Source organism: Trachypithecus francoisi, unplaced genomic scaffold, assembly GCF_009764315.1.
Source record: "Trachypithecus francoisi isolate TF-2019V2 unplaced genomic scaffold, Tfra_2.0 Lachesis_group13, whole genome shotgun sequence".
In the NCBI taxonomy this organism is placed as follows: Eukaryota; Metazoa; Chordata; class Mammalia; order Primates; family Cercopithecidae; genus Trachypithecus; species Trachypithecus francoisi.
The window spans coordinates 51085172-51343300 of record NW_022681458.1 but is presented as its reverse complement, the minus strand read 5'-3'; the positions used below and the strand labels follow the sequence as shown (position 1 = coordinate 51343300).

Below are 258129 nucleotides of genomic sequence, written 5' to 3'. Positions count from 1 at the left end.
AGCTCCGACCTCCTGGGCTCAAGCAATCCTCCCACCTCAGCCTCCCAACTAGCTGGGACTATAGGTGCATGCCACCATGCCTGACTAATTTTTGTATTTTAGTAGAGATGGGGTTTTGCCATACTTCCCAGGCTGGTCTCAAACTCCTGGGGCTCAAATTTCTCAATTGGAGGGGGAAAAAGCTAGATGGAAGAGGGAATCATTATATTCTGTGAACATCTATAATGTATATTCACTGTCAATCTTTGCAGAAAAGCCAAAACCCTTTCTTTAAGCATGTGCCTCTGATGGGTCTGCATTGTTTGTCTTGTGGAAGCCACAACCAGGTAAGTATAATTTCTAGTTTTAATTTCTGTAGAGGAAGAACTTAAAAATATCACAGTGGTGTGTGTTTGTTTTTGAGATGGAGTCTTGCTGTGTCACCCAGGCTTGAATGCAATGGCGTGATCTTGGCTCACTGCAACCTCCACCTCCCAGGTTCAAGTGATTCTCCTGCCTCAGCCTCCTGAGTAGCTGAGATTACAGGCAGCTACCATCACGCCCAGCTAATTTTTGTATTTTTTGTGGTGACGGGGTTTCGCCGTGTTGGCCAGTCTGGTCTCAAACTCCTGACCTCAGGTGATCCATCCACCTTGGCCTCTCAAAGTGCTGGGATTACAGGCATGAGCCACCGCACCCGGCCACAGTTTTCTTATCAACTGATTTTTTGGTTCACCTTCACCCACACTTACCAAATAATTTACATTATAAAAAATTACTTTACATTATATTAATTTAATTATTAGAAATAAAATTGGAATATAGAGTTGTGGAAAGAAGTAAACAATTTTTTTTTTTTTTTTTTTTGAGACAGAGTCTCACTCTGTCGCCCGGGCTGGAGTGCAGTGATGCAATTTTGGCTCACTGCAACCTACACCTCCCAGGTTCAAGCAAATCTCCTGCCTCAGCCTCCCGAGTAGCGGGGATTATAGGCGCCTGCCACTATGCCCAGCTAATTTTTTGTATTTTTAGTAAAGACGGGGTTTCATCATGTTGGCCAGGCTGGTCTCGAACTCCTGACCTCATGATTTGCCCGCCTTGGCCTCCCAAAGTGCTGCCACTGTACCCAGTCAACAATTTTTGGTACATGAATTGTACTCATTTGATGGGAACAGGAGTTGGAGGTAGTGATAGAGGGGTGTTCTACAGAGGAGCTTCTTGGCCATGAAAGTCAAGTGTCTTTTGCATCAGTCTGTGTTTTACAGGAGGAGGGATAGAGAGATTAGTCTGCCAGGTCACTTAAACACAGAGTAGTACAAAGAGAGCCTCAACTACACATCAAGAAGAGCAGTCTTTGGGAATCCAAGTCAACATCCCTTCCTTTCTTGCTCTCACAACCTATATGCAATCACTCAGGAAACTCTCTGGTCTCCACTTTCAAAAATATATCCAGAATTCAGCCATTCCACATCACTCTCCTATACACCACCCTATTCCAGGGCCTCTTAATGCCTCACCTGGATTATTGCAATAAACTTCTAACTTGCCTCCATACTGTTCATTCTCAGGACAGAAGCCAGAGTTTTCTTTTTCAAACACAGATCAGATCACATCCCTCTTCTGTTCAAAATTCTCTAAAGCACAATAAAATACCATCTTATGCCAGTCAGAATGGCCATTATTGAAAAGCAAAAAAACAAAAACTGATGTTGGTGAGGATGTGGAGAAAAAGGGATGCCTATACACTGATGGTGGGAATAGTAATTAGCACAACCTCCATGGGAAAGAGTATGGAGATTTCTCAAAAAACTAAAAGTAGAACTACCATTTGATCCAGCAATCCCACTATTAGGTTACCCAAAGGAAAATAAATAATCACTTCAAAAAGACATTTGCACTGTTTATCACAGCATTATTCATAATAAGAATCAACATAAATGTCCATTGATGGATGAATAGATTTCTTTAAAATGCGGTATATATAGAATACTACTCAGCCATAAAAAAGTGAAATCATGTTTCTTATAGCAACATGGATAGACCTGGAGGCCATTATCCTAAATGAAATGACTTAGAAACAGAAAGTCAGAACTGCAGGTTCTCACATATAGGTGGGAGCTAAATAATGGTTACACATGGACACCCAGTGGAATAATCAACACTGGAGACTTCAAAAGACAGGAGTGTGGAAGGAGGTAAGGGATGAGATGCTACCGACGGAGTACAATATAAACTGTTTGGGTAATGGGTACATTAAAAGCCCAGACTTCATTGCACAATGTATCTAAATAACACAACTGCACTTATGCCTCTAAACCTATAAAAATAAAAAAGAAATAAATTTTAAAAGGAAAGGCAAAAAATGCTTCCAAATGTTTCCTCAACTGTCGTAGGGAAAAAGCCAAAGTGCTCATATAGCCTATAAGGCCCACCTTCCACCCTTCTTTCTCTTTTCATCTGCTCTTACTCTCTGCTATGGTCTAAATATTTGTATCCCTTCCTTACCAAATTCATATGTTGAAATCCTAACCCCTAGGTTGATGGTATTAGGAGACAGGGCCTTTGGGAGGTGATCCAGTCATGAAAGTGGAAACCTTATGACTGGGATTAGCACCCTTATAAAAGGGGCCTGGGAGAGACCCCTTGACCCTTTCACCATGTCAGGGCCAGCAAGAAGGTGCAGTCTGTAATCCAGAAAGCAGGCCCTTACCAGACACTGAATCTGCTTAGATCTGGGACTTCCCACCTTTCAGAACTGTGAGAAATAAATTTCGGTTGTTTAAAAGCCACTCAGTTCATGACATTTTGTTACAGCAACCCAATAGGGTAATATTGATCACATTGTTCCAGTCACACTGCCTTTCTTGCTGTGCCCTGAACTTGCCAAGCATGCTCCCTCTGCCTCAGGACCTTTGCACTTGCTGGTCTAGCTGGAAAGCTTTCTCCAGATGTCAACACAGTTCCCTCCCTCATCTCCATCAAAACTTTGCTCAAATGTCACTGTATCAGTATAATCTTAACCTATTGCAACCCACATTTCCCCACCCCATTCTGCACATCCTATCTCCTTCCATGTTTTGCCCTCCATAGTACCCATAGCCTCCTCATAGAAATTACAATTTGTTTTGTCAGTCTCCCCCTCTAGAATGTTGGCTTCACAAAGGCAGGGATTTTCATATATCATGTATCTCCATTGCCTAGGCACATTGTCAGTGTTAAATCAGTGGGGATGGAAGGAATTAGGCTCAGAAGCTGAACAAGAAGTAATATGCAGTATCAACTACATCTTTACTTCTACCCATTATTTCCAAAACACTTCAGAAACCTTTGCTATCATGCTGAAGATTAGTCCCACAGTTGGTCAGTTAAATTCTCAATGTCAAACAACCACTTTAATGTTAAAAGTAAGCTGTGGACTTTTGTGACAGAACAAGCATTGGCATATTACCAAAGCTAATATTCAAGTCCTGGCTATCAGCCCTATAAAGAGTTAAGAGGGGAAAGTAATGGTTAAGTCACTTTTTCCACTCTCATGGAACAGAGCAAGAACGAGAGCTTACAATAGCTAGAATACAAGGAAATTGGCCATTTCTCCCTAGAACAAAAGCTCAGCCCTTCCAGCTGGATTTGAGAATGTTGCCTGAGATGCAATGTTTAAATTCACCCACCTTGGGTCAAGTATTTCTAAAAGCAGGAAGCTCTGTGTCAAGATGGCTTATCACCCTCAATCTTTCAAACAAGCTTAAACTATGACCATAGTGATGTAAATTAGTAGGACAGGTGTTGGGACAAACTCATCATGTGGTTAAATAGCCATATCAAGGTAGGCAAAATAATGGAAAGACAGTTAATACATTATTTCCCTTAGGATATAGGCAGGAGTGTCATTAAACTGGGAAATTTGTAGCTTCAGATTTTTAAAAATCAATTTATCATACTAATATACCATGAGGTAGGCCATGCATGTGGCAGTTTAGTTCTATGGCTCTTTAAATTCTAATGATTATGACCTGATTATGCAGATTATCCTGAGAATCATGATCTAATGTATAGGTAATCTAGACTTAACACTACCCAAATGGTAGCCACCAGCCTCAGGTGGTTATTGTGCACTTGAAATGTGGTTAGTCTGAATTGAGATGTGCTGTGAACATGCACGTTGGATTTTATTTAAAAATAATGTTTAAATTTTATTTAAAAATAAGAGCATCATAATTCTTTATATTGGTTCTAATGTGACATGGTATTTTGGGTATGTAGGGTTAAGTCAAATATATTACCACAATTAGTTCTACTTGTTTCTTTCTGCTTTTGTGAACATAGCTACAAGAAAATTTAAAACTGCATGTGTGGCTTGAATTATATTTCTATACAGCATTGATTTGAACCCTCAATTTTTGTCTGTTAGTGCCTGACTCAAGTCCTCAAGTCCATTTTACTTTTTTTTTTTTTTTTTGGTTCTTTCAATAAACCACCCAGCTGAAGAAAAGTATAAAACTCAAATCATTCAGATTTGCTCATCTCTAAGCATCTTTGATAAATGTTTTTTTAACTTAAAAACATATTTTGTAGAGACAGGGTCTTACTATGCAGCCCAGGTTGTTCTGGAATTCTCGGGCTGAAGTGATTCTCCCATCTTGGCCTCCCAAAATGCTGGGATTACAGGCATAAACTACCACTCCCAGCCAGCCAGTTTTTTCACTTAAAAAAAAATTGTGGTGACATATACATAACCTAAAAGGTACCATTTTAACCCTTTCTAAGTGTACAGTTTAGAAGACTTAAGTGCATTCACATTCTTGCACAACCAGTGACATCATTCGTCTCCAGAACTTCTTCATCTGCTAACTCCATACTGATTACATAACTCCCCATTTCCCCCATCCCCCCACCAGGCACTGGCAACCACCATTCTACTTGCTGTCTCTATGAATTTGACTACTCTAGGTACCTCAGATAAATGGAATCATACATTTGTAGGTTTTTTTTTTTTTTTTGAGATGGCATGTCCCTCTGTCACCCAGGCTGGAGTGCAGTGGCGCGATCTCGGCTCACTGCAAGCTCCGCCTCCCGGGTTCACGCCATTCTCCTGTCTCAGCCTCTCGAGTAGCTGGGACTACAGGCACCCACCACCGCCCCCAGCTAATTTTTTGTATTTTTAGTAGAGATAGGGTTTCACCTGTTAGCCAGGATGGTCTCGATCTCCTGACCTTGTGATCCGCCGGCCTCGGCCTCCCAAAGTGTTGGGATTACAGGTGTGAGCCAACGCACCTGGGCTTTAATACATTTAATACATTTTCTCAACTTCCGTTCGCCTGTTACTCCACCAGCCATCTGCTTCTACTTAGCATCATCTCTGACTCAACCCAACTGTTCCTAAGGACTGGGTCCTACACTCAGTAGAGTCTGAAGATCATTGCACTGCCAATCTTTTGCTCTGGCTTCTGACCCCTTTGTAACAGGCTCCCTGCATGAGATTGTGAAGTGCCAAGGCATGAATATTTGGTAAAGGGCCTTCTGCTGTGTTATAATGATTGGAGTATAAAAAACATACTATTGAACCTCAGTATAAGGTCCCTAAGAGAGCCCTGTGTCTGGAGAAAGTCCAGCAAGAATAAGTGTGCAGTAATATTCTGTTTCAGTAACGAATAGGCTTATCTAGGAGAGGCAGAAATGACAAAATAACAGTGGCTTAAGTAAGATTGAAGTGATTTCCCCCTCGCTTAAGGGAAAGGGAGTGGTAAGTGCGTCCAGAGCTGAAAGGCAGCTCTACCTTAAAGTCCTCAGGAACTCACGATTCTTCCATCTCACTGCTCTCCCATCTCCAGACTGTGACAACAGGATCTGCATTTTGGGCAGCAAGATAGAGGGAAAGACAAAGAACAAGAAAAGGGTGGATGATTTTTCATTCCATTGGCGAGAACCTTGTCACATGAGTACACATGGCTACAAGGGAAGCTTCCATTCTGAGAAGCCATGTATGCAGCCAAAAACTAAGAGTTTTAGCACCTAGGCAACAGGCATTTGAGGACAACTAGCAATCTCTATAACTCACTGCAACTGAGCTGTCCCAGCTTTTACCCTCTGATTACATCCCTTGGCCTTATCACTGAGGCCTCATGACATTCATAGCCAGATAATTTCAACTCTTACTCACACTTACTTATCTACTTATGATGCATTTATCCACTTCATCCCTCAAAGAATTAAAAGTGCCCTAAATACGTGCATTCATCAAGATGATAAGGAAAAGGAACTTCCTAGCAACAAAAGCATAATGGAAATAAAAGAGAAATGCAAGTACAGTTATTCCTCTCCTGAGACCTATGAGAAATCGCTGAGAATCTTGACCCTGGCAACTGGCCTGGAGGCCTGCTGACTCCTCCTCTCCAACCACACCTTCTGCCCCTGTGTGTTGAGTGCTCATAATGCAGATGAGCTTGTGTCACGTCTCTAGTGTGTACACTCTGCTGAGCCATTCCATTTACCGAGTCTGTTCACTCAGCCCAGGCCACAGAAGCTGGGCATGACTCCTGGCCCCGTACTCACAGCCCGGAGTATGTTGTTATTTTCATCAGCCTTTAAACACCCCTACTGTACCAAGAAGTTTGCTGGTCTCGAACTTCTGACTGCAGGTGATCCACCCCCATCGGCTTCCCAAAGTGTTGGGATTACAGGCATGAGCCAACGCGCTCAGCCAAAAAAAGTTTTATGTATTTTTTATTTCTATCTGATACTCAAGGTTAGCCCAAGTTATGGCTCTAACAAAATGCCTGTAATCCTAAATATAATTTTTCTTTTCTAGCCTGTATTTTCAAAGTTCCTCATCTTAAAGGAGTTTTGAACATGCAGGATTAAGAGCTTTCTCCCTTTACCCATTTGCAAAAAGCAAACCAGTGCTGGGGCTGGCTTCATGGGCTTATGACCTGTGCTGGCTCACAAAGCTCCACCCTCAAAAAGGTGCCATGCTTGGTTCTGCTATTGCCATATTGAAGTTCTTAAAAATTCCTAAGTTTTGTAAGTTAATGGAGGGGCAATGGAGCATGTGCACGAATGGAGGTGTTACGTAGCTCTGAAAAGATTCCAAACACTTTCTGCGTTAAGTGACAGATGTTTTGCTGTGATAAGAACACGGAGCATAGTCCCCTTCCCTGTTAGAATGTTACATCACACTTTATCAGACCACAATGTGAGTCATTAGCCTCAACGACTAGACTCCAAAACACATATAAACCAAAACTTTGGCAGACAGATTGAGAGCTCAGGCTGCAACAGGGCTAATCTCTGCCAGCTTTCGAGCTAGCTTTCAAAGCCTCGCCAGCCCACACGGCACCAGCACCACTTGCTAGTGTCCAGGGATCTTGCAAGTTGTCTCAGATCTCCCTCACATCCACAGAGCACTACTTCCATTCTAAGCAACTAAACTGTAATCATTGGACTTGAGATGAACTTAGAACTAATTGTGTGGTTAATGTACCTCATCTGCGGAGTTTAATCTCTGTGAGATTCGTTCTTGTTATTTTTTTATTTTTTATTCATTCTTGTTATTTTTAATGCCCTCTTTGAGCATTAATAAAAAGAATCTCTTTGTATGACAATACACCATGTGATTCCTGAAATCATACTTTGATCATCTCCTTATTATAGCCATACCAAATAGGAGGAGGAATGTATAACATGCATGTGCTTCATCCCCTTGCAGTTCCAGTCACATAGTGTTCACAGCGCCTGTGAGCACAGAATTCCTGTGGACCTGTGGTATATAGGGGTTCAATGAGACTCAAAGCAAGTGCATGGTAAGTGCATTACATTGCTGATAACTGAGCAAGTGGGGGTGCTGACAGTTCCCAGAACCAGAACCTGCTTCCAATGCAAAAACAAGGCAATGGCATTCTAAGAAACATGAAAGACTAAGGAAACCTCCCATGTCCTTTCTTATTTGTGCTATTTTCCTATATTAGCTAATCATATAGGCTGAAATGATGGCACAAAAGGAGAGTGAAAGACAGGGCCACCCATAGTTCCTTTTCTTTTCAGTTCTTCCTTGCCAGTAAGCTGAAGGTAGAGAGGGCTGGTAGAATGCTGGGGTATCAAGAAGTGAAATAAAAAGAGTTGAGTTAGTTTCCTGCAATGTTTTCACTGTTGTGGTAAGAACAAAATATATACTCGTGTGTAAACTGTGAAAAATGATTTATGTAATTTTGGTGATACCACGTGTGAGTTAAATACTCTCAGATCTGCATTTAAAACTGGCATTGGGCTGGGCACAGTGTCTCATACCTGTAACCCCAGCACTTTGGGAGGGCGAGGCGGGTGGATCACTTGTAGTCAGGAGTTGGAGACCAGCCTGGTCAACATGGCAAAACCTATCTTTACTAAAAATACAAATATCTGGGTGTGATGGTACATGCCTGTAGTCCCAGCTATTCAGGAGTTTGAAGTGGGAGGATTACTTGAGCCTGGGAGACAGAGGTTGCAGTGAGTCAACATGGCACCACTGCACTCCAGCCTGGGCGACAGAGCAAGAAGAGAGAGAGAAAAAAAGAGAAACTGGCATTGCATGAGGTAAAGATGAATATTAAAGTTCAGATTAATCATTAAAATTTTTATTTTTCTTTATAATGATATCAAATAGCAACAAACAAACAAACAAACACAAAACAACAAAACTCCTAAAACCCAAAAACCATGTCAAGTTGAGAGAGACCATAGAAGACAGTAAAACTTTTTCCTTTATGTGCCTTTAAGGACACTTTTCTCCCTACTTTTTGAACAAGGAGCCTCACGTTTTCATTTTACACTAGGTCTCACAAACTATGTAGCCAGCCCCGAATCAGTCCCGTTTCTACTTCTAAATTTACTGTCTTTTGTTCTATCTAAATTTTTGTCATATTTGCTAGTGAGGCCCAAACACAGCCCACTGGCAAGCTAGGCTTGCCCCATCTGAAGGCTCTTTCCAGTTATTTGAAAGTTGAGTTAATAAGGGAACCAGGGTGTGCATTAGTACATTTCTCACCTTGCAAGTAAGCAAGCACATTCAGCACGTTCTAACACTTGATGTAAACCTATCAACACTCTCCACCAGGTGTCTCTAGCAGATTCGTGCAGGTGCAGATGTAATATTGTGGCAAACATCTTGTCTTGGCTAACTTCTTCAATGGGTCACTTTTTAACTGCATCATGTTTTTTTGTTTTTGTTTTTGAGACAGTCTGGCTTTGTTACCCAGGCTGGAATGCAGTGGCAGGATCCCCGCTCACTGCAACCTCTGCCTCCTGGGTTCAAGTGATTCTCCTTTGCCTCAGCCTCCCAAGTAGCTGGGACTATAGCCAAGCGCTACCACGCCCTGCTAATTTTTTGTATTTTTAGTGGGTATTGGGTCTCACCACGTTGACGAGGCTGGTCCCAAACTCCTAAACTCAGCAGTCCACCCACCCAGGCCTCCCAAAGTGCAAGGATTACAGGCGTGAGACCGCGCCCGGCTTTTTTTTTCCTTCTTCTTTTTTTTCTTTCTTCTTCTTCTTTTTTTTTTTTTTTTTGAGACAAAGTCCCACTCTGTCACCCAGGCTGGAGTGCAGTGGCACAATCTCAGCTCACTGCAACCTCTGCCTCCCAGGTTTGAGTGATTCTCTGCCTCAGTCTCCCAAGTAACTGCGACTACATGCACGTGCCACCACGCCCGGCTAATTTTTTTTTGTGTTTTTAGTAGAGACAGGGTTTCACCATGTTGGCCAGGATGGTCTTGATCTCTTGACCTCATGATCTGCCTGCCTCGGCCTCCCAAAGTGCTGGGATTACAGGTGTGAGCCACCACGCCTGGTCCTTTTTTTTTTTTCTTTTTTTAAGACAAAGTCTCGCTCTGTTGCCCAGGCTAGAGCGCAGTGGTGTGATCTCTCTCGGCTCACCGCAACCTCTGCCTCCCAGGTTCAAGAGACTCTCCTGCTTCAGCCTCCCAAGTAGCTGGAATTACAAGCGCCCACCATCACACCTGGTTAATTTTTGTATTTTTAGTAAAAATGGGGTTTCACCATGTTGACCAGCCACGGCGCCCAGCTTGCATCGTTTTAAATAAACTATCTTCCTTAAACAACTCATTCCTTTTATTGTGTTTTAAATTGTCATTAAATAATCCTTAAAAAACTGGAAAAATATGGAGAAGTAAAAAGAAGGAGAAAAATCCAACGTTCAAACATAACTACTGTTAACATTTTAGTCAATTTTCCTAGAATTGTTTCTCTTCTATGAATAAAAGAATAAAGATTCAAACCACAGAGTAGCAGAAGATATTTGTACTACATATCTGACGAAGGACTTGTGTCTAGAAGAATAATTAAATCAATTCAAAAGTTTACAAGAAATAAAGAGCCAATGAATATGCTTGATAATGTGCGTATTTGAACAATTCTCTATTTCATTAAGATAAATGTTTTTATTTTTGTTTTTTGAGACAGAGTCTTTCTCTGTTGCGCAGGCTGGAGTGCAGTGGCGTAATCTTGGCTCACTGCAAGCTCCACCTCCAGGGTTCAAGCAATTCTCCTGCCTCAGCCTCCCGAGCAGCTATGATTACAGATGACTGCCACCATACCCGGCTAATTTTTGTATTTTTAGTAGAAGTGGGGTTTCACTGTGTTGGCTAGTCTGGTCTCAAACGCTTGACCTCAGGTGATCTGCCCGCTTTGGCCTCCCAAAGTGCTGGGATTACAGGTGTGAGCCGCTGCGCCTGGCCAAGATAAATGTTTAGAGGTAAAATTGCTAGATCAAAAATGTACATTTTAAATGTGGGTACCTATTGACAAAGGGTCCTCTAGAAAAGGTACACCAATTAACCCTTCATCAGTGGGGTGTGGTGACTCATACTTGTAATCTCAGCACTTTGAGAGGCTGAGTCAGGAGGATCACTTGAACCCAGGAGTTACCAGCCTGGACAACATAGCAGCAAAACAAAACCACCTCTCATCAACAGAGGACGAGAATGCTCATTGCTCATATCCTTGCCAACACTAGATGGTATCAGTCTTTCAAAATCTAATCTGTAAAAAAGGTAGATCAGGTTGTTTTAATACTCTGTTGCTTTCTTTAGAACTAATTACATGCTGATGAGATTAGTTGGCCAATTGTATGTAATTAGTGAAGTCCATAGAACTCAACAGAAGTTTGAACTTCAAGAAGCTTTTGAAGGATTTGAGCTGTCCAGACACACAATGAGCCACATTCTAACTACTCCTAATCCTAGACATTAGATACATTTAAGTAAAATATAGATGACCTTTTTTTTTCTGGGATTCCAGCCATGACATCTAGTTTTCATGATCAATCAGATACCCTATATTGAATTTTTTAAGTATAAAATTATTTTGAGACAGTGTCTTGCTCTGTCACCCAGGCTGGAGAACAGTGACATAATCATTGCAGCCTCAAGCAATCCTCCCACCTCAGCATCCCAATTACTGGGACTACAGGTGCATGCCACCACACCTGACTAATTTTTAAACATTTTTTGTAGAGATGAGGTTTCACCATGTTGGCCAAGCTGGTCTTGAACTCCTTGGCTCAAGCAATCTGCCTGCCTTGGCCTCCCAAAGTGCTGGGATTACAGGCATGAGCCTCCACTCTCAGCTGTGAAATTCAAATATGTATACTTTTATTTTTATTTTATTTTATTTTACTTTATTTTATTTTATTTTATTTTATTTTATTTTTTGAGACAGTGTCTTGCTCTGTTGCCCAGGCTGGAGTGCAGTGGCGTGACCTCGGCTCACTGCAGCCTCCGCCTCCCAGGTTCAAGCAATTCTCATGCCTCAGCCTCCTGAGTAGCTGGGATTACAGGTACACAGTATCATGGCCGGCTAATTTTTATATTTTGTAGTAGAGATGGGGCTTCGCCATGTTGGCCAGGCTGATGTTGAACCCCTCACTTCAGGTGATCCACCTACCTCAACCACCCTAAGTGCTGGGATTACAGGCGTGAGTCACTATGCCAGGCCTAATATGTATACTTTAAAAATATATATTTTCTTTACGCATTTTTACCTAAAGATACCATCCATTTCTGTAGCTTCAACTATGACTATATATTTGATCCCCAAATTTATAAAAGGAAGAAAGGAAGGAAGACATAAACTGGAATAGGAAAAAACCCTAATCTCTCTTTTCAACTCCAAACCCACATTTCCAACTGCCCACTGGCCATTTCCACTTCCATGTCTTGCCAGTCCATGGAACACAACAGGTTGCAAAGTAATCATCTTCCCTCTCCCCCTTCACCCTGGCCCCCAGTTAGATTCAAGTATTATGGTTTTCTGATCATAGGTGTCCCTTTTATATTCTTCCCTGAGTAAAAATTCTGAAGTTCTGTTCTCATGTAGGGTCTTTCTCCCTGCTCTCTCTCCCCATTTCCTGACTTCCAACATTTTTTCTTCATTTCAACTTCCACATCACCACTTTTGGCAAGACCTCTCCTTGCTTCTAACCCACGCTTGTACATTGCTAGTCTGAATGTATGTGTCCCTCCAAAATTCATATGTTGAAACTTAAACCCTGCAGTGACAATATTAAGAGGTAGGGTTTTAAAGAGGTTTTAAGGAGTTATGATAGCTCTGCCCTCATGAATGGGATTAGTGCCCTCAGAAAAGGGGTCAAGGAGCCGGGTGTGGTGGCTCAAGCCTGTAATCCCAGCACTTTGGGAGGCCAAAGCAGGTGGATCATTTGAGGTCAAGAGTTTGAGACTAGCTTGGCCAACATGGTGAGACCCCATCTCTACTAAAAATGCAAAAATCAGTCAGGTTTGGTGGCATGCACCTGTAATCCCAGCTATTCAGGGGGCTGAGGTAGGAGAATCACTTGAACCCGGGAGGCAGAGGTTGCAGGGAGTCACGATCTCACCACTGCACTCCCGCCTGGGTGATTCCATCTCAAAAAAAAAAAGAAAGAAAAGAAAAAAAAGTCAAGGGGTCAAGGAAACCAGGTAGGCCCTTTTTGCCTTTTTGCCCTTCTATCTTCCTCCACATGAGGATGCAGCAACAAAATATAATTTTGGAAGCACAGCACTACCCTCACCAGACACCACATCTACTGGTGCCTTGATCTTGAAATTCTCAAAACTGTGAGAAATAAATTTTCTTTTTTGCAAATTACCTGGTGTTAGGTATTTTGTTATAGCAGCAGAAACATACTAAGACACACACACCCACAGACAGCAGGGCTTTGAGCATCTGCAGTCATTTAAGGAAGCCTGCATTAGGTGTTCTGCTGCTGTGGATGATATACGACTGTAGGTGGGGCACAACTCTCTGTGTTGCAGTCTCTTCATTAGTAAGGTAGTCACAAGAGGCGCTTCCAATGCCAACACTGTATAACTGATTCTTAGGGCCTTACTTCCCTAATAACTCTGGTGACTTTCTGCTAGCTCCTAGTCTTTAGCTTGGCATTCAAGGCCTTCTTCCTGCTCGACCCCACCCCCCACAAAAAAAGGACTTAAAAGAATAACAGGTAAGCAGTGAAATTGCAGGCAGAGCGCCAAGCTCACTGCTCTACGTTCCTCTTTTCTCTGAGATCTGAAGCCCTTAGATGTTGGCTGTTGAAAGTCCCTAAACTCCAATTTCTGTCTTGCCAGGCCAGTGAGGCAGCTGCAAGCAGGAGTTCTCTTGCTCTAAGTCCCTCAATATGAATTTGCAAATGTCTTGGGCTAGGCAAAGGTTTTTGAAAGAAAATACTGAGCACTAATCATAATGAAGAAACAGGAAAAAACCTTGATGATCATCGATAGAAGAATGGTGGAATGTCTAAATATAATGCTATATTATACAGTTTAGATCTAGATGCATTGGGATGAAAAGATATACACGGTATACTGTGTTGCTAAGTGAAAAAAGCAGTTTATAGAAGAGTGATCCAGTTTGTAAATTTAAAAAATATTTTTAAAATTCTAAGTATATACAACAAACTACTCATAGTAATTATGCCAAAGGGAGGGCCTACAAAAGTATCTTCATTTTCTCTACTGTGGTTGTTGTTTGTTTCCAATAAGCAAGAATTACTTCTATAACTAGGGAAAACAGTGATACAAAAGTTGATACAACATTTCATTTAGAAAAAAGTAACATTTGGGCTACAAGTTATATATATTCTCTGGAATATAAACTTGATGAGAGTAGAGACCTTGTCTGTTTTACATATGGCTGTGTTCTCAGCACTTAGAAAAGTGTAAATCACAAAGTAGATACTTGGTAAATATTAGTTGAATTAATAAGTGAATGAATGAATGAATGAATGAATACTACTGGAATTATTTGACATGAATGTTAAGACACTGGAGAGAGTTTCCTATATCTAGTTATCTTCAAAGGAGTATTACATGTGGTATTATGCAAGAATATTTTAAGGGGGATTACTTGAATACTGATATGTACCTTCCCCCAAATAAACATTCCTGGAATGTGCTTTATTTTATTTTATTTTATTTTATTTATTTTTGAGATGGAGTCTCACCCTGTTGCCCCGGCTGGAGTGCAGTGGCACGATCTCAGCTCACTGCAACCTCTGTCTCCCTGGTTCAAGCAATTCTCCTGCCTCAGCCTCCCGAGTAGCTGGGATTACAGGCATGCATCACCACGCCTGGCTAATTTTTTTGTATTTTTAGTAGAGACGGGGTTTCGCCATATCGGCCAGGCTGGTCTCAAACTCCTGACCTTGTGATCTGCCCGCCTTGGCCTCCCAAAGTGTGGAATTACCAAGTAACTGGTCTCAAACTCCTGACCTTGTGATCTGCCTGCCTTGGCTCCCCAAAGTGTGGGAGCCACCAAGCCCGGCCTGGAATATGCTTTAAACATATTTATTTATTTATTTCTCTGCTGAAACTGCAATTTCCTTAATATCATGGCCTATTCTTTCTGTGCTCTGTATTACTCCATTTCAATAACGACTGTACCAGAACTTTGAGTGCCTAATAATTAACTGAATACTTGCTCAATTATTGATATTTCCTTACTTATTTATTATACAAATGATGCCTTGGGGCCAGGCACAGTGGCTCATGCCTGTAATCCCAGCATTTTGGTAAGCCGAGGCAGGAAGATTGCTTGAGCCCAGGAGTTCAAGACCAGTCTGGGCAACATAGGAGTCCCCATCTTTACAAAAAATTAAAATAAAAAAATTAGCCAGGCGTGGTGGCATGCACCTGTGGTCGCAGCACTCAGGAGGCTGAGGTAAAGAAATCACCTGAGCCTGGGAGGTCGAGGCTATAATTAGCAGTGGCCATGATCATGCCATTGCACTCTAGGCTGGGTGACAGAGCAAGATCCTGTCTCAAAAAAATAAAAATAAAAATAAATTTTGAAAAAAAAGTTAGTATTTAAGGATGAAATTTTATTTCTATTTGATTTCAGTGACATTAAACTTAGTAGAGTGTCAACTTTCAATCAAGCTGAGTGAAGATGGAATTATGGTTCCTTTTACATTCTGTATGTACTATATGATAATATTTTTAATATAGGATACACAGAAAAATGTTGCTATTACAGTCAAATTTTCAACAATAGCAACAACACAAAACTTATGTTTACCACTCGTGGCTTTTTGCTTTGAAGGGAAACTTTATTTACTGCAAAATATTTTAAAACCAAGAAGATGAAAACACTTGATTTATACAGATTATAGAGAACAGTACAATTTTTAGCTAAACAGACCATTCAGATAGCAATTCCCAGCTCATTTATTTTATACAACAGCCTCTCAAACCTAGAAAAGTTGAGTAATCTGTGCACAGTGAGGGGACTTAGCACCCTCAGACTAATGGTTTCACCATGAACAGTTGGTATATTTTAAAAAATAAATGCGATTTGGTTTTAAGTAATCAAAGCATTTTTAATTGTTTCAGGCTTTTATGTTGAGATATATTTTAAAATATCATGCAGTAAAAACATCAAATTCTATTTGCTATTTGTACAAGTCAGTGAGTACACAAATATGTTTCCTTATTGTTAACTTAAATCTGCAATTATTAAGATATTGTTTTACCTACACAGCTCCTCCTGAATTATATAAGTCTATTATCATATAGCAAAATATCCGGTTTGAAGAAGGATCATTTAAGTTTAAATTAACTCAGTAAATTCCCAGACAACCAAATGGTAAGATGAATCAAGCCATAGCTTACCGCATATAGAAAATTGTTCTATGTGATTTCCTGAATGGAAAAGAAACCAGTGTATTATGGTGAATCAATAGGAAATGGTGACACTCTGGATATCACAGCAATACGTTCTCCAGAAAGAAATAATAATAAATACATTTTAGTTTATTGATAACATAACACTTTGCAAGGGATACAGAACTAGAGAATGTCTAGAGAAAGTGACCAGATAGTGAAGATTTTCTTGTTATTCCAAATGGTGTCATTTCCCCCCATCCTACACCTACAGTGTTTGCTTTAAAATAATATTTAGGAAACACTGAATTCCATATATTAATCTTGTGCCTTGCTATATTATAGAAATCTATTAATTTTAATAATTTTTCAGTTTGGTTCTCCTGAATGTTCTAGGTATACAATCAAATAGCACAAATAATTTTGTTTCTTCCTTCCCAACATGTATAATCCATATTTTATTTTCCTTGCATTGGCTAGAAGTTCTGGAAGAATGTGGAGGATGACTTTAAGTAGGTACAGTTTTCTGGCTCCTTAACATGCAACAATTATCCTTAGTAATGAGAGTTTGTCATGAAAAATAAACAGTAACTTTATCTAGCAAGGAAGGAAAAATTCCTAATCTGCTGTATGATATCTTGGGTCCTTTGGTAGCATTCAACATGTGGCACTCCTACTGGACAGAGGTTTTTTTTTTTTGAGTCAGCATCTTGCTCTGTCACCAGGCTGAAGTGCAATGGCATGATCATGGCTCACTGCAGCTTCAAACTTCTGGGCTCAAGCAATCCTCCCACCTCAGCCTCCCAAGTCACTGGGACTACAGGTGTCAGCTTCCTCCCCTGGCATGGGTGGAGTTGTGCTTGGCTTATAAAAGATATGGTCCAGTCAGCAGTGACAAGGAGAAAATGGGATGATTTTACTCAAACAAAACATGAGTCAAGCCCCCTGCCAGCTGTACTGAATTATAATTGACATACCATAAACTACACATAAAGTATACAATTTGATAGTTTTACCCCTGGAACCATCACCACAGTCAAGGTAAGGAACATATCTATGATGCTCCAAAATTTCCTTATGCCCTTTTGTAATTTTTCTCTCTTTCCCCTCCCTACTCTACCCCGACTTCCATTCCCGGGGAACTACTGATCTGTTTTCTGTTTCTAGCTTGCATTTTCTAGAGTTTTATAAGTGGAATTATACCAGACTCTTTTTTGGGGTGTAGTGGTGTCTGGCTTCTTTCACGGGTGATAACTATTTTTATATTCATCTATGTGTGTTTGTATATTCATTACTGTACTCATCAGTAGTTTGTTCTTTTTATTTCTGAGTAGTATTCCACTGTATGAGTATACAATTTGCTTATCCATTCACATGTTGGTGGACATTTGGCTTGTTTGTAGTTTTTGACTATTACAAATAAAGCTGCTATGTACATTCATATACATCTTCATGTGAACATATGCCTTCATTTCTCTTGGGGATATACCTGGGAGTGGAATAGCTGGGGTAGATTTATGATAAACTTTTCAAGAAACTGCCAAATTCTTTTCCAAAGTGGTAGAATCACCAGCTTGGTCTGAGGTTCCATTTGTTCCACATTCTCTTCATCGCTTGGTATGCTGCCTTTTATTTACCTATTTATTTATTCACCTATTCTACTTCATATGTACCGGTATCTCATTGTGGTTTTGATATGTGTTTCCCTAATGTAGGTTTCTCATCTTTATCACTATTGACATTTTGGACCAAACAAGTCTTTGTGGGGAGAGGCTGCCCTGTGCATTGTAGGAAGTTTAACAGCATCCCCAGCTTCTACTCAGTACATGCTATTAGGCTGATGCAAAAGTAATTGCAGTTTTTGCCATTTAAAAGTACCCGCTCCCCAGTTGTGACAATCAAAAATGTCTCCAGACACTGCCAAATGTATCTGGGGTGTAGGGGCACAACTGTGCCCAGTTTAAAATACTGCTCTAATGATCACTGAGAATGAACAACTTTTCATGTGCTTATTTGCCATCAATATGTTTTCTTTGGTGAAATGTCTTTTTATTACTAAGTAGTATTCTACTGTATGAATATACAGTTTGCTTATGCATTCACATGTTGGTGGACATTTGGCTTGTTTCCAGGTTTTGGCTATTACAGATAAAGTTGCTATGTACAATCAGATACGTCTTCAGGTGAATTTGAAAAATTTTTGTTCATTTTTAAACAAAAGAATAAAATTTGTTGTTTGTCTTATTACTGTTGAGTTGTGAGAGTTCTTACATATTCTACATAAAAGTCATTTGTTGGATGTATGTTTAAAACTAATTTCTCCCTTTTTGTGCCTTGCCTTTTCATTTTTATAACACTATTTTGAAAAGCAAACATTCTTAATATTGATGAAGTCCAATGTATTGATTATTTTCTTTTCATAGTTGTGTTTTTATATCCTATTTAAGAAAGCTTGATGAAGGTAACAAGTTTTCCCCTATGTTTTCTTCTGGGAATTTGATGGTTTCAGCTATTATATTTAGGTCTATAATTTTTTTGCACATTTTTTTTAGATAGGGGTCTTGCTATGTTGCCCAGGTTGGTCTCAAATTGCTGGGCTCAAGCAATGCTCCCAGTTTAGCCTCCCAAGTAGCTGGGATTACAAGCACATGTCACTGCCCCAGCCTTCAGTTAATTTTCATATATGGCATGAAGTAAAACTGAGCTTTACTTTTTAAATAAGAATATCCATTTGTCCCAGCACTTATGTTGAAAACATTATCTTTCTCTATTGAATTGCATTGGTAGCTCTGTTGAAAATCAATTGATATATGTGTAAGTCTATATCTGGACTCCCTGTTCTATTCCATTGATCTCTCTGATTGTCTTTATACTAATATTACAGTATCTTGATTACTGTAGGTTATAATAAGTTTTGAATTTGGACAGTGTATGTCCTCCAACTTTGACATTTTTCAAAGTTTCTTTGAATATTCTAGAACATTTGAATTCCTTTTATCTTTTTTTTTTTGGTCAGGATCTTGCTCTGTCACCCAGGCTGGAGTGCAGTACAGCAATCATAGCTCACTGCAGCCTCAACTTTCCAGGTTCAAGCAATCTTCCTACTTCAGTTTCCAGAGTAGCTGGAACTACAGGTGCATGCTACCATGCCCAGCTAATTTTTAAATTTTTTGTGGAGACAGGGTCTCCCTGTGTTGCCCAGGCTGGTCTCAAACTCCTGGACTTCAGCAGTCCTTCTGCCTCAGCCTCCTAAAGTGCTGGGATTACAAGTGTAAGCCACCACACCCAGCTGACCCTTTGAATTTCTATGTACATTTTAGCATCAGCTTGTCAGTCTCTACAAATAAGCTTGCTGGGATTTTCACTGGGATTGTGTTTAATCTGTAAATTGGCAAAGAAATGGCATATCTGTAATCCCAGTACTTTGGGAGGCCGAGGCGGGTGGATCACGAGATCAGGAGTTCGAGACTAGCCTGGCCAATATGGTGAAACCCTGTCTCTACTAAAAATACAAAAATTAGCCAGACATGGTAGTGCATGCCTGTAGTCCCAACTACTCAGGAGGCTGAGGCAGAAGAATCATTTGAACCTGGCAGGCGGAGGTTACAGTGAGCCAAGATTGCGCCACTGCACTCCAGCCTGGGTGATAGAGCAAGACTCCGTCTCAAAAAAGGAAAAAAAGAAAAGAAATGGCATTTTAGATAATATTTAGGCTTCTAATCTGGTAATATGATGAGTCATTTCAATTCATTTAGGTTTTCTTTAATTTCTTTCAACTATAGTTTTTAGTGTACAGGTATTTTTGATACCACGTAAAATATGTTTTATAAATTTAAATTTGTGTTGTTTTTTGTCTATACAGAAAAGTACACTTGATTTTTAAATCGAATTCTGTGTCTTGCAAACTTGATACTCTCACTTATTAGGTCTATTTGTTCTACAGACTTTTTTGTGGATTGTTGAGGATTTGCCACATAAACATATTATCTATGAATAAAGTTTTACTTTCTCCTTTTCATGTAGATGCTATGTATTTTTGCCCCATCACATTAAACAGAATCTCTAGTTCAAGTTTGAAGAGACGCTGGACTTTTATAAAATGCTCATTCTATAGTATTGAGATAATAATATATTATCTTTTTGTTTTGTTAATATGGTAAATTACACTGATTTTTGAAGCTTCCATTCATGAGATAAACCCAGTGGATCATGATGTGTTATGCTTTTAAATATATTGCTGGATTCAACTTTGCTATAATTTGATTAAGAATTTTTACATTCATGTGAGAGCTATTGGCCCTGACGGGTTTTCTTATACTATCTTTGTCTGATTTTGCAATCAGGGTAATGAATTCATAAAGTCATTAAATTCATAAACTTCACAAGTTGGAAAGAGTTTCCTTTTTCTATAATTTTCTGGAAGTATTTATTCAAAAGTGGTATTATTTATTAGTTAAATGTTTGGTAGAATTTAATAAAGCTATCTAAGCTTAGAGTTTTCTTTGTGGAAGAGTTTTAAACTGCATATTCAATTTCTTTAATGGATATGTGCATATTTCTATTATGTTATCTATTTCTTGTTGAGGTAGCTTTGATAGTCTGTGTCTTTGAAGGAATTTGTGTGTTACATCTAAATTGACAAATGTATTAGCTTAAAATTGTTCATATTTTCTTATTATCCTTGTAATGATATCCTCTCTCCCATTTTTTTGTATTAGTAGTTTGTATATTCTCTCTTTATTCCCTATCCAATCTGGTTAGACACTTACCAATTTTATTGATCTTTTCAAAGAACCAGCCTCGAATTTTATTGATGTGACAAAGATCTTTTATATATGACACCAAAACCATAACCCATAAAATAAAAAAAAGTTGTTAAGTTGAACTTTATAATTAAACAACTGTGCTCTGCCAAAGAGAATGAAAAGACGTGCAATGAACTTGGAGTAACATCTGCAAATCACATACCTGGTAGAGGACTTGTATCCAGAATATGTAAACAGCCTTCAAAACTCAACAATAAGAATACAAACAACACCATAAAAAATGGGCAAATGATCTGAACAGACACTTTACTAAAGAAGAGATACATGTCAAATGATGCATGTAAAGATGTTCAACATCTTTAGTCATTAGGGAAAGGCAAATTAAAAGCATAGTGACATGCCACTGTACACCTATTAGAAAGACTAAACTCAAAACACTACAATCAACAAGTATTGGTAAAGATGCAGAGGAACTGATACTGCCATGTGTTGCTTGTGGGAATGAAAAATATTACAGCTACCTTGAAAACTGGCTGTTTGTTACAAACTTAAATACTTACCATGTGCCCCAGCAGTCCCACTCTCAGGTATTTGCTCAAGTGAATTGCAAACTTTTGTTCACACAAAACCTATATGCAGATGTTTACAGAAGGATTTTAACAATAACCAATAACTGGAAACAACCCATATATCCTCAACCAGTGAATGGATAAAAAAATTGTTCTGTATATACAATGGAATACTACTCAAGGAATAAAAAGGAATAAACTACTGTTTCATACAATATTAATAAACCTTAAACAGATATTGCTAAGTGAAAGAAGCCAGACCTGAGGCTATATTTTATATGATTCCATTTATAGTGGACTCTCGAACAACACAGGTTTGAACTGTGTGGGTCCATTTACACATAGATTTTCCTCCCCCTCTGCCACTCCTGAGAAAACATACCAACCCTTCCTCTTCCTCCTCTTCCTCAACCTACACAACACTGGAATCAATCACATCTCCAGAGAACCTTGGTTTTTTTTATTAGAAACAAACTAAATGTGCTCATTGTAACTGAGGTGTCACTGCTTCTAGATCCATTCAGTGAATAGAGGAGAAAATTTGTGTATATACTAACTCATTAAGAGACGGTGCATTTTCACAATCCATGGAACAATACACCAACCAGCATCACTGAATTGTATTGTATGCAAATAAAAAGTAGGAGATGAAATGCAGAACTTTGGCAATTGAATCTAATTGCATTACAGATGAATCCAATTACATTACACATGAATGACTATATTGGAAGGTTAAGAAAGGAGCTGAGCTAAGTAACTTTGGAGAACAGTGTTTTGACTGGATATTGTAAAGCTAAAAAAAAAATTTATTCCAAAACACAGTACTCTAGTTGGCAAATTTGTTTCACAGAGAGGTATTGGTGAACGACTCTGAAACTACTTGATGTGTATACTAGGTTTGAACAAATACTTATTCTGCAGACAATGCAAGCCAGGCTTCTCACTGATAGAGAATAGTTATAAATAATCAAAGAGGGAATGTAAGAATAAACTCTGCGATTCTGGACTGGAGTTGGAGGTATTAGCATGAACTCATGTTTTGTTTTGTTTTTAATTATATATAGTTAGGGAGGTACAGAAATAAATATTGATATGTATGTATAATTGAGTTAGTATACACACAAATTTTCTCCTCTGTCCACTGAATGGATCTAGAAGCAGCGATACCTCAGTTATAATCAGCACATTTAGTTCATTTCTAATAAAAAGAACCAAGGTTTTCTGGAGATGTGATTGATTCCAGTGCTGTTGCAGGGCATCTTGTGATGTCAACATTCCTTAAAAATATAAATAAATAGGCATGTAAAAAAGACACAGACATAAACAAAATGTGGTATATACATATAATGAATATTATCAGCCTTAAAAAAGAATTTAACTCTGACACATGCTACAACATGGATGAGCCTTGAAGACATGTTGAGTGAAATAAGCCAGACACAAAAGGACAAATATTGTGCGATTCCACTTACACAAGGTACCTAAGGTAATCTCGAGACAAAGTAGAATGGTGGTTGCCAAGGGCTTGGGGGAAGAAGCAATAGGAAGTTGCTGTTTAATGAACACAGAGATTCAGTCTGGGAAGATGAAAAGGTTCTAGAGATGGAATGTGGTGATTTTTGTGCAACGGTGTGAATATACTTAGTGTTATTGAGCTATCCCTTAAAAATTGCTAACATGGGCTGGGCGTGGTGGCTCATGCCTATAATCCCAGCACTTTGGGAGGCTGAGGCGGGCAGAACAAGAGGTCAGGAGATCGATACCATCCTAGCTAACACAGTGAAACCCCGTCTCTACTAAAAATACAGAAAAAGGAGCTGGGCATGATGGTGGGCACCTGTAGTCTCAGCTACTCGGGAGGCTAAGGCAGGAGAATGGCGTGAACCCATGAGGCAGAGCTTGCCGTAGAGCCGAGATCACACCACTGCACTCCAGTCTGGGCCACAGAATGAGACTCCATCTTAAAAAAAAAAGAAAAAAATTGCTAACATGATAAATTTTATGTTATGTGTATTTTACCAAAATTTTAAAAACAGTTTTACAATGCAAGTCATATGAAGACTAATTTGCAAAGACATTTTGATGAAATCCATGGCAAAATTATCCTGTTTGTAAGTTTAAAATTCTGCTGAAATTAATAAACTAGACTCAAATTCCATCCTGAGAGAACGAAAAGGGGAGTAACTAACCTGAGTCACCATGGCAAAAGCTGGAATAATTTAAGCAAGAAAATAAAAGTATTAGATTTTAAGTCAAAGAATAAAATAAGTATTCATGACTTCATATAAATATCAAGTATTGAATAAGTAAATAAATAGAGAAAAGGGAAAAATTTTTCTGTACAAAAGAATTTCAATTAACAAATATAAAAGGAATGAAGAAAACACAAAATCTCAATTAGAATACCACAGTAATGTTAGCTGCAGGCAAGAACAATCAAATAATGCTAAAATTAATAAATAAAAATTTAAGGAGTAATAGCATATTTGCAGAACATCAAAAGTGTCTCCTCCTAAATATTGTTGATTATAAAGGGAAAGATAGTGACTGGTCTTTGTCTGTTTCAACTGCCCATAACAAAACACCTGAGACCCAGGAAATTTGTAAATAATACAGATGTATTTCTCACAGTTTTGGAGGCTGGAAAGTCCAAGATTAAGGTACGAGCATTTGGTGTCTGGTGAGGACCGTTCCCTGCTTCCAAGATGGTGTTTTGTTGCTGCATTTTCTGGAGGGGGCAAGTGCTGCATCCTCACATGGCAGAAGGGAGGGAAGGACAGAAAGGGATGGAACAAATGAACTTGCCCCCTGAGCCCTTTTATAAGGTGCTAATTCCATCCATGAGGGTGGAACCTTCATGGCTTAAGCACCCGCTGAAGGCGCCACCTCTAAAGACTGTTGTATTGGGGATTAAATTTCAACATGAATTTTAGAAGGGACAAAAACATTCAAACCATAGCAGTGACTTTACAGTAAAGAAACTTAGTACACAAAACTTCAGTGAGGGGATTAAGATTCACATTGCAGGTAGTGGAATATATGATGAGTGTGCTTTTGATATGATCTGAGAAGGGTACATTCTCTTTGTGACATTCTTCCCAAAAATATGTGGCCCTGATCTAACCATGAGAAAAAATCTGTTAACCTAAATTGAGAGTCATTCTACAAGCTACCTGACCTGCATGCTTTAAAAGTATCAAGTTCATGAAAGACAAGGAAAGATTGAGGAGCTGTCATAGATGGAGGGAGACTAAAAGGACGTAAATGTTAAGTGGAATCCTGAATTAGATCCTGGAACAGAAAAAGGATATTGGTAGAAAGACTGGGTGAAATCCAAATAGGGTTTGAATTGGGGTTTTGTTAGGGTATTGGTAGCAATGTTAATTTCTTAGATGCGATGCTTGTACTATGGTAGAATGCTAACACTGGAGAAAGCTGGATGAGAGATGTGTGGAAATTCTATGTACTGTCCTTGTAAATTCTCTAATTAATGCTAAAATTAATAAATAAAAATTTATTTTTATTAATAAAATTAATAAGCATAAATTATTTAAAAATAATTTTTTTTAAAAAAGAAAAAATACTGACAATATAAGGTGAGGGCAAGTATGTGAAACAAGAGAACTGTCAACAGGAGTATAAATTCTTGCAAACACCTTGGAAATTTTTCGATATTAACTAACAAAGGTGAAAACCTGCATATCCTATAGCTTAGCTATTACACTTCTAGGTATATACAATAGAAATTCATACCTATGTGTACCAAAGACAAGCACAAGGATGTTCACAGCAGCATTATTTGTAAATGCTAATGAATGGAAATAATCCAAATATCCATCAACGAGAGAATAAAAGAAAATAAAGAAAATAAAGTGAAATGTTTGTATACTGAAAATGAAATAACTACATATAGCAATAAAATTTTGAGCAAAAGAAATTGTAATAGGCCATTCTTGCATTGCTACAAAGATACCTGAGGCTAAGTATGTGGCCCCTGCCTGTAATCCCAGCACTCTGGGAGACTGAGGTGGTAGTATCCCTCGAGCCCAGGAGTTTAAGACCAGCCTGGGCAACATAGTGAAACTTTGTCTCTGAAAAAAAAAAAAAAAGACTAGGCACGGTGGCTCATGCCTGTTATCCCAGCACTTTGGGAGGCCGAGGCGGGTGGATTGCCTGGGGTCAGGAGTTCAAGCCCAGCCTGGTTAACATGCTGAAACCCAATTTCTACAAAAAATACAAAAAATTAGCGGGGCATGGTGGTGTGCACCTGTAATCCCAGCTACTCAGGGGGCTGAGGCAGGAGAATCGCTTCAACACAGGAAGCAGAGGTTGCAGTGAGCTGAGATCATGCCATTGCACTCCAGCTTGGGCAACAAGAGTGAAACTCCCTCTCAAAAAAAAATTACCCAGCATGGTGGTGCACTTGTAGTCCCAGCTACATAGGAGGCTGAGGTATGGATCATGTGAGCCTGGGAGGTTAAAGCAGCAGTGAGCCATGTGCACCACTGCACTCCAGCCTGGGTGACAGAGCAAGACCTTGTCTCAAAAAATAATTTAAAAATAATAAAAGAAAAGAAAAGCAATTCTGGAGACTGAGTGATTTATAAAGAAAAGAGGTTTAATTGGCTCACAGTTCTGAAGGCTGTATAGGGAACATGGTGCCAGCATCTGCTCAGCTCCTGGTAAGGCCTCAGGAAGTTTACAGTCATAGTGAAAGGCAAAAGGGGAGCCCCAGTATCACATGGTGAGAGCAGGAACAAATGAAGGGTGGAGGGTGGAGGTGCCATATATATTTAAACAACCAGATCTTTTTTTTTTTTCCAGGCTGGAGTACAGTGGCACGTTCTTGGCTCACTGCAATCTCCACCTCCCAGGTTCAAATGATTCTCCTGCCTCAGCCTCCTGAGTAGCTGGGACTACAGGCGTGCAACACCATGCACAGCTAATTGTTGTACTTTTAGTACACCACTAATTGCACCATGTTGCACTAGTTTCACCATGTTGGCCAGGCTGGTCTTGAATTCCTTACCTCATGATCCGCCTGCCTTGGCCTCCCAAAGTGCTGGGATTACACCGTGCCCAGCCAACAACCAGATTTTGAGAGAACTCAGTATCACAAGGATAGCACTAAGTCATGAGGAATCCACCCCCATGACCCAAACACCTCCCAATGGCCCCACCTTCCACACTGGGGATTGCATTTCAACATAAGATTTGGGTGAGGACATCTAAACTATACCAGAAATCATACACAAGGCTAGGTGCAGTGGTTAGGTGCAGTGGCTCACGCCTGTAATCCCAGTACTGTGGAAGGCCAAGGCAGGAGAATTGTTTGAGCTCAGGAGTTCAAGACCAGTCTGGGCAATATAGCAAGACCCTGTCTCTAATTTTTAAAAAAAGAAAGAAATCAAACACAAAAGATTTTATACTCTTTGATTCCACTTACATAAAGTTCAAAAACAGGCAAAACTACTCTGTGGGGTTAGAAATCAGAATGATGGTTACCTTTGGGGAGAAAGAAAGAGGTAGTAATTTGTAAAAGTCACAAGGGGACCTTTTGGAGTGCTAGTAATGTTCAGTGTTTTGCAATTAGTGGTGATTACACAGTTTTTATTACATTTATTGTAACTCTATTGTACTCTTATGATCTGTGCGTACTTTATTGTATGTATGTTATACTCTAATAAAAAGTTTTAAAAAATTAAAATATAATTTAATTGTTTTTTTTTTTAACCACATAACTGAGATACATTTGAAGTGCCTTGCTTACTATTAGATAGGTGCAAGGTTGGAAACGGGAGCCACTATGGAGACAGCTGCATTAGGTCCTGATTTGGAGTGGTGTGTGTAGGGATAGGGTAGGTGAAACAGCAATGCTGAGAGGATGCAATGGGCAGAACTTAGTGTTTGATTGAAGATTTTGGACTATCTGCTTTAAGCCATAGGGACCAAATGGATTTTTCTTAGGGGAGGAGGAACGTGGTGGAAGAGATATTTTTGAAAAGTTAATCTGTGTACCACTCATAGCATATGTTGCCTACTATTATAATTATGTTAATTATAACTGATCTATTTGTAGACACATCCCTGTTAGTAAATCACAAGCCTCTTGATGGAAGGAACCTGATTTTATGCTTCTATATCCAGGGCCTAACTCTCTGTCTCACTAAAGTAGATTTATTGCCATTTAAGTCCATAAATCGAAGACAATAGACACCACATAAAGTGGAAATGGATTGGGAATGAACAAGAAAAAAAATCTTAGAAAGTAAATGAAGGAAACGATGTTAAAATATGTATTACTAATTTTTATAACTCTTATTAAACTATATATAGAAAGATTCTTGATTAACTTAGTGAAAAATATCTATGTCAAAACAATAGCCAGCCTCATACTCAGTGGCAAAGCAATAGAGATATTTATAGTAAAGAAAGTAGTAAGAAAGGGAACAATTGTTGATCATCACCAATATTTACTATTATTTTATCAATGTAGTAAGATTTTAAATATAGATATAAATATTGGAAAGGAGACTAACGTATCATTGTTTATAGTTTAATGTGATCACCCACCTGGAAAACTCAAGAGAATTAAGCAAAAAAGATACCAGAATAAAAGATTTAAATAAATTAGCCTTCTTTCCTTCTATTTACATAACTCATCTTTTTGGTCTAGTGAAAATCCCTCTTCCTTCATAAGCCAATGCTGAGGAGGAAGGGTGGGAGAGGGAGCTAAAAATAACTCACCTTATCACTATTGTCACCATTGGATTTATCCATTTATGATCATCCATCCATTCATTCAATTAATAATTTATAACTCTCCCTCCATGCCCCTTCCATGTCCTCCCCCCAAGGTAATTAATGTCAAGAGCAGGGTGTTTATCCTTCCTTGCCTTTCTCTATGCTCTGCAAGCATATTCCAACAGTAAGGTGCTATGATACAGTTATAATGGTATATCAGGGCTGCTGGTTGCACCCAGTGTCTGTTCTCTTCTTTCACAGTCATAGAATTTTTATCTGTGTACACAGCTACTGAGTTAAAGACTATATTTCTCAGTTTTCCTTGCAGATAGATGTGGTCATATGAGCAAGTTCTGCTACAGGAATTTAAACGAGTAATATATACAATTTCTGGTCATGTTCTTTTTCTTTTTTTCTTTCTTTTTTTTTTTTTTTTTGAGAAGGAGTTTCACTCTTGTTGCCAAGGCTGGAGTGCAGTGGTGCGATCTCAGCTCATTGCAACCTCCACCTGCTGGGTTCAAGCGATTCTCCTGCCTCAGCCTCCCAAGTAGATGGGATTACAGGCACCTGCCACCATGCTCAGCTAATTTTTTTTATTTTTAGTAGAGATGGGTTTTCACCATGTTGGCCAGGCTGGTCTTGATCTCCCGACCTCAGGTGATCCACCCGTCTTGGCCTCCCAAAGTGCTGGGATTACAGGCATGAGCCACTGCACCTGGCCCATGTTCTTAAAAGGAAGGAAAATGCCTTTCCCTTCCCCAATGGCTGGAATGTGCACATGACAGTAAGAGTTGGGGCAGCCATGTTGGGTTTTGATGACAGAGCAACAAGATCAAAAGAGCGTAAATCTTGAGTCCCAAACCATGGGCTCACTTATTTACCTAAACTTTTTTATTTTATTGTATGATTTTTTAAGTTCCAGGGAACATGTGCAGGATGTGCAGGTGTGTTACATATGTTTACCTAAACTTTTATATGAGGGAGAATTATACTTTTTAAAAAAATTTAAACCACTGTATATGGGCTGTTCCAATGGACTACTGTTTATGCTAAATAATACAAATATCGAACAACACAGAGTTTCCCCCTGTCCCTTTTTTTTTTTTTTTTGAGTCAGAGTCTCACTCTGTCACCCAGGCTGGAGTGCAGTGGTGCGATCTCAGCTCACTGCAAGCTCCGCCTCCCGGGTTCATGCCATTCTCCTGCCTCAGCCTCCTGAGCAGCTGGGACCACAGGCGCCCGCCACCATGCCCAGCTACTTTTTTGTATTTTTAGTAGAGATGGGGTTTCACCGTGTTAGCTAAGATGTTCTCAATCTCCTGACCTCATGATCTGCCCACTTTGGCCTCCCAAAGTGCTGGGATTACAGGCGTTAGCCACCGCACCCAGCCTCCCCCTCTCTTTAAGGAGCTTACAATCTAGCATAGAAATTAAACAAATGATTACAATAGTATATGGTAGATGCCATGATAGATAAGGCACATGGTAAATGAAGCCACCGAGGGGCGATAAAGCCAGTCTGTGGAGGACATCATGCTTTATCTAGGATATGGACAAGCGAGAGAGTGTAAACCACTTACTCCTGCTTGAAACAACTCTTCTATAGTCTTCGGTGACAACATCCTCCTAAGTTGCCTCCTACTTCTGACTGATCTTTCCTGGTTTCCCCTCCTATACCAACTGGTAAATGTTGGCCCTTCTCTGGACTCTCTGAGTCTATTCTCTTCCTGAGTCATCCCCTTCACTCTAATGACTGTAAATAGTACCTCAATACTGATGACTGCCAAATCCAGCCCTTTCTTCTGGGCTGTGGACTCAAGTTTAATTGCCTACTTCACAGCTCTACCTGCAAGGCTCACAGGCATCTCAAACTCACTGAGTCAAATGTGAACTCTTTCTTCCTTTTTCCCTTCCAACCTGCTTCTCCCACAGTCTCTTCCCTCTCAGTAAAGGTTTTCACAATCTTCCCCAGTTGCTCAAGCCAGAAACCTGTGAGTCATTCTTAGCACCTCCTTTCCCTTGTCTCCCACATGCAACATATCACCAAGTATGCTCATATACTTCCTCAAACTCTCAAATCCATCTGTTTCTCCCCATCCCTGCCACTACCACTGTGGTCTATGCCGTTGTTAACCTTTCTCCTTGCTACTGGTTACAGTTACTTTTTTTTTTCTCTTGAGACAGGGTCTCACTCTGTCACTCAGGTTGGAGCACAGTGGTGTAACTATGGCCCACTGCTAAGGTTGGGAGATTGACCCCTCGGGTTCTGTCAGTCTCCCTACCTTAGCTTCCCTAGTAGCTGGGACTAGAGGCATGCCACCACACCTGGCTAACCTTTGTACTTTTTGAGAGATGAGGTTTTTGCCACATTGCCCAGGTTAGTCTCAAACTCCTGGGCTCAAGTGATTCACCCATCTTGGCCTCCTAAACTGTTGGGATTACAGGCATGAGCCACTACGCCCAGCACCAAAAGAATCTTTACAAACACCTTACCATGTAATTTCTTTGCTGTCTCATAGGATTGTGCAACACCATGAGGCACCCTTCACATTGTATTGCACCTCCTAGCTGTGCTACCAGCCAACCTTGCTCCTCTCCTAAAACATAGTGAGACTCCACCTGTACAAAAAAAATTAAAAATTGGGTGGGTGTGGTGGTATGCACCTGTAGTCCCAGCTATCTGGGAGGCTGAAGTGTGAGGATCCCTTGAGCCTAGGAGTTTGAGGTTACAGTAAGCTATGATCACACCACTGTACTCCAGCCTAAGTGACAAAGCAAGATCCTGTCAAAAAGAAAAGGAAAATAAAATAAAATAAAATATTACTTTGGTGGCAAAGTGGTAAGTTGATTGGATGAGAGAACATTTTGAGGCAGAGAGACCAGAGAAATGGTTGCCATAGGCAAAGGAGAGATAACAGAGATTAGGATAGCACAAGGATGGAGAGAAGAGGACAGGTGCTAGGTATATGAAAAGGTGGAATCCAGAGTTTGGCATCTGACTGGGTGTCATAGACAGAGTCATGGCCCACTGTAGATGTCCATGTCTCAATCCCAGGAACCTGTGAATATGCTTCCTGGCAAAATGGACTTTGCTGATGGGATTAATATTCTTGAAAGGAGGAGATTATCCTGGATCATGAAGGTGAACCCAACGTAATGAGGGTCAGAATCAGAAAACGTAATGCGAGGATTGTGGCTGAGGTTAGAGTGGTGTGCTTTGAAGATGGAGGAAGGGTCCATGAGCCAAAGAATGTGAGCAGCCCCTAGAAGTGGAAAAAGGTCAAAGACATGGATTCTTCTCTACAGCCTACAGAAAGAATACAGCCCTGTAGCCACCTTGGTTTTAGTTCACTAAAACCCATTTTGGACTCTTGACTTCCAGAATTGTAAGATAATAATAAATGTGTGTTTTAATCCACAAAGTTTATGATAACTGGTTACAGCAGCAATAGGTAACTAATACAACGGGCATGGGTATAAGGGTGAAACGAGCATTGAAAAAAAGGGCCTTGTACAACTGGATGGATGGCTGTTTGGGACCCCAGAGTCTGGGAATCCAGAAGCAAGAGTAAGTGGGGGCCGGGCACAGTGGCTCACACCTGTAATCCCAGCACTTTGGGAGGCTGAAGCGGGCAGACCATTTGCGGTTAGGAGTTTGAGACAGCTTGGCCAACATAGTGAGACCCCATCTCTACTAAAAACACAAAAATTAGCCAGGCGTGGTGGCACGTGCCTGTAATCCCAGCTACTCAGGAGGCTGAGGTAGGAGAATCACTTGAACCCGGGAGGCAGAGGTTGCAGTGAGCTGAGATCGTGCCACTGCAATCCAGCCTGGGCGACAGAGTGAGACTCCACCTCAAAAAAAAAAAAAAAAGGCGAGTAGGAACATTGATGTGGTACTTAGTGAGGTTGGGGTACCTGTGACACATCCCACCGGACAACTGGCCTTACGGATCTGGCCCTCAGGAGAGAAGCTGACCCCAAGAGAGGGTTTTTGGAGCATCCTCAAATATTCTGAGATTGAAGGCAAGGAGTGAGAGCATTCGCAGAAAAAAAAAAAAAAACAGAATCAGAAGAAAGGAAAGCCTGGAACAAAACCCAAGAAAACTAAAACTCAAGTGGAGCAAAGGGTAGTCAGAGAGGAAGAGGAAAACCCAAGACTTGTGGGTCACAGAGTGCAGAGGATGGGAGAGTTTCAAGGAAGAAAAAATCCAACACTTGTGGGACACCAAAAGAAGAGAAGGGAAGAGTTTCAAGGAGGGGACCTGTGTCTCATGTTCCTGACAGGAGAAAGAAATGCCTGGAGAAAGAAATGATTGGCACCATGTCAATCAATATCTATGTGAATATTGAAAGTGGATTTAGCATGAAGCTATTGCAGTTGAAGCTTCAGGGACCCTTCATAAGCTCAGGGAGGGGCCCTAGAAACTTCCTATTTGTAATTGTTTTACTCTTCCTAAAGAGGGACCCAAAATTCGGAAATTTCAGGGCCTATCAAATTCTTATCAGTATGATTTCATGGTTAAGAGCTTAAAGCCTGGAGATAAAGGAAGCCTATTTTCCCTTTCGCTGTTTAGTAACTTTGGACGGGTCACATTAACTTTCAGCCTCGGCTTTCCTCAGTTGTAAAATGGGAATAACGTTTCCTATACTTATAGGGTTATAAGGCTCAAATAGTACCTACACAGTGCCCCATACATAATCGATGTTTAGAAGCGTTAGCTACCATCGTCATTCTTGTCGTTGCCACAACAAGACCATAAACTCCTTAAGAACACGATGTGGTATCCCCTAAAGCCCATCACAGGCACACAGACATACTTGCCAAGTGAATACTCCACTCTCCCTCCACTCTCTGCGTGTTTAACTAGAAATAAAATTTTAATCATATTCTTAGTGCGACACACACGGTTGGCTTTTCAGCAAGGTGCCAGTAGCACCTTCCTGAAAAAGGGCGCATTCGTCTCAGTGTTACCCCTTCTTGGTGAGCCCCAAAACTCACAGATCGTTTGTCTTCCGCACCCCGCCGGCTCCTCCTTCCCGGGTCAACCAGGGACAGACGCGGAGATAACGCACTGACCACGTTAGCATTGTGTGTGCCACTTAAAAGGCGCTCAAGGAATAAGAGATGTTAGTACATTTTCCCCCCACCTTTCCTGGCCGGTACTCATTGCCTGGGGGCTCAGCAGGAGCCGCGTGGGGGCAGGGAGGTGGAGAGTGGGGAAGGGATGGAGCCTCGCCCAGTGCTTTCGCCTCCTCAGCGAGCTCCCCCGGCCCGGCTGGGTTCAGGAGTCCCTTGGGGCCGCCGGGGAGGGCTGGAGGCCGGGAGCGGGCGGTCGACGCATCCGCCGCCGCCGCAGGAGGCGGAGCGCTGCACCTGGCGGCGGGTCCTCGGCGCCCGGCCCTGAAACGGGTCCAGCCGGTAGTGAGCAGCGGCAACTGTGAGGCCCAGGCCGGGGAGGAGGAGGAGCCGCAGCGGGAGAGAAGGTCGCGCCGGCGGGAGCGCTGGGCCCTCCGCCTCCGTGGCCCCACCCGGTCCGCATCCCTCGCCGCGCCCCGCCCAGCCCGCCGCAGCCCCCAAGGAGCGCGTGAGCTGCCCGGGATGGTGCGCGCTGCCCCGACAGCCGCCTCCCCGGGGCCCCGAGCCACTGCCCCGCGCTCCGGGGACAGGGTTCCCCGCGCCCCGCGCAGCTGAGCGCTGCCGCCGCCGCAGCAGGTGAGTCGGGCCCGGAGTGCGGAGAAGGGGCTCGCAGACCCGCCCTGGCCTCCCCCGCCCGGACGGGCCCAGCCGGAGGGCAGGTAGGCACCTCAGCAGCGCACACCTGCTGCCGGGAAAGGGGCTTCGTGGCCGGGGCTCGGAGCCGAGCGTGCGCCGCTGTCTCCGCTCCGGGCCTCGCTCACCCGGCGCTCCCTCCCTCCCTCCCCCGGCTTCCGTGTCGGGTGTCATCTTTGTGGGGTGCTGGGGGAGGCTGTCGCCTGCGCCCCCAGCGTGCCGGGTGCTGGCAGCACTTCCGCAAACGTAATTGGAGTCGGGAAAACAAAGGCGCTGCCCAGGGATCCCTCGCCGGGCGCCCACAGCTGCTGCCGCGGGTGGGGACGGGGGGCGGGGGGGCGCAGATGCCGGGGTCTTCCTCCACCCAGGCCGACCTGCGCCTTCGCGGTAAACATCCCTGGGAGAAAGGAGGAGGTGAGAACCTCCACACAGCCCCAGTGACAAGGACGTGGCCAGTTGTGTGGCAGGAGGAGGAAATTGACAACATCTGCCCTCCCAGGTGAATAAATACAGAAAACAAAACCTCTCCCCTGCCTGCCACCATCCTAGCAGACATCGCCCACTTCGTGCTTTACTTCCACTTGGTCTAACAGGTCTCTGGAGCCCTTTTGAGATACTACTGGGGGTTGCTAGTCTTTCTGAGTCATATTTATTGCCCATAGAGCAATTTTCTTACAAATTTAGGTAAAATGGCAGAAAATTACAAATGCAACTTTCCCCCTCATTAATCCCATCCCCACATGGACAGACAGGTGGGTTAATTACCCTTATGCATTCGCAACCACCGACGTTTCTTTTCATCCAGAAAGATTGAATAAGCACCTCACAGAATTACTGGAACATACAATACCTTGCTTATTAGTGTGCAAAAGACTTAAAGAGTTAAGGTTCTAATCTCAACTGGTATCTGAATAGCTGTGTGTCCTTGGGCATGTCACATCTTCCTGTTTTCTCACATGGAAAAGAAGATGGTTGGATAGTACAGTGGCCAAAATTTCCCCTAATCCTTCTAGAAGTGCATGATTTTCTCGAAATCTAACCTCTTAAGTATAGATAAATGTGAAGGGTGGGTAGACATACAGTTGACTAAAATATGTAATAAAAGGAGATGTGTACTTGGTAGGTCCTTTCCCCAAGTTGTGGGCACTAGCCAGCTAAAAGTGTATGCATTTGTTTTAGCCTTGTTAAGTAAAAGAGGATAGGATCCTCCTCTTTGGGAAGCTTGGCTTTTGATACGTCAAGCTGCTAGCAGAGGTGGAGGATATTGTCAGTTATTTAGTGGTGGTCAGATGACTTATATTTATCACAAGGTGTAAGTAAAATTTAGGATTGCTTAGGGGAAGGATGGGACATTGTTAATGAGCCCAGTGCAAGATGCTCTGGGGAAATAGGAGAGAGCATCACTTCAATAATGCATTAAAGCTACTAAGTAGTTGTGTGTCCTTCATGTTTACGGCAGTTTATTTCTAAGGCACTTTCCATGTCTATACAAATAAATATAAAAGCATGAAGGCAAATAAAACACAAAGACAAAAACCAGAGTTCACAGGTATTTTGTGGTGTTGAGAGTATGGGATCACCAATTCCATCATATATGGTGTCTGGATTATTAACAGTATTAAGGCATTTTTTGAGTACTTACTATGTTCAAGACACCATCTTAAACATTTAATATTTAAATCTCTGTAACATAAGTATTTCCCCTAGTTCTGTGCATGACAAAAGGGAAGCTTAGAAGGGTTAAGCAACTTACACAAACCACATAATCAGTAAGAGGTAGAGTTAGATTTGACCACATGTTTCTGGCTCCAAAGCCCAGGAAATTTCCACATGGTGTCCCTCCCTAATCAGAACCCATTAAGTCTCTCCACCTATGCAGATGCCTTCCTTAGCTTCTTGCCCTTGAAAATTCACTTCATTTCAATGTACATGTATTACTTATGTTAGCATTTAGCCATGTAGGGTAATTTATATATTTATTATGTATGTATATGAATGTGTGTATGTTTACCGTTTTGTCCTCACCAGTTACAGATTGAAGGCAATATGAGGCTGACAGGTTTTTTTTTTTTTTTTACTTTCTTTGACAGTAAATCTTAATTTGGCAATCTCATTGTAGGGAAAGGAAGAAATGCAATAAATGTGTGTCTGCTAGCTATTTTGTACATTGGCTGAAAAATCAAGATGCTGTATATTAAATGAAAAAAATGGCCAGGCAACGTGGCACATGCCTGTAATCCCAGCATTTTGGGAGGCCGAGGCAGGTAGATCACGAAGTCAGGAGTTCAAGACCAGCCTGGCCAAGATGGTGAAACCCCATCTCTACTAAAAATACAAAAATTAGCTGGGTATGGTGGTGGACACCTGGAATCCCAGCTACTCGGGAGGATGAGGCAGAGAATTGCTTGAACCAGGGAGGCGGAGGTTGCAATGAGCCGAGATCACACCACTGCACTCCAGCCTGGGCGACAGAGTGAGACTCTATCTCAAAAAAAAAAGAAAGAAAGAAAGAAAAAACAAGCTTCAGAATAAATGTATATACATTTGTTTAAACCTGCATACAGGCACACATACACCTTTTGTCCCCAAACTGTTGACAGTAGCTTTTTTTTTTTTTTCAGATGGAGTCTCGCTCTGTCGCCAGGCTGGAGTGCAGTGGCTTGATCTCGGCCCACTGCACCCTCCTACTCCCGGGTTCAAACTATTCTCCTCCTCAGCCTCCTGAGTAGCTGGGATTACAGGCGCATGCCACCATGCTCAGCTAATTTTTGCAGTTTTAGTAGAGATGGGGTTTCATCATGTTGACCAGGATGGTCTCCATCTTCTGACCTCGTGATCCCCCCACCTAGGCTTCCCAAAGTGCTGGGATTACAGGCATGAGCCACTGCAGCCAGCCGACAGTGGCTATCTTAAGGAAGTGAGACAAGATGGAGAAAAGAGGATGTTTTTGCTTTTTACCTTATAAAGTTATGTTTGGGCTTAAGATTTTGTTTTTGGAACAAGCATGTGTTATCTTATTATATAAACTAAAAAGGAAGAAGACTAGAATTAATTGACTTTATAACAATTCAAAGTAACATAAAATTGAATGTGCCTAAACTCTAATGTTAGGAAAGTGAAATGAGACTCAGGAGATGAAAGTGAAAGGTGGCATACTGAGAATTGGGGGGCAAAGGGTATAGAGTCTCAGGTGACTGACTTTTCCTTTTTCTAACAGTAACTGTAGCATATTCTACAACTCCTCAGTTTTTCTCCTCAATAAGAATGCTTTGGAGCATACACAATTTATCTGCTTGATTAGGGGTGATAAGAATTTCTTTCTTCCTGGTCTTGCTAGTGGTGGCTGTCTTTGGACGCATGATTGTTCTGTATGGAACAATCTGGTAGAAGGTAGGAGTTGGAGAAACCAATTTACCTGCTGTGTCATCTCATGAAATTATGGTATTCTGGATGAGTTTAGGTGTAATTATTTTTAGTAACAATTTAGGAGCAGCAAGTTACCAAGTTAATCTAATCTGATGCATATGTACTTGTTAAATACAGTCCCACAGTTCTATCAAATTCTGTATAAAATTAACTAAAACCACTGCTTAGAATCCTTAAAAATCAATAGATTTCCCTGCTCAGACTTAGAAATCCAGAGCCGTAATACATTCAGACTTTTCAGAATCAAGAAAACACATGCTTAAACTTGGTTAATTATCGTTGTGGTAGTAGGTAATCTTAAGAAAGAGGGAATTGTAAAAGTATTTTACAGAAGAGATATTCTCACAATTTTAGGTATTATTCAGCATTTCATTTTAGGTTCTAATTATGTTTTAGGCAGAAGGAAATCTCAATCTTTTAATTTAGGAAACTTTGTTTAATAAGTTATCTTTAAAGGCAGAAATCAAGTGCAGAGTCCTACCCTAGTACAAAGCCAGTTTGGGTAAAATTTGTTTCTCAAACTCAACTAACATGGCATTTCTCTGGGCACAGCATTTTTGATTCCTGGGAAAAGCAAACAAACACATCTGATGTGAATTCTGTGTGGGGCAATGAAAACACCTTAATGCCTCCACCAAGAACATTCCCTTTGAGTTTATAATTCCTCCATGTTTAATTATCCAACATTAGCTATCTGTTCCCATTTACTCTACTGGCATTTTGCGGGTGAGAGGGGCTTGTGTCAGCCTGATTTGTTTTCCTGAATTCTGAATGATACATTATCCAGTACTTAACCCCACTGCTGGATTCAGTAACATTTGCTTTGTAGCTGTTTTTGATTGCCTACATTTGGATGGTATTTATTTACAGTTTTTGCAAAATGGCATTGTCTCAAGTTGGCTGGGCAACTTTTGGAAACTACCAGTCATTTGTTCAGACAAGTGATGTTTGATTTGTTGGTGCAGAGGCCAAAACAGAAAAGCCAAACAAATAATAAATAATTACAAACATGGAACACCTAAACCTTAAGTCTATATATTAATATGTGTCTGCTATAGATACTGGTTGCTACGTTACGGCTTTAAAAAGAGCACACCCTCCCGAACCCCCACCTCTACCTCAGCACCAACAAAAACTACATCCCAATGTTGTATGTGTTCAAAGTAGCCTCTGTCTGCCTTGATCCATTATGATGTAAATCTAGCTGAGCCACGTGTTGATGACTGTGTTGAAGAGATGTGAGTGAGAGTTCTGTATTACCTTGTGACCTGGTGGTCTTGCTGCATTTTAGAATGGGAGAGGTGGGATAGAATGCGAGAGAATAGGGCAAAAATGGGAAGAAATTTAGCAGGTTTTTAAACCATGTTCAAGAGATGTGGAAAAAATTGAATTAAGGGGGGCAGAGACGGCTTTCTTTGACATTTGTTGTGGGGCATGTTTTAGAATGAGAGACCATTTCAGGAAACATTTGGCAAGTACAAAACAGGAAAGTCCAACTCTGAATGACTCTGAGGAAATGTTTGGAAGCGTTTTGATCTGAGACCAAGAGTGGGATGGGGGAAAGAGAAGGAAAGACAGGGACACTATGAATCAGCAGTGGGCAGAGGGAGCTCTGGTGTGTGGCTGTGAGGAGGATAAAAAGGAGGCACTGGTGCTGCCTGAACAAGCCCGATGTGTGGGTTAACCGTGCCAAAGGAAAGTGAGTGACGAGCCTGGACTGGTAGTTAGCAGTCTGTGTTGGTTATGTAGAGAGACCTTCCTCCAGAGGCAGGTGCACTCCACTCTGCACGGGGCCTGCTCTCTCTGAGCTGCAATAAACCAATGTACTGTGAGCCCTGCTGTACTGTGGGGTGAAGAGGAGAGACATGGCAGGTAGGGGCCAGGATTCCAGGACAAACTGAGCACTGGAGCAGTGGCAGGAGTGGGTCCCTATGAGTCATGCTGGGAATTCTTAACTGTTCAGGGCACTTTTAGGGACAAAGTTAAAGTAGAACATACTTGGCCTCAAGGTACACAAGGTTTCTGTCATGTAGAGCAAAGGAAGAAGCCACCACACCAAACACATAAAGCAGAATCATACAAAGTGACATGCATGCTGCCTGTGACTTTTAAGGAGTACTGTGTTCCTGGGGCCTATCTGGCAGGTGGGGTGGTGGGGGAGGGAGAGCATCAGGATAAATAACAAATCATGTGGGGCTTAATACTTAGGTGATGGGTTGGTAGGTGCTGCAAACCACCATGGTACACATTTGCCTATGTAACAGACCTGCATGTCCTGCACATGTATCCTGGAATATAAAATAAAGAAGTGCTATGTTCTTGATGAACATGCTCCAATTCAGCAAAGGCAAGCTTCTTTAGCTATCGTAGAGTGCCTTTCTTAATTCTATTTCAAAATCATGCCTGTGCAATTGTGTTTAACTAATGAACAAATATGCCCCAATTCACATTTATAAGGGAATTTAAATAAAAGACTTTATTATCGTTCTTTTGAATGAGTAAACATGACACATGTTTCAATTTTATTTTCTGTGTAATGAGGCTCCCTGTTAAAGGTGTATATATCTTTTCAGAGTGTCACGAAATCCTTGTGACAGTCCCTTTCAATTGTGTATACACAATTGAAGCACAAGGCATTAGATGAATGATCAGACCTCAATTTAATAACTCTCTATAATTTTTCAGGAACTCCGGGAACAAGGACATCCCAGTTGTCACTCAAATGTTTTATATTTAAAGTAATTCCTTTTTAAGTGTATATTTTTAAAGTGATAAATAATAATTTTTTAAAAATCCAGCCAAGTAAAAGAAAAAAATTAAATAGGTCCTGATTTTACTACTTAGAGATAATCCCTGATAACATTTTGGTGTCATTTTCATCGAGTCTTTTTCTAAAATACATTTTATTTGAACCACATAGATTTACAAATATAAACTGTACTATATCTAGAGGTTTGTGTCCTGCTCTTTCATTTAACATGATGCATTTTCTCAAGTAGTTAAGTTCTATTTTCCCATCATATGGATATAAGATTTTTTTTTCTCTATAGCTTATTTACCTATTTTCACCATAACTTATTTAACTGTCCTTATTATCGATCACTTACTCTGTTTCAGTTGTGATTATTGTGAAAACTGTTGCAATAAAAATCTTTACATTTAAATCTTTGCTTTTCGGCCGGGCGCGGTGGCTCAAGCCTGTAATCCCAGCACTTTGGGAGGCCGAGACGGGTGGATCACGAGGTCAGGAGATCGAGACCATCCTGGTCTACACAGTGAAACCCCGTCTCAACTAAAAAAATACAAAAAACTAGCCGGGCGAGATGGCGGGCGCCTGTAGTCCCAGCTACTCGGGAGGCTGAGGCAGGAGAATGGCATAAACCCGGGAGGCGGAGCTTGCAGTGAGCCGAGATCGCGCCACTGCACTCCAGCCTGGGCGACAGAGCGAGACTCCGTCTCAAAAAAAAAAAAAATTAAAAAAAAAAAAAATCTTTGCTTTTCAGAAAGTTTATGTTTTTACTCTCAGTAAATGACAGAGCCTGTCAATTCTCATACTCACCAGCATTGAATATTTCCATTTAAAAAATTATTGGTATGGTATGTATGTTCAAGTATCTATCTTTTTTATTTTTATTTTTTTACAGACAGGGTCTCTCTCTCAGTTACCCAGGCCAGAGTGCAGCGGTGTGATCCTCGTTCACTGCAGCCTTGAACTCCTGGGCTCAAGTGATTCTCCTGCCTTGGCCTCCTGAGTAGCTAGAACCACAGGTGTGAACCATCATGCCTGACTCATTAAAAAAAATTTTTCTGATATGGGATCTTGCTTTGTTGCCCATGCTGGTTTTGAACTCCTGGCTTCAAGTGGTCCTGCCGCCACTGTCTCCCAAAGTGCTGGGATTACAGATGTGAGCCACTGTGCTCAGCCACTTTTTTCTTTTATGGGCTAAGTAATAAACCTTTTTCTGAAAGTAATTATATCATTAGAATTGATAGCTTATGGTAATTCTCAAGTTATCAGAACCCTAACAGCAAAATAAAACAATTTTAAATTACATATATGGGAATATACTAAGGATATAAATTATTCTTTTAGACTGTAGCACATTTAGGGGATGTAAGTAAAAATAACTGATGATAGTCCAGGGCTACAGGAAAATGTGTTATAAACCTTGAGATCTATATTCTGGTCTCAGTTGTAAACTCATAAAAGTTCTGAGAAAGAAGCACCCACACATTTCTGTTTAAACTGCCTTGTGTATAGATAGTGCTTTCTTTAACCTTCTTAACTTCCTGAGTGTCTAATAGTGTTGGAATAGCCAAGTGATAGCAACAATCTTGAATAAGCATTTATCAAGGATCCATTATAAATATGGTATTAATATAATGCATATACTAGAACTACAACCTAATGTTGTATTACTAATACCCAGAGTTGTGCTTTTGTTTCTCATTATAATTCTTATTTTTCCAGTCTTATTTTTCTGTGTTCCTAGGATTTTTAGATCTTGGACTTATACTCCTATACTAATTGTATTTGCCTGACTAAGTTATTTTCTGAAAAGATTGTGTATTTGTGTATAAAAGAGGGATTCACATAAGTAGGTATAAAAACAGAACAAACCATTCAAATTGATTGTAATTTTTTCTTTTAAAAAAGTGTACTTTCGGTCTAAATTGCTTCTAAAGTATGACAAACTATAATTTATTGAGGAAATCTTTCTGTAAAACCTTAAATAACTGCTTTCAATAACCGAGCTTTTAAAAATCCTTTGTTTTATGCTGTGAAAAGATAAGAAATCTGAGATTTCCCAAATTAGTTTCCTGGCAAAGAAACAAATCTTGTTTATTAAAATAGTAGATAATTTGATATGGAGACAGCTTTCAAATGGTTAAGTGTTAACTTGCTATGGCCTGTGATGGTGCTGATCAAGTTCGGGACTTTCTCTTTCCTCTCTTCTGCTAATGTTTTACCTGTCCTATCACTTATAAGGAATCTGAAGACACCATTTTAATGTTACAGTGTTCCCAGGCTCCCACATGTCATAGCTGTGCTTTTATAGGGTATCCTATATGAGAAAATGCATAATGATAGAAAGCTAGTAAGAATTGCATTAATACTTATTAGAGAAACAAATGTATGATGGTAGCACCAAAGTACATTTGAAAATCAGTTCAATGTATATACTTAAGTGTGACATATAGTTAGGGCTGTCAGAGACCCCTGGCAATAACTCCATGGTTCTCACATGTTGGAACCATTGCCCTGGAGGAAGTCAGTGGCTGGGGATCCCAGGCATGCTGCTGTGGCTCACTGCTCTAGCGGAGTGAGTAGGGTCCTGAAGTTTGGGTTGGGGGTGCCTTGGTGAGATGTGTTGCTGGCATCCCAGACTGAAAAGTAGGAAGAACTTCCCCTTAAAAAGTATGCACTCTGGGAGGTTGCAGTGTGCCAAGATTGTGCCATTGCACTCCAGCCTGGGTGATAGAGCGAGATTCTGTCTCTAAAAAAAAAAACAAACAAAAAAACAAAGTATGTACTCTGTGACCCTCAGCTTCTTAGCACTGTTAGTTCAGTTAACTTGGGTACTCTTGCTACTTGTAATATTATTTCAATGAGGAAAGGGTTTTAAGTTTCAGTAATTGAAATACAGTGAATATTGGAAACCTTGCCTTTTCATTAATTTGGTTACCCTGAACAAATAATTTTGTTGCCCCACCTGGCTACTGATACTTGTTTAGAAACAGATGAATGTACATTACTGTCACAAAGCTTCTGTGACCCCCTTAAATCCCTACATTGTATTCCTTCTTAACAAATAAATGCAGAGTACCAGCAGCAAATTCAATTAATTTCACTTTGTATCTTGAACATCTATGGAATTTTTTTGTTGGAGAAACAAGATATAAATATCTTTTCTAAAAAAAAAATTTTTTTTTCACTCTGTAATGTGAACTGTTACTTGTTCCTCCCGCTGGGCTTGTTCTAAGACAGGAAGCTTATTTGAAAGGTAGAAGGAAATGAAGTTCTGGGGCCTGCTTCAAATTTATATTATAAATTATGCTATATTGGCACAATATTTAATCAGGAGTCTAAAACTAATAAATAGGAATCTGCTTCATGATGACTGATAAGGTCTGAATAACCTAAATTATACATTTTTAATTGGCATTTAATTATTTTCTTCCACAAAGTGAAAGTGAAAATCTAGTTGGTCTTTATTACTAAAGCCACCTTTATGGTTATAAGCTATTTCCTCCGACCCTTAAGAGATCAAAATAATTTGTTCCTTTCTCACCCTGTTAGCAGGTTGAAAGTAAATGTTAGAGAGGATTTCAGGTCCTTTCTTTCAGATTTATGATGTTACAAATATAAGTAAAATGTTTCTACAGAAGATTTTATTTTAAATGAATAGTTATTGCTTTCCTGGAGGTAATGAACTATCATTCCAGTCCATAATACAATAGTGCATTCTCCAGTGAACCAGTGCCTCATAGCCCCCCGTCAGGCTGTAGACATGAAAACAGACATGAACATAAATTCATGAGCATAGATGGATAAAATGCTGGCCCAGTTCAAGAGTGGTGTCAAACAATTCTGGGAAAAGTGCTTTTGGCATAATTGCAAAGTAAGACCCAGAGTTTTAATGGAATAGCTGGAATAAGACTACGACTACCACCAACACCAAATGTTCGTATGTTGCTTTTACGTTAACAGAATTGCTTTCTCATACTTTATTTCATTTAAGCTCTAGAACCCTTCTGGGAGTTAATTGACTTAAGTTTGTATGGAAAAGGAGGCTTAAAGAGGCACTGATTTATCAAAGCCGGGGGACGAAACTGGGACTTCTTTTGACTCTACTTCCTAAAATTAATTTTTGATCACGTTAAACTTTAATAAACATTTATATGTATATTGTCATCAGGTGCTTGTCAAAAATAAACAGTATTGAGAGCTTACAGGGGTAAAGGGCAATACATTATGTACTAGATTCCTCCTTGAGGGGTATACAGTCTTATTGGGCAGATGAGATATCTGTAAAAAGATAGCAATAAAATTACCTATAAATCCTACAGTAGATGTGAGAACAATCTCTAGAAGTAGAGGAAGGAGTCAGGAAAATGTTTCAAGTGTATTCTATTTCCAGATGTTATGAAAGATCCTTTAGATATAGTGAATTCATAAAGTACTGTTTGTTCTGAAATGATGCCATCACAGGACTTCAGTACTGGATCATAAACGATAAGGTCAGTACACCAAAATGAAAGTTCAGATGTTGGGAAATCCTTAGCAAGGTTGCAGTAGCAAAACCCCTGCCATCTATTCATCCGTTAAGATTGGCTCGAGGCTCCACCGTGCTCCACAGCGTGCTCCGCTGTGCACCTCACCTGTGCTTGCTCCTGTTTGAACATTTAGCACAGGATGTTGTAATTGTGTGTGCCCCCGTCTTCTCGCTTCTGGGTGTCATGACAGGGACTGTGTGGCCTCCAGCATGTGTCCTACCTACTAGTGGGTGCTCGATCTATAGCTGTAGGGTTTTTTTGGTTGTTCAAATGCATGTCTTTTTTTCAGTATAATTCCATTGTATTTTGTGTTCTGTCGTCCCTCAGCCTGGTATTCAAGGCCCTGTGCCGTCTGTTGCTGTCTGGGTGGCCTCATATGCCCTTTAGTCCTGGGATAAATCTTTTATGGATCCTCTGCTGCCTTTTCTTTCCTCTACCCTGGAATAGTTTTCCCACTCATCTTTGCCTAAGTGAATCCTGCCCATCTTTCAGGGTTCAGTTTAAGCCCCTCGTTTTCCTGACAACCCCTGTCTGAATTATGGACACCCTACTTGGAACTCCAGAAGCATGCCTATTGTCCCTAATATCTTTTAGTTAATAAATTATATAGGACTATGTGGCTTTTCTTCCATTATTCTGACTTTTCATTTAACCCTTCAGTGGTGTGTGTGTGTGTGTGTGTGTGTGAGAGAGAGAGAGAGAGAGAGAGATGTGTTTTAGGTTTATCTTGTCAATTACAAACCAAGTCTTTGAGGCCTAAGACCTAATTTTTGGCATCCCTGTCTCATAGTTACACAGTGCATTGAGAGTCAGACCTGCTACGAGCAGCACTGCTACTCATTCCCTATGTGACTTTGGGCTGGTTATTTGCCTTCTCTCTGCCATAGTTTCCTCATCTGTAAAACTGGGAAAGTAATTATTTCCACCCCAGAGAACTGTTATGAGGATGAAATGAGGTAATACATGCCAGGGTCATCGCGAGTGTTACTTAAGTGTTGTTGTAGTTGGTAATAATATGATAGTATAGCCCACTGAATCCCTGTTAAAGTGCAAATATGTTGACAAGATGGGGCAACCAAGGTTGTGGATCAGCTTTCCTGTGATCTAGCACTCAGGTTTTACTAGGAGCCTGAGAAGGTCCACCAAGAATGACAAGAGTGGTTGGGCACAGTGGCCCACACCTGTAATTCCAGCACTTTGGGAGGCTGAGGCAAATGGATCACTTGAGCCCAGGAGTTCAAGACCAGCCGGGGCAGTATAGTGAGACCCTGTCTCCACAAACAACTAAAAAGAATAGCCAAGTGTGGTGGTGTGTGCCAATAGTCCCAGCTACTTGGGAGGCTAAGGTGGGAGGATCACTTGAGTCCAGGAGGTTGAGGCTGTGGTGAGCTGTGATTGTGCCACTGCACTCGGGCCTGGGGGACAGAAGGAGACCCTGCCTAAGAACAACAACAACAAAAAAGAATGACAAGGGTGCCAGGCTTTAGTTTCTGGGAGGAGTTTCAATCCCAATGGAATGCTGCTAGTAGCAGCTCTGGGGAGTTCGTGGGCAGTGCTGAGTGCCTGGAGGGCTGAAGCTGGAAACTGGGCTGACAGGACTCAGACTAATTTTGTTTCTTTCATCATTTGGCTTTGCCATAAAGGAACCATGTCAAAATACTCTGAAAGGAAAAGGAAGATTCCAAAATAGTCATTCATCTTTGCACAGATCAGTGCCCTTGTAGCCTGTGTGACTGTTATAAAATTAACCTTATATATATTTTTCATGACATTGGCTAAATGTCTAGCAGATGCTAAAGCAATCCTGATGGAAAAATAAAGATCTATGGGAATTGACCTTGTACACTGTATCTCTGGAAGAAGCTCTATCCCGGAAGAAGCTGGGGGTTGAACTGAATGTTCAAGTGTGGTGTGTGAATATCTAGATTCTAACACTCTTTTGCAGTGGTTTCCCTATGTCTATACTGGTCATAATTGCAGCAGTAGTTAGAGTCCAGCTCTGGGACTCACGTTTCCCAAAGGCATTGAGAATGTTGGCCAATAACAGTTGACAAGACAGAGCTAGCTGCAAGGGTTTGAGAAGTCAATTTCCCTGCTTTGCAGCTTCAGTCCTCGTCACTAGGCAACACTGAGTTATGATGGCCATGGCACAAGGAAGAGTGTCCCTTCTGTGGTATCCAGGGATTGTTTGCTTTCCATCACTGATAATTATGTCACTGCTATGTTATAGCACACATTCTCATCTTGTTTGTAAACCTAACATTTGGCAATTATTCCAAATACTGTATTCAATCTCAGGGTTTCTTTCTTCAAAAGTTGAATCCGTTTTCATACTCATATATTTGTGGATAACTTGATATATGTTTGAGCAGTTTTGATTTAAATACATAATGAAGAAAGCTATCAGTTTTAAAAAGAATGATTTCATTGCCTCTCATCAATAATTCAGAAGTACCTGCTATTTGAATGACTCAGTGTAGGTACTGGTACAATAGCTTTCCAGGTTTTAGAAGTCTGTGTTATATTTTCACAATAGTGGTATTGATTACTATCATTAGACTGTTCTAAGTGAGAAGACTTCTGCTTTCCTAAAAAGTAAACAAAGCCTTCCTTATCCGATTAGGATTAACTGCAAACCTGCAATAGAGAATATTTCCCAGAGAAGACCATAAAGTTAATTGTGTATATAATTAGAAATGTCTTCTTAACTCTGTGTTTTCAAGTTTTTTTTTTTAATGTTAAGACTCAGACATTAAAAACAAAATATTAACTGAATTGATTCATGTTCATTGCTCACTGTCTTAGTTTGCTCAGACTGCTGTAACAAAATACCATATATAGACAGGGTTGCTTGAACCACAGTTTGTTTCTCACAGTTCTGGAGACTGAGAAGTCCAACATCAAGGTGCAAGTAGACTCTGTTCCTGTTGAGGGCCCTCTTCCTGGCTACCAGATAGCGGCCGCCTTGCTATGTGGGTAGAGAGAGAGTTGCCTCCTCTTATAAGGGCATTAATCCCATCAGAAAGGTCCTATCTCATGACCTCTTCTCAACCTAATTACCTCCAAACGGGGCTACCTCCAAATACCATCATACTGGGGTTTAGGGCTTCAACTTATTAATTTTGGAGGGGCTGCAGACATTCAGCCCATATCAGCCTCTCAATAAACAAAATCTCCTTTCACTTTATAAACAGATTGTCTCATCCAGCATATAAATATTTTTACTACTCTTTGTACTTTTTCTGTCATTCCTTATGACAAATTAAATATAATCCACTTCAACCAAAGATGCCCTACATTGGGATATACTTGTTTTTGGTTTCTTTTTGTCCCTGATCCTGTGGTTACACTTTATTTATTATGCTTTATTTCATAACTGTGTTTATAATGTGATTTCTCCATGATTTGGTTCCTTTTCACCAAAATCTAAATATGACCTGAACATACTGAGTAAAAATAATAATGTCCTGAATTTAAACAGTTTTTGTTTGTCTTTTGAGATTTGAAATTCATATAAAAGTTACTGAGTATGACATTTATATATGAGATACTGAATGGCATTACAGAAACATTTCCATAACGACTTTGAATTTGTTGATACTGTGAGAACTACTTAACATCTGGACTTATGTAACCAGAGAAACCTTGTGTAACCTTATGATACTCAAAAATCATTTGCATAAGTTGGAGAGGAAAGAATATTTTGGGAGAAAGTCACTCATCAAGGTTTACATCAATATCTTAACGTAAGATATTTCCATTTTTGAATCAGCACATGGGCATCAGTTCTTCATCATCATTTGGACAATTCAGGAAATTATGCCTGTTAAAGAGGACTTTGTGTCCTTCTCTGATCTACCTGGTGAAGATTCAGCAGATGATTTATGTAGAATAATTAATTAAAGTCCACTCTAAGGCCCCTAATTAGAATTGATACAGTCAGACATTCTGTACAACTCTGAAAAATACTTAGTCAGTGATAGAAGGGTGTTAGTAGTTGGCTTTAATGTCGTTTGTAAAGACAAAACTCACATGACTGCATATTTCTTTCTTAGTTTTCATTTTTAAAATGAGAGTTATAGGTGTATGAAGTTAAAAAAATGAACATGTTTGCAAGGTTTGTTACAAACCAAAACAAAAAACAGACTTCTGTGCTCTTTTTATTTCTCCTCCCAGAGGCAACTACTTTTTCTGCAATTATTTTGATATTCACCTGTCTATTTATTTGAGACAGGTCTTGCCCTGTCACCCAGGCTGAGTGCAGTGGTATGATCATAGCTTACTGTGTCCTGGGCACCTCAGCCTCCCGGGTAGCTAGGACTGTAAGCATGCACCACCATACCCAACTAACTTAAAAAAAAAAATTTTTTTTTTAGAGATGGGATCTCGCTATGTTGCCCAGACTGGTTTTGAATTCCTGACCTCAATTGATCCTCTTGCCTTGGCCTCCCAAAGTAGTAGGATTATCACCTGTATGTCTTTAAATAAAATTCTTGTATCTGTATTTCTTGACTTTAATTTTATTTAAAGACACTAGATAATGTCTAGTGTCTTCCCACTATGCAAGAAACCAAGTTAACTCTCTCTTCTGCTCCTGACTCTCTAATGAGAAAGTCCGACTTTCTCATTTCTCTGACTTCCCAATGTAGCTATAAGGCAATTTTGGTTAGTTCAGTATTCATGTTTGCATTTGTATGACTGTGTAATCATAACAGAGACATGCAGTAAACTGCATTTTTTTTTCTTTTTCTGTGCAACTTTGTTTTCTTGTAGTGTTCTATTTAACTTTCTCTGTATTTATCAGTTATTCATCCCTGAATGTTTCACCAGCCATCTAAATTTCCTCTTAGGACTTTCAGGTGTATTGGTATTCTACCAGTGTCATTTTCCTGACGGTCTCTCCTGAAACCTTCAGTCCTGTTCCCACTAGACTGGTTGCCCTTGTGTCTGGTGCAAACCTGTCATCCTGGGATCTCCAGTTCTGTCATCCCTGTATTCCCGTTGCTTCTCTCCCATGTTAGATCTCTTATTTCCTATATCCCATGTCTGTCTTTTGCTTGATTTATCCTTTTGTTCTGGTGGAACACAACCTGAGGAAGGGTTCATAAGAGATAAATTTTGTGAGAAATTGAATATGTAAAATGTCTTTATTTCACCCATAAACTCAAGTAATAATTTGGCTACATATAGATTGTGATGTTGTTGAGATATCTGAAGCCATTCTCATTCCTGATCCTTATTATGTGAAATATTTTATTCTTTGAAAGTTTGTAAGGTAATTCGTTTGTCCCAGTGTTCTGAAATGTTGATGATGTGCTTTGTCTTGTGTCTATTTTTATCCATTGTATTAGGTACTAGGTGGGTCATTTCACTCAGACAACTCTTATCTTTCAGTTTTGAGGCATTTTCTTGAAATTTTAAAGTTTTCTTCCCTTAATTTTTTTCTGTTCTTCCTTTTTGGAGTTATTATTTTCTAGATGTTTGACTTCCTGGGAGATGCTGTATCTGTCTTATTTTTTCTGTCCTATTTTCGTCTTTTTTTTCCTTCATATTAAGTTCTTTTGTTGTAGAATACTATAGTTCATTGAGTTTTTACAAAGTGAACACGTCATGAAATAAAGCCCTAGATAAGAAAATATATTATCAGTACCCCAAAATTCCTTCTAGTCACTATCTCCCTTAAGGGTAACCCCTATCCTAACTTCTTTTAATTAAACTTTATTTTGAGATCATTGTGGATTCACATATAGTTGTTAGAAATTAACAGAGCAATGTCCTATGTATCCTGTACCCCCTGACTTTTCCCCAGTGATAACATCTTGCAAAACTATAGCACAATAGCACAGTTGACATTGAGGCAGTCAAGATACAGAACGTTTCTCTCTGTCGCCACCAAAGTCCCTCATGTTGCCTTTGTATAGCTACCTCTACTTCCCTGCTGTCCCCACTCTCTAGTGAATTCCTAGCAATCACCTGTCTGTCTCTATTTCAATGATTTTGTCATTTCAAGAATGTTATATGAATAGAATCATACAGTATGTAATGTTTTGAGATAGGATTTTTTCATTCTTTATAATTATCTGGAAATTTATCCAGATTATTGCATGTATCAATCATTTGCTCCTTTTTATTGCTGCGTAATATCCCATAGTCAAGCTGTAGTACAAATTGTTTAATTAGTCCTTCCGTCCTTTGAAGGGCTTTTGGGTTGTCTCCACTTTTTGGCTATTATGAAGAAAGCTGCTGTAAACATTTATGCATGGGATTCTGTGTGAAAATAAGTTTTCATTTATCTGGAATAGATTCCCAGAAGTGTAATTACTGGATTGTATTGTAATCATGTATTTAGTTTTATAAGAAACTGCTAAACTGCTTTCTAGAGGGGTGTACGATTTTACATCCCCACCCACAGTGTATGAGTAATTTGGTAGTTGTGCCTCCTTATCAGAATTCAGTGTTATCCCTATTTTTATTTTAACAGTTCTTATAGACGTGTGGTGATATAGCATAATGGTTTTAATTTACATTTGCCTAATCATTAATGATGTTGAACATCTTTTCATTTGTATCTATGCATCTATATATCCTGTCTGTCCTCTTCAGTGAAATGTCTCTTTATGTCTTTTGTCCATTTTCTAATTGGATTGTTTGTTGAGTTTGGAGAATTCTTTATATATTCTAGAAACTAATCCTTCACTGGATTTGTGGTTTCCAAGTATTTTCTCACAGTCTGTAGCTTGTGTTTTCATCCTCTTCGCAGGGGCTTTTGTGGAGCAAAAGTTTTAAATTTTAATGAAGTCTAACATTAGTTTTTCCTTTTATGGATCATGTTACTGGTGTTAAGTCTAGAAACTCTGCCTAGCACTAGAGGCTAAAGATTTTCTTATTCTTTTTTTTTCCTAAACGTTTTATAGTTTCAAATTGTATAGTTAATGATCCATTTTGAGTTAATATTTGTATAAGGTATAAGACTTAGGTTGAGGTTCATTATTATTTATTTTTTTTTTTTCAGACAGAGTTTCACTCTTATTGCCCAGGCTGGAGTGCAATGGCTCTATCTCAGCTCACTGCAACCTCTGCCTCCGAAGTTCAAGTAATTCTCCTGCCTCAGCCTCCCAAGTAGCTGGGATTACAGGTGCCTGCCACCATGCCCAACTAATTTTGTATTTTTAGTAGAGACAGGGTTTCTCCATGTTGGTCAGGCTGGTCTTGAACTCCTGACCTCAGGTGATCCACCTGCCTTGGCCACCGAAGTGCTGGGATTACAGGCGTGAGCTGCCACGCCTGGCCGAGGTTCAATTTTTTGCCCATGGATGTCTAGTACCTCAGCACCATTTGTTGAAAGGTTACCTTTCCACCATTGAATTGTTTTTGCATCTTTGTTTAAAAATAGTTGGCATATTTGTGTGGATTTGTTCTGGGTTCTCTATTCTGTTACACTGATCTGTGTATGTGTCCTTCTAATACCACACGGTCTTAATTAATGTATAGCTATATAATCTTTTTCAAAACTGCTTTAGCTATTCATTTCTTTCCTTTTCTGTATAAATTTTAAAATCTTGTCTATATCTACAAAAATATATTGCCGAGATTTTGATAGGAGTTGTGTTAAACCTGTATATCAATTTGAGGAGAACTGAAATTCATAAACATGGATCCATTTATTTAGCTCTTTGATTTCTTTCATCAGCATTTTATGGTTTTCAGCATAAGGCCTTTTACACATTTTTAAAATTTATACCCAAGTGTTTCTTTTTTAAGCAGTTGTAAATGGTGTTATAATTTTAGTGTCCTTGTGTTCATTGCTAGCATATAGAAATACAATTAATTATTGTATGTTTATCTTGTATCCTGTGAACTTGCTGAACTGACTTATTAGTTCTAGAAGTTTATTTATAGGTTTCTTGGGATTTTCTACCTAGTCATGTTAACTGCAAATAGGGACAGTTTCTTTGTTTTTGATCTGTACGTCTTTTGTTTTCTTTTATTTCCTATTGCACTGGTGAGAACTTCCAGCATTGTATTGCATAAGAATGATGAGAACAGATAGTCTTGCCTTGTTCCCTATCTTAGAGAAAAAGCATTCAGTCTTTCACCATGGAGTGCAGTGTTACCCATGGGTTTCCGTAGGTGATCTTTATCAAACTGAGAACATTCCCCTCTGTTCCTATTTTTCTGAGATTTTTTATCTCAGAGCCTATTTTCTGAGACTTTTTCTGTGGTATTTGGCTGCAGTCGAAGTTATTATCTAAATGAGTATTTAATTTTATCAAATGTTTTTCTGCATTGATTGGTAAGCTCAAGTAATTTTTCTTCTTTAGCTTATTAACATGGTAGATTGAATTGACTGACTTTCAAATATTGCATCAGCCTTGTATTTCCGGAATCAACCACACTTGGTCATGATGTATAATTCTTTTTATATGTTGCTAAATTCTCTTTTCTAATATTTTCTTAAGGGTTCTTGTATTTAGATTTACCAGGGATATTAGTAGTTTTCCGTTTTTTGGGCAGTCTTTTTTCTGGACATAGTATTTTGCATTAACAATTCTTTTCTTTTAGCACTTAAAAAAAATTGTACTACTTCCGGTATCTGTGGTTTCTCAGAAATCTGCTATCATTTTAATTGTTTTTCTCCCATCAGTACATTGTGTCTCTCTGCTTTCAAAATTTTTTTCCTTGCCTTTAGTTTTCTGAAGTTTGACTATAATATATTTTGGTGTGGGTATTTTGTTTTAGGTTTATCCTGTTGGGATTGCTAAGTTTCTGGAATCTGTAGGTTTATGTCTTTTGCCAATTTGAGAAGTTTTCAGCCTTCACTTCTTTGACAACTTTTTCACCCCCTTTTTTTCTCCTCACCTTCCAGAACTGTGAAGACATGAACATTAGATCTTTAGTTACAGTCTCATAGGTCCTTAAGCCTCTTTCAGTTTATTTTCTCTCTGTTCAGATTGTGTAATGCTTATTGTTCTGTATCCCAATTCACTCATTAATCCCTCTGTCCCCTCCATTCTGCTATTAAGTGCATCCATTAAGATTTATTTTGGTTATTGTATTTTCCAGTGCCGAGTTTTCCATTTTTCCTTACATTTCTTTGCTGAGACTTTCTATTTTTTGATTTTGTTTCAAGCATGTTTATAATTGCCTATTTAAGCATTTTTAGGATGGCTTTTTAAAAATATTTCAAATTCAGGGGGTACAATGCATGTTTGTTACATGGGTATATTGTGTAGTGGTGGAGATTGGGCTTCTAGTGTACGCATCACCCAAATATTGAACATTGTACACAACAGGCATTTTTTCAGCCCTCATCCCCTTTCCATTCTCCCCATTTTTGGAGTCCCCAGTGTCTATTATTTCCAAATGATGGTTGTTTTTAAAATGGATGTCGTTCCTGTCATCTCAGTGTTGGCATCTGTTGATTGTCTTTCTCCATTCAATTTGAGATTTTCCTGGTTCTTGGTGTGATGTTTGATTTTTGATTGAAAGCAAGACATTTTGGGTATTATTTTATGAGACTGTGGATCTTATTTAGACCTTCTGCTTTAGCTGACTTTTTCTGAAACTGCTCTGGCAAGAGAGGGGAGGATGCTGCTTTATTACTGCCAGCTGGAGGTAGAAGTCCAAGTTCCTCACTCAGCCTCTCTGGATACCTGAAGGTGAAAGACTTTTTGTTACTGTGAAGTGGAGATGGACATTTCAGCTCCCCAGTAGGCCTCCTCACATGGCCTTCACTGACACCCATTGAGAGTGAGGGGTGGACCTCCTTATTGCTGGCCAGTAGTAAAAGTCCCATTCCTCTAACTCCTGACATTACCCCAGTGGGGAAAGGTAAGGGTGCCTTGTTATCAACAGGTGAGTTGGCAGTCCAGGCTCCCCAAGTAATCTCCGCTGATACTGTGGCCTCATTACTGCCTAGCAGGGATGAAAGTCCTTGCTCCTTTATCTTCTCTGATCCCACCTCAGTTGAGGGATTGGGGGTTTCCCATTACAGCCTGGTGAGGGCAGAATTCTAGGCTCCCCACTCAGCCTTTGATGGCATGGGCAGGAGTGGGAATAGGGTTATGGTTATTTTTTCTGTGGTATTTGGCTGCAGTAGAAGTTATTACCTAAAGTTTTCTGACTTTCTAGACTGCCCCTTTCCTGGTTCATTAGATAGAGAGAGCAGACACTTGTTGGGGCTTTTTGTTTGCACCCATCTGCACCCATCAGTATTTCTTGGTTCTTCGGCTCCACTCATACCTGTGTTTTTCCTTGGGTACCAAGGTCCATAGCTGGTCTGCCTTTTTTGTCTATCTTTCAGAGTCTTCTATGTTTACTTTAAATATTATTATCTATAGGTTTTAGTTGTACTTAGCAGAAGTGATAGAGAAAATTGTGTCTACTCCATCTTCTTGGAAGAGAAGTTTACGACTTTTTTTTTTTTTTTTTTTGAGACAGAGTTTCGCTCTTGTCACCCAGGCTGGAGTGCAATGGTGCAATCTTGGCTCACTGCAACCTCCACCTCCTGGGTTCAAGCGATTCTCCTGTCTCAGCCTCCTGAGTAGCTGGGATTACAGGTGCTCACTACCATGCCCAGCTAATTTTTGTATTTTTAGTAGAGATGGGGTTTCACCATGTTGATCAGACTGGTCTCGAACTCCTGACCTCAGGTGATCCACCCACCTCAGCCTCCCAAAGTACTGGGATTACAGGTGTGAACCATGTCTACCACTTTTAATACCATAACTTAATTTTGCCTGCTTATTGTTTTTCCATAAGCAGAATCATGTGCTCATTGATCTTTTGTTGCACAGTATCTTTGCATGGACAATCTACAGTTTATGTATCTGCTTATGTAACTGCTCCCAGTTTTGAGCCATTAAAATTATTCTGCAGTGAACATGTTTATAGATGTCTTTCAGTGAATATACATGTCTTTTGGTTGTCATAGGGTGTTACACTCAAGATTAGTAGCTATTCCCAGTTTTTAAAGTAGTGTATCAATTTACAGTCCCACCAGCAATCCACGCGAGTTCTAATTGCTCCATATCCTCATCAACTTTTGATATAACAGGTTGAGCATCCTTTATTTAAAATGCTTGAGACCAGGAGTATTTTGGATTTAGGATTTTTTCTAATTTTAGAATATTTGTTTCATACTTAAGTTCAGCCTTCTAAATCCAAAAATCCAAAATGCTACAATGTGCATTTCCTTTGAGTGTCGTGTTGGCACTCAGACATTTAGAGATGCTTATTTATTTATTTATTTGTTTATTTATTTATTGAGACAGAGTCACGCTCTTTCGCCCATGCTGGAGGGCAGTGGTACTATCTCAGCTCACTGCAACCTCTGCTTCCTGGGTTCAAGTGATTCTCCTGCCTCAGCCCCCCGAGTAGCTGGGATTACAGGCATCTGCCACCATGCCCAGCTAATATTTTTGTATTTTTAATAGAGATGGGGTTTTGCCACGTTGGCCAGGCTGGTCTCGAACTCCTGGCCTCAAGCGATCTGCCTCCCTCGGCCTCTCAAAGTGCTGGGATTTCAGGTGTGAGCCACCATGCCCGGGCTCAATCTTTTTTATTTTAGCCATATTTAGAGTATGTTACATTATTGTATTCTGGTTTTAATGCTTTCACTGGTGATTAATCAAGTTGATCATCTTTTTACATATTTATTGGCTATTTGTATAGGCTCCTTTTGTGAGGTGCCTGTTCAAGCTTTTCCCTTATTTTTCCTATTGGGTTGCCTGATATTTTCCTACTGATTTTTTTTCTGTTGATTTTAAATAATAAATTTTTGTGTATCTGGATACATTATTTTGTTATATATATATCACCAAAATATCTTCTCCCACTCTTTGACTTGCCATTTCAATCTTTAATGGTGCTTATGAACAGAAATTCTTTTTTTTTTTTCTTTTTGTTTTTTGAGATGGAGTGTTGCTCTGCTGCCCAGGCTGGCCCAGGCTGGTCCAGGCTAGAGTAGAGTGGCATAATCTCAGCTCACTGCAACCTCCGCCTCTGGGGTTCAAGTGATTCTCCTGCCTCAGCCTCCCAAGAAGCTGGGATTATAGGCACCCGCCACCATGCCCGGCTAATTTTTGTACTTTTTAGTAAAGACGGGGTTTCATCACGTTGGCCAGGCAGGTTTTGAACTCCTGATCTCAGGTAATCCTCCTAAAGTGCTGGGATTACAGGCATGAGCTACTGCGCCCAGCCAGAAATTCTTAATTTTAATGTAGTTCAATTATTTTTTTCTTCCTTAATGTTTAATATACTCTGTGTCTTATTTAGTAAATATTTTCCTATCTATAAGTCTTTAAGATATTTTTCTATGTTTTCATCTAAAAGCTATGTTATTTAATCTTTTACTTTAAATCTACAATCTATCTGGAATTGATTTTTGCATATGATGTGAGATACATATATCTGTTTATTGTTGCTCTTGTTCTTCATTTTCCTAAGAAATTGCCTCAAATTTTTCTTTCATATCATCTCTTAATTTTGCATTTATGCTATAATACTTATAAATTCCAGAGCTTTTTATTCAAGCATTCCTTTTATCTGCCCATCCTTCTTCTTCTTTAAAAATATATATTGTTCTGGTATTGTTTCATAGTTGCATGATTTTCTCTTATTTCTGAAGATATTAAGAATATATTAAAAAGTATTTTCCTTTTTACTTGGCTTCTGATTTCTCTGGACTGATAGTATTTCTTGTTTTGGTTCTGTTTTTCATGTAACAGACTTTCCTCAAATGTCTTATAATCCTTGGTAATTACTCATATTTAGTGGAAGGTCTTGATAACTCTGAGCTCCTGTGTAGGGTCATTGGGTTGTGTTGTTTAGTTGGAGAAGCTTCAATATAAGCATCTAGAGGTCATTCCTCTTAGGCTAACTAGATTCTCTAGAGAAGAGCCTTCAACTTTCCTGCCTAGAGGATGGAAGTCTTGCCAGCCTCTGGGAACCTCCTGAGGAAAGTAGGATGGGGAAAGGGGCCAAGACTCAGAATCCAGGATGTGTATGTTCACTTGATGCCCTGCTTTCAGCATGGCACCGCTTACAACTCTGCTTGGTGCTCTATAGCCAGAAAACCTCTGTGTTTCGTGTTTGTTTGTTTTTGTTTTTTGAGACAGAGTCTCGCTCTGTTACCCAGGCTGGAGAATGCAGTGGCACGATCCATGGCTCACTGCAACCTCCGGCTCCTGGGTTCAAGTGATTCTCTTGCCTCAGCCTCTCAAGTAGCTGGAATTACAGACGCCTGCCACCAGGCCTGGCTAATTTTTGTATTTTTAGTAGAGACAGGATTTTGCCAAGTTGACCAGGCTGGTCTCGAACTCCTGACCTCAAATGATCCACCTACCTCAACCTCCCAAAGTGCTCGAATTACAGGAGTGAGCCACTGCAACCGGCCAAAACCTCTGTGTTTTACTTTCCAGAGGAAAATAACCTGCATTTGTTTGGGGTTTAGACTTTCAGTCTGCTCTATTTGAGCACCTCCCAACCCCCGCCACCACTCCCCACTCTCTCTCTCACTCACTCACTCACTCACTTATTCACACATACACTCTTTCTCTTACTTGCAGGTAAATATAGCTAACTTATGAGCCTTTGAGGGATTCTGAGTAGTAAATTTCATTAGTTCTTGGCTTTCCCTATAATCAACCAAGGTTTTAGTTTTCTCAGATCTACCAAGTCTTTTACCAATTGTTTACTTTCTGCTTTCCAGAATTTTATTTTATTGCTATTATGTGCCCTTTAATCTTTCTAGCTTGAATTATGACTTTTACAGTGTGTGTATATGTTTGTGTGTGTGTGTGTGTGTGTGTGTGTGGTGTGTGTGTGTGTGTTTATTGTCATTTTAGTGGGTTCAGGGAAGGATTCAAACTACATATGTTTAATCTGCTCTCTTTACCCAGAAGTATCATATAATTTTATACATTTGAAACACAAGAAATGTTTCTTTCAATTTTGAGCTCATGAATTAAATTAATTTAGAAAATAGATTTGAGGGCAAATTATTTGTTCTTTTCAGATGATAAAATAGAATTGGAGCCACTGAGTTGGACAGATGAAGTCACTAATGATGAAGGAAAAATAGGTATAGAACAATAAAGAAAGTAATTTATAGCTAAGCAGCAAAAGATTGGATTTTGCTTTTCCTTCATGTTTTCTAGGAGGAAAAAAAATGTTTTCCTTTCACTATTAAGAAAAACTTGATTTGGAAACTAGAAAGAGGTGGTGGCCATATACATTGTGAATATAGTAAATGCCACTGAATTGTTCACTTTAAAAATGGTTAATTTTGTGTTATGTGAATTTCACTTCAGTTAATTTTTTTTTTTTTTTTTTTTTGAGTCGCCCAGGCTGGAGTGCAGTGGCATGATCTTGTTTCACTGCAAGCTCCGCCTCCTGGGTTCACACCATTGTCCTGCCTCAGCCTCCCGAGTAGCTGGGACTACAGGTGGCCGCCACCACGCCTGGCTAATTTTTTGTATTTTTAGTTGAGATGGGGTTTCACCGTGTTAGCCTGGATGGTCTCGGTCTCCTGAACTCATGGTCTGCCCATCTCGGCCTCCCAAAGTGCTGGGATTACAGGCATGAGCCACCACACCCGGCCTTCAGTTAAAAATTTTTTTAATCTAAAAAACCCACATGAACATTTTCAAAGCTTACAGCTACATTGACATCTGGCTTTTGGGGATAACAGATAAATTGACTCCTTACATAGGTCTCCTTAAGTTGTGTTTCCATTGTCTACCTAGGAGCTTTGTAGAGATTAAAAAATGCTTACAAGCATAATTTTAGAAGATTTTTCAGAATGTTATTCATTTTGGGAAAAGAAAGAGCAAGATCTATTCCAAGGGGTGGCAAGTGAAATTGATATTTTTCTCTAGTAAAGAAAGTAAAAGGAGGCTGGATGCAGTGGCTTACTCCTGTAATCCCAGCACTTTGGGAGGCTGAGCCAGGAGGATCACTTGAGCCCAGAAGTTGGAGAACAGCCTGGTCAACATGGCAAAAACCCCATCTCTACAAAAATTAGCCGGGCATGGTGGCATGCGTCTGTAGTCCTAGCTACTAAGGAGGCTAAGGTGGGAGGATTGCTTGAGACCAGGAGGTTGAGGCTGCAGTGCCATAATTACACCACTGCACTCCAGCCTGGGTGACAGAGTAAGACCCCGTTTCTCAAAAAAAGAAAAAAGAAAGAAAAGAAGGTGAAAGGAATTAACACATATTTAATGTATATACCTCCTACCATCAGAATATGTTCCAACATAATTCTTGATGCACACAAGATCTTTTGACTCTTTAATCATTCAATCTTTAATAGAAGAAAGGGAAAATCTGATGGGATGGTGGCACAGTTCCTATAAATTTATATAAATATATATTGCTAATGTCTTATATGAAAAACATTTCTTTTTTTTTTGAGACCGAGTCTCGCTCTGTCACCAGGCTGGAGTGTAGTGGCCCAGTCTCTCCTCACTGCATCCTCTGCCTCCTGGGTTCAAGTGATTCTCCTGCCTCAGCCTCCCAAGTAGTTAGGACTACAGGCACGCCACCAGGCCCAGCTAATTTTTGTACCTTTTGTAGAAACGGGGTTTCATCATGTTGACCAGGATGGTCTCAATCTCCTGAACCCATGATCCACCCCCTTCAGCCTCCCAAAGTGCTGGGATTAGAGATGTAAGCCACTGTGCCCGGCCAAAGCACTGTTTCTCAAAAAGGTTTACTGGCGTCTTATCTAAAATATGTTATTTTTTCAGTTTAGTGTGTCTTAGAGCAGGGTTCCCCAACCCCCGGGCTATGGACCGCTAGCACTCCGTGGCCTGTTAGGAATTAGGCCGCACAGCAAGAGCGGGCCAGCACGCATTGTCACATGAGCTCTGCCTTCTGTCAGGTCAGCAGAGGCATTAGATTTGCACAGGAGCGTGAACGCTATTGTCAACTGTGCATGTGAGGGATGTAGTTTGTGTGCTCCTTATCAGAACCTAAGAATCACCCTGATGATCTGAGGTGGAGCAGTTCATCCCAAAACCAACCCCCTCTCCCCATCTAAGGAAAAATTGTCTTCCATGAAACCAGTCCCTGGTGCCAAAATGGTTGGGGACTACCATCGTAGAGAGCATATGTCCTGAAGCCATAATATCAGGGTTCAGATCCTGGCACTGCCTCTTAATAGTTAAACCTGCCATGCCTCATTCTTCTCATCTATAAAATGGACAAGATAATAGGGCTATTATGATTAATATGAATGTATACATTTAAAGATCTTCTAATGTTATCTGGTACAGAGTGCTCAATAAGTATTATCTGCTCTTTTTTCTTGCCATTTTTTTAAACTGCTGTCTATAAAGCACATCTGGAGAACTGTATATAATATATGCAATGTGAAGACTACTTCATTACCAGGATGTCTTTGTCATGGCTCCAGTGAGCACTATAGTTGCAACAGTGCCATTGGCTTCCTCTTTCTCATTACATTTGTGGTTGTGGTTAAGTGCAACCTATTTTTCCTTAGAAACAGAATGTTTTTGCTACCTTTATTTTCTAAAGAATCCTAGACTTCATAATGCAGTGGATTTGTTTGAACAGTAAAATCAAGAAACTATAAACTGTGTTTATTTTCAACTCCCTGTATTTGGTTTAGACATAATCCCTATTATTTGTACATTTTCCCTTGGAATCAATGAAAAGACTGGGAATGAATCTGAACTGTAAACCTGCCATTGGAAGATGTAATTAGTCAGTCAGTGGCCACAAAGAGTATTCGATTTTTTTAAAAGCTATTTTTCCTTACCAGTAAGTATTGTGTGGCTGCAAGTGATAAATGATGAGAATTCTCTCTTGGAATTACTATTTTAGTTTGTAACTGCTTAATTTCCTGCAAGATGAAGTTCTGTGTTTACATGTTATGATTTTCTTTTCTTTTTTTTTTTTTGAGACAGAATCTCGATCTGTCACCCAGGCTGGAGTGCTGTGGTGCCGTCTCTGCTCACTGCAAGCTCCACCTCCCGGATTCATCCCATTCTCTTCCTCAGCCTCCTGAGTAGCTGGGACTACAGGCACCCACCACCAGGCCCAGCTAATTTTTTGTATTTTTAGTAGAGATGGGGTTTCACTGTGTTAGCCAGGATAGTCTCAATCTCCTGACCTTGTGATCTGCCCTCCTTGGCCTCCCAAAGTGCTGGGATTACAGACGTGAGCCATCGCGCCCGGTCTATGTTATGATTTTCATTACTAAGCCATCTTTTCAATTTTACTTTACAGATCAACAGTACAAATTCAGAAGGTTGTAAACTTGCTGATGGTGGTGGTAAGCCATGGCAGATGATAAAGTTGCTATTTTAACGGATGATGAAGAGGAACAGAAGAGAAAGTATGTGCTTGCAGATCCCTTTAATGGTATTTCCAGGGAACCAGAACCACCTTCGAATGAAACACCTTCCTCCACAGAAACATCTGCTATTCCTGAGGAGGAAATAGACTGGATAGAGAAACATTGTGTTAAGATAAACAATGATCTTCTAATTTCCAAGGTCTTTTATTTTTTCTTTTACTCGGCCTATGGCTCTCTCTATCCCCTTTTGCCTGTGTATTACAAACAGTTGGGAATGTCTCCAAGCCAGAGTGGACTACTAGTAGGTATTCGCTACTTCATTGAATTCTGCAGTGCCCCCTTTTGGGGTGTAGTTGCAGATCGCTTTAAAAAAGGCAAAATTGTCCTCCTCTTTTCTCTTTTGTGTTGGGTTTTATTCAACTTGGGCATTGGATTTGTCAAACCTGCTACCTTGAGATGTGTACCAAAGATTCCCCCAACAGCTCATCCCACCAATGCAAGTCACCAGTTAACTATCCTGCCAACAAATTCTTCCTTTACCTCTTTCCTCACCGTATCACCAAAAATGCGTGAGAAAAGAAACCTGCTTTTGAAAACAGGGCTCAATGTCTCAGACACTGTTACTTTGTCAACAACTCTAAACATGAACAGTGAACCCACTCTGCAGCCCCAGACAGATGAAATTACTAACCGTATGATGGACTTGACTTTGAACTCAAGCACAGCAACCCCTGTTGTCCCCACAGGAAGTGTAACCAAGGAGACAACCACTGTTATTGTTACCACCACCAAATCTTTACCTTCTGACCAAGTCATGCTTGTTTATGATCAGCAAGAAGTTGAAGCTATATTCTTGGTGATCTTGGTAGTTGTCATAATAGGAGAATTTTTCAGTGCCTCTTCTGTCACAATCGTAGACACAGTGACACTCCAGTATCTGGGAAAACACAGAGATCGCTATGGGTTGCAGCGCATGTGGGGCTCCCTGGGCTGGGGCCTGGCGATGCTGTCCGTGGGCATCGGGATCGACTACACCCACATCGAAGTGCTCATTGATGGAAAGGGGTGTAAGCCCCCCGAGTACAGGAATTACCAGATCGTCTTCATCGTCTTCGGCGTTCTCATGACCATGGCCTTGATCGTTGCCACTCAGTTCCGGTTCCGGTACAACCATTTCAAAAACAATGATTCTAAAGGGAAAGAGGTAGAGATTCCGCAGGTGGAAAGGAACAACTCCACAGAGTCCTCTGAGGAGACACCAACCACCACAAGCCACTCGCAGGCCTTCAACTTTTGGGACTTAATCAAGCTGCTCTGCAGTGTGCAGTACGGCTCAGTGCTATTTGTGGCTTGGTTCATGGGTTTTGGATACGGCTTCGTGTTCACCTTTCTCTACTGGCATTTGGAAGACCTGAATGGAACTACAACCCTCTTTGGGGTCTGTTCAGTCCTGAGTCATGTGTCTGAGCTGACAGCATATTTTTTTAGTCACAAGCTTATTGAATTGATCGGCCACATCAGGTAAGAATATGCTTACAATTGCTGCCCCTCAGCAATTGAACTTTATCTTTTTATAGTTTATAGTTCCTTCTACTACATTTTAAGGTATTATAATTTGTGTTGAGGATAGGGTTGGAGTGGAAATGGGGATTTCTGTTTCTCTTCCTCCTTAAAATAGAAACAAAGGAAAGGAAGTCATGAATCTGGTTGAATTATCACAAATAAACAAAGAATGGCTTCCTCTGCTCTCCCACCCCACAGAAAAGACCTATAGGCTACCTAGCTATGTGCTAAGAGACTCTCACAGCACATGTTTTCAGGTATAGGAACACCAGCTTAGTGAACATATTATTCCACAGAGGGTCCACCCATCCTAGGCATTTAGGAAGCAGAGCTTAAGTAGATAAAGTGGACTTTTTTAAAGCCTTTATTCTCAGGCTGACATAGATAGAGCCTGAATATATGGCATCTAAAGATGTCCATTATATCTAATAAGACTGTGATGTAACCCACCATAATCCCTAATTCCATGATACTACATGGATGAGGTTCTTAAGTATTTTTTTGGATTATTACATGACTCCCTGCATTTTTGTCTACCATGAAGATAGGATATTTGAAAATCTTTCTTCCACCTAAAATTTCTCATGTAATTCTTTTAGTTATAAAAAAAAAAATCTGTAGGCTGGGCACAGTGGCTCACACCTGTTAATCCCAGCACTTTGGAAGGCCGAGGCGGGTGGATCACTTGAAGTCAGGAGTTTGAGACCAGCCTGGCCAACATGGTGAAACCCCATCTCTACTAAAAATACAAAAGTTAGCTGGGCATGGTGGCACACGCCCATAGTCCCAGCTACTTGGGAGGCTGAGGCACAAGAATCACTTGAACCCAGGAGGCAGAGGTTGCAGTGAGTCGAGATCGCACTACTGCACACCAACCTGGGAAACAGAGTGAGACTCCATCTAAAAAAAGAAAATGCCCTATAAGTGCCTAGTGTTTCTTGTTGTGTATTATTTCTTCCCACCATTAATATATATCTTGCTCTTTAGAGATCTTTCTGCTCTGTTGGCTCTAAATGTGGAGCTAGCTCCACTTAAGCGTTCTTGCCTTACAGAAAAGTACGACATGTCTGTTCCTAAAATGTGAAGTTGCTATAACTAAAAGAAAGCAACCAGATGTGTTTGTGTGTATTTAAATCTGCTATTTCTATAAGAAATTAAAGAGGAGAAATAGACAATGACAAGATTTGACAATCCTTTATTTCCCTTCTATTAACTGAAGAAAATACTTTATAATTTAAAGTTTCAACCTAGAATCAATCATTTCTTTAAGCAGTTGTGAGTATTTTTTCTTGTTGGTTTAGTTTTGCTTCGGGAGGTGGTGTTCTGTTCCTTCCCTTTCTTAGATCCCTTTGTTGTCACTAAACAAAGTCAGGCACTGTGTGGATATTTCCTAGACCCACAGAACCCCCGAGGCACATTTTATAAGACCATTCCGAGAAAGAGAGCCCACATAATATTAAGGACTCAGAATGTCCTTTAATTTTGTCCACGCCATGTTTAGATTATCTGAGCTGTTTGAATTGACCGAGATGAATCAGATGCCTCCCTTCAACTTGGGCTTATGAGCAAATCTCACTGCAATTAATAATGTCTTTAAAATCACTGTTATTCATTCCCAGAAAGGTACCCAGTTAGGTCTTACCAACGAGTGGAGTTCTTAGACGTCATTATTTAATAAGTCAATAGCATGAGTTGAACACTGACTCAGTACAGAGTATATGTTCAGGTTCTATTTTCAAAGGAATCGTTAGGTTCTTTCCACATGCTAAGAAAAAGATGGTTCTCGTCTACCTTTGCCTTTTGTCTGAGACATATGCAGCATTTTCATGATAAAATCCTAGTGGGTTTACTACTCCTTTTGGTAAGCTTAGACTTGTATGTTTCTTGGGTAGTATTAGTTACTCATTATTTCAAAACCTACAGTTCACTTAACCTTAATTTTCTGGTTTTACGGACAAAAAGCATCTTCCTTTTCTTGTTTAATAATGTGATGGAAGAAGATGACTGTTGTGGTCATATTGCTCCCAAGAGTCTGCGGGAATTCCATCAGTATGTGGTCATTTACCTCTTTTGAATTTTAATTCTGTCCATTAAAATGTATTAATTATTTTAAGTGCTTTTAGAAGAGTCTAATAGCTAAAATGAGACTATGTCCACATACTCGGGTAGAATGGGTCTGTTCCTTTTGTGAGAATTTTGGGAGCTCAGTCAGGTGGTATTGGTTGTGATTTGGAGATTTACACTTTCCCCTGGAAGAATACCTTTCATTAAGTAGTTGGTGAAGAGAAATGATCTCTGAATTATGAGCCTTGATGTGTTGCTTGTAGGATCACAGAAGTAGATCTGCCTATGGTGTTTTTGCATGCATGTATATTATTTCAGTACCTTCTGGTTGTCCTATTGGAAGTTTGTTTTTAGGAGTTGGCACTACCATATATTTGTGGATATTCACAAATTCTTCATCTAGAGTAATAATAAGAAAGATTCATACCAGAAAATAGTTTTTTAAAAATAGCATGTCCAGTTTTGAAGTCAGTATTTTAACAATTTCATAGTGTACAACCAGTTTTTCAGGGACTGGCCTGTCAGTCTAAACACACACACATAGAGTATCGGATTTCTGATTTTGACCTTGGATTTTGTCCTTCTCTGGAAAGTGACTTTCTCAGGCAAATAGGATAATAATGCTAAATATTTCCACTTTTAAAGATAAATAAATTTCTTTTGATTCGAAATCATAAGACTTTGGAATTTACAGCAAGTATATTTTTAGGCTATAAATGATTAACAAGATGTAAGTGTATCTTAAGGTATCTTCATATTGCTTAACATTTTAGCAGCCATGAGTAGGATTGTAATCAAAATACATTGCAGTAAAACATTTGTAAATTTGTAAATCATTACTTTCCAGTGTTAGGCCATCCCCCATGTTATTTGATTTAAATTTATTTACATTTTAAGGGACACCGAAAAATCTATTCAATCGATCTGTGACTTTGCCCTGGAATTTTTATGCTCAAGGTCAGTTTTACCGTGCAAATATTATCCAGAGGGGCGTTACATTACCTATTATTAGCCATCAATTACTACTCAATGTTAGCTAAATATACAAATGAACTAGCCAGTCAGTTTGGGAAAGAAGAAAATACCTGATGCAGCTAGTAGGAGGAGGAACACCAGGCTTTCCTGATGGGACATTGCAGGATGAACAGATAGCAAGATGCTGGGCTTCAGCACAGCCAAGGACACATGGGAGGTAGCACATGATAGTCTTGTCATTGGAGGAATAGCAGTAAGTATTATAAGAGGGAAGAAACTCTGCAGCTGGGTGTTCAGTGTGAGCTGGCCACTGAAGGGTTTAAGGAAGATCATGCCTACTTTTTTTTTTTTTTTTCATCATCTTCCTTATTTCTACCCGCCTCTTTGTGCCATCTTTGCTGATCTTAGACCCACAGGCTCTCAGGTCCTCTCCTTGCCCCGTATGAACGGGTGCTGATTTCTGTCGGCTGTGTTTCCCAGGGTCTGTTCTCATGTCTTCTACCTGGGTTCAGCTAATGTATTGGTTCTCAACTCGCCAAGAGAGCTTTTAAAGCTCCTAATGCCCAGGCTGCACCCAGACCAATTACATCAGTCTTCTAGAGGTGTGCCCAGGCATTCAACGTTTTTATAGCTTCCTACTTGATTCTAGTGTGTGCAGCCAAGGTTGAGAACCACCAGGCTAATGAGAGGCATAGGTAAGGGGAGGATTACAGGAAAGGAGGCAGGGGAAAAAGCAGGGCGTTTTATTTCTCTTTCCAGCTCATGCAGCATGTTTGTGTAAGATTTGGAGATGATTCCCTCTAGTCCTCTCTCTGGCATCTTGTAGTTTACTTATGTGCATGTGCTGGTCAGTACTCAGCTGAAGATTCGAGGGGAAGCTACAGATCTCTACAGCTCTCTCTCTCTGTAGCTTTCTCCACTTGGGTACTCTGTCCTGCTTCCCAGACTCTCAGCCTTGTCTCCTCTGCTCTGGAGACCTCTGTGAGCTGCTGCATCTCACCTATGCTCCACCCACTGTGGGTGACCCTGAGCTCCAACAACATTCTCTCCTCTCTTTATTCTTCTGCCCGAGGCCATGGAGAGGCTGCCTGTGGTTCTCATCACAGTGGTCTGGCTTCCCAGCTCTTCTGTCACCTACCTAACCAAGTCCCTGAATTCAGATTGCTGCCTGCCTCTGATGAGATGCTGACTCATACACCACTCTTCACTGCTTACAAAGACTCCCGATGGCAATTGGTACTGTGAAGAAACAGAATAGAAATAGAATAACTCAATTATTGATTAAAAAGCAAAAAGATGGTGGACCTTAAATAACTTTTTCCCCGTTCTGATTCCTTAAGGGAGGATTAATTCTTCTTTAAAAATGGTTTTTACCACAATAACAATGTTTTAAAAGATGACTTAATTCTCATAGTAATTTTGGAATTATGAATTCTACATGCTCTAGAGGACCAAGTATTACTCTGTATTACTTAAAAATCAAAATCCTAGACATTTGTTCAATTTAGTTGAACAGTTATTTAGGCCGGAAGAACCCCAGATTAGTAAGATGTAGGGGCTGAATACTAAAGGGAAAGGTGTTGGAAAAAACAGGAGAGATTGAGGCCAGATGGATGCTGGGATCAGGAACCTGAGTTTCATCTGGAGGCAGTAGGGAGCCATAGCAAGGTTCAAAGCAGGGAGGACCATAGATTTTCATATGTCCCTCCCTGCTTTGAACCTTGCTATGGAGGGTAACTTTGAAGCTAGATGCCCACTGAAAAGGTTCTTAAAATAGTCCAAGGAAGAGATGGTACAGGCCTGAACTACAGCAGCAGCAAAAGAAATTGAGGGAAGGGATAGTATCTGGGAGGTAAAAATGGACAGATTTGGATGTGGAAGTGAGGGTAGAGACCCCCACATTTCCATCTTGGTATGGTGATTCCAAAAATCTAATCGGAAATTCAGAAAGGAGATGTAGAATGGAGTGGGAGTATGATTGTTTGGTTTGAAGTTGAAACATCTAGATGGGGGTGTATCATAAGCCTGAAGCTTACGGGAGAGGTAAGGACAGGGGATGCAGATTTGCAGCAGTGAAAATCATGAATGTGGATAAGATCAACAAAAATAACATTAGCTGGGCATGGTGGCACGTGCCTTTAGTCCCAGCTACTTGGGAGGCTGAGGTGGGAGGATCTTTTGAGCCCAAAAGGAAGTCAAGGCTGCAGTGAGCTGTGATCACACCACTGCACTCCAGCCTGGGTGACAGAGAAAGACCCTGTTTCAAAAAAGAAAAGGAGAAAAAAGGACTAGTCTAATTAAGTTAATCAGTACTAGAAAATGAAGTACTTTTATCCTTTCAATTGTGTAGGGTATGTGTTAAAAAAATGTTGATTTGATGTCATCTGGCTAGTTAATGAAATAAAAGGTAATAACTTTTCTTAGCACTGGTGAAATGAGACCTGTTTGGCCTGTGTTTTCTCTGCCAGAGCAGTACACATAATTGACTGTGGCTTTGAGCCCAGCGTATGAGTATTCTTGATCATGGCCCAGTTTTTCACAGAGGTAGGAAGATTCCATGTGGAAGCCTGCCAGCCGACTTACAGGCATTGTAGAATATAGTTTAGCCACAACATCAGTTCTACTGTAATATCAGTGTCAGATTTTAAAATGTGAAATAAATGAGTGCTCTGTAGCAGTGGAATGGTAGTTCACTCACAAGGTCTGAGGAAGGTAGATTGCAGATGTAAAATGGCTGTGTGTTCTTTTTAGTGTAGGGGAGATTTTATGGTTCTGTTGAAGTCATCATTCTCCACAACTCAATTTTGTGTTTTTTGTTTGTGTTTTTCATTTAGTATATAAAAACCATGGTAAAGCACAAAGGAAAACAAACATAAGGCCACACTGTAACTCCTGATATTGGATAATCATCCCAACATATCTACAGGGGTTAGAATTTACATCATCTTGTGTAACCTTATGGTTACGATTTTGAAAGTGAGTATTAGGGTGCTAAAACCATCCTCCATTCATTCGGCAGCAAGTGTTTCATAAAGATAATGTTTTGTGTCCTATTTTAAATTCTAATTATTTTATACAAAATCATAGTAAAAAGAAGTGATGTTAATCTTTTTCCTTGTTTTTGCACTATGTATCTTGGTAAATTAACTCTAGCATACTGGGTAACAGATTTAGAAATAGTATAGTCCAGGCCCCTTATTTTACAGCTCGCCTGAGGATACAAGCCTGAAGTCTTGCACCCTTCAGAGTAGGCCTTGGTGTTAAGTGAGGCCCTTTGAGTTGAACTGGTCTGGCTTCCATCCTGCTTGTGCTCCTTATTTAACTGGATGATCTTGGGCCTGCTGTGTGAGCTGAGTCTCAGTTTTATTTATCTGTAAATCTGGAGATACTTATCTCATATTAGAGAGAATTACAGGAGAACTGATGCAAAGCACTTAGAATGGAGTCAGGCAGATAGCAAAGATGCAGGAAGCAGTCGGAGATGCTGTCATTGTTAACTATCAGTGGTGGGGGTATTCGGTGGCATTTGAGTGTTCCATTTAACTCATCAGAGTATTTAAGAAAATGTAGAATCTAGCTCCTTCACATGCTACAAGTAGGTCTTAAATATGTTCTGTCTCCTTTTCCAGAGTACCTCTCTTTTTAAAAAGCCCCAAATCACAAAAACAAAACAAAACACTATACCCTGTTTAAAGAGTACATTTTTTTTTTCTGACTCTGCCAGCCTTTCTCAGCGAGCGCTCCTCAGAAACACAAAACATACAGAATGACTTGAGTGACCATTTCTTCAATTCTTCCAAGGATGGCATATAACTACTACCATTCGGATACATAAAAGAGAGAATAATTTATTTCATATGATGGGGGTTTTAGAACATAAGGTCTTATTCCTCTCCTGATACGTTGGTTTAAAAATTTCATTTGCAGACTCAGTTGGATTTTTTTAAAAAAGTTAAATGCTTCTCTTTTCATTAGAATACTTACTTTGAAATCAGATTCATAATGTGGTAATATGGAAAGAGTAATGCTTCCTGTAATTGACTAATGGACAAAGACGAGGTCATTTTTTTCCCTTTATCTTTGAGCTCTAAGGATTACAGAGCTGAGATTTAAAAACAGTTTTGTTTTTTATCAGGATAGGTGATTTGCCAAAGGACATATAGACTGTATTAAACTCTGGTACGAGGGAAAAAAATACATTATCCTGCCGCCTCCTTGATCAATCAAATGGCATGAATTTTAATATTTAAAACATGTCTTTGTGAATTAAGTTTAAAAAATCCTACCCAAACAACAGCACTCTCCAAAAGTGAATGATTTTTCCACCATCAAATGATCTTCAGGATCCTCCCTGTCTTGTGATGAGGTTTAGTTTCCTAAGACCAAAATGAGATTAAGCCTTGTTGAACTCTATCTGAGTTTTAATAATCACAGAATTATTACAAACTCTGAAAGAGTTTGAGATTATAAGAGTATACTATTTTAGCAACATAAAAGCCAGGTGGATGGATGCAAGGTGTATCCAAGGCTGCACAGTTTGGGAAGTTCCCACAGATCTCTTGACTGCCTGCCAGAGTGTTCTGGCTGATGGAAAGGCATAAGCACTTTACTCTGCTAAATCCTATAGTTCCAACTGCTACAGCTCCCTAGCTTTTTGAAAAATAAACCCAACTGAAAAGTAGTTTAAACTGGGAGAGCTATGTATTGGCATTAAAATCTGCCTAATAACACACTGGGATCTGAGTTGGAAAAAAATTATCTGGCAATGTCGTGAAGTTTTTAAAATTTGGGGGATCAGGGAGAGGGAAGAACTAGGAAGGCATATTCCATTTATAAAGAAGCTAATGAAACATGGACTATGAACTAGAAATTCCCTATCCAAGAGATAGGGAATCTACAGTAGCTAGACATTTATGGATATTCATTCTGGGTCTGCTCAACCCACAACTACATGCTGGTGGGAATACAAGAGATGAATACTCGGTTCTGGTCTCCTTGGCATTTATACCCTGGCTTTAAAGCTGAGCTTAAATGTCAACCACCTTCAGAGCCATCTAAGACTGTACTGATTCTATTTTAGAACAGACCTGATTTTAGGTGTGAGGGACATAGGGATTCTGAGGATCTCTCCCAGTGCACTGTTCTGAAAATATGGTAGCCCTGGGCCAGCTGCTGGGACAGGTCACAAGCCAGCACCACAAACATTTATCCAGAGAGTTCATGTTTAGCACAGTCCTAAATGTTTCAGAGGAAGCTAAACATATGCAGTCTCTCTCTGATTCATAGGCACAATAAAAAAATAACTTGAAAGGATGTCTTGACGCACAAAATATAAAAATATTAGCGTACTCAGGGTGTTTGAGATGGAATTATTTTAACACGGTATTAGAGAATGGATCTAATTAGAGCTTTTCTAGTCAGAGAACACAAAGTTAGTGATTTCAATTTTGTTTTGTTTTCTTTTGCTTTTAGCCCAAAGGACAGTTGGCAATGTTCTGTTAGACATGAGTGATTGGGCGAGACTGTGCGGATAGGTCCGTGCGAGTTCATCACCATTGGATTTCATTTTTCATTTTGTGCAAACTAGAGAGCTTTGGATGTGTTAAAATATGGGCATTTACGGATTATTCCTGTACTGCTAAGTCCTCTACTAATATATGGAGGACACATAGGCCCTATCTTATACATATAGTCTGTGTCATAGCACATATGATAAAATGACCTACCTAGTGATATAAAGAAGCCACATTAAAAAATAAATTGCTTATATACTTCTTGGTGCCATGTTTTAGGCATTATAAGCTACTATCTTTATAATAGCTGGCATATGAAAATTATAATTGCAGCTATTATTTATATGTGGGTAGATTTCTATTTTCCTATTCCTTTCACATTTTACCTCCAAAGACATTGATATGAGTTGAAAAAGCCCCTTAGAGTTATTTCAAATATAGGTTCTCATAATTACATTGTAAGCTATGAAGTCTCAAAAACTGAAGAATTTATGATCAGGAATTGAAAGGGAATCATTTGTTTTTTATCGTCCCTTGAACATCTTTGCGAAGAAATATCTTACAGCATTACTTATAATTGAGCTATTCATAGTTAAGAAGAAAAGGCCATTGTTGCAAGGTAGTATAAATGGATCCAGGGCTTTTAGTTACTGGCATCACATGGTTTTCTTTCTCTTCCACCTTCAGTGGCTGGGTTGATTGAGGCACTTGCTGAGTTAAAGAGAGCAGGACAAACATCATATGTAGCAGACTTTTTTGTGATTGCAGACCACCCTTAGACTGCCACCATCTAACAGGCTGAGGTGATGGTCAAGGTGTGTGGCAGACAAGAGTAAAGATGGTTCCTGCAAATTCCATTACCTACACAACCACTGTGGAGACCAATTTAGCAGTCTATGCTCAGCCTCAAGCTAGATATTCCCTGTGGCCTAAAAATTACATTTTTTAGGTAAATACCTCCCTAGAGAAACTCATATACATGCAGAAAGATATGTACAAGGATGCTTACTAGCTTACTGTGGTTTTCTTACAGTGAAAAAAAGTCTAGCCATCAATTGAGGAATGGATACATTCAATATGGTATAGTCATAAGGTGAATGTTAATGCAGGGGTTAACAGAAATAGACGAGATCAATATGCCAACATGGAAAGCTCTCAAAACTACAATGTTGACTGGGGAAAAAAGCAGATTTCAAAATAATACACAGTTCGGCACAATTATACAAATGTTAACAATACATTTTAAAAGTTTAGCATATTTTCATGGATATATATATATATATACACACATGTAAATTTGGAGAGGACTAATACCCTCTAAATTCACAGTAGCCCTAGCTTTCTGGACAGGACAAAAAGAGAAAGGGACTTGGATGGGGAACAAAGGGGACCTCTACATTATCTGTAATATTTTTTTCTTTAAGGAAATATGGCAAAATATTCATAATTTTCCATTCTTGGTGTTAGACAGTCTCTACTTTTTTTTTTGGTATTTTCTACTGGAAAATAGTTTGAAGTCCATGTCTCCTTACAGTGGATCAATATAATCATCCTCCTGTAGAAGAGCCAAATGTGTGTATGTGTATATGCATATGCATGTGTGTGCATAGTTATAGCTGTATATGTTTTAAAGAAACATTTATCCAAATATGTCAGGTAAACATTGAGATTTTCTGTCCCTAATATGCATATTGTCTGTCTATATTTTGCCCTAAATGGCATAAATGATTACAGGTCTACTTTGTATAATAACCATGGCTTCAAGTCTTATTTTCTTCTCTTTAAAACGAGATCAGGTGCAAATGTATAGTATGTTGTTAAGAATTAGCCAGAAGCAGTGGCTCATGCCTGTAATCCCAGCACTTTGGCAGGGTGAGGCAGGTAGATCACCTGAGGTCAGGAGTTTAAGACCAGCCTCGTCAACATGGTGAAACCCCGTCTCTACTAAAAATACAAAAATTAGCTGGGCAGGGTGGTGGGTGCTTGGAGTCCCAGCTACTCGGGAGGCTGAGGCAGGAGAATCACTTCAACTCGGGAGATGGAGTTTGCAGTGAGGCAAGATGGCGGCACTGTACACCCGCCTGGGTGACAGAGCAAGACTTCGTCTCAAAAAAAAAAAAAAAAAAAAGAGTATAAACTGTGCCCAATAACTCTGATTTGAATAGTCATTATAACATTTCTTTATAGAAAAAGAAATCAAGATACCGAAAAGCCAAGTGATGTCCCAAAGGTCATAAAGTTTATTACTGGCAGTAAGTGCATTTATGAGTGTTTGTACCAGCTGTTTAATTATCTTGAGTAATAGAGTGTCAGTTTACTGCCTTTTTATTGTGCAAGTCAAAAGTCTTAACTAATTTGGCTAATTATGTTTCTGCATACACATGGAAATATTTAGTAGACTGCAATTATATAATTTTGAAGGATACTTTGGAAGAGTGGATAAGAAAATACATTTTCTCAGAAGCTTAGTTCATAGCATACCTCTCCAAAGCCTTTCCAACTTGAAGAAGTAACAATTCCATTCTTATTTCTGAAATACTGAGCAATTCTTCCTTACCTTTTTTCTGCTGAAAACATCTTTAAATAGTAGTCTATAGACAAACAATAACTTGCTTTTTCTTTTTCTCTTTCTCCTTTTTTTTTTTTTTTTTTGAGACAGGAGTCTCAGTCTGTTTCCCAGACTGGAGTGCAGTGACGCAATCTCAGTTCACTGCAGCTTTGACCTCTTGGGCTCAGATGATCCCCCCACCCCAGCCTCCCGAGTAGCTTGGACTACAGGCACGTGCCAACATGCCCAGCTAAGTTTTATATTTTTTGTAGAGATAAGGATTTGCTGTGTTGGCCAGGCTGGTCTTAAACTCCTAAGCTCAAGTGATCTGCCTCAGTCTCCCAAAATGCTGGGTTTATAGGCAGTGAGCCATTGTGCCCAGCCACTGATTTTTTCTTTCCTTTAAAAAGTTAACATATAGATTGAAGCTCTGACATTATCAAAAAGAAGAATAAACTTTCAGTTACATTTGTCCAGGTGTACTATATCTTTGGACCATCTCCTGTCCATTGTGGTTGCTGAGTACAGTGAGGAATCCTCAGTGATGCCGTGTTGGCCAATGGTCCTTGGTTATAACCATTGACTAGGCATTTCATTCCATTAAGGAGAATGAGAAGAGAGCAAGTTGGTCTAGGCTTGACTGCAGTCATCGTCCTAAGCCCTGGTAGGATCGTTGAGTAGTGTAGTAGTTATCCTGTTTTCTTTTTTCCTTCTTTTTGCCAATTTGTCTATAAAAAGTGTATGTGTGTGTATATGTACATGTGTGCATTTGAACTAGATTCAAATTCCACACTTAGTCCATGTCTAACTTTGGATAAGTCAGTAATTTTAGCTTTGTTAAGCCTCAGGTTCCACATTTGTAAAACGGGATAATAATTATACCTGACTTCGTAGCATTGTCACTAAGATTAAATGAGATAATGCTAGCAAGCACATAGTAGGTCCTCAACTATGAACAGTAGGTAGTATTGTTACTAATTCACTCCTCCAACAAGTATTTATTAAGTACACACTGGGTGACAGGCACTGTGCTAGAATCGGGGGATATATGGAATCTATAATAAAGACAAAGGTCAGTCCTCGTGGGACTAACATTCTGCTGTGGTAGACAATGAACAGTAAGTAGATGATTTCACTTCTGATAATGATGGGTGTAAAACAGAGTGAAGGGTCCCAGAGTGACTGAGGAGAAGCAATTGTTTCAGCTCGGTTAGGCTGGGAGACTTTCCCTGAGGAGGTGGCATTTGAGCAGAGTCCTGAATGGAAGCCCCCAGTGAAGATCTTGGGGGCAGAGGAAACCACATATGTGAATGGTCAGGGAGAGGGTAATAAAAGGGCGCCAGTGTGCTGGACAAGGATCCTGGGAGGCTTGAGCATCACACCAAGAATTGGTATGTTTTTCTAAGGGAAGCTGAGTTTTAGCAGGAGGTGATACAACTGATTTCTGCTTTTATGTTTTTTGAAGACAACTGCTTGGGCAGGGGATTTCTTATTATTTATCTCACCCTACTTTACAAAGGTCCATTTTTCTTCATTCTCTGAGTGTTAGACAAATTATGAGCTGTGCTGTTTTCTTGAGTCATCAGCTGATGATTCGTGTACTCTCTTTGTTGATTTAGTGATTTCTACCAATCCAGATGAAAGTTTTTTGTTTTTTTATTAGCAACTTCAAAATATCAGAATAGCTAAATAATCTAGAAGGTAAGTAAAAAACAAAAATAAGTTAAAAAATCTCCAATTGCTTGAACCTGGGAGGCAGAGGTTGCAGTGAGCTGAGATTACACCACTGCACTCCAGCCTGGGCAATAGGTAAGACTCCATCTCAAAAACAACAACAGCAACAACAACAACAACAACAACAACAACAAAAAACTCTAATCTTAAAAATTATAATTATGGGATAATATTATAAAAAATAGTAGTTATACTACCATTTAATTGCTTATTACATATAAAATACTTACAAAAGCATGGTGCTAAATGCTTTTCCTATAAACCTTTATTTAATCTTTTTAACAGTCTTGTGAGTTAGGCATTGTTATGTCCATTTTAGAGATGAGAATTGTAGAGGGATTAAGTTTCCCATGACGACACAGCCAGTGAGTAATGAACATAGGATTTAAATCCCAAAGTCATATTCTCAGCTGCTACCTTATAGCTTCATAGGCACGGGGTTAGATTAGCAACTATTTTGTTCCTTTATGCAACCCAGTCTCACCTCTTAGTCTTCCTCATTTCTGCTTTGAATGACCAATGTCTGGTACCACTTTTTCAATGGTTTCAACCACCCTCCTGTGTCTCTTCCTGGTGAGATCGCCATCCCTTTAAAGTGCCCCCACTTCCCCAAATTATTCCTTTTACCCCCAGTGAAACTCTTATTCCTTCTGGGTTAGCTCCTCTTAGCAGTGTTAGGATGAGAGTAATGTGATTAAACTAACTTGTACTGAATATAAGTGTCAAAAACTAATGTTTCTAATGATGACCATGTATCATTTAGGAAGAATTAATTTACAATTAAATATTGTGTTCATTCAATATTTCTTTAAAGAAGACCTTATTAAATGATTAGTGACTGTTCTAGGGATGCAGTGTTGAATATGACAGACATATCCCTCTCTCATGGAGCTCATGTTCTGTTGGAGGTGGAAGACAGTAAAACAGAAAAGAAAATGTCAGATGCTGCAGAAATGTTAGGTTAGGTGCCTGTGGCATTGGGAGTGGACATAAAATGGATAAAAGCAAGAGTTCTTCTGAGCAGGACCTTGCGTAGCTGGAATGAGGGAGAGGAGTTATATTATGGATTAGGTACCAGATGAGTACTGGTGCCATTTACCAAGGAAAAGAACCCAGGAAGAGAGGTGTGGTTTCTCGGTAGGGGAAGAGGATCCTGGAGTTTGGAACTTGTGGAATTCCTATGAGATGGGGAAGATGCCCATTGGAAAGTTGCATTGGTAAGCCCAGATCTTGAAGAAAGGATGAAGTTGGAGATGTCTTTCAGGAAACATTGGCATGTAGAGAACAGCTCCATCCCATGATTTGATGTTTTCTGTAACTACCTTCTTCCTCCCCTCTATTCCCCTTTTGTATTTTCACCTGGTCAATCCATTTTGGGAACTCTTCTTCAAAGAAGGAACATGTCATTATCAGTGTTACTTCTGAAAGCAGTGCCATATAGCAGGGCTGTTGGGAAGAGACAAATTCAGTACTTCTAACGTGGGCATGAAAATTACATCCTAACATCAGAACCTGAAGTGTTGGATGAAGATATCATTGATCTTCCTTTAATGTTACTCACTGAAAACTCAAGGACTTTTATCCTAGACCCTCCATTTTCCCTTTGGGCATTTCCGTGGGACTGGAGAAGCACAGAACGGAAGGGAATATGTTGCCCCAAATAGCCTAATGACTTAGGTGTCACTGTCTGTACCTTGGGCTTATCTGGTAAGTGCAATGTAAACTGAGAAAGAAAACAAACCAAGACTTGACCAGCAAACAAATCAATTATTATCATACATGTCAGAGAGTGGCATTGTTTTATATTGCCTTACCTCAGAAATGCTACGGTACCTAGAATATATTTCACAGAGAAGATTCTTGTATCTTTTATAGGGAAAATGTTTGTGTTCAATTTCCTAATTAGACTAAATCAGTCCTTGTTTTAATTTCCAGATCACCAGTAAAATTATTGTAGGCCTCTCAATTTATAGTTTTAACTAACATTTTTATTGTTAACGATAATCTCAGAAAACAGTTGTTTTATTACATCCATTTTACAGTGGCTTAATGAGAGCCTGATACCCTCCATTGATGGAAAGATCAAATTAACTCCTTGTGATCCTGGGATAGAGTACCTGAGAGCCTGCAGCCACGGTTCACGGAGCCCCTGGGGAGGTTTCCAGTTGTGTTAGAGAGTGCAGGTATTAAAGGTAGAGATGAGAAGCATGTTTCTGTGGAATGAATGGTGTCCCGCACCTCCTTTGTATATTCAAGTCCTGACCCCCAATGTGATGCTGTTTAGAGATGGGGTCTTTGGGAGGTAATTAAGTTTAGAGGTCATGAGAATAGGGCCCTTATAATGGAGTTAGTGCCCTTATAAGAATACATACTAGAGAGTTTGCTTGTGTACGATTCTTTTTCTCTTTCTTTACCCTTCCCTCTTCCCCTCTGCCACCCTCCCTCTGCCATATGAGGACACTGTGAGAAGGTGGTCATCTATAAGCCAGGAAGAGACCCCTCACCAGAACCAAGACATACTGGTATCCTATTCTCAGATTCCCAGCTCCAGAACTATAAGAAATAAATGTCTATTGCTTAACCCACCAGTTTATGGCATATTGTCATGGCAGCCCAAGCAAATTAATACATATGTCTAAATAGAGCAAGGAGAGCCTGAGGCAGGTATAGAGGGATGGGATCCCCAAAGATTCTAAGAGTCAGAAGATGCTAGAATAGGGACCTATGGCCTAACATAGTGGGATGATGGTAGGAGTGAGTCCAGCAATGGCAAACTTGTATTTTTCTGTATGTATATGCGTTCCTGGTAGCATGTGTGTTGGTTAAGCAGATCCACCATGCAAGCCTGGAAAGGAACAGATTTGCTGTTTGCCCAAAGTCCCTTCTGAGTGGTGGAGCTGGAGACTTTAGCCCAGGTTGTCTAGTTTATAACCTCATGCTCTTTTGTATATATTAGACACTAATATTGGTATCATCAAAATAGAGACTTGTATCATTGCTATTTTATTACTATTAAGTTATTAATTACTATGACTTTCATTACTATTATTACTATTAAGTTATTCATAACTCTATTAATTAAATTTTATTAGAAATCTAATATATTTCAAACACAGGTATAATATTACAACATCTTCGTGAAACAAGATTTTAAGGTTAAATGATCACTACTTTTTGTGTGTATGAAAGAAAGCACCTTCTAAATTTCCCTGCAAGGTTTCTGATCCGGCTGAGGGAGGCTCTGCTGGCCATGGGAGGGGCATAGGATTTGACAGCAGAAGACCTGGTTGAGTCTTGCTTCTGCAGTTTGTTGATCTGCACGACCCTGGCAACTTGGTGAACCTTTCAGGGCCTTGGTTTCATCAGCTGTAAAAGAGGATTAATAACAATCCTTATCCTTCCTGTTTCAGAAGGTTATTGGCAGAAATACATGAGATACAAAGTGGAAAAAATGCTTAAAAAATTGGAGAACATTATAGAATTGTTAGTGTGGAGGGTGGGCACAGTGCGGGGCATCGTGCAGAGGTCTGAGATTGCTGGAGCTGATGCCCTTTCTTCCTTAATGTCACAAAGGACAGGAGTGGTTGGAAAAAAACTATATCAGTTACAGTTCCTCATTTAAAAACACAATAGAGCTCACTTTGGGAGGCCGAGGCGGGCGGATCACAAGGTCAGGAGATCGAGACCACGGTGAAACCCCGTCTCTACTAAAAATACAAAAAATTAGCCGGGCACAGTGGCGGGCGCCTGTAGTCCCAGCTACTCAGGAGGCTGAGGCAGGAGAATGGCGTGAACCCGGGAGGCGGAGCTTGCAGTGAGCTGAGATTGCGCCACTGCACTCCAGCCTGGGCGACAGAGCGAGACTCTGTCTCAAAAAAAAAAAAAAAAACCAGAATAGAGCAAAATTTCTAGCCATAAAAGTTCAAGTTGACAGGTTTGAGGTAGGAAGGGGTTTACTGTAATTGTATTTACTCTGCATTTTTTTTTTTTTTTTTTTTTGAGACTGAGTCTCACTCTGTCACCCAGGCTGGAGTGCAGTGGCACAATCTTGGCTCACTGCAACCTCCGCCTCCCGGATTCAAGCAGTTCTCCTGTGTCAGCCTCCCTTGTAGCTGGGATTACAGGCATACACCACCATGCCCAGCTAATTTTTATATTTTTAGTAGAGATGGGGTTTCACCATGTTGATCAGGCTAGTCTCAAACTCCTGACCTCAAGTGATCTACCTGCCTCGGCCTCCCGAAGTGCTAGGATAATAGGCGTGAGCCACCATGCCCGGCCTACTCTACTTTTTTCCTTACTTGAAAAATCCATGACTTAAATTTCACTTCAGAGAGAGAAGGTGTTTAGCATTGTGAGTGGGAACTACTTTGACTTCAGTCTGAGTGCTAGTGGATGTTCAGGAACGACAGAGAGGGAGATGACCCTAAAGCCAGTGATGCCTCTGGCCTGGCTCAGACTCTTCATAGTGGGATCTGTGGAGCTGCATCAGGAATTGAGGAATGGAAATGATCGGGGATCCTTTCAACCCACTGGTGGGATGAGCCCCGCTCCGGGAACTCCCTGGCTGCTCTAGGAACCTGCAGGGCTGATAGCACGGCCTAAGCCCAAGAGGGAGACTCTGGACAGCCCTGTCCCTGCCATTCTCTCTGTCCTGTTCACACCCCTCTCCTTTTGTAATCCTGTGTATGGTGCCCCACCCCCTCAAGGCAAGCATCCACTTCTGGTTATCTGGTTTCAAAGTCTGCCTGCTTGATGCAACTCATGTCCAGCTGCAGGTAAGAGGTGGAAACCGTGGTTCACCCTTCGTCCTGCCTCAGCATCGATACCTGCAGTTTCTGTGGCTACCTCAGTGGAAATGATCTTTCAGCGCATTTCTTCTCACAACACAGAATTTTGCTTCTGGGTAAGCTTTTCTCCTGTGATCCAGGATATTGGACAGCTGTTGAGTGGCATTTGCTTTTCTACTTTCATCTTACCTCAGTCTTCCCAATGACTTGTCAAAGTTTAAAATGTCAGCTGTCTTCTGATGCCAACATAAACATTCATCCAGCTTCCTTAATCCAAGCGCACAGCTGAATTCAGAAGTCTATCTACACTAACAGTGCCAGTCTGTTTCTTATGGTCCAATCCAGAGGAATTTCCTTAAGCCCTTGTCTAGGTTTGATTTCACATAGGGACCTTGGAGTATGGAAAATAGCACATTGCTATTACCTACTGAAAGAGCATGGTCTGGCAGGGGGATGGGGACCTTGACCTTCCACTGGCCAACTGGCTTTGTGGCCCCAGTCCACCCCTCTGGCCCTCTCCTTCCTTGTCTCTGTGAAAAGAGTGAACTGGATGCTATGGCTCCTTTCAGTTCTGACTCTAATGATCTAACTTTCTTTGGCTGATTTTAGTATGTGAAAAAAACCACCTAGCAGACCCCACTTCTTCCTGTTGGCCTCCTATCCCCAGGACTCAGACTTTGAGTGGTTTTTGCTGACAAGTCAAAAATGTGCACGAAGCCATTCAAATAGACCATCTAGCCAGTGATAGGGGATGTGATTTATGATAGCAGTTGCTGGGATCTACATAGAGAATTTTATTTCCTTAAAGCCAACTGACCTGAGTGGAAGTTGGGACCGCAAATCTCAGACACTTCCGCATGTACTGGCTCAGGCAGAATTGGTAAAAGATGTGGCTGTTCTCGCTGAAATATTTGCATTTAATTTAATGGTAGCTTGCATATTTGCACAGTGTTTTGCAGGGTTTTTTTTACATGCTTGTTTAATCTTTTCAAAACTCCATAGTATAACCAAAGCAGTTATGACCACTCCTGAGAAAGTCCACCTCAACTATGCATGTGCCCTGGATGCCACCACCTCGGCTAGCGTGCAGCATATACCCCACCATGCTGCCCATTTAAAAACCAGATTAATTAGCACTGTTTGTGAAGGCTTTTCATTTGACCTCAACCACTGGAAAAGCAAATAGTGATTCATGAAATAAAGTAAATGAGTAAATATGGTCAGATTAGGCTGTACAAAATGCAAAGAGTCCTCCTCTAAGGAGACAGCCTCACTGTGACTCTCCAGGCCCAGGGAAGCTGCCAGTGGTGTCACACACTCTATTGCTGATCTAGGGAGGAAGTGGCTCTGTAAAAAAATACTAGCATACTAGCATCCTTTACTCAAATTTGCTTGATGTTGGAGTTGTAAGTGACCTCAAAGGGCATTTTAATGGGCTGAATTGTGGCCCCTGAAGATCCATAACCCACACTACCTCAGAGTGCGACCATATTTAAAGTTAGTGTCTTTAAGGAGGTGTGAAATTAAAATCAGTCATTAGGGTCAGCCCTCATCCGTTATGAGCAGTGTCCTTGTGAGAAGAAGAGATTGGGGCCACAAATAGGCACAAGCAAAGATAGGAGATGACACAGGGAGAGGATGACTTGTCTGCAAGCCAACGAGAGGGGCCCTGGAGAAACCAACACTGCCAACACCTTGATTTTGGACTTTTGGCTCCCAGAACTGTGAGAAAATAAATTTCTGTTGTTGAAGCCACCCAGTCTGTGGTATTTGTTACAGCAGCCTTAGCAAACTAATACAGTCTTGTAGGCCTAGCTTCACCCTAGTTTTAGATTCCCTTCCCCCAAGTGCTCGACAGATGGTTATTAGCCTTTGCTTGGCCGCTTCTAGAGATACAGAACTTGCTATCTCCAAAGGCAGTGGAGGTCACTTGAGACTCTTTCAGTGGAAGTGGCAAAAAACCTTACCCAGAGTAACTTAAGTAAAATGGGGACTGTATTGTCCAATTGAGAAGTGCAGCAAATGACTAGAGGTGTAGCTTTAACTGGGTCTCATATGATGCGATCAGAATGTATCTCTCCCTCTATTAGCTCCCTCTCCTTTTGGGCAGGCTTACTCATGATGCCTGCGCTGGAGGTCCCAGGCAGCTCTAGGATCAAGCCCAGCTGAGAACAGAGAATCAGGCTCTCCCCTAGTTTCTGCTTAGCAGAAGGTAAAACAACAACATCTATTGTACTGGCTACTTCTGCTTAGCAGAAGGTAAAACAACAACATCTATTGTGCTGACTGCTCCCAAGTCTGACATAGAGAGTGGGTCCACTCCCTCTTCAGTAGAAAAGCCCTTCCCATCCTTGAGTCTCACCTGCGGTTTTGCTTCTCCAGCTCCCTAGGGGTTTCTCCCAGAACATCCTCCCTATTCTGGCTCCTTTCTCTTTTGTTTTCATCTGTGATCTCTTAGGATGTAATGCCCTTAACTGTACCCATTCCTGCCATGTCTGGCCACAGTCAGGAACAGCAGGATTAGTATCTGCTTTTGATTTGGTCGTGACATTCCTTCAACCTGAGTTTTGATGAACTTGTTCAGCTTCCTCAAATTTAACTTAGGGTCAAGTAAAATTCTTGAGGCCTTTTAAAAATTAACTGCTATGCACAATGTCAGTGATTCTTCTCAGGAAATTATAGTGTTTGCGTCATATGTATACCTAAGCCATATCCTAGGAAATTTTTAAACAAAATTGTGGGGGTGGGGGGGTGTGTGTGTACGTTCAGTCATTTAACTAAATAGAAAATATAACAACAAAACAGCATATTGTGTCTTCCAAGTCATTGGGTTCCATTAATCAAGGTTCTATTTTGCTTTAAACATCTCTACTTTTCTACCTGGGGGATACACACAACTTAAGAAACAAAAGAGATAAGCTAAAATAACAATGGAGAGATGTAAACGTGGTCACAACCCAGTGACCAGCACAGTGATCCTGCTGATGGTGACCACAGTTACACTCTTAGCTTATCAGTCATTTTAAAGAGTAAGAATCTGAACACAATAAAATGATTTCCGGCTAGTAGAGACTCAGACCCAAACTACTTTTGCCTTTTCTTTTTCTAGCAGAAACAATAGAAGGAAGTATTAGTAGCTGCAGAAAACATAAACAGCTAAATATTATTTCTAATTCACTCTCTGACATACAGTGTGATTCTTATGCTCTGTTCTACAAGGTTGGGTCAGTGGCCAGCCATACCTGCTGGCTGATAAAAGCTTGGTGGCTCCCAGGATCTCCTTGGTGATCTCTTCAGCTATGCTGTGGGACTACCACTGACTCTGAGCTTTGTGGCTTGTATCCTAGCTGTTACTCTTCTGGTGAGATAGGCTTGTGGTGAGCAGAACCCTGTTATCTGCTCAGCACATGTGCTGAAGTTCCATTGCACAGTGCTTCAGGATGCTCCAAATAAACAAACTGTAATCAGCTACTCATGGAGCTATTTATTGCTTGTCCACATAAATGAAAATATGTATTTTCAACCATAGCCTATTAATGTTAGTCAAAAATGTTGCAGAATATAGACATCTATTTTTAAATATATTTATAGACCTCTTTTAAAAGTCCATTCATTCTTTCACATACCCATCACTTATTCCTATACCATAATCAGATATCTTAAACGTACACACACTCACGTATGCACACATGTATATGTGCATAGTGTATATCCCTAGCGCTTAGCACAGAGTATGTTCAATAAGTATTTGTTAATTGATATTCTATTTGAAGTATTCATATTTTCTCTCCAGTTTGAGACTATTTACCAAGTGCCTGGTATGTGTCAAACACTGGGAATAAAACTGAGCCAGCATAATATGAAAGTCCTCACCCTGCATGGAGAATGCGGTCAGGTTGTAGGTGCACTGTTACAACCAAGATAAGTGTTGTGAGGAGAGGCATGTGATGCTGCAATCATGTATTAAAGGGGATGGACCAGGCATGAGATGGAGCTGGGTGAGAGCTGAAGAATGTCAAGACACAGAGACAGGTGGGGATGGTGGCCCAGTGAGTCCATTTGTCATCCCTGTGAGTGGGAGGACTGAGAGCCAGGCAGTGTTGTGCCAGACAAGGTGACAAGGAAAGATATTTTATAATAGAATCTTCTTTATGTCAGCAATTTTGATGCAGACGTTCCTACTGTATTACATAGACTTTCTGATGATCCATGCGGCCCTTGAAACAAACAAACACTCTTGTTAAGCCTGACACAGAACACCATTTTCTTTGTCCAGAAAGAAAATGATTATGGCAACACTATTTCCTGTGCCTTTCTTAACTGTTTAGACAACTATATGGTTTACTCACACCCAATCTCCCAAGAGTTTCAAAAGAAAGGAGTAATTTAAATATGAACTTAGCTAGAATGTTGTATGGTTTTGAAGCCAAAGTAGAAACCCAGACAGTTATCCCTTCAGGTTGAGAACCGGGGGTCAAACATCACACATCATTTAATGTGTCTGTTTATACTGCATGAAACACAGTGACTTGATGTCTGTTCATTCTTTGAGAAAGTAGACATGCACTTGGAAAAACATTCAGTATTTAGTAAAATCTCTCCCCTATCCCTTGGGCAGTCCCCCAATTCCTCTCCTTAGAGACCGTCCGTTATATGAGGTTCTAGTGTTGTATCCTTTTAGAGATACTCTGTTCATGTGTAAGTATGTAGCTGTATGTGTCACTTCCTTTTTCTGACAGAAATATTACAATACTATACTTACTATTCTGCAGTGTCTTTTACCTTGCTTTAAGTGACAAACAGTTCTGGAGGCTGGGAAGTGCAAGGTCAAAGTGTTGGCAGGTTCAGTGACTGGTAAAGGCCTTGTTCTCTGCCTCCCAGATAGCGCCTTGAAAGCTGTGTTCTCTCATGGCAGAAGGCAGAAGGGCAAAAGGGGGAAACAGCTCCCTTACCCCTCTTTTACCCACTCATGAGGGCTCCACTCTCATGACTCAATCACCTCCTTCATACTATCATCACATTGGTGAATAAGTTTCAACCTATGAATTTTGGAGGGGATACAGACATTTAAACTGTAGCATCTACAATCTGTGATTTCTACCAGTTTTAATTTTTTTTTTTAAGTGTGAAACATGAACCTTAAGATACTTTCAAAACAATCTGAGAGCAGAAGTCTTTTAATTTAAAAATTTAAAGGTTGCTTTTCCCATGCCTAATTTGACAGTAGTTTTTTTCCCCACCGTTTAAATCTTTATTATTATGTGATTATTAAAAAGTACATAACTCACTATACAAACTCAAAATCTACAGAAATATACTCCTTAGGCAATGAAGGGCCCTGTCACCACAGATTTCCAAGTTATCGTTGTTCAGGATTTGCTGTCTGTCTCCTTCTTGGTTTGTTTTTGTATTAATATAATGTGAATATGGATATTAATTGATTCCATATTGAATACACATGCAGACATTTTATGGAGAAATGGGAACAGAATAACCATTGTTTTAAGAGATTTACCTCATGGTTCTCAACAGGGGCCATTTAAAAATGTGCGTAGGAGCTATTTTAGTGTTTCAGACACTGGCATTTAGCACCCAAGGGTCAGGGATTTTAAACATCCCACAGTGAATGGTAGATCCCACACAATAAAGAATTGCACCATCCAAAATGATAGTAGCTTGTTGAGAAATACTGTTTTCATAAGAATAATGCTTCCTTTTGCCCTCATATTTTATCAGTTTATATAAGATTATATTAAATGATGTTACAGATTCATGGAGTACCTGAGCAAGGCAGGCTCTTTTTGAGTACAAAGAGGAAGAAGACATAGCCGTTGCCTCCCAGGGACTCAGTCTTTAGTGTGCAACAGACTGTGATGAGTCTTCTAATGGAAACAAAGAGTGTAGCGGAGGGACGGGGGGGATAGGAGGACTAATTATACCTGGAGACATCTTGGGAGGCTTCTTGGAAGGGATGATCCCTTTCAACAGTGGGACTCTCAAAATCAGAGGTACCAGTGCCCCGAGTCGTATCTTGGAAAAAGGGTGAGAGATGCTGTCAGCCCTGCTACTTCTAGGTAGGCGCTTGGTCTAAACATGAGCTGTGGCAGCTCCTGCCTATTGCTCAGGTCACTGATTCTGTGGCCATATCTCCTCTCCTCTCCTCTCTGGCCACTCTTGCCACCATTCTAGCATTAGAGGAGTGTACCATGATGTAACTCAGGCCACCTTCTTGGGATGGGAATCCCAAGGAATGCCAGCTATGATTCTTTCAAACCAGCCAGTCCTGGAGTGGGACACAGGATACAGGAGATGCCATGGAGAGAACAAAAAATGGGGAGAGAGGATGACAAGAGATTCCAGACAGTTACAGCAAAGCCCCATTCTGCTAGTCAGGGACAGAGAAATCCTGGCAGGATATCCATAGTAACATTATATCATGGAAGATAGCTGGGAGGAGGGGGACAGTTATGAGAAAACACATTTTCTAGACTAAGATGTAATTCTTTCAAGGCCTAAACCTTATATTTGAATTATTTTCTAAAGAGTTTGGATATATATTTTCTTACTCTCTTAAACTGACAATAGAGATCATTATCTTACTTAGGGCAACAGTGTGAATCAGTGATTATGTAGAAATAAGCTTCACTTCTGGGGAGGAGGGCACATCAAGTGCTTGTGCTGAGCACCGGAGTCTCCACTCTTAATCAGCAGCTGATGTCTGCCCACTCTGCCTACTCTAGGAAGACATCTATAACAATTCTGAAAAAAAAAAAATTTTTTTAGGGACAAGTTTATATAGGCCATAAAAGGATAATCTGGGACCAGGTGAATGGCTTATGCCTGTAATCCCAGCAACTTTGGGTGGCTGAGATAGGAGGATTGCTTGAGCCCAGGAGTTCATGACCAGCCTGGGCAACATAATGAGACTTTATGTCTACTAAAAATCAAGTTAGCTTGGCGTGGTGGTGCACACTTGTAGTCCCAGCTACTTAGGGGGCTGAGGTGGGATCACTTAGGCTCTGGTGGTCAAGGCTGCATTGAGCTGTGATGATGCTACTGTGCTCCAGCCTGGGCAACAGAGCAAGACCCTGTCTCAAATAAATAAATAAATAAAAATTAAAAATCTGAGAATTATGGAGCCCAACCTAAAGGTGCACCATATACTGTCTACCATACAGAAAACTTAATCCAGTTCATATATGAGGCAGTTCATATATATAGACTGTGCTCCAGGGATCTGGTGTCAACAACCAGCTCTTTTCATTAGGAAATCTAGTAAAAACTCAAGCCAGGTATAGCTGAGGAAATTGCCCAAGTGGTCTGTGACCTCTTTGAAACATTGCTTTTTGAATCTTGATTTGTTGCTGGTCTGTCTTCATCTCCCACCCTGGCCTCGAGCAACCTTGTATGCATTGGTGTGCGTGCATCTTTGTGTGAGGGCTTGCAACACAAATTGTAGACAATTGTAAGTCTAACTGCAAATATCCAACTTCCAAGTGATAAAAAACAATCTTCATCCAGGGGCTTTCATTTGTATCCAGTGTATTATTATAATTATTTTGGGAAGTTTTGTTTCTCTGCCAGAGGTTTTGCAAAATGCTTGTTGCCATCAGTCATTAGATGAGTATAGGTTCTCTGGTGGTGCTGCTCTTTTGCCTCTCAGATCTGGGCATTGTAGGATAACTCCACTTAGGTCTTTCTTTGCTGCTCACACCCTGGGTTGTTTCTGGAATAATACCCAGACTGTATCTGGACTGGAAAAGTTCCCTTCTTTCTTCAGAAATCCTTAGACTACAATCCTTCTTGTGTCTTTCAATCACCCTGTCTGGCCACAGATGCTTGCTATTCTATGCTGAACCCTTGTTCGCTTTGTTTCCTCTGCCTGTGATGCTCTTTCTGCCCTCGTTGGCCAACCACTTCTAATTCAGGTGGCCTCAACCCCCAGGGTCAGCTAAGGGTCTCTCCTGTGTGGTCCCATTGCACTCTTTGGATATCTCTTAGTGTATTATATTTAACTTATTTGTTTATGTGTTTGTCTCCCCCACTAGGCTGCAAGTCCCTTGAAGACAAGGTAGATTTCCTCTTCATTTTTATTCCCCTCACAGTATATGGTACATAGTGGCATCTTAATAAATGTTTATTAAGCAAAATTTATGTTCATTGTGGTTTTTAGTGGCTCTTGGTGGGAGTGGGGGAGGGTGAATTTAGCCATATTATAGTTGGTTAAATTTAGAAAAGTAGGGTCTCACAACTAACTACACTGTTAGGAATTACAGAATGACTCATCATTCATTGTATCTATATCTTAACATTCTTGAAAAAACTACCAGTTTTATTATAACCACAAATCAGCTTAAACTGCTAATACTGTGAATTGTGCTTATATAAGAAATTAGAATCTGTAAGAATTTTTTTCTCCTACTCTTGTATTTTGCTCGAATACAGGATAAAAATGACTGGCAGGTGATTTGGGTTTTCCACAGTGTAGTGTTTTCTGCTGCATCATTTGCTTCTTATCAGTTGTGTTCCTCTTTATAGATAATTTCACTTTACCAACCACCGGTTCTAAAATTGCCTTTGTTTCTTGTCTATTTTTATTACTACTGACTTCCTATTCTGAAATAGGACAGTCATGTTGTTTTTGAGTTTTATCATTATAGGTGTTCAGTAGGTATCTGTATCTCGTCGAGAGACTTTTTTTTTTTTTTTTCAGTGTCTTGTATTTCCAGACATCAGTGCCCAGGAAAATTCTAGGACCCTGAACATGTGCTCATATTCAGCATAAAAAGGAATTTGATTGTCTAGAAAATGATCCAGTAAAATACACTTTAAATTCCTTTATATTAGCAAATCCCTAACTTTATGAGAGTGAATGTGTTCATTTGTTTGGGTTACCGTAACAAAGTACCACAGTCTGAGTGGCTTAAAAAACAGAAGTGGTGGCTCACGCCTGTAGTCCCAGTACTTTGGGAGGCCGAGGCAGGTGGATCACTTTAGGTCTGGAGTTCAAGACCAGCCTGGCCAACATAGTGAAAGCCTATCTCTACTAAAAATACAAAAATTGGCCAGACGTGGTAGCATGCACCTGTAATCCCAGCTGCTTGGGAGGCTGAGGCAAGAGAATCACTTGAATCCGGGAGGCGGAGGTTGTAGTGAGCCAAGATCATGCCATTGCAAAGCAAAACAAAACAAAACAAAACAAATGGAAGTTTGTTTCTTCACAGTTATGGAGGCAAAAAGTCCAAGACTGTCAGCAGGGTTGGTTACTTCTGAGGGCCTCTCTCTTTGGCTTAGGAATTTTTACTTCTTCCCTTGTGCCTGTTTGTGTCCTAATCTCTTCTTGTAAAAACAACAGTTATATTGGATTAGGACCTATCCATATGACATCATTACCTCTTCTAAGGCCCTGTTTCCAAATACAGTCACATTTTGAGATACTGAGGGTTAGAACTTAGGACTTCAACACATGAACTGGGGGAACACGTGGTTCAGTCATAACAGTGCGTACTGTGGCAGTTTAAATACCCCATTCTGATACCGAAGTACTTTTCAGTAACTATTCAGAAAATATATGTGTACTTCTTTGCCTTTTCATAGATCCAAATGCTGTCTTTCTTTCTGCTCACAGTTTTACCCTTGCTGATTTCTTGAAGCCACTGGCTTCCCAAAATGGTTGATGAGTAAGGAGTGTGAATGCTCCTGTCTTTTGGAATACTAGGATAAAAGTTTTGTCAGAAACCAAAGGGTATTTACTTGGATACTTTAAGATGATGATGATGATGATGATGATGAATCAATTTTTGAGTGCTTATATTGGGCGAATCATTGTGTCATCGTTTTCACAACAAACCTACAGAATACATGTTTTTATCCCCACTTGATATATGAGGAAACTGAGGCTCAAAGAGATGAAGTAACCTTGACCTGGATACTTCTTATTTTGTGTTTTATTTTTTAGGGTACCTGTTTGCTCCTAAAGGACTATCAATTGTGAAAGTAGAAATATGGGAAAGAAGTGAAGGCTATAGGAAATTCATAGCCACTCAGCTTTTTGGTGGCAATCTGAGACCTAAGGGTCCCAGAAGTTGTGAAGCAGTCACTCTAGTAACTGAATTCCATCTGGGGAGAGGTTTGAAGGCAAAGCACAATCTATCTCCTAAACTGGATCAATTGACACTGGGTTATTTTAAGCCAGGAGTTTTGGACTATGGCCTGGATTGAATTACGGTTGTCATGGCAACCCTGATTCAGAGGCGGGCTCAAAAGATAGCTTCAGGATAGGCAATTTATGAACACTAGGAAAGTGGATTACCAAAATTGTTTTATGATGGGATTATATGACAGTGTTACTGGGGACAGCTTGGAATGAGTTAGACCACTGGTTCTCCACCCTGGTTCAGTAAGAGAACAACCTGGGGAACTTTCAAAATGCCTGGGTTTCAACCGTGGAGATCTTTATTGAGATAGGTGTGGGCCTTGGCATCGGTAGTTGTAAACAGTTACTAGAGTAAATCTGATGTCTAGGCAAGGTTAAGAATGAAGGAGCTGGCTCATGCCTGTAATTCCAGTATTTTGGGAGGCCGAGTGGGCGGACCACCTGAGGTCAGGAGTTTGAGACCAACCTGGCCAACATAGCGAAACCCCATCTCTACTAAAAATACAGAAATTAGCTGGGCGTGGTGGCACATGCCTGTAATCCCAGCTATCAGGAGGCTGAAGCGGGAGAACTGCTTGAACCTGGGAGGCAGAGGTTGCACTGAGCCGAGATCATGCCATTGCACTCTAGCCTCGGCAACAGAGCGAGACTCTGTCTCAAAAAAGGAAAAAGAGTTAAGGAGTGAGGACAAGTCAATGGCAGGCTGTGGCCCACTGACAAAATCCGGCCTGCTGCCTGCTTTCATGTGGCCCGTGAACTAAGAATGCTAGTTTCTACATTTTTAAATGGTTGAAAAAAATCACAAGAAGAATAAGATTTTGTGACACATGAAAATTATTTTATGAAATCCGCATTTCAGTGTTCATAATTCAGCTCTCGTTGGAACATGGCCATACTCATTCATTTACATATTGCCTGTGGCTGCTTTCATGCTACAGCAGCAGAGCTGAGGAGTTGTCACAGAGACCATGTAGCTTGTGAAGCCTAAACTGTTTTAATGTGTGGTCCTTTATAGAAAAATGTTTGCTGACCCCTGAGTTAGGCTAAAGAGAGGCCATCCACGGGGCTGGCTTAGAATTTGTAAAAAGAGGCACAGGTTTGTATAACTTGTGTGTTCATGTAGTATATTTTGCATTTTAATTTCTTGTGGCTTTTTTTCCCCCTAGCAGAGGGAAATTGATGAATCTAGAGCAAGTTTGTTCAATAAAATTTTCATTAAAGCAGATTGAAACATACTTTTCTTTTTTTTTTTTTTTTTTTGAGACGGAGTCTTGCTCTGTCGCCCAGGCTGGAGTGCAGTGGCCGATCTCAGCTCACTGCAAGCTCCGCCTCCCGGGTTTACGCCATTCTCCTGCCTCAGCCTCCCGAGTAGCTGGGACTACAGGCGCCCGCCACCTCGCCCGGCTAGGTTTTTTTTAGTAGAGACGGGGTTATGGTCTCGATCTCCTGACCTCGTGATCCGCCCCTCTCGGCCTCCCAAAGTGCTGGGATTACAGGCTTGAGCCACCGCGCCCGGCCGAAACATACTTTTCTCCTCAAAACACGCAAGTACAAAGAACATACTGTCCATAGAACAAGATGACCCAGACTTTTTGTAATACTTCACTGAGAATCTGCTAAATCTCTCTAATACCTATTGCCTATTTCATCCTCACCCCTCAACCTTTTCTTTTTTGTATTTTTTTCATCTTTCTTTTCCATATGTGAGATTAGTGATAGCTCGGTGTCTGAGAGCATTTCCCTTTCTTGATTCAGTGTTGGGAAAAAGGAAACAGTGTTCATAGGAATGATTTTTTTTTTTTTTTTTTTTTTGAGACAGGGTCTTGCTCTGTTTCCCAGGCTGGAGTACAGTGGTGCAGTGGTGGGATTATGGCTCAGGGCAGCCTAGACCTCCCAGGCTCAAGCGATCCTACCTAAGCCTCCCAAGTAGCTGGGACTATAGGTGTGCGCCACGAAGTCTGGCTAATTGTTTTTTTTCTTGGTAGAGACGGGGTCTCACTATGTTGCCCAGGCTGGCCTTAAACTCTTGGATTCAAGTGATCCTCCTGCCTCAACCTCCCTGGGTGCTCAGATTACAGGCATGAGCCAACACAGTCAGTCAGGGATGATTTTAACATAAAAAGCAAGATTAGGAAAATAGCACTGATTGTCATGTTGGCTTATTTCTTTTACCTTTTACTTTTCATCAAATTGGATTCAGAAAACAGAGCATTAAGGTTAGGAAAATTAACAGAAAATAGAAAACAAGGGAGAAAGATAAATCCCTACCATTAGGGTGTGTTTTTGTGCAGAGAAGTAGCCACTCTTTCCTTCCAAACCAGCCCATCCAGTTCAGAATGAGAGATTGAAACCTTGTGCTTGGGTGCAGCACTTTCGGCCTTTGCTTATTTTATTTCTACTTATACTTTTGGTAGTGGTAATGGTGGGGGTGGGAGAATGCAAGAGGTTGGTGTATATTTATTAGTTTTATAAACATACAATACCATGGATTTTTTAAAAGATGAACATGTATCCATTGAACTGATAGGAGAAACTATTTGATTTCCAAATAGTTGATAGTAGTGAATGAATGATCGTTTTCAATGACCTTGAGAGTCTCCCTGTGAAACTGCTTGGTGTCTTGGGTACTGTGAGCAAGGCCACATTCATGTTTACATATTCTCATTTTTATCCTTCCTTCCCCCATTACAGTGAAGTGGCTACAATCCCAGGCATATTTCTTCTACAGCCACCTGGAAGGAAGCCAGTAATGTCATTACAGATGGCAATGTGCCCAGACTATCTTAAAAAAGCATCATCTCTGCTACGAATTAAGTTTCAGGAAGAGTGATGTTCACTTTTATATTAACAAACATTTTGAAAAGGCTGAGGGCAAATATGTTAGAAGCAATCTTCTTCCTAAATTCATGCTTAAATGTAATTGTCCTTCAGTTTTCCCACTCCTGAGTTTGGAGTCTGCTGGATGATGGGTGGTTTGGGGAAGGAAAAGGTAGGTAATATTTGCTCGTTTTGTATTCATATTAGATTTTATATTAGGGCCTCAGTTTATTTTCCTTTGCTTTTTTTTTTTTTTTTCTTTTTAGGGTTCTGTACATTGGTCTGGCCTGCAATACGGCTCGCTATATTTATATTTCCTACCTGGAGAATGCCTGGACTGTTCTCCCCATGGAAGTTCTTCAAGGTAAGTTAACAGCTGGGATTGAAATTATTTTTCTACCTTCCCTGAGCTGTGGCTAAAAGCCTAGTGGCCTTCAGCATCTGATTCTATAAAGGAAGGGCAGGCCTACCGTTTCATGTGATTTTGAAGTGGTTGTTAAGGAAGAGATGACATCAGGAGGGATGGTTTCTCGGTTACCTGAGTGCTGCTCTATGTTGAGCCAAACAAAGCTGGACTTGACCCACACCCTTGTGATTAAACAATGGAAGAGGAACTCTAGAATAAACTCCTGTGCACAACTGTTAGACATGGACATCCAAGGGTGGTTTTAAAATATAAAAATATTTATCTTTTAAAGTTGTTGGTGTTTTTAGTTTTGTAGGTTAACTATACTTAGTGAAAAAAGATTGTTGTCATAATTATTTTATCTCTTCAGTTATTTTTATCACATGTGGTGACTTATAACTAAAGCTTTATAGCCACACTGTTGTTTTCCCATGAACTTTAAAAAATCTCTGCTCAAATGCCCTGCCCTGAGTGCTTCTCTTTGCTTCAGTGTACTGTTTCCCATCAAGACACAACTGAAAAATTTCTGGAAGGCTCTCGTCATGTAGCTGAAGAGTGCCAAAGAAATGGATTACTATTCAAAACTCATTGCCATGTTAGCTCATATAGTAATGACTACATCCTGAAAAGTCCTGATTGGCATCATGATTAAAATAAAGATTCAGGACAAGATCGCTGGAGTTGAGTGACAGCCCAGGCTACTAAATCATTAATTGCACTAAACAGTCTGTGATTATATCCAATTTCATTAGCTTTATAGATTGCCATTATCATTTTCCCTTGCCCTAAGGAGACAAATATGGTACAATCAATGTAATTAATTTCTTATCATGGTGAAAGATTGAGAATTTCAATCTTTTAAGGTGAAAGAGGCCAGGCGCGGTGGCTTAAGCCTGTAATCCCAGCACTTTGGGAGGCCGAGACGGGCAGATCACGAGGTCAGGAGATGGAGACCATCCTGGCTAACATGGTGAAACCCCGTCTCTACTAAAAAATACAAAAAACTAGCCGGGCGAGGTGGCGGGCGCCTGTAGTCCCAGCTACTCAGGAGGCTGAGGCAGGAGAATGGTGTAAACCCGGAGGCGGAGCTTGCAGTGAGCTGAGATCTGGCCACTGCACTGCAGCCCGGGCAACAGAGCGAGACTCAGTCTCAAAAAAAAAAAAAAAAAGTGAAAGATTAATAATTATACATCTAAACAGAATGTACAAAATGCCAGCTTATTCATCAAATTCCATCATAGCAATGAAAAAAGAACTTATCCTAATTGAAAGGAGATATAATTTATATTCACATTATAATTGTAAAACTCAAGTATATATATATATATATATATATATATATACTTGAAGATGCTTTTCTCAGATTTGATGCAATGGTGTAGCTAGTAAAAGGAGATTTTGTTTACAAATATATAGAAAATGGAAACTTGGTCTTATAATAAGAAATTATTGTTTCTAATAATTAGAACTCTGGATGGGTCTTGAGGGGAGGCACACATCTCAGCTTTGTGTCATTTAAGAATAACAATGCATTAAACAGGAACTGCAGGTAAGAATGATTCAATAACAAGGTAATATATGCAACACAGTTCTTAGGATTTCCCACCTCTGGTTCCTGTTCTATCCTGACCTGCTTTAATCGCTTTGTTTATTGGTATGCTACAGTGTGCGGACTCTATAAATAAAGATTTGTATACCTACAGAAAAGAAACGACTATATATTGTAATAATACATACATATAACTTTTTTATCCTTTTAGTTTAAAATGACTTAGGTGAAAAAGGGCAGTTTCCGTAAGTGACTCAGGAACAGAGAACATCCACGAAATGGTTAAAGATCAGCAGAATAATTTTATAAGAGGAAAAAACAAATGCTGTGTGAATTTAAAAATGCATTTTTCCTCTTAATCTATTAAAGATAAATTAAATGGTGACTAAGAGCCAGGAAGTATGCTGGGTGCTGAGAATGTAATAAAATGTATACATATATTAACTCAGGCCCCAAGGTCTCACCATCTGTTCTGGAAGCCAGATGTGTAAACACATAACTATACAGCATGTTAGATGGAATCATAGAAAAATGTGCTAGGTAACAGATAAGGAGCTTACCCTAAGGACAATAATTAACTTTGTGAAGCAGGGAGTGGGAGGATGAAGAATCATATAAGCCAGACTCTGAAGGGCAAATAGGAATCCACCAGGTGGCCTAAAGGGAGTAGGCATTCCAGCATGGGGGAAGAGCTGTGTGCGAAGACACAGAAGAGGACAGAATGGCCTCTTCAGGGAGCATAAGTGGTGTGCCAGGGCTAGGGCTTGAAGCATTTATCATCTCAAGCTGCCAACGCAGGACATGTTTTTATAATACTTGTATGCACCTCAGGGGTATTATCCCGGGATTTAGGGAGCTGGTCATGCTATGAATCTAAACAGGAATTCTGCTTCCTAGGGCAGGCTACGATACATACTTCTGTGTTTCATTTTATTCTCCCCTATGCCAGTAGAAACCTAGTTGCTGATCTGAAGCCAGCGAAGAAGATCTGTAAATACAGCCTCCTAGTCCAGCAGAGGCCTGTGTGACCAGTTTCCACAGAGCTCTTTGTTTCTAATGCTGGAGGAGATGGTTTCATTCCCTGGCAGAAGTGAGTGCTGAGTATTTTGACTGTACAACAAAATCAAAATCACTTGCCTTTGTTTGACCCATGCCCACCCCATGGAAAACAGTGGATTATTCATGTGGAATAAATCCTGCATCACAGGAATACATTTCTGACTGAAGAGGTTTGTTTTGCTAGTTTGGATTCGTCTGCCTTTAACAAGGCTTGTCCAAATGGCTTTCAAGTCCCTGTGCTTAAAGGAGACTCTATTTAGGATGCAGTAAGGCAGGACATGATTACAACAAAAAACTGAATGATTTCATTATAGGACAAGCCCACTGTCACAATCTATAGCCCTTAATTCCTTGACTAGAAATGTTACCTGTTAATTGCCAAAGACCTAGTCTGGGGAAAGGGAAGGCTGGGGAATGGGATGTTGTCTGTCATCATTGGGCATCTTGACTCTGAAAAATCAGCACTTCTGTTTTTTGGTTCCCAGCCAGAACCATACAAGAGGGTCTTCCTTAAAAAAATAAATAAATAAATAAATAAATAAATAATAATAATAATAAGCAAAGTCTGTCTCTTTATCCTACCACCCTTGCTTTATCCCCAAAACACCATGAGAATTAGTACTATCTAGTGGGTAGCTGAAAGGGAGGAGACAAAAGATGTGCCTCATTCTATAGCCCCTGCTACCCAGCCCTTCCTCTTTGGGGTTGCATGTAACTGCTGGTGGAGACTTCCTTGTTATCTTCAGTCTTGGAGTTTCTTGATTGTCCTCTCAGGCCACGTTGGTAATAATTAGAAGATGGGTTTATGAAGAAACAAATTTCCTCTTCCCCAGGCCTATAGGAAGGAGGCTATTCAGGCCTTTATTTGGGGATCAAGGTAAGGACAGCATCCAGCAGGATGCTGTTTGGAATTGTGAGGTTATTTCTTTCCCATGATCTTTCTCATGTTCAGTAAATATTCTCTTGCAGCCATATCTTTTTAGCAATTCAGCTACCATTTGCAGCAAACATGTTATTCAGTAGGCAACTGGTAATACCGTATAAAGAAGCAGAAACCATATTTCCTCCCTATAAGAAATCTGCAGTGTGTTTAAAAAAGAGACAGTGAGTCTAAGTGCTTAAAAGCATTGCTGGATGGTGGTGGTGGTGAATAGTTTATATTTATTTCTCAAGACCTCATTTTAAAAACCTGTGGGAATTTTCTCCTTTTATTTTGTACAAAGAACAATTAAACATTCATGATTTTGATCAAGAATATAAATATTTGATTAAAATAAAGCCCAAACTTGTTATTCTCCTTCCTGTATGGGTATTGGTTGCAAATCCTTGCAAAACTCAGAGATGAGTGTTAGTGTTAGTTCTGAGCAAGAATCAGAATTGCCCTTGCTATTAAAATGTATCTGAGGAGAGTAAAGCTCTCCTAGGGGCTGCTGTAACTGAAGAGGTCCTTTTGAGTTACTTGAATTAATGACTCCAGCACTGAGGAGTGAAAACGAGGTCTGGGTCAGCTCTCTCTCTGTAGGATGCTCTATCAGTGGGAGCTGGGTTAAGATTTTGATGAAAGATGGTTTTCTAATGTCATCAGGGGGACTTGAGCTGACATTTATAAAGCGTTATTCTGTTTGTCTTATTTAGCATGCTTATTCAGCCAAGTAAGAACCATGCTTTCAGCATGGGCTGAAACCCTGTCTCTACAAAATATTTAAAAATCAGCTGGGCATGGTGGTGTGCACCTGTGGTTCCGGCTACTGGGGAGGCTCAGGTGGAAGGATTGCCTAAGCCCAAAAGGTTGAAGCTGCAGTGACCTGTGATTGCAGCACTGCATTCCACCCTGGGCAACACAGTGAGACCCTGTCTCAAAACAACAACAAACAAATTACATTTTCCTCCTTTTATGCTCTGGAAGAGCATGGGGAAGAAATACCAGTTTTATTTTCTTACTTAGTTTAACTTGAACATAAAGACCATGCTTATACTTTTTCAGTTCTCCAAAGAGATATACATATAGGAAGACACACTATTAATGCTTGTTGTTTAATTCATTTTTCAGCCCCCTGTGTCATGTACTACAGTTAGTAGTTTATAATTTTTAAATCTTTTGAATGATATAAGAAATTCTATCTCAAAAACTTATAAATATCTGAAGAAAATTTGAAAATTAAATTTAAAGCTGAACCTTCAGTATGATAGCTCTTCCCAGGATGACATCTTGCCATCCATAACACATCTGTAAAAACATCCATGTATTTTAATTAGTAGTTATACTCTCATCTCACTCTATAGGTTAGCTGAGGCAGATTACCAAAATATGCACTAATCCGGAAACTAAGTCTTGAATTTGGGTTTGAATTCTAGCTCCCCTACCTATAGGCTCTGTGTCTTTGGGCAAAATGCTTAATCTCTCTGAGCCACAGACTCTTGAGTTATAGGAGAGGTTGACATGAGTATTACATACACTAATCCATGCAAAGTATTTAGCACAGTACCTGACCCACAGTTAGCTTCTGATACATGTTAGAAAGCACGCAATAACAAAAAAAATAAAATAAATTATATAGATCAGGATCAGAGAAAATATCATTTAGAAGATTCTATTCTAAGGAGTTACACTGCAATTATGCATTAAATCCTAGCCATGAATTAAACTGAAGCCTAATGACCAAAGCGTAAGGGAAACATGACTAGTCAGTGCACACTGTTAATAAAGTTATCTTTGGGGAAGGTAAGTGAAATTTTTATTGGCTGATAGAAAAGCAGTTCTCATGTGTGGCTTCAGGTGGGAAAACACTGGGCATGTAGTATAATGTTGCCAAGTCTTAACATTAAACCCCCTCAGTTTTGGGTGGTAGTCTCCTAAAACCTGCTTAAAGGTATGCCAAAGGCATAATGCTAGCACGTAAAATTCACAAGGGCCCCCAGAACATTGTTGCACCAGTTATAGACTTTTTTTTTTAAGTAACTCATGTATTTTTTTACGTTTGCAAGCTAGAGCTTATAGAAATCTATCTTATTTCCTCTGTCCACTTTTACTTATATATGGGATTTGGAAGTTTTCTCCAACCTTACCCAGAGTACCTTTTATCCATAAATGCTTTCTTTGTCATATCCTAGCATGCAGACCACTGCCTACCCTGTTTCAGTTCAATGTCCTTTTGTTCAGCTGCTGTTACATGTCAGCCCTCTGCTGGGTGCTGGATATGTCTGTTTTCAAGGATCTTAGTCTGCTTCCCCTTTAGATAAATCCTGCCCCCTTTCACCTGCCAGACTATAAGCTCCTTGGTGGCTAGGGACATTATTTTGCATATTGTCAAATATTCAAAGCCTAGCAGGGTATCTGGCACATAATATAGATGCTCAGTAAATACTGTTGAATGCATAAAGGGGATTCTTACAGTCCTGTACATCGATAGGTGTGGGAATGTTGGCTTTTAACACAAATTGTTGCATGTCTTATATAAAGTCTCTTTCGTGCAGCACACAGAAGATCCATGCTGCTGCTGCTGCTGCTGCTGCTAAGTCCATTGCTCTTTGTAGGATCCTCTGCCATTTGTGGAAGGTCCATTGCTGATAGTAGCCCTAACTCTGACAGAGAGACTGGCTTGCTATTCACCATCTCTGTTTCCTTTTCTTTGTGGACATGCAGCTAGACTCTTATTTCCCAGCCTCCCTTGCAGTTAGGTATGACCATGTGGTTAATTCTGGCCAGTAGAATAAAAGCAGAAATGATAGGAGGAAAGGATAGCACATGGGAAATTGTACGGGTCAGGTTTAGAAGTGTGTCACTCCCTCCTCTATCGGCTGGATATTGATACCTAGGGTAACCAGGCATTGCAGATGGCAGATTCTCTGCAACCTGGATCCCTGAGTGACTGTGGAGCAGAGCTGCTACTACTCCTGTCTCCTGTTTGTTGAAATTTGTGAGCAAGAAAAGAAAAACATTTAATGTGTGACACCACTAAGATTTCCAATATAGACTTTTTCTTTTATTGCCTGTCCAATGGAGGCCTTTCCTTAGGAAGAATAGTCTCTTACTGATTTTCACCAAGTTGATCTTTCAGAAGCTTTTTTTTAAATCCCAGAACCAATTGCAATGTATACTTTGGTCTATTCGTGGAAAAGGTTTGTCACAGCTGATTCTGTGTGCCAATGCTAAAGGGATAGTTATGTTTTGTTCAGTAAGCTTAAGTCAGTGGCAGAAGCAAGAAAAAAAAAAATCCTAGTTCCCTAGTACTGTGTCAGTTCTCACTCCTCCCAGCCACTATAATGTGATTTTCCCAAGCCAAGCAACATTTTACAAAGAGCAGCTGTCTCCTTAAGAAGAAAGGACTTTTTTTCCTGCTCATACATGACATTTATTTCAGTAGAGCATTCTTGTGGGCCAAGACTGAACAATTTTGAAACGCATGTTGTAGAATCAGATACCAGTGTTGAGTGTTATAAGGTAAAGAGTTATTTGGAACATTTAAAAAACAATAAATGACATGTCAGCTCTTCAGAAAGGGTGGAGAAGAGTTATTAAGAATATCATCTTTTAAACTGGTAGCTTGTGGGCCATGTTTGATATTAACAACAAAATCTCTCAAAGTATTCAGTTACATTTACTATAGAATACTTCTAATAATTGTTCTGAAAACATAGAGTATAATATTTAAGCACCCAAGCTCTGAACTTAGACACCTTGGGTTCAAATCCTATTCAACAACTCTGTTGTCTGTGTGACTCTGGACAAGGCATCTAATATCTCTGTGTCTTGGTTTCCTTTATGGAAAATGAAGAAAAAATAGTACTGTACCCATTGGAGGAATAGATTCAATAATCTGTGTAAAACAGCACAATTCCATGTAGAGTAAGCTGATGTGATAATATTAACGAAAACAGAGCCGGACACAGTGGCTCACACCTGTAATCCCAGCACTTTGGGAGGCTAAGGCAGGCAGATCACGAGGTCAAAGATCAAGACCATCCTGGCCAACATGGTGAAACCTTGTCTCTACTAAGGGTACAAAAATTAGCTGGGCGTGGCGGCACACACCTGTAGTCCCAGCTACTCGGGAGGCTGAGGCAGGAGAATCGCTTGAACACAGGAGGCAGAGGATGCAGTGAGCCGAGATCATGCCATTGCACTCCAGTCTGGGCAACAAGAGTGAAACTCCGTCTCAAAAAAAAAAAAAAATTAATGAAAACAATGAATGTTACTCATAATTATTTTTAATGATTCTAGGTTATTCAAATGTAATGTATCCCAAAGAAAAGTCTTGGCAGTAAGTAGGTAGTGTGGATATATCTCTTGATTTTCATTGTGCCTCAAACCTAATCCTGGGGGATCCCAGTAAAGGTAAGGAAGGACTGAGAAACTAAGTTTGTGTGGACTACTTGGTCTCTGAGAGTCATTCATTCTCAATCAATATATTTAAGCACCTGTTATGTGAGTTGGTATTGAATTGCCACTGAAGGCTCACTAGTTTTATGACAAGTAGCCATGGAAGGATTAACACATACTGCAAGGAGAGTCAGCTCCTGTGCCCTTGTTACTGTTGTCAGTCAAAATAGCTTTTATTTTGACTGATCTACCAACTCAGTTATCTCATACTTAAAAAGGTTTAAACATTTGTAACTCTAGTGTAAACACACTTACCCATGTCACTGAGTAAATGTGCTTATTTCATCACCTAAAGAATAATCATTTACTACTTTTTCACAGTTCTCTAATAACTAAGAAAGTAGAAGCATTTTTATTTTCCTAGTTTATAATATCTTTCATCTGCTCTACTTTACAGGAATGTCGTTTTTGGTAGCACAATTCCTAAGACTTCCTAAATCTTGTCTTACAAATATGGGAAATTGTGGAGGGTTTTCAAGTTTCTAGGTTGCTTTTTTTTTGGTTATTTTAAAACTAGAGAATCAGAACACAACTGTAGTAAAAACACTGGCAAGAGTTTCAGATTATTAAGATTAGTAGAAAGTTGCATGTTCCAGTTTATGAACAAGAACTGCAACTCCACAACTGTCTTTTGTATACACAGATGATGTTCTAATTCAGTCCCTTCTTATGGATTGCTAAGTTTTGCTAGTTTCCTCTCTAAGAAATGAAATGAATTTAATTGGTTCTTCCACTTATATGATATCTTAAAGTAAGTTATTTTAGGGAAATCAATTTTAATCCTATATCCTCCCTGGAAAATGTCAGAGCATACAAGCAGAGTGGCTTTCATTCTTCTGCTTTTAGTATCAGAAATTTTGTTTTTATGCTTTACTATTTTTTCCTTCGGTTAATGCCCTGAGTTAATTTAAAGAATGTAATTCCCAATTATCTCATCAGTCTCAAAAGCAATATAGAAACTAGAAGTCTAACTGTAGAAAATCTTTTACAACTACCACTTAATACTAGTCAGTAAATTCTAAGAATAGTTTAAAAGCATCCTGACTTAAGTCATCCCACTGGAAAATGATTGAATTATCTTAGAACACTCAAAGTTTTAGAAAATGATTAGAATTTCTGAGAGAGGGGAAAAAAGAGACAAACCCTATTGTTGGAAGAGTTTGTGTGTGCCCAAGCCTTCACACTTAAAAGAATAACTGCTAGAATTTTTTTTAATCTAGAATTATACTAAATATATTTTAATGTTTTCGTTGCTTGTAAATCCTGCAATTGATTGCTTAGACATACACATAACAATAGGGTTGGCATCAGCATTGAAGTTAACCTACTACCATTTGATGTGGTTTCAGGTCTTCAGTAATTCATCTTTAAGAAATGATTTCCAAATCTATGATGGATTTTGCTATTGAATCTAATTAATTTTGAATACATTAATTTTATTTCTTGGAATATTTTTGAGTTTTTCCTCTAGTGTGGTTAATGAAAAAAAATCTGCATATCTGAAAAGAAATGGACTTAGAATCATCTTTAATAATAGAAATGACAATACTTAAAATTATTCCCATTGTGTACTATGGTGTAAATACTCATAATTAAGACTATCCAGGCATTATTCAATTTTGAGAAAGCTGGCATTATCTAGGGTATTGCAATTGTTTTGCCGGATAAAGCAAACACATGATTTGACTTTTTAGGAAATTAATTGTGTATGCTACTGCTAATCATCTGGTCCAATTTAGTAGTTAAAAAAAAAAAAACCTAGTTAAAATGATGACTGAAACATATATAAAACCTAAGAAAGTTATTTTAATGTTTCTCATCAACTGTGAGGCATACGATCTAATGTGCCCAGTAAAAACAGTGTTTATTCCATTATGGACTGACTTAAGTAGTATCATCCCTGATAATTTTTTTATTGTATGCCGGACATTGTGAATGGTACCTGGTTGGGTGTTGGCCTTTTCTGTCTTCCTATAAATATTCTCGAGCTTTGTTCTGGGACACAGCTAAGTTACTTGGAAATAGTGTGATCCTTTTGGGTCTTTTAAGATTACGTAGATGAGACAAGAGCAGTGTTTAGTCTAGGGCTAATTATTTCATAATACTAACAAAAGACTTTGTTCAGAGTACTCTACCAATCCTAGGAATCATGAGTTGTTCCAGTTTAGCTGGTGGGAAGAAGTGTTCCCCGCCTTGTGTGGGTTCTGGGTATTGTTCTCTGAAATGGTTTCAGGTAGTTCTTTCCCTCACTCTGGATAGTATCTGCACATGTTTTGCTGATCAGTACTCTGCTGAATACATTAGGGGAGCCCTCTGTAGATCTCTGGAGTTTTCTTCCTATGATGCTGTCTCCTCTCTGGCATTCTGCCCTGGAACTCTAGCCACCTTGGCTCCCTAACCTCTTGGCTATAGTCTTCAACTTGGCAGTTCTCTTTTTTGCCCTGCAGATTTCAGACTCTCACCAGTCAGTAAACTAAAGCTTTTCATTTGCTTCCCATCTCTCAGGGACCACTGTCCTTGTTGCTGATGTCCCTTGGGAACCACTGCCTCATATATTTTGTCCAGTTTTTTAGTTACTTGAGGAAGGAGAATAAATTTAGTCCCTGTTATTCCATTCTGGTCAGAGGCAGACTATTGTCAGATCAAATTTTAAAATAATTTTGATCTTTTAGTTTAATTTTCCAAAATATGAGTTAAGAGTCTCTGATGATATTATCTCCAAATGAGACTATTTCTCAGGGAATAATCTAGATGGAACCAGATGATTTCTTAATCCCATCTAGCTATAAAACCTGTTGTGACAATATCTGGTTTTTACATTTAAAGCAGTGTCTTAATGAAGATTTTAATTCAGACAATGCAGTTACTGCATAATAATGACCATTTTTCCACCTGTTATCTCCATCTTCCTGTCATTCCAGTAACTGGTGAAGATATAAAACTGGTAATGGGACATGGTAAATTGTTTCTGCACTCATTTTTTTTTTTTTTATTGAACTATATACTAAAAAGCATGGCTGGGTGCAGTGGCTCACTAATCCCAGCACTTTGAGAGGCTGAGGCAGGCAGATCATGAGGTCAAGAGATCGAGACAAAAGTGGCCAACGTGATGAAACCCTGTCTCTACTAAAAATACAAAAATTAGCTGGACATGATGGTGGGCGCTTGTAGTCCCAGCTACTTGGGAGGCTGAGGCAGGAGGATCACTTGAACCCAGGAAGCAGAGGTTGCAGTGAGCTGAGATTGCACCACTGCACTCCAGCCTGGTGACAGAGCAATACTCCGTCTCAAACAAAACAAAACAAAATATAAAAATTGTTATATCCTTTGAATCATTAATCCCACTTGTTTGGAATTATAGCCAATGTAAATAATCCAAGGTATATAAAAAGCAATGTTAATCATGATACTAATTATAATGGGGAAAAGTAGAAATAATCCTAATGTCAAAGTAGGTGCCCTAGATGGGATGAATGCCCAGAATGTATGAAGAGCTCCTACAACCCAATAACAAAAGCCAAACCAATTAAAAAGTGGACAAAGGACTTGAATAAACATTTCTTCGAAGAAAATATAGATAGCCAATAAACACCTAAAAGGTGCTCGACATCACTAGCTATTAGGGGAAAGCAAATCGACAACATGAGAAATTGCTTCACATTCATTATGACTGCTATTTAAAAAAAAAAAAAAAATATATATATATATATATATATATATATATATATATATAAGTTCTGGCAAGGAGGTGGAGAAATTGGATATCTCATACATTTCAGGTGGGAATGTAAAATGGTACAGCTACTGTGGAAAAAAGGTAGTTCCTCAAAGTGTTAAACATATAGTGACCATATCACCCAACAATTGCATTTCTAGTTACATACTCAAAAGAATTTTTTTTGAGACAGAATCTTGCTCTGTTGCCAGGCTGGAGGGCAGCAGCGTGATCTCGACTCACTGCAACCTCTGCCTCCTGGGTTCAAGCAATTCCACTGCCTCAGCCTCCTGACTAGCTGGGACTACAGGTAGAGATGGGGTTTCACCATGTTGGCCAGGATGGTCTCGATCTCCTGACCTCATGATCCGCCCACCTCAGCATCCCAAAGTACTGGGATTAAAGGTGTGAGCCACTGAACCCAGCCACTCAAAAGAATTTAAATCAAGGACTCAGATACTTGCATACCAGGTTGATAGCAGCATTATTCACAGTAGCAGAAGGAAACAACCCAAATGTCTATCCACAGATGAAAAGATGAACAAAATGAATGAGAGTCACATTCATGAGACAGAAAGTAGAATGGTGGTTGTCAGGGGATGGGACAGGGGGTGAGTGTAAGTTCTGGTTTAATGGGCACTGAATTTTTGTTTGTAGTAGTCAAAAAGTTCTGGAGATGGATGATGATGACAGCTGTACTTGTGAGTGTACTCAGTGCCACTGAACCGTACATTTAAAAATGTGAAAATGGTAAATTTTTAATGTATATTTTACCACGACAAATCTTAAAAATAGGTGCCTAGTTAAATAATTCACATTTCAATACAGAGTAGCCTAAGAAATGTAACCAATCAATCCCTCCTGCTCTTCTTCCTCTCCAGGAGTGACACACGCAGCCATCTGGGCAGCATGCATTTCTTACCTCAGTGCAGCTGTTCCCCCTGAGCTGAGGACATCTGCTCAGGGCATCCTGCAGGGCCTTCACTTGGGTTTGGGAAGAGGCTGTGGTGCCATGATTGGAGGCGTGTTAGTCAATTATTTTGGTAAGAATGGCTTTCTCCCGTTTTTTCTTTTCTATAATTAAAACATTTTTTTCCAGCAATACCTCAATAAACAATCCAATTATTACTTCAGATTGCCCAAAGCTAAATTCCAGTATTCATAATCTCTTTCTAGATTTCATGGTAGTCATATTGAAAAGCAGCATGCTTACATTGTTAAGCTGATTTGAGCCAGTCTGTAACTGCACACTCCTCTGACAATCAGCTTAATGTGATGCTACAGAGATCCCTCAAAGGAGCCAAACAAATGAATTAGCATGAGTGCTTTTAGTCTAAAATAAGGTACCTTAAACCTGCTGATAATAATCCTAAAGAAAATAAAAGTCATCATTGTTATTCCATTAGGAGATTTTGAACCAGAAGAATCTAACCATATGCTGGCTTTGGTAATGCTACTACATTTATGGTAATAAAATCTGTCTGTCTTGTCATATCTTTCTTATTAGAAACATAGGAGCTGAAATAGGAATGAGATTATTCTGCTCCAGGAATCTTAACTGCTCAGTCATCTATTAATATATAAGATGGGCCCCAGGAAATGTGTGCATTTATAGCATTATTTGAGCACTGCTCTTCCAACTACAGATTAATAGCGCTGTTAGTTGATAATTGGGTAAATGGCCTTTTCATATGAAGAGGAGAGCGCCATTGAATTGTATGAGTCATGGTGAAAGGCACTGAAAAATAATCCTATATAAATGCAGTTTTATAATCGATCGATGGCAGATCCAGTATCAGCCCTGGGTCTCTTGACACGTACCCAGCCCTGTGTTTTTCCATTATGTGGAGCTAATAGCCAAACACTTCTCTGGTTTGTCCCAAGCTGTGCTTCCTTTGCTTTGATCTTTAGAAAATTGACGGTTTTAGATGAGCGCTATCTGCATTTCTTAGAATTACTCTATAGAGAGTGCTGTTTGTTTTTATAGGGGCTGCTGCAACCTTCCGAGGAATCGGCATGGCCTGCTTGGTGATCCTACTGCTCTTTGCCCTGATCCAGTGGCTGGCAGTGCCAGATGAGGAAGAAGGTAATTATTTCCATTCGTTCTTAATATTCCTAACAGTTCAGGCCATGGGAAGTCAACACATGCCCCAGAGAAGCCTAGAAGTGGTACAGAATGTACAACAGGCCTACTTGGCTCGATTTTCTGAGTGGCGTATCGATGAATTCATGTGGACTGTTGTTAAAGAGATCCACCTACTACGTAGAAAAAATACTGTTTTAAGTAGCTTGGGGTTTTCTTGTTTTTTGTTTGTTTGTTTGTTTTATAGTGCAAGGTCCTAGGGAACTATTAGTTTTCAGTTTCTCTGGTATTCTAAAGGTATTTCAAATTTAAGTCAAGTACGTATAGGCTATACAGTCATTTTGCTATTAGGGATAGGGAGTGAATGGTAATATTCTCTATGCCTTACCTTCATTTGTTAAAAAAAAAAAAAAAGTTGAGACCTGAAATCTGAAGTTTTCTCTGAACCAGGGATGGCCTTTATTAAGATTGTTCTACAAAAAGGAGGTTATATCAAATATTAATGTGTAGATGAGAATGAGCTGACTGAACTTTTTATGAAAAAGGTCAACCAGGAGGATGAAAATATTCTTGCTCAGCTTTTTCGCCCCAGAACAGGGCTCATCTTCTTTGGGTGTCCTATCCTTTGGGAGCATTAGCCTCAGGCCCTGAAATGCTTCTGTGAAGAGAAAAACTTGCTTGTTACAGAAGCTTCAGAGACAGATTTTAATTTCAGTGAGTTACTCAGAAACACCAATACTTTTTTTTCTTACTTTTGTTCTTTTATAATCCTAAATGGATTCTCTCTGTTACACAGCCTCAGTCCATGCCTCCTGTAAAAGACAAATAAAAATAGCTATCATGGCTCTCCCAAAGTTATAAGATGTAGTTAAAGTTGTATTTTGAGAAAAATTTATGGACTTGAATATCTTCGCTATTAATCACAAAAAAATTAAAATCATTAATTAAACATTCAATGTAAGAAACATAAAAATAAGCAATCAAATTTTAACTCATCTTTGATTAGTGAGAATATGGTATTGGGTTAATTTTTAAAACACTTGTGTTCTGGGAGAGTGTTATCAGGAAAATGGTGGATAGGAGGCAGGGCTAGGTTGCAGCTCCCACTCAGATGGACAGAGTAGCATGTGGAGACTTGCATCATGCTTTTGCTCCAGAACTACTGCAGGAATATACCAGGAAAGCTGAGAGAATACACAGACCCTCTGAAGGAAGCGGATTGTTCCTGCAGGACCTGGGAGACAGGCCAAATATTGGGCTGGTATCCAGTTGAGGGACCTGAATGAAGATGGTTCACATCACAGGACTCTATGCAGACAGCCCAGTACCAGCCCGGAGCCTGGTAGCCCTGTTGGGTGGCTAGATCCAGAAGAGAAATGATAATCACTACAGCTTGACTGTCAGGAAGCCACATCCCTCAGAAAATGGGGAGAGTACTACATCAAAGGAACACCCTGTGGGAAAAAAGAATCTGAACAGCAGCCTTGAGTGCCAGCTCTTCCCTCTGCCATAGCCTATGGGAAGGAACCAGAAAAACAATTCTGGTAATAATGACAAAACAAGGTTCTTTAACCTGCCTCACCAAAATCACACTAGCTCACCAGCAGTGGATCCAAACCAAGAAGAAATCCCTGATTTCCCTGAAAAATAATTCAGAAGATCCATTATTAAGCTAATCAAGGAGGCATCAGAGAAAGGTAAAGTCCAATTTAAGGAAATTGAAAAAAATGATACAAGAAATGAGGGGAGAAATCTTCAGTGAGATAGCATAAATAAAAAACAATTACAACTTCAGGAAATAAAGGACACACTTAGAGAAATGCAAAATGTTCTGGAAAGTCTCAGCAATAGAATTGAAGAAGCAGAAGAAAGAACTTCAGAGCTCAAAGACAAGGTTTTTGAATTAACTCAATCCAACAAAGACAAAGAAAAATTTTTAAAAATGAACAAAGCCTCAAAGAAGTTTAGGATTATGTTAAATAAACCTAAGAATAATTGGAGTTACTGAAGAAGAAGAGAAATCTGAAGGTTTGGAAAACCCATTTGGGGGAATAATCAAGGAAAACTTGCTAGAGACCTAGACATCCAAATACAAGAATCCCAAAGAACACCTTGGAAATTCAGCACAAAGAGATCATCACCTAAGCACATTGTCATTAGTTTATCTAAAGTCAAGAGGAAGGAAAGAATCTTAAGAGCTGTGAGGCAAAAGCACAAGATAACCTATAAAGGAAAACCTATCAGATTAACAGCAGATTTCTCAGCAGAAACCCTATAAGCTAGAAGGGATTGGGGCCCTATGTTCAGCCTCTTTAAACAAAACAATTACCAGTCAAAAATTTTGTATCCAGTGAAACTAAGCTTCATAAATAAAGGAAAGATACAGTCTTTTTCAGACAAACAAATGCTGAGATAATTTGCCACTATCAAGCCAGCACTCTAAGAACTACCAAACCAGAACTACAAGCATTTGCCACCACCAAGCCAGCACTACAAGAGCTAAAAGGAGCTCTAAATCTTGAAACAAATCCTGGAAACACATCCAAACAGAACCTCTTTAAAGCATAAATCTCACAGGACCTATAAAACAAAATACAATTAAAAAAAAGGTATACAGGCAATTAATAACACAATGATTGGAATAGTACCTCACATTTGAATACTAACGTTGAATGTAAATGGCTTAAATGCTCCACTTAAAGGATACAGAATTGCAGAATGGATAAGAATTCACCAACCAAGTATCTGCTGCCTTCAAGAGACTCGCCTAACACATAAGGACTCATAAATTTAAGGTAAAGGGGTGGAAAAAGACATTTCATGCAAATGGACACCAAAAGCAAGCAGGAATAGCTATTCTTAGACAAAGCAAACATTAAAGCAACAGCAGTTAAAAAAGACAAAGGGTGACATTATATAATGATAAAAGGCCTTGCCCAACAGATTTTCACAATCCTCAATATATATACACCTAACACTGGAGCTCCCAAATTTATAAAACAATTACTACTAGATCTAAGTAATGAGATATACAGCAAAACAATAATAGTGGGAGATGTCAGTACTCCACTGACAGCACTAGACAGGTCATCAAGACAAAGTCAAAAAAGAAACAATGGATTTAAACTATATCCTGGAACAAATGAACTTAACAGATATTTACAGAACATTCTACCCAACAACTGCAGAATATACATTCTATTCGTCAGTGCATGGAACTTTCTCCAAGATGTATGATAGGCCACAAAACAAGTCTCAACAAATTTAAGAAAATTGAAATTATATAAAGTATTATCTCAGACCACAGTGGAATAAAACTGGAAACTAACTCCAAAAGGAACCTTCAAAACCATGCAAATACATGGAAATTAAATAACCTCCTGAATGATCATTGGGTCAACAACAAAATCAAGATGGAAATTTAAAATTCTTTGAACTGGCCGGGTGCGGTGGCTCACGCCTGTAATCCCAGTACTTTGGGAGGCCGAGTCAGGTGGATCACGAGGTCAGGAGATTGAGATCATCCTGGCTAACACAATGAAACTCTGTCTCTACTAAAAATACAAAAAATTAGTTGGGCGTGGTGGCAGGTGCCTGTAATCCCAGCTACTCGAGAGGCTGAGGCAGGAGAATGGCATGAACCTGGGAGGCAGAGCTTGCAGTGAGCCGAGATCACACCACTGCACTCCAGCCTGGGCAACAGAGCAAGGCTCCATCTCAAAAATAAAATAAAATAAAAATAAAAAATAAAATTTTTTGAACTGAACAATAATAGTGACACAACCTATCAAAACCTCTGGGATACAGCAAAGACAATGATAAGGGGAAATAGCCTTAAATGCCTACATCAGAAAGTATGAAGGAACACAAGTAGACAATCTAAGGTCACAAAGAAACAAGAACAAACCAAACCCAGCAGAAGAAAGGAAATAACCAAGATGAGACAAGAAGTAAACGAAATTGAAAGACAAAAATACAAAAAATAAATGAAAGAAAAAGCTGGTTGAAAAGATAAAATTGATATATCATTAAGATTAACCAAGAAAAGAAAAGAGAAAATCCAAATAAGCTCAATTAGAAAAAACACAGGATATATTACAACTGACACCATAGAAATACAAAAGATCATTCAAGGCTACTATTAACACCTTTACATGCATAAACTGGAAAACATAGAAGAGATAAGTTCCTTGAAAGATACAACCCTCCTAGCTTAAATCAGGAAGAATTAGAAACCCTGAACAGACAACTAAGTAGTGAGACTAAAACAGTAATAAAAAATTGCCAACAAAAAGTCCAGGACCAGATGGATCACAGCTGAATTCTATCAGGCATTCACAGAAGAATTGGTACCAATTCTATTGACACTATTCCTCAAGATAGAGAAAGAGGGAATCCTCCGTAAAACCTTCCATGAAGCCAGTATCACCCTAATACCAAAACCAGGAAAGGACATAACAAAAAAAGAAAACTACAGACCAATATCCCTGATGAACATCGATGCAAAAATCCTTAACAAAATACTAGTTAATCGAATCCAACAGCATGTCAAAAAGATAATCCACCATGATCAAGTGGGTTTCATACCAGGGATGCAGGAATGGTTTAACATATGCAAGTCAACAAATGTCTTTCACCACATAAACAGAATTAAAAACAAAAATCACATGATCATCTCAGTAGATGCAGAAAAAGCATTTGATGAAATCCAGCATCCCTTTATGATTAAAACCCTCAGCAAAATCAACATATAAGAAACATACCATAATGAAATAAAAGCCATTTGTGATAAACCCACAGCCAACATAATACTGAACAGGGAGAAGTTGGAAGCATTCCCTCTGAAAATTGGAACAAGACAAGGATGCCCACTCCCACCACTTCTATTCAACATAGTACATAGTCCTAGCCAGAGCAGTCAGACAAGAGAAGGAAATAAAGGGCATCCAAATCAGTAAAGAGGAGTCAAACTGTCGCTGTTTGCTGATGATAAGACTGTATACCTAGAAAACCCTGAAATCCTCCTAAAAGGCCTTAGAACTGATAAATGAATTAAGCAATATTTCAGGATACAAAATTAATGTACACAAATCAGTAGCTCTGCTATATACCAACAGTGACCAAGATGAGAATCAAATCAAGAACCCAACTCCTTTTATAATAGCTGCAAAAAATAAAGTATTTAGGAATATACCTAACCAAGGAGGTTAAAGACCTCTACAAGGAAAACTACAAAACACTGCTGAAAGAAATCATACATGACATAAACAAATGGAAATACATCCCATGTTCATGGATGGGTAGAATCAATATTGTGAAAATAACCATACTGCCAAAAGCAATCTACAAATTCAATGCAGTTCCCATCAAAATACCATCATTCTTCTGAACGATGAAAAAAAAAATCCTAAAATTCATATGGAGCCAAAAAATAGCCTGCATAGCCAAAGTGAGACTAAGCAAAAAGAACAAATTGGGAGGCATCACACTACCTGATTTCAAACTATACTATAAGGCCATAGTCACCAAAACAGCATGGTACTGGTATAAAAATAGGCCCATGGACCAATGAAACAGAATAGAGAACCCAGAAATAAAGCCAAATACTTACAGCCAATTGATATTTGACAAAGCAAACAAAAACATAAAGTGGGGAAAGGACACGCTAATCAACAAATGGTGCTGGGATAATTGGCAAGCAACATGTAGGAGAATGAAACTGGATTCTCATCTCTCACCTTATAAAAAAGTCAACTCAAGATGGATCAAGGACTTAAATGTAAGACCTGAAACTAAAAATTCTAGAAGATAACATCAGAAAAACCCTTCTAGATATTGGCTTAGGCAGAGGTTTCATGACCAAGAACCCAAAAGCAAATGCAACAAAAACAAAGATAAACAGATAGGACTTAATTAAACTAAAGAGCTTTTGCACAGCAAAAGGAACAGTCAGCAGAGTAAATAGACAACCCACAGAGTGGGAGCAAATCTTCAGTCTATGCATCCAACAAAGGACTAATATCCAGAATCTACAAAGAACTCAAACAAATTAGCAAGAAAAAAAAAACATCAAAAAGTGGACTAAGGACATGCATAAACAATTCTCAAGCGAAGATACACAAATGGCCAACAAACAAGAAAAAATGGTCAACATCAGTAGTGATTAGGGAAATACAAATCAAAACCACAATGTGATACCACCTTACTCCCACAAGAATGGCCATTATCAAATGATCAAAAAATAATCAATGTTGGTGTGGATGTGGTGAAAAGGAAACACTTCTACACTGCTGGCAGGAATGTAAACTGTACAAACACTATGGAAAACAGTATGGAGATTCCTTAAGAACTAAAAGTAGAACTACCATTTGATCCAGCAATCCCACTACTGGGTATTTACCCAGAGGAAAAGAAGTCATTATATGAAAAAGATACTTGCACATGTATGTTTATAGCAGCACAATTCACAATTGCAAAAATGCAGAACCAACCCAAATGCCCAACAATCAATGAATGGGTAAAGAAACTGTAGTGTGTGTGTGTGTGTGTGTGTGTGTGTGTATACACACATACATACATATATATACACAAACATATATATATACACACACACACACATACATACATACACAATGGAATACTACTCAGCCATAAAAAGGAATGAACTAATGGCATTCACAGCAACCTGGATGGGATTGGTGACCATATTATAAGTCAAGTAACTCTGGAATAGAAAACCAAATATCATATATTCTCATTTATAAGTGGGAGCTAAGCTGTGAGGATGCAAAGGCATGAGAATGATACGACGGACTTTGGAGACACAGGGGAAAGGGTGGGAAGGGGGTGAGAGATACAAGACTACTAACTGGGTTCATTGTATACTGCTCAGGTGATGGCTGCACCAAAATCTCACAAATCACCATTAGAGAACTTATGTAACCAACTACCACCTGTTCCCCAAAAAACCTATGGGAATAAAAATTTTTAAAAAAAAATAACTATCATGTGGCTTTTCCTGTTTTGATGCCTGTCTTTTAATCATAATCCTGTAAATGGGCCTAAGGCAACACTCATTATAACCTATGTCCCACTGATGTTCTAAGTTAAATGAAAAATAGATTTCTTAAGTATATATGTTAATGTCTATTAAGCCCTATAAAGAGACCCAAAGATAATCATCACGTTCATTGATTCAGTACTTGCACCAAGTAATGAAGTCATTGGTAACCAGCAATTTATTAATATTACCAAGCACTCTGGAATGGGCATATGGGATTCTTGGTTTATTTATTTTTACCTTTGTTCAAACATGTAGAAAATGCTGAAAAATAGTTTAAACATTATTTTCTCTCCAGACAAGACAATGTTGGCCGAAAGAATTCCTGTTCCCTCCAGTCCTGTTCCTATAGCAACCATCGACTTGGTACAGCAACAGACAGAAGATGTCATGCCACGCATTGAGCCCAGACTTCCACCCAAGAAAACTAAGCACCAGGAAGAACAGGAAGATGTGAATAAACCAGCCTGGGGAGTCAGCTCTTCTCCCTGGGTGACCTTTGTCTATGCACTCTACCAAATTAAAGAGATGATGCAACTCACAAGAGACAACCGTGCTTCTGAGATACAGCCTTTACAGGTACAGTTCCTTTGCTGGGCTAGCAGTATTACCTGTCACTCAAGATACCTTAACTGGGCTCAGTTGTTTTAATTACTCACTTTTCATTCAACAAGATTTATTGAAAGTCTGGTGGGGAAAATAAACATGCAAACAATCTCAGTACTCTGTGAACACTGAGTTAAAGAGGGTGTATACAAGGTCCCATAGAGAGAATATTCTGCCTTATGGAGTTCAGGAAAACTTCAGAGGATATGATTCTTTCACTTCTTGAAAGAAATAAAATAAATAAATCCATTCTTTCATTGTATATTTGTTTTAAATTTCAGTATTGACGGTTGCCAGCTGAAAGGAGAATACATGGTTCATGCCTTCAGGAACCGTATTTATTAATCTCTGTAATTCCAAAATTCTAGTGGGGGGCATTATATATTATTATAGGACCACAATAAATATTTATTGAATTAATTGAGCCACTGTATGGGTATGATAGGACACCTAACTCAGTGGAATTATGGTTGTGCAGGTGGCCTCACCTGAAAAATAAGTCTAAAAGTGATTTTTCTTGTCCCCAGAGGAGTGATCTTTCCTGAGTAGTTAAATCATGTTGATAGAGGTGTGGATAACTGTACAGGTGTATCCTGACTTTGGAAAATGAGTGTAACTTCTATAAATCATTTAGCCAAAGAAATGGACCCAGTTCCTCCATTTTATAATAATCACTCCCTTTTACTTGGTAAGTCATGTGAACTCTGTCTGGAGTAGCTTCAGAGGACACATAAAAAAATAAAGGGGAAAGATTTAAAAATAAGAGTAATTTGAGTAGTTCCCCTTTCAGAAAATTTGTTGAACTAATTAATCTTAACTTCGTAAGCTGACATAAAATCTTTGTGAAATTTTAACCAAATATGGTTCTTTACTGATAGCCATATGCATTGCCAGTCCACGCATGATCCTTTTTGTTAATTTATCAAGATAATAAACTCATATAATTCCTCTGCTCAGTCAAGAACCAGACATTGTGGTGGGAGAAGCATATACAGGATTTTAATACCTTAAAGCAAAATGATGAAACAGGAGAAAGATGATTTTAATATCTGCTGCTTGAGTAGCAATATTTTCATTACTTTGTGTATTCATCCTCATTTTCATAGAAGCCACATTAAATTTTTAATGTGGCTTTTTTTTCTGGCATGTTAGGATTAATCAGTTTTTTTTCTGGGCTGGGCATGGTGGTGGCTCACGCCTGTAATCCCAGCACTTTGGGAGGCCAAGGTGGGTGGATCACAAGGTCAGGAGATCGAGACCAGCCTGGCCAAGATGGTGAAACCCTGTCTCTACTAAAAATACAAGAATTAGCTGGGCATGGTGGCAGGTGCCTGTAATCCCAGCTACTCTAGAAGGCTGAGGCAGAGAATTGCTTGAACCCGGGAGGCGGAGGTTCCAGTGAGCCAAGATCACGCCACTGCACTTCAGCCTAGGCGACAGAGCGAGACTCCTTCTCAAAATAATAATAAATAAATAAATAAATAAAAATTTCCTGGTATGTTAGGATTAATAAAAACTGGCAGGTATGCTGTAGTTATTCCTACAAGTCATTATACTAAGTTTCTTTTTCTTACATTGTAGAACCACAGAAATGAACATTTCTGTTGGGTGCTCAGCTAAAAAGTGATAGGTACTAATTTGGGGGAGAATCTATTTAAATTTTTTTCTTATTTGTACAACCAATATGGCACTTATGGAAATTGCTGCTGGTGATGTTATACTCATGGTTATTTACAGTTGGTTACACAAGTGCTTGTTTACATTCACTTTTTTATGTGGATGTTCTGTCTTATCTAACTTTTGGTGCACATTTTGAAATACCAAATATACATCAGGACTCTTAATTACAGGACATTCTCTCCCAGCTCTGCCTCCAAGGATGAGGATGAGAACCCCTTACATACTTCTGTTAGACAAAGTGTCTTCTGGCTCTTGGATTCCGTGGTCTTAGCAAGCGGCCTGAGTTTCAGTTATTCCATAGTGCTTGCCCAGCGACTTGCCACATGGCTAGGGGCTCAGCAAATATTTGCTGATGTAAACTGTTTACCAAGTACTAACAGACATTTTGGTAGTAATGTTCCTTTTTCCACAAGACACGTCTGCTTATAGTGTTTGTGTTTTTCATGCGGCTCTGGCAGTTGCACATAGGAAAGGAGATGAAAGGTAAGACATTCTATCCTTATTACTCTGTTATTTGGTCCCTGAAATGGGCACTTCCAGATGATCTCCCCATGTTTCCAATCTTACTTAAAAGCATATATAAAAAGTTGGATTTATTTGCTGTCACTGATCATGGGGCATCTCCTGTTTTCTACCTCCAGGGGACCAATGAGAACAGGGAAAATTCTCCTGCTGGTAGAGCCCAGCCTGTCCCATGTGAGACTCACTCTGACCCAAGTAGAAACCTGCCATCCCCTGACGCAGCAGCATCTCAGACACAGACCAGCCCTGCTCACCCCAGTGTGGACCCGCGCACAGAGGAGAGTGAAGAGCAGCAGGCTCAGCTGGCCACAGGAGGACACTGAGGGCATCCTGCTCATCTCACACCCTGCATGGAATCAGGCTCCTCAGCCAGGACACAGGGCGAGGCCCCCCAGCCAGGATACGCCTTCCCTGGAGGAGCACAGCACTGCATATGCTTCTAAATATCTAAACTCATTAACACGGAAACACACACACAGGAGCTACAGTACATATTGGCAGGAAAAGGTAAACTTTCGTAATCCCCTTGGAATTACAACAGGGAAATGGAGTTCAATGAGGACTTTCAGTTCTTTGTTTGGTTAGGTTAAAGATGATAGAATTTCTCTGCCAGTGCAGTAAGAGTTGAAACCAGCAGTTACACTAAGTAAGTGGAGGGAGTGAAAGTGTTTTGAGGTGAATGTGGATATAATGTCCCTCTTCTGATTATTTATTCTTATTATTTGGTTCTTAATACAAACTGGGAAGAGATAGAATTCATCTAGACTTTCTTTTTTCTTGAAGAGAACCATTTAAAAAATTACAAGATATATTTAAAAAGTAACCAGATAAAAGTTAGTAGCACATGTGCTTTTGTTAAAAATAAAGTTAAAAGTTAAAGTTAAAAAATGAAGTTAAAAGTTTCATCAGAAACTTTACATATCTTTAGCAAATATATTTTTATATGTGTATGGTATATAATGGAAATAATTCTTTGAGCAACAGAAGCTATTATTGACTACTGCAAGCTAAGCTGAGCTTAAAAATGCCTTTTGTTTTAAATGGGCTTTGAGGAAAAAAACAGAAACGAGGGATTATTTCAAGTCAACCAACCAACTCAGTATCCTGTGGCTTGATAGACAAGAGTTTACTACATATATTGATAATATTGATAATGTAAATAGCCTGTCTTGCTATTTACTATCTTATAGTGATTCAGGCTCTAATTAGCTGAGGGAATGAAACACACACAAAAATCACTGAATTCCTAAGAGTTCCATCAAATAAGCAGTACTATTTACAAATCACAGTATAAGATTTAAGTGCCTGGGGGAGGGATACAATTTTTAGAAATTACATATTGGGTCAGTTTTGTTTTGTTTTTGGTGAGGAAGAGGTGGTAAATAGGAAACCATGAATGGGAAGGATGGCAATAAGTAGCAACTGTACTTTCCTTCCAATGACTAAAGAAAGAAAATCTCAGTATATTCCTTCTCATGAAGACACAGTCAGACACTGGACAGTGTAACATATGCAACTGCAAACGTTACAGCTGCAGCCAGAACAATGGCTGCGTGGATCACATGTAAAGCTTGCCGCTCAAAATCAAGTAGGGGTTAACAGAAAACCTGGGGGGAGTGTGGAAAAGGGAACACTGCTTTAGCTGACTAAAGGTGAATTATATAATTTATAATAGCTGTGGATGAGCACAGGCGAGAGAGGAAAGAAAAGAACAGTTAGAAATGAGCAACTCACCTTACCCTTTGACCCTGATTAGACAGGATCAATTGTAAAGTGAGGGCTTCTCCATGACACAATAGTTCTGCCCAGTACTGCATTTGGGGTAAGAAATTCTACACTTGGATGTCTAGCTTCACCACACAGCTTAAAAATAAAATAACTGAAATAGAATTCAGCAAATAGTTATTTTTTGCACTTGAACTGAAATGTACTGTACTGTAAATTTTGACTCATTTTAAGTGACCTTTAAAATCAGATGTATTTATTATGCTTGTGTAATTATAGAAATAAAGAAATGGGTGACAGGCTGAACCTCACCTATGAATGTACAGTATGTGGATTTGTGAAACTGACTGTAGGAAGTCAAAAACTTATACTGTATCTTGTGTTTACAGTTCTGATTTATTCCTTTGAAAAGCCTGCTGTTTTGGAAATGCACAGCTGACATGTTGAAATATAAATAAATACCATTTTTAAATGTTTCTTAAATGATAAAGATGTGACCAAACAAAAGTCCTTTACTCTGTAATCAATGAGACCAAATTCAACATGCCTTTGTTATGGAACATTTACTGTGACAGCAGAATCTATAATGCAGTCATTCCCAGCCTTGTGAGCTGACACCTTCATGGGTTTGCGGACTTTGTGACTTTTTCTTCCTGTCCCCAAAGTGCCATATGCTACCTTAAAAAATATTAAAGTGAATTCAAATTAAATTTTGATTTGAGATTTTGTAACCCCTCTTGAGATCCCTCAGCACACGCAGGGGTGTCACAGAGCCCAGGCTGGTAATCACTGCCTTAATGACTTACTTCCTACTCTTTCTCCTATGGTTGTAGAAACAGTAAATTACGCAAGTTCTGAGCTTGTGTGGATCCAAAGCAGTTAATTGCTAATTATTAAACTATTCCTCAAGTCGTAGGAATAGATTATAATACATACATTGCCCAGCAGGCAGTAAACCTCATGAAAAGCGTTAAGGAATTCACAGGAAGAGCAACGCTGCTTTACTGGCTTATTAATCCTGCCATGGGTCACATAGACAGTTGGCTAATAGCGTCCCTCTAATTGGCAATTCCTTCCAGTACTGCTGAGGTACTGAGACCATTACTTAGGCAATATTCCTCTCCACTAATTTGGAGTTAAGCAGGGAATCTAGGAAAAGGGAACCACATCCATGGATATTGGGTGTTTGTAGTGTGCTGAGATTATCATTTTGCCCTGAACAAAAACTCGAGGTGTTCCTATCACTATCCCCATTTTAAGTAAGAGAATTCTAAAGCTAACAGTTTAAGTTATGAGATCAAGGTCACAAAGCCAGGATTCAAACTCAAATCTTCCTAATGTCAAGCCCTAGTCCGCTAAGCACCTTGCCCCACCCCAGGAGGCAGGGAGGCCATTCCCTGCATCTGTTGTGGCAGAGGAAGCCGTAAAGCAGCCCAGCCTGAACCATTACCATACATGCCTGATATGTGTATGTGTGTGGTTGTATTTCCATTTAGGATTTCTAGATATTCCTAGATTTCTAGAAATCCTTCAAATTCCTGATGCTTTGTGAAATGTAGGTACACCAGATCCTTTACACGCTGCAAGTGAGTTGGCTGGACTGATAACTCTGCACAGGAAACCCAGAGGTTGGTAGGGACTCTGGCCAGGGCCATGGGAATCAGGAAGGGAAAGCAGACACACCCACAGCTCTGTAACCAAGGTGATGGCATCGTAGAATAGCACTGTCCAGTAGGACTTACTGGGAAGATGGGAAGTTCTCGATTTACACTGTCCAGTATGGTAACCATTAGCCATATGTGGCTATTAAACAACTGACGTGGCTAATTTTCTGGGGAATTAGGTTTCTAATTTTAAATAGCCACACGTGGCTCAAGACTACCATATTGGACAGCATGGGTATAAAGAAAGAGATCACCTTTGGGAGATCTCTGGGCCTGTTTCCTCAGCTTCAGTGTGAGAGGTTAGAGCTTAAGATTATGTTAATTCTGTGAAAATGAGGGTATGCTTTGACAGTGACTATACGGAAGAAAGAGGTGATTTTCCATTTGGAAGTTCTTCAGCCCTTTGGAGCATGGAGACAAGACAAAGGCTACTTTTGAAGCCCCAAACCACTCCTGGGCTTGTTTAGCAAAGCCTTGAGAATATCTGGCTTAAGAATTCCAAACCGTGGAGCAGCTGGGAGAGAGGCTGGTGCCTAGGTGAAGGGGGGAGTGGTTTGTCAGATCTCAGAAAGTAGTTTACATTATGCCAGGACAAACTGTGGCTTCTTATAAGGGAGTAACTGGAAACTTGCTGATGTCTAACATGGGGGGAAAGTGAGCCAGTCCAGCTAAGTGCCAGTCCAGCTGGGTACCTAACTCTCAACCAGCTGCCATCTGCTTCAGGCAGCTAATATAGGACCACTTGTCCCCCACTGTGGCTCCAGGAAAGTCCCAGTTTTCAGATGGCAACCCAAGGACCTTACAATGTTGGGGTTAGGAGTGTGCACCCTGGAGTCACACAGTTTGCATTTGAGTCCCAGCTCTGCCAGTGAGAACTTACACACACATATAACATCGCTGGGCCTCGGGACCCACCTCTGTAGAACGGAAGTGATTACAGTAGGTATGTTACAGGTTGATGTTTAAAATGAGTTATCTGAGACACAGTGTGTGCTCCATAAATACTGCCATTGTTGTGTAGCAAAGTGCTCGGGGCAGGAGGAGTGCTGTCTCATTTCCCCAATCAGGGTCTAGTTCTATTCTTTTATTGCCATTTAAATCTATAATCATATTCCATTCTCCCAATCTACAGTGCCATACTATACATATTTACCTATGTCTAGTAAGGTGTACAGTAAGGCATTCAATTCCAACATGCATTGTAAACATTAAGTGGTTGGGGATATGAGTTAGTTAAGAGATAAAATTAGACAAAACTTAAGTGGAGGAAGATGGAAAAAAAATGATGACGATGACAATTCCATAAAGTGCAAAAGTCTGCTGAGAGAGGTTATAAATTCCATAATTTTCATTTTTCTTTATCTTCTTAGAGGTGTCAACAAAAGAAAACAATTTTATAATCATTTAACAAATTATATACCATACTCTCTCCAATTGTCAGCGCAGAATGCCATTCTTCTAAATCGTACACTTATATTTGAAAAAGGTCAGGATTTTTTTTGTTTCTTGAAAAGATCAGTGGCATCTTAGAAAAATAACATGTAGACCAGTGCTACTCAAAGTGTGCTCAAGGACTGGTGCTGTCAAACTACTGCTGGTATGTGACAACATAGAAATTAGACATTTCAAAATATGTATGGCAAGTTGTTGTCATGACATGATCATCGTGCTTATATTCTGTATGTCTTTTAAAGATTATTTCATTTTTCTAATAATTTAGTGTATCTTACAAAAGTATTACTTGTGATGAACTGAGGGAAACGGGTCCATCACCCCAGATAATCTGAGAAGCACTGACAAGAGCCACAGACTACAGTGTCCATCGCTGCGGGGCACAAATGACTGGTATGTGTATAACATCAGCAGATGTAGTCACCTCTTGAATGCATTATCCATGGGGTCATTTCCTTAACTTTCTTAAAAACATGGTAATAAAGGAAGTAGAATATGAGCCCTGGAAGCAGACATATGGGGGCTTGAATTCTGATTTTACCACTTTAGCTATATGTGTCCTTCAGCAACTTTCTCCTATCTTCTCTGGGTCTTTCCTCATCTGTAAAATGAAAATACCAAAACATGTCACAGAGTGACCATGAGGTGCAAATTAAGAGGTATCGAAGGCGCCTCATGTAGTGCCTGATGGATCTCTCAATCAATGTTGGTATTCTTCTTCTCCTTTTCTTTTCAATCAGTCTTTTTTGGAAAAAGGACCAAATCTAAAAAAATTATCCCTCAAATTATTTAGATAATAGAAGCTACCCACTAACTGCATCTTCCAAGATTTATCGTAGATAAATATAGTATTCATTTCAAATCTCTGGTGACTTATTAAGGTTTCACATTCAGGGATCATAACAAAAAAATAGTTACTTTTAAAAGATAATCCAACTCCTAGGCCAGAGAAAGACTAAAGATTTTAACATATCTGAGTAAAACTATGCCCATCAGAGGGGGTGGAATGTTGGTCAATAATGATTAGAAAACCAGCAGTCACAGAGAGGAAAAAGTTGGCAGGACCTGCATAAAGGAAGGGGTGGTCTTTGTCAACAGACCTGGTATCTCATCCCATTAACAAGGCTAGCCCCATTGGGGTGGGGGGTGGCATCTGCATTAAACTCTTTGGCCTCATGACATTAACCATGTGAATTATATAACAAGCTCCCTTTGTTTTGTTTCAGTTTACCAAGTAGCCTCCTTACTATAATTTGACCCCTTGTAACTCTGTCTTCTGAGAGAGACTCTGCTGGTCATATCAATTCAAGTGTTTTTATCCTTATGCTAGTTATATTTTTGGTTCTGAATCACTACCTGTACCAACTATATGAATTGGCTAACAGGAGACAAGTCTTATGGTGCAATAACAAAAAGCAGGGTTCTGAGTCAGTAAGGCTAACAGTTACACCCAAATAGTTCACTCTTCAATGTCATGCCACCCAGCAGGCTCTCACAGAAGGCAGCTTGCTCCTGTTGTCACCTGAAAGTACCTCTCTGTCTTCCCGCAGGTGTCTTCAAACTTCCACGTCTATTATGTTGTCTATCTTGCTTTCAGTTGGACAAGAAAATTTAATTTATAAAATTGTACATCTCTAACTCTGGGGAACAGTCACATACAGAATAATGTAAGAGAGCATTTGTTTAGTTGGCATCACTTCAGGATCTTAATTCCTCCACATATTTAGATATTTTTATGTAATCCATCATCTATTCCAAACCCTCTTAAAATCGAAATATCTGAAATTTCCAGATCTTTTTAAAAAAGTCATAAATTGAAATATTGTCCTTCATGTCAGATGGACATTCCCCTATAATTCAGCCCTAAGTATTACTGGCAAACCATACAACTAATTCACAAAGCATTTTTTTGTGATATGTAAAATGTGTTTTAAAACTTTTTTAAAGTAACACTTGAATGATCCAATTGTTTAAGCATAGCCACCTACACTATTATCTCACCCACACATCTGGTGTCAAACAGTCCAACTTGCTAACAACAGTAAGCTTTTGTAGGCATGAAACATAAGCAATAACATAACAAAGGGATCTGTTAGGCTCCATAATTATACACCTATGGTGTGTGAAGCACAAAGTCAACTTCCAACCACCTGTGAAGGGCAGAGGCATCTTATTTAGTGGTCGTTTAAACTGTTCAAAGGACTTTAAAAAGGGAGGAGGAAAGGAGAGGAGAGAGGAGGTGAGGGAGAAAGAGAAGAGAAGGGAGGAAAGAAAGGAGGGAAACATTTCTTACAAGTTATCTGTACATTGCTTGATGGGGATTAGAATTGTGATCAGTACTATAATATACTCCCAAATCAAATGAAAACAACATAAATACACTAAAAATATCACAAGTAATGCTTTTAATTGTTTAGCTTCTCACAGTAGTCACAAAGCAGAAACTGACAAACCTATGATTTCTTCTAAAAATAAACATGGAAAACAATATCCTGGAGGACTATCTTTGGCTGTTCTTATTGTGATGGTTACACCTGGCTAGCTGCCCATGAAGAGCTGCTTCCTTCCCTCGGCAGTACCTCTTCCCCCTGGCCCAGTGGCTGTCCTGGCTGGGACATACCTGGCAGCCCCAGCAGATTGTTTATGTGTTATTTACTCATACGCATATGTTGTACCACACAAACTGCCTCTTAGGAGACAAACTTGGTGAGCACAGGCACTGGTACATCTGATACATTTATATCACCAATAAATATAATTATAAAAAAACAGATTAAACCATAAGAAAAATGTTCAAACTTCTATTTACTCATAAAATAGTTACCATAAATCTGAATGGGAAATACATCCTTTGGGTCTTTAAAAATCCAAGTCTATATAAAGGCAGATTAACTTTAGTGGATATTACAAAAAAACAAAGTTCCTAGTATGAAAAGATGTCTGGCAAAAACAGACCTGTAAATACTTCAAAGAGGAACTATCATTTGAAAATCAATCTAGAAAGTTCCAGATGGATAGTCATGCTCTTTTTTCATGATTTAGAAAAACTACTAAATTTGGCTCAGGAAAGCAGCAGTGCCAAAATTCTGTCTATCCTTCCCCCATAACCCTTGTCCTGATAAAAAGATTTTTATGATCCCATCACAGGAAAAAAAGCCTGATTTTGATTCTCAGAATCAACTAAGCAACATCTTAACCCTGAGATTGTCTTGCCATGTTCAAATCTTTTCTCAGATCTATGTTTTGGCCTTCTTTCCTCAGGGTCAAAGCTCACAGCCCCTCATTTCACTCTGGAGTTTAATGTCATGACTCAAGAAAAAAATTGTTTTGTAAGAAACTGTTATAAACACATATAACTAAACAATTTTTTAAATGGATCAGTCCATTCAAAATGTCACAAGAGGTTAAATGCCTTCAATTTCAAAATACAAAAAAAAAAGTAATCATAGTATCTAATCCTTATGTATGTATATAAAAATCTTATGTATGTATAAAAACCTTTAAAATGTCTTAAGAAACATTTCCCTTCACCACAGTTAAATAGCAAGTTGGCCATTATTGAAAAATAAAAAGTAAAGCCACCAACATTGTGAGGCCCATGGTTTTGGAAGATGGCTCCTAAGCTTGCACCTGAAGATCTTATCTACCTGAGTCAAAGGATACACCAGGGCTGGATTTCTACCAGTGCTGCATCTCAGTGTGGTCTTGCACAAGTTATTGAACCTCTCCAGAGCTCAATTCCACCGCCATTAGCACTTTCCAAACATGTGTTCCAAGGAATATTAATCTCATGAAAAAGAGTCCTGTGGTCAAATTAAGCAAGAAACTGCAGCACACACTTTCTCCTCTTTGGGAGATTGATAGTGCACATGAGCATTATGAATGACTCTGAGAGGTACTGAAATACATTAGTTTAACTTTATATCAATCTTAGCTGACCTCAGAATACCTTTACTGACCAACGCTCGGTAGTATCCTGTGAGCTGTACTTTGGAAAACACTGGTCCAGCATGTCTCAGGTCTCTTTTAGGACTTATACTGATGAAATATAGGAAGAGTATTGCAGAGTCTTCTGACACAGGTTCAGGGGATTAACAGCGGATTTAGGACCCTGGTGTCAACAAAGCACCTGTTCACGCTTACTAGCCCCTTGAAGAACAACGCCATTCCCCTATTCCTAATGAAAGCCTTCATTCAAGGAAGGTGGTAGTGGCTGTCACAGAATCTTGGTATCCACCTACAGTACAGTAAATAGAACTCACCAAGAATGCTAAGTTATCATCAAAATGGGTTAGTTTTCCTTTCCAGAATGACTTGTTTTTCTCCACAGCAAATGTTTTTGCCACTGTTCACTAGAACAGTTCTGCCTAACTTTAATAGAATCCCTGCCCTTTGCCCACTTCCTTGTCCAGAATGAAGTCAACTTGAAGGTCGCATGTCAGGCAGTACTCGGGTTAAAGAGCTGCTCTTCCAAGAAGGCACCCCCAAGGCCATACTGCTCTTCATGCAGACTGATTTCTTCAGGTGACAAGTGGCTTCCTCCAAGAACAAAGTCTGCAAATCTAATAAGTTTTTTGTTTTAAATAAAGTTAATATTATCTCAGGAAGGTTTATTTGAAAGATAACATGTTCCCTTGCTATTTATCCCCTTTAATTAAATTTGCCTTTGCATCAATAGAGGGTGGTATTTACCCAGTGGGTGTAAAAATGGGAATGGCTTATGTGATCCCTCTAAAGACAGCTATTCATGGAAAGGGCAGAGAAGCAGGGCAGATGTATAAGCACTACATGAGTCAAATGTACCCACTCCTGTTTTCTAATTCTTTCTTGTCTCAATTTTTTATTAGTTTGAATTTATTATTATTCATTATTTTGTGTCAAATGCTTTCCCCCTTCCATCTTTAATTTGAGGGCACTGTTATTTGGATAAAGTTATGAGGAAAAGAAAGCAATAAGGAAAAATGTTGGGACAGATGTCTTTCTTCGTGAACTTTAAAAATGATTTTCCAGCTGGGCGTGGTGGCTCACGCCTGTATTCCCAGCACTCTGGGAGGCCAAGGCAGACGGATCACAAGGTCAGGAGTTAAGAGACCAGCCTGACCAACATGGTGAAACCCCATCTCTACTGAAAATACAAAAATTAGCCAGGCATGGTGGCGTGCGCCTTGTAATCCCAGCTACTCAGAAGGCTGAGGCAAGAGAATGGCATGAACCTGGGAGGCAGAGGTTGCAGTGAGCTGAGATAGCACCATTGCACTCCAGCCTGGGTGACAGAGCGAGACTCTGTCTAAAGAAAAAAACAAAACAAAACAAAAAAAAGATGTTCCCCACCAATAGGATGAGAAGCAGGTCACACACCCTATTCCACCTTCCCTTCCCTATAAACATAAAGAAGTTATGTTTATAGCCTTCCCTATAGAACATCAGATAAATATTTATTCTGACATCAGCAGTTCTACTGTGCAAAGTCACAGTACTGAGAAAAGGGACCTCTGACAACTTCCACATCATCTGTTATCCAAGGAAGTAGTGTATTTCCACCCTGAAGTGCCTGTACCAAACCATCATATTATTTTTAAAATCATTCTCAACTAAACTATGGTCCGAGCAGCAGAGCAGGACTTACTTTCTAGGAGTGTGGAGTCTGGAGACCACCAGCCACGAGGGGAAGTCAGGTTTTTGGCAGGCCCGGCGCAGCTCCTCCAGAGCGCTGTTCGTTTCAGCATCAGCTTGCTCCCTATACTCGTCTTCTGTAAGATACTTCACCACCAGCTCTTTCGATGTAAACCACTGCTTTATTTTCCTAAAACGTGGCATGTGGTTGCAGGATTACTGCCTAATTCAATCCTTAAGATTTACAAAAATACATTTCTTAGATTGTAACAGTAATAATACTTCTTAACTTCCTCCATATCATATCTATATTTTTTTATTGCTGTTATCATTACTGAGGTATAGAGAACATGCAGTTTGGGCCTAATAGTACATTTCCCCATTTCCTGAACTATCATAAATAATGTCCTAAGGCATTTGAGAATTAATTTCTGATACAGATGTTAATTGTATTTTTCTCCCTCGGTGGATTTCTAATCACACAGGCAATTAAAAGCCTGTTTTTTTTTAATGCTTGGCCTGTTTATTTTATTAGGCACTAATAGAAGCAAGTGTTTGAGATGTCCTTTTATGCAGACCCTCTAGAACACTGACCCTTTACTCTCCACACCAAGAACCTGGGAGGATTTGTGGGATATCACTTCCACCTAGTGGTGGTGATTCTGACTAATCCTAGAGAGAAAGAGCAAATATTGTACAAAATTTATAGTAATTCTTCCTTTATTACATGACAAGCAGATCATGATTAGAACTTTCTTTTTCCAACCAAGAAAATCCTAAATCTCATAAAATGTAGCGACCTAAACATTTAGGAATCTAAGAATCTCATAAAAATAGTAACAATAATAAGGTTTTAAAAACTTTTATTTATTTATTTATTTTATTTTATTTTATTTTTTTGAGACAGCGAGTCTCACTCTGTCACCCAGGCTGGAGTGCCATGGCGCAATCTTGGCTCACTGCAACCTCTGCCTCTGGGATTTGAGCAATTCTCCTGCCTCACCCTCCTGAGTAGCTGGGATTACAGACGCATGCCACCACACCCGGCTAATTTTTGTATTTTTTAGTAGAGACGGGGTTTCACCATGTTGGTTAGGCTGGTCTCAAACTCTTGACCTCATGATCCACCCACCTTGGCCTCCCAAAGTGCTGGGATTACAGGTGTGAGCCACCGTGCCCGGCCTAAAACATTTGTTTTATTTATAATGAGTTTTAAAAAATATTTTGGGGTGATTTTAAATTTAACCTGAGATTTCCAAATATAAATGAACATCAGAATTATTTGAATATTATATTTATATAATATATATTTCTATATATATATATATTTTTTTTTTTTTTCTTGAGGGTTGGGACTGAATAAATCTATTATCTTTTAAAGATCTCACAGTTGATGAGCTAGATCAAGGAACCAGTGACATAATTTCCTTCTCCTTTTCTGAATACCTGTGCATGGTTTCCCTGGAGGAAAAACCCTGGATGCTGAGCCAGAAGACCTGGACACAGTCCTGGCTTTGAGGTTTATTCACTATACAAACTTGGGGAATTCCTTAACAGTTCAGAGCCTCACTTTGCTCATATGAAAAAAATAAAAATAAAAGCAATAGTATCTACTTCATAGGTCACTGTACAGATTAAATGAGATATTTTGTGTAGGGTGCTTAGCACTGTAAGTGGCCTATAGTAGGTGTTCAATAAGGATAATCAAAAGAGTAGTTACCTTATACTATTAAAAGTAAACAGCTCTTTGCAACGAGAAAGTACTATACAAAATCAAGGTATTATTTCTCTGTTGTGTTATTTAACCTGTAAGTTCCTGTTTCATTCCCTAGTTCTTTATATAATTACTCACTAGCAAAATTTTAAGTTGAGGAAGTTATAGTACATTTTGATTATTATAGAACACAGCTAGTGCACAAAATAACCATTGTGCAGAACACACTTTGCTCTTGGCAGGGAGTTAGAGGGTTAAAGAGAAGGAAGAAGGAACTTTATCCTGAGTTCCTCAGGCCACAAGCCTGGCAAAGGGCCAGGGACCTGGAAGATGTTGGGGGGCCAGCCTTACTGACAGAAGACTGGTGTTCCCATTCACTGTCTGCCTCGGGCAGATGGGGCCAAGAGAGACCCAGTCAGCATCAACCCTCCGACCCTGTCCTGCTGCCTTTCAGCACCACCAGCATCTTCTGTGTGGGCTCCCTGTCCTGTCACTGGTGCAATTTTCACCCTGTGATATTGCCACACACACACAGTCACCAGTTCCATAAACTACCAGTCACCATAATGTCCTTCCTCACAGCCAATTTTACCTCTTGAACATTTATTCACTCCCTCTTCTAGCCTTGGTCTCATGGTCCTACCCTAGGCCCTCATCATCTCTCACCTGGACCACTGTGATGTCTGATAACTGTTCTCCTGCCACAGGGACCTCCCCTTTGTATCCACCTGCTGTGCCAGAAGACAGATGGGCCACATCCCACGGGCCAATGAGTATTTATGGTCTCTGCTGTGATTTTTGTTTGTCCAATGTATTGTTATTTTTAATTATTTTTATTTTTAAATGCCAACATTTTAAAATGCTAAGATTTCACATTCTAATCGTAATTCCCACTTCCAGTTTTTCTAGAAAACCAGCAGATCTGGCAATACAGGACTCATATTCCCACATGAGAGCAATCAGCTCAAGCTGTTAACAGCCCCGTTTTCAATGAGGTTGCTTTGCAGAATTTCCCACACTCCTCCTGGTTACTGCTGCCTTACCCCTGCTCAGCATCACTCACCATAGTATCTGCCTGGGTCCTAAGCAACTGGTTTGATAACTGCTATACAGGCAACAGTCAGAGGACTAACTAAAATGTCTCACGGTTAAACCCCACTGTGTACAGGACTGGACTAGATTGCTTAGCGTGGCTGCCATGTATCTGGCCCATGCCCACCTTGTTTGCTGCACTGACAACACTGCCTGCCTCCCGGTGGTACCAAACTGGGCTTTCTCTCTATCAGGAAAGCCCTCCGTGTTTATTCATCTGGTTATTTTAATTCATTCTTTAAGATTCAGCATAGTAATATCTCCTCCAGGAAAGCTCTCCTAGCTTTCTCTATATACCCTTGGTCCCTGGGCAAGTCTCTATTTTAATACTTAAAAGAGGTAGAAATGTATGCTGATGTCTAGCAAGTATACCTCAAGGGCAAGAACCATCTCCATCTGTGCACCTGACGTGAAAACAGCTGCTGAGACTCAATGACTGAGGAGAAACATAACAAAGCTGTGACAATAGAGGTTACTTCATTTTTCTTTTTATACTTCAAAGGCCGTAAGCCTTAACTTAAAACCTAAGAGAAAGGAAAGTTCTAAATGCAAATAATACCTTTCAATCATTTATGATTCATTTCTGTTTCCTAATTCGTATCTCATAAGGACAGCTGATATCACTAGTCTTTGGCTCTAATTAAAGAAAATGTTGAATAAAAGAAGATATTTTAGGTAACCCAGAGTCCAAGTACTTCTGTCACTGACTCTAGTGAATTCTGAGTGAGCTCTAATTACCTGGTAATTGGTGGTACAGCTCTGAACGATTAATGAAGACTAGCCATGAAGATAGGATCAGACGCTTGGAGCTCTCTTCCTCCTCCACCCCCAATCTTGCTCAGAATGAAATCTCCAGATCAAATGTAATTATGAGATTAACATGATGTGTGCAAAAACTCTCCCAAATAATAAAACCAGAGCTCAAAATGTCAAATTTGCTGGGGGAAAAAATAATACATACCACCTCATATAACTGAATGCTCTCAGTGGGTAGTGCAGACTCCAGGAGGACATGAGGAGGATTATGGCTGCATAGGCAAACTGAGGCACGGCCACACCAGCATAGACCAGAACCAGGGAGAGGAGTCGTAGTGTCCACATCAGAAGACTTCTGCTCCTGTCATCTGCAAGGGGCCCATGCTTGTAACAAACAACAAAGCTGAAAAATCCAACTATCAAGACATAGCCTGGAAAAGTGGAAGAGGTAAAATAATATAAATTTGAATTTGAGACATTATGTGAAAAAGCTGGCAGAGCCTTGACTTAAAGGTAAAAACTATTAGGGAACCTTAATTTTTGTTTTGTTTTTTTTTCCCCCACAAAGTAAGGTTGAAAAATGCACATAGGGTGTTATTCCTTCCATATGAGATACTAGGCTGACTTTTGCAATAATTTGGGATGTACACTTATTATGATGATATATAAGACTTATATATAAGTCTGTATTTTAGTCCAGCACCTTTGCTGGATTAAAATGTTATCATAGTTACTTTAGCCAGGAAGAAGTCATAGTTGTATGTGACCATTGGCTACAAACCCTATTTTTTATTTTTACCTTCTAGTCATAAAAGGAAAAGGTAATTTTACAGTGGAGGGAGTCATCCTCTGACTCCAATGTTCAGTCTCATCATTACGATGGTGAGACTATAAGCTATGCTGTGTCTCTGGGTATGATGCAAGGTGAAGTGCCCATCACGTCTTAGGTATTCTATCTTAAGTGTTTAATTTATATCTAACCAAGCCTTGAGGTCTAATTTCCAGTTTACAGAAAATACGCAGAAGAGAAGAACATGTTAAATTCTACCATAAAGGGGTCATCAGATAAATCTAGAAGGTGGACATTCTATAGGACAAGCTTGGTCTCTTTAGCATATCACTATGATGAAAAAAAAACTGCTATGGATTAAAAGCAATTTACAGGACAAAACAGATACTAAATGTGGATCTGGACCATATCCTAGTTTATATAAGCCATCAAGAATGGGAAATTTTATCATGGCCTGGGTAATAGATGATTTTATGTAATTATTTTTCAGATAATAATTAACAGATTATATAAGAAAAGGCTCTTGTTTCTTAGAGATGAATAGTGCAGTATTCAGGGGAGTATATCTGTAATTTAAAAGAAGCACAAAAAGAAGAATGAGCTAAAAATACGCAGTTTTCAAGTAAAACAAAAAACTTAATTGCTTTTCTTTTGAGGGAAGTGAACTTATGTGAGAAATTTGGTGCTAAAGGTGAGGAGAAAATTCATTCTCTCATTGTCCATTATTTTCTCGTTAAAATAAACAATAAAAACATTTATTTTGTAACGAAAAACAAGGAAAATAAATGGTTTCTTAGCCTCTCTGTGTCTGAAAAGCCAAGTTTTCATTAGTCATTTATATTTAGGATTTCTCACCTTTCCTATTGAATACTTGAGAGAAAAAAATAAACAGTCGCTTTTCAGAGAAGCTTTTACGTTACAAGTTAGATGTGGTTATTAGAGCTTAACCACAATTCAGAAGCATGTGCCTTCAAAAGGGACACTTTTTTTTCCTCTTTTGATCATTACTATAGAAAACTAAGAAACATGTCATAGGGAAATCATCTAAAATGAGATCTAAATGAACTGAAATCACCAAAAATGGGAATAAAATAAACAAAATATTATTTTTAGTAGTACCTTTCCTTAGTTCAAAATGAAAATTTATATGTTGGAGAGAAACATCTATCAAAAGAAGGCCTCTAGTTGTACATCTCAGTTTTACCAATCACAGAGCGTATTGTTTTTCTATTTACCTACCTAATACATATATCCTGTTTTCATACCACAGCCACTTCAGATCTTCCATCAATTGGCACACAACATAAACTGAAGCAAACCAACAACCAACCATTAGAGCCCAAAAGGTGCTATACTGTGTGTGGAAGAAAATAAATGACACATTTTTTCGTTCATTCACTCTCATAAAAATAAAAGCAAACAAATAAACCTTTTGTATTAGAAACTCCTACATCACACTGAATTGAAGTCAACTTAAGAAACTCCCTAGGGTCTTAAGGTGTGGTCCACAAGTCAGCAACACCGGCATCACATGGAGCTTGCTGGGTTGACAGAGTCCTAGGCCCCACCGCAGACTGCTGAATCAGAACCCGCATTTCAACAAGATTCCCATGTGGCTTGCATGTACACTGAAGTTGGAGAAGCACTGTTATAAAGAATAAATTTATCTCAAAATAACGCTGGTGTTGTAAACTTTAATCAGTGTAACTGCAACACCACCATCCTGAATTATTTATTTATCCCCAACTAAGTTCAGTGTGTTATTTTATTGAAGGTCTGGCTGGGCACGGTGGCTCACGCCTGTAATTGCAGCACTTTGGGAGGCCAAGGCAGGCAGATCGCAGGAGCTCAGCAGTTCAAGACCAGCCTGGGCAACATGGTGAAATCCTGTCTCTACAAAAAATACAAAAATTAGCTGGGCATGGTGGTGTGTGCCTGTAGTCCCAGCTACTTGGCAGGCTGAGGTGGGAGGCAGAGGCTGCAGTGAGCCAAGATCATGCCACTAAACTCCAGCCTGGGCAACAGAGCAAGACTGTCTCAAAAAATAAATAAATAAATAAAAATAAAGGAAGACGGTGGATTGGGGAACTAATAATAATAAAGAAATTCCCAGATGTAGCAGTGCTGTTATTCAAGGACCCAATGGTTCAGCATCATGAGATTCCCAGCTCTATAAAGATAATAGAAATTTTCACTCAATATAGAAATAGCTTCCTATCACTCAAGAAAAACACATTACCTAGAAAGCAAAATGGTCTCAAAAAAAGTAGCACCAAAACTTAATACTACATATAGTAATAAATAAAATCAGGAACTCCAGAAAAAGATACATTTTAGAGCCAGTTTACATAATGAAGAAACATAGTTTAAATTAGAACCTATCATAATGTGAATTAATTTTGATTAATTTTTCATGTCTGTAAGATCATGATTTCCATTTTTTACTCATTTACACATAGTATGCCTACCTTCGGAATGAATCGTTTCACCAACAGCAAGACAAAGACTAATGTCATTAGAACACCTAGCACAGTTCCCGAGGAGTAATAGAAAGTAGGGCTTCTGTCAAGATAAGCAGATACAAGCCATTTAAATGCCAAACAGCACTTTGAGTATGAAAAGCATGTTTAACCTGGCAACGTCGGTCATAAATAATACTAAGAACAAAAAACTCAGATGGCAGCTCTCATTATATCCTATACTCTTAAAAAACAAAATGGGTACTTGAAATTTATGGTAAGTTGCTTGCCACTAACTCAAACCAGAATGTCTGAGTTATTTTTCATATTCAGGATCTGATCAGACAATAATTACTAAATACCTATGATATAGCAGGCACTTGTCCAGGTTTTAGAAAGGAGAAAAGGCACCAAGAAGTTAAAAAGTCTTCCCTAAGTCAGTATCTGTTCACGGAGGATTAGGGATTACAACCCAGCTCCTCAGAGTCCAGGCTTTATTCTGCATGCTATGTATGCATCATCTGGCTTATAAAGTTCATGGATGACATTAAACACACTTGGTAACACTATAATGAAAAGCTTCAAAATGAACAATGTTAAGAACAGCTGATGAGTGTTGGGTACTAACCTAGAATCCACAAGCCAAGAATAAAATATTGAAAAAAGATTTCTTTCTCATGAGAGAATTCCAAGAAACAAAACATCAGCATAATATGTTTCTCAGATGAGAATATGTCAGTAACAAAAAGAAAATGATAATACGTTTCTCTAAGAGTCAGATATTTGCTATATTCAGCCTTCTGTATCAGGGCCATAAATCTAGGAGGCGGCTCTGATGTAATAGAGCAAGGTGTGTGGACCAGAAAACCAGGGAACAAATCTCCAGCCCTGATGAGAGCTAATAGTGTGATGAAGGATGTTGCTTTTCTCATCTATAAAATGAGAACAATAATACAGAGCTTGCATAGTTATTATCAGGATCTAATAAAATGTTAATACATAAAATATGTGAAAGCACTTTGTAACATACACATATCACGCTATACAAATAACTGTTACTGTTTTCAAAGGCCTTTTCAACACCATCTTCAGACCTATTGGCAAAACCTAAAGTATGCACTGCAAATGCACAATAATGTGAAAATACTTAGCATGTGGTCAAAAATGATCTAAACCCCTTTTCATTCACAAAATTAAAAATATAAAAAGGAATACTTACTGACTCAGGGTCTCTGCATAAAAGGAAAGAAAAACTCCTGCCACAAACACAAGGAAGAGTTTGAAATCCATGACTGGAGTAAAAAAGACACACAAACACATAACAAAAAGATTTTTTATCAATGTAATGTTGGTAAAAGAAAAAAAAGTCAATTTATTGAAAAGTTACTCCAGAAAAATTGAATCCAGAAAGTCAAGTGTAATAAAATTGGACTTACTGTTTCGATTCACATGTATCATATAGTTAAATATCTTCCTGACAGGCTCCACAGAAAAGCACACAGTCTCTCCATATGGATTGATGATTATGGTTATTTCATTAGATTCTTTTGGTATCCAAAAGTTATGAATCACACATTTGATAAAAGATAGAATGGTTTCTGGATATTGGCAATTATGTCTTTCTGTGATATATACAATTCTGAACAGGCCTGAACTGGTAATTTTCACCTGTAAAACAAGAACAAACAAATCCATAAACAGAATAACTTCTCTTTGTTGTTGTTTTGGAGATAGGGTCTCTCTGTTGCCCAGAATGGAGTGCAATGGCAGGATCTCTGCTTGCTGCAACCTGTACCTCTAGGGCGACCCTCAGCCTCCCAAGTAGCTGGGACCAGAGGCACATGCCACCTGCCCAGCTAATTTCTGTATTTTTCATAGAGATGGGTTTTCGCCATGTTGCCCAGGCTGTCTCGAACTTCTAGGCTCAAGCAATTTGCCTGCTTCAGCCTCCCAAAGTGCTGGGATTACAGGCGTGAGCCACTGCGTCCAGCCAAAACTTCTTATAAGCTTCTTAAAAACATGAGCAAAGGAGTAAAGAGAACTCAAGGTCAGATGAGTAAAGAATACTCAAATGCTAAGGGTAGCGTTCTATGTTCTGATCCCAGAGGTAGAATCAACAGATTTGTATTTAGTCCAAACACACACTGAACCACAGACATTATTGAAAGTGAATGCTTCTCCCCACAAGCTGTGGCTGGTTTAAGTCCCTCTTCTAGCAAGTTATTGTGGCTAAGAGACATTAAAAAAGATGAGAAGAATGTACAGGCATACCCATTTTATTGTTTTACTACACTGTGCTTTGCAGATAGTGCATTTCTTACAAATGAAAGGTCTGTGGCAACTCTGTCGGGCAAGTCTACTGGCACCATTTTTTCAACAGCATGTGCTCACTTCATGTCTTTGTGTCAGCATGTTTCAGCAATGAACTGTTTCTTAAATTAAGGTAGGTAGGGTTTCTTTTAAAGATATAATGCTATTGCACCCTTAACAGAATAACAGTATAGTGTAAACATAACTTTTATAGGTACTAGGAAACCAAAAAATTTATGTGACTTGCTTTATGGGATATTTGTTTTATTGCAGTGTTCTGGAACCAAACCCACAGTCACATTATCTCTGAAGTATGCCTGTGATGGGTGGCAAAATATGTGAGTAGGCATGGTTTGAAAATAGGGTTTATATCTATACCATTTTCTATTGTGATTAAGAAAAAGCACTTCCTTTCTCTGGATCAGCTGAGCATCTGCAATTCATGCTTCTCTCACCATGCCTACTGAAGGACAATATCCCAACCTCAGGTCCTATTCACATCATACAACAAAGCACTAGCTACAAGCCGATGGTGACAACCCAGTGGTCATTAAATGACAATTTTGCTGCTGCCTTTGTCCATTCTTCTCTCTATTCGTTTTCTTTTTCTAAGAGTAGGGCAGCCTGAAAGGGGAGTAAGAGCACCAGCTCTGAATCTCAGTCATCAGGCAATATCACCCACTATCTACCTACCAACCCCCACATTTCTCTTTGACTTTGGCTCCTGGCTCCTGGCTCACTGTTGCTCTCTCTCCAATACTATTTCCTGTCATTCTTCTTAGGTATTACAGTGTATACAATATACACACCAATCCTTCCAGTATCCTGGCCTCTCAGTTCCTGGGATTCCTTTCCTCTTATGCTCTTGTCCTCCCTACCTCAGCTCATCACTCCATGGCCATACCCCGGACCTTGTTAGTACCAGACTGCAGCCCCTCCATACATCTTGTTTCATGCATCTCACTGTGTGACCACCATCTCCTGTCTTTCCAGTGTACCCATCTAGTGCCCCAACCCCACCAAGGATCTGAACATCCTTCTCTTCTTCTGCTCCTTACCCTCTTAATATCCTCAATCTCTTTTTAGCCAGCGAAACCCCATGATCAATTATTACACACCATTCCCTGGCACATACCCTTGACTCCTTTGCACCCCTCTTGCTTTGTCATACTCACTTACAAAATCCAACTCTCCACCATTCTACTCCTGCATTTGCATCACCAGTGTGCTGGAGATATGCACACTGGTCTCACTTCAAATCCATGACTGTGAACTCAGAGAGGGACATGAAAGCTGCAGTCATTCATACCACATATTACTATTCATTCATTCTTCTACCCTCTGCAATAAAGGATTTCACAACTTCTTCCTCAATACTCAGCAACTCCTCCCCATCCTCTTCTCAGCTGTTGATCCTTCCTACTTCACTGAAAATGGAAGAAATCAGAAGTGAATGTCCACCAGCTCCTATCTGCAAAGCCACCTACCTGTCAGCACCTGCAGGCACATGCTCCGCTTCCTGCCTGTGGGGAGGAAATTTCCTCCAGAGGAAATTTGCAGGCTCCATAAAGGCAAGTCCCGACTTGGGCATGGGATCCTATCCACGTTTGCCTACTCAAGGACATCCCAGCAGCACTTCTTCCCTCTCTACGAGATCATTTCTCTCAGCATACATACATTTAAAAAAGAAAAAACAGCCTTCTGTGGACTCCACTTTTCCCTCCAGCTACCACCCATTTCTTTGCTTCTTGTTGCAATAAAATTCCTTTAAAAAGCTGCCTGTGCCTGCAGTCTCTAGTTCCTCTCCTTCCATTCTCACTTCAATCAGGATTTCCCAAAAGGCTGCCCTGACAAGGTCACTGGTGCTTCCATGTTGCTAACTGAAATGCCCAATTAATTCTCAGTCATCTTATTTGACCTGTTAACAGCACTTGGCACTGCTGGTTATTCCCTTCTCCTCGTTACACTTCTCCCCAGGGCTTCCAGGACATCTCCTTCTTCACTGTCGCTCCTTGTGTTTCTCCTCTGCTGGCTCCTTCCTTCTCCCTGAACTCTTAATATAAGACTGACCCAGGCTTAGCCACTGGTCCTCTTCTCTTCTCCATCGAAACTCACTCGGTTTCATGGCTTTAGGCACCATCTATATAAATATGCACCGCTAATTACTTTTGCAAAAAAAAAGACACAGGAAAGATATACCAGAAACTACTTAAACTGATTGTCTACAAGGGTTGGATAGGAATTAATAGAGGGAGGAGGGAAAGTGACACTTCTCTGAAAATACCTTTGTATAGAGTTTTAACTTTTAAGCCATATTAATGTTGTAGATACTCATAAATAATGATAATAATACAGACATAAAGATGGAAACAACAGACAACTGAGGACTTCAAAAGGTGGTTGGGAGGGAGAGGAGCAAGGGTTGAAAAATCTACTGATTGGGTACTATGGTCACTATTTGGGGGATGGGTTCAGTAGAGCCCAAACCCCAGCATTACACAATATATCCATGTGACAAACCTGCACATGTACCCCCAAATCTAAAAAATTAAAAATTAAAAAGGTTTTTAAAAAAATTTTAAACAAAATCTCATTTAAAAAACCCACTATGGTCTTTTCTGAGAATAAAAAGGCAAACAAATCTTGTAAACCAAAAATAAAATTCTAACACCCCCGACCCTGCCAACCATCTGAATGAAACCCTCTTCTTGGCCAGGGCACTCCAAAGTTAACCTGAAAAATTGGTTCAGGCTATGCCAGGAAGCAGGAGTTGGACATGCCTCATTATGCCCTGCTCCCTTTCGGAATTCAGGAAAAACCAACCAGCATTTAATATCAATACAGACCTTAAGTCTGACAAGAAGCACTTATACTCTATTCTCGCTGAAGCCTGCTACCTGGAGGCTTCATCTCCATGATAAAACTTTGGTCTCCACAATTACTTATGATAATGCAGACATTCTTTTCTATTGATAATAACTCTTTCAACCAATTGCCAATCAGAAAATTTTAAAATCTACCTATAACCTGGAACACTGCATTCCTCTCTGCTTCCAGTTGTCCGACCTTTCTGGACCTAACTAATGTATACCTTAAATGTATTTGATTAATGTCTCATGTCTCCTTAAAATGTGTAAAACCAAGCTGTGCCTTGACCATCTTGGGCACATGTTCTCAGAATCTGAGGGATGTGTCACAGGCCACTGGTCACTCATATTTGGCTCAGAATAAATCTCTTCAAATGTTTTATAGAGTGACTTTTTGTCAACAAACTAAAAAAATAAAAATAAAAATGATAAAATTGACCAGGATGGGGGAAAACCCTGAAATTGAAACAAATAAAAACAAACTATATTTTGAATGAATAGTATAACCATACTGAAGGGGGAGTGGACTGGGATGAATTAACCTAAAATACACAACCTCAGAAAAAGATTAAAAAAAAAACGCTATAAATAAATACTGAACTCCTGTTATTAGGTTTGTGTTTTGCAATGGTATGACTTTGCAATTCTGAAACTACTTTTAGTGTATTCTGGGATTAGGCAAATAAATAAATATATTTGAGGAAATGGGAACCAAGTTTCTCATTATCAGAGAAGGGAATTACAAATACGAAAACTGGAAAACTAGCATGAACCCTGTGGTATTGGAGATCTCAGAACTCACAGTTTCTAACAGGTAGATATAGATGTTTGTGCAGGTGTATGGGTGTGTATGTGTGTGTACACACATGACGATATGCCAGTAGCAATGAACACACCTAATGTTGACTGTTCCTTGGAAAAAATGTATGATTCCAGAGCTGAGTCTATGATATTATACAAGTCTAGAACATCTTGTTTGTTAGAAAGTAAAGTAGTGCTCAAAAATGCTAGGCACATGGCAGAAGGACACAGGAGCTAGTTGAAGGGGCTCTGACTGGCTAAATCTAGGACAATTTGAGTACCAAAATAAATAATGAGAGTTATGGATTGTAGTTTCCTGAAATAATTGGCAATGTATGAGACTACATGGATATAAATAAATGGGAGGAGGAAAATCTCTTCCTTACAGTAGAATGTCAATGAATGTAAATGGAATAATGATGCCAGGCACAGCGGCTTGCACCTATAATCCCAGCACTCTGGGAGGCTAAGGCAGGCAGATTGCTTGAGTCCAGCAGTTCAGTAGACTCATGGGCAACATGGCAAAACCCCGTCTCTACTAAAACTACAAGTAGTCCCAGCTACTTGAAAGGCTGAGGTGGGAGAATCACCTGAGCCTGGGAGGTTGAGGCTGCAGTGAACCAAGATCGCACCAATGCACTTCAGTTTGGGCAACTGGAGTGAGTCCCAGTCTCACACACACACACACAAAAATAGAATGGATATAGAAAAATCAACATCTGATAAACATCATCATGATTATTGATTCAGTAAAGCATCATCAATGAATGATAAACTAAGGGAAGAAAGTTTGATGAGGAAGAGGTTATCTACACAGTCTCAAATTGTCACCTCAAAATATTCATTAAAGGGAAGAAAATACTAATTTTAGTGGAAGAACATGACAAACACTACCTTAACCATGTGATCAAAGTAGTGCATATTATCAGCAATGGTATCAATCGACATCAAATGCTTGCTGATACAATGTTCCAGCTATTCTCTCAGCCTTGAACACCCTTCCCCCCAGTACCTTCTTGGGTAACTCACTCCACTGAAATCTGTCTCAAAAGTAACCTTCTCAATGAGAACTACCCTGGCCAATTTGCTCCCACTTCTCATCCCACTGATATTACTCTACATTTTGTTTTTTCATAGTACTTACTAGTTTTACCATTTTAATCTCTATTACATTTATTGTTTACTATTCCCCACCCTAGATAATGTAAATATCCACAATGGCAGGGATCTATTTTGTTCATTGATATATTCTAGGAGCCCAGAAATAGTTCCTGGCACTGAATAGGTGCTCAATAAATATTTGTTAAATGCTGAATGAAAGAAAGTACTAGGCAATTGAGAGCAACTGCTATCTTGGCCATATTTGGGATCAGTGGTTATTCCAGAATTTCTATTTGGAGGGGCTTTGGATAGCAATTTTGGAAAGTAGGAGGAACATGTTGTCTTTAGACTGCCTGAACAGCAGATATGCTGTATACATTTAGATAGTATATTCATTGGGAGTGGCTTGGGAGGGGCTGAGGGAGAGTCTGAAGGAGTTAGTGTCCTCTTCTCACACTGCCTACCCATTGAACCACTGTGTGTGATCCTCAAGTCAGCTCTCATAGTAATACACAGACCTGTGTCATACCAAAAATACTTTCTATTCCTGAAATGGTACATTTCCTGTCCCTAGAACATGGTAATTCTCTGTCCCTAAGACATGATTTAAAAGTAGGCCCTTACCTGCATAGTTGACCATATGTATTTCCATTCCACTTGGGAATTTTGATTGTAGCAGTAACAGTCTGACTCAGACGTTCTAATTAAATCTTTTTCCTTCAAAGCTTTACACCTACGAACTGAGAGATGGAAAATGGAATACATTTTCTAACTGTTTAATTGCCAAGAATCTTCTTTTTTAAAAAAAGTTTTCAGGAGGTAACAGTAGCAGTTTTAACATTCTATGACCAATAAATTCTCCTATATAATTATAGTCCTTCAGTCTTTCCAACCAAGGAGGAGACAGACAGAAAACACTATAGCCCAAGTGTCAATATGTATGACATTGGAGGGCAGTATAAGAGTGCAGAGAACAAGTACTTCTTCAATTCTGAAGCAGAAGACAGAATTATGGGCACCTTCCCAGAAAAGACAAAAATATGAGTAAAGGGCTGAAAGGCGAGGTAGAGGCAGTAAGACAAAAATTAGGAGGTGGGAGTGGGGGTGGGCAGGACCAGCAAGTGTGTACAGAATCATGAAGATAAGATAAATTATGGAATTAATTCAGTTTAGAGATACTGGATCTTTATATTGGTGAGGGAGCATGGATGGGAGGTATAGGGATACAAGAAGACATTTGAACACCTGTAGCTGGAGTGGTAAACCATGACTACTACTATACCATGTGGACTCCATCTTGAAAGCAGAGCACTGGAGGATTTTAGATAAGTATCAGTCTCAGCAAGAAACCATTGACACTCAAAAGGATTTAACTGAAAATAGTTCAGTAAAGATATGGACAGGCTTAAGGCACTAACAATAAGGCACTATGAAGTTCTCAGGCACCAACAACAGCAGGAAGCTTTCAGCAGCCCAAGTTCCAAAATGGCAAGAAGGATCCCATGTTACTAGAGTCATTGGAACTAGGAGGACAGTAGTCTAAAGGAATGCAGTCACTGCCAGGACTCCCGTGGAATGCAGGGTGAAGGTATGGGTACCTCAACCTGTCTCTCCTGCTGTCCCCTCAGTGCCCTGAATCAACCAAACCCAACAGAAAGATAGACGGCCAAAGAAGCCCATATAATGCAGTCCACAGAGGTTAGCTTCAGGCACTAAGCGGAGAAAAGAAGGACTGAGAATAGACCTACAGCAACAAACAGGGAATACCAGCTCAATAAGGAAGTGACAGAAACGCATTTGTATTTTAGAAAGAACATTCTGTAGGTAGTGTGCAATATTAAAGAAGAAGACTGAAAGCAGAAGAATCACTAAGGAGGCCACTAAAGCAATCTAAAGAAATGGACTAAGAGAGGTGGGAGAAATAACAGATTAGGAAATGAAATCGACAGGCTTTACAGATTCATTTTATCAAGGAAAACAAGACGATGATGTAAAGGTTTCTGGCAAGTGGAGAGACAGTGAGGCCCTTTACTCAGACAAGAAATACTAGAGAAAAAGCAAGTTTGTACAGGGAAGTAGGGGTGAGTTCACTTTTGGATATACTGAGTTTTCATTGGTGGGATTCTGTGAAGATGGACAGATCTTCACATCTCCAGCGAGGAGAAATTTGGCTGGAGACAGATGTAGATACCTAAATATATATGTATGATATATATAATATATAATACAACTCAACATAACTGAGAGAAAGAGAGATATATATTAACCCTCTGTGTTACAGAGGGTTAATGTAAATGCCACAAGAAAACTAGAAAGTAATGATGTTCATTTTCTTCTGTGGTCACTGCTGTATCTGGACTTGAAATGAAGTAAAATGAAAGTCGTAAGTTCTTCTGGATTCAAGATAGAGTGTCACCTCCACATCTGTCCAACAGGAAACAGGAACAAGGAACACTTATGGGTACACACAGAAGTGGGCTTTACGCCCAACCCCTGACTCCTTTAAGGAAAGTGTGATCAGTTGTTTCTCCTGAAAAACCTGAAATGAAGCTAGAACAACTTGCTACACCAAAGTTGGGGAAGAACTGAGTAACCAGTAACAACTAGTAAACAATCACATCCATGTAGGGAGTAATACTGAATATGCTCAGACAAGTCCCTGGTCCTGGCCTGAAATATCCTTAGCATTAAGTTGGAGAAAAGTGAAGACAGACTTCGGGAAAGGATCCTGGGAATGCTCGCCATCTCCCAAAACACAACTCCATAAAAGGGAGGGTTCTCCAGTGGCCACACGAAGCAGCAAAATTACACAAGGACCCAGTGTATTCAACTGTGACAGTCAAATCATTCATCTTTCCTCTTCACATTATGATGAAATGCATATGTTTCTAAATATATCAAAAAATTTGCAGAGTTTGAGTCCAAGATGCAAATACAAGAATGAACCTCTAGAGCAAGGGTCCCCAACCCTGGGGCCAAGGACCAAGACCAGTCCATGGTCTGTTAGGAACAGGGCTGCAGAAGGTGAGTGGTGGGTGAGGTGAGTGATCATTGCCACCTGAGCTCCACCTCCTGTCAGATCAGCAGTGGCATGAGATTCTCACAGCAGCATGAACCCTACAGTGAACTGCACATGCTAGGGATCTAGGCTGCATGCTTGTTATGAGAATCTAATGCCTGATGATCTGAGGTGGACCAGTTTCATCCCCACACCACCCCCTACCCTATTCCTATCCCGTGGAAAAATTGTCTTCCATGAAACTGGTCCCTGTTGCTAAAAGGTTGAAGACTGCTGTTCTAGAGGCTCTCTGTTAAATACAGGATACTAAAAATGAAAAAATGTGCTCCTGCATGCTGTTTCCATGCACAAGAGCCAAAAGGAGAATTCACAACCAAGGCTATGAGCACACAAAGCAACCAATGCTGAGGCACATTTTTTGATATATCTGAGATGCAAATGACTTCTGGCCAAGGGCAGCATAGGGGGAGGTGCAGTCCCAGGGATATCAAAGGGCTGGCAGCTACCTATAAAAAATATGAATGTCAAGGAATGTAGTATATAACCTGGAAGACCCTGAGCAACTGCAATGAGAAGACATGAGAACACATTAAATGCTCCCAGCTAGTGAGCAGCAGAGGTGGGGGGATCAGGTCTCTGGATTCACCTTACCATGTTCTGCCTTTGCACAGCCTCCTGGGGGTCTCTGAGCACAGCTAGAGTTGAGAACTTTATACTGGGAGTCCTCAAATAAAAGGGATTCCTACCCATCATTGGAAAGGGAGTGCATTCCAGCAGGGCAGGTGAAGAGCATGAAGTCTCAGGGACACAGAAGCAGCAGCCCAAACTACGATAGGAATGTCTACTTCCAGACAGGTCTTTCTTTACCACCCATGTGCTCGATGCTAGAGGGGCTTTTCTTGTGGGTGCCTCCAAGGGCCCCTCACTGCAATTCTTCTCCTAGAGAGTGCTGCTACTCCAAGGGCTAAATCAGCTCCCACAGAACAGTTCACTTTTGTTAACGGTCTGAGGAAATAGCCTTTTGGTGGGGCCCGAGTTTTGCAATCAAATGCTCTCTTAAAATAAGGTTCTTTCCACTTGGTCCTAAGACTGTCTCCTAAATCATTCCAAATCTGGAGCTCTTAAGAGCAAGATGGTGCAATTTAAGTATATTGTATACTGCAGTTTCAACACAGGAGTAAATGCTTCTCTCTTACCCAAGCCACATTCCTCTTGCACTAGGATGATTGTAATAGCCTTCTATCTAGCTGGTCTCCCTACTTCCAGAATTGCCCCTCACCACCACATTTTCCTCTACAACCTACCCTTCAATTAGCAAATAGATCTTTTTAAAAACATGAATGGGGCCCGGGTACATTGATTGGCTCATGCCTGTAATCTCACTTGAACCTGGGAGGCAAGGCTGCAGTGAGCTGAAATCACGCCACTGCACTCCAGCCTGGGCGACAGAGTGAGACCCTGTCTCAAAAAAAAAAGCAACAAAACCAAAAACAAACAAACAAAAACACGAATGGGAACACATCATTTACCTGCTTAAAACCCTCCAATGGCTTTCCTTTACACCATTAATAAAATCCCCCTCCCTTCCAGGGACCTGAGTGCCTCTATGACCTTCCCTCCTCCACTTTCCCTCCCAGCCCAGCTGCTCCAGCCACACCTGGCCCTTCTGTCCTCAAGATGCCAGCCAACCCCCATATAAAGTTTCCCCAGTCTGCAACCTTCTTCTCCCAGATCTTGTCAGAGCTCATGCCTTCCAATCACTGATGTATTCTATCAAATGCTACCTTCTCATAAAGGCCTTCTTTGACTCCACTATCTAAACAAACACACCCCAACCACTTCCACCTGCTTTCTTCTTTCTTCATATTACATATTATTTATTAGCTTAAACTCTGTCTCTCCATGAAGTCAGGGACATTGCATGTTTATTACTGTAACCCCCAGAACTTAAATATTTGTCTTTTGTGTGTAGCCTGTGGTTCGAGAGGACTACTGGGTTATTTGGGCATATGTGGCCTGCCAATGGAAGTCCAGCCAATCTTTGTAAGAGCCTGGTCAGGGCTAGTCAGCACCATAAAAGGAGGTGCACTCTGGCCCTCCCTTGAAACCATCTGACGTAGTAGGATGCCCTTGCCAGCCTGTGCCATTGCCATCCCATCTACAGAACCCACAAAGCATGCGGGCCAGTCTGGAAGCCACAGGCTGAACTTCCCCCTTACCCTACCCCATGGTCAATACATCCATAGCTACAGGGTTGAGTACTGTAACCCTTAACATCCTCTGGGCTGGGGACCACCTTCTTGCCCCTCACTGGATAGAGGAGGGCAGAAAGAATAGGTGGGATTAAGCTTCTTTTATTTGACTCATATATGATACATCAGTGTATTCTGTGTAAGGGATCTGCCAGTTAGAAGAAAAGAACTTGTTCTGCATTTCCCCTCAGTCTTCAACCAGATTAAAGACAGCATAGAAGGAAAGATGTTGTCCTGACTGTTCATACCTATAGACATGCTAGTAAAAGCATGTTGCAAACAGTGTTTTCCCTCGAATTCTCCAGAGTGGCCTCTGGCTTTTGAGGTGAAGCTGATGTGGAATTTACACAATCCATGAGATTTCGCAGACAAGAGGTGGCAGTGCTTCATCATGTCCTCTGGCTGCCCTTTTTTCTTATCACCTCTCTCCCGAGGTGAATGAGTCTCAACTCACATAGGAATTCCTAAATATGTAAGGGACCAGAAATTCAGCCATAAGAAGCCACAAGCCTAGCTTCAAGTCAGTTCATTAAGCCATGGGCTAATTGGACTAGGCAAAAGACAGTGATTGTCACAAGACTGTTATCACAGCTGGCCCGTCGCCTTCCTAGAGAGAACAGATCTTCCAATCTTAGATTGATTATAAAGGCTTTATCTTTCTTTTTTTTTTTTTTTTTTTTTTTGAGGCGGAGTCTCGCTCTGTCACCCCGACTGGAGTGCAGTGGCCGGATCTCAGCTCACTGCAAGCTCCGCCTCCTGGGTTTACGCCATTCTCCTGCCTCAGCCTCCCTAGTAGCTGGGACTACAGGCGCCCGCCACCTCGCCCAGCTAGTTTTTTGTATTTTTAGTAGAGACGGGGTTTCACCGTGTTAGCCAGGATGGTCTCGATCTCCTGACCTCGTGATCCGCCCGTCTCGGCCTCCCAAAGTGCTGGGATTACAGGCTTGAGCCACCGCGCCCGGCCAAGGCTTTATCTTTCTTAGGTCTCTCCGCCCTTTAGCAATCTTCTTCTAGAGCCATTTCAATTCTCAGTTTCAATCATATCCAGCGGAAATAGGAAACAGAGTCAGTTTGACTGCTTATTTGAACTCTATCACTGAGTACGCCCTGACACTGAAGGCTATGAAGCCGCCTGCATGTCTGCGGGTTTCATTTATTCATGAGGCCCCAGTTATTGCTGGTTAATTCTACTAGGATAGAACCTGCTGGTAGCAGATGTAGGCAACCTCAAATGTATCAAAACAACAACAGGCCGGGCGCTGTGACTCATGCCTGTAATCCCAGCACTTTGGGAGGCCAAGGCAGGTGGATCACTTGAGCCCAGGAATTTGAGATCAGCCTGGGCAACATGGTGAAACCCTGTCTTTACCAAAAATGCAAAAATTGGCCAGTCTCATAATCCAGTCTCAAAAATAAATAAATAAAAATTTAAAAATTAGAACAAAAACAACAATCCCCTTACAACGCAATCCAGGAAATGAAACAGAATTTCTAGGAATTTTAAAAAATCTAACAATAATCATTCATCTGGTCAAAAGGGAACAATACCTGCCTAGGGAAAGCTACTGCTTCTACTTGAGGCTGAGGTATTTAATATGTCCGTACCCTGGAAGGTGCTCCATAACCTAGGTAATCACTTCCTCAAGCCTGAATCAGATCAGGAGAAAGATCTGGAATTGTAGGCTATCCCAGGTTTGCCTCAACTCCAAAGGACTGAGGAGTATCTGAGGGATCAACCCTGAAAGCCATCCTTACTATGGAAAGACAGGTTTCTAAGCCTGGAAGGGCATCATTTTCCTTAACTTCTTGCAATCCTCAGCAGGCTCCCTTGATCCTTTCAATTATACTGACTTCTAGAGAACAGTATATTTCTGGATAGTTGTGCCCAAATCACTAAGACGCTACAGAGGCATTAATTATTTACATTACCAAAGGATTCAGAAAGTCAGGGTTCCTTTAACCAATGAGATAAGATTCCTTAGTTCACTTTAAATACCACTCAATTTATAAATATTCAATTAATCTAATTTTAGAATTACATATCTAATATAAAAAAGGGACAGTTACATATCACCTACTTTAATTAAAATTATCTTCTTTGTAGTACTTTTGTCATGTATTAGTTTTCCTAAATGTAAGTATATGTTTAAGTTAAAGAGTTGAGTCATATACACAGAAAAAAACAAAAAAACAAAAAATACCTCAGTCAAAACATCAGAAAAGAGCAGGTAGTACTTAAACCTACTTACAGAATATGCTAAAAATAAAAAGCACAAACACCTTAAATCTTAGCAGAACCTAACTCCCAACATAAAAATATCTCACCAGTGTTCTCCTGAAAACTGACATGGCCCTCATATTGGGAAAAAAAACCATCTTCAGATGAAACTAGAACGGAATCATAATATAAACACTTACTACATTATATGACAAATTTCTCCATTTTCCCTATAACTGTTTTTCTTTGGGAGCAAGGAAGGGGAGGGAGAAGAGTAGGAAACACGAAAAGCAAAAAACGAACAAGTCTTAACTTGTGAGAAGTCAAATGGACTCAGGATTTTTCTATTTGTTTTTTGTAAATTCACATTTTCAAAGGAGTTAACATGAGGCATCAAAGTGATAAAGGTAACTATTCTCTTAACCTCATTTTTTTTTTACCTGAATATTCATCTTTTTATTTCTCCAAGAATGTGAGAATGAAACTGGAATTAGTACATACTAATGCACACTCAGGTCTTTAACCTCAAGCCGAAATCTTCACAGATGAATTTGAAAGCTGTGATTTCAAATGGACTGTTACCATGATTTAAGCCTGGAAAGCCACTGCCAGGGCCTGAACTTCATCTCAGGACAACACATGGTTTCTAGGGACCTTACTAACTGGCTGAAACTCTTGAAGCTTCTCTTCCTTTCAGTGTCAACTGTCTCTGACTTTCCTCCAAATAGTTACAGAAAGCTGGTGTTGGTCTGAATGTTCCCCATTCCATTGAAGGGTGTGTTATTCAAGACAAAATTTTAGAACAGGAAGGTACCTTAAGTGTCACCTAATCCAAGCCCCTCGCTTAAACGAAGTACCAGCTGTTTCCTCTCAGGGTCCTCATGAAACCATAGACTTTTAAAGAGCAGCAATGGTTCTTAAGCCTAGTCTAATCCAGGGCTGCCAACACAGTGTCATTGGCACATCACCAGATACTGGGCGCTTCACAGTCCGTGTTGGAAAGCCTACTGGAACGGCAGGCATCCCTGTAAGGCTACAGAAGTTGCCATTCTTCTTAACTGTGGACTAGTTTTATCAAGTCAGTGGGCATCCTGCCTGTCTCAGGCAGAACAGAAGCTCCAATAAGTATTTATGCGTGTCTTTGATTAACAAAGCAAAGCAGCAAGCTGTTACTATTACACTAAATGCGGTAACATAAAAACTTTAAAAACACCAGGTTTACTGAGGTGAGAAAAATACTGAAAACTCTTCAGTAAAAACATCTTCATTTTACTCAAAAGAAAACTACGGTTCATAAAGACTCTGTGCCTGGACCAAGGTTTCACCACAAGTTGTGGCTGAAGGTAATGAGCGGTCTAGAACCCAAGGTGCTGGGTGCTGGTCTAAGGCTACTTCTAATTTTCTCGCTGTTGCCATGCCCAGAAACCTTCCTGCTTAGACAGATTTGTGTTTTAATTTTTCACCGGCATAAAACTGTTGTATTTCTTACTACCAAGCCTTTGTTTTCTCATCTGTAAAATGGGTATAAAATGGTGCCTTCCCCCATAGGGCTTCTATGGGTATTAAATATGATAGATACTGCAGCTAAAGCACTTATAACACTGCCTAGCACATAATGAACACTCAAAAAATTTCTGTTCAATGAAAACCGGAATCCAACAGTTCCCCAACATATAGGAACTCACCGCAAGATTCCCTCAGTTGGGAGCTGTGGCAGAATCTGATGACCTCATTAACATCCAGTCTCTCATTCATCCTTAGATAAAAAACCGCGGTATAACAGGAGGGAGGGCCATGCCCAGCTAAAAGAATACACTTGGAAGCCTCCCTTGAAACCAGGGTAGCCAAAGCAAGGAAGAGAAGTTGGTAGAGAGTGCATCCAGGAAATCTTTTAAAAGATTTTATGAGGAAAAAAAAAAAGAAACAGAAATGTGAAGCTCATGGTAAGTTAGCGGCAGGTCTGGAGTTGGAACTCTGGGTTTCTGACTTCCCCAGGTGTCCTTCCCAGATCCTTCCCCAGTGTGCCAGCATCTTGAGCCCACTCCGTGGCGAGCCCCTAACGCTAGCAGCCGCTACCAGTTCTTGCTTCCTGTGCGCCAGGCATTGTGCACACCAATACCACAAGAACCTTGTGAGGTCTCATTACCTGCGGCTCACGTGGGACCCGTTATGTTTACTCGCTCAAGGTCACAACAGCCAGTCAGTGGCAGGAGAATTTTCGCTACGATTCTGAAGCTGAAGCTGTTACCTTCTCTAGTCTTGAGACCAAAGGAATGCGAGATAGCGAAATAACAAGGATTTCAACACGCATTGATGTACTGTACAAAAGGCCTTGTGCTGAAAGTCTGGGGACTACGGTCAGCTGTGCCAGTGACAAGCTGTGTCACCTTGAGCAAATCAAAACCTCTCTGAGTTTAGGTTGCTTCTGTAAAACGAGGGAATTGGGCGACTGGATCGCACGGTTGCTCCTAGTCCTAAAATTACAAAATGTCCAATTGCCAAGAGAGAGACCAAAGAAGCCCAAGAAGACAGGAAGGGCGGACGGGGCCTGCCCGGGAGACCCCAAAGCGAGAAAAGGTAGCGCCCACCCGGATCGGCCTCGCGGTGCCACCCGGGCCAAAGGGCGCGCCCTCGGGGCAGCCGTGAAGCCCGGGAGCGAGCACGCACGCGCGCGCGCCGCCGCCGCCGCCGCCGCCGCCGCCGCCGGGTCCAGGTTACCTGACAACGCCAACGCCGCCGCCGCCGCCTCCCCGCGCAGGGGCAGTGTGGCCAGGGGCGGCAGCCAGAGCAGCAGCCACCACCGCCCCTGGCACGGCCCCATTTCGTTAGGGGTCAGCTCCGTGCGACCCCGAGCCCTAGGGGACCGGCTCCGCCGCGAGGAGCGGAAGTGGCGCGGGGCCTCAGAAGGCGGAGGGGGGCGGTGAGGCCCGAACGCGGGAAAGGCGGAGACCCCGCCTCCCCGGGGCGGAGGGAGAGTTGGGTCCGTTGCTCCAGCCTCCGCCCGCGGCCTCGGGGCACGCTGGCCCAGGCCGGAAGAGCTTTCGGTGGCGCGACCCCGGTGGCATGCTCCCGTCCTCGGCCTCCGGGCCTCCAGCGCTCGCGGGGTGTCCAGGGCCTCATCTTCCCTTGGGCACCACCCGGCAGCGTCCCGGCGCTGGCTAACCCGGAGTGTTTCTTAAAACTTGGCTGATCTGTGTGAGCTGCGGGATTTGGAGGCTGAATTGTCCGAGCACCTGTGAGTGACAGCCCGTGAATGGGAAGGTCCTTCGGCAAACGCCCTTTTTGGGAATAAAATACATAAAAGCCAGTTTCTTTATTTTATCTTTCTGTTTTCCTTTTTACTTTCATTTGGTAACAAGCAATAACAAATTGGAAACTTGACCGCTTAAATAACACTGACTTGTATGTCTAATCTCGGGCACCACATTTCAGAGTACAGAGGGGTTTGTAAAATGTTCCTTCACCAATATGACAATCAAGCTTCTCTTAAAATTATCTTATGTTAAAAAAATAGTTTTTTAATGTAATATATTTTTAAATTAACATATAACTCGAATGGTCTTAATACTGATAATTAGGAGATATATTAATATATATTTTAAAGAACATTCCCTCCACAGGTCCTGGAACCCATTAATTTGACTCAATATTCCATACTTAACTAGGACAGTCTTCTTCAATTCTGGTCTTTTGGTGAAATATCTTAGAGAACACAAAGTAACAGAAATTATCCTTTTAAAAATAGATAAGCCTAATTTTTCCTAAAAGTCTGAGTAGAATGTACTAGGCTTTCCTTGCCCTCAAAGGAAGATTTAAACAACTGCCCTTAAGCGCTTGGCACCATGTGTACACCATGTATAACTTTTAAAAAGTTAAGAAATTTCCTTGTAAGGGACTTTTCAGTGGGATGATTTTTAAAAATAACCATCATTACTTGAGTGAAGCCTGTCTTCAGAGAAGCAGCAGAGCCCTGATCCAATTCTTTCCAATATTCCCAGGTGAGGTGTGCACTTGCTTCTTGCAAGGCAGCTTTTGTACCCAACCACATTCATTTTGATTTGGTTGAATTTTGGATGGCACTATGGAAAGTAGCTAAAATAAACAGGTGGATTGTTGAATGATGAATGTATTTTCATGCAGATATATCTGGTAGAGAAACAAAAGGGCAGGCAGCAATGTACTGAATATTTAAAGTGCTATTTATATCACAGATCGTTAGTAAATATCTGTAAAGAAGCTATATTGAAACACTACATTTCTCTCTATAAGCAATAAATATTTTTCCAGAGATAAAAAGAATATTAGGAGATGACAGTTCTGTCACTGGGGGACAATCATAAAATTCCACTTAACCTCTCCAAACCTTTCTTCTGTATGAAAACCTTATCCACTGGGGGAAGGGCAGGAAGCATTACCATCAACAGGATCCTGGCAAAGACTCCCTGCTTCTGGAGAAGAGAGAGAAGCACAAACCTTCTGCCTTTGGGGAGCAGCAGGAGCAGGAAACACTACGTCTCAGTGTCCTGAACCAATAGAAAGTTGAAGTTGGCTACTGCTGGGAAACTCTCACTCAAGACTCACCACAGATAAAGGAAGGATTTGGCTGCAATTGAGAAGTATCAGGAATACTGAGATAGCCCCACATCTGAGGCTTAGGTGCACAGGGCCTGCCTGAAACCAAGACAGGACCAGGAGTGTGAAAACCCCCTTTTCACCACTACAAGCCAAGCACCAGTGACAACACCAGTCAGCTAGTGAGGAGGAAAAAGAGTGTGAGGAGAGACCTCTCTGTAGCACAGGCATGCAAACACTGCTAAAGCTGAGTGAAGGGCACTGAGAAAAAGTCCCCAGCACTCTAGGTTCCACACTAAATGCAATAGTAACCCCCTGATAGAGGAATCTGAATGAAGTCTGTGGTATACAGAGTGAAGGCAATGACAACAACATTAAAACCCAAATTCAGCACAACTCCCAACTAGATTGACTTAACTACCCACATTATTGATTGGACAGAAGAGGCTTATTTCTGGACATTAATACTATTTACCTTAGTCATTACTATTCTCCTACATGTGATAGCCATCACTTGATCAGAAATTAAAAGACACCCAAAAAAGCAGAGGGGAGAAAAACTCAAAGAGGTAAAACAGAACCAGATTCAGAAATGACCCATATACTGGGCTATAATTACTATGCTTAAAAAGCTAGTGGAAAAGGTGAATAACATGCATTAATATATATACAGAATTTCAGCGGAAAGAGGAAAATTACTTAAAAAGTGAAATGGAAAGGCTAGAAATTAAAAACACCTTATCAGAAATGAAGAATTCTTTCAATGGGCTTATCAGCAGACTGAACATAGCTGAGGAAAGAACCAGTGAATCTGAATATAAGTTGATATGGTTTGGCAGTGTCCCCACCCAAATCTCATTGAATTGTAGTTCCCATAATCCCCACACATTGTGGGAGGGACCCAGTGGGAGATAACTGAATCATGGGGGTTGTTACTCTCATGCTACTGAGTGAGTTCTCATGAAATCTGATGGTTTTATAAGGGGCTTTTCCCCCTTCACTCAGCACTTCTCTCCTGCCACCTTGTGAAGAAGGACATGTTTACTTGCCCTTCCACCATGATTGTAAGTTTCCTGAGGCCTCCCCAGCCATGCTGAACTGTGAGTCAATTAACCCTCTTTCCTTTATAAATTATGGGATCTGTGGAACTTTGAACTTGAGAGAGATGATTTAGGATATCTGGTGGAAGAAATTTCTAAGCAGCAAAGCGTTCTAGAGGAAGCAGAGCATAAAGGTTTGGAATATTTGCAGCCTGACGAAGCAATAGAAAAAAAAAACTCATTTTCTGGAGAGAAATTCAACGCAGCTGCAGAAATTTGCATAAGTCACAAGGAGCTGAATGTTATTCAACAAAACAATGGGGAAAATGTCTCCAGGGCATGTCGGAGACCTTCTCAGCAGCCCCTCCCATCAAAGGCTCAGAGGCCTAGGAGGGAAAAATAGTATCATGGGCTGTGCATAGGGCCTCCCTCATACCCCACCACCACTCCCCCAGTTCTATGAAACCTTGGGACATGGTGCTCTGTTGTTCCAACTGCTTCAGCTCCAGCCTTGGCTAAAAAGGGGCCAATATACAGCTCAGGTCATTGCTTTAGAGGGTGCAAGCCCCAAGCTTTGGCAGCTTCCACATGATGTTGAGCATGTGGGTGCACAGAAGTCAAGTATTGAGGTTTGGGAACCTCTGCCTAGATTTCAAAGGATGTATGGAAACACCTGGATGTCCAGGCAGAAGTTTGCTGCAGGGATGGAGCCCTCATGGAGACCCTCTGCTAAGGCAATGCAGAAGGGAAATGTGGAGCCAAAGCCCTCACACAGAGTCCCCACTGGGGCACTGCCTAGTAGAACTGTGAGAAGAGGGCCACCTTCCTCCAGACCCCAGAATGGTAGATCCACCGACAGCTTGCACTGTGTACCTGGAAAAGCAGCAAACACTCAATGCCAACCTGTGAAGAAGGCAATGGCCAGGAAGAAGGCTGTACCCTGCAAAGCCACTTTGGACTTGGACTTTTGAGTTAATGCTGGAATGAGTTAAGACTTTGGGGGACTATTGAAAGGGCATGATTGTGTATTGAAATGTGAGGACATGAGATTTTGGAGGGGCTAGGGGTAGAATTATATGGTTTGGCTGTGTCCCCACCCAAATCTCATCTTGAATTGTAGTTCCCATAATCCCCACATGTCATGGGAGGGAACCAGTGGAAGGTAACTGAATCATGGGGGTGATTACTGCCATGCTGCTGTTTTGTGATAGCAAATAAGCTAACTGGTGGTTTTATAAGGAAATTTCCCCCCTTTTGCTTTGCACTTCTCCTTCCTGTTGTCATGTGAAGAACATATTTGCTCCCCCTTCTGCCATGATTGTAAGTTTCCTGAGACATCCCCAGCCATGTGGAACTGTGAGTCAATTAAACCTTTTTCCTTATTGTTCTGCCTGGGTGGGATTCTGACTTAGAGGCATTCAGTCATAATCCCACAGATGGTAGCTTCACCCCGTTGGCTCCTCAGCCGAGCACATACAACAAATGTCTGAACCTGTGGTTCCTCTTGTACTGAGCAGGATTACCATGGCAACAGCACATCAACAATAGGGTGAAACTAACCTGTCTCACAATGGTCTAAAGTGACTAATCCACTCTAGCATTCCAAACTAAAACAGAAAGGAAAAAAAAGGCAATCTCTCTTCATCCCCTCCCACCTTCCCCTTACCTCTGGTAACCACCAACCTACTTTTTATCTTCATGAGATCCACTTGTTTTTTTAGCTCCCACATATAAATGAGAATGTGTGATATTTGTTTTTCTGTACTTGGCTTATTTCACTTAACATAATGACCTCCAGTTCCATACATGTTGCTGCAAATGACAGGATTTCATTCTTTTTTTACTGCTGAAAAATATTCCATTGTGTATATATACTACAGTTTTTAATCCATTCATCTCATTGATGGACACTTGGGTTGATTCCATGTTTTATGTATTGTGAATAGTCCCTCAATAAACATGAGAATACAAATATCTCTTTGATATACCAATTTCCTTTCTTTTGGATATATACCCAGTAGTGGAATTTCTGGATCATATGGTAAGTCTAGTTTTGAGGAACTTCCATAGAGTTCCCATAGAGGCCATGCAATTTACATTTCCACCAAGAGTGCACAAGTGTTCCCCTTTCTTCACATCCTTGCCAGCATGTTATTCCCTGTCTTTATGATTAAAAAAAAAATAACTGAAGTGAGATATCTCATTGTGATTTTGACTTGTATTTTCCTGATGATTTGGGATGTTGAACATTTTTTCATATACCTGTTAGCTATTTGTATGTCTTCTTTTGAGAAATGTCTATTCAGATCTTTTACTCATTTTAAAATTGGATTATTTGGGGTTTTGTGCTATTCAATTGAGCTCCTGATATATTCTGATTATTAATCCCTTGTCAGACAAGTGGTTTGCAAATATTTTCTCTCATTCTATGGGTTGTCTCTTCACTTTGTTGAGTGTTTCCTTTGCTATGCAGAAGCTTGTTACCTTGATGTAATTCTGTTTGCCTATTTTTTCTTTGGTTGCCTGCACTTTTGTGATCTTACCGAAAAATCTTTGCCCAGATCAATGTCCTGAAACGTTTTCTTCTAGTAGTTTCATAGTTTCAGGTCTTAAATTTAAGCCTTTAATTCATCTTGAGTTGATTTTTATATATGGTAAGATATAGAGGTTGGTTTCATCCTTCTGCATATGATTATCCATTTTTCCCAGCACATTTTATTGAAGAGACTGTCCTCTCCCCATTGTATGTCCTTGGTACTTTTGTTGAAAATGAGTTGGCTCTAAGTGTATGGTTTTATTTCTGGGTTCTGTATTCTGTGTCATTGGTCTATGTGTCTGTTTTTATGCCAGTACCCTTCTGTTTTGGTTGCTATAGCTTTATAATATATTTTGAAATCAAGTGGTATGATGTCTCCAGCTTTGTTCTTTTTGCTCAGGATTGGTTTGGCTGTTTTGAATCTTGAGTGGCTTCATACAAATTTTAGGACTTTTTTTACTTCTGTAAAGAATGTCATTGGTATTTTGATAGGGATTGTATTGAATCTGTAGATCATTTTGGACAGTATGGACATTTTAATAATATTAATTATTCCACCATGAAATCTTAACTTTCTTTCATCAGTGTTTTATAGTTTACTTATACATAGATTTTTCACTTCATTGGTTAAACTGATTCCTAGGTATTTTATACTCTTTGTAGCTATCATAAATGGGATTGGTGTCTTGATTTCTTTTTCAGATTGTTTACTTTTAGCATATATAAATACAACTGATTTTTGTATGGTGATTTTGTATCCTGCAACTTTACTGAATTCATTTCCTACTTCTAACAGGTTTTTTTGTGGAATCTTTAGGTTCTAAGTAAAAGATCATGTCATCTGCAAATAAGGCTAATTTGACTTCTTCCTTTCCAATTTAGAAGCCTTTATTTCTTTCTCTTGCCTAATTGCTCTTGCTAGGACTTCCAGTATTATGTTAACTAAAAGTGGTGAAAGTGGACATCCTTGTCTTGTTCTAGATCTTAGAGGAAAGGGTTTCAATTTTCCCCTATTCAGTATAATGTTAACTATAGGTTTCTCATCTATGGCCCTTGTTATTTAGAGATGTTTTTTCTGTACTCAGTTTGTTGAAGGTTATCATAAACGGATGAATAATTGTATTGAATGTTTTTCCAGCATATATTGGAATGATCATATGGTTTTTGTTCTTTGTTCTGTTAATGTGATGTATCACATTCATTGATTTGCATATGTTGAACCATCCTTGCATCCCTGGGATGAATTCCATTTGATCATAGTGAATGATTTTTTTTTTTTTTTTTTTGAGACAGAACCTCACTTTAGCACCCATACTGGAGTATAGTGGCATGATCATGGGTCACTGCAGCCTCAATCCCCCCAGGCTCAAATGCTCCTCCTGCCTTAGCCTCCTGCATAGCTGGAACTACAGGTACATGCCTCCAAGCCCAGATAATATATTTTACTTTATGTTTGGTAGAGATAGTGTCTCACTATGTTACCCAGGCTGGTTTTAAACTCCTATGCTCAAGCAGTCCTCCTGCCTTGGCCTCCCAATGTGCTGGGATTACAAGCATGAGCCAGCATGCATACCCAGCATGCATGATCTTTATATGTGTTGTTGAATTCAGTTTGATAGTATTTTGTTGAGGATTTTCAGGTTTGAGGTTTATTAGGGATATTGGCCTGTTGTTTTCTTTTTTGTGTGTGGGTCCTTATCTGGTTTTGGTGTCAAGGTAATGGTGGCCTGTTAGAATGAGTTTGGAAGTAATCCCTCCTCTTTAATTTTTAAAAAGAATTTGAGTAGAATTGGTATTAGTTATTCTTTAAATGTTTGGTAGAATTCAGCAGTGAATCCGTTAGATCCTGGGCTTTTCTTTGATGGGAGATTTTTTATTATGGCTTTGCTCTTATTATTCATCATTGATTTGGTGAGGTTTTTAATTTCTTAATTTCTTCAATCTTGGTGTGTTTTATGTGTCCAGGAATTTTTCCGTTTCTTCTAGGTTTTCTGATTTGTTGGTGAATATTTGGTCACAATAGTCTCTAATGATTCCATGTATTTCTGTGGTCTCAGTTGTTACGTCTCCTTTTCATTTCTGATTTTATTTATTTGGGTCTTCTCTCTTTTCTGAATTAGTCTGGCTAAAAGTTTGTTGATTTTATCTTTTCACAAAAACAATTTCATTTAAATTTAAATATGTTATCTAATATATATTATCTTATAATATAATATATATTATTACATATATAATTATATATTAGATAATAATTATATATTACATTATATATTATATCTATATTTATTATATATTTATATATTATGTAAATATAAACATAATATATAATAAATTATATATAATATATAAATATTTGGTCTCAATTTTATTTAGTTCTGCTCTGATATTTACTACGTCTTTTCTTCTACTAATTATCTCTTTCTGTTTTGGAAATTTTTCTATTATTATTTCTCTGAATAAGCTTTCTACCTCTTGCTCTTTTCTAGTTCTTTGTTCTTTTCTAGTTCCTTCAGGGACATTGTTAGGTTGTTTATTTGAAGTCTTTCTACTTTTTGATATAGGTGTTTATTGCTATAAACTTCCCTCTTACTACTGTTATTGCTGTATCCTATAGATTTTGGTATGTTGTATTTATACTTTCATTTGTTTCAAGAAATTTTTACATATCTTTCTTAATTTCTTCATTGACCCATTGGTCATTTGGAAGCAAGTTGTTTAATTTTAACAGATTGATGTAACTATTATTGTTTTTCATAGATTTGTCTTTTGGGCTTCACATTAAAGCTGTTAGTAGATTGCACACCACAATTACAGTATTAGAGTATTCTGGGTTTGCCCACATACTTAATTTTAACCACTGGGTGTTAAACTTTCAAATATTTTCTATTTGTCACTTAGTGTTTTTACCTCTCAGATTGAAGAACTCCCTTTAGCATTTCTTGTAAGATGGGGCTGATGGTGAATTCTGTGAACATTTTTCTGGGAAGGATTTTATCTCTTCTTTATATTAGAAAGACCGCTTTGCAGAATACAGTATTCTTGGATAGCAGTTTTTTTTGTTTTGTTTTTTTTCTTTTTCTAACAGCACTTTGAAAATGTCCCGTTTCCTCCTGGCCTGTATGGTTTTTGTTGAGAAGTCTGTTGCCAGACAAATTGGAGCTCCTTTGTGATTTGTTTTTCTAAGACCACCAGAGCGGGCACAAAAGAACCAGCGAGTAGGCAAGTGTAGGAGCAAAACTGCAAGTTTATTTTGGTCACCTAAGGAGTGGGGAAGAGGTCTGTTGGCCTCCGGCAAAGAAGGCCGACAGAGTCCCCCGGTGGGGCTCTCGGACGGAATTCCCACAGTCCCGACATCCCGACAGGAGTGGGGCTGTGAGAAGGCCGCGCGTGGCGTCCCTCCGGAGCGGCTTTTCTAGGAGTGGGAGGGCAATAGGCGGGACACTGGTGTGTCAGGGGGCGTTCCACAGGTGCGACCAGGTAAATCTTGGTCTCTTCGGATTGACGTCACCTGGCGCATGCCCAGTTGGTCTGCACCTTGCCAGGCACCGGCTGCATTTTCACGCGCGCGGGAAAAGTTGGTGAAGAAGAACCCGGAAGTGCACCATCTTGCCTCCATTCGTCCAAACATTCCAACCTTTTATTGGTAATAGTGATAAGGGGTGCCGTGGTCTGTCTGGCTACTTCCTGCTATTAAGGGGCGTCGTTAAGGTTGGGGCCCATGGTTGGCATTTGGACGCACGGATGAAAAATAAAATAAGGCACAGTATTAGTATAGGAATGAGGAATGAAGCATTTGTTGGAATAGGAGCAAAACCCAGAAGGAAGGTCCCAGCAAGGTTGAGGAGTATGAGATAGTTAAGAAAATTTAGTAAGTTTGAGGCGAGTGGGGGAAAGCCAAACTGATTTCCACTGATTGCTTTCGGTAGGGGCCCTTTTTAGCTGGGAATGAGGAACGAGTGCGCAGAGTAGTTGTTGGCCAGGCAGCAATTAAGGAGTGGAGTTTTTGTGGAGTGAATGGCTTTCCGCTTACTCCTACTACAGAGATATTGGATGGAAGGCTAGGTCCAGAGAAGGACAGCAAAACAGAATAGGTAGCCTCGCTGTTGATTAAAAAATTGATTGTCTTACCCGCTACCAGGAGAGTTACCCGCGGCTCAGCGAGGGTGATGGGGGTCCCCGAGTCTCGGCACCTTCAGTTGTCGTCGTCGTCCAGATGTAGGAGCTGGAAGGAGCTCCCAGGATCCTGGGAAAGGGGGTCACGTGGAGACGCAGCACCTGTTCTCAGGGTGGGGCAATCAGACTTCCAGTGTCCTCCCTGCTGGCAAGCAGGGCAGGGGGCTGCTGGTGGACGAGGGTTAGGACATTCACTGGCCCAATGTCCTGATGCCTTGCACTTATAGCAAGGCTGCGTTGGGGCTCGGGGACCTTGCGGACACCTGTTGGTATAGTGTCCTGCCTTGCCGCACTTATAGCAGGCTCCTTTCGTAGCCTTGGAGTCTGCGGAGTGTGTACTCTCTGGCCTGGGGTTACGACTGGGCTGTAAAGCCGCTGCTAGGAGCTGTAACTTCTGTTTGAGGCGAGCCTGCCATCTCCTCTCTGGAGTTATAGACCTTAAAGGCTAATTTAACCAGGTCTTGTATTGGTGCCTGAGGACCATCCCCTGATTTTTGAAGATTTTTACGAATGTCAGGAGCTGATTGAGAAATGAAATAAGACGCCAAAATGGTGGCGCCTGTGGGGGAGGCCTGATCTAACCGGGTATACTGGGTTAGAACCTCAGTCAGTTTAGGGTAGAGGTTAGGATAACCTGGAGGTTATGCCAAGTTAAGTCATAGGCCTGACAAAGGTATCTAAATTCCTTTATGTAGTTGGTGGGATTAGCTGAGAAATCCCCTAAACACTTCTCAATTTTGGAAAGATCGGCCAATGAAAAAGGGACATGTACTCTGACTACCCCCTCCGCCCCAGCCACCTTTCGCAAAGGTGCTAACACTGTAGGAGGGTGTGGGCAGAGATAGGGGACTCAAGACAGCCAGTTGGGGGCCCCAAAGGAGGCACGGGACCAAGTGGATTACTAGTAGATAAGAAGGAAGGAGGAGTCTGGATGGGGGGAGGAGGAGGAGTCTGGGCAGGAAGGGAGGGGGTGGAGAGAGCGGGGAGAGAAGGAGGAGTATAGGGATGAGAGCTTAAGGCCCAAAAGCCTTGCATGTAATTAATTTCAGACCACTTGCCTAGCCACTGGCAGAAATTGCTGAGGTCGATCACACCACAGTGGAAAGGAAAATTAACCGCTTCCTCCTAAGGTCTTGTTCAAGCTGTAAGGTTTTTAAATTGGCTAGGAGGCACCCTAAGGGGGTGCTCTTTGGAAATTTGGACTGGGGGGTTTCCCGTTTGGTTCCTCTTTACTTACACAATGGACACAATGGAAATGGAAGTGGATCTCTGCCTGGCTTCAAAGCGTCCTTTGGAACCAGCAGAGACAGACTGGAGGCTCATGGAGCCAAAGTGGAGATTACCTTCAGGCGGACGTCTCCGTCCTGAACGGGTCTCCCGAGCCACGTGGTGGCTCTCGAGGCACTTGGTGGCTCCAAATGGACCTCGGACCTGCGCAGGATTTTGGCCGAGGGAGGTAAAGAGGAGACAAGGGCACTTACCCCAGAGAGGCCGTGAGAGTGAGGGAAGCGGGTCTCAGGTCCTGGTCCGTCTGCGGCGTGGAACCAGGAGGAGGAGGAGGCTCTCCAGACCCTGGGGGCCCTGAGGAGGGGTCTCCTCCCAGGTTCGGCACCAACTGATTTGTTTTTCTAAGACCACCAGAGCGGGCACGAAAGAACCAGCGAGTAGGCAAGTGTAGGAGCAAAACTGCAAGTTTATTTTGGTCACCTAAGGAGTGGGGAAGAGGTCTCTCGGCCTCCAGCAAAGAAGGCCGACAGAGTCCCCCGGTGGGGCTCTCGGACGGAGTTCCCACAGTCCCGACATCCCGTGACATCCCGACAGGAGTGGGGCTGTGAGAAGGCCGTGCGTGGCGTCCCTCCGGAGCGGCTTTTCTAGGAGTGGGAGGGCAATAGGCGGGGCACGGGCGTGTCAGGGGGCGTTCCACAGGTGCGACCAGGTAAATCTTGGTCTCTTTGGATTGACGTCACCTGGCGCATGCCCAGTTGGTCTGCACCTTGCCGGGCGCCGGTTGCATTTTCGCGCGCGGGAAAAGTTGGTGAAGAAGAACCCAGAAGTGCACCATCTTGCCTCCGTTCGTCCAAACACTTTGTATGTTATTTGTTTCTTTTCTCTTGCTGCTTTTGGGATCCTCTCTTTGTCTTTGACCCTTGAGAGTTTGATTATTATATGCCTTGGGGTAGTCTTAGTAAGGTCAAATCTGTTTGGTGTTCCCTGACCTTCCTGTACCTGGATATTTATCTCTTTCTGTTTTGGAAATTTTTCTATTATTATTTCTCTGAATAAGCTTTCTACCTCTTGCTCTTGCCCCACTCCCTCTTGAACACACATAATTCTTAGATTTGTTTTGTGTTTTTGAGGTGGAGTCTGGCTCTGCTGCCCAGGCTTGAGTGCAGTGGTACAATCTTGGCTCACTGCAACCTCTGCCTCCCGGGTTCAAGCAATTCTTTTGCCTCAACCTCCCTAGTAGCTGGGACTACAGGAGTGCACCACCACACCCAGCTGAGTTTTGTATTTTTGGTGGAGACAAGATTTCACCATGTTGGCCAGGCTAGTCTTGAACTCCTAGCCTCAAGTGATCTGCCCGCCTTGGCCTCCCAAAGTGCTGAGATTACAGGTGTGAGCCACTGTGCCCAGCCCTGAGATTTGATTTTTGAGTTTACTTTCTATATCTTGTAGGTGATCTTCTTTCTTTTCATTAAAATTTTTTTTTTCCTCTGGCTGTGTCTTTTTAAATAGCCTGTCTTCGGACTCACTGATTCTTTCCTCTGCTCAATCCATTCTGTTATTGAGAAACTCTAATGAACCTTTTTCAGTTTAGCAAACGTGTTTCTCAGTTCTAAGATTTCTATTTGATTTTTTAAAATATTTAAATCTCTGTTAAATTTCTCTGATAAATTTCTGAATTGCTCTTCTGTGTTATCTTAGAGATGACTAAGTTTCCCTAAATCTGCTATTTTGAATTCTTGGTCAGAAAGTTCACGTAGCACTGTTTTTGTAGGTTGAGTCACTGGTTCCTTGCTTTGTCTGTCTGGAGAGGTCATGGTTCCCTGTTTGCTATAGTTTCTTGTGAATTTATAGCTATGTCTTTTTATTGAAGAATTTGTTACTTATTCCAGTCTTCTCTATCTGGCTTGTTTGGGTTTTTACTGTACATGTTTGCTTAGAGATTCTTTGTAATTTATCTATTGATAGTCTTCCCTCCACCCCCGACTAGGCTGCTATCTTCTTTTCAGCACTGGATGGTGCCTTAAGCCCAGTTTGCTTGGCACTAGTAAATAACCAGAGTGCCACCTGTCCCAAATGAGGGAGGTCCCAAAGTGTGGTAGCCTGCTTCTGTGAAAAGGCTGGCTAGGAGTTTGTGCCCAGGGGACCTGTGGAACAAACCTATAGTATGGTGCTATTGAACAGTCACTGTCATTTGATATCTCTTTTAACCAAGTCACTGAACAGAGTTTTTAGATGGGATGGTTATCCTCTCTTTTTGCCCCTGTCTCTGGCTGTTCTCAAGGATATTTCTCCCTGGCTCACAGTTTTTACACTGGAAAAGTGAGATTGAGGTGGACAATCAGCTTTCTCACCATCTTGGGTTTCCTGGCAGGAGTCCTGTTCCTGCCTCAACCCTTGGGAAGCATCAGCAGTGCCTGAAATACCACACACTTGGTGACAGGCAGATTGAGGAGAGGTGCATTGTAAATATGTAAGTTCAATTCTCTTACCATCTGCTTGTAATTTTTTCACTTCTCTCTGGCTTTAGGAACTGTCTCATCCTCCTACTGGAGTTCAGGAATTTTGCTGGTGATAATCTTAGGAGCTGTATATTTGTTTTTGGGTTTCTATAGAAAAAAAGTGAAGCCAACTTGCTTATATACCACCATTTTGGAACCAACAGTCTCATAAATTCTTTTAATTCCATTACACTACTTCCATGTGATGTAAAAAAGATGACAATCCAATTTTCAGCCTCTGCATTTTTATTTCTAGGGTTCTTGCTCTTTATAACTAATTAATTTTCAGTAACTGTCATGGGCTGTAATCAGTCACTATGAATCAGAAGTAAAATTCAGCTCATGTGAGAAATTATTTAGGAGCTTTCACTTAGTTTTTAGGTAGAGCATTTAATTAAATAAGTTAAAAGAAAATAGGCAAAGTTCTACTACTTTAGGTTCTTTCATAAAGAAAAATTTAGTCTGTTACTGTAATAATACCAGCCAATGCCATAAAGATTACAGAGGCTATGTGTCATCATTTCTTTCTTTCAAAAATCCCTTTTTAGAATTTTACACATTAGGAGAAAAGACAGAGCATCCAAGACTTCTCCATAAAAGAATAAAAATAGAAGTTGATTTGTTGTATCACGTTTTCCTTAGCATATTTCATTTAGAAAATATTTTGAAATTGACTTGCCGTATACTAGTTCAGTAATTTTAATAAGTCATATCAAATCTAATAAATAGATTATTTCAATAAAAATAAACATTGGAAAGGATTATAATAAATATGATTTATTAAGAAAAAGGTAGTATGTCCTCTATAATAAATTGCTAAAGCTCTTGGTAAAAAAAATTGGTTAAATTCCTGTAAGTTGAGAGATGTGGAATTTTTTTAAGTCGTGGTTCTCAAATTTTGGTGTGAATGAGAGTTCCATCTCGAAAGATTCTTATTCAGTAGGTCTGATATATAGCTTGGGGATTTACATTTATGATTCTGAAGCAAATATTCTTTTGACTATACTGTATTACTGGTGAGAAAAAATACTGAAAAGTGATTGGTGATTACTGAATCATGGCTGGAAAATAGTATTAATGGGAAAAATAGTATAATCAGTTAATCTGAATAAAGCAAAGTTGAACAAATACAGTGCATCTAAGAGTGCATTTGAGGTAACTAAGATGCAGGAAACTGGTCACCAGTTATTTGTTATTTTTTTTAAAAGTAGCCAGGTGTGGTAGTTCATGCCTCTAATACCAGCACTTTGGGAGGCCAAGGCAGGAGGATCACTTGAGCTCAGGAGTTTGAGACTAGCCTAGGCACCATAGTGAGACGCTGTCTCTACCAAAAAAAAAAAAAAAAAATTAGCTGAGTGTAGTGGCACAACCTGTAGTCCCAGCTACTCAGGAGGCTGATGTGGGAGGATAACTTGAGCCAGGAGTTAAGCCACAGTGAGCTATGATTATGCTACTGCATTCCAGTCTGGGCAACAGATCAAGACCCTGACTCAAAAATGAGTAAATAAATAAAACAAAAAAGTAAAAAAATAAGAAAAGATTTATTTTTTGGTTAGTAAGTTTAAGATTACAATATAAATAAAATTTCCCAGCATTGAGACTCTAGTTTATCTCTTGCTTTGACACCATCTGATCCCAACACTCTACTTCACTTGATTCCTAAGGAGCCTCTGCCAAAGTTTTCTTTGCAACTAACACGCCATTAGGAAACACTTTTTTTGATCAGCCATTCTCTACAATCTAGCGTCCTCTTTTCTTCCCCCTACTGGGGTAATTTCTTTTAAGATGATTTACAGTGACAGAAGATGAATTATATTTCAAAGGTTATTTTCTTTCAGGGAAACCTACAAACAGCAGATACCCTTTAACTTTAAATTACTTAACTGCCTTTCTTAGTCATTTTTTGATAATGAAAGAGATTTATGTATGATTCAGGAGCCTTTCAATTCAGTTAAGACATCGGGATTGTCTCTTCTAGCTTTCAGTTCTTGAACATACACTTCAGAATATCCCCAGCAATCACAATCTATGCAGAAAATTCTTCAATCTATTTTCTTTCATGTGTTTTTGGAAAGAACTCAAATATTTTTAAAAACTGGTGGGTGGAGGTTGGGGAACAGAGATAAATATAACAGTGTCTCAGATTTTGTTCTGCTTGTATGTTCTCTCTCTCTTCCCCTCTCCCTTTCTTTCTTTTTCTTTTTTTAAAGTCAGTTCTCCAGAGCCTCTGTTTTCATTCTTGCTATCTCTTTGTACTCCATATCTGGCTACATTCAAGTGTGTTATGGAGTATTTATACAGATCTTTCACTCCCTATTTTTCTAGCTAGTCATAGGAGTGGAATGTCAAAGAAAATGCAACCCAGTGTGGGAAATAAATTTTTAATCTAGATACTCCTAGTATTTTATTTTACAAAGAAAACTGACATAATAGAATCTATTTGTTCTACACTGTTTCTATAACAAAATCATAATTTCTAGATTAGTTATGTTTCAAAAGAGACCGTGGAAAGTGGAATGTATAAATAATTCAACAAATACACAGTCAGCCCTTCTATAGCTGTGCATTCCGCATCTATGGCCTTACTCAACCACAGACAAAAAATATATTTTTAAAATTTTTATTATACTTTAAGTTCTAGGGTACATGTGCACAATGTGCAGGTTTGTTACATATGTATACTTGTGTCGTGTTGGTGTGCTGCACCCATCAACTCATCAGCACCCATCAACTCGTCATTTACATCAGGTATAACTCCCAATGCCATCCCTCCCCCCACCCCCCTCCCCATAATAGGCCCGGGTGTGTGATGTTCCCCTTCCCGTGTCCAAGTGATCTCATTGTTCAATTCCCACCTATGAGTGAGAACATGCGGTGTTTGGTTTTCTGTTCTTGAGATAGTTTGCTGAGAATGATGGTTTCCAGCTGCAGCCACGTCCCTACAAAGGACACGAGCTCATCCTTTTTTATGGCTGCATAGTATTCCATGGTGTATATGTGCCACATTTTCTTAGTCCAGTCTGTCACTGATGGATATTTGAGTTGATTCCAAGTCTTTGCTATTGTGAATAGTGCCGCAATAAACATACATGTGCATGTGTCTTTATAGCAGCATGATTTATAATCCTTTGGGTATATACCCAGTAATGGGATGGCTGGGTCATATGGTATTTCTAGTTCTAGATCCTTGAGGAATTGCCATACTGTTTTCCACAATGATTGAACTAGTTTACAATCCCACCAACAGTGTAAAAGTGTTCCTATTTCTCCACATCCTCTCCAGCACTTGTTGTTTCCTGACTTTTTAATGATTACCATTCTAACTGGTGTAAGATGGTATTTCATTGTGGTTTTGATTTGCATTTCTCTGATGGCCAGTGATGACGAGCATTTTTTCATGTGTCTGTTGGCTGTATGTATGTCTTCTTTTGAGAAATGTCTGTTTATATCCTTTGCCCACTTTTTGATGGGGTTGTTTTTTTCTTGTTAATTTGTTTGAGTTCTTTGTAGGTTCTGGATATTAGCCCTTTGTCAGATGAGTAGATTGCAAAAATTTTCTCCCATTCTGTAGGTTGCCTGTTCATTCTGATGGTAGTTTCTTTTGCTGTGCAGAAGTTCTTTAGTTTAATTAGATCCCATTTATCAATTTTGGCTTTTGTTGCCATTGCTTTTGGTGTTTTAGACATGAAGTCCTTGCCCATGCCTATGTCCTGAATGGTATTACCTAGGTTTTCTTCTAGGGTTTTTATGGTATTAGGTCTAACATTTAAGTCTCGAATCCATCTTGAATTAATTTTCGTATAAGGAGTAAGGAAAGGATTCAGTTTCAGCTTTCTACTTATGGCTAGCCAATTTTCCCAGCACCATTTATTAAACAGGGAATCCTTTCTGCATTTCTTGTTTTTGTCAGATTTGTCAAAGATCAGATGGCTGTAGATGTGTGGTATTATTTCTGAGGGCTCTGTTCTGTTCCATTGGTCTGTATCTCTTTTGTCTTTTTTTTTTTTTTCTTCCTTTTTTTTTTTTGTGGAGAACAGGGTCTCGCTATATTACCCAGGCAGGTCTCGAACTCCTGGGCTCAAGCTATCCTCCCACCTCTGCCTCCCTGAGAGCTGGGATTACAGGCGTGAGCCACCACGCCCGGCCCATTGGTCTATGTCTCTGTTTTGGTGCTAGTACCATGCTGTTTTGGTTACTGTAGCCTTGTGGTATAGTTTGAAGTCAGGTAGTGGGATGCCTCCAGCGTTGTTCTTTTGACTTAGGATTGTCTTGGCAATGCGGGCTCTTTTTTGGTTCCATATGAACTTTAAAGCAGTTTTTTTCCAATTCTGTGAAGAAAGTCATTGGTAACTTAATGGGGATGGCATTGAATCTATAAATTACCTTGGGTAGTACGGCCATTTTCACGATATTGATTCTTCCTATCCATGAGCATGGTATGTTCTTCCATTTGTTTGTGTCCTCTTTGATTTCACTGAGCAGTAGTTTGTAGTTCTCCTTGAAGAGGTCCTTTACATCCCTTGTAAGTTGGATTCCTAGGTATTTTATTCTCTTTGAAGCAATTGTGAATGGAAGTTCATTCATGATTTGGCTCTCTATTTGTCTGTTACTGGTGTATAAGAATGCTTGTGATATTTGCACATTAATTTTGTATCCTGACACTTTGCTGAAGTTGTTTATCAGCTTAAGGAGATTTTGGGCTGAGATGATGGGGTTTTCTAAGTATACAATCATATCATCTGCACACAGGGACAATTTGACTTCTTCTTTTCCTAACTGAATACCCTTGATTTCTTTCTCTTGCCTGATTGCCCTAGCCAGAACTTCCAACACTATGTTGAATAGGAGTGGTGAGAGAGGGCATCCCTGTCTTGTGCCAGTTTTCAAAGGGAATGCTTCCAGTTTTTGCCCATTCAGTATGATATTGGCTGTGGGTTTGTCATAAATAGCTCTTATGATTTTGAGATACGTTCCATCAATACCAAATTTATTGAGCGTTTTTAGCATCAAGGGCTATTGAATTTTGTCAAAGGCCTTTTCTGCATCAAAAAAGAAAAGATGGCTGCATCTATACTGAACACATACTGTGTTTTTTCCCTTGTTAGTCCCTAAACAATACAGTATAACAACAATTTGCTTGGGATTTACATTGTATTCGATGTTATAACTAAACTAGAGCTAATTTAAAGTGTATGGGAAGATGAGTGTAGGCTATATACAAGTACTTACTGCAACATTTTATATCACATATTTGACTGTCTCTGGATTTTTGTATCATGGGAGGCCCTGGAATAAATCTCCCACAGATACTGAGGGATGACTGTACTTCTAAGTTTTGCTAATGTCATTAATCATATTTTGCCAATAAAGTCCATCTACCTGAAATTAGACATATTTTTGCTTGCACTATGCAAAGTCTCTAAAGTTAGATGAAAATGAATAATTATTATTATTTGGTACATTTCAGTTACTTCCCCTACCCCCCCCCCATTCTATTACATCTGTTTACTGTGATTTATAAGTCCTGTCCTTAGCAATAGAGTCAAGAAATCTACCCGTATTGTCAAGGTATGTATTAACTAGGATATTTCCAACTACAAGTAACAAAATTTGTAACTAAAAGTGTCTTAAACAAATCATTTATTATGTTGTGTGCACTGAAGTCCCAAAGCCAGTTGATTCAGTAGCTTATGCATGCTCCCAAGGGACCAGGCTGTTTTCAGCATTCTGTTCCACCACTCTCCACTTGTTGGACTTTGTCCTTAAACTTTTCCCTTCATAATTGAAAAAGGCTGTCCTTGCTGCTAACACTGGCTTCTCACACAATCACAACCAAATATAGGGAGGACTATCTCCCTTTTCATCTCTTGAATGGGAAGAAAAGACTTTCTTGGAAGCTCTCACCTTCACCTTCTCGTCAGACTCCTCAGACTTTCTGGTCCCATGTATTTTGGTAGCCCATACCCTTGCTAAAAGTGGTGGAGCGAGTGTCTGGTATTTTTAGTGTTTATGGTGGGAAGTGGTTTCATAGAAGACAAAAACTGGAATAGTAATAGGCAGTGGAGAAAATCACTATGGTGATATTTTTGACAGCTCCCCAGAGCCTTCATAAATGTGTGAAAATGGTAATCTGAAATTTTATGGTGACTTAATAAATGAGTTTTATTCATTATTCTAAACTTTGACAAATGTGTTTTCTATTTTGAAATATACACACTGACTCAAAATGGGAGTTGCTTCTATACCAATTATGTATTTTTTCCTCTATTAATCCTGTTGAATAGATTGAGATAACATCTTTATTTTAAATCATTCAATTTCCTAAACAGCAAAATTGCAAATACTTTTTATTCTTTTGTTTTTGAGATGGAGTTTTGCTCTGTTGCCCAGGCTGGAGTGCAGTGGTGCCGTCTCGGCTCACTGCAACCTCTGCCTCCTGGGTTCAAGCGATTCTCGTGCTTCAGCCTCCTGGGTAGCTGGGACTACAGGTGCACACCACCACGTCCAGCTAATTTTTTTTTTTTTTTTTTTAAGTAGTGATGAGGTTTCACCATGTTGGCCAAGCTAGTCTCAAACTTCTGACCTCAGGTGATCCGCCCTCCTTGGCCTCCCAAAGTGCTAGGATTACAGGCGTGAGCCACCATGCCCATCCACAAATACTTTTTATTCTTATAATAAAAGAAGAAAAGTTAGACAAAGGAGGATGGGTTATCATGAGGAAAGTAATGAAAAGATGATAGGAATGGCAGAAAAAGAAAGAGGAGATAAAAAAGGAGAGGTGGGGTGGAAAGAGCAGTGACTAATCCAGATGGTCCAGTGTGAGAAAGCTCAGTTATCTAGGTCACTTGCCAATTGGAATGACAGGCAGGACAAGCCATTAAGACAGTGGAGCAAATAGAAGGAAAGAGGGAGGATGTAGACTCCTTTTTCAGGCATGCATTCTGCAGGTTAGAATTTGTCTCTCCTAACCACATTGTGGGTGTGTCCCTGGAACTGCATGTTCATATATCTTGGCATTAGGATTCTGATGGCACTCCTTTTCTTTTCTTTTCACTTAAAGATAATTTGCCTAACACTAATGTTTAAAACAATCCATTTAAATTTTAACCTTCTTAACTTATTTCAGCAATAATTAAAGCAAGGTTAGAACAGGCCAAGGAAAATTTTATACCCTGAGGTTCAAAGGGCCAGCCCTTCTAAGTAATAAGGGCTTCATAAATATGTATTCCTCTATGTAAAATCTAAGCCCACTTTAGGGCAAACAGCTCATCTAAACACACTAATTTTCTTGGATTTGTTTTAAGATTTAGAGGTTACTCTTCTTTCCCTCCATTTCACTGTTTCACCTGATTCTTGCCTTTTCCTAGTTTTCCCTCTTTCTACTTTTTGCTGTATGTAGTAAGCACTGAAAATATTATAGGTACTTTTCATTACTTTCAATCTTGAGTAATACCAATGAGAGAATCTTGTTAAAATTCTCTTTGTTGTGATAGCAATCTTTTATGTTAAACAGATTTTTATTACTCTTAATCTTTATATCTATCATGAAGTAAAACAGATTTAGAAAGCTATACAAAAATAAATGTGTGCTCTAATGGGTTATTATACAGTAAACATTCTGGTAGCCATCACCCAAATCAAGAAGTAGAATTTTCCAGCTACTCCAGCTCTCCATGTATTCAAACCTCTTCCTCCTCCAAAAATATCCACCATCCTGGTTTTCATAATAATCACTTTCATGTGTTTGTTTATAGTTGTATGAACCAAGTGTACATCCATAGACACTATATTTTTGCCTATTAATAATTGTTTTGGTTGTCCTTTAAGTCTCTCATATCTACCTGTTCACCCTTCCACTTTCTCTTTTCCTCATGATATATCTATTGAAAAACTAGAGCTGTTTGATATGTAGTTTCCCACAGCTACATATCACTATTTTCACAGGTATCACTGTTTTCATACTTATGATACAGTTTGGCATGTGCCTGTGTTCTCTGTATTTCCTGAAAAGTGGCAACTGGATTCAAAGGCTTCTGCAGACTTGGGTTTTATCCCTTTCAGTGAGGCTATAGGTTTTGTGTGTGTTCTTTCATTAGGAGGCATAAAATGTCCGGTCAACTCTCTTTTTGTGACATTAGGAACTATTGATATCTAGATCCACTAATTCATTGGAGGTTGCAAAATGTTGACACTCAGATTCCATGATTTCTTTTTCATGTATTAGTTGGAATACTTTTATAAGGAAATGGATCTCCTCATCTACCATTTGGCTACCCAGTGGTGCAGTTCATGTAGAAAAGGCAGAATAAGTGATTGGTTCTTTTCCCCTAATTTACCAGTTTTCAAGATAATTAATTGGTTCCTTTTCATCCTCTGAAGCTGAACAGTTCTTTGTTTTTTTGAATAATATTATCATGAACTCATGGATTTCTGTATATTTAATAAGATTGCAATGAATAGCAATTATTACTTTTTTTTCCTGAAGCTCAAATCGTCCTATCTTCGGCTAATAGGATTCTCTTCAAGTTGGCTCCTGAGCCCTTTTGACATATCCTAGTAATTTTGCTAATTTCTTTGATATCTAATAGCAGATATTACAGGCTCATTTATATAGTTCCTTCCCTAGACATGGAATCTGTCATGTCTCCAAAAATTTCTAGTATCTCTGAAATTAGATTTCAAAGCAAAACCTTTGGGAAATAAAATTTCAAGACCACAATCCAGGCATTAATGCTTGGTTCTACCTGGTTGGTTATTGTTTCTGCAACTTTTCAGTAGCAGAACTAGAAAACCTGTCTACTGATAAGTATACATATTGATATAACTCTACAAATAAAATATCTAATGATCATACTGATATTTCTAATGAAAGTGCAGGACTATGGGTTTTTTTCCTTAGCTTTCTTTATACTACATTGCAATCTCTCTTCCCCATATCAAGATTCCTAGTTCCCAGGTATACAGTAGATGACAGTGTCTTAGTCTGTTTGGGGTGCTATAACAAAATACCATAAACTGGATAGCTTACAAAGAACAGATATTTATTTTTGACAAATCTGAAGGCTGGGAAGTCCAAGATCAAGATACCAGTAGATTCCATGTCTAGTGAGGGCCTGTTTCCCAGTTTATAGATGGCTCCTTCTTACTACAGCCTCACCTGGTGGAAGGGGTGAACAAGCTACCTGGTGCATGTTTTATAAGGGCACTAATCCCATTCATGAGGGCTCTGCTCTCATGACCTAATCACCTCCCCAAGGCCTTACCTCCTAATACTATACCTTGGGGGTTAAGATTTCAACATATAAATTTTGAGGGGACATAAACATTCAAATCATAGCAGATGAAATTAGAATATATCATAATTACTCATTAACTTTATTCCACGTTACACACACAACAGGATCAGAATAATAATACACATACTACTACCAACAGCATAAGTACAAAAAACAGCTTAAAATACTTTGTTCATATGATCTCCCTTCTCTGACTCTATTTTTTAATAGCAGTGCTATATCTGCATCGTGTGCAAATGTAGCATTTACATGTTATGCTCTCTCTTAACTCACACTTATTATTAGTTTCAGGTAATTGTCTTTAATGTATACCACCAGTCCTCATGCTGATATCTCTTTTAATGATCTGAAACTCATTGACTAGTAGAATCTTTAGGAAGGACTAAAAAACAATATTCTCAGAGTTTTTGTCTTCACTCATTTGTGTGGATGCCTGGTAACCTAGTCATTGTAAATATTGTTCAGTGGCTTTTATAGTTGAGCATTTTAATGTTGGTTTGTATTGCAGTCCTTGAGTCTCTTTAGTATGTTATTCTGTTTTCTTTTGGCATAAAGTATTGTTGTAAAAAATATGATGGCAATCTAATTTTCCTACCCTTACAAATCACTTGCTGGTTTTGACTTCATAGCCAATGAAATATTTTCTTTTTTTTTTAAGTTCATCCATCTTACTAGAAATACATCTTGGTGTTAGTTGTTCTAGGTCAATATTCTCAGCTACGTAGTATGCTTTTTCGACACATAGTTTCATATTATTGTTTAGGGAAAATTTTCTTCAACTACAGTTTTAAATATTTGTTTTGTCCCCTTGTTTTACTTTTCTTCTTCAGAGATTCTGGTTATTTATGGTTAAATCTTCTTCATTCATCTTCAGTATGTGTCAATTTCTTTCTAATGGTTTTTAATCTTTTTCTTTATTTCTTTTTCATTTAAATTTTTTTCTTCTTTTTTCAATCTTCTATTTCTCCTAGGGCAAAGTTTTTTTTTGTTTTGTTTTGTTTTGTTTTTGTTGTTGTTGTTTTTTTGCTATTCTGTTTCTTCTAGTACAGTTTCATTTCTGAAAGAATTTTCATTTTATTTGTAATTGTCCCCTGAGTTCTGCCACCTCAATTATGAGTTTCTACAATTTGGATTAATGTTTGCATTTCATTTCTTGTATCACTTTCTTAATGTATTTTACCTTCTTTTGAAATAGAAAGTTATAGTTTAGGTTTGTTCTTTGAGCATGTCTTTCTTGTGGAGGGATTATTCTGCTCATTTTTTTACCCTTAGAAATAACTGCAAGAGATTTGGCCTCAATACTTTTCTGTTTTAAATTTTTACGTGAAAGTGGCTTTCCATAACTGTTCGTAGGACTGATTCGTGATTTTTGGGTAACTTCTTTAACTTCACACAAACTCCCTCTTCTGTTGTTTTTATGTATTAAAAAGAGTCAGCTTGCCTTATGAGATTTCCTAGTTCAGTTCCCTCCTCCCCCTTTATCTGGGCCTCCTTTATCAGTTGTTCTGTTATTCATTGTCTCTGTCCAGCTCAATTTTGATTCCACTTGGCATTTCTCTTTAGTGTGATGCTGTCCAGGAAGGGAATTCTGGAAGGGAGCCCTGGCAGGTCACGTTTCTAGAGAGAAGTCATGAGGTCTAGATTGCTTAAGCACTCTCAGTCTTTGTAGCAGACCTTTTGCACTCACAGTCTGTAGGTTGGGCAAGACCTACCCATGTGCTTCCCAGTAAAAAGCCGTTGCTGTTTTGGGCTTCCCTCATTCTCAAGTCTGTCAAAGTCTGTCAAGTTTCATTGCTTCCCCTCTTGCTTTCTCCTGCTCAGTTGCTGATATGATTCAGGTCTTGTGGCTGTTTGGTGGTTTGTCCTCATTCGTCAGTGCAGATGCCTGGTAACTAGTCATTGTAAATATTGTCTGTGGGTTTTTTTTATTTTGTTAAGTAGTTACTCTGTTTTTATGTTGAGATTTGGATTTTAAAAATATACTGCTGCCACTGTCATCTTCCCAGAACCCACTGAATAGATTAAAAATATTCTCCTCTTTGACTGGTCAAGGTGGCTCCTGCCTGTAATCCCAGTGCTTTGGGAAGCTGAGGCGGGAGGCCAGGAGTTCAAGACGCGCCTGGGTAACATACTAAGACCCCATCTCTACCAATTAAAAAAAAAAAAAAGCCAGGAGTGGTGGCACGCACCTATAATCCCAGCTATTTGGGCGGCTGAGGCAGGAAGATTGCTTGATCCAAGGAATTCGAGGCTGCAGTGAGCTATGATCCCACCACTGCACTCCAGCGTGGGCAATACAGTGAGAACCTACCTCAAAAAAAAAAAATTCTCTTTGCTACATAGAATCCCCATTTTCACAAGAAGCAGTCATGGTAAATTGGTATTAACTTTCTATGTTTTGATAATTTAATTGTAACTTCAACAGAGTTTAGGGAATGTGTTCTCAATGTTATAAAATCCTCTAAGAATTGTATAGCAGTGTATTTTTTTCAGTCTACTTCTGGTATGATTAAAGAGAGAAAATATCTGTGTCCTAGAACCAGTTAAAAAAAATTAAGTGTTCCAAGTATTAATGGAAACCAACTTTACACAAAACTTTGGTACAAAGCAGTTCGTAAGCAGAGTATTATAAAAATAACTATTTTTTATTTATTATTTATTTATTTATTTATTTTAGTGAGAAGTTTTCCTTGAAAACCTGCTAAACAAATTCTAAAAGAGCTGTAACAAAAATAACAATTCTTATTATTGTAGAGGAAGAAGTCTATTTACACAGTGTTTTCACATGCACTACCTCATTTAATCTTCAAAATAGTCCTCTTAGGGAAATATTGTTATTATGCGTTCCATTCTTCATCAGAAAAAAATTGAACTTAGAGAACTCAAATGACTGGATTTAAGATTGTAGCAAGAAGGACTTTTACCACCTCTACCTGCAGAGTGTTCACTTTTCCACGAAGGACTCAGCTTTGGTGAGATCCCTGTGTAGCATGTGGAAAGAAGTAGAAACCTGCCTAGTCAGCTCTATCAGTCATATACTCCCAGAGGACCCACAGGGTGACAGGTGCTGCAGACAGATCACTCTCCTGGTCTGGCTAAAAGCTTTGTCTAGCACTTTAAAGTCTGTAAGTGACAGGAGTGACATCTGAATTGAGGTTTTCTGACTGTAAATCCTCTGGTTTGCTTTTTCTTGCTAGCTAACATCCGCTTCAGCAGTGAGCTTTGTGGAGTCTGTAGCTTGAGCAGCTCCAGGTGGCATCACGAAATCTGCATGTTGCTGAACGTGAGTAGCTTTGATTCGTAGTGGGTGTGAGAGGACCATGTCAGAACATTTCTGGTGATTGTGGCAGCATTTTTCAAATGTTTACTCCTGAGTGCTCTGAGAAGCAGAGAGGAGGATCCTGTCCTATATCTCCATGGACTCTTTTATTACATTCTAATATTTTTACCTTCCAATTCATGTGGAGAGAGATTGCTGGCAAGATGGCCGAATAGGAACAGCTCTGGTCTGCAGCTTCCAGGGAGATCGACACAGAAGGTGGGTGATATCTGCATTTCCAACTAAGATACCCAGTTCATCTCATTGGGACTGGTTGGACAGTGGGCGCAGCCCAAGGAGGGCGAGCAGAAGCAGGGTGGGGCATCGCCTCACCCGGGAAGCACAAGGGGTCAGGGAACTCCCTCTCCTAGCCGAGGGAAGCCATTAGGGACTGTACCATGCACTCCGGGCCAGATACTGCGCTTTTTCCACAGTCTTCACGACCCACAGACCGGGAGATTCCCTCCAGTGCCTATGCCACCAGGGCCCTGGGTTTATAGCACAAAACTGGCCGGCTGTTTGGGCAGACACTGAGCTAGCTGCAGGAGTTTTGTTTCATACCTCTGTGCGCCTGGAACGCCAGGGAGACAGAACTGTTCACTCCCCTGGAAAGGGGCTAAAGCCAGGGAGCCAAGTGGTCTGGCTCGGCAGGTCCCACCGCCACGGAGCCTAGCAAGCTAAGATCCACTGGCTTGAAATTCTCGCTGCCAGCACAGCAGTCTTAGCTCGACCTGGGACTCTCCAGCTTGGTGGAGGGAGGGACATCCACCATTGCTGAGGTTTGAGTAGGTGGTTTTACCTTCACAGTGTAAACAAAGCCACCAGGAATTTCAAACTGGGCAGAGCCCACTGCAGCTCATCAAGGCCTCTATGGACAGACTGCCTCTCTAGATTCCCTCCTCGCTGGGCAGGGCATCTCTGAAAAAAAGGCAACAGTCCCAGTCAGGGACTTATACATAAAACCCTCACCTCCCTGGGACAGAGCACCGGGGGGAAGGGGCGGTTGTGGATGCAGCTTCAGCAGACTTAAACACACCTGACTGGCAGCTCTGAAGAGAGCAGCAGATCTCACAGCGCAGCATTAATCACAGCACAGCATTCGGGCTCTGATAAGGGACAATGTGCCTCCTCAACTGGGTCCCTGACCCCGGTGTATCCTGACTGGGAGACACTTCCCAATAGGGGCCAACAGACACCTCCTACAGGAGAGCTCTGATTGGCATTTGGCAGGTACCCCTCTGGGACGAAGCTTCCAGAGGAAGGAATAGGCAGCAATCTTTTCAGTTCTGCAGCCTCTGCTGGTGATACCCAGGCAAACAGAGTCTGGAGTGGACCTCCAGCAAACTCCAGCAGACCTGCAGCAGAGGGACCTGACTGTTAGAAGGAAAACTAACAAACAGAAAGGAATAGTATCAACATCCACAAAAAGGACGTCTACTCAGAGACCCCATTTGAAGGTCCCTGACTTCAAAGACCAAAGATAAATCCAGAAAGATGGGGAAAAACCAGCGCAAAAAGGCTGAAAATTCCAAAAACCAGAATGCCTCTTCTCCTCCAAAGGTTCTCCTCCACAACTCCTTGCCAGCAAGAGAACAAAACTGGATGGGGAATGAGTTTGATGAATTGACAGAAGTAGGCTTCAGAAGGTGGGTAATAACAAACTCCTTCAAGCTAAAGGAGCATGTTCTAACCCAATGCAAGGAAGCTAAGAACCTTGAAAAAAGATTAGAATAATTGCTATCTAGAATAACCAGTTTAGAGAAGAATATAAATCACCTGATGGAGCTAAAAAACACAGCACAAGAACTTCGTGAAGTATCCAGAAGTATCAACAGCCAAACTGATCAAGCAGAAGAAAGGACATCAGAGAATGAAGATCAATTTAATGAAATAAAGTGACAAGATATGCTAAAAAAAAATGAATGAAAAGGAACAAACAAAGCCTCCAAGAAATATGGGACTATGTGAAAAGACCAACTCTACATTAGACTGTTGTACCTGAAAGTGACAGGGAGATTGGAACCAAGTTCAAAACACTCTTCAGGATATTATCCAGGAGAACTTCCCCAACCTAGCAAGGCAGGCCAACATTCAAATTGAGGAAATACGGAGAAATTGAGGCAGGAATTAATAGCCCACCAACCAAAAAAAAAGTCCAGGACCAGACAGATTCACAGCTGAATTCTACCAGAGGTACAAGAAGGAGCTGGTACCATTCCTTCTGAAACTATTCCAAACAATAGAAAAAGAGGGAATCCTCCCTAACTCATTTTAGGAGGCCAGCATCGCCCTGATACCAAAACCTGGCAGAGACACACACACAAAAAAGAAAATTTCAGGCCAATATTCCTGATGAACATTGATGCGAAAATCCTCAATAAAATACTGTCAACCGGAATCCAGCAGCACATCAAGAAGCTTATCCACCATGATCAAGTTGGCTTCATCCCTGGGATGCAAGGCTGGTTCAACATACACAAATCAATAAATGTAATCCACCACATAAACAGAACTAATGACAAAAACCACATGATTATCTCAATGGATGCAGAAAAGGCCTTTGACAAAATTCAACAGCTCTTCATGCTAAAAACTCTCAGTGAACTAGGCATTGATAGAACATATCTCAAAATAATAAGAGCTATTTATGACAAACCCACAGTCAATATCATACTGAATGGGCAGAAACTGGAAGCATTCCCTTTGAAAACTGGCACAAGACCTGGATGCCTTCTCTCAACACTCCTATTCAACATGGAACTTCCAATAGGAAGTTCTGGCCAGGACAATCAGGCAAGAGAAAGAAATAAAACGTATTTGATTAGGAAGAGAGGAAGTCAAATTGTCTCTGTTTGCAGATGACACGATTCTATCTTTAGAAAACCTCATTGTCTCAGCCCAAAATCTCCTTAAGCTGATAAGCAACTTCAGCAAAGTCTCAAGGTACAAAATCAATGTGCAAAAATCACAAGCATTCCTATACACCAATAACAGACAAACAGAAGCCAAATCATGAGTGAACTCCCATTCACAATTGCTACAAAGAGAATAAAATACCTAGGAATACAACTTACAAGGAATGTGAAAGACCTCTTCAAGGAGAACTACAAACCACTGCTCAAAGAAATAAGAGAGGACACAAACAAATGGAAAAATATTCCATGCTCATGAATAAGAAGAACAAATATCATGAAAATGGCCATATTGCCCAAAGTAATTTATAGATTCAGTGCTATCCTCATCAAGCTACAATTGACTTTCTTCACAGATCTAGAAAAAACTACTTTAAATTTCATATGAAACCAAAAAAGAGCCCATATAGCCAAGACAATCCTAAGCAAAAAGAACAAAGCTGGAGGCATCACGCCACCTGTCTTCAGACTATACTACAAGGCTATAGTAACAAAAACAGCATGGTACTGGTACCAAAACAGATATATAGACCAATGAAACAGAACAGAGGCCTCAGAAATAATGCCACACATCTACAACCATCTGATCTTTGACAAACCTGACAAAAACAAGAAATGGGGAAAGGATTCCCTATTTAATAAATGGTGTTGGGAAAACTGGCTAGCCATATGCAGAAAGCTGAAATTGGATCCCTTCCTTACACCATATACAAAAATTAACACAAGATGGAGTAAAGACTTAAACGTAAGACCTAAAGCCATAAAAACCCTAGAAAATAACCTAGCCAATACCATTCAGGACATAGGCATGGGCAAAGACTTCATGACTAAAACACCAAAAGCAATGACAACAAAAGCCAAAACTGACAAATGGGATTAATTAAACTAAAGAGCTTCTGCACAGCAGAAGAAATTATCGTCAGAGTGAACAGGCAACCTACAGAATGGGAGACAATTTTTGCAATGTATCCATCTGACAAAGGGCTAATATACAGAATATAAAAGGAACTTAAACAAATTTACAAGGAAAAAGAAACAACCCCATCAAAAAGTGGGCAAAGGATATGAACAGACACTTTTCAAAAGAAGACATTTATGTGGCCAACAAACATATGAAAAAATGCTCATCATCACTGGTCATTAGAGAAATCAAAACCACAATGAGATACCATCTCACACCAGTTAGAATGGCGATCATTAAAAAGTCAGGAAACAACAGATGCTGGAGAGGATGTGGAGAAATAGGAATGCTTTTACACTGTTGGTGGGAGTGTAAATTAGTTCAACCATTGTGGAAGACAGTGTGGTGATTTCTCAAGGACCTAGAACTAGAAATAACATGTGACCCAGCAATCCCATTCCTGGGTATATACCCAAAGGATTATAAATCATTCTGCTATAAAGACACATGCACACATATGTTTATTGCAGCACTGTTCACAATAGCAAAGACTTGGAACCAACCCAAATGCCCATCAGTGATAGACTGGATAAAGAAAATGTGGCACATATACACCATGGAATACTATGACGCCATAAAAAGGATGCGTTTTTGTCCTTTGCAGGCACATGGATGACGCTGGAAACCATCATTCTCAGCAAACTAACACAAGAACAGAAAACCAAACACTGCATGTTCTCACTCATAAGTGGAAGTTGAACAATGAGAACACATGGACACAGGGAGGGGAACATCACACACTGGGGCCTGTTGGGGGGTGGGGGGCTAGGGGAGGGATAGCATTAGGAGAAATACCTAATGTAGATGACGGGTTGATGGGTGCAGCAAACCACCATGGCACATGTACACCTGTGTAACAAACCTGCATGTTCTGTACATGTACCCCCGAACTTAAAGTATAATAAAAAAAATTCATGCCAACTTTAAATTCTATTTTGTAATATATCTGTGCTATTTAGATACTAAAAGAATATTTTGCACTACTTGCCAGCAGGTAAAATTGTTATAGCTGATAATAATACAGAAGGTAAAATACAGAAGGTTTATCCAGTGGCTCTTAGTATCTGCTGGCATACCACCATGTAACCCTAAAATGTTGCTCACTTTGAAAGCAAAAGGAGTGAGGAGAAGTAGGCTGCAGACTCATTATGGAATTCTGAAGATTCTGCTAAACATTTGAGCTTTATTATATCCAAAAGGAGGAGCCGACGAAGTATTTAAAAATATAAAGTAAACTGATCGGATTTGTGTTTTAGATGAATGGCTTTTGAACTTTGATCACCATCATCTATTAATAAGGAAGACACTTTACATGCTAATTCATACACAGATTATGGATAACATATATATATGTGTATATATGAATATTATATGTAAAGAAAATATGAAACTTTTTTTACCCTTATATTTTCCATTTTAATCTATTTCATCTAGAAAAGTTAATGTGATTCACTAAATTGGTTGCACCAAGGGTGGCTTAAACAACAGGAAATTTATTTTCTCACAGTTTCAGAGGCTAGAAGTCCAAGATCAGGGTGTCAGCAGATTTTTCTTCTGAGACCTCTCTCCTTGACTTGTCTTCCCCTTCTATCTTCACGTGGTCTTTTTCTATGCAAGTGTATGTCCTAATTATAAAGAAACCACTTGTTTTGGACTAGGGCCCACCCCTAATGACCTCATTTTACCTTAATTACCTCTATAAAAGTTCTGTCTCCAAATATAGTCCCATTCATAAGTCCTAGGGTTTGGATTTCAACATACAAGTATTAGCAGAAGGGATGGGGGAGGGGGTTTGGCAGGAGAGGTAGGAGGGGTTCAGTCCATAACACCATATATATCTATCTTTTTAAAAAATCAAATGCAGGCATTTATATATTCTGCAAAATAAATGCCAAAATACCAGTACTGCAATCAATATCACAGTTATTCTCACAACATAATGAGTTCAGTTGCTTAATTGCATGGTGGAAAGGTGGCTTTTCTATTTTAATGGCCCCTGGAAGAGTCTCAGAGGCTACCAACTTTTAAAATTTTTTTAAGTAAGAAGATCTTAATTTTTATTTTACTATGTAGTTACTGTTGCCCAACTGTTTCATCTTGGCCTTGACTGGATATTCTTTTTTTTTTTTTTTTTTTTTTGAGACGGAGTCTTGCTCTGTCACCCTGGCTGGAGTGCAGTGGCCAGATCTCAGCTCACTGCAAGCTCCACCTCCTGGGTTTATGCCATTCTCCTGCCTCAGCCTCCCGAGTAGCTGGGACTACAGGCGCCCGCCACCTCGCCCGGCTAGTTTTTTGTATTTTTTAGTAGAGACAGGGTTTCACCGTGTTAGCCAGGATAGTCTTGATCTCCTGACCTCGTGATCCGCCCGTCTCGGCCTCCGAAAGTGCTGAGATTACAGGCTTGAGCCACTGCGCCCAGCCGACTGGATATTCTTAATACATAGAAGTGTAAATGAAAAGCTAGTTTTCAAAGGGTAACTAAAGGACTTTGGTAAGAGGGAAGAGAGCGACAAGAAATATTTGATTTAGGATGACTTGAATGACTGAAAAGAGAAAATCCAAATAGTTCTTTCCCTCTTTGGGTAGTTGACCAAGAAGCAAGCTCAGCATCTGAATTAGCTCAAAGGGAAAACAGACCAGTAGAAATGGGGTGTGAAATCCATAGCTAAGCCCTGGTCTGATAAAGTGACTTCCTAGCCAGGAAACTCACACTTAGTTACACAGTGAGCTAAGTGTTCCCAGTCCCCTACCATCTGCCCATAGATATGTACAGCAGCACCAGCGTGGGGCTCTTTCTATTCTGCATCCAGCTGTGCCAGCCCACAGAGTGCCTCACTTCTCCATGGAGTCATAAGCACTCCCTAACTGCTTCTTCCAAGTTTCCCACATTACATATCCCTGGAGGCTGCCATGGGTTGGGGCTGGCACCTTTGCATTCCATCCATGTTTGCTTATTGATGGATCAATTGATTGATCAAACTTTACAGATTTCCCATCCCAGCCCTTGGACGAGTCCTTTTAAGCTCTCTACATATCAGTTAATTCATTCTGCAAAATATGGGAATTCATAAAGATGGTCTCTTTTTTGCCCTAACTTTACATAAATCTGTGCTACAATTTCAGGTTTTAAGGCATTTTTTTTTAAGTATCATGTATAACTACAAAAGAAACTATGAACGCCATCGACTAACACACAGGGAAAGAAAAGTACCCTTTTCTTCCTAGGGTCTTAAGGCTTATTTTAGATGGGAAATTTGAGTTTATATCAACCTTGAGTTTTCAACTCATTCCCCTGCTCTGTTTTGGGCCACACTTATTGATAGAGGTAACTCTGAGATCACCCTAAAACTATGCATAAGCTGAAATAGTAGTTATCAATGTCAGTGGCAGGTTCTCCTCCAAAGATCAGGCTATCAAACACAAATATAATTCTGAAAAGCAAAATTTTATAAACACAAAATGACTATATGATAGCATTATCAGCAAAGCTTTGCTCTTCCTCTTCTGACTAGAATTGCTAATTAAATGTTTTCTAATGCTCTTTTGTACAGCCCTGTGGAATATTTCCTTGAGACATTCACATATGCAAGGTGGCTTTGTGCTGTGTTCTCCTCCCACCCACTCATCACCCACACGCACCTGCCCTCCTGCTCCCCGCTGACTCAGCGGCCCAGCCTCCTCCCACACAGGCCCAGTGACCTGGCACCCACTCAACCACCTTCTTGTTTGTTCTCCCACAAACCCACCCACTCATCTTCTCTCCTTCACACAGGTAGACGTTTTCACACTCCCACTGCTCAGCAGACAAAGCTCAAGAATGTGCTTTGGGTGGCAGTGGCGGGGCGGGGGAGAATAATTTTTTTCTAATGACCATTATGTTTTTTTCCTTGATCAACAAGCTTATCCACAAATGAGTAGTTGATAAACAGTCATTTTTATGCTTAGATTGTTTTTTCAGTACTTCCTCATACTCAATAATTGGATTTTCTATTTTTGAAAACTCTACCACAACGAATATGTATACACTTTGAGCACTGTAACTTGTTTCAGTGAAAATACATGCCCCATCTTTTGTCTAAATTGAAATATTTCACTCACATTTTGAAGTGAATGGGTGCACCAGTGAGATAATGGTTCATTGGGATGGTTATTTGTAATGATGGTGTCTGAGCTATAGCTGGAATCAATAGGCTGCCTGACAAGATTAATTGGCTGTGAATTATGCTGGAGCAATTCCAGAGCCAATACCAGAAACAAGGGCCAGCCCAGTCATCAAAGCCCTGCCAAGGTCTCGCTACTCTGTGGGGCTGGCCCCAGGGGAGCCGGGGAGGCCAACGTCTGCTACTTGTTTATGTTTGTAAGGCTACTAGAAAAGGTTCCCCGAATCACCCTAATGTTGCTATCCTGATGTTCCAGAATTAAAGTTACTCCTGAGTCCTCTGAGTATTTAGAGTATGAAGAATTAGAAAGATATTGCTGCAGTTTCTTCCCATTCATGGCAACTATTTTTATCCTTTCAAGGAGCTCTGATCATATGCCACATGGTGTGAACAGAATCTATTCTGCAATATTATGAATCCAATCTTGAAGAGGAAGTGTGTGTATAACAGTGGATTTTAAGAAGTGGACTACTTAATTTGTGTTTATTTATTTATTTTGCTTTTTAAATATCATAGCCGATGTGAACTCCAGGAACCATTTGTCCTTCTCTTTTATCTCTCCAAGGTGAAGCACAGTGCCTGACATGTAGTAGCACTCAATCCATGGCTGGAAACTTGCTTCAGATCCCTGGCAATTTATCTTGTCAGCACTAAGCTTTAGGGCCAATTTTCTTCAATTTTATATGTACCAGTCTTTTACTCTTTATTTTGAATACAACTACTCTTTCCTTTAAATTTCCACAAAAATGTGCTATGCCCTCTTACGTATTTTATCACTTTCTCTCTTGAATCATATTTAATCTTAAAGCTCCTAATGGCTCATGAGGACTTTTAAGTCAGATCTATATGATTTAACTTTGTATCCCTACCTAAAGCAAAGCTTCTCACATAAAAATCTCCACATATAAAGAGGTGCAAGCTGGGTGCAAAAGCAAGAGACAAGTAAGTACCTCTTGGCTCATTCAACTGCTACATGATGATAGAACTGCCACTAAGTTTCTAGTTGCTGGCTGCTCGCTAAAGATGGCAGAATGAACACAGGCATATCTCTCATATCTCTTCTCTCAATAGAGAACAGGAGATGGGGTGATGAGTAGATAAGACATTTCATAAATATATGTTGGAAAGAGAATGGAGGAGGGTTAACTGAGGGTTAAGAAGAGAGAAAGCCATTGTCTACAGTGTGTGCAGTGGGGTGTACTGAAGATAAATAAGACATTTCACCTTGAAGACCTGAAGGAAGCTCAAGACTTGGAGTCATCAGTTTTGGCAGAGAGAGGTGGTGAGGTACAGAGTGCAAAGTTTGAGGTAAGTTCAAAGCTTATGTACGAAACAGTCGACTACTCTCGTGCCCCAGTAACAGAATATCAGCAGCCAAGGTACTCCCTCCTGCTCCAGGAGGAAATGAGAATTTTTTGTTAATCAAGAGACACCCAGTAGGAATGGCCTGAGCTATCAGGAAAACAAACCTAATAGAGGAAAGAAGGCATGAGGACCAAAACAGTCAATGAATTGCAAGTCTGCACTGGGAATGGTTGGATTATCTGTGCTCTTTCCCCTACTACACAATCAAAGCACTGTTAATCAGGCAACAAACCCCTAGGCCAATGTTTCTAAATTGTGGGTTATGAACTCAGTTATGATTAGTGGAGTATAAAGTCTATTTAATGGGTCATAACCAACATTTTCTTGGGTTGGGTTCTTTGAGAAACAGACTTTGAGGTGGAGTTGACAGTTCAGAACATTTATTAGGGTTTGTCCTTGGGACCAATATCTGTGGAAGGATATAGACTTGGACAAAAAGAGAATGCGAGCTGTGATGCGAGACCCAATGACTATTTCACCCAACACCCCAAGGAGCATTGAAGCTAGAATGCATTTTCAGAGTTGTCCCACATCATGCCAAGATGTCCAGGACTTTATTCTCTCTCATAGGCTGAATTGCATCTTCCCAAAACTCATATGTTGAAGTCCCCATGTGTCCGGAATTGGTGGGTTCTTGGTCTTGCTGACTTCAAGAACGAAGCCGCAGACCCTCGCGGTGAGCGTTACAGTTCTTAAAGATGGTATGTCTGGAGTTTGTTCCTTCAGATGTTCAGATGTGTCTGGAGCTTCTTCCTTCAGGTGAGTTGCTGGTCTCGCTGACAGCAGTGAAGCTGCAGACCTTCGCAGTTAAGTGCTACAGCTCTTAAAGGCAGCGTGAACCCAGAGAATGAGCAACAGCAAGATTTATTTCAAAGAGCAAAACAACAAAGCCTCCAGGGTGTGCAGGTGGACCCAGGCAAGTTGCCACTGCTGGCTCTGACAGCCTGCTTTTATTCCCTTATCTGACCCCACCCACATCCTGCTGATTGGTCCATTTTACAGAGAGCTGATTGGTCAGTTTTGACAGAGTGCTGATTGGTGCATTTATAATCCTTGAGCTAGACACATAGTACTAGACAAAAAAGTTCTCCAAGTCCCCACTAGGTTAGCTAGATACAGAGTACCAATTGGTGTATTTACAAACCTTGAGCTAGACACAGTACTGATTGGTGTATTTACAAACCCTGAGCTAGACACAGAGTGCTCATTGGTGCGTTTACAATCCTTGAGCTAGATACAGAGTGCTAGATGAAAAAGTTCTCCAAGTCATCACTAGGTTAGCTAGATACAGAGTACCAATTGGTGTGTTTACAAACCTTGAGCTAGACACAGAGTGCTGATTGATGTATTTACAATCCCTTAGCTAGACATAAAGGTTCTCCAAGTCCCCACTAGACTCAGGAGCCCAGCTGACTTCACCTAGTGGATCCTGCACCAGGGTTGCAGGCGGGGAGCTGCCCGCCAGTCTGGAGCCATGCCTGCACTCCTCAGCCCTTGGGCGGTGGATGGGACCGGGCATTGCGGAGCAGGTGGCCGCGCCCAACAGGGAGCCCACCATGTAGAGAGGGCTAAGACATGGCGCTGCAGGTCTCCAGCACAGCCCCACGGGGAGGCAGCTGAGGCCTAGCGAGAATTCGAGCACGGTGCATGTGCCTGGCATGGGGAATCCGGCCAACCTCCGCAGTTGCTGGCCAGGGTGCTAAGCCTCTCACTGCCCTGGGCAGGTGGCATCAGCCGGCCGCCCCCTGTGTGGGGCCCGCCTAGTTCGCTCCGGCGCCGGCCGGAACTCTCCCTCCACACCTCCCGGCAAGCAGAGGGAGGTGGCTCTGGCCTTGGCCAGCCCAGAGAGGGACTCCCACAGTGCAGTGGTGGACTGAAGGGCTCCTCAAGCGCCGCCAGAGTGGATACCAAGGCCAAGGAGGCGCCGAGAGTGAGGGCTGCTAGCACATTGTCACCTCTCACCAACACAGAGAACCTCAGAATGTAGCCTTATTTGGAAATATGCTCTTTGAAAAGGTGATTAAGTTAAAACAAAGCCATTAGGATAGGGCAGTAATCCAGTAGTATTCGTGTCCTTGTAAGAAGAGAAAGACACACAGGGGCACCCATGTATAAAGAACAGTGAGACTTCCAGCCACCAGAACTGTGAGAAAATTAATTTCTGTTGTTTCAGCCACTAAGTCTGTGGCGTTTTGTTATGGCAGCCCTAGAAAACTAATATATCCACCCCCAATCCTTATTGGATGTGGCCACAGGAAGTATGACCTTGGGCAAGGCAGCTCTGCACTGAAGCAATCCCTGAAAAGGCTGACAACTGAAGAATCCCCACCAGCAGCGGTCTCAAGAGTCTGGGGCAACTAGTCCCTTCACTGCAGTGTATCTAATTAGTATATCATGGTCCATCACAAACATTAAAGAAAATAAAAATCAGTAGGCTAGACAGGGAATGTCAGAGAGCATTCTATGTAGAGAAAATAAATATTGTTTCACAAAACGTTTTTGTCTTTATATATATATATGTGAGTGTGTTGACTGGGACTTGATGAAAAAGAATTTCCTACTGTCAGATAGAGTCACTGGGCATAGTGGATCATGCCTGTAATCCCAGCACTTTGGAAGGCTGAGGCGGGAGGATCACTTGAGCCCAGGAGTTTGAAACCAGCCTGGACAGATGGCAAAACCCTGTCTGTACTAGAAGTACAAAAAATTAGCTGGGTGTGGTGGCTGAGGTGTGAGATCACCTGAACATGGGAGGTCAAGACTGCAGTGAACTTTGATTGCAACACTGACTCCAGCCTGGGCTACAGGAGTAAGACTCTGTCTTAAAACAAGAAAGAAAAGAAAAGATAGGAAGGGAAGAAGGAATAAGGAAGGAAGGAAGGAAGGAAGGAAGGAAGGAAGGAAAAGAAAGAGAAAGAAAGAAAAGAAAGAAAGAAAGAAAGAAGAAAGAAAGAAAAAGAGAAAGAAAGAAAGAAAGAAAAGAAAAGAAAAGAAAAAAGAAAGAAAGGTTCAGAAGTCACTCACCTAGGAAATAAATTAGAGGTTTTTTTCCCAGAAAAGTTAAATATACAACAGACAAAATGTTTTCTCTACCATCCAAAAGTGAAGCCCATCACTCTACACACCCACACAGAGCTCTTCATCAGCTTTTGAGTGCTCTATTCTTAAATATAAGTCAGCAAAAAAAATACCATGAGGCATGTAAATCATACCTCTAACCTAAAAGAGAGGATGCAACATGAAAACCAGAAAATGGAATACAAAGGGAAACCATAGAAAATAGAAAAATATTGTTTAAATGCGAATTTATAGCCTCGAAAATTATGAGATTTGTATCTATAAAATAAAAGCAGAATGCGATGATAAAAGAACAATTAGGAACAAAAAGGAAGGAACTCTTGGAAACTAAAAATATAATTGTAAAAACTTCAGTAGTAGGAGTAGGAGATAAAGTTAAGGAAGTCTACTGAAAATAGAACCAAAAGATGAGTAGATTAACAATAAGAAGACTATCCATCCAGTAGGAAAAATATCTGACTACAAGGAGCTCAAGGAAGAGAAGAAATGGAGGAAAAAGTATACAAGAAAAGTTCTCAGAACTGAAGGCTATAAGTCTCAAAATCGAAGGTACCAAGTACTCAGCACAACAAATCAAAAACGGCCCACACCAAGGCACATCATTGAGATGTGTCAGACCACTGGGAATAATGAGAAAATCCCAAAAGCTTTCAGAAGAAGAAAAAAGAATGAGTCTTATGCTAAGAGTAGGAATCAGAATGCATCAGACTGCTTGCTCAACTACAATATTGGACTAGGGAAAGCAATGAACAATGCCTTAAGAATTATGAAGGATAATTTCATTTATTTATTTATTTATTTATTGAGATGGAGTCTCGCTCTGTCACCAGGCTACAGTTCAGTGGTATGATCTTGGCTCACTGCAACCTCTGCCTCCTGGGTTCAAGTGATTCTCCTGCATCAGCCTCCCGCGTAGCTGGGACTACAGGCACACCCCTCCATGCCCAGCTAATTTTTGTATTTTTAGTAGAGACAGGGTTTCACCATGTTGGCCAGGATGGTCTCAATCTCTTGACCTTGTGATTCGCCCACCTCGGCCTCCCAAAGTGCTGGGATTACAGCTGTGAGCCACTGCATCCAGCCAGGATAATTTTTTTTAAACCTAGAAGGCAATACCCAGCTAAACTATCAATGACCTGTCAGGGCAGAATAAAGATAATTTCAAACAGAGGAATTCAGAAAACTTATGTCTCATGTATCCTTTTATAGGAAGCAACTGCAAGGTATTATCTAAGAAAATAAGAGGAAGAAAATAAGAAAGAGGAAGACATTGGATCCAAGAAATAGGGAATCTATCACCCTACAGATGAAAAGGGAATCTACTTGATCTTTGTGAAGGTGATTTGAGTATAGCAGCTCTGCAGGAAACCTGGAGAGCAACAAGCTGAGATTAATACAGGACACAGGGCTCCAGTAAGGATGTCACCAAGGAAATTAAAATCATTTGTTGTAGAGTACTTTATGAATTTGAATGCAGTAAGAGGAGGTTTACACTTCTGGTGAAGAATAAGGAATGAATTTGTGATAGGCATGTAGAAAATTAAGCAAGCAAATAAAATAATAATCAACTCCTGGGAAAATAGGAATTTGTACCAAAAGTATCAATATAATCTTATATATATATATATATACACACATATATATATATGTGTGTATATATATATATGCCTAAGCCTTGAATAATATTTGTCATTTTAATTATGTAAAAACTGAATAATTATCGGTCAGGCACAGTGGCTCATGCCTGTAATCCCAGCACTTTGGGAGGCCAAGGTGGGTGGATTAGCTGAGGCTGGGAATTCGAGAGCAGCCTGATAAACATGGGGAAATCCCGTCTCTACTAAAAATACAAAATTAGCTGGGCGTGGTGGCACATGCCTGTAATCTCAGCTACTCTGGAGGCTGAGGCAGGAGAATGGCTTGAACCCAGAAGGTGGAGGTTGCTGTGAGCCAAGATAGCTCCATTGCACTCCAACCTGAGCAACAAGAGCAAAACTCCATCTCAAAACAAAACAACAAAAAAAACCTGAATAATTATCAGAGAAAAACACTGTAATATAACTATACTGAAAGAATAAGAGGAGAATATAAGAGATTAAATCCGTATCTCCCACAGAAGGGAGTCATAGATAATAATATCTGGAACTGAAAAAAAGTCAAGAAACAGCAGTTTAAAATGTGGAGATAAACACCAAAAGAAACAGCTGATGCCAGGTGTGGTGGCTCACGCTAAAAGACTTGAGCACCTTTGCTTTTGGGAATGGAAATGGAATTAGAACGTGCAGGTTGTACAGGGAAAAGGACTGCTCTTTGTCTTTTAGACTTTGAGAAGCTATTTGGCTTTTTAAAAAATTATTATTATTATACTTTAAATTCTAGGGTACATGTGCACAACATGCAGGTTTGTTACATATGTATACATGTGCCATGTTGGTGTGCTGCACCCATTAACTCGTCATTTACATTAGGTATATCTCCTAATGCTATTCCTCCCCCCCACACAATAGGACCTGGTGTGTGATGATCCCCTTCCTGTGTCCAAGGGATCTCATTGTTCAATTCCCACCTATGAGTGAGAACATGTGGTATTTGGTTTTCTGTTCTTGGGACAGTTTGCTGAGAATGATGGTTTCCAGCTGCATCCATGTCCCTATGAACTCATCCTTTTTTATGGCTGCATAGTATTCCATGGTGTATATGTGCCACATTTTCTTAATCTAGTCTGTCACTGATGTACATTTGGGTTGATTCCAAGTCTTTGCTATTGTGAATAGTGCTGTAATAAACATACGTGTGCATGTGTCTTTATAGCAGCATGACTTATAATCTTTGGGTATATCCCCAGTAGTGGGATGGCTGGATCAAATGGTATTTCTAGTTCTAGATCCTTGAGGAATCGCCATGCTGTTTTCCACAATGGTTGAACTAGTTTACAGTCCCTCCAACAGTGTAAAAGTGTTCCTATTTCTCCACATCCTCTGCATCACCTGTTGTTTCCTGATCTTTTAATGATTGCCATTCTAACTGGTGTGAGATGGTATCTGATTGTGGTTTTGATTTGCATTTCTCTGATGGTGAGTGATGATGAGCATTTTTTCATGTGTCTGTTGGCTGTATGAATGTCTTCTTTTGAGAAGTGTCTGTTCATATCCTTTGCCCACTTTTTGATGGGGTTGTTTATTTTTTTCTTGTAAATTTGGTTGAGTTCTTTATAGGTTCTGGATATTAGCCCTTCGTCAGATGAGTAGATTACAAAACTTTTCTCCCATTTTGTAGGTTGCCTGTTCACTCTGATGGTAGTTTCTTTGGCTGTGCAGAAACTCTTTAGTTTAATTAGATCCCATTTGTCAATTTTGGCTTTTGTTGCCATTGCTTTTGGTGTTTTAGACATGAAGTCCTTGCCCTTGCCTATGTCCTGAATGGTATTACCTAGGTTTTCTTCTAGGGTTTTTATGATTTTAGGTCTAACATTTAAGTCTCAAATCCATCTTGAATTAATTTTCGTATAAGGAGTAAGGAAAGGATTCAGTTTCAGCTTTCTACTTATGGCTAGCCAATTTTCTCAGCACCATTTATTAAATAGGGAATCCTTTCCCCATTTCTTGTTTTTGTCAGGTTTGTCAAAGATCATATATGGCTGTAGATGTACGGTATTATTTCTGAGGGCTCTGTTCTGTTCCATTAGTCTATATCTCTGTTTTGGTACCAATACCATGCTGTTTTGGTTACTGTAGCCTTGTAGTATAGTTTGAAGTCAGGTAGCAGGATGCCTCCAGCTTTGTTCTTTTGACTTAGGATTGTCTTGGCAATGCGGGCTCTTTTTTGGTTCCATATGAACTTTAAAGCAGTTTTTTCCAATTCTGTGAAGAAAGTCATTGGTAGCTTAATGGGGATGGCATTGAATCTATAAATTACCTTGGGCAGTATGGCCATTTTCACGATATTGATTCTTCCTATCCATGAGCATGGTATGTTCTTCCATTTGTGTCCTCTTTTATTTCACTGAGCAGTAGTTTGTAGTTCTCCTTGAAGAGGTCCTTTACATCCCTTGTAAGTTGGATTCCTAGGTATTTTATTCTCTTTGAAGCAATTGTGAATGGAAGTTCATTCATGATTTGGCTCTCTGTTTGTCTGTTACTGGTGTATAAGAATGCTTGTGATATTTGCACATTGATTTTGTATCCTGACACTTTGCTGAAGTTGTTTATCAGCTTAAGGAGATTTTGGGCTGAGACGATGGGGTTTTCTAAATATACAATCATGTCATCTGCAAACAGGGACAATTTGACTTCTTCTTTTCCTAACTGAATACCCTTGATTTCTTTCTCTTGCCTGATTGCCCTAGCCAGAACTTCCAACACTATGTTGAATAGGAGTGATGAGAGAGGGCATCCCTGTCTTGTGCCAGTTTTCAAAGGGAATGCTTCCAGTTTTTGCCCATTCAGTATGATATTAGTTGTGGGTTTGTCATAAATAGCTCTTATGATTTTGAGATACGTTCCATCAATACCAAATTTATTGAGAGTTTTTAGCATGAAGGGCTGTTGAACTTTGTCAAAGGCCTTTTCTGCATCTATTGAGATAATCGTGTGGTTTTTGTCTTTGTTTCTGTTTATATGCTGGATTACGTTTATTGATTTGCATATGTTGAACCAGTCTTGCATCCCAGGGATGAAGCCCACTTGATCATGGTGGATAAGCTTTTTGATGTGCTGCTGGATTCGGCTTGCCAGTATTTATTGAGGATTTTTGCATCGATGTTCATCAGGGATATTGGCCTAAAATTCTCTTTTTTGGTTGTATCTCTGTCAGGCGTAAGTATCAGGATGATGTTGGCCTCGTAAAATGAGTTAGGAAGGATTCCCTCTTTTTCTATTGATTGGAATAGTTTCAGAAGGAATGGTACCAACTCCTCCTTGTACCTCTGGTAGAATTCAGCTGTGAACCCGTCTGGTCCTGGACTTTTTTTGGTTGGTAGGCTATTAATTATTGCCTCAATTTCAGAGCCTGCTATTGGTCTATTCAGGGATTCAACTTCTTCCTGGTTTAGTCTTGGGAGAGTGTAAGTGTCCAGGAAATTATCCATTTCTTCTAGGTTTTCTAGTTTATTTGCATAGAGGTGTTTATAGTATTCTCTGATGGTAGTTTGTATTTCTGTGGGGTCGGTGGTGATAGCCCCTTTCTCATTTTTTATTGTGTCTATTTGATTCTTCTCTCTTTTCTTCTTTTTTAGTCTTGCTAGTGGTCTATCAATTTTGTTGGTCTTTTCAAAAAACCAGCCCCTGGATTCATTGATTTTTTTGAAGGGTTTTTTGTGACTCTATCTCCTTCAGTTCTGCTCTGATCTTAGTTATTTCTTGCCTTCTGTTAGCTTTTGAATGTATTTGCTCTTGCATCTCTAGTTCTTTTAATTGTGATGTTAGGGTGTCAATTTTAGATCTTTCCTGCTTTCTCTTGTGGGCATTTAGTGCTATACATTTCCCTCTACACACTGCTTTAAATGTGTCCCAGAGATTCTGGTGTGTTGTATCTTTGTTCTCATTGGTTTCAAAGAACATCTTTATTTCTGCCTTCATTTCGTTATGTACCCAGTAGTCATTCAGGAGCAGGTTGTTCAGTTTCCATGTAGTTGAGCGGTTTTGATTGAGTTTCCTAGTCCTGAGTTCTAGTTTGATTACACTGTGGTCTGAGAGACCGTTTGTTATAATTTCTGTTCTTTTACATTTGCTGAGGAGGGCTTTACTTCCAACTATGTGGTCAATTTTGGAATAAGTGCAATGTGGTGCTGAAAAGAATGTATATTCTGTTGATTTGGGGTGGAGAGTTCTATAGATGTCTATTAGGTCTGCTTGGTGCAGAGTTGAGTTCAATTTCTGGATATCCTTGTTAACTTTCTGTCTCATTGATCTGCTAATGTTGACAGTGGGGTGTTAAAGTCTCCCATTATTATTGTGTTAGAGTCTAAGTCTCTAAGGACTTGCTTTATGAATCTAGGTGCTCCTGTATTGGGTGCATATGTATTTAGGATAGTTAGCTCTTCCTGATGAATTGATCCCTTTACCATTATGTAATGGCCTTGTCTCTTTTGATCTTCGATGGTTTAAAGTCTGTTTTATCAGAGACTAGGATTGCAACCCCTGCTTTTTTTTGTTTTCCGTTTGCTTGGTAGATCTTCCTCCATCCCTTTAATTTGAGCCTATGTGTGTCTCTGCATGTGAGATGGGTCTCCTGAATACAGCAAACTGATGTGTCTTGACTCTTTATCCAATTTGCCGGTCTGTGTCTTTTAATTGGACCATTTAGTCCATTTACATGTAAGGTTAATATTGTTATGTGTGAACTTGATCCTGTCATGATATTAGCTGGTTATTTTGCTCACTAGTTGATGCAGTTTCTTCCTAGCATTGATGGACTTTACATTTTGACATGTTTTTGCAATGGCTGGTACCTGTTTTTCCTTTCCATGTTTAATGCTTCCTTCAGGATCTCTTGTAGGGCGGGCCTGGTGGTGACAAAATCTCTAAGCATTTGCTTGTCTGTAAAGGATTTTATTTCTCCTTCACTTATGAAACTTAGTTTGGCTGGATATGAAATTCTGGGTTGAAAATTCTTTACTTTAAGAATGTTGAATATTGGCCCCCCCTCTCTTCTGGCTTGGACAGTTGCTGTCAAGAGATCTCCTGTTAGTCTGATGGGCTTCCCTTTGTGTGTAACCCGACCTTTCTCTCTGGCTGCCCTTAAGATTTTTTCCTTCATTTCAACTTTGGTGAATCTGACAATTATGTGTCTTGGAGTTGCTCTTCTCGAGGAGTATCTTTGTGGCGTTCTCTGTATTTCCTGAATTTGAATGTTAGCATGCCTTACTAGGTTGGAGAAGATCTCCTGGATGATATCCTGCAGAGTGTCTTCCAACTTGGTTCCATTTTCCCCATCACTTTCATGCACACCTATCAGACATAGATTTGGTCTTTTCACATAATCCCATATTTCTTGGGGGCTTTGTTCATTTCTTTTTATTCTTTTTTCCCTACACTTCTCCTCTCACTTCATTTCATTCATTTGATCTTCAGTCGCTGATACTCTTTCTTCCAGTTGGTTGAGTTGGTTACTAAAGCTTGTGCATTTGTCACGTAGTTCTCATGTTATGGTTTTCATCTCCATCAGTTCTTTTAAGGTCTTCTCTGCACTGATTATTCTAGTTATCCATTCATCCATTCTTTTTTCAAGGTTTTTAGTTTCTTTACACTGGTTACGTAGTTCCTCCTTTAGCTCTGAGAAGTTTGATCAGCTGAAGCCTTCTTCTCTGAGCTCGTCAAAGTCATTCTCCATCCAGCTTTGTTCTGTTGCTGGCGATGAGCTGCGTTCCTTTGGAGGGGGAGATGCGCTCTCATTTTTTGAATTTCCAGCTTTTCTGCACTGCTTTTTCCCCATCTGTTGTGGTTTTATCTGCCTTTGGTCTTTGATGATGGTGATGTACTGATGGGATTTTGATGTGGGTGTCCTTTCTGTTTGTTAGTTTTCCTTCTAACAGTCAGGACCCTCAGCTGTAGGTCTGTTGGAGTTTGCTTGAGGTCCACTCCAGACCCTGTTTGCCTGGGTATCAGCAGCAGCAGAGGCTGCAGAAGATAGAATATTGCTGAACAGCAAATGTTGCTGTCTGGTTCTTGCTCTGGAAGCTTCGTCTCAGGGGTGTACCCTGCCATGTGAGGTGTGAGGTGTCGGTCTGCACCTAGTGGGTGATGTCTCCCAGTTAGGCTACTCAGGGGTCAGGGACCCACTTGAGCAGGCAGTCTGTCCATTCTCAGATCTCAACCTCCGTGCTGGGAGATCCACTGCTCTTTTCAAAGCTGTCAGACAGGGGCATTTACCTCTGCCGAGGTTTCTGCTGCTTTTTGTTTAGCTATGCCCTGTCCCCAGAGGAGGAGTCTACAGAGGCAGGCTGGCCTCCTTGAGCTGTGGTGGGCTCTACCTAATTCAAGCTTCCTGGCAACTTTGTTTACCTACTTAAGCCTCAGCAATGGTGGGCGCCCCTCCCGCAGCCTCACTGCCACCTTGCAGTTAGATCTCAGACTGCTGTGCTAGCAATGAGGGAGGCTCCTTTGGCATGGGACCCTCTGGGCCAGGTGTGGGATATAATCTCCTGGTGTGCCGTTTGCTAAGACCCTTGGTAGAGTGCAGTATTAGGGTGGGAGTTACCCAATTTTCCAGGTGTTGTGTGTCTCAATTTCCTTTGGGTAGGAAAAGGAATTCCCTTCCCCCTTACGCTTCCCAGGTGAGGCGATGCCTCACCCTGCTTCAGCTCTCACTGGGCTGCACCCATGGACCAGCGCCAACTGTCCAACACGCCCCAGTGAGATGAACCCAGTACCTCAGTTGAAAATGCAGAAATCACCCATCTTCTGTGTTGCTCATGCTGGGAGCTGGAGGCTGGAGCTGTTCCTATTCGGCCATCTTCACTATTTGGCTTTTAAAGCTCTGTGCATTTATAACTTAGATGGAAAATATATACAATTTTAGAAAGAAAAATGACAATATATGTATTTTTGAGATATGGAGGCAAACATTCTAAACACTAAAAAGAGAAAAGCTTGAAAGTGGTTTCTTTTGGGGAGCAGGACAGGAGTTGATTTTCACTGTAAGTATTACTAAGCCATTTGATTTTATAGAGTTGTGAGGACATTATTACCTTGAGACAAATTTTAAATAAAAAATAAATAAAAGAAAGTCCAGGAAGGAATTCAGGCATGAGGACATTTAAGAGCTTTGAATTTTAGCTCTGTTGCTTATAGTTTCCCAATTTTAAAAATCTTTAACATCTTCCATTCAAGGAGTGATCAGTAAATGAGAGAACACATTTGGAAGCTCTTGGTAGACTGAAAATAACCAAGGGAAGTTCCCTTCTTTCCTCTTACAGATAAAACCAGGGCCTTGGTTTTCAATAGTATAAACTCAATCTTTGAAAAACCCGCCTCTTTCCCTAGACTCACAAGGGTGCTTCCATGACATCTTGGATATAAAAGGAATACTTAGTGTACATGTGAATAATTAAGTCATTTTTTAAATGCCCTATGTGAAATAAGAAATGACCTCTGTGTAATTCAACTAGTCTTGCAATGAGACCCTTTCTCCAACAATAAAGTGCAATAAATAATTTACTCACATGACTTTTCTCAAGCTGTAGTGATTTTTGAATTAGTACCAGATTCCATTTTTATTTAACAGTAATTAGAACCAATCCACTCATTGTGGAATGCCATCAGAGCTGGGCTGTGGTGAATGGGTTAGGAGTAGGGAATTGAGAGATTGATCCCCACAGCTCTTGGGGTAGGCAGCTCTCCTGGATCAGTAGCCTCTGGACAAGAGCAACCAAATTGTTTTACCCAGTGTTGTACAATTATGATTCTCTTTGGTTGCCATATCACAAAAATGGTTGGGAAGCACTGCCTTGAACAGTTGCCATAAAAATGCCTTATAAGGACTGATAGTCTCATAGTCATTTAGGTAAAGTCTTGTTCATTTGTTTACTTACAAAATGTGTAAGGATATTTGCATATCTTTAAATGAGTTTTTGATGTTTCCAAATCTGAATGGAAACATGTAACATTAGGTTTGTGAATGAGTTTGAATAAAGTTCAACTACAAGTAACTTAATAGAGACCCCAGTATAGTAGTTGAAACAATTTATATCATTATTCTTTCCTGTAAAAAGAACTCTGGAGAAAGCCAGCCCAAGGGTAGCATGGTGGCCTTATTGTCTTCAGAGATCCTGGTTCCTTTCAGCTTTTGCTCTTACATGGCCGAGGTAATCTTCCTAGCAGGAAGCTAAGCCTCCTCCTCAGGGAGCTGGGAGCCTGTATGTCCTCACCCCAAAGACAGGATGGAGCAGAAGGATGGAGCAGCAGGATGGACCAACAGGATGGAGGAGAAGAACAGTGCACCCTTTTCCAGGGAAACTTCCCAGAAATCACCATTCTATATCCATTTGGGTCTCCCTAATCACATGACCACACAAAGCTGTAAGCATGGATGCAAAATGTGTTCTTTTAGTGGGATAGTGCTATGTCCAGCTTAAAACAGCAGTACTATTAGTTTGAGAGAGAAGAGGGAAAAAGGATATTTAGTAGGCACCCATATCTTTACATGTTTTAGTAACTGCCATGTAATTTACTTCAAACGAAAACAATCTGTCCATTAGTCATTTTATATACACTGCTAGAAAGGTTAACATAAGCATTAAGGAAGACCAATTAGCAAATTCATGGTTTGGAGTCCCGATTACATATTTTTGTTGGATTTAATAAGTAGTGATTTAGGCACTGTGGATAGAGGGTAAAAATTCAGATTCTGAAGCTGACTGCCTGGCGTCCATTTATTAGCTGTGTGACCTTGGGAAAGTTGCCTGAATGCTCTGTTCCTTGGTTTTATTTTCTGCAAGACGGAGATAATAGTAATTGTGCCCATCTAATAGAATTTTGGAGGATTACATGAGTTAATACAGTACATGTAAAGTGCTTAAAATAGTTAGCTACTAATACATCTTTCTCTTGAATTAAAACCTTTTCCTTGGCCAGGCACCGTAGCTCACGCCTGTAATCCCATCACTTTCGGAGGCTGAGGCAGGTGAATCACCTGAGGTCAGGAGTTTCAGATGAGCCTGGCCAAATGGTGAAACACTGTCTCTACTAAAAATACAAAAATTAGCCAGGCGTGTTGGTGGGCGCCTGTCATCCCAGCTACTCTGGAGGCCAAGGCAGGAGAATCGCTCGAACTCAGGAGGTGGAGGTTGGAGTGAGCCGAGATCCCGCCACTGCACTTCAGCCTGGGCAACAGAGTAAGACTCTGTCTCAAAAAATAAAAAATAGTAATAATGAAAAACCTTTTCCTTTAGACTCATAAGTAGCTGTGACAATCTGATTCACTCTCTTAAGAATTTCCAGGTATGCAGGATTTTCTTGGCTTTGTATTTGTAGATATGCTGATCCCTAGAGTCAGACCACAGGGTTTTACTTGAGCTAATAAATGTTCTATCCCATAGGAACATTATGAAAGGGAAAGGAGTTGGCATTGGTCAAATTGAACAATAACTGGTTTGTCTCTTTTCCCTCCCCTTCTCCCACTTCTTCCTTTTAATAGACTGTACTAATGAGATCACCTCCCTGCCCTCCACATACACAGTCTGAGATTCCTGTTGCCTCAGGGCTGCACAGATTCTTGGTCTCTCTACCCTCTCCACCTCTCCCCTCCCCATCCCCTGCACTACAGCATGCCTTGCCCGGAGCCCTTCTCAGTTATGCTCCCTAATCATTTCTGGCTGTTCAAAATGATGAAATTGCCCAAACTGGGGCCATCCAAAAAGCCATTTCTATATGCTGCTTTATTATTTTCTGGGCTTTTTTTTTTAAGTTTCTTCAAATGTTTCCACAAATAGAGATGGTCTGTTTTCCTTCCAGAAAAGCATTTAAGATAAATTTTGATGATTAGTTGCATTTAAACTATAGCTAGTGTACTTTCTCAGCTTTTTTAAATAATGAAAGTAAAAATAAAGAAATCTCAGGAAAAATGGAAAAATGTATCTTTCCATTAACTTGTGACTTTCATCTTTGGGCCTAAGGCAACTGCTTCAGTTATTGCTCTTTCCTTTCTAGGAGGTAGGGGTAAATAAGGCCTATAGAACATGTGCCTCAACATGTTTTTTTCTGGGCAAAACTGGGAAGTTACACACATTCCTTCTGCTCATATTCTATTGACAAGAACTTAGTCATATGGCAATAACTAGATTCAAGGAAGGCTGGAAAATGTAGTCCATAGCTAGGCATCCCTGGGAGGTAGGGACTCTATTACTAAGAGGAGGAAGGGGGAGCAAATATGGAGCATGTTAGCAGTTTTTGCCACACAAATGTATCACACAGTTGCAATATAGTAAGATAATTTTATTTTGCTTTTTACTTAGCATTATATCAAGAGCTTTTTTCCCATGTTACTACATGGTCTTCAGAATTATAAAGTAGTGGCTTTGTAATGATGTGTTGAGTGTATAATCAATAATTATTTAATTCTTCCTGTTGTCAAAAGTATAGATTCTTTCCAGTTCTTCACTATTACAAACAACATCTCAATAGATCTTTTCATGAGTTTATATACATACATGTTTGTATTTTGTCTTTTGGGAATAATTCCCTTAGGATGAATTCCCAGAACTAGGATTACTAGGTCAAAGGGTGTGTAAACATTTTATGGGTCTTAATGTTTTTGTTCCAAATTGGTTTCTGAGAAGGCAGTTACCAATTTGTTCCCAAAAGAAAATGTGCACATTTTCCTATAAATGTGGGTGGAAGACACATTCACACATTCTCGTAGGTAGGTTGTTTTCAGTTTTCAGGGTCTGGCTAGAAACAGCACAAGGCAGCACAGGACTTGAGTCCAAATCCCTTGCTCTGTCACTTCCTAGCTGTATAGCTGCAGGCAAGTACTTACTCTCCTTATGCCTCCAATTTCTTATTTTAAATTTGAGGAAACAGGTAATTCCCTCATAAAGTTGTGTGGTAATCATAAGGCTCTTGACAAATACTCTGTTTTCCCATTTTCTATGCACGTTAGAAATGTAATCTCCTGTCTCTTTGAAGACAGATATGACCTTGGGACTTGCTTTAGCCAGTGGAATGGAAGCAGAAATAACGTGTAATTTCCAGGTATATGTTGTAAAAGTCTGTGTGTAAATTTGCTACTCTTCTCCCTTTGCCGTATGCCTAGTTTGTCTCTTTTCCCTCCCCTTCTCCCACTTCTTCCTTTTAATAGACTGGAAATGTTCCAGATAATACCAGCTCTTTAAACCTGAGTCCTAGAGTAAACATGGCAGAGTGGAGCCCCAAGCCAATGTGTGACAGATATGTAAATAGACCAAAAAATAAATCTTTGGGTGTTTTGAAGCACCTGAGACTTTGAGGTTGTCTGTTATTGCAACATAGCCTACCCTGACTGCTATAGGTTTTCTCAAGATTAATGAGATAATATGCATAAGATGTTGGAGTAATGGTAGAGCATTTATATGGGTCCTTTTGCAATAATATTAGGTTGGTGCAAAAGAAACTGTGGTTTTTGGCATTAGTTTCAGAGTTATTATTAATACCATTTATTCATTCAATGCCTTCCATATGCCAGGCATTTGTGTACATTATCACTAATCTTCAGGATAAATTTGAAATATTATAAAACCCTCCATTTTATAAGGGAGAAAAAAACAAAGCTTGGAATGGTTAGCATTCTGCCAAATGTCATCCAGCTAAGAAGTTGCAGAGTTGGCTTTCAAACCTCATGCGTTTTTCCCCTCTTTCTCTCTTTTCCTTGTCTTTGGAAGTTTATGTCATTATTTTATTTTATTGCTATTTACATCATTGTGTGAATTCCTTTGCAACAGTTGTTTATGAAATTCACACTTATTCTTGCAACAAAACCTCTATTTTCTTAAATTTATTGCAAGATGAACAGAAGTAAATTGAGTCAAAGGTAGAGTAGCTTACAGTTCAAGCCCTTGCTCCAGAAAGTTCATGAACTCAAGCACCTTTTTCATTTTTCTTGACTTGAATATGCCTGAAAGCAATTAAGATATATGTGCTTATGAACAGAAAACAAAAAAAAAAAGTGTTTCACAATTGGAGTGGAGTGAGTCAGGTTAGAATGAGTTAGATTCCATAAATTCTCAAACCCAAACATTTACATTCTTTCTTTTTAATGGATTTATTGAGATATAATGCATACACAGTACAAGTCACCCATTTAAAGTATGTAATTTAATGGCTTTTAATATATTCACAGACTTGTGTATCCATCATCACAATTGATTGTTGAATATTTTCATTATCTAAAAAAAAAGCCTTATATCCCTCAGCCAACACTCCCAAACCTTCTCATCACCTGACCCGTCCCCCAACCCTAGGTAGCTACTAATTACTTTCTGAACCTTCTTTTTTTTTTCCTTCCTTCCTTCCTTCCTTCCTTTCCTTTCCTTTCTTTCTTTCTTTCCCTTCCTTCCTTCCTCTATTTCCTTCCTTTCTTCCTCTTTCTATTTCCTTCCTTCCTTCCTTCCTTTCCTTCCTTCCTTCCTCCCTTCCCTTCCTTCCCTTCCTTCCCTCCCTTCCCTCCCTTCCCTCCTTTCTTTCCTTCCTTTTTCTTTTCTCTTTTCTTTTCTTTCACAGAGTCTCGCACTGTCACCTAGGCTGGAGCGCAGTGGTGCGATCTCGGCTCACTACAGTCTCCACCTCCTGGGTTCAAGCGATTCTCCTATCTCAGCCTGCCAAGTAGCTAGGATTACAGGTGCCCACCACCATACCTGGCTACTTTTTTTGTATTTTTAGTAGAGATAAGGTTTCACTATATTGGCCAGGCTTGTCGTGAACTCCTGACCTTGTGATCTGCCCGCCTCACCCTCCCAAAGTGCTGGGATTATAGGTGTGAGCCACCGCACCCAGCTGACTCTGTTTCTTTTTACAGGAGCTCCCAGAATGCCAGTTTCCCACTATTCCCAACAAGTGGTTCTTCCTCCCTCCCACTGCAGTCCTAACTCTGCAAAGCTTTGCTCAATTATTTTTAATTCAAAGCTCAAATTCTAAAGTATCCGATATAATAGATATCCTAACTCTGCAAAGCTTTGCTCAATTATTTTTAATTCAAAGCTCAAATTCTAAAGTATCTGATATAATAGACTATTTTTTTTCTAATTTTTTTAACTTTGCTAAACTTAGAAATTCCTTGTAGTATAACACTAAAGGTTTAAAATAAAGTGTGTTCTTTTTAATGCTTTCATCTGCTCATAATCTGATTAGCCGGTTTGTGGCATTTTTTAAAAATCTTTTCTTCTCCTTCATTGTCCTCTTTTGAGCCATTTCACAGCTTGTTAGTACTTCTGATAATATAGTCAAATAGGTGAGATTAAATTAAATTTGCTCTCACATACACCTTTGGGTTTTAAATAATATTGCTTGAAGAAAAGGTAGGAGGCCGAGGCAGGCAGATCACTTGAGGTCAGGAGTTCAGGATCATCCTGGCCAACCTGGCGAAACTTCGTCTCTACTAAAAAATACAAAAATTAGCTGGGCATGGTGGTGCATGCCTGTAATCCCAGTTACTTGGGAGGCTGAGGCAGGAGAATCGCTTGAACCAGGAAGGCGGAGGTTGCAGTGAGCTGAGATCGTGCCGCTGCACTCCAGCCTGGGCGACAGAGCAAGACTCCATCTCAACAAAAATAACAAAAATAAGAATTGAAATTAATGGTTAAAAGAATATTATAGATCATCTGTGAATTTTAGCTACCTATATTCATGAGTACTGTGAAATGTTTCTAGTTTACTTTTTTTTTTTTTTTGAGGCAGGGTCTCACTCTGTCACCCAGGCTAGAATGCACAATCATGGTTTACTGCAGCCTTAATCTCCTGGGCTCAAGTGATCTTAATACTTCAGCCTCCTGAGTAGCAGAGACTACAGGTGCACACCACCACACCTGGCTTATTTAAATTTTTTTTTCTAGAGACCAGGTCTCGCTGTGTTGCCCAGGCTAGTCTTGAATTTCTGTTCTCAAGCGATCCTTCTGCCTTAGCCTCCCAAAGTGCTGGGATTACAAAATTGAGCCACCATGCCCTGCCTGCATTACTTTTTGTAATGTTTATTGCCATGGAAAATTATTGACAACTTGAATCAGGTTGTATTTGTTACTATGAGATTCTTAAATTATCTGAACCAGATGGTTGGAAACAATGATTTCTAGAACTATCACCAGCTTTCAAGGTTTGTTGATGGAAGAGAGTACTTAAGCTAGTAAATTTAACTTGTTAAATGAAACAGGAAACATCAAAATGCAGCTAAGCATTATGAAAATGAAAGAGAGAAATGGTTCCCTAGGAGAGAAGAAATGAATGAAATGTGCATCTTAATGTATCCCTGAAGATGGTATTTCTGCAACATACTGAATTGAGGGTGAATTTACTAGTTTATGCTGGGGAGGGGGCGGCGGTCTGGTTCTGTTCTCCACTTGTGCTGTGCTGACTTGTTTCGTGTGTGTTTTGGATACATGTGGTGACAGCAACCTGTTAGTCTTTGGTAAAACCTGGGCCAAAGATATTGAAGCCTGGACATGTGAGGCTGAATGAGGATGTCCTAGAGCCATGAAATACATTAATATTGTTGGGCAGTCATGGCAACGGAAAAACAGTGTTAATATAGGGAGTAAGTAGGCACTTTATAGGCAAAGAGGACATGCCTTTTCTGTATGCAATGAGCTTTGCAATTTCTAACTCCGCCCTAATTATAACTGCCTTGTTCTCATGAAGTTCACTGTCAGCAACTGTTTATTCACCAGGTACAATATTATGCATAATACATTGGGTTGAGAACTATGAGGGATACAATATAGAAACAGCAGGGCCCCTGGTCTCAAGATGCCATTGAAAAGCACAGACTGTGTTTGGGAATCAAAAAGTCCAGTCAGTGTGTAACGACAGCATTAGTGGGGAAAAATGGAATACAGAGTTGAAAGGTGTATTGGACCCAGATTGTTAGGTTTTTGAAAGCATAATTTATATGTTAGGATGCTATTATTTGGAAAGTGGAGACTTACTCAATTTTTTTTAACATTAAAAGAAAATAATTGAATCTGTTTCTGGCTATTTATTCACATTTTTTGGTCCCATTGATATCTTTTTTTAGATGGTAAATTTTCAGTGAACAAAAACAGTATCTATTTTGCTTAATGTCCAATAGAATGTCATATATTATGTGTAATATTTAGGTTCACGTAAATAATGGCTGTTCTTAAAAATTCATGTGTTCTTATTATGGAATGAATAAAGGGCCCTAATTTTTCTTTATATTTTTTTAGCTAAACTATCATCCTCCTCACCAAGGAGTAACAAGAAACCTAGGCAACTGCGGCAAATTATTTGCCCAAGAGGATCACTTTTAAGCCCTAGTGAAGCTGAATGCAATGGCTCACACCTGTAATCCTAGCACTTTGGGAGGCCAAGGCGGGCAGATCACCTGAGGTCAGGAGTTCAAGACTGGCCTGGCCAACATAGTGAAATCCCACCTCTACTAAAAATACAAAAAGTGAGCCGGGCATGGTGGTGCACACCTTTAGTCCCAGCTACTCAGGAGGCTGAGGCAGGAGAATCACTTGAGCCTGGGAGGTGGAGGTTGCAGTGACTGAGATTACACCACTGCACTCCAGCCTGGGTGACAGAGTGAGACTCTACCTAAAAAAAGAATCTTAGTGAAGCTGTCAGGTATTGGAGAGCATGGAAATGCTATAGACCAATACATTCTGTATTTTATTGATTCAGCATTTTTTCAATGTTTTGTTTACAGAGAGATCCTAGGGGATTAACATATATTTAAATTATCTAACTTTCCAGTTGGATATAAACAATCTTATCCTTCTCTTTCATTGTCCTTTATATCTTCTGTGGGGTCTTCTGGGCTTGTGTAACTTGTCATAATGGACAGGACGTGAGGGATGCTACCACAGACAGACACCATATTGTAAATCTGAAGAATGGACAGAGGAAAACTTGCAACAGAATTAGAGGAAAGAAGAAACGATGGTGACTCTTGCAAAGCCTGGAATGGTTCCCTTGGGAATTTAAGGAGGGAAAACAAGAGTTTCTGTAGTTTCCAGAAATAGAACTGCCTGCCAGCTTCCTTCCATCCTCCCTCTTAGCCTAGCTGCAGGAGAAGAACAGGCAGGCACATGCAGGCTGATGACTTTCCTGCTTGTGACAGCTCCAGATTACAAATATGAGGAACAAGATTACAGTGCCAGCATTCCCAGGCCCAGGGAGCAAAGGCAGGTGGGCCGGGATGAGTTGAAGGAAAATTAAAATGAAATAAAATAAGTATGGGTGATAATGAAATGAAGAGGAAGTGTGGGGTAGTAGATACAGTGTTAAGATGCTAGGAGAAGACTGAGGGCATGAGACAGAAAGCCCTGTACTGCCTGGGCGTGTATCTGAGAGATATGTGGGTGTGTTTGCAGAGGAAGTTGTGGGGGCATGTGTGTGTGCAGAATGTATGTTAGGGAGGGGTTTTATTGGTATAGGAGTGGGAAGGTGTGTGCAGTAGGGTGTGGAGTGCGGGGGTGGAGAGAAAAAAAAAAGTGGAGGGAGGGAGGACTTTTATGGAGTGCCAGGAACACCCATTTCACAAAGGAAAATTGCCAGCTACCAGCAAGTCAAATCTCCTTTGTGGGAACGGATCAGCTCCCCACAGTAGATTCTGGCCTCTGATCTGACCCCAGGATGTTTGCCAGATATTTGACCCCTGAAGGGAGGGACACAGTTTCTGTATTTTTACCACACCCTGATCCATGCTCTTTCCCAGGGACTGATGTGTTTGCTTATATATTATCAGAGTGTTGGTCACAGGGCAGCATTGCTTGGCAGACAGTCTAGTGAATAGAACTGTAAGTTAGAAATAAATGCTTTCCAGTCTTGTGTGTGTGTGTGTGTGTGTGTGTGTGTGTGTGTGTATGTCCTTTTCGATGTCCTTTGAAACCCTGCGATAGTACTTCTGTGACTTGGTTCCCAATTTTTCTAGTAACAAGGAAGAAAACATCAGCTAGATAAGGAAATACAGTGTAGAATTAATAACTGCAATGAATACATAATTTTAAAGACACATGGGTGACAGATTTTAATCTAGTATGAGAAATAACTTCTACTAATTAGAATTGTTCAAAACTAGGAGAGGTTAGCATAAAATGTGATATGTGTCATATTATTCTACACATTCAAGTGGAGTGAAGATGACCAGTTGTAGGGTGTTTAGGGGGAATTCCAGCAGCAAATAACAGTATACTGAAGATACATGAAGAATTACACAAAAACTCTGAGATGTTATGATTCTAGACTATAGTGTGCTTAAGCAATACAGAATTATCTTGAATATTTAAGTGTTATAAATATGAAATAATACAAATCAAATCAATATAAATCAAAATGACCAACAAACAAAATGTACACTGCATGATTAGCACCTTTATTGGGCAACCAAGATGTATGGCATATAAATGCAGAAAGAACTTGGGGCCCATGTCTTCCACAGTAACCCCAAAATAAACTAAATATAGAGAAAAAAGGCTATGTTGTGTAGCAGGGAGAAGTATTCAATAAAAACAGGCTAGAACTCTTATCAGTCGTTTCTGAATAGCCTCTATTTACTTCTATGAGCGATCCAGTCCAACTTAGTGGAGTACTGAAAGAATGATAGAAGTGTTTTCTTCAGTGATTAAAAACTTTCAGATGTTTGTTGACCATCCAGTTCAGACACACCCCAGGTCTCTGTTTGAGAAATGGTAGAGAGTCCTCAGAACTTCCTTAGCTTTCCAAAGGCTGTTAAGACTTCTCAACAGTCTTGTTTAGTCTTAGTGTTCTCATTCAGTCTAATGTACTTCGAATCATGTGGGGATCTATTAAAAGGTGATTCTGATTCAGTAGGCCTGGGGCAAGGCCTAAGATTCTGCACTTCTAAGAGATGCTGATGACACGTGTTGACAGGCCACTCACAGAAGCAAGGCTATAGGTGAAAGCAGATAGGAAACTCTAGGTACCCTGGGCAGGGGCAGACAATGCATCAGGGGAATGAGATCAATACTATCCCATCCACAGAATCAGAAAATTAAGAGTATAAAAGGAGAGAAGCCTTTTGATGCCATCTAAAAATCATCATTTGGCTCTTTTTAGTGGCAAATATAAGAGCTCTGTGTGGGCTGAATTGGAGTCTCCTTAGGGTGGTGATAATATGGTCTGTTAGGGTAAATGTCAGGGACTTCTTGGAAATTCCAGGCTCTGCTGTCAAGTAGATAGTTTGTTTTGGTCCCATCTTCCCTACTGGTCTCAAACTTCTTAAAACATGTCTTTTCCTAAGAGAAAACTGTGTTCTTTTCTTTAGGACAGACCTCAACAAATTGTCTTAATTTCCTCTACAGAATCAAATGGGAAGGAATTTAAGGTGTGGCCTTTCCCATTGAAGTCTTTAAGACTTCAGATTTTCAAGACACTACAGGATAAAGCTCTATCAGCAAAATATCAAAGTGTGATAGGTAGAAAAATATTGTGATGGGTGAGTTTGCTTAAATGGCCTTCTGATTCCTCCACAGACTGACCTTACCCAGGATAACAGGAGTGGGGAGAAGTGTCAGTGTTGGGAAGGACTGTAAGAAGGGTCTCCATCTCATTCTAACTGATTAGAATTGAGAAGGTTGCAGGATTAAAATATTGGTGCAAAGTAAAGACATTTGAGGACATGGAGTAGCTAAGGTTGTTAACCATTCTCCAAACGCTTATTTATTTTACTTCAATGAATCAGAAATAATTGGATTCCACCCTGTTTCTCTTCTCAGAACAGATAGTAACTAATGTTGTACCGTATATTTTAAACTATACTAAGAATATAAGAATTACTTGCTTCAACCATCCACAACTTAGCTCACCAGCAGTGTTGTCCATCTGGAACATAACTAAAAACCAGGAATTATGCAAAAAGTTCCCTGAGTAGGCAAAATAGATGTCATTTTAAATTCATGCACTAAAGCTCATAAGAGCTCAAGGTTTTAGTATTTATATAATCAACATTTGCCACTTAATGGCAGTAATCCGTTACTGAAAATCAGATGTTCTACATTTTAAAAGCTGACTAGAAACCTATTTCCCATTATTTGGAATGGAAAAAATTATAATGTGTTACACATCAGCTTTAAACGAACAAATTTCTTAAAAAGTAACTAAAACACAGAAAAGTGTGTATATGTAAGTAACAAACTACCATATTATTATGTAAAATGATCAAACCATGTTTGCTGATCATCTAAGGACTGATACAGTTAATAGCGACTTTATATGCTTTGATGTGTCTGTTAGTGCCAGTGACAGAGAAACTTACCTTTGTTGATAATGTACACTTTTTAAAGTGTGTGCACATGATTCTGACATTCTACTAATTATATTTCTTTTCTCATATATTGCTTTGTTAAAATTGTTCTATTGAGTTATAAATATGCAAATATACATTTTTTTCCTATAAAAACATAGCCAAAAATAATATATTGAAAGATGTATATGTTCTATAAAGTTGGCTATTAAAAACCAATAAACATTCTATGAGAAAAATGTTAACTGGGGAGATATTTGCAGTACATGTCTAGTGCCATGCTGGAGCCCATCTCTTGGTTCCCAAGAGATGATTGTTAAAGTTTCAGGAATTTTGCAATTCCTAAAAAGTCATATTGGTAACTTGAAATTGGCCATGATGGGAGTATTTACACCACAAAAATAGGCAAATGCTGTAAATCGGGGATTCCCTCTAGCTCCATGAAAGCTGGTAGTGAGGCATTTATCAGCATTCCACTGAGTATTCTTATACTTTATTTTATCAAATGTAAGAGGTCACAGGTTGCTGGATGGACTGTATCATAGTAAGGATATGCTAGATATGTGTTATAATAAAGACAACCTCCAAACACCAGTGGCTTACACAACAAAAGTTTATTTCATGCTGCGGTAAAAGTCAATTGAGGCCTCTGCTCTACTTAGCCACTCGGGAACCATAAGCTGATGGAGGCTCCATTATCTCTATAAGAGGCTTCAGGGTTTACTGTGGTGTGAGCAAATACATCTGGAATTAAGAGCTAGTTTTTCTATGCTTTGGCTCACAAATAACATAATTCACTTTCCATCCATATCCATCTGGCCAGAACTCATCACATAGCTCAGCCTACCTATAAGAGCACTGGGACATATAAGGGAACAGATGGAATATTGGGAGACCACTGATACTCCTTTTACATATACACCATTATTTTATATGCCTCTAAGGAATAAAAACTCACTATCAATTAAACTATGACGTAAGGCTTTCTTAGAAATAGATATTTGGACATAGACCTTAAAAAGTCGTTTACCTCTCTTTTGCCTACCAAAGAAGGTAAATTAATGAAAATAAATTGGTTGAAGTGTTCTTTAAAACTTCTGCACATTTGAAGAAGGTTGACTTCTGATTCAGAGTGGCTAGTACGTGCTTTTCTAGAGAGCATCAGACTCTGTACAAGCAAGAGCATGGGTGAGGAAGCATTTCTTAAAAGAGTGCTCTGTGACAGTCTCTAAGACTTTTGTCTAAGCCATGGTCACCATTATGCAAGTTTTAATTCTGGAGCTTTATCGATCCTATGAAGATGTTCATGGAGGTTTTCTAACAATAACAGATCCTCACTTTTTCCTCAATTGGCCTCAGAATTTCCATTGTTTAGAGCTTTGCAGCTGTCTGGTCAGGCCCTGACACTAACAGCCAAGTCACTACATTTTCAGCAAGGTTGTTATTTAATGGACTAAATTCTCGTATAACTAAGAGGCAACTATGTCATGAATGCTGCGTGGCTAAATGTTGTGAGAAGTCATAGATTATAAGACCTATCCTGAAGTCAGAGATGTTGAAATGTCAAAATAAAGAGAGAGTGTTTTGGAATCTATTAAATGTCATACTTAACTAAGGAGAGCTTGAACTGAAATGCAGCCTTAACGATTTTTAAAAACTTGATGGACAGGAGAGAGGGCAACCCCTGTGATTTGAAAGTCACAGGTCTATTTTTTTTTTAATCCCTAGAGATGACATTTGTGAATCCCTTTTAGGGAAGATTGTTCTTTCATTTTGAGAAAATGATCAGAATGAGTCATTTAGATATTCAAACATAAGTGAAGGCCTTGTTCTGAATTGGTGATTTTCAGCCAGGGTGACTCTGAGTGGCTAACATCTGTATTTTAACTCAACAGATTTTAAATGCCTGTTTTGTAATCTACAGGAATGTATCTCTGCATATTGCATCTTCTTAGATAAATACTGATTTTCTTCAAAGTATAAATTTGGATTATACTGGGACTTAAACTACCACATATTCATTTGGAGATTTGTATATATTCTTACTTAGAAGAAAAATCTGGTGATTTCATGTAGGATGTGCAGGCAAGATTTGCATCTCATGCTATCAGACAGACCACATAGAAGGGCAGAAATGGGACTTGGTAGAGCTCAACCAGGCCTGGACTGTCAATGTCTGTGAGCCATATCAGGTTGAATCATCTACAGTGTATTGATGTTGGACTGTTGTGTTTTCATGCATTGTCCTAATGAGTGCCATTGGACAGGTTCATGGTTCTACTGGTTTTGTAATTTTAGGAAAAGTACTAAGATGCTGGTGCCAATAAATGATGAGTGAAGAAGTAGGCCCTTCCTTCTTTGGAGCCTGGCCATGGATCTGTGCTTGGAGTTATAGATATCTTTGGCCTGCTTCCAAGGTTGGGTTGATAGGGATGGGAACTAAACAGGCATATCCCTATTGAGGACTGAGAGTGGGTTCCAACCTCTCTGGGTTCAGGAGCAAGCTAGCAGTAGTAGTACCAAAATGTGCTTCTCTTCTGTTATTCCCCAGCCTTTAGTTAAACTTGTTAAAAGTGCAGCTTTGTCTCTGGGGGTTAGAATGAAGTAAACGAAGGTCTGTTTCACACTGAAATGACATGACAAAGTGGAAAGTAGAATGCTTTCCTCTGAGGTCAAAGAGGTAGGAGTAGCAAATTAGGAGTGAAAGGTTTTTTTCTGCAATCACATTCACAATAGGGAATATGGAAGCCTGAAGAACATGGAAGACCAAAAATTTTCTTTGAAGCAAGCATAAACACTGAAAGAAATGAAAGGAAAAATCTACCATAACTCCCTGGAACAAGGTCATGGTCAAATAGTGCCGCAAATCTCAGCTGATGTCCTGCGTCCTAAGAAATCATAGCTCAGTACAATTATGGGTGTTCATCATGACAGCTCCAAGTCCTCAAGAAAATGTTAATTTTGTCAAACTTGTGTAAGAGCACATAAAAATTCATGCCACCACTGAGAAAGACTTTTAGACAATTCGTTAATACAAAGAAAATATGGCCAGGCATAGTGGCTTATGCTTATAATCCCAGCACTTGGGAGGCCCCAGCAGGAGGATTACTTGAGGCCAGGAATTCAAGACCAGACTGTGAAACACAGCAAGGCCATATCTCTGCAAAAAATTTTAAAAATTAGCTGAGTGCAGTGGTGCACACCTGTGGTCTCAGCTACTTGGGAGGCTGAGGTGGGAGAATAGCTTGAGCCCAGTAGTTCAGGGTCACAGCAAGCTATGATTATACCACTGCTCTCCAGCCTAAGTGACAGAGTAAGACTCAATAAAAGGAAGGAAGGAAGGAAGGAGAAAAGAAAAGAAAATGTAGTAGCTTAACTTCCAGTCACTTGGAAACCTTGGTTACTGTAGATGTTGATATCCCTGAGAAACCTGGATAACCAGAGATTTGCTGTGTTCAGTCCATGGCACGGGCACTGCAGGACATTTTGAAGACAAACATGGTATTTTCCCTGAAAGCATTTGGAAATGTTCCCTGTGTGTTTCTAACAATGCTCTAGCAGCTCATATGAATCTAACAAGGATGAATTTATCTAAGTCTTTCTTTATCCTATTTATATTTGTGGACTATGCAACATCTTGAGGATAATGAGTTCCATATGTTTACTACCCACTGTATAAAGTAATGCCATCTTTTATTTATCTTTAAACTACTTTCATAGAATTTCAATGGGTGCCCCTGAATTTCAGCATTCCAGGATTTGAATATGTTCTCACTTTAGGGCTGCCTCTAGCCCATACAGGCCTCTATGAAGATAAGAAACAGCACCCACTCTGGGCGCTTAATTTAGAATGGGTGCTCCCTCTTTCAGACAGATACAGCCTTATGCCAGGTGCATGGCTCAGTGAGTGCAGCATAGGCTAGATTTCAACTCCAGTCTAGTCCCCCACCATGTCATGCCCTTGGCTATGTGCCCTTGCAAAGTACAACTGGTACAGCCATATACAGCAGCCAGGCCTCACCACTGAGGCCCTACAAAGAGTACAGATTTTGGTCATATCCTCTCTCAGGTATCATCTCCCTAAGGGATCATAGTCTTTCTGTTGATTCCTAATTTCGACCCTATTGATCCTTCTCTGCCTTTCTCGAGATATGGGGCTCAGGCTGAGGGGCAGTCCAGGCACTTTGCACTGTCCTCGGGACCCTCTGGATCCAGGGACAGTCACCAGGCTGTTGGGCTCTAAGGCAGCTACAAAATAGGGGCCAGAGGAACCAGTCAATAATGGATTCCATTAGTAGAGCTTCAAACAAATAACCCAGAGAGGATCATCTTATAATCATAGTTCAGTTTAATGTCCCCTAGACACACCGTTTGCTTATTGCCCACACAGAGAGTTGTCGGAAACTTTTCTATCCCTTGTCTAAGCTTGGTGAGGTTTCTCTTCATTTTCTCTCCATCAGTTCAGAACTGAACCAACTGCCACCTATCAGAATTTGTTCTGTATTCCCCTTTCAAAAACATTCAGTGCCTAAATCATACAATAACTAGCAACAATATAAGGACAATACAACTTTTAAAAAATACTGAAGATCATGATTTTTTAAATAAAGTCTAACCCTATTCTCTTTTTAGATTCACTCAGCTAGCACAGTGTCTGACACATGATTGATACTCAATGAAGAATGAATGGCTAGGTACCCTCAAAGTCAGTTTTGTTTTGGTTTTGTTTGTTATTTATATATAAATAGTCTTGTAAACACTTGTAAGACCTTCATTCTCCTTGTTCTCTCAGTGATCACTGGAACTTTAGTGATACATGGATCATATATTAGATCCTTTTAGCATGTTGAGTATAGCACTTAGTCATCTAGTGAAATTTAATGTGATTGTCTAACATTCTTTCATCTCAGGTCTTTGTCCCCATATTCAAAATATATCAAGTATTTCTAAAACAAAACTTTCAGTTTTGATTATATCAGTAGATAAAATGTTTACATATTTTTCTTCTTTCTACTATAGTAGAGATTTTCCGGGAGAGAAATATTCAATACCAACCCCAACTAAGAGGTTTTTATCCTAAGCACCTTCTTTTCAATGAATAGTTCTGCTACTTCAAATTGTTTAGTTAAAAATGTTTTAAAATTTTATTACAAAAAAATTTTAAACACATAAGAACAGAGTTAAAAATAGTAAAAGGAACTAATAGATACCTATCATCCTAATTCAACAATTACCAATAGCACTTGAATTTAATCTATTTAAAAAATAAATGCCTTGACTTCTATTGTCCCTCCGTAGGTGGAAATTTTCAGGTTCTTTCTCCTCTTGTGAGGATTTTCATTTTCATCTCTTGTGGAAGGTTGAAAATTTATTTATGTAATCACATAAGCTCTCACCACCTCCATGTACATCATACACATAATGACATGAGATGCTAATTCAATTCCCAGTCACCTGCTGTTCAAGTGCCACTCCCACCGTGCTGATAGATAGTTCTCTGTCCTGATGGAGACACTTTTCTGTGGATCTCTCATATTTCTGCACATCTTGTGAGCAAAGCACTGACTTGCTTTTTCTTCCTGTAAAGGGATGTTTGTACAGTGAAACGCCTTGAAAGCTGGAGCTAGTGTCTCTCTGGAGCAAAGGGCAGGCGTACTTACTGACCATTATAAAAGATTCAGTTTCCCTAAGCTCAGGTTCTCCTCCTGTAACCTGAGCTGCTGCATGGGATGATGTCACCTGACCCTCTGTGCCACCTGTTGGAATTGGGACTTGAGGAACAAAAGCAAAAACACGGATACTCTGGCTATTGCTATTGAATGAAGAATGAAGTCATTCTTCATTGCTGATCTAGGAATCTTGGGTTTTCCATGAAACTATGGTAGGCTAATTTCTTGGTTTGCAAGTAGGGCAAATGTCAGACTCTTCACAGTTCTTCACAGTTTGGTAATGATGGTGAGATGCTGACAAAGACATGGCTTTCTGGAAGAGGAAAGATGAGTGGTCCACAAGCCTATTAATAGGATTTGGGGAAAGTCATAGGACTTAGTAGTGAACCGACCAAATTGTATGGCTAGCTGGGGAATAAATTGTCCTCTACTGCTATTGCTAGTGAGAAGGAATTGAGAAGGTAAATTGTAGGAATTGCAGGTTGAGTATCAGGAAGTAGGCTGAGAAATAGTTGCTCAAATAGTGTGCTGCTTGTTGCTAACTCTCCTCTGGGTGAGGGAACTTCCTCACCAACCAAGGGGTCAACCTCAAATCTCTCCCACTGTAGCAGCTATCACTAAGATTCCTCTCTTTCAGACAAGTAACAGAGACACACATCTACACTGAGCATGAAAGGAGGAAAATCTACCTACCAGTGTGGGCAAAACCCAGACAAATCATTGGAACTTTGGCTGGTTTGCTCAGCAAATGAGGTGTTGGGTAAGTAAAGCTTATTAAGACAAAATGGCAAAAGCTGGGCTTTTTTATAGCTCAAAACTTCCTGTAATCTCTAATGCAGATCTTAAATCCAGTTGGAGATGACAGTAGAAAGTCTCAGACATTTTTGCAGTGGGGCCCTGGTGGCTAAAAGGGAACTTTGGCCTTCTTCAGAAGATTTTCCTGGAAAAGAAAAACTCCTGTGGGGAACCATAGATGAGGCATTGACTAGGATCCAGGCTTTTAATGGCCTAGATTGGTTTAATATAGTATTGGTGGACAATAATGAGAAAATAATCTCTCGATCTTTCTGTCTCTTTCTCTTTCTTCCCCTGATCTAAGCCAGGTTAAGGAAAAATGATTAGAGATGGGGCCAAGGTCTTCCTGTCCTCAAGGGGAATGAAAGACCATACACATTCATCCCAGAATGGTGGGGAATCTTGGAGAGAGAATCAAACTTTTATGACTCTGTTAGATACAGAACCTACCTAGACCTGTGGGAGGAAAAGACATGCAGATTCAGTTAGGGGTGTCAGTCAGGGTTCACAGTAGGGAAAGAAAGCTAGCCTGACCTTGTGGGTGGGGTCCTTTGGGCCAATTCAATGTGCTGTTGCTGCTGCTTCTACATTGCAATGTAAATAGGAATTGATGCTTATACTTGCCTGTCCCATAAGTGCCAGAAAGAGATTCTCCTAATTGAGAAGAGTTGTCCAAAGCCCTCATTGTATATAGATGACAGCTTGTTGATTGGCAAGTCAGCAGCCTCAGCTTAGTCACCCTTATTGGAGGTGGCTGATAAACTGACAAAATTCAGGGGCCTGTTGACCAAGAAAAGTTTCTCAATACTATGTGGTTGGATACATATCACTCAATGTCTTTCGTAGTCAAGGAAAAACTGTTCTCTTTGATCCCTACTACCAAGTATTAGAGACAGTATGTACCTCACTAGAGAATTCTATTTGAGTATCTTTATATGGGCTAACTTTCAAATCAGTATCCTCTGAGTGGGACCCAGATGAATAAGCTGCATTGGAAGCTATCCTGCAAGTTATAACACACTCTCTACTTTGGGGCCCCATAACCCTAATTACCCTTCTGGACTACAGGTCTCTCTGACTGATGATTTTGTTGACTGGAGCCTCTAGCAAAAGGAGGTCGTTTCTACCCAGAGATTCCTCTTTGAGGTTTTAGACTCATCACCTCCCTGATGCAGCTACCAGGAACACCCTTTTTGAAAAAGTGGCTATTAGCTTGCTATGTGCTCTTGTCAACACTGAGTGCCTGACCCTTGGAAGCCTTGTGCCTTTCTGAGGTGATATTCCTATTTTGGGGTGAGTCTTTTGGATTCAATGACTAACAAGTGGGGAAGGACCCAACAAGCTTCGCTAGTCAAATATGATGAAATGGCACATTCAAGAACACAAACAGCATGGCTTCAGTAGCATCTAGGCTTTACCAGTAAGATTGGTACCTATTGCTTTGGGGGAATACTCTATCCACACTGCCAACTGAAGCAAAGTCACTGGTTCTACAAGGTCTTCAATTCACAGCCATTTCCCTAGAATCCTGGGCCTGGTTGGTTCAATTAAGTTGAAATCTGGCGGTATTCACTGGGCTGCTGTGGCTGTTCGACCTCAGTGTCAGCAACACAAAACCGAAAATGAAGGAGGTTGCTCCACTCCGTGGACAGAACTCAAGCTGTTCTCGTGGCTCTGGCCAATGCTATCCTTGAAGAACCTGTTATATTTTTTATTGACTCGAGCCATTGCCAGTGGCCTACCTGTTTGGTCTGCCACTTAGAAACTAAAGACTGGCAGATTCAAATACCCCTATTTAGGGCTGCAAAGTGTGGAGATAAATTGTGGCTGCTGAAGGAACTGTCTGGATGAAGCCTATGACAAGAATCCAGTCTCTGATGAGAGTGCCAGGACTCAAGTTGCTGATTAAGCCTATTCTGCCCAGATTGCCTTCATTGCTGCCTGGGTCCATCACCATAATGGATGAGGAAACACATCCACAATCACAGACTGGGCACAAAGTAAAGGTCTCTATGTTCCTGATGCAGACACTATGACTGCATACCAGACTTGGAACTTCTGCCAAAAGTTGCAACAAGGAAGGACACATCACCCTGGGCATTGACCCACCTGCGATGGCAGATTGACATTTGACTTTTGATTCCCTCTCAGGGCTGTCCACGGGACCTCACGGCTGTGGACCCTTTTCCAGATTATGGTGTTTTTGTTCCAGTTGATCATCCAATTCTGGCCCCACCATTATGGTCCTTGAAACTAATCCATGCCATGTTTTGGGCTGTCTGAATGATCTGAAGTCTGACACCAGTGTGCCTTTTATCATAAAAGTCATTCAACAGTGTGCTGACGTTCAGGTTATTTGATGAACCTTCCATGCTCGTCAGCTGAGCCATCTATGGGCATCTGGTATTGTGGACATCGGAATGGTCTCCTCATTAACATCTCCTGTTCTTCTTCCCTCACTTTCTCCTGATCCACACACCTTAGTAAGACAATTGATCATTCAATGCCACTCTTCCTGGGAAGGGATCATTTTCTCTCAGTTGCTTCCTGGGTAATGATTAGGAGCAAAGAGGTAGAGAGTTATATGGACTTATTTTAAAAATTCAGGACTCTGCCCAAATCATTCTTGGACATGATGTTTTTATTTTTCTCCTAATGGAAACTCCAAGCCAGTCTGGTTGGTTCATCTGCTAACTGTTGTGAGTAATAAAGCCTTTTATCTTAACCAGATTCTTATTCTTATTTTCTTATTTCTTCTACCAGAATTCATAAAACTATGGTGGGCTAACTTGTTAGCTTGCAAGTAGGGTAAAATATCAGACCTTTACAGTTCTTGGCTATATTCCCACACTGAAGAACAGCCTGGATTATAAAACATGTACAGCACAGAGCTGTGCAGAATGTGACTTGCTTTTTATTTTACCTTTCTGCCTAGTGCTGCCCAAACTGACAGTGATAACTCTGTGACATGTGCTCTTATGGACTCAGCAAGATGATACTAAGAACATTTTGACAAAAAATGGAAATAAGTAGGATTCAGGCACTATTTGTTCCCCCTTGTATCGCCATGCAGGGGGAGAAATTTTGTGTTTTCTTTGCCAGTTGTCATCATACTTAAAGGGTCCAGAGTGTGATGACTTATAGGAGAGTGTGCCCTTTAATGACCCTTCCTCAGTGGTGACAATGTGTACAACAAAGAAACTAATTACAGTAAAGATCATCTGCAGCTCAAATCAGGGTTGCCTAATTGAGTCTAATATCATTGCTGATAGCTATGAATATGTTCAAAGAATTTGTTGTGAAAGCACCTCTCATGTTTACTATTGTGATTCCACCTCCATGCAGTGAGATAACATTTCAGAAGGTTTCTGGTACTGTAGGGATAATACTAGCTTGCTCTGTGTGTGTGTGTGTGTGTGTGTGTGTGTGCGCGCGCGCGCGCATGCTGCCCTTCAGAACCTTTTCATGCACTCAAACTCAGGTACAGTAAAAGAGCTGTTTTCTCATTTATTAACAAAGGTTTCTGTGGTTAATAAAGCATGACCTCCAAAAGTGATTGTTTATACTAGTCAATATATGACAGTTCTGATATACAGTTCTTCACATGTCTTCACACACATGATAGCTGCTGCTCATGGAAACCTTGTGAAGATTTGGGCCTGGAGACTAAAGAGAGCTCAAAGACAGACCTGGAAATTGCCACGGCCAGCAGCCCAGCAACTGGACATAACACATTATTGTTGTTAGGGAATTTGCGGATGATTCAATAAGCATTTGTTGAGTGTCTACTATTTGCAGGTATTTTACTGGACACTAAGATACACAAATGCTAAAATGTTTGCCCATAAAAAGCTAGCAGGCTAGTGGGAGCAACCATAAATAGGCCTATAAACCAATAACTACAAAATGTTAAATGGGAATATGGAGGAGGAAATGATTAATTCTTCTTGCAATTAAAAAAATAAAATTGAGAATGCAAAGTGCTTTTGGGGTCCTCTACTATGTTTAAGAGTGTTGCATATAACCCTGTATTCTATGTACTGTGAGGCTCAGATCCCCCCCCCCCACCCCTCCGCCAGAGGTGCAGGGGGGAAAGGTAAGCTTTGGAGACACACAGCTCTGGGCTTGAATTTCAGCTCTGCCATTAACAACGACTTGGTTATGTAACTGACAAGTTTAACCTCTGTTGAAATCCAGTTTAACCATTGAAATGGTATCACCTCATTGAGTTATGGAAATCAAAGGAGATATCCAATCTAAAGTATATGTATAGTGGTTCCATAAATGTTGTTTTCCCTTCTCTACGCTTCATTCTCATCCCTACATTGAGTGATGTAGAAAAGTCAAGTTATCTGTTTACTGGGAATAATCACTTGATTGCTCTTTAGGGGATGCAAGGCAGATTTCAGAATATTTTGGAATGTGAAAGCCAAATAATTGACTGAGTATAGGAAATCGAGAAACTAAGAGTAACAACAACAATACTTTTTGCTGGGGAATTTACATATATTCTCTTTTTTAGTCTTCACAAAAACTTCATAAGGGAGGTAGTGTTTTCCCGATATTTGATGATAATTTCCTTACCTACTGTAATATTTAGTATGGCTTAATTCATTTTATGTTGTGTATGTTACTCTCTAAAACCTAGAGACAGGCTCTTTATTTTTTTTTTTTAAGAAAGGCTCCCAAATTTTGGTATACTGCAACCAGATGAGAATAGTTGGCTGTATCCACCCAACACAGATGGCACAATAAAGCCTAGCATAAATAAAGCCTAGCATAAAGCTTGATTGATTCAGAGCTTGGTATATTTTCCATACTTGTATAGTGAAGACCTAACTTCTGTATTAAGAGTAATTAATTCAAACCGTAAAATTTCTTAAAAATAACTGGTATAGAAAATAAATCTGTTATCTTTTAGTTTATTTTTCACAAATTTAATGTTATTCAGAGTTCATCATCAGACTGTTCCTTTATTACTCATCCTGAGTCTTAGCTGAGAGTGAGAACTCTCCCAGGGCTTGGGTATGGCCATAAGGCTCCTGACAAGATTAGTATCAAAATAGTTTTTCTCTCAGTTGGTTACATCTTCTCCTATCTCAGGCAAGAGGACATTGAAAAGAAGACTTTTTCGCTTATCTTTTTAAAACTCCTGATCAGCCATAAAGGCATCTTCCATGCCCTAGCTTCTCTGCTTAGACACTTCTGTTGGCTTTCCCATATTACTTAGTGTACAGAAGAAGTGGTTCTAACCAAAAGATCCCGGAATACAGCATGACTTGAAAAAGAAAGTTCATTTTATCATGTGATATAGATCGAAGGTGAGCAATGGAGGCCAGCCAGAGGGCTGTGTCCCATGAAGTCATTCAGGAAAGCAGGTGCCTCTGTCTTCTCCACCATGCCCCAGGGTATTTTTCTGGTCAAAGCTCGGTTGATGCCATGTCTGAGTTCCAGCCTGAGGGAGGAGTGAAGAGTCTTCTCTCTTGTGGTTTTGTCCCTCAGGAGATGACCAACAAACTGCATACATTAATTGTCTTCATTTCCCAATGGTCTGAACTTAGGCATAAGATCATTCCTTTATAACCAAATGGCCATGTGTCTAGCTAGAACTCAGAGAGTTCTAGTACAAAAGTTAGGGAAAAATGGACACTGAGAGATAGGAATCTCAGCCACTCCCCCTAAGACAAAAGTCGAAACAGAACCATTGCTATATAATGGAAGATTGGAACTTCCCGGACCCTTGCTTTTTTGTTCCCAGTTGGGAGGTATTTTTCCAATTTTAAAATTTTTAATATTTCTCTCCCACTATCATCCTTCTTACATGGCAACTTCTAGCTGTGTCCTCAACAGCATCCCAATTGGCATCCTGCCTATACTCTTGTTTCCCCAAAATCTATTGTTAACTCAGAAGCCAGTGGGATCTTTATTAAATGTAAACTAGGCAACATCACTTCTCCACCTATAACTCACCAATGACTTCTCATGCGATGAGAATCAAACTAAACTCGTTGCCATGGCCTGAAGTTTGCCCTATTGGCTCTCCTGACTTCTCTTCCTTCTCTGCTCTCTGTCACTGTCTTTTGTTTGTTTGTCGTTGCTTTTGTTCCCTGAATATAGTGAGCTTGATCCCTCTTGCTATTCCTTCTGCTCGAGGTCCTGTCAACCCAAAGGTTGAGGCCTGAATGTTAGAAGGAGGCAACTTTGTGAAGACAGAACTTCATCAGAAGTCACAAATATTAGAAGGAGGCAACTCTTCAGCCAGGACTTCCCATGGCTACCGTAACTAAAGCAGCCACACCTCCCCCACCCAGTCACCATCTGTGATGTTACCCAAAAGTATCTCCTTTAAAACATACATCATGATCATTATTACTTCTTATTTGGTTTACATGGTTATAGTACAGAAACAAGTCTTGTTTGACCCTGTATCTAGAGCTCCCAGCAGCTCTAAAGACATTATAGGCACTCGGTAATATCTGTTAATGGAAAGGTTTGATCTTTGTAAAATGGCAAAACTATTTATCTAACAGCCGTTAGCACAGGGCCTTGCACATGGTAGGTATTCAAAAAATATTTGTATTTTTATGTTTTTTTTTTTCTTTTTAGAGATAGGATCTTTCTCTATTGCTCAGGCTGGAGGGCAGTGGTGTGATCACAGGTCCTTGAACTCCTGAGCTCAAGAGAGCCTCCAGCCTCAGACTCCTGAGTAGCTAGGACAACAGGTGTGCGCCAGTACACCCGGCTAATAAATGTTTATTGAATGAATAGAGCTAGCTGCAAATCCCAGTGAATCAGAGGGACAAGGAGTGCCATCCGAGAAGTCTTTACATAAACATTTTATGCTTAATTAGTACTTTTTCTGAATATTAAAGTAAATAAGCTGTGTAAAAAATACAGAGAGGTATAAAGAAAAGTTCCACTTCCAAATAAATATACAAATGTATTAACATCTTGGTAAGTATTTATACAGACTTATTTCCTATATGCATCCACACATACAATTTTTAAAAATTGGTATCATATCATATATGCAGTTTAAATAGAAAGCTTGCCAAGTACACTCGCCAAGAAGTAATGTTTATTTTAAAGTGTGGAGATGTACTTTAAAATAAATTAAGTTGTCATCTGATCTTTGACAAACCTGACAAAAACAAGCAATAGGGAAAGGATTCCCTATTTAATAAATGGTGTTGGGAAAACTGGTTAGCCATATGCAGAAAACTGAAAATGGACCCTTTCCTTAAACCTTATACAAAAATTAACTGAAGATGGATTAAAGACTTAAACCTAAAACCTAAAACCATAAAAACCCTAGAAGAAAACCTAGGCAATACCATTTACGACATAGGCATGAGCAAAGACTTCATGACTAAAACACCAAAAGCAATGGCAACAAAAGCCAAAATTGACAAATGGGATCTAATTAAACTAAAGAGCATCTGCACAGCAAAAAAAAAAACTATCATCAGAGTGAACAGGCAACCTACAGAGTGGGACAAAATTTTTGTAATCTATCCATCTGACAAAGTGCTAATATCCAGAATCTAAAAAGAATTTAAATGAATTTACAAGAAAAAAAACCCCCATCAAAAAGTGGGGGAAGGATATAAACAGACACTTCTCAAAAGAAGACATTTATGTGGCCAACAAACGTGAAAAAAAGCTCAACATCACTGGTCACTAGAGAAATGCAAATCAAAACCACAATGAGATACCATCTCACGCCAGTTAGAATGGTGATCATTAAAAAGTCAGGAAACAACAGATGCTGGAGAGGATGTGGAGAAATAGGAATGCTTTTACACTGTTGGTGGGAGTGTAAATTAGTTCCACTACTGTAGAAGACAGTGTGGCGATTCCTCAAGGATCTAGAACCAGAAATACCATTTGAACCAGCAATCCTATTATTGGGTATAAACCCAAAGGATTATAAATCATTCTACTATAAAGATATATGCAACCATATATTTATGGCAGCACTGTTCACAATAGCAAAGACTTGGAACCAACCCAGATGTCCATCAATGATAGACTAGATAAAGAAAATGTGGCACATATACACCATGGAATACTATGAAGCCATAAAAAAGATGAGTTCATGTCTTTTGCAGGGACATGAATGGTGCTGGAAACCATCATTATCAGCAAACTAACACAGGACAAGAAAACCAAACACTGCATGTTACCACTCATAAGTGGGAGCTGAACAATGAGAACACATGGACATAGGGAGGGGAACATCACACACCAGGGCCTGTCGGGGAGTGGTAGGCTAGGGGAGGGATAGCATTAGGAGAAATACCTAATGTACCTAATGTGGATGACAGGTTGATGGGTGCAGCAAACCACCATGGCATGTGTATACCTATGTAACAAATCTGCCTCTTCTGCACATGCATCCCAGAACTTAGAGTATCATAATAATTTAAAAAATCAGGTTGTACGCACCACCACTTACAAATTTTAGGTGGTGATTATAGAAAGAACAGAATAAGGTTTGCATAGACATACTTATCAGCAGTTGGACCTGTGCCCCATGTCAGGGGCCCTCTGCAGAGCAGGAGGGAAAAAAGAATTCTCTAGAAAAGTTTGTCAAGCCTGTGATACTACTTATTTTTATTTAGATCTAAATCTTCCTTCCCATAGAAAAACATTGGTTGCTTGTCTTTTCATCTCTTCTAGCAAAGGTTGGTGAATATTACTGGAAGGAAACTATCAAGATACATGTATTTTTACCTTTACTATAAATTTGTGTATAATTCAACTCTTCTGATGAAATTGTATGGTAATGTCAAGGGTACTGCTGTCTCTGGGTAGTAAGGAAAAAGAACTAGATTTGGAAATCTAGTACACAAATGCATATAAATATACAAATGACATTTATAGATCCCAACATACTCATTCACCCATGAATATATATATTTAGCATCAAGTCACTAAGCATAAAAACATTGTGGGTGTTTACAACTTTTTAAGAAGGCATTATTTGCATTTTCTTTTTTTTTTTTTTGAGACGGAGTCTGGCTCTGTCGCCCAGGCTGGAGTGCAGTGGCCGGATCTCAGCTCACTGCAAGCTCCGCCTCCTGGGCTGATGCCATTCTCCTGCCTCAGCCTCCCGAGTAGCTGGGACTACAGGCGCCTGCCACCTCGCCCAGCTAGTTTTTTGTATTTTTTAGTAGAGACGGGGTTTCACCATGTTAGCCAGGATGGTCTCGATCTCCTGACCTCGTGATCCACCCGTCTCGGCCTCCCAAAGTGCTGGGATTACAGGCTTGAGCCACCGCGCCCGGCCTGCATTTTCTTTAAAGTTTTCTGGACAGGCCGGTGGCTCACGCCTGTATCCCAGCTCTTTGGGAAGCTGAGGCAGGGAGATAGCTTGAGCCCAGGAGTTCAAGACCAGCTGGGCAACATAGGGAGACCCCATCTCCGCAAAAAAATTTTTTTTAATTAGCTAGGTGTAGTGTTGTGCTCCTGTGGTCCTAGCTACTGAGCAGGCTGAAGTAAGAGGATCGCTTGGGCCCTGGGGAGTTGAGGCTGCAGTGAGCCATGATCATGCCACTGCATGTCAGCCTGGGAAACAGCAAGACTCTGTCTCAAAAAAAAAAAAGAAAAGAAAAAGCTTTCTAATTTCTAAAATAGACTGTGTGAAGAGTTAGGAATTTGGGCTAAGAGATAAAGGGGAGGAAAAAAAAAGCCCTGGGAAAAGAATTGGAAAAGTGTGAGTATAAATATAGTTTTTGTACTTTTGGCTGAAATGTCTTAGAGCTTGTGAATAATAAGGACTCCATTGCTATCCACAAAATAACTTTCTTGAAAAAAAAATGTTACCTGAAAATTACCTGCTGTGTTGATGAGGGCCTGGAGAATGATAAGACAAAAAGAACATCTAACTGAAAGGGGTGGTAGAAAGAATGTCCATGTAGCAATCAATGTTAAAATGTATGGTAAAATCTTCCAGGACAGAATAAAAACCAAACTGATGGAGGTGCCCAACACAGTAGTCGCGAATCCCAGGCTAAGGCATGGCTATACTTATAAAACTTTGGAATAAAAGAAACAGTGCCTCTGATTATTTATCACAATGCTTTCTTCAGAACTTTTACTTGAGGAGATGGGGTGGGCAAGGAATTAAAAAAAAAAAAAAAAACTCTTTCTGAGCGTTCCTTGCTCATCCAGTTTGAAAGTGGAATTTCTCTACTGGAACTTGATTTGTAAGGCCACCAGTTTACATGGGTTTCAAAGGGCTTTAAGAGTTCAGTTATGAAAATATTCTACTTGTTTATGTGCCAATACCACACACACACACACACACACTCATCCCATTTATACCTCTAGGCCAGTGTTTCTCAATCTTTGAACTATTGATATTTCGGGACAGATATTTCTTCATTGTCTTCTTCGTTGTAGGGCCATCCTGTGCATTGTAGGATGTTTAGTACCATCCCTGGCTCCACCAACTAGAAACCCGTAGCACCTTCCCTCTCTCCCTACCCCCATATGACAAACAAAAATGTTGCCAGACATTGTTTCCTGGGGAGGGGAGAGCAAAATCACCCCTGGTTGAAAACCACTGTTTAAGGCCGAGATGAAGACCTTTAGTGAGAGGGAAGAGAAGACTCTTGGGAGAATAAGGAAAATGAGGGCTTCCTCCAGAACTCAGATATTTATTCTCCAAATTCTTCTACTTATGGAAGTCACTCAGAGATGCTTACAAGTGTTTTTAGGAAACTGATCTTATTCCAAGGCAAGCCAATATTATAAATATTATTTTATTTATTTATTTATTTATTTATTTTTTTGAGGCAGAGTCTCGCTCTGTCACCCGGACTCGAGTGCAGTGGCCAGATCTCAGCTCACTGCAAGCTCCGCCTCCCGGGTTTACGCCATTCTCCTGCCTCAGCCTCACGAGTAGCTGGGACTACAGGCGCCCGCCACCTCGCCCAGCTAGTTTTTGTATTTTTAGTAGAGACGGGGTTTCACCGTGTTAGCCAGGATGGTCTCGATCTCCTGACCTCGTGATCCGCCCGTCTCGGCCTCCCAAAGTGCTGGGATTACAGGCTTGAGCCACCGTGCCCGGCCATAAATATTATTTTAAACTGTAACTTATAACTGCTTTTCTACATGTATTAATGGATGTAAGCCTTTGTCTTAAAGAATGCTATTGATTCATTCATTGTTTTCATAACTCGTGGCGCTGCCAGCCTTCCACTTGGAATGGCATCAAGTCGTGTTTTGCTTTCATCCCCAAAACTTTGCAAACTACTTTGATGCATTGCTGGAAATACATTTTAGTGGAATAAGTTAGGCTTTACTGTGATTCTCAAATTTAAGAACCCATTTATCTACTAGCTAGCAAAGCAACCATTTTAAATTGGAATGTAACAGTTACCTAGATCTATGTTGCCGTGTTGCTGCACAGACTTAAAATATTTTACTACCAGCAAAATTGTACTTTGTATGTAATACTAACCTTGTCAAATAACCTTATGACCAAACTCATATCTTAAGAGTGACTAAAGTTAATATACCTTAATCTGAAGTTTAAGAATACTCCCTTATTCAGCTTACATCTTATCTTGATTTACATTTTTCTCCAAAGAATAGAAAAACACTGCAAATGGTGTTTTGTTTCATTTTTAGTGGTTCTCTAGGCCCCTTTTTCTCAATTTGTTTCAACTAACATTTATCAAACATGGAGTATGGGCCAGGATTTGTGCCAACTTTAAAGATATTTTTATTTAGTCATAAAATCAGATGTGTTTCTTCTAAAATCATGCTGTAATTTATTCTCCATTATTTTGATATTAGTGAAGATTAACTACTGCAAAAGTTACCAGTTTCTCCATCTATAAATAGAGGACAGAAATCAGGAAATAGAAGAGAGAAGCTATAAAAGGCAGGCTAGATTTGTACAAAACTAAACATCTAGCTTATATGACTCAAACATGTGGTGAGAATTCTGTTTCCTGTCACTTTACTACTTGGCATCAAGTAGATGAAAAAAAAGCTGAAGCTTCTGGGCTAAACTTTTATTTTCATCTGGATAGAGGGCAGGCCTAGGGGAACATCACAGGTAAAACTCTTGAAATGTCTATAACTTCAGATGAGTTATGGACAAAATAAATAGTTTCTGGCCTATAATTTGTTCACTGTATTTTTCTGTATTTGCTACTGATTTACTAGTAATATATTAAGTATCAGTCAAGTAGGAATAGTATTAATATTGCCAATGCATTTAAAAATTTTAATTTTAACTGTAATTTTTAGTTGCTTTTTGATTCTGTGTCTTTTACTTTAGGTGCTGTGACCCTAGTCAGGAATCGGTTTACTTGGCTGTGTAGGAGTTATGTAAAAATTTCCAAATGATATAAGCCAGGTGTTCACAGCTTATTATGCATCGAGACTACACTGGAAGCTTTCCAAGAGTAGGTGTCTGTGACCTATAGCAGGGATGACAAAGATGGCACGTGGGCCTATATTCACGTGGGCCTTGTCTCTTAGGCAAGTCATCTTCACAAACTCACCGACCTTGCAGTGCCCCATCCTCCCATCCCAATCATGTTCCCTCTCCCCAGTCACCTGGGAGCACCATCCTTGGCAAGTGTTAGATCCAATGGCCTCTTCCGGCACTGCTGTGAAGAGTTAATGGGAGCACAGCGGGCTTCGCACACACTCTCCCGCTGTGCGGCGCCATCCCAGCTGCCCCTGTGTGTGTCACTTCCTACATCTCTAGTTGGTCTGAGTGGCACAGAGCAACTAGAACCTTAGAAAATTACTTTTTGAAGGTTTATCTTAGTTCTGTATGTCACAGTACACAACACACTTGCCATCTTGAAAGTGGTATTTTACAAACATTCCCCCTTGCTCTTCCTCTCATTCCTTTTTCTGTTGTTTCTAATTCTCATTGTTTGATTATTGGCTCTTCAAGAAGAAGGAAGAAATAGGTTAAAAGTCAACTAGAAGATACTGGGGGAGGAAAGGGGACTCCCTAGAATACAAGGGGAAAGTTATCAGCATTAGTCTTGGAATGAGGCGAGTGCTGCCAGACTAGAAATTATTTGTCTGGCGTGTGCTATTGTTTGAACGTCATTTGTCTCCACCAAAACTCATGTTGAAATTTAACCCCCAGTGTGACCCTGTTGGGAGGTGTGGCATAGTGGGAGGTGTTTGGGTCATGGGTGTGGATTCCTTATGAAGAGAAGAATGCCCTCTTGGGGGTGGGTGAGTCCTTGCTTTCCTGGAGAATGGATTAGTTTCTGGGAGACTGGATTGTTAAAGAGAGTCTGGCTTCCTTGGTTTCTCTCTAGCTTCCTCTCTTGCCATGTGATCTCTTGGCGTGTGCTGACCCCCTTCCCACCTTTTGCCATGAGTTGAAGCAAGCTGAGGCCCTCATCAGATGCAGATGCCAGTCTTGAACCTTCCAGCCATCAAAATTGTGAGCCAACTAAGCCTCTTTTCTGTATACATTATCCAGCCTCAGGTATTCTGTTATAGAAACACAAAACGGACTCAGACAGTGCAGGAAATGTGCGGCAGCAGCCATAGCCCAACATGTGGTTGGGTCTTAGTTGTGTGTTCCCCAGCCCTGGCAGCCAGCTTCCCTGCCCACTTGTCACATGGTGCTAATGCCTTCTGAGAAGGCTGCTCAGAAAGCTGGGCAAGTACAAAAGATTGTTGTGGGTTGAACTGTATCTCCCTAAAATTCATGTTGAAGTCCTAACCCCTAGTACCTCAAAATGTGACCCTATGTGGAAACAGGGTCATGACAAGTGTAATTAGTTAAGGTGAGGTCATATTGGAGTCAGGTGGACCTGTCATCCAATATGACAGGTATCCTTATAAAAAGGGAACATTTGGAGACAGTCACATATAGAGAGAGAACACTGTGTGAAGATTGGAGTTATGCTGCCACAAGCCAAGGAACCACCAGAAGCTAGGAGAAAGGCCCAGAATGATCCTTCCATAGTGCCCTAGGAGAAAGCATGCCCTGCCTGCACCCTGATCTCAGATTTCTGGCATCCAGAGCTATGAGGCAATAGCCTTCTGTTGTTTAAGCCACTCGCTTTGTGGTGCCTTGTTATGGCCACCCTAGGAAATCAATGCTGTGTAACAATGTGGCAATGGCAAGCCTACGTTGGTGTTGACTCAAAGCTTCTGGAAGGGTGCTGGTTTGATGGTGCTAAGAAATGTGTACAGTCCAAATCCAAACATCTAGAATGAAACCTATGTAAGCTGATAATAAACATATACATATAAGGAAATAAAAATACAATTTCCGACCAACTCCATGAAAATAATGATTGCTGAAACTACTTGTTATGGTACTTAATGCAAATGACAAAAACCCGTGGTCACTGTTGGGCTGCTTACATGCCAAAGAATCTGTTTCTCCAGGTACCAGGGCAATCCCAGGAGCTAAGCACTCCAGGCCATCTCCTTCTATAACTCAGCTCAACCAATGTTTACTAACCTGACCAAGTGCTAAGAATTCTAAGCAATAGCAGTAGAAATAAAAAACATCAGACACAATCCCTGCCATTAAGTAGCTTGCTGCATAGTAAATAATAAGGAAGGTAGGATTTTGGAAGAATCTTTCACTTATTAGCCTATAGGGAATTCCATCCACTTACACCTAGGACTGTTGAAGACTCTTAGTTACAGGTGATGGAAATACAACTCAACCTAGTTAAAATGAACACACAGATAAAACCCTGACTAATTGGAGGATGAAAATATGATTTTATTTAGTGCATTAGTCAGGGTTCTCTCGAGAAATAGAACCAGTAGGAGAGAGTGAGGGAAGGAGAGACAGAGATAGGGAGATGGGGAGAGAGGCAGAGAAGGAAGGAGAGAGAGACGGAAAGAAAGATATTTATTTTAAGGAATTTGCTCATATGATTGTGGCGGCAATTTTTAGGGCAGGATGGCAGGCTGGGAATTCAGGTAAGAGTTGACGTTACAGTCATGACTCCAAATTCTGCAGGGCATCAGGCTGGAAATGCAGGCAGCAGTTCTGTATTGCAGACTGGAGGATAATTCCTTCTTCTTTGGGAAACATCAGTCTTTGTACTTAATGCCTTCAACTGATTGGATGACACCCATACACATTATGGAGGGTACCCAGAATCTACTAATTTAAATGTTAATCACATCTTTAAAAAATACCTTCACAGTAACATCTAGACTGGTGTTTGACCAAACAACTGGGTTCCACAGCCTATGCAAGTTGATCCAACCACGACAGGTTGAGTGGAACCCAGGAGTGCCCTTCAGTCACCAGGAATCTACCCCTCCCCATCTTTCCACTCTACTTCTTCCTCGGTGAAGGCTGTGACTGCCCTGTCTTCCTGTACATGCCCATGCCTGAACCAGTCATTGTGGCCAAGGGAGTGCAGTTTTCTGGCTGGGGCAGAGAGTGGGGAGAGAGGCTGTTGTGTTAGAAGAAGGGATATCAGGCAGGCAAAATCAGGAGCTGTAGGCAAGTATAGTTTTGAAGGAAACAAAAACATTTTGTGCAAAACCAGCCCTGGGGTACTGAAAGGTGGGAAGGAAGAGGGAGAAGGGAGAGGCTCTCTGGGAGAAATGAAGAGTCCTTGCTGGAACGCCTTACATACTCCTGCCACTGGAGATGGGCAGTGACATCAGTGGTCACCGGAGACCATATGTAACTGATGGGCTTATATCCATTAGCTTGATTTAAACCACTTTGAATCTCATGAAATTTTCCTTTGAGGAAAATTTAGTTTTTCTCATTGATTTAAAGTCAGTAATTTCTGTTCTCTGAGCACAGAATTGCTTTTAATTATAAATGTATGACATTTAAAATTATTTAAATACAAATATTTTTACACCAAGGGGTGTGGAATGTGGGGTGTGGGATGTGGGGATGGAAGCAATGAATTTTTTCCTGTGCAAAAACCCTGCTGGAAAAATATTTTCCCTTAGTCATTGTTCCAAAAATCATCCCTCTCAGAGATGCTTGTTATTTAAAATTAAATGGAATTGACATTCAGAGATTTTTGAATAATTTAGCTGAACTTGTTTCAGTGATTACATATGGTTCCAAATGGGTCAAGACCCAGGTTATTTGTGGGAAATAATAAATATATTTGTTTCTGTGGCCATTGTTCATCTGCCTCCCTCATCCTCATCTTCTCCCATCCCCACAGCTGCTTCCTCTCTCCACACTGGAAGCTCCTTGAGACAGTAGCTCCCTTTTATCTATCCTACTCCTGAGGCAGTGTCTGGCATCTAGTATGCAGTGCATCAGAGTGTGCTGAATTGCACTGAACGTTGACAACTGGGGAGCTCTGGCATTTAGGAAAGTAGAGAGAGCTATGATAGTTCTGTAGGTTCTCAGAGAAGAAAGCCTTTTAGTACGAAGTCAACAACAATTATAACAACAGCTTCACAAATTTCTAGATGCACAGTTGCCACTGTTGGCAGCTTTGTACAACAAAAATCTTACATGCAGCTAATGTCTGTCAAATATTGGAAACAAACACTGGACAAACTCTGAAATGTGTTTTCTGTGTTCCTACTCTTTACACCCCCCACCTTTTTTAAACAACCCTCCCAACCATTCATACATTTTCCATATTCAAATCTCCCCTACTATTTTCATTCTTTCTTCTAACGAACTAGGAAAGGACCTCATTTTAATCATTTTTACTTAATGAACTGATTATAATTTGAAATCAATGAATGTCATTTACTTCTTTCACTGTTATAAAATGAAAGAATGTGTCACACCTGAAAGGGAATCCAGGTGTGAATAAGCAGATAGGGATGGTCTACGTGTCCATCAATAGGTGCCGCCTTCCTTCTCTCCCCAACTTTATTCTTTCTTGGAGAGTGAGTGGGAAAAGGGCATAGACAGGGTTACTCTGAAAACTAACCCGAACAACACAATGGTTTCATTCCTTTGAGGGTGACTAGAGGGATCAAATGGAAAAGGTGGTATGGACTTTTCCCCACCCCAACACCTACTTCTGGGACCTGAAGATCCTTTTTCTGGGGATAGTAACAGCACCTTGCCTTACTGCAGGCACTTCTGGCAAATAATCTCTTCCCTTGTTTCTATTGAATACAGGTGAGTCCACTTCCTCACTTTTAACCCAACCCTTTCCATCTGTGTGCTTGGACAACAGAAACCACAATGTGCCTACTCAGCCCAGCGCCATTGGGAGTTTGCGTACATTATTACTAATCTGAACACAACCTTGAAGACAGATTAATAATGCCTTCATTTCACATATGAGATTCCGAGAGAGTAGGTCACATTCTCAAGGTCACAGCATTAAGTAGCAAAGTCAAGAAGCTTGGGTTTCTTCAGTTCCAAAACTCATGTCCACTGCACCCCTCTGCCTCCCAGATGTGTTTTAATGTCGTCCAGCAGTCCAGCGTTCATTTTTTTAAAAATAATAATATTGTTATTCTGATCTCCCTAACCTGACTTCTTGAGTCACATTGTCATGTCTCCTATATCATTTCTGCCTCCACAAAAATGTTCCTTTGGCACTTCACATGCCTTGTGACCAAAACTGAATGCAAGCTGTTTCTGTTCCCAGTTTTTGTTGATTCAATTTAGTCACCTAGTTGCTTAAACCAGAAGCCTGTGACCCTTGACTTTTCCCTTTTTCATGCTCTCCTGTTTCAGTTGGCCACCAAGTCCTATAGATTATTTCTCACACATACATATCCATAAACATAAACACATACATATACAGGGCAGGTCGACCCCTGGACTCTCATTTTTCATTTTGTAAGAACCCTAACTGTTCTCTCATTCAAACCCCCATGTTGCCATTAAAGTAATTTTTCTAAAATACACATCTAATTATGTCATTCTCTTGCTTAGAAATTCACAGAATAAGGTCAGAATTCCTTGGCATGGTATAGAGGACCAACCCCTTACAATGTTGTCTGCCCCCCACCCCCATCCCATCCCACTATTCCCTGCCATGACCCCAAATCCTTTGCTTGTTCCCAATCTACCACGTCTTTTTTTTTTTTTTTTGAGATGGAGTCTCACTGTCACCTGGGCTGGTGTGCAGCAGCGCAATCTCAGTTCACTGCAACCTCCACCTCCCGGGTTCAAGCGATTCTCCTGCCTCAGCCTCCCAAGTAGCTAGGACTACAAGTGCACGCCACCAAACCTGGCTAATTTTCTTGTATCTTTAGTAGAGATGGGGCTTCATTGCTACTAAACTTGGCCAGGTTGGTCTTGAACTCCTGACTTTAGGTGATCCGCCCGCCTCGGCCTCCCAAAGTGCTGGGATTACAGGTGTAGCCACCGCACCCAGCCCTACCATGTCTTTTGAGTCTATGCTTTTGCAGCTGCTCAATTTTTCATTTCTTGTTCCACGTGGCCATCTTCTATGCACGAAGGCCAAGTTCCAATGTTACTTCTCCTGTAAAACCCTCTCAGATTTCTCTAGAAAACTTAGCTTCTCTGCACTTTCACAGCTCTTAACACATACCTAGATTATAGAACACATACCATTGTGCTTGGAGTGTCTGTTGACAGTGTACCTCTTGGCCCCACAAAAGTGAGAACTCCTTATGGGCAAAGATCTATATTATCTGTACTTGGAATTCAGACATCTTGCACTGTTTCTGGCACACCATAGATCCTCAATAAATGTTGTTGGTTGAATTCAATGGAATGTATCTGAGGAACAAGAGTTTCACAGTGTCCACCTTCCAGTCTTGTGCTTGTGATTTAAATACCCACTCACAGTAAGCTGAGGCCTGACCAAAACAGGGAAGATTACAGTTTGTCTTTTCTGTCCATGGCCTTTTTTTCTAACTTCCTTTTTCCTATTAGTTACAGCCCCTCTCTTCCTTTTAGATTCCCAGTGACTTAAATTTTTCCTGTCCTCTTCCCCAAATCAGGAAGGCTCTGGAAACATCACTTGTATACCAACTGAAACTCCCAGCTCTGCTACACACTAGCTGTGATCCTGGCCAAGTTCACTTGTCTGAAATTAGTTCTTCATTTCTAACACGAAGAGTATATCTGCCTCCTAAGGTTGCTGTGAAAATTCAACAAGAGGCCGGGCATGGTGGCTCAAGCCTATAATTCCAGCACTTTGGGAAGCCAAGGCAGGCAGATCACCTGAGGTCAGGAGTTCAAGACCAGCCTGGCCAACATGGGGAAACCCTGTCTCTACTAAAAATACAAAAATTAGCTGGGCGTGGTGGTGCGCAACTGTAATCCCAGCTACTTGGGAGGCTGAGGCAGGAGAATTGCTTGAACCTGGGAAGCAGAGGTTGCAGTGAGCAAGATCATGCCACCGCACTCTAGCCTGGTGACAGAGCAAGACTCTGACTCAAAACAATAAAAAAGAAAAGAAAATTCAACAAGAAGCTCCAAGTAAAGCATTAGCACAATCCCGGGCATATAATAATAGCTCAATTAATATATTTTTTAAATGCCTTATTTATACTGATATGCTAATTTTTCCCAACGCATTTACTTTAAGAATTCCTATTTAATTGCGGAACAAATGATACCTTATTAAAGAAATCTTATTCAACTAAGACCTACTGGGCCGGGCGCGGTGGCTCACGCCTGTAATCCCAGCACTTTGGGAGGCCGAGGCGGGAGGATCACAAGGTCAGGAGATCGAGACCATGGTGAAACCCCGTCTCTACTAAAAATACAAAAAAATTAGCCGGGCGCGGTTGCGGGCGCCTGTAGTCCCAGCTACTCAGGAGGCTGAGGCAGGAGAATGGCGTGAACCCGGGAGGCGGAGCTTGCAGTGAGCCGAGATCCGGCCACAGCACTCCAGCCTGGGCGGCAGAGCGAGACTCCGCCTCAAAAAAAAAAAAAAAACCTACTGGCAGCTTCCTTGGTGCCTGGCTTTCTACCTTGTACCGGGAATGCAGGGAGGAAGATTTGATCCCTGCACTGGTAAGTGTGCTGATCCAGAGTCCTTGGTATAGGTGCTGACATGTGAGGCATTTCCAGGGTTCAGAGTGGAGGCATCTGAACAGCCCATGGCGGGTGCCGAAGGCAAGTTTCCCAAGAAGGGGTCCACGAAGGCTGGAATCAGTCATAAGAGGGCAATCTTGTCAGCGGAAACATGAGCAAGGGAATAGGAGTCAGGGTTTGACAGGAGAGGATAAATGACAAGTCATTTGGTTCAGCTGCAGCTTGGGTATGTGTAGGAGGGAGTCAGAAAGATGAGGCTGGAAAGATAAGCAGGTGGCCCAATCTCAGGGGCAACAGCAAGTGGGTGGGAAGGAGTGGGCTGCGGTTCTTCTAGCCCAGTAAGGCTCAACTGTATTTGCACATTGGAATCAGCGGGAGCTTTCAAAAATACCAAAGCCACGACCCTAGACTATTACATAGGAACTACTATGGGCAGAACTGAAGCATCATTTTTTTTAAAATCCAAAGTGATTCTAATATACAGCCAAGATTGAGAAATGCTACAGTCTAACCCCTGAAATCACACCAACCCAGATTTGGCTGCCAAGTAACTCAGAGTAATCATGGACCTTTAGCATGGGCAGGAAACCAAATGCATATTCAACCTTACTCCTGTATTTTTTTAATTAATTAATTTTTATTATAGTAAAATTACACATAACATAAATTTACTATTTTATCCATTTTCAAGAGCACAGTTCAGCTGCATTAAGTACACTCACTTGCTATGCATTCATCACCTCCAGCCATTTCCAGGTAAAATTACAAAAGTTTTTCACTTTGAAGTCTATTTTTCTTTTGTTGCTCATGCTTCTGATAGCATAACCTCTGTATTTTATAGATGTGCACACTCATTCCCTCAGGGTGGGCTTCCCTGGAAACAGACTCTGAGATGAAGACTGGTGTACAGTAGTCTCTCCTTATTGGTACTTTTGCTTTCAGCAGTTTTAGTTATCTATGGTAAACTGCAGTCCAAAAATATTAAATAGAAAATGTCAGAAATAAATAATAAGTTTTAAATGTGTGACGTTCCCAGTAGGGTATAAACTTTCAAGCTGTCCTGCTCTGTCCCACCCAGGATGTGAATCATCCCTTTGTCCCACGTACCCACACTGTACACGTTCCCCATCCGTTAGTCATTTTGTAGCCTCTTGGCTATCAGATTGTCGCAGTATCGCAGGGCTTGTGTTCGAGTAATCCTTATTTTACTTAATAATGGTCTCGATGTGCAACAGTAGTGATGCTGGCAATTCAGATATGCCAAAGAGAAGCTATAAAGTGCTTCACTTAAGTGAAAAGGTGAAAGTTCTTGACTTAACAAGGAAAGAAAAAAAATTGTATGCTGAAATTAACAAAATTTATAAGAACAAATGTTTTACCCATGGGATTGTAAAGAAAGAAAAATATATTTGTGCCTGTTTTGCTACTGCACCTCAAACTGTAAACGCCATGGCCACAGAGTTTGATAAGTGCTTAGTTAAAATGAAAAGGCATTCAGTTTGTGGGCAGGAGACATTAAAAGAAATGTGTTTCAATTGACAACATGTTGCACCAGAAAGCACTGAGCCTGTATGAAGACAAGCATTGATCCCTACAGCAAGGGATCCCCTGAAACGAGTGACACCAAGCCATTTATTGCAAGTAAGGGATAGTTACACAGATTTAGGAATAGGTTTGGACTGAAAAATGTATAAATTACTACTAGAGAGGCTGCGTCTGCTAATGGAGAAGCTGTTGCCACAGGAATACAGAACAATGGGATATTTTGAAAGAGAGAGTGAGAGAGACCACATGCATATGATTTTATTGTAGTATGTTATTATAATTGCTCTATTTTATTAGTTATTATTGTTAATCTGTTAACTGTACCTTATTTACTAAAAAAAATTTATCAGAGGTATGTATGTATAAAAAGAAAGATAGTATATATAGGGTCTGGTACTATCTGTAGCTTTAGGCATACACTGAGGGTCTTGGAATGTGTTCTATGAAGGGAGACTACTGTATAGAGGGGATTAGGGCATGCTCTTGGCATTGTTCCCAAACCAATGTGGCAGTTGGGCTGCTATTTCTTGTGGCCCAATAATGAGATGCAGATGAACTGGGGATGAAAAGAGTATTTCTGTAACCGGTTACAGGGAGAAGACCTGGAAATTATCGCCAGACCAACTCAAAATTACAAAGTTTTCCAGAGCTTATATACCTTCTAAGCTATATGTCTATGTGTAAGTGAGTGAATTCATCTAAAGACATAAGTGATTAACTTCTTTTCATCTATAACTAAGATCTGAGTCCCTGAAGACCTTCTTCTAGAGCCTCAATAAGTTTACTTAATCTAAATGGGTCTAGGTACTGGGGTGATTACCCTTATCTTGTCCCCTGCTAAATCGTGGAGGTTTGGAGAGTTCCTTTAGATCCCAATAAACTTGTTTGCAGAGGACCAGGGAGTTTCTTCAGACCCCCAGTAAAACTTGTTTAATCCTAAAAGGGTCCTGCTAAGAATTCCTTTGTTATCTTGTCAAGCTTCAAGGCCCAGGAAAAGCCTAGGCAAAACTCTTGGTGGGCACTGTTACATTCCAGCCTTTGTATAAGGGCCCTGGCTCAATCAACTTTTAATGTTTAACCTAGCTACTCAGTCAGAGCTGGGACAGTTGTAATGGAGGCCTGCATTAGTGAGACCTGGGCTGCCACAATCCCCACTGTCAATTTGTGCATGATTTCTATTATTCTTGCATATTTATTTATCATGAGAATCATAAGGATATGGGGCATCATAATCTTTCTGGCTACTTCTGACTGAGAGAGGGTCATGATTATGGGGCACTGAATCCAGCACTGAAGTGGAGGAGGTTGATTTGTTCCTTCTATTTGCTCTATTTTGGGGGCTTAGAATAGTATGCAACAGCAACACATATAAAGAGGTTGCTGTTGTTTTCTTCTGAAGTTTAAGTTGTCTAGTCTTCAGTTTGCAGGGTTTTAAGAAAGCACAGCTCAGGTCTCAGTGATTTCCAGTTAGGAAGAATAGGGATAAAGGAAAAGAAAAGGGGAAAATTGAAAACATTATTTTGGAGACCTGTAGCCAAAAAAATTAGAATTTAATCCAAACTGTAGAAAACAATAAAAACTGAAAAACATCAGGCAAGACTAGAATTTAACAGGTGTACTATAGTTTTGAAACATAATTTTTCTCTCTCCAGTTTCCCATTTTTATTAAAAGACAAATCATGGTAGGACTGGTTTGCTTTAGTATACTTGGCCAGATTATCTGTATAAAGTTCAGCAAGAATAATTATTTTCACATAGGTCTTTTAAATTGGCTTGGATGGAACTTTGTTCCATAGAAGGAATCTAAGATGAGACCTTTTTAAAGCCAAGCCCAGCCATGGATTTGTACCATCAAATACCTATGAGTTGGGTGAATTCCTCTCCTCTTAAGGTTCCAAGATAACTTGGGGTTCCTGGCCTCTCGGAAAGTGACATTGTTTACTTACCACAGATCAGAAACCCTGTACGGGGACTGTGTATGCAAAATATGAGGCCAGTTTTCCAAGGGCTTTATTGGCTCCATAAGTCAAGTTTGATTCCTTAAAGGAGAGCATACCCTTCCAGTCAAAGCCTTGGTAAAATAACCAGTTTTTCCAACTATATCCTGTTACAAAAGAAAACAGATTCTTATTGCACTTATGCAAATAACTATATTGCCATAAATTAAGAATACTAACAAATAGTTTCCAAATTTTTGAATCAGGTAGAGAGAAACAAATATGCTCCAAATTGTGTTCATAGGAGTATAATTTACTTAATTGTTAAAAGCTGTTAATAGCTCAAAAGAAAAGTTTCCTTGACTCTGAAAAGCAAAACAAAGGATTAGCAACATTTTAAGCAAAAAGTCACAAAGATCACTTCAGTCTCATTAGTTCAGTTCATGTAGTTAATTCTTATCATGCTTGATATTAATGAACATTTTAACTCTTCAAGAGTCCTGAACGTTTTTCCTCTATTCTGATGTCACAGTCTTCAGAGTTATCAGAAACCTGCATTCAAGAACACCTGTTAGAGTTTTATAGCCGATTATAAAACCACCTTCTAAGGAGGACCAAAACAAGACAACAATTGATTTTGGATGACAAAAAGTTTTAGGGTAGCCATAGTTAAAGACACAATTGACAAGGATATCTGTTACTTCTGTAGCACACAATAATTTAACACAACAATTATAATTATTACTGATAATGTACACTAAGATGTATCAGAATTATAGGAGTCTCCCATAACTTGGGAACACATACCAATAACATACTTATATAAACATAGCCCAGAGAAAGCCAAACACCATTTCATATTTGACAATGCTTTCTGTATAATATTTATACCAAATAAACCAAATTTCACCTTTACATTAGTGTACTATTAATGTTAAACCCAATTCTTAACAAATCCTTATAGACAGATTTTCCCAATTTTAATGTTTGACCATAAGGTAAGATTTTTTATAGAACTTTTATAACCCTTTACAATTTTTGTTAAAGAGCAGGTTAGTGCTCTAAGAGAAACCCACTGTGCTTTTATTTTAATGTTCAATTTACAGAAAAACTGGATGATACCCCTTTAACTTTAGCTAATATGTTTACACACAAAATGTCTTTTATAATCAACCTTCTACAACTTGTTTAAAGCTTCCTCTTCATTTTATCCAACTTAAAACAGTCTTTTAACCTTTTAATCTAGGCAAAAATTCACATTCTCATGCCTCCTTATAATCTTTTTACTAGAAGTATATTTTGCTTTCCTTACACACCTTGCATGTAAACTCTTTCTTCAGTAGTTTTAAATACATGTTACACTGTTGACTTTTAGCAATCTTTACTTTTGGTGAAAACCTTGGTAAGTCTGGGATTTTAATTATGTACTAGGTGTGGAGCCTAGGACCTAGGCAGAAGTGCAGATAAGGTCTGACTTATTCCAGTGTCAAACTCCATGTGTCCCAGGCCTTACCTAGCTGTAAAGCAGGCAAGTTGTACAGCTAAGAGTCTTAGTGGCATTTTTATAAACATTTAGGAGGCCTAATCACCTTTAAATTGTACAACATTTCTTTCATAAATTCCCTTTCTTAAATTCTTTCATGAGTACACAGACAAGCTACGACAGGCCTTGACTTTCTGACTTGTCCTAAACATCCCTTTTTTGTTTGTTTGTTATGGAGTCTCACTCTGTCACCCAGGCTGGAGTGCAGTGGTGCGATCTCAGTTCACTGCAACCTCTGTCTCCCAGGTTCAAGAGATTCTGCTGCCTCAGCCTCCTGAGTAGCTTGGACTACAGGCACGTGCCACCACACCCAGCTAATTTTAGTATTTTTAGTAGAGATGGGGTTTCACCATACTGGCCAGGCTGGTCTCAAACTCCTGATCTCTCAACCCATCCACCTTGGCCTCCCAAAGTGCTGGGATTACAGGCATGAGCCACCGCGCCCGGCCACATCCCTCTTTTTAAACAACCAGTTATTTTACTTTAGGACAAGAATTTACTACACAAGATCCTTCATTATATAAAATATCTTTTCTTTAATACCTTTTTGCATAGCTAGGGGCATGGCTAATTTCATGTGTCCCCAGGCCTTATCTAGAATTTAACACTCCAAAATAAATTGAACAGTTTTTTAAGTCAAAAAAGCAGTTTATGACCTAAAGCATTTAGCAAACCTAATATTTGACCTGCATAATTTAGAACAAATTTTTACATTTTTGAAGATATTTTTATTTTACCAATAGACTTTAAAACTCTTTATTTTTATAACTTACTTTACATCTCTCTTATTTCCTTGTTTCTTTTACCTTGTTTTTTATATATAAAACCTTTAAATAAGCTTTGAATTAGACAAAAATTATTTACTCTTTAAAAAGGACACAATTTTTAGAAAGAACGTTTTCCTACAATATATTTTTATTGGAAAATACCTAAATAATGAAATATCTGTTGTTTAGATTCTGCAAATATTTGTTCCATTACATTTATCTAATTATTTATTTTAATTGTTTACCTAGGTTATTTATGAAAACTGCGATAGTCATCATTTAAAGTTACGAAATCACCATTGCAAAATTATAACTGAGAGAGTGAAAATGATCTGACCTAATTGACTCCATCTTGCTTCTTACCTCCAAGCTATTCTTATTCATTAACTAAGGTTATAGTTTAGTTTTGAAACAGAGATGGTAACAGTCCTTTCCCAGGATGAACTTTCTCTATGTCTATCGACTAGACTGCCTAAGGCCACAAGATTAGGGTATTTTACTAAATAATTCAAGATGTAGCTATCTTCATTAAACCAATATTAATGTTTTATTTATTAAAAATCACACAAGCAAAGATCATTCTGTTTTGGGCTGAGTTATGGTTTTGTAGCCTCTACGCCAAATTTTGACATCTTATAGTATTTGACAGCACTAAGTTGCTTGATCAATAAATGCAAACAAAAATGTATGCTGGCAATTCTTAAGACATTTCTAATATTACTTCACCAATTTTTTTTTTTTTTTTTTTTTTTTTGAGATGGAGTCCCACTCTGTAACCCAGGCTGGAGTGCAAGTGGCAAGATCTTGGCTCACTGCAACCTCCACCTCCTGGGTTCAAGCGATTCTCCTGACTCGGCCTCCCATGTAGCTGGGATTACAGGCACCCACCACCATGCCTGGCTAATTTTTAAAATATTTGTAGTAGAGACAGGATTTCACCAAGTTGGCCAGCCTGCTCTTGAACTCCAGACCTCAGGTGATCTGCCCGCCTCCGCCTTCCAAAGTGCTGGGATTATAGGCCTGAGCCACCGTGCCCAGCCATTACTTCACCAATAATTTTTAAAGCTAGCTTATTTATTAAAGATTTTACTTAAGTCATATACACTTGAGAAAGCATTTAACTAGTCTTTCCTTTTTTCTGTTGACATATTTAAGCACTTTTAATTTTCTTTGAGCCAATTAATTAGAACTCTTTTATATATTTTCAGTAGTGAAACATGGTGTACACAAGACATAAATACATAGCCATATTAGGCATGCCAGTAGAAGTACATTTGTAGATTCATAAGACCTCATTTTTCCTATCTTTTAACTGGATCTTTGAGCTCTGGACAGAGCCAACACTGCATCCTGGGTTTTCAAAAAGGGAGAATTATTATTAGGCTAGACCATGTGGTGCCTTTACAGTGCACTTAAAAAAACCTTTTTTTTTTTTCAAACAAAGACATTTCTAAGTGTCTAAATTATACTTTTTCTTAAAAACCCCAGAATAGCTTCTGTTGTAATAGCTATTAATAAAGAAAACACAATTCAGTCAACTGAAAAGAAAAATAAAAACTTTTGCTCAAAACGACAAGGTCCTTGGAGAGAAATAAAAACAAAAACATGAAGGCCTTTTAAATACAAACATGCACACACGCACACATACATAAACACATCTTGGATGTTAGCTTTTAGTTAAGTTGACTCTCAATCATTGAGCTTCTAAAAAATACTTTTCCTTCCCAGAGGCCTCTCGACAGGAATGGACCCAACATCTCCCATTTTCAAGTTTACATGTTATGAAAGGAAATAAGACAGATATGCAAATAAGTGGAGGCAAAATTTGGAGAACACAAGGGGGAGTGCATTTAGGCAAAACAGACTCAAAACCTGATCGCAACCAAAATGCAAAGCAGGTGTATGAGCAAGCCCTATTGCTTCCCTTAGCGGTACCAGACAAATGACTTAACAAGACCAGATAGGAAAACAATAGGCTCCCAGCATACGGCCCAGTTAACTCGCCTTTTGAGTGAGTCTGCTCCTGATCTCCATTCTTCCTCAATAGTGAAAAGGACAGGCCCTTTTGCACAAGGGACAGCCTTCAAGAGGGTCCATGGGAAAAATCTCACCAGCAGCTGCTGGAATTCTCCTAAAGACTGTCTCATCACAAGCCGCTGGCCACTCAACACAGCACTGTCCTGGTCTCTCCTGGCTGGCAAACCAAATTTTGTTCCCAGACCAAACTGAAGGTCGGGCTGCTATTTCTTGTGGCCCAATAATGAGATGCAGATGAACTGGGGAAGAAGAGAGTTTTTATTTCTGTAACCAGTTACAGGGAGAAGGCCTGGAAATTATCACCAGACCAACTCAAAATTACAAAGTTTTCCAGAGCTTATATACCTTCTAAGCTATATGTGTACGTGTAAGTGTGCATTCATCTAGAGACACAAGTGATTAACTTCTTGTAACCTATAACTAAGGTCTAAGTCCTGAAGACCTTTTTCTGGAGCCTCAGTAAGTGTACTTAATCTAAATGGGTCTAGGTACTGGGGTGATTACCCTTATCTTGTCTCCTGCCAAATCATGGAGGTTTGGGGAGTTTTTTAGACCCCAATAAACTTGTCTGTGAGGCCTGGGGAGTTTCTTCATACCCCCAATAAAACTTGTTTAATCCTAAAAGGGTCCTGTTAAGAATTCCTTCATTATCTTGTCAAACTTCAAGGCCCAGGAAAAGCCTAGGCAAAACTCCTGGTGGGCTCTTTGTTACATTCCAGCCTTTGTATAAGGGCACTGGCACGATCAGTTTTTAATGTTTAATCTAGCTACTCAGTCAGTGCTGGGACAGTTGTAATGGAGGCCTGTGTTAGTGAGACCTGCCTGTCACAACATCACCACCTGTGGAAGGGAAAGAAAGAAAGCATGGGCAGAGGGAGAAGTTGGACTGTGACGAAGTCTCAACGAAAGCCTCAGCTGACCCCATAGCAAACTCTGAAGCTGAGATGAACTTTCAGAGATGTCCTTTCCTGGGGTGAGGTGACGATCTTTATATTTGACAGGTCATTGAATACAAGGTGCTACAAAAATGGAGTGTGACCATGGGCAAGGCACTTCCAAAGACGGCTGCCAGCTCGGGGCTGCCAGCCAGCGTCACTCCTGGCATCTGGAGGGAATGGGGTTTAAGCCGTGAAGGAGATCTGGGTGACATATAACATCATCCATTACAGTTCCAAAGAGGTCTCTTGTACAATAGGAAAGCAAACTGTTTTCTCCTACTATGCTCTCAACACACGGGGCACTTTCAGTCACCAAAATATGTGTGGAGTTTTCTCCACATTGACCAATTCTCTGACACCAATTAGGTGTCCTACAATTTAACTCAATTCTGACATTAACTGGAGTTAGTTTGGGTCCTACAGGTTAAAGGCTCAGTCCCACAAGACTTCCCCCAACTTCAGATGCCAATCATAAGCTCCAGGTTGGCACCTGTGCTCCTGACCGAGCAGCTATGGATCGGAGGTTCCCACGGCTCCTTCCTCGGGTTTGAACATTTGCTAGAGTGGCTCACAGAAATCAGGGAAAAACTGACTTATGTGTACCAGTTTACCAGGGAGATATTTACTTGTATTTACTGGTCTATTATAAAGGTATTTCAAAGGATACAGATGAACAGCCAGATGGAAGAGATGCCCAGGGCAGGGCATGTGTGAAGGGCACAGAGCTTCCACGCCATCTCTGGTGTGCCGGCCTCCCTGCACCTCCACATGTTCAGCAACCTGAAAATCCTCCAAACCTGTCCTTTGAGGTTTGTATGGAGGCTTCACTACACAGGCATGATTGATAAATCACCGGCCATCAGTGACTGAGTCAACCTTCAGCCCCTATCCTCTCCCCTCCCGAGAGATGAGAGGGTGAGGTTGAAAGTTCCAAACCTCTAATCACTCGGTTGGTTCCTGTGGCAACCAGCTAGCATCCCTAAGCTTTCCAGGACCCCCTAGTGATCTCATCAGCACACAAAAAGATACCTGTCACTGAGAAGAGTCCAAGCATTTCAGGAGCCTCAAGCCAGGAAATAAGAGAGACCAAATGTATCTATATCTTATTATGGCACATCTCCTCTTGCTTGCTTTGGTCTCCTGGTGCCAGGCTGTCACTGCCACTTTAATATAATTTGGAGAAGAATCTAAGGTCTCCAGGAAGCCCCAGCCTATTCTCACCAGGCCCACTCCCTCCTTCCCTCCTCATTTTCCTTTCTGCCTCCCTAGTTGCTCTCTTCCTCACCTACAACTTTGTCAGGTAACTGTTGTCCTTCTGTTAAAGTCTGCAGTTTAATTTCAGGCCCGAGTTCCTGCCACTTCAAGACTTCACCACCTGAGACAATAATCAGGAGCAAGGGGAGAAAGCAGCTGCTCAAATCCTCCAGTATGGGTGGATGGAGTGAGGAGGGATGTTGGGATAAAATACTTAGAGAAAAACTGCAGCCCAGGGGCATGGGCCCAAATACTAAGGGGCAAAACCTGAACCAGAAGCACCTACATGATGAGAAAGTTAAGAAATAAAAGGATGATAGTAAAATTGGGGATATCATAAAAACTGACCTCAGTTTTAGATGTTGAAGAAATGACAAAATGAATAGAAAAATTATTATGCAATATATTTCTATATATAATGTGTTAAAACTTAAATGTATTAAAACTAAATTTTTCTCAAGTTGTATTTGATTAGAACAGTAAACTCTGACGTAACGAATAATGAACTTCATAAACAGTGGCTTACACAGCATGGAGATCTGCTCACACCCCAAAACATCAGAGGGCATGCTCACTACAATGCATCCTCTTTTGAATAAAACGAAACTATACCTTTGCATCCCTCTCTTCCCTTGGGGCTCACAGATACAGGATTCATGCTGAGTTCCTAACCTAAACTCTAAGACTGGTTTCTCATAAAAATTTCTCTTTAATAGTTTTCTTGCTATACTGTAGTCATGTTTTATAACTTTTTTTCCTAATTTTTTTCCTGAAAAAAAGAATATTTAGGCCAGGTGTGGTGGCTGATGTCTATAATCCCAGCACTTTGGGAGGCCAAGGTAGGAGGATCACTTGAGCCCAGGAGTTTCAGACTGGCCTGTGTAACAGAGCAACACAGCATTTCTACTAAAATTAAAAAAAAAAAAAAAAAAAGCCAGGTGTGGTGGCTCGGAGCTGTAGTCCCAGCTACTTGGCGGGGCTGAAGGGGTTGGATCGCCTGAGCCTGGGAGGTTGAGGCTGGAGTGAGCCCTGATCACGCCACTGCACTCCAGCCTCGGCAACACAGTAGGACTCTGTCTCAAAAAAAAAAAAAAAAAAAAGGAAAAAGAAAAGAAAAAAGAATATTTGAAATTTTGATTTTTGAATTTTCCTAAAAAATATTTACATCATTGAATTTATGAACATTTCTATTCCTACCTCATAGGTAGCTTACTACACTTCAGTTTTCATTAAAGTCCACTACCCAGGGTCTTCCCAAAGCTTTTGTGTCATCTGAAGTCAAGGTCTATTTGGAAGCTGAGTGACTTTTTTTCTGAGAAGTATTCTTGAAAAAGTCTTATCTATTTGGAAATTCTTTAGGACAATCAAAATGGAGGAACAAAAGTTGGATTTTATATTCTTCCTTTCCCTTTCTAGTCTCTTCATTAAAGAATACCAGGATTTCTCCCACCCCTACCCTTCCACCTCCCACATTATCCCTGCCCAAAATTAAATTATTCCTTTCAGAGAAACTAGGAATATCCAATGGATTGAAAAATATTTCACCTGCAGAGAGTTTCCATTTGACCTCTAATTTCTGAGTGTCATTTTCATTTCTTGCTCCAACCCTGTTTATACTCTCTAAATCCCCAGACATTTCTCTGGGGAAATTTACTCAGAATAAACCCACAAATGCAAATTTTCTAGAAAATAACTTAACAAGATTATATATTTTAAAAAAACAAGTTTTGATATTCCCTTTAGGTTAAAGCCTCATTTCTCTTATGGTATCCATGTAGGAATTGAAATTTCTTTGGTTGCAGTAGTCATTTTTAACCTCATCACCACGATTACTGCTATTAAGTATTTAGCCTACATTTTTATGATTCAATCTTGGAAATGGTTTTTAGGGTTTCATGATCATTTCCTTAATTGTTTCCATTTTTCAGGCTTTTACTATGACATTAGCTACTGCCCATTCTTTAAACTGCCTGAAAATGAGGACTTGAATTTTATTATCAAGTAGCTAAATGGAAAATCAGTCTCCCGGGATTCTTAGAGGAGCGTAGGAGAGACCTCTGAGCGTATTCTATCTCATTACAGAGCTGGCTCAGAAGTCCCAAGACCTGAGCAGGTTCTCTACTTTGCTTGCAGCTTATCAGTGTGGTAACTCATCAAGGCCTTAGCAAAATCATCCTGCCTTTTGCTGTTTGCCTCACTGTTTGTTTAGTGTAGACTGAGTTACAAATCGTCTTATCTTCCTTTGTCAATCAGTTATTCCCCTTTGTCAGGTGTTCTAAGCAGTTTCTTGCTTCTCACTGTCAGTTTCTAGCAGTTCCTGGACTCTCCAGGTCAGCATGGAGCACTACAGTATCTCTCTCACAAGGATCAATGACACTTTATGAGAAACACCTAAACTCTCCCACCAAAACTTAAAAAAGATAGAGTACTATTATGACTTTTCATGTATCTCAATCCCTTCTGCTTCTCCTATCCCTCCTTCCCTCTCTTTGACCAAAGATAAATTATTAGCTAGGGATAGATTATATTATCTTTGGACAAAGAAGATAATTCCTAATTATCTACCTTTTTTTTATTTTTAATTGAGACAAGTCTCACTCTGATATTCAGGCTGGAGTATAGTGGCACAATTATAGCTTACTGCAGCCTCAATCTCCCCGGCTTGAGCAATCCTTCTGTCTCAGCCCCTCAAGTAGCTAGGACTACTGGCATGTGCCACCACACCCAACTAGTTTTTGATTTTTAATAGGCACAAGATCTCACTATGTTGCCCAGGCTGATCTTGAACTCCTGGACTCAAGTGATCTTCCTGCCTTGGCCTCCCAAAGTGCAGGGATTACAGGTGTGAGACACAGCACCTGGCCTGTCTAACTTTTAACATACTCTATAATTGCATTATTTTGTCATCTGAAATGAAAGAAGATCATTTGCTCTTTAAAAATTCTTTTTTTAAACTTGTAATTCTTGCCCAAAATGCTGAAGTTGGTGAAATGGAAATAAGCAAAGAATAATCTCTCTTCTATCAGACAGAGCAAAGCTACTTTTCAACTCAAACAGCAGAATTGAACTTGCTATTAAGACTCATAGTAGGACAGGTGTGGTGGCTCACAACTATAATCCCAGTACTTGGGAGGCCAAGGCGGAAGGATCGCTTGAGCCCAGAAGTTTGAGACCAGCCTGGATGGCATATGAGACTTTGTGTCTACTACAAATAAAAAATTAGCTGGATGTGGCGGTGTACGCCTGTAGTCCCAGCTGCTTGGGAACTGAGGCAGAAGGATCACTTGAGACCAGCCTGGGCAACATAGGGAGACACCTGTCTCTACAAAAAAACAAAATTTGCCAGATGTGATGGTGTGAGCCTGTAGTCCCAGCTATCTGGGAGGCTGAGGTGGGAGCATCCCTTGAGTCCAGGAGTTTGAGGTTACAGTAGATTATGATTGCATCAGTGTGCTCCAGCCTGGGTGACAGAGTAAGACCCTGTCTCAAAAAAAAAAAAAAAAAAAAAAGGCTCATAGTAGCAACCCATTTTTTACTTGGCTCTGAAATTATGAGATGAAGTTAAAAAAAATTTTTTTAATGTTATGCTTTGCTTTTCCAGTTGTGATTGTTATATACAAATAATGCAAGGCTGAGCAGAGTCGAACCTGGGGTATGTGCATGGTCAGTTCCAAAAATCAGGAGACATGATTTTTCATTGTGCTATCTAAGAGAGGGGCTCATGGGGCAGCCAGGGGCAGAACTTACTGGCCCCTAGACATTATATAGTACTAAAGGCAAAGTGCCAAAAGTTGAGAGTAGGAGATTGAATATAGGCCACTGAGGAACATGGCAAGCTACGAAGCAATAAGAAGTTGCAGAATGGTCACCAAAGCCATTCAATGAATCCTGCCATACTGTGTTTTCCTTGGCTCAGACTGTTTTCACCTCAGTGGCCAGTCCTGCATTGGCTCTTGGGTCTCAGGTTCTTAAAGGTACCACCTAGCAGCTGGTAGTTCTTATTCTGTACATTGATGCTGTATCATCGTCATCAAATCAGCAATTCTTTTCCAGGATGCAGACCATGTCCTAATTTGCTTAATTTCCCCCAGGGGACTAAGCTCTCAGTTGGATGTGATAATGTCTTCTCTTCTTAGAAGTTTGTCGAGACAGTTTTCTAAAGCTGACACCTTTATTGACTTCCTGCTGTCTATTTTATATAACAGGCATGACATATGCACTATCAAAATTCATGCACAAACATATTGCATGCTACAAGCATAAGGGTAGAATGGAAAGAAGCTATTATATTTACCCACCCCAATCAGTTGTTTGCTCTCATGTGGTGGGAGATACGGAAGAATGCTCAGGGGAAAGGAAAAGAGAGAGAAAAGTTTCTTCTGCAACATTCAGCCTTTTCCAGGAAAAGCAAAAAAACAAAACCAAAACAAAACAAACAAAAAAACAGAGAATCTGTCTCTAGTGGGCATTGTTTCCATACCTTATTACAAATAATGAAAAGGACATAAAATCCCAAATGAACTTTCAGATCTCATTTGTTTTAACAATTCAGCCCTGACCACCAATGGCATTTAAGGAGAGTTATAGAAGGAAAGTTAATGAACTGATTAAGATCATCTACAGAAACCTCGCAACTAGCATCACACACAATAGTGAAAGACTAGATGATTTTCCTTGTCTGGAAAAAGACAAGAAGGCCCACTCTTGTGGCTTTTATTCAAAACTGTACAAGAAGCTCTAGACGAGGCAATTAGGCAAGAAAAAGAAATAAAAAGCATCCATATTGGAGAGCAGAAAATGAAACCACCTCAATTTACAAATGGCACAATATTGTATACAGAAAATCCTAAGGAATCCATTAAAAAACTATTGGAAGTATTAAGAAATTCAGAAAGTTTGCAAGATACAATATCAAAATGCAAGTATCCATATAATTCTATATACTAGGAATGAACAATATGAAAACGAAATTTCAAAAATTCATTCATAGTAGCATCAGAAAGGATAAAATAATACATTTAACAAAATGAGTAAAAGATCTAAAAGATCTGTCTACACCAAAAAATACAAAATACCAAAGAAAGAAATTAAAGAAGATCTACATACAGTCATAAGTTGTTTAATGATGGGATTATATTCTGAGAAATGTGTTGTTAGATGTAGGTGATTTTGTTGTCATGCGAACATCACAGAGTGTGCTTACACAAACCTAGATTGTATATAGCCTACTACACACTCTGCAGCTCTATGACATAGCCTATTGCTCCTAGGCTACAAACTTGTACAGCATGTTACTGCATTGAATACTGTAGGCAATTATAACACAATGGTAAACATTTGTGCATCTAAACATATCAGAATATAGAAAAGGTACAGTAAAAATACGGTATTATAACCTTATGGGATCACCATTATGTATCTGTCATTGACCAAAATGTCATTATGGTGGTACATGGCTGTAAATGCAAAGACATCCTATGTTCATGGGTTGGAAGACTTAATATTGTTAAGACTACTGTACTCCCCAAATTGACCTATATATTCAATGCAATACATATAAAAAATTCCATCTGTCTTTTGGGTTTTTTTGTTGTTGTTTTGCAGAAATTGACTCATATGTCCCTATTTCAAAACTTACTACAAAGCTACAATAATCAAGACAGTGCAGTAGTGGCGTAAGTATAGACATAAATGTCAATGAAATAGAATTGAGAGTCCAGAAATAAACCTTCACATAAAGGTCAGTTAATTTTCTACAAGGGAACTTGTCAAGACAATTCAAGGAGAAAGACTATTCTTTTTAATAAATACTACTGAAGGCTGGGCATGGTGGCTCTTGCCTGTAATCCCAGCACTTTGGGAGGCCGAGGCTGGTGACTCACCTGAGGTCACGGGTTCGAGACCACCCTGGCCAACATGGTGAAACCCCATCTCTACTAAAAATAAAAAATTAGCTGGGCGTGGTGGCATTCACCTGTAGTCCCAGTTATTTGGGAGACTGGGGCAGGAGGATCACTTGAGCCTGGGAGGCGGAGGGTGTAGTGAGCACACCACTGCGCTTAAGCCTGGGGAGTGAGACTCTGTCTCAAAAATAAATAAAGCGCTGAGAAGCTGGGCGTGGTGGCCCATGCCTGTAATCCCAGCTACTCAGAAGGCTGAGGTTGGGGGATCACTTGAAGCCAGCAATTCAAGACCAGCTGGGCAACATAGCAAGATCCTGTCTCCAAGAAAATAAAAATCAAAAAAATTAACTGGGTGTGGTGGTGTGAGCTTATAGTCTCAGCTACTCAGGAGATTGAGGTGGGAGGATCTCCTGAGCCCAGGAGACTGAGGATGCAGTGAGCTATAGCCATGTCACTGCACTCCTGTCTGGGTGATAGAGAAAAACCAAGGCTGGAGTGCAGTCTCTTTAAAAAAAAAAAAAAAAAAGAAAGGCTAAGACATCTAGATATTTGCATGCAAAAGAAATAAGTTGGATTCTGACCTTTCATCTTATAGAATAATTAGCTCAAAATAAATCAAAGACCTAAATGTAAGGGTAAAAATTATAAAACTCTTGGAAAAAAAACATTAAATATTTGTGACTTTTGACTGGGCAGTGGTTTCTTAGATATGACACCAAAGCACAACAACAAAAATCAGACATCATCACCATAAAAAAACTCTGTGCTTCAATAAAGAGAAAGACACACCATGGAACCTTATCTAATAAGGAACTTGTATCAGCATATATAAAGAATTCTTACAAGTCAAAATAAAATCAAAAATTAAAAAAACAATTTAAAATGGCCAAAGAATTTTATTCAACATAATACTGGAAGTCCTAGGAAGAGCAATTAAGCAAGAAAAAAAATAAAGAATATCCAAATTAAAAATAAAGATGTCAAATTATAATGTTTGCAGACAATATGATATTAGATTTAGAAAAATCTAAAGACTCCACCAAAAAACTAGAACTGATAAACCAATTCAATAAAGTTTCAGGATATAAAATCAACATACAAAAATCAGCAGCATTTATATAATATGCCCACAGTGAACAGTATAAAAAATAAATCAAGAAAGCAATCCTATTTACTATACAAAATACCTATGAATAAATTTAACCAAAGAAGTGAAAGATTTATGCAATGAAAATTATAAAGTACTTATGAAAAAATTGAAGAGGGCAAAAAAAAGGGAAAAATGTTCCATGCTCATGGACTGGAAGAATTAATACCATTAAAATGACCATGCTGCCCAAAGCAATCTACAGATCAAACGCAATCTCTATCAAAATACTAATGACATTCATCACAGAAATAGGAAAAAAAAAAAAAACCCTAAAATTCTAATGGAACCACTCAAGACCCCAAATAGCCAAACCATTCCTGAGCAAAAAGAACAAAGCTGGAGGCATCACACTATCTGACTTTGAAATATATTACAAAGTTATAGTAGCCAAAAGAAAGTCTACCGGCATAAAAACAGACATATTGACCAATGGCACAGAGACTCAGAAATAAATCCATGCATTTACAGCTAACCCATTTTCAACATGGGTGCCAAGAACATATATTAGAGACAAGACGGTCTCTTCAGTAAGTGGTGCTGGGAAAACTGAATAACCAGATGCAGAAGAATGAAGCTAACCTCTATGTCTCATCATATCAAAAATCAAATCAAAGTAGATTAAAGACAAATCTAAGACCTAAAACTATGAAACAACTAGAAGAAAACATTGGGGGAAATGTTTCAGGATACTGGTCTAGGCAAAGATTTTTTGGAAAAGACCTCAAAAGCACAGGCAGTCAAAGCAAAAATAGACAAATTGGGTTATATCAAGTTTAAAAGAAACACAAAACTTCTGCAGAGCAAAGGAAACAATCAGCAAAGTGAAGACACAACCTAAAGAATGGGAGAAAATATTTGCAAACTACCCATCTCACAAGGAATTAATAATCAGAATATATAAAGATTCAACTCTATAGCAAAAAACAATCTGATTAAAGAATGGGCAGAGCCAGGCACATGGCACTCATCTGTAATCCCAGCTGCTTAGGAGGCTGAAGCAGGAGGATTGCTTGAGCCAGGGAGTTGGAGACAAGCCTGAGGAACATAGTGAGACCCTATCTCAAAAGAGGAGTGGGGGGCAAAAGACCCGAATAGATATTTCTCAAAAGAAGATATACAAATGGCCAACAGGTATAAAAAAAAAAAAGCTCAACATCATTAATCATCAGGGAAATGCAAAGCAAAACCACAATGAGATATCATCTCATCCTAATTAAAATGGCTTTTATCAAAAAGACAAAAAATAACAGATGGTGGTGAGGATGTGGAGAATGAGGAATGCCCATACATTGTTGATGGAAATGTTAGTATACTCACTATAAAACACTATAGAAGTTCTTCAAAAAAAATTATAGAGCTACCATATAATCTAGCAATCCTACTGCTAAACACTTATTAAGTCTTTATCCATTTTATCCAAAAGAAAGGAAATCAGTATATGGAAGACGTATCCGCACTTTCATATTTATTACTCTATTCACAATATTAAAGATATGGAATCAACCTATGTGTCCATCAATGGATAAATGGATAAAGAAAATGTGGTACATATACACAGTAGAATAATATTCAGCCATAAAAAATCCAATCCTTTCATTTACAGCAACATGGATGGACCTGGAGGTCATTATGTTGAGTGAAATAAGCTGAGCACAGAAAGACAAATACTACATCCTGTCATTCACATGTGGGAGCTAAATGTGGATCTCATGGAGGTAGAGAGTGGATTCATGATTACCAGAGGCTGGGAATAGTAGGGGTGAAGGAGAGACAAAGAAAGGTTGGTTAGTAATCACATGAAAAGATTATCAACAGTATTAGTTATTAGGGGAACGCAAACCAAAACCACAAGATACCACTTCACATACATTAAGTCATCTATCATCAAAAAGATAGACAATAAAAAGTGTTGACAAGGATGTGGGGAAATCTGAATCCTCATTTATCATTGGTGAGAATGTAAATGATTCAGTCACTTTGGAAAATAGCTTGGCAGTTCCTCAAAAAGTTAACCATTGAGTTCCCATACGGCCTAGCAATGCCAGTGCTAGCTATACACCCAAGAGCACTGAAAACATGTCTACACAAAAACTTGTACACTCATGTTCATAGAACATGATTAATACTAGCTAAAATGTGGAAACAACCCAAACGTCCATCAGCTGATGAATAGACAGAATGTGTTATAGCCATACAATGGAATATTTGGCCATAAAAAGGAATAAAGATGGATGAACCTTGAAAATATTACACTGAATGAAAGAATCCACATAATATATGATTCCATTTATATAAACTGTCCAGAATAGGCAAGTCTGTAGAGACAGAAAATAGATTAATGGTTTTCAGGGGCTCCAGAAAGGGGGAATGGGGATAACTGCAAATAAGCACAGGGCTTCTTTTTGGGATAATGAAAATATTCTGGAACTGGTGTCAATGGTTGCACAACTTTGTGAATGTACTAAGAACACTGAATTGCACACGTTGAAAGGATGCATTTTTGATATGTGAATTACATCTCAATAAAGCTGTTATTTTATAAAAGAAAGAAA

General features: G+C 40.0%; 2 protein-coding genes and 1 pseudogene across 12 annotated transcripts; 1 reads left to right on the top strand and 2 right to left on the bottom strand.

The window, feature by feature from the left end:
* The first annotated feature begins 33769 nt into the window (after nucleotides 1-33769).
* On the top strand, nucleotides 33770-120417 carry MFSD6 (major facilitator superfamily domain containing 6). 5 transcript variants are annotated; one of them, XM_033230830.1, is made up of 7 exons: nucleotides 33770-33916; nucleotides 61931-63521; nucleotides 94427-94524; nucleotides 107151-107312; nucleotides 108257-108355; nucleotides 115711-115991; nucleotides 118340-120417. In XM_033230830.1, the coding sequence occupies exons 2-7, from the start codon at nucleotides 61984-61986 to the stop codon at nucleotides 118541-118543; spliced, it is 2382 nt and encodes a 793-aa protein (XP_033086721.1). In that variant the 5' UTR covers nucleotides 33770-33916; nucleotides 61931-61983; the 3' UTR covers nucleotides 118544-120417. The 5 variants fall into 5 exon arrangements, with proteins under 5 accessions (XP_033086721.1, XP_033086724.1, XP_033086723.1 ...); XM_033230833.1 differs by lacking the exon at nucleotides 33770-33916 and adding an exon at nucleotides 33976-33999; XM_033230832.1 differs by lacking the exon at nucleotides 33770-33916 and adding an exon at nucleotides 34366-34472.
* NEMP2 (nuclear envelope integral membrane protein 2) lies at nucleotides 119332-153204 on the bottom strand. Of its 7 annotated transcripts, none has more exons than XM_033230841.1 (10): nucleotides 151739-151830; nucleotides 148084-148299; nucleotides 143189-143304; nucleotides 136922-137153; nucleotides 136705-136777; nucleotides 135495-135588; nucleotides 134266-134380; nucleotides 132442-132667; nucleotides 128688-128864; nucleotides 119332-123662 (listed from the first exon to the last, which is right to left on the bottom strand). In XM_033230841.1, the coding sequence occupies exons 2-10, from the start codon at nucleotides 148226-148228 to the stop codon at nucleotides 123659-123661; spliced, it is 1182 nt and encodes a 393-aa protein (XP_033086732.1). In that variant the 5' UTR covers nucleotides 148229-148299; nucleotides 151739-151830; the 3' UTR covers nucleotides 119332-123658. The 7 variants fall into 7 exon arrangements, with proteins under 7 accessions (XP_033086732.1, XP_033086730.1, XP_033086731.1 ...); XM_033230839.1 differs by lacking the exons at nucleotides 119332-123662; nucleotides 148084-148299 and adding exons at nucleotides 125215-127623; nucleotides 152772-152919 and having other exon boundaries at nucleotides 151739-151941; XM_033230840.1 differs by lacking the exons at nucleotides 119332-123662; nucleotides 148084-148299 and adding exons at nucleotides 125215-127623; nucleotides 152772-152918 and having other exon boundaries at nucleotides 151739-151809.
* Nucleotides 153205-178074: 24870 nt separating this feature from the next.
* Nucleotides 178075-178127, bottom strand: LOC117095490 (annotated as a pseudogene).
* Nucleotides 178128-258129: the final 80002 nt, after the last annotated feature.

What these genes read in the sequence shown, in the direction of transcription:
- NEMP2 (XM_033230835.1), bottom strand. Translation starts at nt 148,228, where the DNA reads ATGATGAAGCACTGCCACCTCTTGTCTGCGAAATCTCATGGATTGTGT. An exon ending in TTTTACTAGCATGTCTATAG is followed by an intron (nt 143,305 to 148,083) that starts GTATGAACAGTC and finishes TCCATCTCTCAG; the next exon opens with TTCGTAGGTGTAAAGCTTTG. An exon ending in GCATTCAGTTATATGAGGTG is followed by an intron (nt 128,865 to 132,441) that starts GTATGTATTATT and finishes GCCACGTTTTAG; the next exon opens with GAAAATAAAGCAGTGGTTTA.
- MFSD6 (XM_033230830.1), top strand. Translation starts at nt 61,984, where the DNA reads ATGGCAGATGATAAAGTTGCTATTTTAACGGATGATGAAGAGGAACAG. An exon ending in CCCCATGGAAGTTCTTCAAG is followed by an intron (nt 94,525 to 107,150) that starts GTAAGTTAACAG and finishes CTTCCTCTCCAG; the next exon opens with GAGTGACACACGCAGCCATC. An exon ending in AGTGCCAGATGAGGAAGAAG is followed by an intron (nt 108,356 to 115,710) that starts GTAATTATTTCC and finishes TTTTCTCTCCAG; the next exon opens with ACAAGACAATGTTGGCCGAA.